Source organism: Haliotis rufescens, unplaced genomic scaffold, assembly GCF_023055435.1.
Source record: "Haliotis rufescens isolate VD_foot unplaced genomic scaffold, xgHalRufe1.0.p SCAF_7, whole genome shotgun sequence".
NCBI classification, from domain to species: domain Eukaryota; kingdom Metazoa; phylum Mollusca; class Gastropoda; order Lepetellida; family Haliotidae; genus Haliotis; species Haliotis rufescens.
This window is the reverse complement of record NW_025964361.1, coordinates 42,679,418-42,894,753: the sequence shown is the minus strand read 5'-3', so window position 1 is coordinate 42,894,753 and position 215,336 is coordinate 42,679,418. Positions and strand designations below refer to the sequence as shown.

Below are 215,336 nucleotides of genomic sequence, written 5' to 3'. Positions count from 1 at the left end.
TAATGTTACAGTGTCCATAGCATCTGACCTATAAGCTATGAAGTATATGTAACCCCATGGTATGCTGTTCATACTGACCGACAAAAATAAAGAATGGAGGTCATTTTGAGAAGCGATTTATTTTATCTATTATTCAGATACAAACCAATTCATTGGGTCACTTACCCTAATAAATTGTTGTCGTTTTTTAGTTTAACGCAGCAAAAGTCCTGCTATGTTTCTGTAACTAATCGAGTCTGGACAAGACAATCAAGTGATTGATATCATGAGCATGGGATATCATGACATGCGTCAACCAAGTCAGCGAGCCTGACCACCTGATCCTGTCGGTCGCCACTTACGACAAGCATGGGTTGCTGAAGACCACCGGATCTTCACAGGGCCCAAGCATCCAGCATACACTCGTGTGAACACCTGGTGTCATCACTGATTCTTAGTGATCCATTCATATAATATTCACCGCTATTTTGCCTTTTACGCTCAATGGATATCCGTTTTGGCGAATAATCGAGATTGGTTGTTGGCGTTTTATATTGACATCGCTTATGGTTTTCCGTTCATGCCTACGAAATCGATTGTCAACGGACGTAGAGACAAACAGACTAACGGACCGACGACAATTTGACGCACAGAGGACTGACAAAACGCCATATAATAAGCTTACTTTGAACTCCCTCCAACAATATAACCGTGAGTGAAAGTTGGCATAGATGGCAAACGTTTTTCAACTCAGATATCAACCCTGTGAGTCCTAAGACCATACTCTAAGCAGCGAGCGGCGGATCCCGTCACGACAAAGGGACGCAAGTCTGATCAGATATTTGCGGCATATATATCACAAAGCTTTCCATGTTCCTATTAAAGGGGGTTATTCCGAAATAATAAATGCGCTATCCTGTATAATGTGGGTAAGTGTAATAGTGTTATACAAGGATTTATTTCCCCAAATAGTAGATAATGTATGTCTTTATTACTCGATGAACTGGCTTAAGTACCTTATACTTGTGACAGCCTTTAGAGTAGGAATGAGTGAGTGAGTGAGTTGGGTTTAACGCCGTTTTAACATCATTCCAGTTATATCGTTGCGTGTCAGCTTAATGTGGGAGGAAAGCCCGAAGTCACGCAGGTCTCAGACGTTTACCACTTTGGTGAAACCCACGAGCACGGGTATGGTGCTGACAAACCTAGAAACATATAATCAGGGCGAACTGTGATTCAAATCCTAGATCATGGGTTCCTTATGTGCTCAAGGGACGGAACTCTGCACAGCGAACTACGGCGCTTTAGACGACAGGGCCACGCGTCCCCCCCCCCCCCCCCCCCCCCCCCCCCCCCCCCCACACACACACACACGCACACCTTGAAAGTAGGAGCATGGTTTTAAGATCCGACTATGGTGTTCTCATTTGGGATGATAAAATCGGATCAAACAATTAGCATTCAAAACACTGGTCCGAGGTAGTGTGTTTGTCTTAAAATAAAACGCCTGACAGGTGCCAGACATCTGTATCATTGGACTGTATCATAGATTCCTCCAACAATTCACGGGGACTGTATCATAGATTCCTCCAACAATTCACGGGGACTGTATCATAGATTCTTCCAACAATTCACGGGGACTGTATCATAGATTCCTCCAACAATTCACGGGGACTGTATCATAGATTCCTCCAACAATTCACGGGGACTGTATCATAGATTCCTCCAACAATTCACGGGGACTGTATCATAGATTCCTCCAACAATTCACGGGGACTGTATCATAGAATCCTCCAACAATTCACGGGGACTGTATCATAGATTCTTCCAACAATTCACGGGGACTGTATCATAGATTCCTTCAACAATTCACGGGGACTGTATCATAGATTCCTCCAACAATTCACGGGGACTGTATCATAGATTCCTCCAACATTTCACGGGGACTGTATCATAGATTCTTCCAACAATTCACGGAGACTGTATCATAGATTCTTCCAACAATTCACGGGGACTGTATCATAGATTCTTCCAACAATTCACGGGGACTGTATCATAGATTCTTCCCACAATTCACGGGGACTGTATCAAAGATTAGTCACACATTTCACGGGGACTGTATCATAGATTCTTTATAAATTCACGGGAACTGTATCATAGATTCTTCGCACTATTCACGACGACTGTTGCATAGATTCTTCACACAGTTTATTCTATATATCACTGGTTTGTGTACACCAGATTCGATCACCCTTTACACTCACCCTTCATGAAAGTGTGCAATCAGCAAGGTGAAATATGTCGTTCACCTAAGCATTCGGTCGTTTACGAAAACATGTTATATAAATTTCGAAGTGTAAAGTGACCAATGTTATAATTCAAAATATATTGTTTGAGACTTTCCACGAAATCGACCAGCTGTGACTATGTATTGAGCTAATGGGAATGATTGATCATCGATAAACAGCTGATCAGAGTACACTTTCCTTGTTGTACAGATCTGTTATATATATTTACCGGGACATGGTCATTTATGATAAATATTGATTACCGACATTGCAAGCGAACAATGATTGTTCAAACATACTCTCTACATCTGTGAGATCTTTTCATGCCATAACCAATACAGCAGAACCTAGCTGGCACCAGATCCGTGTTGAATATTCTGCAAGAAACGTCAAGTTGTGTTGACATTTGATGTTGTAATCTTGCGAATTTACATATACATGATAGTCTATCACGTCATATCGAACACTTGTCGCTATCATATGTTAATATATCCTATATGCATGGGTCATACTGTACCATGACGTTATATATCAGTCTCCACCCTGTTGTATAACGCTATGCCTTACGTGTCTGTGTCGTGCTGAATCATAACGTTGTATATCAGTCTTCATCTTGTATGATGCTATGCCCTGTGTGCCTGTGTCATACTGAATCATAACGTTGTATATCAGTCTCCACCTTGTTGTATAATGCTATGCCTTACATGTCTGGGTCGTACTGAATCTTGTATAATGCTATGTCATGTGTGTCTGTGTCATACTGAATCGGAAGGTTGTATATAAGTTTATAATGACAATTCAACACAAAACTTGCAACAATGATTTGATACCTGAGACACATTCAATATAATACATACCTAACAAATTTTGGCGTAAGGGGATTCTCACTGCAAATTATACACATGTGACTAGAAAAGCTATTGGTACATGTACATGACTGAGCATCAGTCATGCCCAGCCAGGGATCGATTCGCCTTGCACAACTGACAACCTTCCCAAGTATTGGGTATAAACACAGGAGAATCGACTACATGTACCTGACTTATGTGTACCTGACTGAGCATCGTTCAGACCCAAACTGTTGGGATCAATCGTCGAGAGTGATACATAGAATACAAAGGTTTCGACAATTAACTACACATCTATCATTCTACACTACATATAGAACGCATTGGATGCTAAATACCATAGAGGTCCAGCCTGACCTGTGTTTTGACAACAGCCATTCAATGCATCCCATCCTAATGACTGCAGGGGTAAATATACCCACAGTTATGACGGCTAATACAAAAAATTGAATACAACAGGGAGAATCCAGAAACCTGAAATAAATGTTCAACAAGGATAAACATGGACGGTAGTAGGGGATGAAGGTGGGATTGCTTGTCATTGTTTATGAAACCTGTACAAGATGGCTGACTTTGAAGCGCTGCTGCGCATGCTCGTAACCGGGCGGTTAGTGTTACACTTATCTGGTAATAAACTGCAAGAAGATTGTATTCTGGCTAATAATGTTGCCTTATGTTTACCTAATAATGAAACCATAGAATATAATTAATGACGTGCCAATAACAAACGCTGTTGGAATTAATCCAAACATAAAAATAAACTTGTATGTTACATTTTGAACTTGGAAGATATGAGAAAATAACGACATAGCAGTTTAACTTATCATTATAAACTCACTCAATATACATTGAGCAACAATCTTCATCTTGTATAATGCTATGTCCTGTTGGTCTGTGTGATACTGAATCATAACGTTGTATATCGGTCTTCATCATGTATGATGAGGGGCGGTCGGGTAGCCTAGTGGTTAAAGCGTTCTCTCGCCACGCCGAAGACCCGGGTTCGATTCCCGATATGGGTACAATGTGTGAAGCCCATTTCTGGTGTCCCCCGCCGTGATATTGCTGGAATATTGCTAAAAGCGGCGTTAAACCATACTCACTCACTCACTCTTGTGTAATGCAATGTCATGTGTGTCTGTGTCATACTGAATCATAACGTTGTATATCAGCCTTCATCTTGTATAATGCTATGTCCTGTGTGTCTGTGTCATAATGAATCATAACGTTATATATCAGTCTTCATCTTGTATAATGCAATGTCCTGTGTGTCTGTGTCATAATGAATCATAACGTTATATATCAGTCTTCATCTTGTATAATGCTATGTCCTGTGTGTCTGTGTCATAATGAATCATAACGTTATATATCAGTCTTCATCTCGTATAATGCTATGTCCTGTGTGTCTGTGTCATACTGAATCATAACGTTGTATATCAATCTTCATCTTGTATAATGCAATGTCCTGTGTGCCTGTGTCATACTGAATCATAACGTTGTATATCAGTCTTCATCCTGTATGATGCTATGTCCTGTGTGTCTGTGTCATAATGAATCATAACGTTATATATCAGTCTTCATCTTGTATAATGCAATGTCCTGTGTGTCTGTGTCATAATGAATCATAACGTTATATATCAGTCTTCATCTTGTATAATGCTATGTCCTGTGTGTCTGTGTCATAATGAATCATAACGTTATATATCAGTCTTCATCTCGTATAATGCTATGTCCTGTGTGTCTGTGTCATACTGAATCATAACGTTGTATATCAATCTTCATCTTGTATAATGCAATGTCCTGTGTGTCTGTGTCATACTGAATCATAACGTTGTATATCAGTCTTCATCTTGTATAATGCTATGTCCTGTGTGTCTGTGTCATAATGAATCATAACGTTATATATCAGTCTTCATCTTGTATAATGCAATGTCCTGTGTGTCTGTGTCATAATGAATCATAACGTTATATATCAGTCTTCATCTTGTATAATGCTATGTCCTGTGTGTCTGTGTCATAATGAATCATAACGTTATATATCAGTCTTCATCTCGTATAATGCTATGTCCTGTGTGTCTGTGTCATACTGAATCATAACGTTGTATATCAATCTTCATCTTGTATAATGCAATGTCCTGTGTGCCTGTGTCATACTGAATCATAACGTTGTATATCAGTCTTCATCTTGTATAATGCTATGTCCTGTGTGTGTGTGTCATAATGAATCATAACGTTGTATATCAGTCTTCATCTTGTATAATGCTATGTCCTGTGTCTGTGTCACACTGAATCATAACGTTGTATATCAGTCTTCATCTCGTATAATGCTATGTCCTTCGTGTGTGTCATACTGAATCATGAGGTTGTATATCAGTCTTCATCCTGTATAATGCCCTGTCCTGTGTGTCTGTGTCATAATGAATCATAACGTTGTATATCAGTCTTCATCTCGTATAATGCTATGTCCTGTGTGTCTGTGTCATACTGAATCATGAGGTTGTATATCAGTCTTCATCCTGTATAATGCCCTGTCCTGTGTGTCTGTGTCATAATGAATCATAACGTTGTATATCAGTCTTCATCACGTATAATGCTATGTCCTGTGTGTCTGTGTCATACTGAATCATGAGGTTGTATATCAGTCTTCATCTTGTATAATGCCCTGTCCTGTGTGTCTGTGTCATAATGAATCATGAGGTTGTATATCAGTCTTCATCTCGTATAATGCCCTGTCCTGTGTGTCTGTGTTATACTGAATCATGAGGTTGTATATCAGTCTTCATCTCGTATAATGCCATGTCCTGTGTGTCTGTGTCATACTGAATCATGAGGTTGTATATCAGTCTTCATCTCGTATAATGCCCTGTCCTGTGTGTCTGTGTTATACTGAATCATGAGGTTGTATATCAGTCTTCATCCTGTATGATGCCCTGTCCTGTGTGTCTGTATCATACTGAATCATAACGTTGTATATCAGTCTTCATCTCGTATAATGCTATGTCCTGTGTGTCTGTGTCATACTGAACCATAACGTTGTATATCAATCTTCATCTTGTATAATGCTATGTCCTGTGTGTCTGTGTCATACTGAATCATAACGTTGTATATCAGTCTTCATCTTGTATAATGCTATGTCCTGTGTGTCTGTGTCATACTGAATCATAACGTTGTATATCAGTCTTCATCTCGTATAATGCTATGTACTGTGTGTCTGTGTCATACTGAATTATAACGTTGTATATCAGTCTTCATCTTGCATAATGCTATGTACTGTGTGTCTGTGTCATACTGAATCATGAGGTTGTACATCAGTCATCTCCTTGTATAATGCCCTGTCCTGTGTGTCTGTGTCATACTGAATCACAACGTTGTATATCAGTCTTCATTTTGTATAATGCTATGTACTGTGTGTCAGTGTCATACTGAATCATGAGGTTGTATATCAGTCTTCATCTTGTATAATGCCCTGTCCTGTGTGTCTGTGTCATACTGAATCATGAGGTTGTATATCAGTCATCATCTTGTATAATGCCCTGTCCTGTGTGTCTGTGTCATACTGAATCACAACGTTGTATATCAGTCTTCATCTTGTATAATGCTATGTACTGTGTGTCTGTGTCATACTGAATCATGAGGTTGTATATCAGTCTTCATCTTGTATATAGCTATGTACTATGTGTCTGTGTCATACTGAATCACGTTGTATATCAGTCTTCATCTTGTATAATGCCATGTCCTGTTTGTCTGTGTCAAACTGAATCATGAATCAATATTGTATCGTTATATTTATGATAATATACAATGTTTCCTCTTCTTGAATACGACGTCAGTTTGTGGCATATCATAACATAGTCTAAGTATATTGATGTTTCACATGATTGTATTAGATTAGTATCCGTTTATCCCCTTTCAAACAACCTTCCCAAGAAGTCAATCGGCCAGGAAAAAGAAAGCATACACCTATGTTTGATATGGTGGCAAAGAATGAAACAAGAGATGGTTATTCGATGGTGACGTATTTGATACGGGTATCATAGTTGTGTGTTGGAAGTTGAAGTTTACCTCCGTGGAGAGCGGAAGGTCCGGGGTTCGATCCCCGGCCGCGTCATACAAAAAAACGTTAAAAGATGGTACTTGTTGTAACCCTGCCTGGCACTCGGCATTAAACAAGGACTGCTCGGCTCGGAGTCAGTATACTGTGTCTGAGTGGAGTATTCATGTTAAATTGCGGCATGGTATCTCAGCGGGCTAGCACTAAAATCGGCATCAGTTCGGACTAGTACAAGCAGCCACACACACACACGCGCGCACGCACGCACATACACACACGTGCATGCACGTCGCTATATAAGTGCAATAATCTTCGACGCGACGTTAAACCCCATTTCATCTCACCTAACCTCACCTCACCTCACCTCACCTCACCTCACCTCACCTTACTAGCACTGTTTCAGCGACTGTTTTTAGCCTAGTAACGTTTTGATAACGTTTGGGTCAAATCCAATTTTTTAGTGTATACTTTCTTTTTCCTATTTCTATATATGGAGATGATGCCATCTAGAAATATACTCCATCAGAATGAAGCATGGAGACGAGAAACTGTCATCGGACCAATATTATCATATCACCACTACCATGTCATTTCTTGTTATTTCGGGGGCACTGGTGGCCCAGTCGTCTAAGGCGCCCCAATTCGCTGTACAGAGTCGCGTCCCTTTGGCACGCCAGAATCCTATGATCGTGGATGCGAATCCCGGTTCGTCCCGAATATGTCACTAGGTCTGTCAGCACCAGACCCGTACTCAAGGTTTCACCAAAGTGGTAGACGGATGAGACTTGCATCACTTCGGGTTTTCCTCCCATGTGAAGATGTTACGCTGTGATATAACTGGAATGCTGTTCAAAGCGGCGTTTAACCCAACTCACTCACTCAGCTCACCCTTGTTGATAAGTAACTTATGTATTTCTGTGCAGTAATTAGATGTCATATTTGTATGGAATACTGTTATTTGCTATTCCGAGATATGGAAATAGAATAGTCAGACACATATAGTGGTACTTTCAGGTGTATAGATCGTGGAACCTTTTTTATTTCCTTCATTTATTTATTGTGTCAAGAATATTTCCATGTCACATGAGCTTTATAATTCCAAACAATAATGCAAAAAATCCAACTTCGCTTGATGCCGTGTCAGATGCCATCACTGGTTCTGCCTGGATTCACACATGAACATTCGCATCAGAACAACATATCGCAAATAGTTGGTTCCGCGCACAACACCCTACTTGTTGTCAGGGAAACTTTTAAGTACAGATGCTTATTCAAGTGTAACAAAAATAATTGATTTATTTCCTAATTCATAAATGTCACCAAATACCACAAGGCATGCTTTCTTAACTGGGTCTAAATGGCAACATTTTACTTGAAGGAAAAGGTCATATTCCCATGTTCGTTATTGCCACCATTGACGCCATTTTGACGCATAATATGTCCATGTACAATGGAACCTCGTTAACCTAGACACCAGTGTTTCCAGTAATAATTTCGGAGCAACGTTTATGTGGATTAACTATTTCGGCTTAATGGCCCTAAAGCCTTTGTATTCAGCGAAACCCCGTTAATCCGGAATGTAGTGTTCTTGGTGAAACTATTTGAAGCCCCGTTAATCCGGACAGAAGGGTTCTTGGTGAAACTATTTTAAATCCCGTTTAACCGGACAGTATTGTTATTGGTGAATCTATTTGAAACCCGTTAATCCGGACAGCTGTGTGAAACTATTTGAAACCCCGTTAATCCGGGAAGTATTGTTCTTGATGAAACTATTTGAAACCCGTTAATCCGGACAGCAGGGTTGTTTGTGAAACTATTTGAAACCCCGTTAATCCGGACAGAAGTGTTCTTGGTGAAACTGTTCGGATTTACATTTTTTCAGATTGACAACGAGCCGGGTCCGACTAACAAAGCCTCACTGACATCGTGATATTGTTCAAAATCTGATAAGTATCGATATATTATTGAAAAAACGTTCACTATATTTTCGTTTATTATTGAAATATGGTCCGGTTTCAACCAGTCTTCTTTCTCAATTGTTTCAGCTGTTTTAATAATTGATATCTAACCGTATTTGGCTATCGCAGTTACTTGCTAGGTATTGACATTTTATATGTTATAAAACGAGAAGTATATATGGGAATTTCAAAAGGTATCGGTTTGCACCATAAAAATAATTTCTTCATCACATTTTAATGACGATAAGTACAATACTTGTTCCAAACATGTGCTTCAGTAGTTATCTTCGTTGTGAGGGGATCGCATCCGTGGTCTAGTGGTAGAGCGTCCGTCCGGAGAGCGGAAGGTTCGGGGTTCGATCCCCGGCCGCGTCATACAAAAAGACGTTCAAAGACGGTTTGTTACCCTGTCTGACGCTGGGCATTACGGGGCTAAAACAAGGACTGGTCGGCTCGGAGTCAGTGTACTGTGCCTGAGTCGGGTATTCATGTTAACCTGCGGCATGGTATCTCAGTGGGCTAGCACTATAAATCGGCATGAGTCCGGACTAGTACAAGCAGCCACACACACACACACACGTGCATACACGTCGCTATATATGTGTAATAAACTTGGACGCGACGTAAAACCCCATTTCACCTCACCTCATTGTCCGGTGGCACGGGTGGCCCAGTCGTCTAAGGCGCCGCGATTCGCTATGCAGAGTTGAATCCCTTGGACAGTCCAGAAACCTATGATTGTGGGTTCGAATCCCGGTTCGCCCCGATTATGTTTCTAGGTTTGTCAGCACCATACCCGTGCTCGTGGGTTTCACCGAGGTGGTAAACGTCTGAGACCTGCATTACTTCGGACTTTCCTCCCACATTAAGCTGACACGCCGTGATGTAACTGGAATACTGTTAAAATCGGCGTTAAACCCAACTCAATAAATCACTCACTTCATTGCCACCGTCTCTGTGGTCTAGTGGAAGGTCGTTAGTGCAATCAGCTTGCAGCGAAATACAAAGAGGTGTTAATGAACAGATTCTTTCAGTGAATTAGTGATTGTTGTTTTACGCCGTAGTACATTACAGATCTATAACGGGAACTGTAAATACTCTAGTCGGGTCAAGAAAACCAGTTGTTGATAGGATGAACAACGATGCACGTCGTAGGGACGCGATGGCGCATACTTAGTACCGCCACATACTGTAACCGCTTGATCCTCGTCAGTCGGTGCCTGAACTAGTTCTACTCCAGAATCGCTATGGGGTCAGACATACGAACTTCTGATTGAAGTATTGTGCAGAGTTGCGTCCCTTTGGCACTCCAGAGAGCTATGAACGTGGGTTCGAATCCAGGCACATCCCAAATATGTTTCTAGGTTTGTCAGCACCGTACCCGTGCTCGTGAGATTCAACAAAGTTGTAAACGTTTGATACCTGCATTACTTCGGGCGTTCCTCCCACATTAAGCTGACACACCGTGATATAACTGGAATGCTGTTTATATCGGTGTTAAACCCAACTCACTCACTTACACTAAAAATCAAGTTTCTTTACGACCAGTAATTTATTACCTTTTACCATGACCATTTTTGAGACTATCCCATTTTCTTCCTTTCTATAACCCTCCCCTTTCATTAGTAAATCATATGACAGTAACATTTTACATATTACCAAAGATCCCCGAAAATTACATCAGTACTCCAAACTAAACTCACTTCTAAGGCTCCGAAGAAGGAAACCACACTAAATCTAGACTCGGTATCTAAACACTGACATTCAGTTAACGAAATGCAGTTTAAAGCGACTTTAAACCTTCCACGAATTTACTCATTTTAAAACATTCGCCATTTACAGATATACAGATATTCGTCATTTATTCATATAAGAACCGAATCAACAAATATATTCGATCCTAATTATTCTGTCATTGTGACATTTAAGATAAATTTCGATATATCTCTCTGTGGTTGTTTTTTTCCTAATGGAATCCGTACGTGCCATTTTACCTACACTACAGTAACTAGCATCCATTATTCTGTTGAATCTACTTATAGCGCACTAACGTCCTCGATTATCGTTTTTCCTAGACAACTGTCAACAAGTGATTACCCCAAATAAAGAATTTAAGTCAGTCATCGTCCTATAAAAGATCATTTACGCGGATCTCACATTTCAAATCTCAGAACATACAACAGGCTTACATTTCACATCAGCCAGTTCGTAATTCTCGAGTTTTCTCATCAGTGTATATTTGTGGATGGATCTATATAGGTTTAGGCAGACACTGTGCATTGGTGTATATTAGACATGTCAATGCTATTCCAAATCCCGACTGGATAAGTATGCAATTTCGCTCCAAAGATCATGATTCGGTTAATGTTGTTCAAAGAGTGCAGGGGCGGTCGGGTAGCCTAGTGGTTGAAGCGTTTGTTCGTCACGCCGAAGACCCGGGTTCGAATCCCGACATGGGTACAATGTGTGAAGCCCATTTCTGGTGTCCCCCGCCGTGATATTGCTGGAATATTGCTAAAAGCGGCGTAAAACCATACTCACAGATTAAATTAGATGTTGACATTTCACCCACTTGCAATAACGTGTGTTTACTTTAATGTCAGCACCATTCAAACGGCTTGTTATGTTATGGTACCGTTCGGAATGATGACCATTTTCTGTCAATGCTTGATGATCGAGACGACATTCTGTCTCCTGCTGATTGATTGTGACTATGTATATCTCGACATACCAATTAACTATGGCGACAGTTCCATAAGAATGTCTTGAAGTTTGTCCACATACATTGTCTTATATTAGGGTGATAGTGGTGCTATTTTCCGTTGTTCTGTTTAACGGTGGCGTTAAGATGGGTAATGTGAGAGCTCGGAGTCCAAGGATGGTGTTATAATATGTCTATATGTCACATAGTTATGGAACATTGTGGAACATCTGCCAGTGACATTGTGTATATGTCTAGATGACAATAATCTAGCCTGACACAATTATTCATATAAGTATAATTATTATTGTTTTTAATAATCAAGATGATGACGATGAAGACGATGATATGACTTCCCACTCGAAACCGTCAGTGTGTGATTTTGCATCAAAATGTCCAACACATTGTCAGTGGATGGCCAGCTTTGGCACAAACCTATTATCAAAAGCGACATGATGGAGTGGCTCGGTCCTTTTATTACCGTCTTCGCCATGCTTGTGGTTTTGACACAGAGGTCCATCCATGGTACGACCCATAATATGTTGAGGGCGTCATGGAAAATGATTAATACAAAATTCTTTGGAATAGGCCCGTATACAGCTTCAGACGTACCCCGGCCAACAAACCTGATCTTGTCCTTTTTGATAAATCTAATGAAATCATTTATATCATTGAATTTACTGTCCATTTTGGCGCTAATGTGATTGACAAGATTCAGGAAAAACATGGCAAATATGCGGACCCCGCATTCGAAATGTCACGCTTGCATCCCGAGTACCAAGTTGTCCGACCCCCCATTGTTCTCGGTACCTTGGGTTTGGTACCTCCCAATCTGTTGACTGACATAAGGGAGTACCTGGGTTTGCTACCAGGAATACAGCCCTTCTGAAAATCTGGGTAATGCAGAAGGCTGCAGTGTTGGGGAGTCTTTACATTCTCCGAAAGGTTCTGGATGGGTTCGACTTGGCAGCGCTTCCTGGGAGAAGTCTCATTCGCTGTCTGGGCAGCGTGTAGAGGGGGCAAGGGCCCTGAGCTGATGATGAGCCTAACTAGCCTGACTGTGCCAGGATAACCCAAACCCTTTTTGTTGCATTTATTTATTTTTATCTGTAAATAATAATGATGGTGATCCGCTAGAGTCGATGGTTACATAACTATCCCTCACCCATCCCAAATAGTCGAACATGAGTCGATTTTGTAGAATAATACACATCAAAACAACACACGTTTTCCTTGTACGTGCACGCATGTCTGTGTACATCGGAACAAGCCTCAAGACTTGACATGCAAACATAAGACTGTAAACACTAATCGCCCACCGACACGACCCTGGCCCTACATGCTTTATATAATCCAAACTGTCACTGACATTCGTAGACAAACATAACCAAAGTCTGTCAACCCTGGGAGATATGTTTTATTTGCTGAAAACGGACAAGATACAACCGACCTTCGGTGTGCTGCAAGGTTGAGCGCTCTGTCCTATCCTGTTTACATATTTCGTTTACATGATCTTGCGTTCAAGAGGTACAACTCGTGGCGCTAAGGTGTTGTTTGTTATGGCGTGTGTTGATTTACATGTTAAATTGACACACGTAGAAATCATATGGTGTAAATATCAAATACCTGCGAGACGGTATTGACAATGTGTGTTTGTCGGCTTGTCTGTGCATATGTATATCACGTTCCTTACAACGTTACAAAGTTATTAATGTCCAGCGAAGGCTTGAGGAAGCACTGGTGGGATGTAATATATAGTAAACTACGTATATATCGAACACCCTTATAACGCACTGTTTTTGGACCCCGTCCAATTGCTGTATATATGCTTATAACGAGCTACGGTTATAACGATTTTAAATTATTGATCCCTTTGAGTTGGTTATAACCGTAGTTTACTGTATAGGCTTTAAGAAATTCAATCTGTTTAATTATTTTATTTGGGAGTGATTTTTATTTATAATCTGCTATCGTTTGTCCTTGACGTCAAAATAGAAGAATATATTTTAAAAGTATATTATAATCATTGTTTTAAAGGTTTGTAGATATGTTCGTAAATAGAAGCAAAAACAAAAGCTGCTAAAAGTAAAAAATACGATTCCGCCTCTATCATAAGCATGTGTTTACGAATCACCATCACATAGTGATGATACGAGGTGTTAGCGAAGGGTGAGCCTATTCTGCCCCATCGGTGGCACCCGTCACAAACACATGCACAGGCAAGTCAGTAGTTCACCTGCATACAACAACACGGCAACATTGGTACCAGTCTGTTGTATCAGACATAACTTTTGTCACTAATGCGGGAAATTTGGAAATGTCATGTCCACCATGAAACCATTTAAAAGTCTTTATTAAGACCTTGAACGTTGTAACCCTTGAACACACTTTGGGCAAGAGTCGTATGACGGTCTTTGCAACATAGAAAGAGCATAATTAATTGCAGCTCAAATGCTGTGTAGTCACCAAAGGCCGGAGCTGCTGAACTATTGCTTGACTTGACCGCCTCCGTGGTCTAGTGGTAGAGCGTCCGACCGGAGACCGGAAGGTCCGGAGTTCGATCCCCGGCGGCGTCATACCAAAAGACGTTAAAAGATGGTACTTGTTGTTACCCTGTCTGGCGCTCGGCATTAATGGCTAAAACAAGAACTGGTCGGCTCGGAGTCAGTATACTGTGTCTGAGTGGGATATTCATGTTAAACTGCGGCATGTTATTTCAGTGAGCTAGCACTATAAATCAGCATCAGTCCGGTCTAATAAAAGCAGCCACACACACACACGTGCATGCACGTCGCTATATAAGTGCAATAATCTTGGACGCGACGTTAAACCCCATTTCACCTCACCTATTGCTCGACTTAACAAATTCTTGTAGCTTTAGTGACCTCTTCTCTAATTTCGAATTATCGAGTTAACAAAAGTTTAAGAGAACCGTGAATCAGTTTGATCTGTATGTGTAGGAATGTTTTGTTCACAACTGTCCGTCTTAGCTTGAGTAATCCATCATTTAGCTACACTCCTTAATTTTAATTTTCCTTCCAGATGTCACTATAGTCCTATAGGATAAGACTCATTAGGATTCTACTCTAATTTAAACCTCACCAGAGTTGACAGCCTTGACACTGTCACTTTAATAAGATTTCTTATCAGCTCCTTATTAACGGCACTCGGGCCTTGTCACTCACACAGTCACGTGATATGACCCCCAGGGCACACGAGGGAGGGGTTGGTGTCATGTGTCCCCCGAGGCTCATTAAATGCTCATCAGCACGCGCTGATCAACAATGGATGTCCAGTACTTGTGTTTACCTGTCGGAAGTGGTCAGTTTCCTTTCATGGTGACCATATGTCAGCAATGACTACACTCGACAGTCAGAAACATGCAATGTACGGCGCGGGGACTGTTGTACACCTTAAGGTGTGGGGCTGTTGGACACGTGGGAATACACTGCGAGTGCCATGCAATAAGTGATCGATACATGCCGGGTGTGCCTTGTCATTTCGCTTATGGCTCTAGGGTTGACCTCTGTCAACACTTCCAAAGTTCAAAATTAGCAATTAGCGTTATGTCTAGAAGTCATAATTGATTGACAGGTGAACATGTGCTTTTATATAAAAAAAATAGAGAGAAAATGAAGGTGCGTGTATGCACGTGTTAGATAGACCCTTGGGACCAGCAATCATTCATTGACAACCGGGTAGATGTGCATTTCATAAAGGGGATAGGCGGAGTGCGCGCCCGTTGGATACATCCCTGTGACCCGGGTCTCCAAATATTCATTGCCAGATGCAGAGGTATATATTTCAAAAAAGGGACTGTGGAAAATTGTGGGATTGTGCGTATGTTGAATGGGCAACCCTTTGGCTATGTTACATTCATGATCAATTGCGGGGTTTAATACCAGTTTCCATTGTTGTCTCCGAGATTCTAGGGGTAAATTGTAATAGGTTTCCACTACCTGACTGATCGTCTTCCGATTTCCTTTAAGAGGCAACCAGCTTCACGGTCTGAGGCCAATTTCCATGTAAAAAACTAATAGGTATCTTGGGTGAGATATTGCCTCTATGTAATTAGAGTAACCGTTAACTGCTAGTTTTATGAGCATAACAAATATGAGTTACTAGGCAGTTGAAATGTGGTGTGAGTGATTTGAATCATATTGGCTTGGACTGTCTATTCAGGCGAGCGTCGATCCCATTTAAAATCACTCATTTCACTCACTCACTCACTCACTCACTCACTCACTCACTCACACACACACACATCTTATCTAAGGCGCTCTCACAAACAACGTCGCATTTTTATAGCGTGTTTAAAGAGCAAAATATATTCAAAAAACAAATGCAGTATAATGCTCCAAAAGGCCTTGCCAGAATATTACAGTTGTTTTTAAGACAAGCTGCAGATTACATATTTACTGATGGCAGTCATGAAAAACACACACAAAAATCATCGTTTGATTCGTTAATACCCTTGTTTGAAACGTCAGTCTCCTGTATTTGATTAAAGGTTATTCAAATTCGACGGAAATGATCGTTCAATGTCCATTTCATCGCATGTCCAAAACAATACGTGATGGAGTAGTGTGGCTGTCCTTGAGTTTGGAGGATAGAGGAGGATGATTCGAACCAGCTTATCATCAAAATAATATATGGGATTATTTCCAGAAGGTTGGGCGCACTAAAGATAACTCTCCAAAACACAAATAGATGGTGTTGCACGTCAAGACGCAATAAAGTCACTAAACCTATAGGTTGTGCAGTTCACCCGTGAATGTATGTTATCATTATCTTGAATATTGAATAAGCATAGGTCCTGGATCAGGTCACACAAAAATTCAGCTGCAAAAATAATCCTCGTGTCGATTTCAGCAGGTTCGAAAAAATGAAACCACAAAAGCTTTTCAGTTGTACAAATGGCGACCAACACGAAATAGTTTCTGCTTCACGTCCTTTTTCTCCTGAAATGAGTTATTTATTTCAATCGAATATAATGAATATAACCGCAAATAGCTTCACTTGTATAACCTTCATGTTGTTGAGGAGGTTTGTGGGTAGCCTTATGGCTAAGTCGTTTGCTCGTCAAGACAAAGGCCCAGGTTCGATTCTTTACATGGGCACAATGTGTGAACCCATTTCTGAACCCGTCTTAACCATATTCATGGAAGATTGCGTAAAACCATACTCAACTGTGAAGATTCGGGTAAGAATAGGTCTTCAGCAAACAACGTTTGCCGTAAAAGGCGACAAACGGAAACAAGAGGTCAGGCTCGCTGACTTGGTTGATGCATGTCATCGTATCCCAATGCCGTGGATCGATGCTCATGATGTCAATCACTTGATTGTCTGATCCAGACTCGATTATTCACAAATCACCATCATGTAGCTGGAATATTGATGAGTGCGGCGTTAAACAACAAACAAACACTGAGTCCGCCAAGTTGGAAAATATACATAACGACATTCACCATTAAGTGTGAAATCGTATATTTGTTTTGTACAACACTGTATAGCACTTCTTGGAAAGCTTATACGACTGACAACGTCGTCTAAGGTGCAACAACTCCTCGAGCAGCGTTGAATACAGAATCCTAGATACATCCTTATTATGAATTTTGGTTTCTGAGAACCATAAGACCTGGAACACTTTAGGCTTTCCTTCCATATCAAGCAGCCGTGATATAACAGAGTTACTGTTCAAAGCGACGCTACACCTAGTCTGTCATACAGACCCTGAAACAAATACAACCAATACAGCCCGTGCAAGTCTAGAATGTTTTGCAAGTCTAGATTACTGCAGTATCAGGAACATCTCTGGGCTCTTTTTCATTAACTTTAATAATTATAATTTATCTTTTTTTTCTGTAAAATTTGTTCATTTCAGAGACTAGATGTCAGTCTACGCTAAACCCAACTCGCTCACTTTATGCATGCACAAAAAAGTCAGGTGAGCTTTGATTGTGGGTTGTAGACTACCAGTCGAGAGGGATTGTTTAACCTCTTTGCGCTCTTGAAACGCGATCCGAATGGTATGGAGTCAATCAATTGCGAAAGAACCTTGCAAATTAAGAAAAATTAAAAACATATATTATCTCTGAGACATTTCGTGGCCTTTAGAAGGACGACAGAATTGCGTGATTAGCAGAATTTAGCTTATGTTAACTAAAAATGACAAATAGTTTATTTCTGTCTGGGCAAATTGACGGATGCTGTTTTGCCAGTGTTATCAAGTAGCCAATCTTGATCTGTTTCCAGTACATTTGGTCAATGCAGCGGAGCGTCATTAATTAAAGAGATTCTTAATCATCAAACAGTTCGTTTAGCTGTTTATTTATGTACTTTAAAGTAAATTACACATTACTTCAATACATTAACTTTTCTGTATTTGAACCTCTTTAATCCGAATAAGTTTAAAGGTTGAATCAGTCAGGTGTGCATTAACGAGGTTGCGTGGTTTTTGAAAGTTGCGTCAATATTTCCCCAAAGGTTGTTTCGTTTTATTTTCATCAATGACTAAAAGCAGACTGCAGGATTCCTTGAACAGTAGCCAATGTGAGTGGAAGTTTGGCATCTGTCCATTCATTACCGTTACAATATTTTCCAGACAGCAAGTTGAAATTCTTAAATCATAGGTGTTACCGAGCGCTAGGCATCAGACGTTACACGTAGGATTTACATGCATGTACATATGCTTAACGGTAAGACGTAATAAACTGGAACACTACCGAGGTTAACTTGTTCAACTCCGTTAGCTGCGAATGTTGATGAAGATTAAGTTTGGTGAATTAAACTTATATCCGAGGACACAATCCACAGCAATGGGATTCCGACTGATCTCTATTTCCGGAAAAACTGTACTCGACGGAAACTCCAAGTCGTGCTGTCAGCCGACCGGAAGATGTCTACGATTACAGCTCCTTCATTACAGCAGCATCTACAGCCACTTCGACTACATCCACAGACTACAGCCAGGCTAACATGCGACGTTGTTTACCAGAAAGCGGCTACTGAAGATGTGGGAAAAACTTGCAAGGCGTTTTGTAGTAATGAGAAAAGACGGCAAAATGTGTTTGAGTGTGCGCGTGCTGGTATGTGTATTGGTGTGTGTATTGGTGTGTGTGTGTGTGTGTGTGTGTGTATTGGTGTGTGTGTATTGGTTGGTGTGTATTGGTTGGTGTGCGTGCGTGTGTGTGTGTGTGTGTGTGGGGGGGGGGGGGGGGGGGGGGGGGGGTGCTTGTGCGCGTAGGGACAAATATAGTTCGGTTGACTAAGGTAGGCTTTCTTTGTCGAGATATGGTGGAGTAGGATTGGTTGAGAGACGAGTTGTTTGATTTGGGGTTGGGGTTGGGGTTGGGGTTGGGGTTGGGGTTAGGGCTAGGGATGACTTAGGACTATATCTAGGTGTTTTGTTTTTATTTTGCTTTGAGTTGAGTGTGGGTTTGAGTTTGGAGTTGAATTTCGAGTTGCGTTTGAGGTTGAGTTTGGGGTTGAGTTTGAGTTGAATTTGAAGTTGAGATTGATGTTGAGATAGGAGTTGAGTTGAGTTCAGGGTTGAGTGTGGGGTTGAGATTGGAGTTGATCTTGGTTTTTTTTTTAGATTAAATTTGGAGTTGAGGTTTAGTTAACGTTTGACTTGGGTTTTGGTTTTGGTTTAGGTTGATTTGGGGCTTTCAGTTGGGTCAGGGTATTGCTAGAGTGTAAGGTGTAAGGTGTAGTTCCTGATAACGAAAGTTTGGTAGTTATCAATTATATGTTGGTCGATAGCAAACCCTGAAAGAAGTAAAAAGTAACAGCTTCGTTGTGTTCGGCGGGAGGGTGGGGGTGTGGGGTGTGGGGTGTGGGGTGGGATGGTATACTCACACGGTTATACTGCAGAAGATTCCACACCCTAAACATCCATTTTCGTCATATTTGTATCCGATATAATCCAGAGATTTCTTGTAGGTGTAATTGATTGGCGGACTCGGCATCACCTGTTTCAGTACCTGGTAAACGTTTCTTAACATGACTTTCCAAAGTTTGCAAAATCTCACGAACAAACTCGCGACAGACGACTGCCATTTATTCTCAGTGAGTGTCTATATTTGAACTTTAATCGGAAGTCGAAGGACGTTCCTTGGCCGTTTATCGATTTACCAAAGAAGCCATTTGTTGTTCATTCACTGATGGGTTATTTCTACTATATGTAGATTCTTCACTAAGACGGCCAAATCTAAAAAGCATGTAGTTGCGTCTGGCGTGATCAACGTTTGTTCCACTCAAAAACACGATGAACAGACTGAAAATGTGATTAACAAATTTATTCATGTACGAAACAATATTAAATTTGACTATTTCAGGAGTCTAGATCTCATTTCTGATCACTGCTTCAGTATGAAACCCAACGGCAATAATTCAATTTTTGAACCTGATTTCAACAAGAATCTCTCGCGAGATTTCACTTTGACATCTCGCTTCACAGAAACCATGTAATCAGGATCAAATCAGTGGACCTGTCCACTCTGACGTTGTGAAATGTTTTAATCCAATTGCCGAGGGAACAAGAATGGGTGAAAATTAGTGTGTGAGGGTTACGTGAGATGTGTGATGCTGTTTTACGGGGTGGACTTCAGTTCTAAATTAGTTGTCTGCCTATTTTATACTATTGAATTGCGCCATGTATGTGTAAAATAGCCGCTATTTCCTACATATTATATTTTAAGCCAAGGCAAAGCGATATCAATTGAAAATCTTTTGCTTCAAATCTGCATTAAATTCTCACAACTTTTTCTACAAATAGCACATAAATGTCAAATTCTATGTGATAGTGGTTGATAAACTGGATTCTGTCTCTGGTGTCAGAGTCAACATTTGTGCTAGGGCGATTAGCCAACGTAGTTCATATTGCTGTCCAAATAGGCGGCGTTGTTCGATTCCCCTCAATAAATGAGGGTATCTTGAGGGACCAATGTCTGTTCGTGCCATAACTCTTTGGTTCTAACTACAAATCAGTGAGTCAGTTACCCTTATATAATGTTCAATATGGGTTAGCAGGATTCGCCATGAAATATTACCGCTGAAATAGGAAACGTTTCAGAAGTTATAAACTGGTTTTAGGGAGATGATACGCCAGCGTTGGTCGTTAGGAGGACATACGACGTGTTTAATTTGTGTTGAAAGGATAAATAAATTCAGTTGCGTTCATGCCTTACTGTACGTCGCCACTGGGTCGCGAATTGGAGACCCAGTAATTGATAAACCGTATTTCCTCTGATAGACGTCATGAATTTTTTTTGTTATTGGAGACGGGGCGTTTAATCTTCACGGCTCCATTGTGGACAGATCAGTCATCCTTCTGTAACTGTTTTAATGGACCTTGCGTGTAGTAAGTGAGTGAGTTGGGGTTAACGTCGATTTGAACAGTATTCCATTTATAAGCAATCTCATTAAAATCATATCTTTGTTCTCGCTATCGCTAAACAAAGATATGAGGACATCCCATTACGGGTCACGTCAGAACGACCTTTCATCCGACCAATCAAAGCGTCGCTTACCATATCATGAAAGTGACAGTCGGAATATGTTTTCTAATCATGCAACTTCGAAAACGTTAACACGAGGTATTCCGAACGACAGTTACGACCCGTACGACTGATTCCGTCAAAATTATCGTCTATCTCTCACTTTCGTAGGTAAACGTTTGAACGGAGGAGGCGTTGCACAGTACGTGGGAAGCACTGCCATGCAATCTCAACCATATATTAGACATTCCGGAATGTTCGTTTGTTCAGTTTTCAAAATTTTAATCGAGAACTGTGTCAACATATTTTTCAAGCGTAGTCTGAAATGGAAGTCGCCATGTTGAAACGAGTGCCGTAAAGCTCGAGAAAGCTGCTTTCTAATTGGCTGATGTCGACTTCTTGTTAGTCATTTCAGTGGTCAGTCAAAGTTCGCGGAAGGTTGTTCTGGGATGTTCTCAGATCTTTGTTTAGCGGCAGCGAGAACTTAGATCTGATTTTAATGAGATTGCGAGTGTCAGCTTTATGATGGAGGAAAGCCCGAAGTGATGCAGGTCTCAGATGTTTACCACTTTGGTGAAACCAGCGAGCATGGGTATGGTCACGACAAACCTAGAAACATGATCGGGTCGACCCGGGATTCGAACCCATAATCATAGGTCTCTGGTGTGCCCAAAGGACGCAACTCTGCACAGCGAATCGCGGCACCTTAGACGACTGGGCCACCTGTGCCCAAGTAGAGACTCGCGGGAGCCTCGTTCCAATTTTGGGCTTCGACAATCTATGTTAGTCTGTGTTAGGGTATGGGAGTTACGATTGACGTAGCAAAAAAGTCACTTTGCGGAACGCGGCCGCACCTTTGGTTAATTTGTCAAAGCGGCGTTAAAAAAAACTCACTCACTCACTTCATTTTGGTTTTGACCCATTGTCACTTATAGGTAAATACGATTTTATTGGAAACCTTTGCATACAACATAATGTTCAACCAACTATCCCTTTTGAATACACCATGCCATTTGGAAAAGGGTCAAATGTAACAAATGTTTTATTTGGGATAACCCCTTCTTAGTAAAGTTCAAATTCAGAAATAGTTGGTGTTGAGTCTTATCAGGGATTCGAACCCACAATGCCAGAGTGAGGCACCTAATCGCCAACACACAAAGTCAGCGATCTAACCCACTCAGCCACCGAGTCCCGTATGGGACACAATCCCCCCAAAAGGACTAGAATCTGTACATTACTAAGAAAGTGTTATCCCAAATATAACATTTGTTACACAATCCCTTTTCCCTACCCACTATCCCTCTTCCCTAATCACTATATACCCTTTTGCCATTCACGATCCTATTTTCCTATTTCCTTACCCATGATCCCCTTCCTGCATAGGCCCTTTTCCCCTATCCTCTATCCCACTTCCATGACCTCTAGCCACTTTTTCCGTTTACTGTCCTGTTTCCTTGTGCACTAGCCACTCTTCCCATTTACTTTCTATTTCCTTGTGCACAAGCCGCTCTTCCCATTTACTATCCTATTTGCTTGTGCACAAGCCGCTCTTCCCATTTACTATCCTATTTCCTTGTGCACTAGCCACTCTTCCCATTCACTATCTATTTCCTTGTGCACAAGCCACTCTTCCCATTTACTATCCTATTTCCTTGTGCACAAGCCGCTCTTCCCATTTACTATCCTATTTCCTTGTCCACTAGCCACTCTTCCCATTTACTATCCTATTTCCTTGTGCACTAGCCGTTCTTCCCATTTACTATCCTATTTCCTTGTCCACTAGCCGCTCTTCCCATTTACTATCCTATTTCCTTGTGCACTAGCCAATCTTCCCATTTACTATCCTATTTCCTTGTGCACAAGCCGCTCTTCCCATTTACTATCCTATTTCCTTGTGCACTAGCCACTCTTCCCATTTACTATCTATTTCCTTGTGCACAAGCCGCTCTTCCCATTTACTATCCTATTTCTTTGTGCACTGGCCACTCTTTCAATTTACTGTCCTATTTCCTTGTGCACTAGCCACTCTTCCCATTTACTATCCTATTTCCTTGTACACTAGCCGTTCTTCCCATTTACTATCCTATTTCCTTGTCCACTAGCCACTCTTCCCATTTACTATCCTATTTCGTTGTGCACTAGCCAATCTTCCCATTTACTATCCTATTTCCTTGTGCACTAGCCACTCTTCCCATTTACTATCCTATTTCCTTGTGCACTAGCAACTCTTCCAATTTAGTATCCTATTTCCTTGTGCACTAGCCACTCTTCCCATTTACTGTCCTATTTCCTTGTGCACTAGCCACTCTTCCAATTTAGTATCCTATTTCCTTGTGCACTAGCCACTCTTCCCATTTACTGTCCTATTTCCTTGTGCACTAGCCACTCTTCCCATTTACTATCCTATTTCCTTGTGCACTAGCCACTCTTCCCATTTACTATCCTATTTCCTTGTGCACTAGCCAATCTTCCCATTTACTATCCTATTTCCTTGTGCACTAGCCACTCTTCCCATTTACTATACTATTTCCTTGTGCACTAGCCACTCTTCCCATTTACTATTCAATTCATCTCCCCACTATTCTTTTTTCCCGTTCAGTATCTTTTTATCGTTCAGTACTGTCCTATTTCCTTGTGCACTAGCCACTCTTCCCATTTACTATCCTATTTCCTTGTCCACTAGCCGCTCTTCCCATTTACTATCCTATTTCCTTGTGCACTAGCCAATCTTCCCATTTACTATCCTATTTCCTTGTGCACAAGCCACTCTTCCCATTTACTATCCTATTTCCTTGTGCACTAGCAACTCTTCCAATTTAGTATCCTATTTCCTTGTGCACTAGCCACTCTTCCCATTTACTATCCTATTTCCTTGTGCACTAGCCAATCTTCCCATTTACTATCCTATTTCCTTGTGCACTAGCCACTCTTCCCATTTACTATACTATTTCCTTGTGCACTAGCCACTCTTCCCATTTACTATTCAATTCATCTCCCCACTATTCTTTTTTCCCGTTCAGTATCTTTTTATCGTTCAGTACTGTCCTATTTCCTTGTGCACTAGCCACTCTTCCCATTTACTATCCTATTTCCTTGTCCACTAGCCGCTCTTCCCATTTACTATCCTATTTCCTTGTGCACTAGCCAATCTTCCCATTTACTATCCTATTTCCTTGTGCACAAGCCACTCTTCCCATTTACTATCCTATTTCCTTGTGCACTAGCAACTCTTCCCATTTACTATCCTATTTCCTTGTGTACTAGCCACTTTTCCCATTCACTATCCTATTTCCTTGTGCACTAGCCTATCTTCCCATTTACTATCCTATTTCCTTGTGCACTAGCCACTCTTCCCATTTACTATTCAATTCATCTCCCCACTATTCTTTTTTTCCCGTTCAGTATCTTTTTTAACTTTCTCCCATTCCAGTTTCCCTTTTCGAAGTTACTATCCTATTTCCCTATCCACTTTCCCCATTCACTATCTCCATCTCCTTTTCTTATTTACTATCAATTTCCCCTTACCACTATTCCCTTCACTGTCACATTTACCTTCCCAGTACCCTACAGCCCATGCCATTTCTCCATCCGCCGTTATACTTCCCTACTTGGGGCGGTGGGGTAGCTTAGTGGTTAAAGTGTTCGCTCGTCACGCCGTAGACCCGGGTTCGATTCCCCACTTGGGTACAGTGTGTGAAGCTCATTTCTGGGCCGTGATATTGCTGGAATATTGCTAAAGGCGGCGTACTCACTCACTTCCCTGCGCAATAGGCCCTTGTCTGATTCACTATCAATTTTCCCTTCTCACTACCCTTTTATCTCGTTCATTATCTCTTTCCCTAACCACTGTCACCTCTTCCATCACTATCCTATTTATCCAGTATCCTACAGACTATCAATTTCACCACCCGTCATACACCCGTGAAGATTCGGGGTAGAATAGGTCTTCAGCAATCCATGCTTGCCGTAAAAGGCGACTAAGGGGATCGGGTGGTCAGGTTCTCTGACTTGGTTGATGCATGTCATCGTATCCCAATTGTGTGGATCGATGCACATGATGTCAATCACTGGATTGTCTGGTCCAGACTCGATTATTTACAGACCGCCGTCTTATAGCTGGAATATTGCTGAGTGCAGCGTTAAACAACAAGCAAACAAAACTTCACAACCCACTATTCCCTTTCACCAGGTATCTCTTTCCCCCTACCCACTACCTCTTTCTCGTTCACTATCCCTTTTCCGTAACCACTATCCCCTTCTCCATTCACTGTCCTTTGAACCGGGGTCCGGGGTTTGATCCCCGACCGCGTCATACCAAAAGACGTTAAAAGACGGTACTTGTTGTTACCCTGTCTGGCGCTCGGCATTAAGCGGCTAAAACAAGGACTGGTCGGCTCGGAGTCAGTATACTGTGTCTGAGTGGGATATTCATGTTAAAACTGCGGCATGGTATCTCAGTGAGCTAGGACTATAAATCGGCATCAGTCCGCACTAGTACAAGCAGCCACACATACACACACGTACATGCACGTCGCTATATAAGTGCAATAATTTTGGACGCGACGTTAAACCCAATTTCACCTCACTAACAAAGTAGACCCAATTTATGGATAACAACTTCTTTAATTACTGTGAAAGCGACGTTTCGGTATAGATCCTTATACCGTTGCTGCTTGACAATGTCTATACCGAAACATCACCTTTACAGTAATTAAAGGGTGGTCGGGTAGCCTAGTGGTCAAAGCGTTCGCTCGTCACGCCGAAGACCCGGGTTCGATTCCCGACATGGGTACAATTTGTGAAGCCCATTTCTGGTGTCCCCCGCCGTGATATTGCTGGAATATTGCTAAAAGCGGCGTAAAACCATACTCACTCACTCACTTACAGTAGTTAAAGAAGGTGATATCCGTACATTGTGTCTACTTTGTCGTAATCTTCTTCGTAATGCCTATAAAAAAATTCATTATCTTTACTTGCTTTCTTATTATATTCCCATTGTCCCATTCCCCTCCTACCTGCCCTAATCGTTTACTATATATATCGTGCGCATTTTGCATATCATCGCGTTTCATGAAAGTGTGTATATAGGACAAGGTCTGCGATAGATACCATTATAAACCCCTGCGCAGCAGAATAGAATTCCTTCAATCGGTCAAGGTGTTTCCCCAATGTCACGAGCCAGACTAACAGGGAGTGATATGAAATATATCTATTTGATTAATCCCGATGGAATTGGAGAATTGGGGAATATGTAACACGATTTTGAGACTAACGTAATCCTGGGAGAGATTTGATATGATTTCCAAGTTGAACAACCCTGACAGCACGTTTCTTGTCCGGTAAGGTCAATGTTTTGAGTGCATGACGTTGAGAAATAGTGCTGATGCTTTTATTACAATAAACAAAAATATATTAGCTAAGGTAACGCACTTTAAACATTAACAAACGCATGCATTCCTAAAATTCCTTCAATACCAATAATTGGAAAGAAACTGGTTCAACGTAAAGGTCACGACAGCGCCTGTGTGTATACAGACTGATCCCAGTCCAGACATACTTCATGTTGTTTCACACGCTGCCAGAGTTCTCTCGGCAGTGTTATCGAAGCGAGATGATCCCCCTTTTTGGCCGTCTCGCACCTCTGGCCGTTGTCTCGTGATTTATTCAGGCCATTTATTTTTCTTATTCTATTTCTAGTATCACATGAATTACGCAATTCGAGGGGCATTGCGAATCTGCCCGCGGTTCCACCCTTGGTGCTGAAACCGAAAACATTACCATTGTCTGAATCAATTAGCGTACCTCGCTATAACGCGCATTTTCGGGCACGTGTTGGTGACTCAATTTCGTTCAGTTTCGCCTACAGTAATCAAAACAGTTAGGTTCTCTATCTCTAACTGAAACAATTGGGCCACTATGTTAAGAAAGCGAAAAGTCGAAATCCTTTGATAATACACTCTTCAAAAAAAGAAACGCACAGGTAGATTTTTAGTAAATTTATTGTACCTAATGAAGACGATATATTTAAGTTAATATCATAGATACAAATATGAAATTTTGGAGCTCGATAGTCACATGTTGTCGTTGTACAAAGGCATGGAAAACTGTTCATTGTCATGTCACATAAGGCCACAAGGTTGCGCTGAACTCTCGTTGACCGCCCCGGGCAGCAATCAGGGCTCTGCATCTCCTCGGCATTGACTTGATAAGAGCACGAATTCTGTCCTGCGGAATTCTGCGCCATTCTGCTTGTAACGCGTTGGCCAGTTGTGGGGGTGTCTGAGGCGGGTTCTGACGTTGACGTACACGTCGATCGAGTTCATTCCTTGGTGTTCGATTGGTTTGAGATCTGGAGATCTCGACGGCCAGGACAAGCCGTTGATGTTGACATTATGAGGTAGTCTACCGTGACACGAGCTGTGTGCGGTGGAGTGTTGTCCTGTTGAAACAGCTCCCTCTGGCGGTCAATGATTGGAAGAAGGTGAGGTTGAAGAATTTGATTCATGTAGCGATTTGTTGTCAAATTTTCCCGAACCACAACCAAGTCAGATCTCGTGGTGTAGGATATGGCCCCCCACACCATGACACTACCGCCACCGAAATTGTCGAATTCACATACACAATGTGGGGCAACGCTCATTTGGACGACAATAAACAAGTCTTCCATCTCGCCGCTGAAGAAGAAATCGTGATTCATCGCTAAACCACACTCGTCTCCAGTTTCTCAAATCCCAAGGCTGTAAGGTATGGCACCAACGCAAGCGTCGCTGTCGATTGCAAAACAGGGACGATATATGGTCTTCTGGGTCGGATTCCAGCCTCGCAAAGATGGTTCCTGGCACTCTGGTCCGATATCCTCCTCAAACCAGGGATGCGTCCTGCAGTCCCATAGCTGTGGCATTGCGATGACGTAGGTGGAGCAGTGGAATGTAGCATCCTGTGCAGGGGTGGTAACTCTTGGTCGGCCGGTTCTCGGACGGTCTGCAGTGGAATTGAACTGTCTGTATCGGTCACAAAGGCGGCAATTGGTGCTGTGGTGGACGTTGAAGTGGCATGCAACAGAAGACTGCGATTCCCCTCTTTGGATACGTATTATGGCGATGTTCGATCGGCATGTGAGTCTCGGCATTTTCGAACTTGAAAAATGTTGACAATTGAATGACAAATTAATGGCTTATGCTTGCTTTTTCATAGCCACTACCATTAGTAACGAACGCCATAACTTGCACGAGCATTTTGCTTTACTGTTTTCCTCCATGACATTTATGAACAAGTGTGAAAACAATGCAGTCTAAGACATTTCAAATCGATAATGGCTGCTTGTTTAATCGAGTCTGTTTAAAGCCGCACTAAGCAATATTCCAGCTATATGACGGCGGTTTGTAAATAATCGAGTCTGGACCAGACAATCCATTGATTGACATCATGAGTATCGGGATACCATGACATGCATCAAGCACGTCAGCGAGTCTGACCACCCAATCCCGTTAGTCGCCTCTTACGACAAGCAAGGGTTGCTGAAGACCAATTCTACCCCGGATCTTCACGGGTTGCGCATTGGTAAGACGTTTGGCATTTCCCAGGGGAGCATATGAGAAAGAAATGTCCAGCAAAAATCCACGGTATTTTATATGGCACTAGGTATACAAAGTCCAAATGTTGCCAATGCGAGGTTAACGCTCTCATCTCTAAAAGATTTCAAAAATAGAACCCGAACCAGGTAAACCAAACGACCCACGCCATCAGAGTACTGACAAACCATGTCCTGTCATCCATTCTCACAACGTTATTGTCGGGACTGGGGACAAAATCTGGTCCACATTCGTACCGCCACGGGGTTATGGTGACGTGAGGTCACATGGGGTTTAACGTCGCGTTAATGCACTTGTATAGCGACGTGCATGCACGTGTGTGTATGTGTGGCTGCTTGTACTAGTCCGGACTAATGCCGATTTTATAGTGCCAGCCCACTGAGATACCCTGCCGCAGTTTAAGATGAATAGCCCAATCAGAAACAGTATACTGACTCCGAGCCGATCAGTTCTTGTTTAGCCCCTTAATGCCGAACGCCAGGCAGGGTAACAACAAGTACCAATTAACTTCTTTATGTATGATGCGGATGGGGATCGAACCCCCGACCTTCCCCTTTCCGGGAAGACGCTATACCACAAGACCACGGAGGCGGTCGGGTTATGATAGAACGTCACGCCGATGACCAAGGTTCGAATCCCAGCGTCTCCTCCATATTATTGCTGGAATATTGCCAAAAGCGGTGCAAAACCCCACTCACTCGCTCCAGAGAGCCGTTGACGGTAAACTTCATCACCTGACTACCCTCGCTGACTCACCTTCATTTGCCGACAACCAAATATGGCTTTGCCTGAAATTTGAGCTCACTCTCTCAAATATGTCTTTTCACAGACAGTCTGAAAACACAGAGCTAAACGAGGAACGTTGTGTCCATATGGCATTTTTAATTTTGCATTGATGTTTTCTATGTTACATAAAACGTCTTTCAAACAGGAAGTTATTTGAGTTGGCGACATTATAAACCATGTCTGCTTGTATTAGAACGTGACTTGTTACAACATATATGAACATTATATCCCAAGTGTGTTGGTGGAGGTTTTGGCGCCAATGCTTCTTTCTATTCGACATTAAAAGACCATTCGTTTTTCCTTGCTTGTTTGTTGTTTAACGCCGCACTCGGCAGTATTCCATCTATATGATTGCGGTCTGTAAATAATCGCGTCTGGACCAGACAATCTAGTGATTGATATCATGAGAATCGACTCACGCAATTGGGAAACGATGAAATGCATCAACCAAGTCAGCGAGCCTGATCAACCGATCCCCTTAGTCGTCACTTACAACAAGCATCGTCGCCTCGTACGAATCACGGTTTGCTGAAGACTAACCTAACACACTCATCCATACATGATATCTGGTCTACCTATACCTTATCTGGGGCACGGGTGGCCCAGTCGTCTAAGGCGCCGCGATTCGCTGTGCAGAGTTGCGTCCCTTGGGCACGCCAGAAACCTATGATTGTGGGTTCGAATCCCGGTTCGCCCCAATTATGTTTCTAGGTTTGTCAGCACCATACTCATGCTCGTGGGTTTCACCGAAGTGGTCTGAACGTCTGAAACCTGCATCACTTCGGGCTTTCCTCCCACATTAAGCTGACACGCCGCGATATGACTGGAATACTGTTAAAAGCGGCGTTAAACCCAACTCACAATACCTTATCCAATATCAAGTTCTCGTGATTTTATATTTCGTAGAAGATATTTGGCGATCATATCTAGGGAAAGGTCTTATAACGTTATATTCCATATGTGTGATATCCCATCTTCCCTTACGATTACGCAATCACTGACGGGTACCCCCGCCCCTACGGATATCCCTTCTCATAACAGGACCCGTTTACACTGGTTGAAATGGCAGAATTCAACCATACATCACACCTATGCAATATCACGATGCCATCTGATTATAAACCGCAAATTAAATATCCAATAACTATTTAACTACGGTTCCGTGATAATTTCAGCAGTGGATAAGTGTGTTATTTGCAGCACATCTAAACAAATCGGGCAATATGTGTCAGATTACTAAATACCCTGTACGATATCATCCCCTTTGAACTGAACAACGATATCCCCTAAGGTTTTTCTTGATAAAGCTTCATTTCAGCAGCCAGTAAGCCGACATAATTGCTCTTTTACTATGTAATGAAACATGCGTGTGTCTAAAGGGGGGGACACAAAAGCAATCATTCGATTATAGTAGACTGATCATGTCTACCCCGTCTAGCGCGTCTATAGGGACCAGTCATTGATCAAAGCTACTGATCTATATCGAAGTACTTTCAATGAGTTAGGGCTTAATTCTCTTGGGGGAGAAATCATTTACATCAATTTGATCGATCTTCTTTCAAGTAATGGACGGTTTTGTCAGAGGAATTGTTATGATTAACGAAAACATGTGCCATAAGGGACCGGTCTCTTTATCCCTTCCTGTAGGTTTACCTATGTCGGAATTAATACACGCCCTTTGAAGTTCACCTGTGCGTTTTTGGTCGGCGTGTCAAAGATATGGTATATTGGATATTTATAGGGCGGGTTTTGTTATTGTATAGTCAGCTACCGACATGGCATTGCAGATTATCGTTATCAAATATTCAATATTTTTGATTCGATGGCCATTAGCTATGGATTTTGCGCGGAAACGCATGGGTAAAAAATAAAGTTATTTTATAAATGGATGGATTAGCATTGTTGATTTCATCGACGCTCTGCCTGCTTATCTTATATAAACACTGCATTATTGATATGGCAAACTACAGGTGAAAATGGAGTGTTGGAGACATTTACGGTTATACGGTGTTTATGAGTAATTACAGGAATTATACCAAGTTGACTTTCCAGCTAAAATGGTTAATAATAAAGGTTTGTCATGACCCTGTATGGTGGAAAATCGACATGAATGACTTTGAGTGAAAACTCAATAAAACCATGGACTGGTGATAATATGACCGGACGGAATGGGTAGGCAGTCTGTCGGTCCGTAATCACTGTGTATGTATATAGCAAATAGCCACTTTTTATTACCTCGGGGGTATATATAGGTCATAGGTCACACGGGTGGCCCAGTCGTCTAAGGCGCTGCGATTCGCTGTGCAGAGTTGCGTCCCTTGGGCACGCCAGAAACCTATGATTGTGGATTCGAATCCAGGTTCGCCCCAATTATGTTTCAAGGTTTGTCAGCACCATACCCATGCTCGTGGGTTTCGCCGAAGTGGTAAACGTCTGAGACCTGCATCACTATGGGCTTTCCTCCCACATTAAGCTGACACGCCGTGATATAACTGAAATACTGGTTAAAGCGGCGTTAAACCCAACTCACTCACTCTCATAGGTCACACAGTGTGCTTGTTACATCATCGCTCATTGACGTCTTTGACGTCACAAGCCATTGTTTAGCGAATTGCTGCAACGATCATTCATTGGTTATCCATTGTGTTACAAAGAGTGATGGGTAACAGTGGAGAAATGTTTTCAACGAATACCTGGTATCATCACTATTTAATAATGAATCCCACAGTCGGAATCGTACAACTGACGCTGCTTGTAACTATGATTTTCTAATGTTTGTGGAAAGTGCTTTGCCGCTTTTATTTACAATGTGTGAAGCCAATTTCTGGTGCCCCCGGGCGTGATGTTGATGGACTATATTGCTAGAAGCGGCGTAAAACCATACTCACTCACTCTAAATGGATAATTACTGGTCTCGTTGGGCAAAGTGACCTTAGCGCTACGTCTCTCATAATCCCCGTACTTCTTTCCCTGGCCTAGACGAGCATTTAGTCTCAGAAATAAAGTTATCTTCTGGTATAAGTATACGACTCATTAGAATAAGATCTTAGTGCTCCTTACCGCTACACGTAGGATCTTTGTTTACCTGTAACTAAGATCTGATGTTAATGACATTGGAAAATACATATCTTCAAAATATATAATAAAATCCAAATGGAGCCCAGAACATTTACGTTCAGAGCTAGAGCTGAGGCAATCAAGAGTTGGGTTCCTTATTAATTCCTCTGAAATGAACATATTTTACAGAAAAATAAAGTTGTTAAAGTATAGTTATAAAATATACTGAACCGCAAAAGAAACGTCACCATGGATAGATATTTGAGAAACCTTATTTGTCCAAACACTGTAAACATATTTTGAGACATATAAAAAAGATGAAACTTGGCAAAACTGATCATCAAGGTTGAAATTAAAGTGTCAGATGTTCTTGAAGTGAAACACAACACTAGTCTCTGAGAAAATCGCATCACAAGTCAGTATCTCGTGTGTCCGACATATGCATTGATGACTGCCGTGCAACGTCGGTACATGGAATGGGTGAGGCGGTTGATGAAGGCCATAGGCACTTGAGCCCACACTCTGAGGAACACCTGACGCAGTTCAGCTGCAGTTGTCGGCCTTGGTCGGACGTCAATTCAGCCGTCTTTGAATCTCCTCCAACAGGTGCTCAATGGGATTTAAACCGGGACTGAGGGCAGGTCACGGCATGGTTCTGATGCCATTCTGCTGGGGGAAGTCTCTGGTTGCTCTCGCAGTGTGGACACGGGCTTGACCATGCTGGAACTCGTGGTTGTGGCGACGTGCCAAATGAAGTATGTCGTGTGGTCTAAATACTTGATCAATGTATCGAACTGCTGTGACACCATTGCCTCTCCCTGGACCGATGTTCTGGAAGACCACAGGGCCGACCCTCCGTGCAAGACCAATTCCACCCCACACCATGATGCTCGGACCACCCCAGGCGTCTCTCTTAACAACACAAGCATCCGAATAACGTTCCCCACGGCGTCGCCAGACTCTCTCTCTGTTAACTGCTGTTGAGATACAGTAACGGCTCTCGTCTGAGAAGAGGACTCTTCTCCACTGCTGGTGGCGCCAATGCTGGTGCTGTGTTGCCCACTGAAGGCGGTCCCGGCGATGACGTGGTGTCAGAAAGGGTCCTCGGTGTGGCCTGTGACAGTGGAGGTGTCTGCTCGTCAATCGTCGACGCAGGGTGTCCGCACTAATGTGTCGCTGGTGTGTCCCCGTGGTCTGTCGAGCAGTTTCCGCAGCAATAACAAAGCGATCTTGAAGATGCTGTTGCACAATCTGACGATCCTGACGTCGGGTGGTGACCCTTGGTCTTCCACTACGTGGTCGGTCATCTGTAGTGTTGGTGGTCTGGTACCGTTGCTGGAGCCTGTATATGGTCCTTACGTGGACTTGAAATGCATTGGCTACTTGCCGGGCGGTTTGTCGAGCTTGCAATCGTCTAAGGGATTGGTGTCGCTGATTTCGTGTCAATCTTGGCATGTGGTAGCAATTCAATAACGAATGAATGTTATCCGATCTGGGTGGATTTTTATAGGGCAACAAATGGGGGAACGCATTACATTTTTCCGGACAAGGTAATGTTGAATTTTAGAATCTTTGACAAAAAATACCCAGATATTTAAATGACAGCTTTTCATGCAATGTTACTTTGGGTGACGTTTCTTTAACTGTTCAGCATATAATAAAAAAAGGAGCCCAGAGACGTTCTTCATTTTCAGATACTGATACTGCAGTAATCTTGACTTGCCAAACATTATAGACTTGCGCTGGCTGTATTGGATATATTTGTTTCAGGGTCTGTATGACAGACTAGGACTAACCATAGCCCTACTATAGTCGTAACGCTCAGATACGTGGGACTCTTGAGTGTGCGGGGCCAAAAGCATGAAGGAGATGCTGGTGATAAAAATGGACGATCATTTGGGGTGGTCGATAGAAGATGATGTCCATCATCAGGCGCATCTTTCATGTTACAGTCACGGATGGCACCGGTCGTTGTGGGTCACCATTGATTAATAGAAAATCTTTGCAAAAACAATTGAGGTTGAGCCAACCAAATCCATCAGTAGTTTGTGGGTCGTGGAACACTAGAAAATGGGGGCTCGTCACGGCTTGTGTATGACCACTTAGTTGCATCAGGCAGAGTTCGCTGGCCAAAACAGGTCCATTAGATAGTTGAATACATAGGTTACGTTCAATAGCCGAAACATTCGCAGTTCGATATTAACAAAATTTGTCAAGTTTAGCAGCCGGAATAGATTAAGTCAGATAGTCGAAGAGGTTAATGTCGATAGCTGAAAAAGGGTAACTTAAACAGCAGATAATTTTTTCGAATTGGTCAAGAAAGAAATCTAGTTCGAGAGCCGAAACAAGTCTAGTTCGATAGTCGAATTGGTCTAGAAGGAGCTGAAGCTCGTTCGTCGAAACAGGTCCAGTTGATAGTCCATTTGGTCTAGATTGAGAATAAGTCTGATAATCGAAACATGTAGAGGTTGGTAGACGTTCTGATCAAATACAATTGGCCACGTTCAAAAGCAGAAATGAATCGAAAATGAAAAATTCCATTGTCGGAAGGGTCTAATTCGATAATCGGAACTGGTCAAATTCGACAGTTTTCTTTATCACATCCGATTGTCAAATCAATAAATGTTGGCCGAAACGATCAAGTCCCATAGGCGAGCAAGTAACCAGATTAGTCATGTCAAACAGGCAAAACGTGGCATTATTGACATATTTATAACTAAACATTTGACTTGATTCTATTCTTACCGACCCGTGAAGATCTTCAGCAACCCATGCTTATCGTAAGCGGTGACTGTGCTTTTGAGAGGCGACTAACGGGATCGGGTGGTCAGACTAGCTGACTTGGTTGTGGCATGTCATCGTATTCCAATTGCACGTTACGATGCTCATGATATCAGTCACTGGATTGACTGGTCCAGACTCGATGCAGAGATGTGTCCCTTGGGCAGGCCAGAAACTTATAATTGTGGGTTCGCTTCCCTGTTCGCCCCGATTATGTTTCAAGGTTTGCCAGCACCATACTTGTAGGTTTAACCAAAGTGATAAACGTGTCATGCATCACTTAGGGCATTTTCCAACATCAAGCTGACACGCCGTGATATAACTGGAATACTGTTAAAAATAGCTTTAAACCCAACTCATCACACACTGCCAAGAAGAGCAGGAGGGCTGAACAAAACGGAAGCGAACTATTCATAGAAATCTACACTCACGATTCACTGTTAAAATGTCTAGTATAGGAGTTCTTGTAAAATTGTAATCCCTCACTGAAGTCACTCTGAATACATGTCATGTAACTACAGCCGTAAGTTCGATAAGCTTTTAGTGTAATCCTAATGACAACGCATTTGTTTGTAAAATATGCGTGAATCAACGTTCGTGGAAATGGTAAGAACCAAGAAAGAAACGTCATTGCATCTAATACCCATACTTCCGGTTATTGCGGGCTTGACTGCTGCGCATACGTCCAGCCTGAGGTCACCGGAAACCAGTCCCAGTAGTCAGTCTGTTTGTGCCCTTCAGCGATTCCGGGGAAGGACGGGTACACATTCTTGTCGTAAGAGACTGAATTGCGAATTTTGGGGTTTTCCTCATTTGGCATCAATCGCCTCATTCGGTAACTGGATTCTGTCATTTATGAGCACTCGTGTCCCTCCGGGGCAAGCCTCTTCAGTGCCCGGAAAGGGGCGAGTGGTGACGAATGGCATTCGGCTTGTCCCGGAATGACGCAAGTGGTCACGAATGAGTCATTCAGTGCGGATAGCTGTTCATGCCATCTAACCTTGGTTTGTCTGGCCAAGACTTTACGTACCGTCGTAGTGAAGGTGTGATATTGCCGACTGCAGCGTCAGTTCATTAACTCCGTTTATAGAGGCAACACATTTGCGGTAGTATAGATGGCCCAGACACAAAAGAAATATTTCTTTTCGACCTCAAATATTGGTTCCGTCAACATAAGCTGCATTGAGAGTTTTGGGCGCCATGTCACACAACGAAACCTCAATCTTTTAATATGTTATGTACACCTGCTGTTTTAATCATAAAGAAAGTTTCCCATGGTATATATATATTCCAATATCAGGGTCGTGGTTACAATCTACGACATAACACTACAATTCGCGCTTACTAATAGGTGTGAATCTATAACCAGATGATAATTTGATACCATTAGATCGGCGCTGATGAAAAATCACACCATATTGGATGCTGGCTACAGGCGGCGAGATCAGAAGGTCAATAGGTCGGTTGATGAACAGAAAAATACAATATTTTGCGGAAAATAATTGCAACTGCCGGCTCAGATACCATTATTTTGCTCTGAACTAGATATGTGACTGTTGCGCCATGACGGATGCTCATGCAAGTACCCAGTTCCACAAAGCGGTCTTGACACTGAAGCTACAGACCCTGAAACAAATATAGGCAATACAGTCCATGCAAGTCTATAATATTTTGCGGGGAGCACCGGTGGCCAGTCGTCTAAGGCGCCGCGATTCGCTGTACAGGGTAGCGTCCCTTGGCCACGCCAGAAACCTATGGTTGTGCATTCGAATCCCGGTTCGCCCCGATAATGTTTCTAGGTTTGACAGCACCATACCCGTGCTCGTGGGTTTCACCGAAGTGGTAAACGTCTGAGACCTCAATCACTTCGGGCTTTCCTCACACATTAAGCTGACACGCCGTGATATAACTTGAATAATGTTAAAAGCGGCGTTAAACCTAATTCACTCACTCACTACATGTATAATATTTGGCAAGTCTAGAATACTTTCGTTTCAGTTTCTGAAAATGAAGAAAGTCGCTTGGCTTTAACAGTTGTAAAGTTACCTTAATAAATTATAATAACTATTTTATTAAGATAATTTAACAGCTGTTTTTGTCTGAAACTATGTTCATTTCAGAGACTAGATATTAGTCTATACACTAAGGCGGCCGTTACTCCTGACTTAGGCGTGTACGACAGTCATGGCTACAGCTGTATGGAACGGATCCCTGGGTGCCGTTTTACAAAACAACTTCTACGACTGTCGTAATAAAATCAGTGTTAAGGTATGGGAGTTGCTACGACCTTACCGCTAAGACCGCTTAGTAAAGCGGCACCCTGGTCGAAGAGGGGCGTTGGTTGGCCAAGTATGTCGTGGGTTTGTTTGTCTCGCCTAAGATAGTGGTTGTGATGGTTTGTTGTTTAACGCCGCACTCAGCAATATTCCAGCTGTATGACGTCGGTCTGCAAATAATCGAGTCTGGACCAGACGATCCAGTGATTGATAGCATGGGCATCGATCCACGCAATTGGGATACGATGACATGCATCAACCAAGTCATCGAGCCTGACAACCCGATCCCGTTAGTAGCCTCTCACGACAAGCAAAGTCGCCTTTTACGGCAAGCATGGGTTGCTGAAGACCTAGTCTTTCCGATTCTTCGCGGGTTGGTCTGGTTCCGACCATGTGTGTCAAGTGTGAATGTCATAATCTGTCAGGGAGTAATTTGGTACTTCACTCAAATATATCACACTGGCAAATCCAGCAGGGGGTTGCAGGGCTTGCTCACTGTCCCTGTATGTTTCAGACACCTGACATATTAATTGCCCTTTCAGCCAAGCCTCTTGTGGCTTGGGGATTATATGCAGCCTGTTTTAACTGCCTTTTACGGCAAGCATGGGTTGGTGAAGACCTATTCTACCCCGGATCTTCACGGATCCTCTCATTGTGCCCATTAGGGGGATCGAACCTGGGTCTTCAGCGTGACAAGCAAATGCTTAAACTACAACATGTGAAAGGTCACAACATCTGAAATCATTAACTACTGGAAGTAAATGTAATACGAATGAAACACATTTAACTTCGTATACACACCTGCAGCCAATGTGATAACGCCTATACCGTACAACCATATGAATTACACATATAGATATATAATTGAGGCGACATATCAATTTGGGGCGCGTGGTGCATATGTATAAAACTCATATTTTGCCAACTGCACGTGGGTATAATTAGAGCAGCCGGCAGGGGTCCATCTTTTCAAGCAATATACAAGAGAAACTCAGAGACCACAGCCGACCCTTTTCAAACGCATCTATGTGTGGGCAAGTTGATTGTATTTACAGTGTCATCGAGTTTAATTATCACAATTTTACCAACCCTTATTTTACCCTCACAACAAAAATGCAAACAATTAGATAAGGCAGCTTTGGAAAGTAGTCGACGCTTTTGATTTGCATGAGTGACATCAATACTATTAAAGTATTTTTTTATTCAAAGTAAAGAATTTACTGTTTCATAGACTGTTCGATCGGAATAAAGGGTGTAGAAATTGTATTCAAACATCGGTATTGAAAGTTTCTATAAAATTGTACAAATGGAGGATTTCAATGGTTGTCTGTTTTAAAATCCTTTAGCAACTTTTCTATGAGAAGCCTTCTCACAAATGCAAAGAAACCTTCTACATAATTTAAAGGCAATAACAGGATTTATCTCTTAAGGTACAAACCAGACTTATCGCGAGAGAAACGGGATTAACCTTTCGTTAGAGAGACAGATTAGGACTCATAAGTCAAATCTAAAAGTGTTTCGGTTCTAACCAAGAGGGTTATTGTCTCGTATATTAAAATTTATACTTCACAAAAAAAGAATAGCTCGTTTGCCCCTACTACAGATAATACCAATTACAATATTTATCGCATTCGGTAAAGTTATTCTAATCCAAATTATCTTAATAGTTGTTAATAGGAGCTGAGTGTAAATTTTTAACAGGAAGTCGTCTTTATAAATGACATAAAATTCAAATTATTAGTAATCTGCACTGAATTAATAGCTTTACGTTTTGACAGGCATTATCTGTCGGTTAATATTACTGAAACTCATATACGAGCTAAGTTTTCAAGAACCAAACTTTTAAAACAATACTAAATGTTGGGAAGACAGCAATAATTTAAATGTTTTATTCTTGCGTGAGGCTTGTCTCGATCTACAGTTTCAATGAATTATAATTTAATATGTGCTATCTTGTGGAAACATTGACTTTTATTTTACCTCACGAATCTCATGCAGATATCGAAACTTGATCACGAAACTCCTCAGCCCGTGGAATACCTCAATCTTAATGACTTCAATTTTATTCAACGGATTAAAAATGTAAATTCTTTCGTCACGGCAGATATATGTTTCCTTCAATATTTGCCTGATAAGAAACGTTTGCAGCCGAAAGGAAATCTGGAGGAATTAAACCATAGAACGTCACGGTACATTAACTATATACTCCACGATCAGATGTTTTCTTTTATGTTAATATTTGATGCTAAGCAGCAACTTCGAAAATTTCAGTAGAAAATCAATCGTCGTGTTCGCCTCGAGCCCGGAGCAGACGACAGTAAGCTTGGCTCGTGTAGCACGTGCGATTTGTGACAGCGCGTGGCAGACACGCTCAGATCAGTTGAGTTGGACATTTAGCCGGAAGGCGCCAATTGCATAGGGACATATTGGTTTGGTAAGTACATTTTGGAATTTCTGCTGGAATATTTTGTGATTGTGACACTAACAAATGTGAGATTGGGTATACCTGGATTTGAGGGGTGGAAGTTGCGCTTTACTGAGGAGCGTCACTGTAAAAGACGAAATATTTCTTTTACGAGTGATGATTTTGAAAGCGCATAAACATATTACTCCCTGTCTGGCGATCTGTTTGTGCCTCGCGTATTTCGTAATTGACATGATAGTTGGTCGTTTGATACGAGTTATTTATTTCACTCCTTTATTACAATGATCCCGTTCGTGCTGCATATCACCAAAGACTTTCAAGATTTTGACGACCACAATTACCAGTGATAGAGTAGTACGCTACATTTATTACCTCTCGGAATACTATGTGTGATTAAGTCATTCAATAGTACGTCTTGATTAAAAGTGAATGTTCGGTAGACGTGATTCGGAGGAGTGGTATATTGGACGCTAGACTGATCAACGTCAGTGCTCTAAATGTCGCTTTCGTTCTGAAGAGAAGTTACACAAAGTGTTCATTAGTATCTAAGAAAAGGTGGGTCTCTGGTTGAGTGGGGACGGGGGTTTAAGATGCGTGAGCCTGTGGGGTCTCGGAGGGGGAGGGTGAGAGGATGCGATAGAAGAGCTTCGGGGTTGATTAAAGTCGGGGGCCAAGAATACTTGTCTGGAATTGCCGAACCAGCTGGTAACCATTTTTCGACTTGTCTAATGCAACACGTTAGCAGTGTAGAAGGCGAGAAGGGGGATTTGAGAGATACCTGGTGAGTGTGGGGTGTGTTGATGTTTGGAGAGAAGGGTCTTACGACTTAGTGCTCTGCATGAATTGACAGAGACGTTTCTATGTACTGGTGGTGGTGGGGTATGATAAAGGTCGGGAGGGGAATGAGTGTTAGGGAGAGGGTTCTTAGTGGTGGGTGGCATGTCAGGATAGAGCTAAGGGATGGGAGGGTGAAGAGAGTTTTCTTAGTGTGGGTGGGTGTAGGGGATGAGGTCCTGGGGGAGAGGGGATTGTTGGGTGGGGAGAGAGTTCTTAGTGTGGGTGGGTGTAGGGGATTGTAGGGAGGGGAGTGGTTCTTGGTGTGGGTGTATGGGGTGAGATCCTGGGGAGAGGGGATTGTAGGGAGGGGAGAGGATTCTTAGTGTGGGTGGGTGTAGGGGATGAGGTCCTGGGGGAGAGGGGATTGTTGGGTGGGGAGATAGTTCTTAGTGTGGGTGGGTGTAGGGGATTGTAGGGAGGGGAGAGGTTCTTGGTGTGGGTGTATGGGGTGAGATCCTGGGGAGAGGGCATTGTAGGGAGGGGAGAGGATTCTTAGTGTGGGTGGGTGTAGGGGATGAGGTCCTGGGGGAGAGGGGATTATTGGGTGGGGAGAGAGTTCTTAGTGTGGGTGGGTGTAGGGGATTGTAGGGAGGGGAGAGGTTCTTGGTGTGGGTGTATGGGATGAGATCCTGGGGAGAGGGGATTGTAGGGAGGGGAGAGGATTCTTAGTGTCGGTGGGTGTAGGGGATGAGGTCCTGGAGGAGAGGGGATTGTTGGGTGGGGAGAGAGTTCTTAGTGTGGGTGGGTGTAGGGGATTGTAGGGAGGGGAGAGGTTCTTGGTGTGGGTGTATGGGATGAGATCCTGGGGAGATGGGATTGTAGGGAGGGGGTTGGGTTCTTAGTGTGTGTGGGTGTAGGGGATGAGGTCCTGGGGGAGAGGGTATTGTAGGGAGGTGAGAGGTTCTTGGGGTGGGTGTAGGGGATGAGATCCTGGGGGAGATGGGATTTAGGGTGGGGAGAGAGTTTGTAGTGTATATGGGTGTATTGGATGGGATCCTGGGGGAGAGGGGATTGTAGGATGGGGAGAGGGTTCTTAGTGGGGGTAGGGGATGCGGTCCTGGGGGAGAAGGGATTTTAAGGAGGGGAAAGGGTTCTTAGTATAGGTGGGTGGGTGTAGGGGATGAGATCCTGAGGGAGTGAGAGGGCAAGGTAGGGGAGAGGTTCTTTATAGGGTGTTATTTGAGGAGATAGTGTTTAGGTGACAGGGGAAGGTAGTTGGAAAGAGGTCGGTAGTGCTGGTAGAGAGGTCGGTAGTGCTGGTAGAGAGGAACGTGAATGCATGTGTGTCTGGTTGGTTGTAGGGATGGATGGATGTTTTTAGTGTGGGTTGGGATGGGTGGGGGGGAGAAGAAGAGTGTTAAAAAGAGTGAAGTGTGACCCAATAATAAATTGTAACAATGTGTTAAGCATGGCTGCTCTGTATTACCAATGACCAGAGGGACATAACATAAATTAAAATAAATTTTCTGTTACACTTTGTATTGTTGGGAGAGTCTACATATTATAATGGAATATTACTGAGTACTCATCATATGTTGATGGGCGGTCGGGTAGCCTAGTGGTTAAAGCGTTTGCTTGTCATGCAAAAGACTTGGGTTCGATTCCCGACATGGGTACAATGTGGGAAGCCCATTTCAGATGTCCCCCGCCGTGATATTGCTGGAATATTGCTAAAAGCGGCGTAAATCAACACTCACTCACTCACTCACTCATCATTTGTTGATCAAGACTGTTGAATGTGTTTTTCTGGATAAAGAAAGTTTGTAAACAACAAAAAAATTGAAAAAAAGAGGCTTTGTACATACTTCATCATGAGAAGTCAGTCCTTTTTTTTAAAGGACAAGAATCAGTTAATTTGTTTATTTGTAAATTATAATATATATGCTGAATAAAAAACATTAGAACATGAATATTTTGGGGGGATATTTTTATGAAGTCTTCACTACAAAAATATTCCTCCCCAAATATTAATTTTTTTGTTCAGTATGTATGTTTTTGTTTACTTTCTTTTTAAATTATGACATCAACAGCAATATTAAAATAGACGACTCAAATATTGATCAAATCTGCTAGTTAATATTCAAATATATTAACTTAGTTCCACTTTTAGAGCTTCAAATTTATATGATTACCTACAGGTCAAATGACCCATGACCTGTGGCAAAGATCATCCAGGTGTTTGAAACATATGGCAAAGGGATCCCATTAATGGAGGGTCATTTGAATTTTTTCTTTGGTCACTGAGACAGAATCACGATCAGTCTGAATCACTGTCAGATAGCACTATGTAACTGTTACTCATTTACGACCAAACTAATACTGCGACAATATGTGCCCGGCGACAATATGTATAATATATTAATAATTAACAAACCATGTCAAATATTTTGTTGCTTTTGTTTCACTGAATATAACAAATAATACATCAACTGCTAACTTGTTATTGTATTCGTGAACTAATATTCGTATTCTTTACCCTATAATCATGATACAAATCGTATTCGCCTCATAGTGTATTCGTTGTAACCCCAGTGCCACCGGTGTGTTACGATACAGTCAATGTTATGGAAACGCCTATCATCACTATTTGATACTGACTTATTAATACATGCTCATGATACAGTTGGAATCGTACATTGGACTCTTTCAGCTGTGTAAGGGGCGGTCGGGTAGCCTAGTGGTTAAAGCGTTCGCTAGTCACGCCGAAGATCCGGGGTTCCATTCCCGACATGGGTACAATGTGTGAAGCCCATTTCTGGTGTCCCCTGCCATGATGATATTGCTGGAATATTGCTAAAAGCGGCGTAAAACCATACTCACTCACTCTTTCAGCTGTGATTTCTTATCATTATCAAAATGTTTTTTGTCACCATTATTTACCTTTACAATTGCATTGACGTTTTTTTTGTCATCTAGTTTTCCTTTCAGTGATGAACACTCACAAATAATTGAAATAATTTAACAATTTTCCCACCTGTGTAATTGGAGCCAGCACTGTTTTTTAGATGTAGATAACCAAATCATCCCTTTTTGTTTCAATCACCTCAAGTATCTTGTCTATGGTTTTAGAACAGTAGATCATTTTTTTGTCATTTGAGCAGAATAATGAATATAAGAAATGTTGCAGTCTCAAATGACACTTGAATTGGCTTGACATGGCTGTCAATGTTATTTTTTGTTTTCTTACCTTGTATGTCGTATGACATATATAGGTGTGAATATGTGTTTTGCACCGTTATAAATTACTTGACTAATAATCAAATAGCACACTGTGTTTTTTTTTGTCAATTAAGGTACAGATTCCCCTTTACAAAGTATACAAAGTATCGAATCTTAGAAAATCGTAGACTCATCTTCTCAGAAACCACAAAACCGAGAGAGCTGACTTAGACTTGTTCATGACCAGTTTCATTAGCTTCTGTTGTGGAAAATTTAAAGCATTACGTTATCATGGTTGGTTGGTTTGTTGTTTAACGCCGCACTCAGCAATATTCCAGCTATATGACTGCGGTCTGTAAATAATCGAGTCTGGACCAGACAATCCAGTGATTAATATCATGAGCATCTTACGTAATCTTGACTCCTGGTAAGAGCCCAATATTTGTCCCCAAGACTGCAGCACATGGAATATGAAAATTCAAGGGTGACTATTGGAGCTATTTTCACTTTTGTGATTGTATTGCATTAGTAGTAAATCAACTTTTAAAATGGCTTGTATTAATCAATATAATAAAAATGAATTAAGTATTGCTGACAATCTCAAAGATTTTCATTTTTCTCTTCCTGTCGCTACTCAAACTCAAGAAAAGTAACTCTCATCTGAAGTTAACCAATCCTTGCCAACCAAACACACCGGCAATTGAAATTTGTATAGTTTATTTTATTTATAACTAATTGCACCTGTTGAAACTAGTGATTGTTATGCTTAGTATCAAAGATACTATTGGCATTTTTAGGGCAGTCGGGTAGCCTAGTGGTAAAAGCGTGTGCTCATCACGCCGAAGACCCGGGTTCGATTCCCAACATGGGTACAATGTGTGAAGCCCATTTCTGGTGTCCCTCGCGTGATATTGCTGCAATATTACTAAAAGTGCCGTTAAAAAAAAATACTCATTCACTGTTGGCATTTTTAAATTCCTATTGATATAGTACTATTGAGAGCAAACAATGGCGATAGTTTGATAGATTGTTACACTCTTGAAACATTCCCAGTTCATGTTAATGTAATGGTCCAGACTCGATTATTTACAGAGTGCCGTCATATAGCTGGAATATTGCTGAGTGCAGCTTTAAACAACAAACCAACCAACTTAAAATTCAAAGAAACAATTTATTGATAACAGCTTCCTCATTATACTGTAACATTGCTACTACAGTTAAGGCTGAATTTACGAAAACTTTCAAAAGGTTCCAGTTTCTGAACAAAATAACAATTTTTTCCCAATTTGTTATCTAAGGGCACAGTTTGGAATCCTAGATAAATCTGTTGATTCTTGTCATATTGACCAAGACCATATCTGTAAAGCAAGAAATGAAATGAATGTTTTGCTTTTACCATTTTTCTGGATTTATAGTATTTTCAATTATGTTGGTTAAATGTAAGGAAAGTTAGAAATAGTCAGGTCTTTGTGTTCTAAATGTCATATGAGTTAAAGAAAAAGTGGGAATGTATTAAATGTGCATTAATGTCCCGATTTCTTAAAAAGTAGATGATTAGTTGTATTTATAGTACCGTATTCGACGTAATAAGCGCCCCGCTCTAATAAGCGCCCACGGCGATATTTGCTAAGATATTGGCTAGCGAACAATCCAAATTAGCACCCCTTCCGATTGATCAATGTACACAAGACTTATTCATTCGCGTATAATACGCATTCGTGTGTTATATGCACCCTTAATTATGGGCAATTAAATTTTGGAAAAATATATATCTTGGTATAAACATTTTAGGCTGTGAGCATAAACCACGAAATTTATCTTTTAACTCTGTTTTTTCACCAAAATAATATTCTAATAAGAGCCCACTATTTCTAATTTTGAGAGCGCCCTGGGCGCTTATTACGTCGAATACGGTATGTCTGTTTGGAGGGATATTTTGTTAAATTGCTGTTCCAAAATGTTACATGCCCAATTTTGAATTTTATGTTCAAGTTTATTATTAATGAGCTAATATTAAACGGTCACTTCGCAAGTTGACCGTTTGATCCTTATATCAAAAAGCCTTTTAACTCTAGAATGATCCTTTAGTGTCAATGTAAAGGCATTTGCCATCTGTTGAGTTACTTGTCAACCATTTTGTGGAAGTTATCTTAAAGATGATCTGGAGAGATAAATGGATGAGTAAAAATGCTGTTCAATAGAGCTGTTTGATGATTTATATTCTGAACTGGTCATTGAGTGGTCAAGTTGAATAGGGATATATGACAGAATAAAGGCTTGTTAAATGGTAGCGGCAGCCAGCCCTGGGCCTAGTGTGGTACCTAGTGCTGTTAGGAATATCGCTACCTCACAACTTGACTTGTCAGAAACAAGGGAGGGTTTATTGTAACGATGCACATTTATCATTGATACCACAAGAGGAGCAGGGAATAGTCATTTATCTCCTGTCTTGAGCGGCTGGAACAAGGGAGTGTTCATTGTATTGATGTCCTTTTGGCATCGATACCACTGTGAAGGACCAGGATAGGACATTATTTTTGGAATTGTGTTTCACTTCAGAGTTACAATACATTAATTACAGGTTGGGGACCAATGATTATCCTCAGTGTTGGTCATTTGATCATTGTAAACCAGTATGGAGTTTAACAGAGTAATACTTTAAGAAAAGCTTGATCCATTGCCAACATCAAGTCAGGGATTTGTGACTGTCTGTTTGGAATCTTGCCTTTTTATGACCTAGCACAATGTTGTTGGAGAGGATTTGAAAACCATTAGTGGAAAACAACGGTAAGAAAGGATCTAAGACGATTCAGAGGATTTGTTTGCAACACAAGATTTTTGTAATCTTTTATCACAGCTTTTCGTCAGTGTCAGTACTTGAAGCCTTAAACCCGTTTTTCGTGAATCATCATTAAACAGTTCTGTTCAAGGTTGTACAGTTAATAAGACATCACAAATACCAACCCAGTAATGAGTAACACTATACAAAGAACCTTTACAGGCTTCAACAGCATTTCTTGATTGATACAATATCGTAAGAAGAGAACACACATACGCTAATATTAGTCTGACCTTTGTTGGATACTCACAACAGGTTTATCATTAACACTTCAAAGCACAGTGATGCCATTTATCCCCAAGTCAAAAAGGTTTAGTACTTAACTTTCTTACTTAATTGTCTGTAATGCAGTTATTTTGACAGAAGGTGGATAACCCTATAACCCACTCTTGTATATCCTGGCATTGAGCAATTATCGCTGATAACCCATGGCCACCCATGTGATATTACTCCCTGCTCTTTAACCCATTTATGAGTCTTACATTTACAAGAGCATTGTTGGAGGACAATGTGTGACATGTTGATGCATTTGGTGTTGGGGTATTTGCTATTTTAACTGATATGAAGAACAATTTACATGCATCACTAAACCCATTTTGAAGGGTATGTGTAAACAGCTGTTTGAATGGTTTTGAAATACTGTTGACACAAGATATCAGTTGTTGATGAAACATGGTTTTGACATGTTGTGAAAGACGTCATTTCCTCCATGTCTGTTTTGGTTATGATGAAACAAATTGATAAATTTACTGAGTATTTTTTAAGCATCTGTTGAAGGGTGCTGATCAAATAACACTTTGCTCTTGATGGATGAATTTGGTGATATTTTTTCATAGATTATATGATTGTTAAAAGAGAAATATATTGATTTTTGTTTCAAGATCCCAGCTCGTAAATGTGATGTATTTATGGGTCACACAAAGTAATATGCAGCATGCCAATGTTCTACTAATCAGCTCTGCATTATCTTACAGATGCACAAATGTGTTTTGAGTTGTGTGGTGTTGTGTTTCTGCATGGTATTAGTTGAGCAAGGCCGGCAGATGAGTAGGGCTGGAACGATACAGGAAGGTCACGATACGATACGCATCTCGATATTCTGGTCACGATACGATACGTATCTCCAAACGCAATGATAAAAAAACAAGACTTAAAGCATGTCAAGATTGAACCTTTCATGATTTTGGAACAGTTAAAATTATAATAACAAGACTAACTGTGGTTAGGCTTCAAAGTGGAACTTTCCCTAACTTTCCTTCAAAACAATTCAAAGTTCAAACACCAGAAAATAATTAATGTACTTCATCAGTGATACAACTTCAAAGAATTTTGTTGCAATGGTCGAATAAATTGTATCTGAAATTATTGTTTTATCAGGAATAATATATTCCAATATCGTGTTACTTTAGTTGCAGCTTTTACTATATATATATTCTTAAGATTATAAGAACCACAAGCGAAGGATTTTGGTACTGGTGATTGCTGTTGCAGGATATTTATTTGTATGGAACAATTTGACCAGTCACCGTAGGGACTTCCAGCGCTACATGTATTTCGATTGCGAAAACGTTATGTTGACATATATTAGCCAAATTGCCACAAATATGACTTTTAACGAGACAAAGTAGGGCATTGTTAATATATGTATCCATTCTCTAGCAACTAAAGTTCGTTTCAATGCGTCAAAAGCGGTAATCTGTCCGTGGTTGCGGTATCTCTTCACACACGATTTCACCTAACTTAATGAAAACAATATTAAATGAAATTTTGAATAAAATTAATAAAATATATTACAAACACAAGTCCAGATATACAATGAACACGTTTTAATAAAAAAAGATAGTATAATAATGGTATTGAATTGCGTACTTCAGTTCGGATTTGTTGACTGGTATTTCCTGTGTTATGTGCTTGCGGTGATCAGCTGATAATGTTTTTGGAGATTGGGAAAAACACCTGTCAGTGTAAAACCTGAGCTTATTAAAAATGTAAGATTAGTACGTTTTTTGGAGACATGCGTTACTGCTCGCTATAACCAAGTTAGCGGTTTATTGAAAGGCACAATAGCAAGGAAACGCTGTACTCGAGATTTGCGTTCCGTATCGTGGCGTATCGATAAATGGGCCCACGTTAATCGTATCTTGGGTCAAGAATCGCGATGCATCGGAATATCGTGTATCGTTTCACCCTTACAGATGAGGGGAATCTATAGTAGCTAACAAGGATTTCTTTCGCCATTATTAGGGTAACTTGATTTTGTGTTTCTGAAAAATAAATCTTTACCATAGAGAAGTCAAACATTACTTTGATATATCTGTTTAAATTGGAAAATAATTTTAATGTTTTTTTCTATGATATACAAGAAATGGACTCGGTTCAAGCTGAACTGAAATTAATATTGATACAAAACTGTAAACTAAGGTCATGAAGCTGTTCTTGTACCAATGCAATCTGTTGCAAAGCAACAACTGCCATCTACAAAACAGCTTATAGATTTTTAGAATATTTATTAGAAAGAAACCACCTACTTTTTATCAGAAAGCCTCTAGCTTTAAAATCTGATGAAATGGATTGTACTTTCGAAACTGTGTCGTCCATCATTCAGTCCCTTTTTAAAAGTCAGACAGTTGTGATATATGCAACACTCAGATATAGGGAATATAATGGAAAACAGAAATAGAACATCCAAGCATACTGCTGTCATGAGTGACAAGCATTACACAAAGCCTGTCTTCAGTCCCTTAAACGCTGCCAACCGCAGGGATGTTGGGATGGTCCCGAGATGAATCGGTAAATGCATCAGGAAATGGAATGACAATTATACTGAAACGCCAAGTCTAGACACGACAAGCAGGCTGGTCAGAGTGGATGCGTTTATCAGAAACACCCAGGCACTGGCTTTTGTCTTGTTGAAGGAATCTACCATACTAGGTACCTCTGTCCACATAAACAAGTTACTGGCCATTGTCCTATAGCTGTACAAATAAACATTTCTTTATCTTGAGGGACTTCACCTTGGAAGATATTTTAGTGAATGTCAACTTTGTTGAATACTGCTTATTTATTGAGTTAGGGGATGGTTGAATGGTGTTAACTCATTGTGTTGATCTGTATCATGACTCATTACCTAAATTTATGGCTTTAGGTTCTGGTTCAACTTGCCATCTTCGGGTGATGTATGTGTTTTGCCAAACTTCAATGTGAAATAGTTTGGGCAAGACGTGTAAACAGATCAAATACCATTGGATACCTGGCTGTCGACTTCTAAAAAATGACCTTGTTCTTAATAAAGATAAGATCTATCCCAAAAGCACAACTGCCTTTGTATTTGAGGAACCTTTCTAATATTGTCATGTAAACAGCAAGCCAAAAATAGACAAAGTTCAGTACTTGATCTATTGAATCTGGTAGGTCTTGTTGCCCACATTGTGTTCTGCATTCGATTATGGTGATAAGGTACCGCCATGTGATGTGCCATGGATTTACAATGTCTGTAGACACATTCCTGCTCTTTTTAACCAATTCCTTTAGAATGTTACAGTCTTGTATTTTTTCAAATGCACATAGATATCTGAAACTTTTGACCAAAAAAACACGCCATACAACCACAGTTATCTTGAAAAAGTGTTTTTCCAACTGTGATTTTTCTTTTGATACAGGGCCCCGTTCCACAAAGTAATCTTAGTGCTTGGATCATAAAAACTCCCACACTTCAACACAAACCTATAATTGTAGCACTAATAATGTTTTCTGGAACCAGGCCCAGCCTCTGATCTCTGATCTGGCTTGAAATATATGCCCTTGTTTTAGTATGCTACTCAAAAATGTTAAGGACCAGGCCCAGCCTCCGATCTCACTTGAAATATATGCCTTTGTCTCAGAATACTACTCAAAAAAGGACCTCCCATCCATAGTTAAAGTCATGGCATGACAGATTCACTACAGCAGTATGAAAGAGTTGGGTGGTTTCTTAAAGTTGAGAAGTGTATAAGAACACTTTGTACAGAAAGTCCCCTGACTTTTAGTACTTACTTTGATTTAAGCTTTATTTTTTATTGCTTTTTGTTAGTTTTGTAGCCAAGTAGTTTCAAGTACAGAACTTCACTTGCAGAGTTGCATCCCTTATGTATGCAAGGATTCTGTGATGCTGTGTTTCAATGCTGGATGACTGCCTCTGTGGTCTTGTGTTAGAGTGTCTGCCCAGAGAACGGAAGGTCAGGTCATATTAAACTGCAACATGGTATCTCAGTGGGCTAGCACTGTAAAACTGACTACTACAAGCAGCCACACACACACACCAGAGGTTTATCTAGACATGCTTAGAGGCCAACATTCGGACTCCAAATCTGCATCAAATGTCAGTACAAATTACCTAATTAAGATTTGAAATTGTCAAACTTGCGCTCATGTAGTTATAACTAATGTTGTTGTAAATTGTATATTACCTTTTTACAGGACCATTAATGATGGAATAGGCTTTGAAGCTAAGTTGTACATTATTGCACTGAATGCAATGTAAGAACCTCAAAATTAAGGAAAACAAAAACTTAATTTTTTTCTTCTTCTGATTTTCTGATATATTTCCAATGCTTGCCAAGGGCACTTTGTTTAGAATCCTAGATAAACTCTGCACACACGTGTACACCTGCATGCCTATGAGAGCCAAAACCTGGAATGTGATGTTAAATCCCATTTCACCTCGCCTCACGTAAGTTTTTCTTGACGGCTCTGTGTAGTCAAATAGTGTAAATAACAACACTCTGCTGTGCAGATTTGTTTCCCTTACTCATGCCAGGATCTCCTGATCATCGGTTCAAATCCCAGATGTGCATGATTATTATTAATGGTTTGTCTGCACCATACCCATGCCGGGGATTTATCTATACCTGCTCAGAGGCCAATATTTTGTAAATGTAAATGCAAATGTAAGTACAAATTCCCAAATTAGCAGTAACAATGTCTCAATTCATAATACAAAATAGGCCAAACAAATAGGAAGAGGCATTACATTCAAATTCTAAAATTATTGCATTAAATACATAATTAAAATTCCTCTGAATTTAAGGAATATGAATTTTGAACAACAAATGTTTTCATATTTGCCTGACAAGGGCAGATAATCCGAGATATATTCCTGCCTGCTCATGTTTCACTAATGTGATAAACAACTCAAACCAGCTTTGGGCTTTCGTTCCTCATTAAGTTGACACTCAGTGATATGGACCCGTGAAGATTCCGGGGTAGAATAGGTCTTCAGCAACCCATGCTTGCCGTAAAAGGTGACTATGCTTGTCATAAAAGGCGACTAATGGGATTCGGGTGGTCAGGCTCGCTGACTTGGTTGATACATGTCATCGATCCCAATTGTGTGGATCGATGCTCATGATATCAATCACTAGATTGTCTGGTTCAGACTCGATTATTTACAGACCGCCGTCATATAGCTGGAATATTGCTGATGACAAATCAACCAACCAACTCAGTATTATGACTGAAATGCTGTTCAAAGTAGCATAAATCCAACCCACACTCACTCACTCTTGTTAGTAAGTAAGGAAAATTGCCTTGGTTTGGGTTCTCAAACTGCCGAATCAGTAAAACACCTGCAGGACCAAAATTTATTTTGCTGCAAGACAAGAAATTAAAATTTAATTCCTTGGTAGACCCATTTCCACATAGAAGAAAGAGTCCACACACACTATATTCAAAAGTCATTACCGGAGAGCAAATTGTTTTCAGTTTTTTCTCAAGCAAATAAGGTTACTTTACATTGGTGTTATATGCCTTAGAAACAAAACTCCTTCTGGAGCTAGTCAAAATGAATTTAGCATTTAAATATCTTTCCTTATGTTCTATACAATGTGCAGCCATTAGCATCTATATTTCTTTAAATGAGACTTCTTTTCAAAGTTTAGAGAAGACAAGAATATGTGTCTTCCTATTACTACGTCTTGTCGTCCATCACTGTCTTTATCAAGACACTAAGATATGTAGTCAAGTTAAGGAAGACATCAAGATTGGACTTGCCTGGTCAAGGCACTAATTAGTCCAGAATAGATGTGTCTACAGTCCTGTGTTGGTCACTCCATGCTGTTAACAACCTATTAAATCTGGACATAGCTAATGTTTATAGGTTATTTATGATCATTAGAGCCATTTCGAGATAATAAAATCTTCGTCACCAGGGGAAGGTGGTAGAAATCGAGCTAATGGTTGTCAGGAGAACTTTGGCCATGCTTACACAGATAAATTATTGTTGCCATAATGCTTGGACACAAGCTTTTGTGTCTTAAAGGAAATATGGCCATTTGTGGACCTTTTATATAGAGGTACAATGTTCTCTTATGGTTAAATGGCCATAAATAAGGTGACACCTTGGGTTTAATCACTTTCTGTTTCAGTGGTTTCACCATCAAGAATAAAGTGCTTATGGAACTATATTGCATTTTAGATATGTGTCATATTAAGTTGATATTTGATCAATTTGGATATGGTTCATGTCTCAAGTTAAAATTGATTGAATTAGTAATCAAGTTCAAGCAGAGTATAATACTGTCAAATATGTAAAGCAATTGTTGGGGTAGCCTAGTAGTGGGGGCATTTGCTTGTCTGGGATAGATTCCCCACATGGGTACAATGTGTAAAGCCTATTGCTGGTGTTCCCTTGGGTGGTGGAGTAGCCTAGTGGTGAAAGCGTTCCCTTGTCATGCCAAAGACCTGGGTTCGATTCCCCACAGATTGCAATGGGTGAAGCCCATTTCTGGTGTCCCCCGCCGTGATATTGCTGGAATATTGCTAAAATATTGCTAAAATATTGCTAAAAGCAGCGTAAAACCTTACTCACTCATTTAATGTATTGATACTTGATTCTTTGTTCGCAAATTATACTTACTAAATATGCCTTAAACATTTGAAACTTTATCAATTCTTATTAGAGAAAGTGACCCATAGATTTTGTTCATCGATTCTGAGTGAGTGACATTTTGAATTGGCGGTGTAATATCGATTGATGTATCATATTACCTCAAAAACATTCAAGAACATTTATGTGGAGGAAGTGCTCTTAAAAGCTTGCAGTTTTGATTATTTGATCAACCACTTTATTTGCTTATTAATCCTAGTAGGGGGTAGAGTGGCTCATTTTTGTCTAAGGCACTGTGCCGATTTACATCACTTGAGCACCCAAGAAACCTGTTTTTGTGTGGGTCGGAATCCCAGTTCATCCCGATTATGTTTCTAGTGTCAGGACCGTAGCCTTGTTCGTGGATTTCACCAAAGTGGTAAACGTCTAAGATCTGTATTAGGGCTGGGACGGGTAACTCGGGTCGGATGGGTACTGAGTAGGACCCGGGTACCCACAGGACTACCCGGACCCGTGGTTAGTCATATGATATATATGGAGAATCTCACCCGAGTGTCTTTTGATATCAAATATATCAACCCGGGGCTTGCCAAGGATCTTTCCACTTTTATCAACGAGTGTTATCAATGACGTCGCAATGGTCTGCAAAGCATTGTGATGCAATTTCATTGCAGCAATATCTACAGTGTAGATATCGCTTGATCTCACCCAAGGATATCTCCTGTGAAAGCCAGTTTGGGATGATAAAGTTTAATGACAAAATAATTCTACAACTCTATGGTTACACTACAAGTCACAAATCTTCGCATTTCTTTCTGACTATGCATACATTCCTTCTGACTTTTCATATAGTTGAATAAAGATATAACTTAAGTCAACTTCAGTGTATGCATGACCAGATTGTTTACTACATGTATCTAAATATGTTTTGCAAGTGCTGTGGTAAAAGAAAATTCCAAATCGGACATTTTGTATATCTTGAGACCTACAGTGGGTACCCGGGTAGGGTAATAGGGGGATGGGTACCCCGCCCTAATCTGTATCCCTTGAGACTTTCCTCCCACAGTAAGTCGACATGCTGTGATATAACTGGAATACTGCTCAGACCTGTCATATAGCTGGAATATTGCCGAGTGCGGCTTTAAACAACAAACACACTATTTATTAAGTGGTTGACTATTAAACTACTCTGTTAGGGAACAACTAACGTGGAAAAGCATGCACTAGGTTATAGGCATGTTTGATTGATAAAGATGTTGAAAACTTAAAACCAAAGAAAAAGTTTCAGTATTCAATTTTCAATATTATCGCAACTTATGTTCTCTTAATGAGGAAACTGGATTAAAACTTGCACATGGCGCTTCAGGTGCTCGTTCAATGACATCTGTTCTTGAAGGTGATGGATAACATTTCCGTTTTTAACGATTAAAATCAGCTATTGTAGGAATTGTTCATTTAAGGCATGTGCATTGCTGAGCTGAATGTAGGGGATGTTTTTGATCCTGCTGGGCAGAAAAATCAAGTTTGGTTCCTGTAATTATCGCTGTTTGTAAAACTCATAATCAGTCTTTCTGCCATCTTATAATTTTGAATTATTGATGGAATTAGCATAAAGTCCTGATATCTCACTCTTTGATCTTTGCAGTTTATAAAACTGCCATTTGTCAAAGGTGAAACATGTAATATTTTCTTGAAATAGCATGCTTTGGTTTCTGTGGACTTAATTTGATAATAGTATAATTACAATATGACTGTTATCAAGATTTATGTGAAACATTATAAAGCATGTGATCCTACTTTTTGTAAATACAGTAAACTATGGTTATTACGAACATGAAAATACAGTAAACTATGGTTATTATGAACATGAAAATTTTAACACTAATTTTAGTTCATTATAACCGTAGTTCGTAAGAAGCATATACACAGCATATATACAGCAAATGGCCGGGACTAAGAAATAAGTTTGTTATATCCGTCAGTTCTTAACGTAGACATAAACATTGGTTACTGTACAATTTATATAACGTAGAAATGCAAGTTTAATTTTATTTCTGGTGACATATTTATATAATGTGAGGGTATTATTTGATATTTCCGGAAGTTATTTGAAACTTTTTCTTACTCTAACCTGATTACTACTTATCAACCACATCATCGTCTGCCCCCCCCCCCCCCCATGGCTTCATGTAAAGTTGTAGAATGTCCATGTCCCTTCATCTTGTCTTTTGAGGCAGGATCAGGTTTCTAAATTGTAGCAATTCTAACAAAACCCTTTTGGCAAGGAGTTAAAAGGACTGGGTTAAAAATTATATCTTTAGGGAAAAAATGTCTGCCATAATTGCAGTGATGGATTTGACTGGGTGAAACAGGAGATGCATTTAAAAGACATAAATTTAGTTTTCGAAGAGATTTTCCCATTTCCGATTCATCCTATTGTGTGTGGGAAGTTGACTTTTCATTGTAGAAAGCGGAGACTTGATCAGATGAGGTGATTTCTCTGTGGATCTTCCCTTCAGGAAGTATCATTTCTCCCCGTCTCCGTCAGTTGGAAGCGTATATCTGATACAATTGTCCTACCGCGAGAGCCAGGTTTGGAATAACCAGCAGAAGACAGACTGGATTAGAAGAGCAGACGTGACTTAAGTCCAAGGTGTTCCTACCAGGAGTGTATCAAGTTTTGTTGGTGTTATTGTAATTCATGGATTATTACGGATGAATGCCACCTCAGGTAATTAGATAATGGTAACATTTACAGTGTGTGAAGTTTAATTATCGATGTGGCAGGGTTTTGTTATTGATTGATGAGAAGGTCAGGTGACACACAGCTATTCTTCGTCTTCACACCAACAGGACGGGACCTAATGCATGTTTATGTATTGGTTCACTTAATTTACATGTCTTTGTGCGTGGTATGTGTGATCATAATGATACAGGCAGAATTTGTAATGGTTCAGTAAGTTTGATGAGCTAAAAGCATGATTGCTGGCTGGAATTACCATGGCTCTTCTGTTTAATTACAAGCTCCATAGATGATGGATAATCACATCCGATAGGTTCATATAGTGCCAAGATACTAAATCATCTCCAGGTTGAATAGGGCTGTGGATATTGAAAAATGTTTCAGTCTCATCAAAAGATGTGTAGATTTATTATTTGTGATCTTGATTGTACATCTGTGATCAGACTTAATTCCATATTTACTCAATTCCTTGTATTAGCTTCTTAAAATCATGCATTGTTGCAAATACATTTTGAGCTATAAACAATTAAACATCCATAAAGGTATAAACTTTAAATAAAGCAACAAAATCATTTCCACAATCCTAAGAAATGTCCACCAAAAGGAAGGTCCATTGTATTATTACAACCGTAATCAGTACATATATTGTAATTAGTAACATTTTAATGAGTGATTTGATTTAGAGCCCAGACAAAACAAATTACAATTGAATGGTTTATTATAAATTGTAACATTTGTTTTTACAGTGTAACACCTTCGAACACACAAATAGCAGAAAAGACGATAACAGGTATCACAGCCATATTAATATTTGATTAAAGGCACAACATGTCAAAGTATTACAATACATAACCACAATCACTCGACACTGCCTATAAAATAATAATGAGTGTCTCTTTCACTAAACTCTACCAACCAGTAAAGTGTTTCAATATAACACAATTTAAGGTCAGTTTTGATTAAAAATCTCTGGAGATAACTTGGTGTGATTAAAGAATCTTTATTGTGTAAGTTTTTAACATTGTTGCAGCATAGGTTACAGTGGACTTGCATTGATTTTTCTATTGGTTTTGGTATAACGAGGGTGAGGAAAATAGACGAAGCATTTCCAGGAATCAGAATTTGGTGTTGTGTGGTGTGAAAAATTATTTGCTGAATGTAGGTCAAGAGTTTGTTTTTCTTGTTAGTCTGTCATTGGAGTTTTCCATAATGATATAAAATTTCAGATGATTGGATGAAACCTGGCTCCATTTGCCCATATTTGCTTTAAAGGCAAAGATTATGAGAGCTGAGGTCACTACAATACATGGCTACAGAATTTCAGGTTAAATTTTGTCGTGTAACTATTTCACGAAAGTGGCAAATGACTAACTTGCATCACTTCAGGGCATCCCTTCAGTAACATATGGTGATGTTACTGAAATACCTTTCACGTACGAGTTAACCCTAGCTCACTTACTTCCTCACTGCAACAAACAATACACAAATTCTATTTTGAGACAATGGTTTGATTGAAATAGTCACTGGTATGTTGAACTATACCACTCAGAAAAGTTAAGGATCACCCGATTCTTTCATATTATTGTTGTTAATCTGTCATGTAATATGAAAGAATCGGTTGATCCTTACCTTGTTTGGAGTAGTATACACCATAGAATGATCACCTGGTTGTCTGGGACCTTGCATCAAGTTTAAGGAGGTAGGGTAGCTGAGTGGTTAAAGCGTTTGCTTGTCTCACCGAAGACATAAGTTTGCTTCCCTACATAGGAACAATGTATGAAATCGATTCCAGGCATACTGCTGGTATAGTCATTGAATATTGTTATAGATAAGAGCTGCAGGTTGTATTAACCTTGAAATATACTACTCAAAACAGTTAAAGAACAGACAATTCTTTCATATTACTATAGTTAATCTGCCACGTCATGCCAGATTAATCAGTGATTTAAATGAATCAGGTGATCTTTAACTTCTTTTGAGTAGTACATAACGCTTAATCAGTACTTGTTTAGAGAGAAAAACAGAAAAGGTGTGGGTAGATTGCATGAAAATCGATTCTTAATTTAAATATTTTTAGAACTTGTTCAGGCAATCGTGATATTTTCACTGTAAGGACACTACCATCAAATGATGTTTCATGGAAACCAAATGAAAACTATTAGCGACCTGCATTACCAATGAGTGCAGCAGCAGAACGATTTATGGCTTCACAAGTAGGACGGCTAAGCAAATATTTTGAAATTCCTCCAGTCACATTGAGATACTATCAGTCTGTTTTAAAGCCTGTTGAGGGAGAAGTGATACGAAAAGAATGGTTTAAGCATTAGATATGAGAAGCTGCCTCAAGGAGCCCCCTTTTAGCTTATCTCGTATGTATACAGATACTGGGTTTCACTGCAAGTCCTCTTCTGGCCCCTGTTCCTCCACTGCCTTCATCTAAATGATGCTATCTTGGAGTTATTTTATTTAACCTGCTGATAGATTGAGCATTACATTCCAAGGAGTGATCTACCAGAATTCCTGGGCCCACTTGCACAAAGCGATCTTAGCGCTAAGACTATTGTAAGCCTATGCTAAAGTATGGGAGTTACGATCATCTTAGCGCTAAGATCGCTTTGTGCAAGTGGGCCCAGGTTAGAATAGGCCCCCACCAACCTATGCTCTCAAAAGAGGCAAATTTATATATACCGTATTCGACGTAACAAGCGCCCACAGCGATATTTGCTAATATATTGGCTAGTGAACAATCCCAATTAGCACCTCTTCTGATTGATCAATGTACACAAGATGTGTGGATAATATGTGTGTTATTTATGCATCCTTAATTACGGCCAATTAAATTATGGAAAATGTATCTGTTGTGTATAATACACACAGACCTTTCTTTTGTATCATTACAGGCTGTCAGCATAAACCACAAAATTTACGATATTTCAACAGTTTTTTTCACCAAAATTGTATTCTAATAAGTGCCCCCTATTTCTAATTTGAGAGCGCCCCGGGCGGTTATTATGTCGAATACGGTAGTAAGGCTACTGAAATACAGCTCCAGAGTGTGTAAAACACAATCCACTGGAACATTCACTCTACTTAATTTGTATGGACAATGTGTTTGTTTTTTATGACTAATTTGCCTGATCGAAGCCCAGTGTCCTTTGTGTTTGATTTCTGCCCTGTATTGGTCAATGGGGTAGCTCAGAGGTTCAAGTGTTTGCTTGTTACCCCGAAGACTTGATCTATTCGAGAATGTCTATTCCAAGGGTCCAATTAATGCCTGAACATAGTTTAAAGTGACATAGATTCCTACTTATTCAGCCTGCATCATACCAACAATATGAATAGATCCTTGTTCAAAAATTTCAACCTGCCATTTGAGGCACATTTTTTGTACCCCTTTCCTTTTGAGCAGATTGCTGTTACTGAATTTTCCTCTCCAAATTTCAGCAAATTAGAAGCGACAGTTAAACGTTGTCAGCCATCCTCACCCTACAGTCTCTTGGGATTAATACATTCATCTATGGTTTTCAAAATAAGAAACATTTTAAATTAAATGCCAAAGATTTTTGACACTGAATGGCTAACAAATTGATGTGCAAAATACCACTTTGCATAACCTAATTGCTCAATCCCACATTCACATTATGACACCCTTCAGCTTCAATCTTTCCCATAGTGCATTTACCCACCATGTCTCTTTACTAAGCATCTTGTGCCATTGATGTGGGACAGTTTTCCTTCTTACACTGATAAAACTAAAGAAAATCTTGCATTTTATAGGTTTATTCAAGAATTATTTGTTAATCCTTCCAAAATTGAGGTCTTTAGGGCTTGATCTTTGAAAGTGATCTTTGTAGCCCACTCAGTCTTTTGAATTGCAAATTTGTGAATATTTCAAGTGTTGTAAATTTTAATTATGAGAAGCAGTAACCTTTCCCTCCCTAAATTGCGTAAAGGGTTAAAAGATCGGATCAGTCATGCTTTCTCCTGAGTACACAGTACATCAACCTTATCAAAATGACAGAACTGAAAACAGTAGGACAGTGTGAGCATGTTTGATGTATCCTGTATCGTAAATCAAGCTCACAATGTCATCAAAGTACATTAAATTATTGATCAGAGAGGGAGGAACAGTACACATTGATCACCGTCAGAGGCGTGTGTATTCATTGGCATGTACTTTCTGTTCTCTTCGCTGATCCTTCGCGCAAGGATGACAGCGCAATTAATTGCATGTTTATATGCACACAAGATGGAAAAGGCTATAAATTGAAGATTTTATTCATGGCCTGCTAGTTAACCCTTCCGTTTAGGCTATTAATTGTTCCCTGCCATTAATAAAGGAGGTTACAGAGGATGTTTGCTGACGGGATCATGATTGGGAAGGAGCTTGTGAGGATTGTTCGATTTCTTCTTCCGGAGGTAATATTACTTCGTGTATGTAAAGGTTGAGTTTATAGAAGGGCATTAAGTGGCTGTAACACATGCTAAAAACATTGGGGTAGGTGGAGGGCAGATGAGTTACTTTGTCAGCATTTGACCTTTGTTATATTATTTACTAAATCGGTGCATGTTTTGAAGCCCATCTTCTTGTAATGATTAGGTATTTATGCCATTCAACCATATTCCAGCTTGTGTTGAATCATGTCAGGACCAGACAAACCAGTGTTTTTTTGTAACTTAAGCAGCAATTGACTACCTCCGTGGTCTAGTGGTTTGTTTGTTGTTCATTGCTGCTCTCATCAATATTCCAGCTATATGATGGCGGTCCGTGAATAATCGAGTCTGGACCAGACAATCCAGTGATTGACATCATGAACATCGATCCATGCAATTTGGATACGATATTGTGCTGAAAAATGTCAGATTTCGTATTCGTCTACAGTTGTTTTTTAATGATAAAAATAAGCTGTCTGTGAAGTTATTTTTGTTGACGTATTTATTTGTTAGAATTCTTAATTAAACTAAGTGGCTATTATTTCAATAACCTGAGTTCTGAAATTATTTATTCAAATCTGGGTATTTTTACTGACATTTGCTAAAGACCTCCACCAAATGTCACCCTCTGAAAAGCACCTAAAAGATCTGATACTGCAGTTGTGTGTAAAATAGGGGCCACAGGAGTCAGTCAGCTGAGGTGAGCACTTTACTGTGCAAAGTTGCATCCCTTGGTCATGCCAGAAACCTGTGATTGTGGGTTTGAATCCAGGCTTGCCCCAATTATGTTTCTAGGTTTGTCTACACCATAACCATCCTTGTGGGTTTCACCAAAGTGGTAAACATCAAACACCTGCATCACGTCGGGCTTTCCTCCCACATTAATTTAAGCTGACACACCGTGACATAACTGGAATACTGTTCAAAGTAGCACCAAACCTAACTCACTCGCGCATTGTGTAAAATGTTGCCCTTATGCAGAGAAAAATATGTTTTTGTTTATAAAATAGCTTTTTACTGTAGTGTCCCATTACCCAATTTGCTTGCCAAATTCATTTTCCTCACTTCAAGGTGTAAAAGAGTTGCAGTGTGTGGGTGGCTTCCATTAATGAATTGATGCTATTTTCTGTTGCTTTCCCTAATTTGTTTTATCAAATACATGTTTTTCCCCAAGTTTTAGGCCATACATTCAGAACGAATAATGTCAAACCTGAAAGATTACTGAACAATGCTGTTGGTTTTGAAATTCATGAAATCAAAACCACATTTGGTTTTTTTTGCGTCTTACCAGTAATTGGGATTCATGACTCACTCATTTCAAACGCAAAGGATGAACATGTCTCTGTCAGACCGATTGTATCCAAACACATTAATTATTTGTTTCTTTGGAAAATCGCCTGTCCTTTTTTTAAAGAATCTATCAGGAACATGTTGCTATGTTTAGCTAGTGAATTTCTATCCATTCCATAAAATGGGTAAAACAAATGCAGCCAATATGAACTCTCCTAATGAAGAACACTATAGAAGCAAAAATATTTCAAAATCAATACCATCTTATCATCGAAATTTTATCAGCTAATGAAATATTAATAAACACTTCCCAAGAGAAAATATCGATATATTCCATTCTTGAAAACTGTTGCCAATTCATAATCTTCACTTCTTGGAAAACAAATAGGAAAAACAATTCTTTCTATGATGGTTACATTTTGGTGACATTTTTTCTGTTCAAAGGTACCTTTTGTTTTACTCATAATGTAACTGAAATAATGCTAACTCAATACACCTCACAAACAAAAATGTATAATAACTCAGTTTCGTGGTTGTATTTTCACAATTTGATAATAGGCTTTCATTTTTGAGAGCATTTTAAAATTGCAAATTATGCAACTCAACCCTTTTATGAAGTGAATGTCAAGAGGACATAGAATTTCATCTCCTTGACATTTAATGTTGCAGTTTAAATGGACTTATTTTCCTGACCTTTTGAATGTTTGTGAATCAGTTTTGGGGGAAGGTGCCACTATAACACTATATACAGTGTGACTTGAAAATTAAACTTGTCTGGCATAGGGATTTATCATTATTGGAAAATCTGTGGAAGGCCCCCAAGGGCATACTGGTGCTAAACAGGCTGAGTATCTCATACCAGCAGGATTGGGATCAGGTGAATACAATGGGCGAATTACCTGATGTGTCATCAATAGAGTGGATCCCTACTGATGGTATCCGCTAACTCACTCACTCACTCACCCAAATCCCACTCACCCATATCCCACTCACTCACCTCACTCACTACACTCACCTCACTCACTACACTCACCTCACTCACCTCACTCACCTCACTCACCTCACTCACTACACTCACCTCACTCACTACACTCACTCACTACACTCACCTCACTCACTACACTCACCTCACTCACCTCACTCACCTCACTCACTACTCACTATATTGGTCAGTTCATTTTAAGTGAGTTCATTGTAAACATAGTTTACTGTACTGCACATCAAGAGCAGTTATGTCATCATATCAATCATGACCACTTTTCATGTTATCATTGATTCATTCCAGGCTCGGAAGTAATTATAAAACATACAGTACACTACACCATGTCACTACTTTACAGGAACCTCACATTGACAGAGGACTTTAAAATTTATTATTCGGGGTACCCTTGACTCCTATTTTTGTAAGTCAAGGTTAAAACAAATCCCTGAACCCTGATGACATGTCCAGGCTCTGACTGATTATGCCACAAATCAGTTAAATAGCAATGATATAACTTAAGTTTGAGAGAAACTGCATTCACTCACTCGGGTATGGGTGGCCCAGATGTCACTGTGGCGGTTTTGGCCTGTGAGGTGTGCCAGAACCTTCAATCATCGATGACCCGTGAAAATCTGGGGCAGAATAGGTCTTCAACAACCCATGCTTGTCTTAAGAGGCGACTAAAGGGATCAGGTGGTCAGGCTCCCTGACTTGGTTAATGCATGTCATCGTTCCGCCATTGCATAGGTTGATGCTCATGTTGTCAATCACTGGATTGTCTGGTCCAGTGATCTGGTCTGGTAATTATTTACAGATCACCATCATATCATTAGAATATTTTTGAGTGCAGCATTAAACAATAAAACAGATTACTCACTCACTCACTCACCTACCCACTCACTCACTCACTCACTCACCCACTCACCCACTCACTCACTCACTCACTCACTCACTCACTCACTCACTCACTCACCCACTCACTCACTCACTCACTCACTCACTCACTAAATGCTCCATTTCATTTCTATTGCTGAAGCATTGCAGACCTCTATGGCAAGATTGACCTCACAATTCCATTAACTGGCAAAAATATTTCTTGGAGACTTTCCAACAAGTTAAATAAGCCATATTGAAATTTGATGCCAAATACATCAGCATATAACAGACTTTCAAGAGAATTCCATATCAATTATGTAATTCCTGTAATCATAAAGGTATCCATCTTGTACAAGGGAACTCCAGGGAAAACTGTTGTCTTATAAATAACTCAACTAAAAGCATTACAATATCATTGTCTAATGGAAAATCTTTGATAATAGTCCACCAATAATAGTTGGGCAATTTTGTCAAACAATATGTTTGTTTATACCATGATAATCTGTGGTGCCAATTACCGGCAGTGTTATACCATGGTGCACAATGGTCTGTGGACCATAGTATACCATGGATTACCATGTTATATCATGGTTATTCTATCACCATTTCAGCTTGGTACTGTCTTCAAGGCTATCATGCTATCTTGTAGTTTTCTACAATGATGTTGGCTGTACTGGACTTTGGTTTTCGAGCTTCTTAAATATCCTTAATCTAATATAACCAAAATGGCAACTGACAGCCTTGATCTGAAGTAACCATGATCCCTTGTGTTGTGAGGTATGAAATTAATTTCACAACCTTCTAACCCATGAGAACCGAAGCACCAACATATAGAATTCAATTTGGCCTTTACTGAATACAAGAAGTGGGAATAACAGAGTGTATCTTTCCCTGGGTCTCGTCTAGAGCTTTGGATTTGTTTAAAACCATCCACTGTTAATCCTCCACGGTTGTTCTGGTGTATTATTATGAATTGTGGAAGGTATTAATGCATTGGTTTTGGTGAAGACAGTCCTCTGATAAATTTGTGTGGTGTCTGTTGCAATGATGGCAGTCCCATAGTGCTCATACTAAAACTAACGTGATTCATGTGGCTTAGGAATAATTGAAAATTGATGCGTTATACATTTTATTTCTACCAAGAGAGCATTTTTATGAAACTAGACCACAGTGCAGATTATCTGAAGTGAAATTGAAGTTAATGCTCTTCATGGTAAAACTTTCATGCATATTAGATGGAGGTGATGTCAGGATGCAAACATGTCCAATTTTGGTGGAATTCTGATCAAAATAACAGATAAAATCTTGTTTACTATCAGAAGTTGATGTCAGATTTATTTCGGATAAAATGACTTACCGGTGCAAATCAATACCATTAACTTGAAAGACTGCTGTCCAGTAAATTTATGCATAAGATGAAGGATTCTTGTGGGGAATCCAGAATCTCCAGAGACCATTGTAGTGCTATGAAACTATGAAATGGATCCTATGACACTTGCATATACAATGTATTCCCTGTAATGATCCAGCTTGGATGATGGCTATGAAATATTTGATTTGTGTTTTTTGCTTATGGGTTTTAAAATGTCTTGTGATCAACATGCGGAGGACATCTCCAAATTTGACGCATCAGGGACTAAATTCCTTAATTTGACCTGTACCATATGTTTTCGTGTTTGTTCGAGATGAATTCTTGACTTGATTTTGCATGTGTTTGTGATAGGTACAACCAGTGGGCACAATAGCATTTTCTACCCTTGCCAGTTCAAGCTTACGTTTCTTGGATTGATTGTAGAACATGAGTTGTCCCTTGTGATGAAATCAAATCACTGTTCCTTTTTTGGAATGGTTTCAGAATCACTATCATAGATGACCTGGTTAATCAGATAATGAAAAGATTTGAGAATTCATCCCTGCCAGACAAACAAAATGACTGATTACTTCTGTAAAGATATATATTACTGCCACATTTTGCTCTTACAATAATAGAGGAATACAGACTACACAGTATTAAGTAACACTGCACCGCTCAGCAGGGGTTGTCTAAAAATAGATAGAGTATTTGGGCGAATGCATGCACATCACTATAAAAGTGCAATAATCTTGAACGTGAAGTTAATCCCCGTTTCATCTCACCTCACCTTTAGAGGTCAATGGGTGGCCCAGTAGTCTGAGGCACTGCATGGAACTGTGCAGACTCCTTCGGCTGCACCAGACACCTATGATCATGGGTTTGAATCCCAGTTTGCCCTGATTTTGTTTCTAGGTTTGTCGGCACCATGCAAGTTCTAATGATTTCACCAAAGTGATAATTATCTTCGATCTGCAAAGTAGCTATCCTCCCACTTCAAGTAGACACTGATATCACTGAACAATTGTGTTAAACCAAACTCACTCACTAAGAAGGGGGTGCGGGTGGCGCGAATTGCTGTGCAGAGTTGCATCCCTTGGGCACGCCCAACCTGAGGCTAACCTGATTGTGGGTTCGAATCCCGGTTCCCCTGATGATGTTTCTAGGTTTGTCAGCACCATACCCGTGCTCGTGGGTTTAACCAAAATGGTAAACGTCTGAGACTTGCATTACTTTGGCCTTTCCTCCCACATTAAGCTGACACGCCGTGATATAACTGAAATACTGTTAAAAGCAGCTTTAAACTCAACTCACTCACTCACTCAAGCAGCATAAAACCATATTCTCTCTCAAATCCACATCAAACTATTTCATACTACTGTGATACAGCTATTATTGCACCCCATTTGCCCAATCTGTTAGTGGAACTTCTTTTTTTCTTTTTACATTTCCTCAGCAAATTGGATAGAAAAAAATATATAATCGACCTGTACCAACCATAGATTTAATGATTTGTTTTTTAACCTAAATGCGTTGGTTTTTTTGAAAATGTGCACTTAAATATTCTATCATGACACCTGTGTGGATAGATGTATGATAGATGTTGACGTACCTATAAACAAGTCTGCCCTACTCGACCAGTTGCCAAGTTCTGAGAGAATCCTGACAATAAAATATTCATTCCTAAACATGTACTCTACAGGAACATGTGAAAATGGACCAGATCGTATTATTTTTGACATTCTTTGAAGTAATACGTTCTGACACTGCCAATCTCATTGTAAATGCATACAGCTAGTGGAAGAGAACTGCTATGAAACTTGAATGAGGATGAGAGTGCGTAGCCATTTGCCCCATCTGTTGATTCTGAGTTTGTAGATGTTATTCCTGGCTGCTGAAAAATTTTCATTTCATCAATTTGCAGACCAACTACTGTCAGCATGTTCGCCAATGGCCCATGTGTCATTCTAATGAAAACAAAAACAGGAGGCAGATTAATTGGAAAAAATGGACTCGTGAGAGTGAATTCAAATTAGGCATTCATTGAAAGGTGGAAAGTGGCAAATGTACCTCTGAATGCAACGATTTCCAGCTTTCAAACTCCAAATTGGACTAATTTTGTAAATGGTGCCATCGGTCTCTGATAGGGTAAGTAGTGTCATATGTTCACCTATGTTCGACGAAGCAGAAGATTAACTATGGACGTGTTTACCCAGAAGCTCTCTGTAATGGCCTGGTGATGGTTTGTGAAACTTTATCCAACTCTCTTACCTGTGTAGGAGAGATACTCGTTACAGGTAAACAAACAGAACAATGCCTCCATCTCCAGGCCATGTGTACCGGTCAACGCTTAAGCCACTGGACATTTTAGCAATGGTTCTGACTAATTCTACGTTTGTCTGTCCACTTGTTGGTTTTTGTTGTCTTAATTGTTTGACTATGATCGATGTCTGGATCACATTACCAGAAATAATTTTGGGGAAGTTTACCTATGCGATGTTTTTTGTGGATTTTGTTTCCCATATCTGATGGGTGTGATTTTGATTTGACAGGTCGTGCCTAGCTGAAAATTGATGCAGCCTTTCCCATTTAACAATGGCTTCATTGACATCATAGAATATCTATTCTGAAGAGGGTCAGGTAAGATTTGATTGTTTTGCTGTTAATTGCAATTTAGGTACAAAGCAGTGACTGAATTTGGACAAGTGTGCAATTAATAAATTTCCATAAAATACAGAAAAAAGAAATGTCTTTATGTGTCACCAAACCTAAAATGCTGTTCCAGTTATTCATGGCTGAGACAAATGTTTGAATTTATAAACAAGCAAGATCATTAATGCCAGGTGGAATTAATACTTGTCAAACATTTGTTTTAAAATGGAATTACCAAAATTCTGATTTGAATTTTTTTGAAAAGTGCACTGTGCAAAATTTCAAGAATTTATCATTATAAATTCTATCATGGTTGGAGGTGAGACCAAGGGCACCACTCATCATCCAATAAGCAACAGATAGTACTGTGTGTTGTTGCGTGATCTATTCCGTTCTGTAACAGCATTTGTAATAACGTTAGATCACTCGGGCATCAAACTGTAACAAATGTTTCTTTGGCACTCATGATCTAACTATCACATTCAGTGCAACCATCACCTAATGGACAACAGATATCTCGACAAAGTTTACTTCTTAGCTAAGGTCTGAGTGGCTCAAACCTGTTTGAAATTCAATGTAAAAAACATAGCCTAGTATGGTTATCAGCTGTTAATACCAGGAACTGTTTTGATATTTTTCAAATTGAACTTTGAAGCGGTCTTAATGTTTCACTAACCTTCCTTATGTAAGCTAATTATTATGTGAAGAATTAGCAGGTGCCAGAGAACATCATTCTCTAATTACAGAAACAAATGTATCTCCAATTTATGTTGATGGAACTGTTGTCTGTGGCATAAAACTCATGAACTCACCCCATTATAGTGATTGGACAATTCTTGTATATCCCATGGGGTAATAAATGATTTATTTTTCTATGGATCACAGGATTCTGCAGAAACTTCTTTTATTTGGAAAAGGTCTCTATTGCATATTGGATGATAGTATTGTCCACTAATTGTTATGTTTAGACCATATGAGCAATAGCCAGAGTATGTTATTATTACACTTAATGTACATTACACCTATGAGATGATGCTTATATAGACATACATTGTTTCACTAACTTACTAGTATTATTCTGATATAGCCATGAAGGGATATTGTGTCTTCATGGTGCAGGGGCACGTGTAGCCAAGCTGTCTAAGGTGCTGCAATTTGCAGTGCAGAGTTGCAGCCCTTTGGCATGCCAGAAACCGGTGATCATGGGTTCAAATCCTGGTTCGCCTGGATTATGTATCTAGGTTTGTCAGCACCATACTTGATTTGAAAAGGTCCGTACCAACCCTGTAATATGCCTTACTGAACTAAAATAATAGACAATTATTATTATATACAAGGCTTTATGCATGTAACTAATATGTATGTTATCCAATGTTATATACAGTGAACACTCACTAACTCAAAATGTTCCATATATGGCTGAGGATAATGGTATGAACAATGGTCTTGCTAGAATCAGGGGAATGGGTGTCCCAGTGGCGCCGCGATTTGCTGTTGCGTCCCTTGGACAAGCCAGACACCTATGATTGTAGGTTCGAATCCCGGTTCGCATCGATTATGTTTCTAGGTTTGTCAGCACCATACCCCTGCTCGTAGGTTTAACCAAAGTGGTAAACTTCTGAGACCTGCATCACTTCGGGCTTTCCTCCATCATGCTGACATGCCTTGATCAAATTTGAATACTGTTCAGAACGGCATTGAAACCAACGCACTCACTAATATAATGCTATTTGAAATATTTATTTGCTTTTTTTATTCTGTAGAAAACTTGAAGATTTAATTTCTAGGAACATGCATGAAACCTATATGAAATAAAAACCTAAATTATTTATTTCTGCATGGCCACACAATAAAATCATTCAGACGAACGAAATATGTCTGTATTACAGAAACCATAGATTTTCTTCAAACTGCCATAGCCAGACATTTCAATCAAAATAATCGAGCAGCGGCGTCAAGATGAAACGCCACAAACTGACGATATAATTGAATTATTCTATATACAAAGACAGAGGGCAGAATTAGCGCTTGTGATGTCATCATGGTGAAATTGATTAGAATGTCCCGTTACTTTGATATTTGTTCCCAGGACCTTGATTCTGTGCTTTGGGTGTCTGCAACAGTTTAATCCAACTATTCATAACAAGAAGGATGTTCTGTGACAACTGGTGTGTTGCTCTGTTGCTCTTTGACTGTTTGAACATAGGAAAATAAAAAAAGAAAGATTCATGGTCATTGTGTTTGTCGTTTGTTTGACTGGTGTCAAAAGTTAACCACGCTAATGAAACGGATAATACCATTTTGTTGTGGAAACTTTCATTAATTTTCATTTCACGGATATGTTACTGAGTGTGATCATGTATTATTGATGTAAAACATCTTACGCGGGTGAAATATGGAGCTGATAGTGAAGCTCTTTTTTACTTTGCCCTGTTACGTACACCATGATTCTGTTAAAGGTGATCTTGGGCAGAGTTGGTCACCAGTGCTTTGTCATGAGAGCTGACTGCCTCCATGTTCTAGTGGTAGAGCGTCTGCCTGGAGAGCAGAAGGTGGGGGTTTCTTAGTCAGTATACTGTGTCTGAGTTGGGTTTTCATGTTACACTGCGGAATGGTATCTCAGTGGGCTAGCACTATGAAATCCGCATCAGTCCTGACTAGGAAGTATGCACGCACTATATAAATGAAATAATCTTGGACGCGAAGTTAAACCCCATTTCACCTCACCTCATTAGAGCTGCTGAAATGGTGATTTGGTGGTTACTTTGTGAAAGGACTGATTGTGTATTATCATATCTGATCAGTATGGATTGTTCCTCAAGATGGGGATTATCATCAATTATAACACATCAACGCCTATATTCCATTGGGTGTAATAGTAAAGAAAATAATGAATGGATCACTGAAAATCAGTGATACCAGGTGTTCATGGAAGGGTTTAATCAAACTACTCCATTAATTCAGACTAGTCCAAAGTTAACCAAACTAATCCACAGATGATATATGATTGGTTGTAACCATTTATAAAATCTAGACTCTTGAAAAAATAGGCAGTCCTTCATATGTTTAATCATTAGTACTCTGGCCATGTTTACACACCGTGATATAACTGGAATACTGTTAAAAGCGGCGTTAAACTCAGCTCACTCACTCACTCACTGTTTAACCCTCATCCACTAGCTTTCCATGTCTGCTCTACCACAATATAGCTGTAATTTGAAGACTGCTGTGTAAAACAATATTCACTCACTCACTCACATGTACCGGTATTTAGAAATTAGTTTTTTTTTAAAGACGAGTCCAGAGGATGCATTTCGTTCAAGACCTCAGTTTGTAGATAGTCCTGCTTGAAACAGACAAACATGTTTTCTATGTTTACATTTTCAGTCAGTTTAATTCAGTTCCAAATTGGGGCAAAAGTGAAGCCTTGTGGCCTGGTTTAAAATTATTGCCATCAAATGCATACAAGTTCATTGCAAATGTAGGGATTGTGTATGCGCTGGTGATATGCTTCTTTCTTATTTGCTTTATAGATGGGGTATATAAATTAGCATCGATTTTGATTTTGTATAGGTGGGGTCGCTTTATAGATGGCGATATATGGTACATCAATGAGGACTACTACCATCATTGGACCCATGAAGATTCCAGGGTAGAATAGGTCTTCAGCAACCCATGCTTGCTGTAAATGGCGACTATGCTTGTCGTAAAAGGCGACTAACGGGATCGGGTGGTCAGGCTCGCTGACTTGGTTGATGCATGTCGTCGATCCCTATTGCGTGGATCGATGCTCATGATATTAATCAATGGATTGTCTGGTCCAGACTTTATTATTTACAGACCGCCGCCATATAGCTGGAATATTGCTGAGTGCAGTGTTAAACAACAAACAAACAAACAAACTACCATCATTGGATTTTTTCTTGTCCTCAGCACAAGTTAGTCATTCTTTTTAATATTGTTTTTACTTTATTCATTTATATACTGCAGGTATCCAGGTACTAGTATCTGCTCAAATATGGTGATCATAACAGATCCCACTTTTGAAAAAAACATCTAAACGATGACATTATTTTCCAAAAGAATGTGAAAGTTGAATGTTCTTTCATGGATCTATCGTAAAAATCAAATGGGATTTGTGTCTGTGGTTAGTTTATGGAGGTTGTTTTGTTATCAAACATTTGACCATCTAATAATTCCACACCTTGGCAAACTGTGGAAGGAAAAACGCTTCCTGTTTATTAAGACAGCTCTTTTTGTTTGGGAGGAATGAAGTTATATTTGGTAAAATTTTGATCACACACAAGCGAATGTCTGATTTGTTTTGCTCAAACAAGTTTTTTTTTCCCTTTGAATGCCACGTGTGCTGAAACAATTTTTATTGTATTTATAAAAGTACTCACAAATAGGATTGATATTTTTCTTAAAGGGCCAACAAAGGAATTCTATACATATTTCAAGTACAATAACATTTGAACCTGTGAAATCCATTTATCTACGGTAGAATATCCAACATTCTTCCAGTTTATCTAGGAACTTGAAATGGAGAATTAAAACATTCTATCCTTAGGGAAATATATATCACATGAAAAAGGAAAAAAATCTTACAATTACATGACTTGACCGGATATTAAAATGGCAATAATCAATCTAGTTTCAATTCTAAAGATTTTTCTGGCCGACTATATGGAAAATTAAATTATTTGCTGTGATATGCTATGTCTATTAACTCTGCTTACAACATAGGATTAGTCAAGTATTAAGTGCATTTTCATTGTGTTCAGGAACACGAGTGCCATGCTGTATGGCTGTGGTTACTAATGTCTATGTTAGTGCAAGGAATCACAATTGTTATAGATTCGATGGAATCGGTGCCGCCGACTTGACTTACCAAAACTAATTACAGTGTGATCTGACTGTGATAGTACTGAATTTGTGGAAAAAAAATACCCCTGCATGGACAAAAGCACTGAAACCTAAATAAAAAAAGATTGCCCATTTGCAAGCAGCCAACCTGATACCACCTTACCAAAATAGTTCTTTTCCAAAATGTTTTTTTTTAAACTATTCAGATTGGTGCAGGTTGACAATAACCAATAATGTGTCTGACTTTGATTACCTGTGAGAACTAAGTTACATGTATATACTAATTGGGTTTCTGTATTGTAAATATAATTTATTAGGAAATTAATAATAATATGTTTGTTTGGTGTTTAACGCTGCACTCAGCAATATTTTAGCTATATGATGGCGGTCTGTAAATAATCGAGTCTGGAACAGACAATTCAGTAACATCATGAGCATAGATCCATGCAATTGGGATACGATGACATGCATCAACCAAGTCAGCGAGCCTGACCACCCAATCCCATTAGTCGCTTTTTACAGCAAGCATGGGTTGCTGAAGTCCTATTCTATCCCGGATCTTCACAGGTCTAATAATATGTATACTCATCAACATTTGCTGAAGACCAAAAGGGTCATCTGTAGTCAGAAGTGTGGTCCTTATCCTTAGCAAATGTTGTAGTATATTATGCTTATCAAAGGCTTGCATATAATATATACATACAAATTTATTGGGAACATTATACAATAGTTATTGAGCAATTTGGCAGTGTGTGAAATTAGTTCCTGTTACTTCTTTGAGTGGCATGTAGAAGTTGGAATGGTAACTAAGACAAAATTGTTATGGATGAGCAACTTCTTTATTACAATTGGGCGATGTTTTGGTGTAGATTCTAACACCGTTATCAAGCAAATGATGAAACGTCGCCCAATTGTAATAAAGAAGTTGCTCATTCATAACAATTTTGTCTTAGTTAGTTCCTGTTAACATACCACTTGTGCATATCAGTAATTACATTGATATATACTATTAAACTTCTCAAAAGAAGAACTTCCAATTCTTTCATATCTGTCAATGCTGTTGGGTATTGCATCCAATTGTGGATGTTCTTTTACTTGTTTTGAGCAGTATAGTATATGATCTGGAACATTGTGTCATCATTTCCTGAAGGCATGGATGCCTGCTCATGCTGTCAACCACTTGTTTGCCTTGCCTACAATTGATTATTAAGGTGTCTTACCGGAATATTGTCAAATGGTGTACAAGACCATTCACTTCACTGAGCTATGGATGGGTAACCTCTATTTGGGGCAGATTAGGAAAGTAGGTTCAAATCCCCACGTTCAGTAAGTTATGTGTGGTGGGGTAGCCTAGTGGTTAAAGCACTGGCTCGTCATGTCAAAGGCCCTAGTTCGATCCCCTACATGGGGACAATGTGTTAAACCCATTTCTGGTGTCCCCCACCATGATATTGCTGTAATATTGCTAAAGGCGGAGTCAGTCAACACTCAATCACTCACTCACATACTCACTAAACCTATGGTTGTGGGTTTGAATCCTGTTTTGTGCCAGTTATGTGGTTTGTTGGCACCATAACTCATGCTCATGGGTTTCACCAAATTGGTGAACGTCTGTGACCTGAATTACTTTGGACTTTCCTCCCACATCAAGCTGAAATGCCATAATATAACAGGAATGCTGTTAACAGAGGCATATTAAAGCGACACAGTAAACTTCACCTCCACATTCGATTCCCCAAATGAGTACAATGTGTAGCTTATTTCTTGTATCTTCATTATAGTATTGCTGCAATATTGCTGCAAGCAGCATGAAACAATACTCACATCACACTCATTAAACAATTAATAATATTAGAACCTGACCTGTACAAATAGTTTTTCATTTGTTCTTGTTCTTAACATTTCCAACTTATCGTGACCTCAGTTCAGGTGCAGATAATTGGCTTACCTAGATAGCTGATAAATCTATAGTACTTCAACATCAATTCAGTAATGTGATTAACTCGTAGAGGATCAATTACACCTATCCTCTAGGTGTCTTTCCTGCAGCCATCATCCCCGATCTACCTTAAACACATTGATTTCATCGTCCTATGATTCAGTTATGGAAGGCCTTTTCATTGCCAGGTGACCGGTTCACAGTATTGTGAATTGCTTGTATCAATTTGCATTGTCCCATGTCACTTTCGCTAAGATTAAGGGTTTTTAGTACACTTTGGAAAGGCATTTACAGCTGAAAAGCATTGTACCCGCTAACTTGACTGACCTGAATTGACCCTTCACTCTTGGATGTTATAGAATTAAGGCAAACTGGCTGACTTTCTAAAGATTCATTTGATCATGCTGAGAATTGGGTCATATAATTGAACCCCTTTGAATCTTCTCAGTGGGTTTTATATTTTCTTCAGGTTTTTTGATGCTGTGAAAAAAATCAAATTATAGGGTTGTGACACATGAAGATTGACATTTGAAAAGAGAGAAAAAGGGAATCGTCCAATTCATTGTAAATACAGGTATATTTGTCTACAATTTATGTAAATACATTCCATATTCTGTGAGTTAGAAATGAAATGCACAATGATTCAGATTAAAATGTTATGTTAAACCAATTAAGAATTTGAAAATTACATTTGAAAGGATTGTAACCTTTTGACATTGATTCTTAGATGGGCAAGTGTATCGGAATTATGCACAAAAATACATATTTTATCCTAATTTTTATTAAACTTGATCTATAACCTTACTGTTTTGTCTTCCAAGAATGCATTTGTCATTTTCCCACCAAGTTTCAGATAAGATATGTGAATCTCATACAGCAGAAGTTAAATGACGCATGAAATGACCATTTTATGCATTTCATAACCCATACACTGTAACTTCAATAAATTTTCTTCCCATTCCAGCATACAGCCTCTCACATCATTTATCGTTAATGAAATTCAACCTCTTTACATCGATGCTATTGACAAAAAGTCTCACAAAAGATGTACTTGATCTGATTCTCCAGTTACTAAATTTGATTTCCCCGCTTATAAATGAAATTATGATTCATAACTTCTCGAATCACCAACTTCACTGAAGCAAGATGGTTCTAATCCAGTGGAAAGAATGATCTGAAAGTCAAATCAGCCGGAATTCTTATTTTAGACTTAATCTTTGTACAAGGGGTCCTGAGCCCTATAGGTAAAAGGCCTATTCTTATCATGCAGATGTCTGCACGTCTGTCGTAAAGTCTACCATTGATAGGTATAAAGCTCTAAAAATCCTAAGTGAGGATAACTAGATGTCTCTATACTGCCACAATCTACGCTGTCGGCATACTTGTCGACAAATTCGGCACGGATGAAGAGCAGATTAGAAAACTTTATTGTACACAGCGGACATGGACAGGTGGGTTTGTTTTGGAGAACCGATCGTCTTCAAATCATAGCCAACACACTTTTGTTGATGCGTACATTGCGACAGCAGACTTGAAAAGTGAATTGAAAGTCTGATCAGCTCATGGTCTATTCAGAGTTGGCGACTGTGCGAATGTTGTGTCCCAATTGTATGAGGCCCATGTCACGACCTCCTCTTGGCTGGACACCACGCTGTGTCACCCAGCATTGACAATGATCTTTTGACCAGCGACAAAGTGGGAGGCTTCAAAGCAGAAATAATGTCTTTATTGGCAGATGATGCGATAAGCAGCACACTGGGTCGAAGATCGCGACAATATGGATGATGTTCATTTTGGTCGTCATGCTGGGTTTGGTTGGCAATGGCGATGGTCTGCCGATAATGTCATGGTTACAAAAGCTGACCAACACTTGAGTTTTTATTACAATGTTAACCTCCAGACATGAATTGGAAAAGTTGTCACTTTTTTGCACAGTCAGTCAAACTGATTGGTTCGTTATCATAAGCGGCTAAGTGAAAGTCGAACCCATTATTCCTTGTGGTTAATCTTATCTCTTTCGACAGCTTGGTCCACCAGTTTTGTTAGGCTGTTTTGCATCTGACTGTTGGTGCTTGATAAGTCAGGCCATGGCATCAGTTTCCTTAAACATATCTTTTTTTGCCCTCCCGCAATTATTTGTGGTACGTCTCACCCCTGTCACTGTTATCAAAGCAGGGGTAGTCAGTACTCTGAACCCCTTCGGTACAAGAAACTTGTTTACAAGCATCAGATTCAGCTTTGCTCTTCTTGAACTTAAAAATATGATATTGATCGTTCCTTTTCTCTTTTTCCTTCCCTCATTTCTTTCTCTCTCATTACCAACATTGCACTTTCATTTTCTTTTTTAGGGTCTTAGTTACTTTTAATGATAAGATGTATTTTGGTTCATTAAGGACATGACAAAACTAAAATTTCTGCATTTCTCTATTCAGATGGGCTTAGCTCTCCCTCTTATCCCCGATCAATCTACCAAGATCTTTTTCTTTCTACCTCCCATTCTTTTCATATTGGTTTGGGGGGTTGGGTGTTGGTGGGCACGGGTGGCCCAGAAGGCTAAGGAGCTGCGATTCGCTGTGCAGAGTTGCATCCCTTGGGCATGCCAGAAACCTATGATTGTGGGTTCGAATTGCCGTTTGCCCCGATTATGTTTCTAGGTTTGACAGCACCATACCCATGCTCGTGGGTTTCACCGAAGTGGTAAACGTCTGAGACCTGCATCACTTGGGGCTTTCCTCCTACATTAAGCTGACACACCGTGACATAACTGGAATACTGGTAAAAGCAGCGTTAAACCCAACGCACTCACTCACTCACTCACTCACTCACTCACTCACTCACTCACTCACTCACTCACTCACTCACTCATATTGCACACACATGCATGCACATTGCTATATAGGTGGAATAATCTTGGACGCGGTTAAACCCCCATTTCACCTCACCACTTTTCATATTGCAGTGGGGTAGCCTTGATGTTGAAGCATTTGCCCATCACACTTAGATCTGGTTTTGATTACACACAAGTTTAAAGTAGCATAAAAGCAAATTAAAATTTGCTCTCATGTGAGGCGTACAGGTAGCCTGATGGTTAAAGTGTTCATCTGTCCCTGTACCATAATATGGCAGGAATATCGCTAAAACCATCTTCCATAGGCAAGAGAGTTAACTGACTTTAAAAGTCCAGTTTCCACACTTGCCGAACTAGGCTGGAATCCTGGGCTCGATCATAGCGCCACCAGTGGCTATTACGAGTTATGTTCCTTCTATGCCTCTCCTATGAATCAATGAGATTCCACCTCTCGTATCACTTGCATTTGCTTCAACCAAAACTGCGGCGCCAGTCGATAATCAAGATCTATATATTGTGATAAAACAAGTCTTACATCGCGAAGTGCATCAAATCAGGTGAGCACCTTGATTAAAAACATGAAATGATTTAGAAAATATCTGTTGACAACGAGTTAGCGGTGCACATGCTTTGCAAATCCTGCAATCGACCGAAATCTGTATGACATTTTACGAACCAGATTTCGATTTCGGAGCACGATTTTGATTGGACTATGCATAGACTCGTTAGTCCAGCCAAAATGTAACTCCATAATACCAGCCTAGTTCGGCAAGGGTGGAAACTGGACTTTTATAGTCAGTTAACACACTTGCCTCGGGAAGATGCACTAAAAGCGGCATGAAACTCAACTAAGTCTACCCTCGTCCTTTTTTTCTTCAGGATTATTTTAATTTCTATTTCTTTGGGATATTACTTTTTAATATAGTTAAAATAAGATCTTTGGACATTAATACATGCATCTATGTTAATGCGATTAGATAAGATAATATTTTTTGCAGAAACTTTCCATTACGGAACAGATGCATACATACATCCCTGTAAACTCAAAAACCAATCAATATTACATATTTGATGATCTTGTACATAAAATGTCATCGGTTGATTAAGATCAAGGGGTATTTATTGCTTGAAATGATAGACATGGAAACAAATGCAGTTGATATTGATGGCCTCATTATTTGAGAAGATGTAGTGAAGTAATTTGTTTTCATGATTGTGGACATTTACATTTTGTGTGGATAATTTTCCAAAGAGTATATTTCTTTCTTGAGTGTGTTTGGTACAGTGAAGTAGGTAGTGTTTTTCATCAATGTGATTATGATACCGTGGGAAATCGGAGTTAGAATAGGACCCCAGCAACCTATGGTGGTCATCAGAAGCAACTAAATGTATCGGGTTTGTCAGGCTTGATTGCGTTTCATAATACTCTGAAGGTATGGATCATTGTTCGCAGTATCAATCACTGGATTGTCTGGTACAGATTTGATTATTTACATGCCGCCATCATATAGCTGGAATATCGTTGGCGAGTGTGGTATTATACAACAAACAAAATAAAATGATTACAAGGAATCTCTATTCAGATTGGTTATGCTCTTTCTTCTCTTTCCCTATCTGGGTGGACCCGTGAAGATCCGGGTTAGAATAGGTCTTCAGCAACCTTGCTTTCCATATGAGGCGACTATGCTGTCGTAAGAGGTGACTAACGGGTTGTGTGGTCAGGCTAGCTGACTTGGTTGATGATTCATGTCATGGTATCCCAGTTGTGGGGTTTGATGCTCATGGTGTCAATCACTTGATTGTCTGGTCCCAACTTGATTATTTATTGATTGCCATCATATAGTTGGAATATTCCTGAGTGTGGCGTTACCTATCTGGATGCTCAGTCGCCACAAATTGTTGTGAAATGAATTCCAGCTCACCCAGATTGTTTGTCAGTACCAAGCTTGTGAGTTAGCATAACATTTCACTTGTGCACTGGTTTCCTTGGCCCAGACTTGATCATATACAGGCCGCTGTGACATAAATAGAATATTGCAGACCGGGCCATAAATATAAAAACATCAACGCCAGAGAGTAATCAGTCTCGATTATCTGCCGAAAAAGATTCCATTGGGTGTTAAAGGCAAAATAGAGGTGAAAAATTATATGAATGGATCACTTAAAACCAGTGACACCAGATGTTGGCGAACATTCATTCCAAACTCAATCCTTGCTTTTTCTTTTACAGATTGTATTCATTTCTTATGATATGGTTGAGACACATCTTTGGGTATTAATTACATGCTTCAAATGTAAAGTTGTCCACTTTCCACTTGTTGTTCACTCTGAGGCTGGAAATCAATACAGGAAAGTGCCATATGTATTCATTTAGCTCATAATACTAACTCAAAACGTTCCTATAAAATAGTAAAAAAAAAATGAATTGATTAAAACAGTTTCTTTTAATCTGTCGATTTTCTATCTTTACTTGGCCTGCCACAAGTGAATGGGTGCAGAATGGATTTGGCATGTATAAAACCCATCCCATATTGTTAACAGATTTGAATGTTGATTGCAAACACTAAACAAGAATTTGTTTACTTTAGAAAATTCCTTGGAGTTGAGTGATACACTAGGCAGATTCCTTCAAAGACAAACACATTTAACTTCTCTGAAATAGTTCATCTTTCAAGACGAAATGAGTTTTGCAGAATACCGTAAATCTTTGCTTTAACTATCTTTGATATAATGGAAATTTTGGTGAAACAAGCACCTGTCAAAGTTTCAGGTTGTTGTCCCTGCTTGTGAAGGCTAAATGACAGATGTAACATGTTTTAATGATATCACATGCTTTCCCATAATCAATTTACAGTATCGGTGTTGCTTCAAACCTTTAAATGAAACTATATGGACAGTCTTTTGCATTTTGTGAAACATACTGAAAGAAATTCTTTTGCAAGGTGATCTTGTTAAGCTTTGTAGCTGACAATTACATAACACATCGCCATCAGTTGGGTTTCAAGCTATGTGTTTAATTTGGGTACTAACCTTGTGCTGATGAAATTTTAATTTTAATCAAGCACTGCAAGTCATAAAAGGGTTGTCCCAGATTTGTAATTTCAATGAATTACGAGCTGTTGTGTTCATAGGAGTAGTCATGAATTCAGTGGATGCTCTCGACTGCCTTTTATAGGATGTTTTTACAACCATGCAGTGGCAGTATTTCATGTTTTTCAGTTTGGGGAAGGAGGGCCATAATGGCAGCATAACATTTCTAACTAGAATCAGCTTGAGCTGCTTCAGCTGTCAGGGGGCGGTCGGGTAGCCTAGTGGTTAAAGCGTACGCTCGTCACGCCGAAAAACCCGGGTTCGATTCCCGACATGGGTACAATGTGTGAAGCCCATTTCTAGTGTCCCCCCGCCGTGATATTGCTGGAATATTGCTAAAAGCGGCGTAAAACCATACTCACTCACTCACTCACTGCCTCAGCTGTCGGCATTTGCTAGTCATGAGTTTGAATTCAAGATTCATTCTCAGGGTTTTACACGAAGCACTTGTGTGCATCCGTTAGGCACCAATGTAGAAAAAGGGCTAATTATATATATATATATACACACACACACACACACACACACACACACACACACACACAGAGTAAACTACGGTTATAACGAACTCTAAGAAACCACTTATTTAAGTTTGTAATAGCCGTAGATCGTTAAAAGCATATACAGCATATATACAACAAATGGTCATGACTAAAAAATAAGTTATATCGGTCAGTTCATTTTAAGTGTGTTCATTGTAAACATAGTTTACTGTACTGCACATCAAGAGAAGTTATGTCATCATGTCAATCATGACCACTTTTCATGTTATCATTGATTCATTCCAGGCTCGGGAGTAATTATAAAACATACAGTACACTACACCATGTCACTACTTTACAGGAACCTCACATTGACAGAGGACTTTAAAATTTATTATTTGGGGTACCCTTGACTCCTATTTTTGTAAGTCAAGGTTAAAACAAATCCCTGAACCCTGATGACATGTCCAGGCCCTGACTGATTATGCCACAAATCAGTTAAATAGCAATGATATAACTTGAGAGAAACTGCATTCACTCACTTTGGGTATGGGTGGCCCAGTTGTCACTGTACTGGTTTTGGCCTGTGAGGTGTGCCAGAACCTTCAATCATCGGTCATCTGTGAAAATCCGGTGTAGAATAGGTCTTCAGCAACCCATGCTTGTTGTAAATGGTGACTATGCTTGTCATAAGAGGCGACTAACGGGATCGGGTGTTCAGGCTCGCTGACTTGTTCATGCATGTCATCGTATCCCAATTGCGTGGACCAATGCTCATGTCAATCACTTGTTTGTCTGGTCCAGACTTGATTATTTACAGCCTGCCATCATATAGCTGGAATATTGCTGAGTGTGACGTCAAACACTAAACAATCAATCATGGGTTCTAATCCCGGATGCGCCCTGACTATGATTCTTGATTCTTGATTTGTCAACAGTTTACCTGTGCTTGTGAGTTTCACCACACTGATGTGCCCCGTGAAGATCACAAAACAGATCTCAAAACAGATCACAAAACAGATCACTCACTCACCCACTCATCCACTCACCCTCTCACTCACTCTCTCACTCACTCACTCACTCACTCACTCACTCACTCACTCACTCACTCACTCACTCACTCACTCACTCACTCACTCACTCACTCACTCATCAACCCATCAACCCATCAACCCATCAACCCACCCACAATACCCCTTGAATCTAGGTCTAAAACATTTGTCCTGTAGGTGGGTATCTACGTTAGTCACGTCACTGTTTTTAAAGACGGAGGTAATTAATATTAAGTTATAATTAAGTTAGAGGAGTGAACAGCCCTGTCTCCATTATGTTGTCCCACCTGCCAAGCAAATGGTTCTGATTGCATGTGTGCACCTGTTGACTAAACTTGTCAAGGTGGAATCAAACCCTAGGTAATACCAAAAAAAACATTGATTATGTTTAAATGAGAAATTATTCTGTGTGATCAGTCATGTGTTCATTGTTTGTTATGCAACTAGGCTAGTGATCAGTGTTAGCTGTAGTGATATCTATGACATATTTTTCAGAATTCATTAATAGTTAATCTGCAAGTAATTAAAGACTACATTTTTTTTCTGATGCATGGTAGACTAATTTGAATGATCCAAATTAATTTCCAGTGAAGAGAGACTGAGTGGGTTTTGTTAAGTCATGAATAATGCCGATGTTTGGGGAAGGATGGGTGAATGTCTCTTTTAGTGAAAATATATAAAAATGAATATAATGTCAACATGGTGTTTTGTGATGAACCATTGTATGGCCTTGCTGATAAAGTATCTAAGGGAGACCTGTGAAGTTCCAGGTTGTCAGCAACCCTTGCTTGTTCTCAACCCATGCTTGTTATAAGAGCAAGTAACGGGATTAGGTGGTCAGACTTGCTGACTTGGTTGATGCAGGTCATTGTATCCCAATTGCTTGGATCGATGCTCCTGCTGTCAATCACTGGACTGTCTGGTCCAGACTCAATTATTTACATACCGCTGTCATATAGCTGGAATATGGCTGAGTGGGGTGTAAAAAACCAAACCTAAGGAGAGTCTACTCCATTTTTGTCTTCTTTCAAAACATGACCATTTTTTTGCAATTGTAATGTTGAATTTGAATTTATTTTTTTATCCACACATTGTGCTTTAACAATATTAACAGTAGAGTTTAAAAAAAGATAAAAGACAACAGACAAATGTTAATTTGTCTTCTAAACAGAAAGATTGTGCATGCTAAAAAGAAACATTGATTTTCATTTTGTTAAAAAATATTTTTTTATATCCTCTTTTAATGTTTTTAGCTAAAAGGTCAAATCAAAAGGATGGATTTTGTTGAAGGGTCAATGAGGTGATCGTAGAGCTGGTCGAGTGCTGACAACAGTGATTAAATTGAGGTAGTGATTATGGGTAGGATTGTTTGGCTGGAGAGATGTTTTGTTAGGCGGCCAGGTTAATTAGGTAGAGACTCGCAATACAGACGTGACCAAAGACTAGGCCAGCAAAGACGGACAGCAAATTGATTGAAGATCTAGCTTTCTGCCGCTCAAATACTCTCTATACTTAACCACTGAGCCGCTTTCACTAGCATACGCAAGCTGCAGCGTTTATAGGTGAATAGACCGCGCGGTTCCCCAAGTCATGCTACATGGGTTTTCTTTGTGATGCATTCTGCTATTTTTATACGCACTAGCAAGAGATGAAACCATCGATCAGTGTTTATCAAATGTGAGTTGAAACACGACCTGTGAGACAGAATGCTCTGGACTTATGTCCTCTTGCCAATGTTTGTGATTTAGTGACATTTATATATGGAGCTTTTGGGATGTTTGGATTGATTCAGGTGTGGGACCGGTAAGTTAACGACTGATGCTGTCAGTTGGGTGTTTATGTGCTCTGGGTGGGTGTAATCAGTGTGATTGCTGAATTCAGTTGGATATTGCTTAGATCGAGATGTGTGATTGTCCTTCTGTACTCACTGAATGAATGTCTTATCAGTCCATTCAACAGTGTGTATTCATGTGATAACATTCATGTGTTACAAACCTTTTAATTTGATCAGATTTTCCTTACTGATACAGTAGTTATGAATATTTTCTAAATCTAATCTTACGTGACAGGAATTATTCAAATAAGCATTCAAATACATCTTTATGAATTTTGTTTTAAAATGAATTCAAATGTTAAATTAAATTTTTTTAGTTTTCCTCAAACAATGCAAGGCGCGGCATGATATGAGATTGAAGACTGAGATTTTGATGCATCTTTCATATGCTAATAGCAGCAGGTGGCACAACTCCGTTTTTCCCTCTCACATGCAATACATAAACCACGGTGAATGTAGCTCCTGTCGTGGATTTGTCAGGTCACATTGAGTAGTTCAGTTTCCCATGATCCCATCGGCTTTGTAAGTGTACGGCTGAAATGGAATATGGTTTGAGGTGACGTTATCTCTTAATGTAGGTATAATGTACATATCTCCCTTTGGGTGACTCTATTCAGGTCTGTAAATAACCCTTACCGGTCTATTCAGGTGTTAGCACAAGTATAGCAAACTGTGACTGGCCTTAATGGGTAGTCTGCAAGTAATCATCTGTTACATTGTGCATGTTGATATGTGTGAATTCATACTGGTGAAATGCTTTCAGGGGTACATTATTGTGTTTTATCTACCATTGTATAACTGATTAATGAACATGGTTATATATTTCATGCTTAGGTCATGTACCTGTAAATATATTTCTATATATGTATATTATAAGTATAAATGTTACTCTTGAGAATATTACTTTGGAAGTGCTGTCTTATTTCATTTTTATAATGCAATTTACCAATGTTGAGAGATCTTGCAGTTTTTCATGGCTATGGGTAAGACTCTAAACTATACTCACCACCTAAAGAAACGCGAACCAAAGAAACAGAAGTATTTATGTTAAGATATGTTTCCAATGGGTACCACTTAATGAAAAAACTAATGATCAGTCAAGTGTTACCACAGAATGTCTTTATTCTTATCATGATATGCTCCACGTGATTTCCAAACTTGTGAAGGATAGTGTGCAGAGACAAATGGTGCGTCTCTAATCTTGAATCTGTCACATGTGATGTGTTCATTATCGTCTGTTCAACAACAAAACAGTATGTTTGTTTGTGCATCGAATCAATCTAATATATTTTGAATATGAGAAATTCTTCATATATTAACCAACATGTATGGTATTCAAGTTTCTTTTTGCAGAGAGTATATATTCATTTGAGATTACCGAAACTTTCAGTAATGTGAGAGACCCGTGTAAAGTGTGATTGAGAAGGGTTTAACACCGCTTTTAACAATATTCCAGCAGGGGACACAAGTAATGGGCTCCACATAATGTACATTTGTGGGGAATTGAATAATCAGCTATTACTTTAACTATTAGGCTACCCAGCAGCCCATATTTGATGGTGTTAAATAGCACAAATTGTACAGGTCTCCCTGTGAAGTATTATTTATTTGTATTATCAAAACAAACAGACCACCTCTGTGGTCTAGTGGTACAGCATCCACCCTGAGAGCGAAAGGTTTTGGGTTCGATCTCCGGCTGCGTCATACCAAAAGACACTATGGGATGGTACTTGTTGTTACCCTGTCTGGTGCTCGGCATTAACGGGCTAAAACAAGGACTGGTTGGCTCGGAGTCAGTATACTGTGTCTGAGTGGGGTTATGTTAAACTGCAGCATGGTATCTCAGTGGGCTAGCACTATAAATCGGCATCAGTCCAGACTAGCGCACACGCACACGCACACGCACACGCACACACACACATGTGCCTGCACGCCACTATATAAGTGCAATAATCTTGGACGCGACGTTAAACTCCATTTCACCTCAACTCAAAACAAACATTCCTGAAGATAGGTTTCAAGAAGTCTTTTGTTAGATCTGAATAGAATTTGATTATTATTGTACAATGCCTATGTTTCAAAGTAATTTATTTGATACCAGGAATATTCAGTACATAGTTAAGGTGAAATTGTTTAAAAAATATATGCAAGTAATATAAATTAAAGAATATTCTGGTTTTTGTAATGCTGTCACATAGGGTAAAATTTTCCCATACAGCTCAGGTGATTTTTCTGGCATAGCTTGAGTACATGTTTATTGTTATGACTATCTTCTTACAATAATACAGTAATATCATTCTTTGCTGGTGCATATCAATTTTCCAGCTGTTTTGATGATAGTCTTGACAGATTTTGTGTATCCATGGCAGCCATATTAGATTTCAGGTCAAACAGTTAAAATTTCAGCTCATTCAACCATATAATGCTGTGTTTACATGCAATCACTTATCCATCCCCCAAACATACCCGATGTGAGAAATATGGCACCCTGGGAATTATTGCTGTATTTTCAGGTTCGCAAAGTTTTAAAGAACTGTTCTTTTACTATTTTGACCGATACTTTTTTATTTTTGTTTATTTGTTTGTTTTAACGTCGCACTCAGCAATCTGATACTTTAAACAGTAAAGCCTTGATTATGATATCAATTGATGGACAGCTGGTTAATTTATGCCCTAAGTCCTAATGGGTAAGTGACCATAAACACAGCTCCTAAAAATATTTCACTTCCCTTTTAAATACGGTCACCAATCCACATCAGCCCAACTGCTTTAAACAGAATATGGATTTCTAGAACGTGTGTGGAAATGTTGTTTTTGTGATGAAAAACTGTTAAAACTGCTTTAAAAATATTCAAGTTGCTTGAAGGGTGGAATGAAATTGATGAAAATTACAACTCGCCAGCTGGGATGGTGTCGGACAGCTTTTTTGAGGTCCTTATTAATTTTCACTAGCTTTGTGCTAACCTGGTGTTGCATGCTAATGTCTGCAGTGCTGTATCTTGTCAGAAGTATAATCATTAAGTAAAGGTGAAGGTAGGGTTTGGACAGGTATCCTCGGGTACTCAGGTCGGGTGGGTCCTGAGTAGGACCCGGGTAGCCATGCATGCACAGTACAGCCCCACCCATGGTTAGTCACGTGATATATTGTTTAATGACAAAAAACTCACTATTGCTCAGTGGTTACACTACAAGTTGCTAATGTTTACAATTCTTTCTGACGATGCACACATTCCTTTGACTTGTGTATGTTTGAGTAAAGATAAAGCTTTCAGGAAAAATTCAGCGTACACTTGATCTGATTGTTTGATACATGTATCTAAATAGTTTTTGCCAGGGCATTCAGTGGGTATCCGGGTAGGATCGGGTAACAGGGGGGCTGGATACCCGGGTAGGATCGGGTAATAGGGGGCTGGATACCCGGGTAGGATCGGGTAATAGGGGGCTGGATACCCGGGTAGTAAATTAGGATTCATCCCAACTCTAGCTGGGACAATCCATATTTACTACCTGACCCAACCCCCGTTACCTGACCCGACCTGGGTACCCACTGTAGGTGTCAAGAGTTGGGTTCAAAATGTCGAATCGGAATTGTTTTACAGGATCCCTGGCAAAAAGTTTTGTCCCTGGCAACATGTTTAAAATGATCTGGTCATGCATACACTGAAGCTAGCTGAAGCTTTGTCTTTATTCACACATATTAAAGTCAGAAGGAATGCCAACATCAGTGACTTGCAGTGTAACCAGTGGGAACTCGGGTCCTACTCCGTACCTACCCGAATGAGTACACAAGGTGTCTGTCTCACCCCTAGGTGAAGGAATAGCACAAAAAGCTGACTAAAATGGGGATCAGATGGACAAAATGGTCACAGAATGAAATGCACCAGGAAAAACACTCAGCTGTGAATCTTGTGGAGATACGATACATTACAAGTTATATTGGTATAAACAAGTGAATAATAACAGAAAACTGTTCAACAACAAGAACGCAGATTTTTTAAAATGTTTTCCAGTTGGCTATAAATAGCATTACATTCACTGTGCCCTCTAGCCTATGTTTCTGCCCTTCAATATCCAATCTTCAATCTCTGAAATTTAAAAACAAGTTATTCCTGGTTGTGATTCTCACTCTTCATCAGTGTTTGTTGACACAGCTTGCCTTGTCATCTAGAACCCCATAATTCACTGCGTGGAGTTGACCTGTGAAGATCCGGGGTAGAATAGGTCTTCACCAACCCATCCTTGCCATGACAAGCGACTAATAGGATCGGGTGGTCAGACTCACTGACTCCGTTGATACACCCTGTCGTATCACAATTGCGTGGATCGATGCTCATGATATCAGTCACTGGATTATCTAGTCCAGACTTGATTATTTACAGACAGACGTCATATAGCTAGAATATTGCTGAGTGCGCCATAAGCATCAACAACACTCTGTATGGTATGGCCCTTGACTTGTTGCAACATATGACCTCACCATAAATTACCATTAAAGTACAGCTTCCAGTGTTTTTCCATTAATTTTCATGTTCATGCTTGAAAGCTTGCATTAGTTAAATTCCACTGTCTTAACAAGAAATGGTTTAAATCTGAGATCTCATGATGTTTATGGTATTCCTTTACGAGACAAATCCTAATATCTTAACATTTTTTTTTCCTAACATCATTTTCTCCAAATTAGATTTTCATATTTATGTTGTGTTCTTGATGGTATTACCCTATGGAGATTAATGTGGGTTTCCGTAACTTAATCAAGGAAATTGAATATTATAGCAAAAGTAGAGATTTTTATATTGACATTTAAGGTTTCTCACTAACTCATGGTGAGGATGTTTAGAGAAACAGAACTTCTCATATTCTGCTTCCTGTCTGTAAAGGATGGAATACCTCTGATATACACTAGTTATGTAGATAATGTATTAATCAATACCTGGTTGCCATTGCTGCCAGACCATATTTGTATTCCAAGACTTGTTTAGGCGTCATCAAACTACCATTGATTTTCTATCAATGTTGCATTATATAATCAGTACCTCATAAACTGATAGAAAGCCGAGCTCCTAACTTTGTCTCACATCGATTTGTATTTCTCAAAAATCAATGTGATCGTTTACATATTTTATGTTATTGATGGCATTGGCAGGCACACAGTTTTTAGCTTCAAACTGCTATTGATGAGAATGGATGTTTCAATGAAATCCATAATCAAATCTTTAATGGAATCTGGAGAAACGTTATATTGATTCATGACTATTTGCAAGTCTAACAAATGGCAAAAGTTTTAAAGATTTCCATCACCAATTAGACTGCTGCCTTTTGCATTTCTCTTCACAAAGCATGTACGTATGCTATCTTTTATATACGACTTTGCATTTGATAGTAATAGCCTGTGTTCAGGTAGGGAGAGACTGATACTCATTGCTTGTCAGACACAAAGTATTCAACTGGCATTTTTTCTGCTTCAAATGTCCACATTTTGATAAAATATTGTCTTAGATTTGTTATACCACGGACCTAAAGACCTAAATAATGGTTATTTAGGTGTGTGGTCACATCAGGCCTGATCTCGGTATCCTTATCTTAAGTTGAGTAGTATACTATTAATGGACTATACTTGCCAACTGGCAGTCCCTGCAAGTTTGATTCAAGTTGTTGAAACCGGACTTTAACTCACTGTTTTATCCATGAATTGCGTAATGCATAAAGAATTCATCACGAGTGCTTTTTAAATATGGGGAATGTCAACCAAGTCTTAGTTAATAGGTATTTGCCGAACCTTTGGCGAGTATTTTTGTGTATTTAGTTTATTTTAGCTTGCTTAAATTTATTACAAACTAGTACTATAATATCAAATGTTCAGGTGAGCTGTAGAGCCAGACAGCCCTATTTTTAATTGCATATAGTGCGACACCATTTTGCATCTGTAATCCTTTAAGCCAATTTAAAACAATCTGACAAAATCAGGACACCGATACAGCCTCCCTCAAATTAGTACCTTGTTAAAAAACACATAGTGGCATAGATGGATTGTTTCCCTCAGGTAGACGGTCTAATGAAATTGTCAGATTTCTTTACAACATTAGGAAGTGGGGAAAGTAAGTTAATTCAATTCTGCAGTTTATTGTGTTGATCCCTAATTAAAATTCTCCTCAGGGTTCTAATATGCTAACATCCCCACCAATTCAGACTCTGTTAGACATGTTCAGTGATGTGCCAAACAGCTATTCTGTACTTGATACTTGTATATAAACTTGTTTGCCATTGTGAAAATTTCCCATAAACCCCAGCAGTCCAATCCTCCGGAAATCTTTTATTTCGCTGAATAGATGGCTTACGCCAAAAGGTTGCGACTCGTCTTTTGAAAGGACAGAGCTTAGTGGTGTTTCTCATGCTCCGATCTATTTATGTTTTTCATTTTGCAAACACATTGCTTGATTTGAAAGAACCAAGACCTGTCTGACATTATATATGTAGGTCAACGGCAAGTTTTTCTTCAAATAAGACTACACCCACCTGAATATGTAAACATTGTATAACTTAATCAATAAAGGTGTATGATCCTGCATATGATCTTTGATGGATGCACACTGTCGTACACGTTTCTCAGAGTTAGACTAAAGGATTCTGGGATCGTTGATGTTTTCAGCTATATTTTAATCTATTGACCTTAAATCTTTACCTTTAACATTAGCGTTAACATATCAAATAGCCTCCTTCAATAAGCATCAAATGTCCATCAAGATAGCAATTAGATCTTTTCTTCCCGTCTGTATTATATTTTAATTGTTATCAAATATTTAGAAGCTTAAGTTGCAAATCAGAGTTGGTAAAGTTGGCTAGTCTTCAGTAAGTACCCATCATTGGAAACTTCAATCACCTGGAAGCTTAATCTATTGAATTTTGAATTACCACTCTGACATCAAGTAAGTTATCATTTGAGTAATAGACAAACACAAATATTTTATTAATCTCATATGTACAACAATATATACACTTTAAAACACAGATAACAGTACACAAGTCGTTACCTATGGAACTACGAGAGACTATGAATATACTATATCATCTAAATTATTTACATGTACAGGCATTAAGGATATATAGAATACTAAAAGAACTCACGTGTAATACCAATTTTATGAAACGAGGGAATAATTCTGGTATCTGACGAGTGAAAGCGAGTCAGATACCACAACTATTCACAAGTTTCATAAAATTGGTTTTATATGGGAAGCTCCTCACAGTGATCTATCATCTCAACACGCAATGTCATTGAATAAGCCAAGGGAGGTTGAGAGCTTTCAATATTTGTTCGTGAAACATGTTGCAAGAGTACATAAGCACGTGGTTTGGTATTACACAATGTAATACAGCTGTATGTTTATTAAACAGGCAAGTAATAAATAACAATGCTTGTCGTCGAGCTGACTTTTCATAAAGGATTTTGGCAGTATGTAACCATTATGCCCCTGCTGGACATTAAAAACAGAAATTTTATACATCAGATAAAACTTGTACCTGCAACACACAGTCCTGTAATCCATCCTAGGATCCACAATTTGCTATGCATCCATAGGCATGTTGGAAACCATTGATATTGTGGGTTCAAATCCCAGATTCAAGGTTTGCCAGTACCATACCCATGCTTGTAGGTTTCACCAGTGATGAATGTCTAAGACCTGCAATACCTTCAGACAACAAATAAACACTTAGTTTTCTATGCAACTTGGGTGAGTGGCGGGTGATATCACTAGAGCAGGTCATGCTTACCCCTTTTTGCGAACACCTGGTGTCATCACTGATTTTCAGTGTTTCATGCATATAATTTACAACACAATTTTGCCTTTTATGCACAGTGGAATCTGTTTCGGCATATAATCAAGACTGATTATTCTTTGGCGTTGCATTTTATTTTTCCAGGAACATAAAGTTCACACTGATCAATATTTCAGTTTTTCACAAAGCACCATGAAACTAAACGACCTCACTCATGAACAAAACACAGGCAGTGAAAGCGTTGTCATAAGCAGTTACCAAATCATGTCTTATACATACATATGGACACTGCGTACATGGCCTCATTGTCTGGAACAAAAATAAAAGTGAGAAATTTGATCATATGAATTGCTTAGCTGAAGTAAGACCATCTACTGTAGCCAGACAGCTATTTGTGTCATAGTAATGTTTCAATTATTTAAGACTATTCTCTCGCTGACAGAAGCATAAGCTATGAAATTGATCATACAAGATATTAACATGAAGAAACAACTTCGCCCAAAGCAACAAACATCTGCTCGTTAAATTCACCTGTTCAGGTAATAAGCTTATGGAGATAAGGCTTGTCTTTCATGCCTCAACTGATGTGATATCTGCTCCAAAGGGTTTGTAAAGATAAGAACCAGTCTCTAATAAGATAGCTGTATCTTTGAATTTGGGTAATGCCACTAACTTCTTTTCAGGTGAGGGGCGGTCGGGTAGCCTAGTGGTTAAAGCGTTCGCTCGTCACGCTGAAGACCTGGGTTCGATTCCCGACATGGGTACAATGTGTGAAGCCCATTTCTGGTGTCCCCCCGCCGTGATATTGCTAGAATATTGCTAAAAACCAAACTCACTCACTCACTCTTTTCAGGTGAGCTTGTGCCATCCATAAATGTGTTTTGTGGAACTTTTAATGTATTGTCTGGGAATCTAATATGTTGTCTACGTATATGTATATGAATACAATTTAGAAAGTTTAATTGCCGGAGATGTCTGAGATGCTATGCCATTGGCTAAAATAATAGACATGATCCTACCTTTATTTATTTGATACCATGTAAATAGACAACTTCTAAATTCAAATCTTTGTGCATCGTGTCCAATAAGTAGGTAATAATGAAGATGTATAACCTAAATTTGTTTAATTTTAAGTATCCCAAGGCTGTTCTTGATTCATCACCAGTTTGCAGATATTTAATTACATCTTTAAGTGTTATAGTGTTTCGGGGGGCGGTCAGGTAGCCTAGTGATTAAAGCGTTCGCTCATCATGCCGAAGACCCGGGTTCGATTCCTGACATGTGTACAATGTGTGAAGCCCATTTCTGGTGTCCCCCTGTGATGTTGCTGGAATATTGCTAAAAGCGGCGTAAAACCATACTCACTCACTTTAGTGTTTCGGGGATATATAATATTGTTTAAATATCAAATGGGGAAAATTGTATTTTGTGAGTGAACTCTGAACAAAGTCCAAAACTATTTTCTCTTCTGTTTGCAGGTTCTTCATTGATTGGCTGGCAGGATTGAGCAAGTAGGTTATTCCTTTATACAACTCACGTGCAACCACATGGGGGTTCAATATTCTGGCCAGCTGAATCAATCACCATGTTTTGTGATCTTGACAATTATTGATTTAACCGATGGCTCTTAACTAGTTTTATGCCTTGTCAAAAGAAAATTTGTAACTTAATGTAGTTAGACAGTTTCAGAACTGATGCTTTGAAACGAGCTCTTCTTGAACTTGAGGTGGTCTGGATTAGATTTTAATAACTTTGAATACCAAATTTGCTTTGTGTTTTTGTTAAGAAACCCCTCCAGAGGCATTATCACTTGGTTGTAATTGAGATCTAATGATATATGTGTTGTGCATAATGTACCCCCTTTTTATTAGCTGATGTGGCTGAATACGAAACAGGTTGACATCACTTCTGATTTGATTACTTGAGAATTTTTTACTTGTATCAAGTTAAGCATGTTTATGATTACAGTGCTGAAGACTTCTGACAAGAAACAATGTTTTTATAATGATAGTGGTGTTTGATCTTGTGGAATCTCAAATCTAGACCTCTTGACCTCGGAACCCCCAGGTGGTCTCCGAGTAAGGAAATCCAATTGTCTGATTTAAGTGGAGAGGGGTAGAATAACTGAGAAGATGTTTTCATGCCACAGACAATATTGAACTACTTTTTATGATGCCAAAAGTAATGACATTTGTTGCCACATGTTGACTTGTAGAAACTTTCAACAATGCTATTTCCATACGAATATTAAACAACCTGTCTTAAGTTGTTCTGTTACTCTTTGCCAACTTATGAATATCCTGTACAGTATGTAAGCTAAGCTGTAAGCCTTCTATATGACTCCGGGGGCGCGGTTGGCCCAGTCGTCTAAGGCGCCGTGATTCGCTGTGCAGAGTTGCGTCCCTTGGGCACGCCAGAAACCTATGATTGTGGGTTCGAATCCGGGTTCACCCCGATTATGTTTCTAGGTTTGTCAGCACCATACCCGTGCTCATGGGTTTCAGCAAAGTGGTAAATTTCCGAGACCTGCATCACTTCGGGCTTTCCTCCCACATTAAGCTGACACTCCGTGATATAACTGGAATAATGTTAAAAGCGGCGTTAAACCTCTCACTCACTCACTCACTCACTCACTCACTCTATATGACTCCACTTTTGATAGATATATTCCTGTTATTCCACTTGAAGACTGAATGTGACTAATTGAATGTTACTATAGTATAACTGGAGACCAGACAGCCACACCTAACAACACAGATGACGTGTAAAACCAATTAACAAGAAATACACATTTTATCCAAACGTTTTACACTTGAATAGCTTGCTCTTCATCACCAGCAAACCTTTAACTTGCTTAATGTTACATATCAAATTATCCTGGCTGTTTGGGTATTCTTAACTTGTTCTGATAGGACTAAATCGGAGAAATAATAGCTCCCATGACGCCATGTTTGTGTAAAATGTGGACATTCTGGTGATGTAATGACCAGGTAAATGATGTTGTGAAAGAGTTTGCGGATGCCCTATTCCATCAGCTGTATTCCAGCTACCGTATTCGACGTAATAAGCGCCCTGCTCTAATAAGCGCCCACGGTGACTTTTGCTAATATATAGGCTAGTGACCAATCTCAATTAGCACCCCTTCCTATTGATCAATGTACACAAGACTTATTTATTCGCATATAATACGCACTCATGTGTTATATGCACCCTTAATTATGGGCAATTAAATTATGGAAAAATATATCTTTCGTACATAAATATTTCACCATAAATAACGATATTTATCTTTCAACTCTGTTTTTTTTCACTAAAATAATATTCTAATAAGAGCCCCCTATTTCTAATTTTGAGAGCGCCCTGGGCGCTTATTACGTCGAACACGATATGTCTTTATAACCCTTTAGGGGCGGTCGGGTAACCTAGTGGTTAACACGTTCACTCGTCATGCCGAAGACCCGGGTTCGATTCCCGACATGGGTGCAATGTGTGAAGCCCATTTCTGGTGTCCCCAGCCGTGATATTGCTAAAAGCAGTGTAAAACCATAATTACTCACTATAACCTGTAAATAATGAAGTCTGGGCCAGACCAACCAGTGGTTGATATCATGAGCAAATATCAATGATGGGGGTACAGTCAGTTAAATAATCACCAATTCCTATTAGCTCTTACAAGGATGTGGTGCTGTCAACCTATGGTGTCCTGGAATGTTTGTGAAAAAGGTGACAATCTTGGAGCACCGATACTGAGCTCGCTTTATCAGATGCAAAATGATATGGTACCTATTAAAATATTAGACCAATATATAATACATAGTGAAATCTGCTTATGTACAGAGTTCCTGAAAAACTCAAACACCATTTGAAAATGGCTGCATTGACAGTTGTGCAAAGGATGAATATTATATACTCTGTTGGGATTTCTGGTTCAGATAAGTCCTGAGCACCCACCCTATGCTTGTTGTACGAGGTGACTAAATGGATCAGATGATCAGGCTCTGTCACTTGGTTGATTGAATGTCATTTGATCTCGATGACATTGGACAATGCTCATAATATCAGTCATTAGTTTGTTTGCTCTACACTTGATAATTTCATACCGTCATCACCTGTGAAGATTCCGGGGTAGAATAGGTCTTCAGCAACCCATGCTTTTCGTAAAAGGCGACTATGCTTTTCGTAAAAGGCGACTAACGGGATCGGGTGGTCAAGCTCGCTGACTTGATCGATGCATGTCATTGATCCCAAATGCATGGATTGATGCTCATGATATTAATCACTGGATTGTCTGGTCCAGACTCGATTATATACAGACCGCCGTCATATAGCTGGAATATTGCTGAGTGCGGCGTTAAACAACAACAAAAATCATACCGTCATCATGTACCTGGAATATTGTGTCATTGCAGAACATTGAGTGGTTTATTAAACAATAAACAGGAATATTAATGTTTAAAAAGGAAGTGCTGTGTTAAATGTAAAGCCATTACAACTGATTGAATCTTGTCTATGTATAGCCCTTGCGATACCGTTAGAATTACCCCTGTGGTTACTATTAGCAGATAGATCAAATCATTTTGGCTGTCTCCGTGCAGTCTAAATACTGATAGTTATCCGAATTAGCCCTTAGGTTAGAACAAAGAAATAGGTCACTGAAAATGGAGGGGCGGTCGGGTAGCCTAGTGGTTAAAGCGTTCGCTCTTCACGCCAAAGATTTGATTCCCGACATGGGTACAATGTGTGAAGCCCATTTCTGGTGTCCCTCGCCGTGATATTGCTGGAATATTGCTAAAAGCAGCGTAAAACCAAACTCACTCACTCACTGAAAATGGAGTTCATTTCAGGTTAAAATAGTGAACTCATTGACTTGACCTTGCTAAGATTCAAAGGCTGAATGTTTTAATATTGCATACCTATACCAATATCAAACTGTTACTTATTTAAAATGGTGATTATTGACTGCTGTGGTGTTAATACTTGGATGATTGACCAATTAAGCGCATTCACCTATAATTATGATGATAGGGTGTCACGTTCCGCCATTTGTGTTCTGCTGGTCCAGATCGTGGCTTTCATGGTGTGCTATAAGGTGACTGATTCTTATCTATTGTATATTGTTGTGGGCTTCGGTTATAAGTACATTAAGCGGTGAAGTGTTGAATGAATGGACCAATTAATGCAGGACATGATAACCCCCTTCACGAACACCTGTTGTCATCAATGATTTTCAGTGATCCATCCATGTAATTTTGTACAGCTATTTTGCCTTTTATGCCTAAGAGTTTGTTTTGGCAAATAATCAAGATTAGTTATTTTCTATATATATATACAAGTTTTTAATGGAGGCAGTGCAATTCTGTGTGCAGAGTTGCATCCCTTGGTTATACCAGGATCTGATGATCATGGGTTTGAATACCACCTTCCTCGAGGATTAGATCATTCATTTGGCAGCTCAATACCCATGCTCACAGATTTCACTGATTTGGTAAACATGTAGGACTGGCATCATATTAGGCTGATCACACAACTGGAATACTGTTGAAAACAACATAAAACTCAGTTTTATACACAAACATTTTGTGTTGATAGCTCATGTTCCCAGACAAGCAATATTTACAACCAACCTGACTGTATGGTCCATTTGAAAAGCATAATACTATTGTCATTCATTTGCTGTGTTGATAGAAGCTTTCACAAAAGGTTGCGCACAACTTGACAAAGAGGCAGAATATGTTAGTAACTACTGAACAAGCACTATCTGAAGTGTGTACATGAGTACAGGACAAAAGCCACCATGCTCTAATGATTACAACTAAAGATGTATTCATACTTCTGAAAATAGTCAAGTCATTAAGTCTGTTTAAAAGCTGCTTTCAAGACCAGATTTCCTTAGAAATCAATTTTGATTTTTGTCAGAAAGGTATTTAAAATGCAAGTTTATAAAGGAAATGTTCTCTTTATGATGTGAAGCCTTTTCTTGAATAGTTTTAAGTTCTTATAATGCTTTTCATGTTGAACAAAAGAGAAATTATTCTTGGCTGAAGAGTTTAAGATCTTTGTGTCTACTTTTAATGTCTTTAATGAAAGGTACTGCATTATTTTACAAGGAAAATAATGTTTCGATAAAAGGTAAAGTATGCTGTTAACGAATCAAGGCCAGTTTATATTTCTTCATATCCAATAAATATTGTCATAAATCAGTAGAATTGAATATATTTTTAAAGGTGTTTTGGATATTTGAAAGTCATTCTAAAATACTTTTCTTGTTTTGTAAGATCTTTGAGTAAATGTAACTAATGGTATGCTAGTATGGATGATTTACTTTTTTATTACTATTGTTTTGTAGCTTACCTAGTATTAAAAGTCATCTTCGATAGTTGAAAAAGATCAACTGTACATTGTTTGAAATTAATAAACAGAAAAATATGAAGAGGTCTTTACGAAACAGGAGACCAGACATTGAATTCAGCTGAGTAGCTACTTGTAAGATATTAGATATTTTTGTATTCACTGAGATCGGGAAAGCTATTGTTTGCCTTGACACGGATCAGAAGCGGGGAGAAGTGTTTGGTGTGTCATTTCTGGGATGTCCTCAGGTAATTCTATTGATTGATGGTGCTCTTAATCCATACTTGACTATAAAAACATAGCAATTATTGTTACAGTACGGATCATTTCTGTTTAACATCAAGAAACCATAGGGACGGATGTGAAAATTAATGATTTCTCATCCTGGTTCCTTCTGAGCTTCAATTTTTTTGTTTAGATTTCAAAGAGCCAGAAAAAGGCATTGTTGTTCAAGTGGTAGTGCAATATCATACAGAGAATATTATCTGACCAAGGAAGATGCTTTTGAGGTAGACATTGATTCTGCGAACAATGACGAGTAGGTTACATATCCTTATTAGGGTACGGTCAGTGCCTACCTTGTTTCCCTACACTATTGAATTAGTTGGATGGAAGATAGGTTAGAATAATAGACGACCACAAGAGGAACAAATCAATGTGTAATCGGCCATCAGACGTGGAGATGTAATTATTCTTGTCTTTACATATTCAGCATCACACTAGGGACTTGATTCAAGCCTATGGATTTTTCCTTTGCAAAAGTTTATTTAGAGCAGTGCAATTGGTCATGGACTAAGGCATCGGTAGTTCTAAGATGGACAACACATATTTAAATTGAACACTTGATAGAGAATTTGAGCATAACCATCTGGAGACAATGTTGTTGATTGTTGCTACTGACAACATAAAACATAATTTTTATGTGGATTTGTTTTTAGAAAATCTTATTATGTTTCATCAGTTGTAATAGCCCTTTTGATTGAGGCAAAGGAAAATGTTATAAAAGCTGTCTAAATTTGATAGGATGTTGGGCTTGATATTTCCTGTATTTCAGCTTTTCATGTTGTTCATATTCATTCAATTTAGGAGTTAAAAAGTTGTTTCTAAAAATGTCATTTTGCCTTCCGCTGGAATATTTGATTGATCAAAGTACTCCATTTTTATGATCAATATGGAAGCTTGGACCTCCTGCAAGAAGATTGCAATTAAGACATGTTCACCCTGCAGATGTTACCATTTCCTTGCAATTACTTGAGTACAGTTTGGGGGCTATTTTTATGTGTTATTTCAGCGGTTACAGAATAAATATTTTGCAATTTATTTATAGGATTAAAGCTTTATTTCCCAAATCAAAATGATTCCTCTGAAACTGCACTTATTTTCATAGTGTGGATGAAATTGAACTTCCTAAGAAATGAGTTTTCCATTAAACTTGGACAATCGTTTTACAAAAACATTTATGGACCAGGTGTGAATGACACTTTATTTCTTTGTCTTTAATATAGGGTTGATGAGGATATGAATACATCCGAACTTTACAAGCGACAGCAAAATGATTTTCTGTTTTACTTCAAACATGTATTAAACATTATGGTGTTTTTGTCAATCTAAATTTGTCAGTGTAAATGGCACATGTGTATATAACCCTGACACATGACCCAGACACACAGATATATACTGTAGTTTCTAAGCAACGAATTATACCATTTGTCTGTATCAGCTGTCGTAGAAGCAGTGGCAGTAGTTTCCCGGCCTGTGCCCTCCAAGATGAATCATTCATAGTGGTATTGCCATGAAGTAACCTACAAGTTCACAGCCGTAGTAGTCGTAAAATTGCTTTGAGCAAGTGGGCCATTCTTGTTAAGAAGACAATCTAGAATTCTGTTTGTACACTTTTTAGACACTATCCTTGTCAATGATTGGTAGTAAAGGCTATTCTGGTAGTCATCTGGTTCACTTTTTGATGTAGGTGATCTGATTTTCAACATAGGCACATTGATGCTGATATGTTTTGATCATGCAATATGGAAATGAACACAACCAAAACAATCCTATGAAAGCATTATTTTTATTTTATTAATGCAGACAATTTATCTTTTGACAGCAAAGATAAGATTAATTCTGAGCCTTGACACAACATGAATTTTAGTGTTAACCTGTAAGGACAGCAAGTCGCAACATCAGCGGAACAACAATTTGTCGAATGACATCAAAACTCTTCAGCTATGACATCGTTTCTAGTGTGACGTCATTCCGACCTTACTTCACAACAGACCCGTGAAGATTTTGGGGTAGAATAGGTCTTCAGCAACCCTTGCTTGCCTTAAAAGGCAACTACTGTATTTTCTTGAGCATAGTGAGCACTTTTCCCCCAAAAAAACACAGCTGTGTAGAAGGGGGTGCGCATTATACACAAATTATGAGTTTCGATGTTTTTTCCCCCCATGGAAAGATATTACCGTGAGCACGTAACACCGGAAATACCATGTCAACAAATCCATACTGAAGTACGCAATTTATTCATGTAATTACACTGTCTGGCTATAAAAAAGTGTTCTTTGTATATCTGGACTTATGTTTGTAACTTATTTCATTAATTTTATTCAAAATTCCTTTTAATATTGTTTTAATTAATTTCGACGAAATCGTGTGTGAAGCGATCGGAAGATCGCACAACTCACCGTTATTAACAGCAACCACGGTCAGATTACTGCTATTGACGCCTTGAAACGAACTTTAGTTGTCAGAGAATGGATACATATATCATAAATGCCATACTTTGAATCGTTAAAAGTCATATTTGTTTTTGTTGGACGATTCTATGTCAACACGTAATTCTCGCGATCACGCGATCACGTGCACGGGAGCCTTGACAGTGAATGGTCAGACTGGTTCCATGTAAAAAATAATACCGGCGATCATCTGCTTCGCTTAGGGTTATTATTATTTTAAATATGTTTAGTAAAAGCTGCATCTAAATTAACAAGATATTGGAATATATTATTCCTGATAAAAAAAAAGTTTCAGATACAATTTTTGCCGATCCTTGCATTAAAAATACTGTAAAGTTATATCATTGGGTGTGTCTTGACCGAATCACCGGTAGATTCCAAGAAAACGTGTGTACAACTGATTGCTGTGTCCGGCTTAGTTTATGAGAAAATACACAAGGTAATCTTAATCCCTGGATATAAAACAATGCCTAGTAGAACAAAAAATACAATTTAAACGGTAAATCAACATGTCTGGTGATTTTTTATCTCAAATTTCGAATTTTTACTGACAAAGTTTCTCATCACCTGTTCGTTTGCCAGACTTCGCTGAAGGGGTACGGTGTAATTTTTTTCTGCATATAATATTCTAATTTATTTTTTTCCAAAATATTGAATCCGCTCGAGGGGGGTGCGCATTATACATGGGTGCGCACTATACTCAAGAAAATACAGTATGTTTGTCGTAAAAGGCGACTAACGGAAGCGGGTGTTCCGGCTCGCTGACTTGGTTGATGCATGTCATCGATCCCAATTGCGTGGATAGATGCTCATGATGTCAATCACTGGATTGTCTGGTCCAGACTCGATTATTTACAGACTGCCGTCATATAGCTGGAATATTGCTGAGTGCGGCGTTAAACAACAAACAAGCAAACAAATCACGTCACAATAAGTTTCGAATGACATCAACAATGCCTTCCGGATGACAGAAACATTACACAGTTGTCTCATATGTGATTTTTATGAACCCCAATATGTTTGCCCTTGTAGGTAATAAGTACCTGTATTGCACTCTTTTGTTAAATTCTGGATGTAAGGGTGAATTGCCAGTATCCTATGAGAGCCAACTAAAGTAAATATAAAACATCAATGCCAGAGAATAACCAGTCTAGATTATCTGCTGAAACAGATTCCATTGGGTGTAAAAGACAAAATAGCAGTGAAAGGTATATGAATGGATTGCTGAAAATCAGTGTCGCCGGATGTTCGTAGTGAACTTGAAACACTAATTACAACACATTTTTCTATATCTTACTGACAAAAATGCCAGGAGTCATAAAACATATTTATTTCGGCAAGTGTATAATCTTGTATCAACACAGAAAAAAACATATCATGTATCGTATGGTCACATGAAAGCTCACAATGCACTGATATAGTGTTTCACCCATATTGTGTACTAATGTTGCGGGGCCCTATTAGTGGTGTAACGATACGGCGATACAGTATTGTATCCCGATGCACAGCCCACGATACGATGCATCGATTTGGAAAGCATGTATCGCGATACATACGATATTTTCATAACAGTTTTACTTACTTTACATGGGTGCGCACTACTCAAGAAAATACGGTACTTTTAAACATGATATACGTTTAACAGTTTCAAAGCCAGTTTGTTGTTTCAGTAAAACATACTGTATTGCTGACAATTTGCTATAACAGTAAATAAACACCTTATATCTTCTTCAACTGTACTTGTCACATCTTTTAGAGAGCAGAAGGACATCAACTTGGCTTAGCTTGTACCAGTAAACACTGTATCGTGACACGTATTGTATCGCGACCCCTGTATCGCGAAACGTATCGTATCGCGACCCTCCCGTATTGTTACACCTCTAGGCCCTATCAACCACTTGTTTGCCTGGCTCAGCCTTTTTCATACAGACCCAATAAATAAAATCTGACTTTTGCGTAGGATAGTCAATTCACTCACTCACTAACGAACTCTCACTCACGATCTCGCTGACAGATGGTTAAACTGCAAAGACAAATCAGTATTATAAAACAAAACATGTTGCAGTCCAATATGAGTGTATTAAAAAATCCCAATCAAATAGGCTAACTGGTTGTTTGTTGTTTAATGCCGCACTCAGCAATATTCCAGCTATATGACGGCGGTCTGTAAATAATCGAGCCTGGACCAGACAATCCAGTGATTGACATCACGAGTATTGATCCACGCAATTGGGATCAATGACATGCATCAACCAAGACAGCGAGCCTGACCACCCGATCCTTTTAGTTGCCTTTTACAGCAAGCATGGGTTGCTGAAGACCTATTCTACGCTGGATCTTCACGGGTCCCAACTGGTTGCTAATAGTGGCTAACTGGCTATATATATATAAATAAGAGCTGAATATTAATACTTATTCTACTTGCAAAATATATGCACTTATGGCTACATGGGATATAAATAGCCACTACTACCAACCAGCTATTTATATCCCATGTTGCCATAAGTGCATATATTTTGCAAGTAGAATAAGTATCAATATTCAGCTCTTATTTTGAAATTTGAGACTTTCATTTACTGTTTGTAAGCCTTCCCATCTTGTGATAGTTATAGCATAAAATAGTATGCCGGTACACTAAGATGCACCAAATTGATTTTTGAATGTTTATTTGCATTTAAATTTGACAATTTTAGAATTTAAAAATACATCTTGGTGCTATCTCAATTAAAACTGATAAAGAACTGAGTCTCAGATAGCACTTTAAAGATACCCTTGAACAGATTTTAAACTTTAATACCTCTGTTTCATACTAAATAGTTATCTTTATCGTATGTTTTAAAGAAAATTAATTATTCAACAATATAAAGTTGAAGCCATGGTTGATTTCTTTAACATTTTTGAAACATTAATGCATTAAACTGATAATGTGGTAAAACTTTCACTGATAATATGGTGTGTGCTTGTGCTCCGTTCCATGTGATATCAATATCGTCATAAATTCAGGGAAGATATCCTTCTTCATTAAACTTTCATCACAAATGATTGCAAATATCGTAAAGTGATAGGGATTATTTTCATGGTATCTTGGTTGCTACTTGACTGAGTACAACTTGGATATAAAATTGAAGTTTAACGCGCAGAAGGTTCTTAGATGTTGGCTCAATGCTAATTTGATAGGTGTTGGGCATTCAGTTATGGCAATTTAAGTGATTTGTGATGTATATGTTAAACACCATCAGCCACCTTGTCCAAAACTTTTGCAATAATTGTTCTCATCCTTGTGTAGAAAAAATGTTATGATGATGTATATAAAGAATTTATTAGAATTACCTTGATCAATACCCTGCAGTAGCCAATAACGTTAGGAACTAAGTTTAACAATCCATTAGCAACTGATTTACTGAAAGTCAAGTCACATTTTAGCAACAACAAAAAAATCAACTTTGGTAATAAATAATCATGATTCATTGTTTCCTTATTGGGAAATGTTCAAATATATTCCAGTGGATGTCCATCAAAATTCCTCATGTATTGTTACATTACCAGATTACGCAAGGCGTGAGAAGAGTTTCACTATTCTCAGAACTGCCTATTTGCCATGTTAAACCTCGATACTTTAATAGTTTATCTTATTCAGTATACAACTACAACATGTACCTCGCCCACTCATACCATACACACCCACCCTCAATACCATGCAGACCCACCCCATACCACCACCCCCATACCACCACCCCATACCATGCACACACACACCCATACCACACAACATACCACACAACATACCACGTTCACACACACCCCATACCACGCACACCCAGCCTCCATACCACGCACACCCACCCCCCATACCATCCAACATATCATGCACACCCACCTCCCATACCAAACCAACATACCATGCACACCCACCCCCCATACCAAGCACACCCACCCACCTACCATACCATGCACATTCATCATGGACACATAATGTTTTGTGAAAATCAATGAAAAATTTGTTTTCAAATTTTATTTTCACATCATTCATGGAATAAACTATAGATAGTGGGCGGAGCCATGCTTTAAGTTCCAGTGTATTCTATGTCTTTTGGCATTTTCAGTAATTGTTCCCAGATAAGGTTGCCAAGGAAACAACAAGGTGATAAGAGGCCTCCATACCATTAAGGCACTTATCATTACACCCATCAATGATAAAATCAGCGAAGCTCCACAAAGTCATAAATTCATGTATGAATATTTGATTTCTGTAATATTATTGGCTGTGTGCAAGGCAGTTTTTTTACATGAAAATTGACAGTTTTTACAGTCATTTGACATTTTCAAAAGCGTTTCCCATCACGTGCAAAAAGTCCACAGCTGTGCATGATAGTGTTTTGAAAATGCTGTTTGTAATGTTATTCTGTAACATATAATTAACATAGTTGTATTGATGTTGTAATTAACTAGCAGACCCATGAAGATCCGGTTAGAATTGGTCTTCAACAACCCATGCTTGCCATAAAAGGCGACCATGGATTGTCTGGTCCAGACTCGATTATTTACAGACCGCCGTCCTATAGCTGGAATATTGCTGAGTGCAGCGTTAAACAACAAACATTAACTGGCACCCTCCAATTCAAACCAGGCTTTGGCCATTAAAAGGGTTAACTAAAGGTTTGGGTATCGGTGCTTTCATATCTTTTGTAAAGAAATCATCGATATAATAAGCTGAACAAAAATGACATCCTATCCAATCTGTTTTAATCTGTTCAAGTGAATTTGATAGAAAATATGAAGTCCATGTTTTCCTTTACCCTTAAGTTAAGACAATATTAAAACATGTCGCTTAGTGTACATAAAATAATCTCAAATGAATGATGCATCTTTCATGAATAAAGACACATTGCCTGCTTCTTGCCACAGTGTATATCCCTTCTGCCTCCTTCCATGGAAACTGATGAAGACTTGGATAGGCTTGAGTATGCAACTTTAATGGCAGAGTGTATGTTTAATTGATAAGAAATACTAGCATTGGCCCTGCTGATTAAGGCTTATTATATATTTATAACTGATATTCACAGAGCTTGAAAACTGAACGCTAGTGGAACAATGGAGAGGTGCTAGATAGCTTGTGTGGTTTCTTATCAGGTGTAAATTACTGAAGTTTTATCGAGCATTTCCTGCTCAAATGGACCGACCCTGAATACTCCTAGAAATAGAATTGAAATGATAGAAGAAATACTTTCAAATTGATTGTAAAACATCTTTCTAGAATCACACAGTAGGTGATGGGATTTCATTAATTCAGAAAAAAAATTCAGTATATGGTTGAACCTGATGAATAAAAACAGTGTTTCTATTGATCCCACGTTTCCACTGAGAATTTGGGTGGTAGATGGGGATCCTGATGGTACTTCCCAATAAATTGACCTCTCAAAGGTAGTCCGCCATATTGCATAATTTAACTTATGTGCCTCTTGAGACTTAAATAGCATGTCATGTCTAGCCAACAGCCAGGATTCATAATGGTTTAATGATTGAGCTGAAGGGGCATAGATTTGCGAAAGACTGTGGTGACCCTTCTGTTGAAGAGAGCCACGGCATTGTCCAGTGATTAGTTCATCTCTGTCCTGCTCAACAATCTTTAATCATGCAGAAAGTTCCATCTCATCATTGGAACATCCATCATTGCTTTATCTTTGTATTTTTCCATTGGTCTCTGCACCTTTTGTACTGATGTGTTCAGTGATCTTTTTTCTGCTGGCCATGGGATCAAAACTGTCCATTTGTCATGGTGGGTATGGAGGACTGGACTCAATGGCGCAGGAGAGAACCACAACAATGACTGTCAAATCAGAAGCCAATGACGTCTGCTCACAGGATGTGGGGTTAAAGGGCTTACAGGTCACCATTGGTGGCTATGGTCAAATGAATGAATTGAATTTGGTAGCAGCAGTTGCATGTATGGACAGAATTTAGACACGCCGCTCAATTGTTTATACAAATTTGAGAGCAAGGTCGTGTTATTGGAAAGTCACCTCAGGATGGTGGTGTATTATTTGGTCAAGATTAACAGCTGAAACCATTGCAAGGACAGGTCACCCGTATACTGTAATTAAGGTCATCCAATTGGACTTCACTGATTGGTCATGTGGTCGTCCATCTGGCAGATTATAGCCCATTTCCCGACCAGTTACAAACAAAACCTGTGAAAATCTTGAAAAGAGAGGGATTTGACAGTCATAATGATAGGTTTGGGTTCTTAAGCTGTTGATAGGGTAACATAAATGCAGCTATTAGTATTTTGTTGTAAACAAGATCATATTTCTTTCACTTAAAGTGTAACTTGATATTTCCGAACAATACCTTCTGGACAAACACCTTTTAATCTAGACCTTTATCTATGATTTTTTTTGTTTTGTAAATAAACACAAACAGCATGCAAGATCAATATCTCAGTTTGTTTCCACTGTCCTTTTAATTTACCGGGGCCCAAAATGATTACATTCAATGTGCATTATTGATGAGATTTGACCTGCGTTCTGCCCATTGTTACTGGGGCATCATTAATCATGGATTTACCTGTAGTAGCAATCGTCGACAGGTAAAGTGTTACCTCTACAGATACACACATGAATGGCTTTTCATGTTGGCTGACGGTTAATGTAGTGAATTGCTTGTCTGCAAACTTCTTTACTTTGAGTACTCCATAAAAGCCAAATTTGTTCGTGAAGATTGTTGTTTGTAACATGTATCAGTATAATGAAATGTTGCAATTTCACTCCCTCACACTTACAAATAAACCAACACAAATGTAATGTCTATCTTATTAAATCCTTATGCTTGTATAAAAAGTCTTGGTAATACTAATACAAATTTGAACATTTACAACAAAATTATTTTAGTCTTAATCCACATTAGTATTGAAATAATTTAAAATATGATTTGCACATTTTTTAAATGTGAAATTAACATTGTTGCTCTGCAACCAATCTGTATTATCTGGTCCTTCTCAACATTAATTCAGCTTTAGATTGGTCAATTGAATATTTGTCTAAATACAATTGGAGATTTTTCACTTCCAGGATCAGGTTGTGTTGTATATATATATCCCCAAATGATGCCTATGATTGTGGGTTTAGATTATGGTTCTAGTTTTGTCAGCAGAAATGGTACACAAGACCTTTACAATTTTGAGCTTAAACCCACATCAAGCTGACACACCATAATTTAAATGTAATATTTTTCAAAGCAGGATTAATCCAAACTAAATTGCTGATTTCTAGGATGACACAGGTGTATACACTACACAAAGGCGTTAGAAGACTAAATATCTAATAGTACTTAAAAATGAATTCCAATGATATACACAAGGCGTTGATTGTATACATCTACAGGATGCTCCTCCACAATGGCTGCATGTGTAACAATATACACTTGCCCAAGATGCTGTTATGTGCCATATTGCTCTGTCTCCAAGTTCCGCCATCAATATTGGTATAATGAAGTACAAACCTTGGTAAAAACAATTTGATCGATCTTTACTGTCCAGGATTCAAGGTAATTTCTGTGCTTTAAGCCTTTTTAAGCGCCCTTAAATGGTTTGTTTTTTTAATCTCGAGCGTAAATAAGCATGAGGAAGTTGCTAAACCAATGCATCATCTTAATTGCCCTAATTACACAAATTTGTGACAGTGTATGTGGGCGTTGCCAAACGAGTGTTCTATATTATCGAGCAGAATGGACATCACAATTTCTATGAGAAATCCATGTCACCGCAAGGACATAAAAATTGATCATATTGTCATGTCATGGGTTACATGATTATTGGCAGATGTTTGTTGAGTTGCCATGGTGATAAGTTGCATCAGGTTTTGTGGATTGAGACATAAAAGGAATTACTTGGGTTTTAACTGGAATCGATACTGACTCAAGTGTACATTAGTGTTTTTCGTTTAGACGCTCCACTATGTTCCACATCAATAGTAAACAGGTAGACAATTAAGTACTTAATGAATTGGATTTCTCACAACATGAGGAAGATTCATAGCAAGCATGGAATAGACTCTGTTAACCCTCAGAGCTAAATTGGTGTTTGGTTGCTTGAAAAATTGAAGTCTTGATGATCTGATTGAGATAAATACTATCTTTAGGACTTTAATTTTCACCTGGTGACAGACTTAAAGGTTTGTAAAGTAGCAATCTCATTGTCTTTTTTCTTCATTTGGTTGAAATTACTTTGAAGTAAAACATTTTTATTACCAACTAAAAGGGAAATGGAGCCATTCAGTGATATTTTCAATGTGCTTGCTGAAATCTGCTTGAACTTTTGGTAACAGGCCAGAAATGTTCTCAACAAAGTTTTTTTTATCTACCATGAAGCTCATTTTAAACCTACAATGTAAACTTTCAAACCTTAAAAGGTGAGCAACAATGGCTTCAATGTCCATTAGGAGACACACAGTTGAAGGTGTATTGATTCTCGGGACAGAGTTGTTGCCCTTTGTTTCCTTGTGTTATTTGAATCCTAGATTCTCCTAGATTATGATCCTTGGTCTGGTTGGCACCATCCCTTGATTTATTGGTTTCACCAAGGTTTGTTTGTTTGTTAAATTGTTAAACGCCGCACTCAGCAATATATTCCTGGATAGACATGCACCAACCAAGTCAGCGAGCCTGACCACCCAATCCCGTTAGTCGCTTCTTCTGACAAGCATAGACACCTTTTATGGCAAGCATGGGTTGTTGAAGACCTATTCTACCCGGATCTTCATGCGTCTTCACCAAGGTGTTAATTTAAGTTGTACACCGGTCATGGGTTGATGTTGGTTTTTTACCCGAGCCTGAAGGACCAATGGACAACAAATATCTTACTGCACATCTAATAATATTGCAGGTATGTCTTATGTATACCTGCTTTGGTCCGAATTGGTAATAATACCACAGTTAGGCCCAAAGCAGATGACTGAAAACAAACTGTTATTCCCTGTAGATCTATAAGATAAACACTTATTTCCTGCTTCTTTTTCATATTTCCTTCACATAGATATAACTGAATTAATGTGTTGAGCAGCATTTAACTCAAAATCACCCACCATGCACTTACTGTCAGTTTTTAATTCAAAAAATAATATTATTCTTTAATCTCATATCAAAACATGAATACCTTCTGTTTATTGATTTGTTTTTCTCGAAACAAATTTCCAGTTTGTGATATAACATTGATTATCACCCAGGTTCATTGTTCCTATATTACGCAGTGCTAACATTTGTTTCACAACTAAATGAACAAAAGATGTGAGAGAGAGAAACCCAAAACACCTGCCTGTGACCTGACATTTGAATAAATAGCATCCCTTGGAACTACAGTGATAAACATTAATAACAGTAGACATTTACAAGTTGTGGGTAGGGGGATCCGTGTGTCAGACTCATCCACGCCTCGAGGGACACATTAACCCTTCACCATTCACCAGCTGTGAAGACTGGGACTACCTCAATAATTAATTTGACCAATCAAGTAATTAATCCCACCCATAAAACACCCAGGACTTACAGGAGCCTGAATTAAGAGTGATAAGCATATAGGTTGATAAATGTTGTTTGTTTGTGGTTGGTATATATTTTTAGTATTGTACCAGTCTCAATCATCCTCCAAACAGGATCCATTGGGTGTAAAGGGAAAAACTGTGGTGAAAATTATATAAATGGATTGCTGAAAATCTGTGACACCAGGTGTTCACGGAAAGAAATGTTATGAAATTATAACCATAAACATACAGAAGTTGTTTATATCAAGCTCTTGGCTAAAGCTAATCCTGATATATTTTTGGCAGTTGAATAGTATTGAATAGAATACCTTTAGCTGTGGTAAGGCAGCGTTAGAAATTGGCACTAGTCCTGTAGTCCTTGCCAAACTGCCCAATAGTTAAGGTATCATAAGGGTTTTGCTATATGTTATCATTATAAGGAGTGTTGGATGAAAACTATTAGTTTCTACTGCTGCAAGGTATCCAAGTGGTCAAATTGTTCACTTAATTGTCATACCCATTGTAGTGGGTGTGTGTGTGATGGTGTCCTTACCTATACTATTCAAAAGAAGTAAAAGACCATCCTGTTATTTTATACATGTATTACTATAGTTAATCTGTCATGCCAGGGGGGCGGTCGGGTAGCCTAGTGGTTAAAGCGTTCGCTCGTCACGCCAAAAACCTGGGTTCGATTCCCGACATGGGTACAATGTGTGAAGCCCATTTCTGGTGTACCTCGCTGTGATATTGCTGGAATATTGCTAAAAGCGGCGTAAAACCATACTCACTCACTCACTCACTCACTCACTCACTCACTCACTCACTCACTCACTCACTGTCATGCCAGGACACCTTTACTTTAGTAATGAGAATGAATAGGGTGGTCCTTTACTTCTTTTGAGTAGTATATGTTGATACTGTGATGTTACACAATGGACTCTGCTTTTACAGGTATTTCTTATGAGAATGGAAAAGGGGTGTCAGTTTAATTTATTAAAAAACAACAACAGTGACTTGCGCTCTCAGTTTTTTCTCATTTTATTAATATTTAATAGGAGTTTGCTAACAAAACAGAACATTTAATATTTGATTGAAAATGTAATTTAAAAAATTTAATATTTTGTTAACCTTTATCCCAAGTGTTAACAGTATTTAACCCATTATTTTATAAATTAAAACCTCCGATTCTTATAGACAATGAAATTGAAATTGAAAATATGAATTTAGAATTGAAATTTCTCTGGTTACTTTTACTGAATTGACTGAATTTGTTTACTCATTGTTGTATGTATATTAATGGCAGCCATTGTAGTTTTCAACATATGTAAACGTAATCAGCTATATGCTATTATAATAATTAGCATATTGGAGCAACTAGTGCATGTAAATTTTAGTTCTGATCTGCTTGATTACCCAACAGTGAAAATTCACGGTTACATATAGCATTGTTGTATTGATAAACAACATCTGGAAACATAGAAATCAATATGTTAACCTTCACAACTTGCTGCCACATAATATCATGAGGTGTGATAGTTAAGAAGAAATATTGCATCTCTGGTCGATTTCTAAACAGGACTATTTTCATTCTTTGAACAATAGATATGAATTTTTGATGATCCAGCCAGCGGTACAGAAAGAGTGGCGTAACTAATTGTAGTGACTCGGCCAGTGTATTCATGCCTGCAATACATATGTCTTCTGTATAGGTTGGAAATGTGATCTATTCAAGAAGAAAATTTCCGTTCTGCACTGTTACACCATAAGGTTCAGTGTGACATGAGAATTGTTTTTGTTCATGCTAGGTTTGTTCTGAGGCTTGTGGGATTTCCCTCATTATAAGGATGTGTCAAAAAAGACTAATTATTCATGAGATAGGTATTGTTTACCTCAGGGAATGACTAAGACAGTTGCACGGATACTTGCTTTAGTAAGGGCTGGGTCCTGTTTCTTATTCATAATTAACTGCCTCAATTAGATCATTCATGTTTTTTTAAAGTATCTTAGCATGGAACTCCTATTTGATGTACAGAAAAGAAGAGAAGAATTAGTTTCAGTATCACCTAATACAATACCATCTAGAAAGGAATGCCTCCATGTTCTAGTCGAAGAGTGTCTGCCCAGAAAGAGAAAGATCTGGGGTTCGATCCCTGGCCGCGTCATACCAAAAGACGTTAAAAGATGGTATTTGTTGTTACTGTGCCTGGCGCTCGGCATAAAGGGGCTAAACAAGGACTGGTCGGCTTGGAATCAGTATACTGTCTGAGTGGGGTATTCATGTTAAACTGCTGCATGGTATCTCAGTGGGCTAGCACTTTAGCAGGGACGGTCGGGTAGCCTAGTGGTTAAAGCGTTCACTCGTCACGCCGAACACGCACACAAACCACAAACCACAAACCACAAACCACACACCACACCACACCACACCACACCACACCACACCACACCACACCACACCACACACACTTGGACATGACATTAGACCCCGTTTCACCATGCCTCACTCATCTAGAAAGGGTGTTGGTTGACCATATCCCCAACACCCCCTGATGATGAGAATAGGTCCCAAGCATTCAAGAGATGACTAAATGGATCAGGTTGTCAGGCTCGGTAACTTGGTTCATTGCTTGTCATTGTACCCAGATGGCATGAATAGTTGCTCGCAATATCAATCACAATCGATTATTTGCAAGCCGCTGTCAAAAAGCTGAAACATTGCTGCGTGTTGAGATGAAGAACAAACCATGCATAAGGTGCATACTCTTCACAACACTGCTATCTTTTGAAAAGGTAAAAATTTGTTTGGTCGAACCATTTGTTTTATGCTGAAGCCAACAATATTCCATCTGGATCATAGCTTGTTTGTGTGTTGTTTAACACCACACTCAGCAATATTCCAGCTTTATGAGAGCGGTCTGTAAATAATCAAATCTGGAAAAGGACAATCCAGTGATTGACAACATGAGCATCGATCCAAGCAATTGGGATGCGATGACATGCATCAACCAAGTCAGTGAGCTTGACCACTTGATCTCTTTAGTCACCTTATGACAAGCATGGGTTGCTGAAGACCAATTCTAACCCAGAATCTTCACGAGTCTCTAGATCATGGCTTCTTGTGGAAGGTATGGGCCAGGCCAGCCAGTGGTTGATAGCATGATCAATAACCCATAGGTGTTTGGTTGGACACATTATCAAAGTCACAGACCCCTGACCACCCAATCCCAATTTAAGATGTCTTTTACAACAAACATAACTTTCTGGGGCCTATTCTGCCCCACAGTTATCACAGTGAGAAAGCGTTGTACAATCATTTGATTTTAAATATGTAATATGGGAAATAGTTACATGGTTTGCACATATTCCACCTCAAGAAGCAACCAGTCCTTTTAACCTATTTCTCTGACGCTGGGACATATCTTTAAGGTTTAGGGATCAAATAGAGATTTGAAGTCAAATCATTTACTTCATCTTTGATCATTTAGTAAATGAAATGTCAATGAAACAGAAAATATCAATGTTGTCAATGATTCAGGTTGCGGGGAACTTCAGACATGACTGTCAAGGTTTGAAGAAGTGAAGTCTTTGCATCTTCAAATTACTTATTCCTGTGGGCATTCTGGGATGGATATATCTCCCCAGTGCTCGCATAAACTCCGACTAAATAGAGATTGGTATGTTGCAGTGGGTGACTGGATGATTGAAGGTCTTTGTACCATGATTATTTGGATCATCAATTTCTTGTTCTTGAAACTCTTCTTCTTGTCCTTGTTGATTATTTAGGGCAGATGGGCTAGCCTAGTAGGGAAGTCATTTGCCTGGTATGCTGGAGATCTGTGTTCGATTCTTCACATTGGTTATACCTTTATCAGTAACCTAATTGTCTAATGTGTGTCTTCTGTCATGACATTGTTTGAATATTGTCAAAGTGGTGTGAAACAACATTCACTCACTCACTATTTATTGGTAGGAAGCTGTGTAGAAGCTGTAATGGCCAAGAATTGCATAACCCGTGAAGACCCGGGTAAATTTATTTTGAGCAACTCATGCTTGTAAGAAGTGACTAAAGGGATCAGGTGGTCAGGCTTGCTGACATGGTTGATGCATGTAATCGTATCCTTATTGTGTAGCTCGATGCTCATGATGTCAATCACTGAATTGTTTTGTCCAGATTCAATTATTTACAGACTGCCATCGTATAGCTTGAATATTGCTGAGTGCGGCCTTTAACAACAAACGCATCTTCATAAACGTCATCCAGCCATGTAATAGTGATGTAATGTAATGTAAATTTTAAGGGTTAAGACATGTTTCAAATACACACAATTCCTGTGGTGACAATAGTGATCATTACCCCAAAAAAACCTTATGTGAAAACTGTAGGTAGATATGAGATCAATGAAACTTTTAAAAACACCTACACAAAACTGCTGTCATATAAGCTTCATTAATGGCTTTATATTATTTTTTCAACATCTGAGGTAAATGATATATTCTGCTCTCAACATTGGAGGTAAATGATATATTCCATTTTAAGTGAGCAGAAATTATCCTGAAAAGTGTTTAGCCATTTGGAAAGCCCTATAGGCATTTAAGGTTTATAAATGGGTACTTGGTTGGCAGTAATATTTATGGTCTATGTTCTGTGTGGGTTGAGATGATTTGAAGTTGTACCTCACTGAACATGCAATTGCGTTTGGATTAAGTAGGGAATAGATATGTTATGATCCATGACCAAAGGGAATATGCTAGGACTTGTTAAGTTTGAGTTATTCTTATTGTCATTCAGGGCCCATATATTCTTCTCCCTAGCCCTGTCTCAGCCAAGTAAAGATACAGATACAGTAGTTCCAACTTGTTTCAGATTGGACTTTATAAACGAACAAAGTGTTCCAGTTTGAATATCATTTAAAACAGAATAGATTTTTGGGTTCACTCATTTTTTAAACCTGACTACAATGGCAGTCAATATGTAAAGACGTATACAGCTGTTACAAGCTGTACTGTGTGACCCAGTGTATATAATCATATAGTGCTCGGGTAATATGGATATTACACTATGAGAAGTATCTGAACATGATGAAGCAGTTTCATCAATGCCGTCTCAACATTGCCACATACATAATTCACATGGATATTGGTGGATATGAACGTGAAAAGGTTAGTAAATAGGTCTGATTTAATTAACAGATTTTTTTTTACGTCTGCTGTCATGGTGGCAGGTTCAATGGATTGAATACGGACACCATGACCTTGAATTCATAGATGATGGATGCCATATTAGTTCACGAAAATATTGCATGGAATTATTATTTATGACCACAAATAGCATATTGAGTTTTCTGTATTGATACAACAGTTTAGGGTTTTATCTGGGCCTGCTCAGAGGCTGATATTCTACGCCAAGTCTGACACAAATGTAAAAATTACAAATTGGAATGAACTTTTCCCTGTCATGCTGTTATTGTTATAACTAGTGTTATGTTTTGTAGATGTGACCTGTACGTTACTGATAACGGGACCAAGAAAAGGGAAGAGGCTTTGATGCTTCACTTAACATTATTGCATTCAATGCAATATCAAAATTCAATATTAAAATACATCTGAATTTATGAAAATAAGAACTTTATAAGAAATCCCAATTTAGTACAAAAATAACAACACTTTTCCCAATTTGACTGCCAAGAGCACTCAGTAGTTTGGGATTCTTGATAAATCTCTGCAGTTCTGTTATACATGAGGAAGACATTGTTCCATGGTATGGAAATGTTGCCATAATAACAAATTTCAGGTACACACAAGGGTTTGGGCGTAGTTTACTAAAGTTAACTCAATGTAAGTTTGGTCTCTGATCCTTTAATGACATCCTGTTGCAGAATGCCCTATATACATGTTCACAAGTATCAAGTTTTTATGTACTGTGTGTTGTATAAGGACCTAAGTGTAGTGTAACCTGTTATATTATTATATAGCCTTGAGCAAACTTATGGGTTTTATTTTCATGTCTTTTGGAGAGAACAGCCAATGTTTATGAACATCTTGCCTCAAAATATGAATAGATTGGAAAATAAAGGGCATGCGACACTCTGCGATGGGACCAGGCTGACTCTCTTTAACTGATCATCATATCTTTACATATTCCTTATCAAGGACAAAGGTGGCCCACTCTTCTATTAAAGGCACTAAAATTGTTGTTAAGAGTTGCCAGAAACCTATGATCAGAGTTTGAATCCCATAATCACAATTATTGTTTCTAGGGTTGTCAGCACCATACCTATGCTCATCTGTTTACCAATGTGGAAAACATGTTAAGATCTGCATTAATACAGGCTTTCATCAGACAACCACTGCTTATCTTAAGAGGTGACTATGCTTGTTGTGACAGACTAACGGGATTGGGTGGTAAGGCTTGCTGACTTGGTTGATGCATGTCATCATATCCCAAAGGCAAAGATCAATGCTCATGTCAATCACTGGATTGTCTGGTCTAGACTTGATTATTTACAGACCGCTGTCATATATAGCTGGAATATTGCTGAGCATGGTGTTAAACAACAAACAAATAAAATGATAGTCATTGCGCTCAGATGCAAATGGGCCCTGGCTGATTAGGTGTCATTACCAATTGACAAGTTTGTGCTCATACTGTCAGCCTCTAGTTATTCAGTATGTCATGATTTAGCTGGAATATTGTGAGAAACTTTTCTTTTCACCATCATGAAGAAAATGTTAAAAGAATTTTCTCTTTCTCAAAGTCAGATAAATCATACAGGATTTGTTTTGTAACTGTTCTGTCGTCAGAAACAATAATATGATAATCACAAACTGCCGTTTCTTGATATTTAGTTTTAATTGCTTCCTTGTGCTGGATCGAGTATCATCAGATTTGCCTGAATCAACATCCGTACATATTTATAGTCAATTCCAGCTCCTCAATAAAATATTGTCCAGAAACACTTCAAAGATGCTGAATTGGTATTTTATGCCTCTTTTCTTTTGCTTGATGGATGAATGATCAGTTAGTGCCAAATTGTCCTAACTTTCTTAATGAAATGGAATAAAAGTCACCGTGGAGAGCAATTTATATCACCATGAAAGGTATATGCTAGGATTTCATATGAACATTCTTTATTGGAACATAACTTCATAATGAAAAGATATTTGAAACCTGTAATGAAAGGATATTTGAAACCTGTATCATTTTGTTGATCTGGTGCTGATTATGCCTTATTCCTTCTTCATAACTCTTTCAGTGTAAAAAATGTCCTTCTTCACATGTAAGAGAAAGGGATTCAATTCTTTCACAATCAGACATTGGAATTATTTCTTCATTTGATGTTTGGCATTTTGGGAACATTTTGTTTTAATACATGTAAGCCCTTTAACAGCATTGTTTTGAAGATCAAAGGGTGCTAGTTCTTTCACAGCAAGGGAAGTTGTTACTTCTCAAGGACATTCTGAGGCAGATAAGGTTTACAGTGAAAACAAGATATTTTTAAGGATGACGGCTTCTTTATTTTATTATGTTGCGATGTTTTGGTATAGGTAAATATAAATATCTTGTCTTTATTGTTACTTACCGCCTTCAAAAATGCCAGTCAAACAGTCCAGAATAGGTTATCCATGCCATGCAGCTCTCGAAATTCATGCTAGTTATCCATGCCATGCAGCTCTCGAAATTCATGCTAGTCTGTCAGCCCGAAACTATGAATTGTGCGGTTAAGTGAAAATTTACTGATGGTAGTCCTCATTGACCAGTAGCATTTGAGGGCTATAATTCTGAACCAGTTCTTAATGCTTACATTTTGCTACAAATTGGAACTGAATGACACTGACAACAGTTTTGTCTTGTTCAAGCAGGACTTTGTACAATCTGATGACTAGTGAAATAAGGTTTACACTAGTCCTCTGAACTAGACTTTAAAAAAAGAAAGATGGATTTTAAAGGCTGCCATGTATGACGGGTTGTTTTTATGTCATATGCTATGGTGTAGATCATGGTCAGCCAGCAGTCTTGTTTATTTGCTCACCGGGTCCGAAGGACCAAGGTGAGCTTATGCCATACCGTGGCATCCGTCCGCCATCCGTCCGCCATCCGTCCGGCATCTGTCCATCAACAATTTATTCAAAAGACTTCTTCTTCTGAACCACTAATTGGAAATTAACAAAATTTGACTGAAAGCGTCCCTAGGTGGTGGGGATTCAAAACTGTACAAATGGTGGGGCTGACCCCCAGAAGGGGCTAAGGGACGAGGCCAAAATAGGGGTAATTTGGCTATATTGTGTCAAACGACATCTTCTGGGACTAAGAGATAGATATCAACCATATATTGTTGGAAGCATTCTCTGGTGGTGACAATTCAAAACTGTACAAATGGAAGGGCTGATCACACACACCCCCCCCCCCCCCCCCCCCCCCGAGCGGCTGAGTGGTGGGGCGAAATAGGGGTAATTTGGCATTACTGCTTTAAACGACTTCCTCTCTGGAACTTAGAGATAGTTATCAACCATATTTGGTTGGTAGCATTCTCCAATGGTGGGGATTCAAATTGGGGAAAAGGAAGGGCTGAACCCACCCTCACACCCACCTCCACCCCCGGGGACTGAGGGGTGGGGCCTAATAAGGTAATTTGCAATATTGCTTTAAAGGACATTTTCTCTGGAACTAAGAGATAGACATCAACCATATTTGGTTGGAAGTATTCTCAGGTGGTGGGAATTCACAATTGTACAAATGGAGGGGCTTAGGGGTGGGGCCAAAAAGAGTTTATAACTTGGACACAGTTAAGATCCCCACTGTATAACCAGATGTACAATTGCTGAGTATAATGAGAGGAATGCACATATGATACCAGGACTGGCCCTTCTGTTCATCTGTCCAGCACTCCCAAAGGTGTTAGAACCTTGACCATAAGATGCAAACAGATATTATCCCCATCCTATAATAAACAGATACATTGTATACATTTGTTTGTTATGAAGAGAATAATGGATTTATGCCAATAGGATTCGCCCTGGGGTCCAGCCTTGCCTGTGGAAACTTAGATTCTGGATCATCTTGATGCTACATTTGTATCTAGAGAAATACACGTTCATGCTGTCAGATTTGCCATCCACCTATTTAAATCCTGACAGAGTCAAAATTACGAAATATTTGCAGTATTATATACATGTACAATGCAAATGTATATTTTGTCATGATTGTGTAAATATCCAGGTGAGCGATACAGGCTCTATGGGCCTCTTGTTTCATTAACTGCTGTCATAATACATAAAGAATCTCTAATAAATGTACCAGTATATATGTATGTATATTAAGAAAAATACAACTTTGTGGATAACAACTTCTTGTTTATTGCATATAGCCGCGTTTCGATGTAGATTCTTACACTGTCATCAAGCTGGAGTCGTATTCTTCAGATCGATAACAGTGTAAGAATCTACATCAAAATAAAGTATGTTTTCTGACTTATTCATCAACTTCTAGTATGCCAAACAGTTTGTATATTATTTTTCTGCACCGTACATATCATGCACAATCATTATTCGCAAATGTACAATATTTATTATAGATGTGTGTGTGTCGAGAGCGCGACATCAAAATGTCATAACATGTATGTAGGAGATGGCCTCACTGGTGCCTAATCCATTTAATTTTTTCATAAACAAATATGTTTTCAAAAACATGAAAAATCGGACTGGTTAAAAACAACACTCACCACTTGCAGGCTAAGGCCAATTTCCAGGGGCTGATCTTTATTCAGCTTTCATATCTCCTGTTTTAAGGTAGACTGATGACAGTCTCACCACCAACATTGCTATATAAAAAAGGGGAGTCTCGACAAAAGTCCGCAATTCTGTTGTTTCAAGAATTTGCTATCTTTGTGAAGGCCATGTAGAACAAATGCGTAACTCTTCGGGACCCTTCTACAGGAAGCACAAATACACTCGAAGCGGCCTATAAACAAAAGCTGTAAGAGTAATTAATTTGATTGACCTGTCAAGCTTAATTACGACCGATTAATGTAAACAATAGTATCGTTACAAAAACAACATCATCTATTCTGAAGATTCACCTTGGGTCGTAAACCTATCATTATCATTAGTACTGACCTAAATACAAAGCTAACCCAAACAATCATTCCAAGACACTTTTATTGCAGCAAGTCTTCAAGCATAAATCACACTGCAGTTCACCCATGGATGAGCATGTCCTGGGGTACAACCATGACTCTTTGTTGGTTTAAGGGATTTGACGAGCTCTAACTAATGAAGCTAATTGGGATAGTGTAGTTAGGGTGCTTTTGTGGTTCACTTTAATAGCTGGTGAAGTTGGAGTGGAGTTTATAGTCCCTAGAACCCCAAGGGCATGTACATGTGCCCAATTTCAATTGTATCCCCTTAGGTCTGTTTTGAATCTGGGTTCTTGACCCTTGTTCCTCCTGTGCATTGACCATCTAGACAATAGACGAGATAAAGTACTTGGGGAAATATTTAAAGAGTGTCAGTGTGAATAAGATGTTCTATTTGATTTCATATATATTATTTATCACTATGTTGGATATGTTGGCATGTATGTTTATGTATTTAATGTTTTTGTGCTATGAGTAAATCAGTGGCTGCCCAATTACAAAATGATATGACCCTACTGATCTTACTACTAACATATACTACTCAACAGTCGCTAAGGATCACATCTTTGAGCAAAGATGACTATTTTGGTCCTAACCAAATGTTGAGTAGTATGTTATGTGTACATAAATAGATTTTTAAGTATAACCAATGTTGTGTGATTTGATATAAACTGACAGTTTCACATAGTTTGTTGAGGAAACTTGTCACCCTTTAAGTTGATTAAAAGGTCATTCTCTTTTAACTCTCTAACACCATTGATATGAAATGTAAAAGTCTGGATTTTTTTTATTAGGATTACCAGTATAATCGAGGATGTTTTTTCCATGGAGATTCCAAAGACCATGTCATGTGGCAGTTGCTCAAAAGTTGTTTGATCAAGTTTACAACATTCAAGGCCCCTAGTTTTCATTGTATGATCCTAACAATCAGTACGAAAACACATAATAAAACAGAACATTTGCTTTGCCTTGTCAAATAACATGTCTTGTTAATCTAATTTAGTGACCTGAAAAAGGTGACATTTTTGTCCATGAGATATACATGTTATTCAAGGTCTCAGTAAATGGTAGATATATAGAGAACATTTCCAAATTTGTTGCAGCAGTGACCAATATGTCCCATGCAATTCCCTACCATATGTTCCATGTCTTTTAAATAATTGACTTGTCTTTGCATGTGTTTGTGATGGGTGCCACCAGTGGGGCAGGATACACTGACTTAACACCTGGTATCATTTCTATTTGAAAGTGATTCATAAACCCATGCTCATGATACAGTCTGCTTCTTAGCAGAGATTTCCTGTGTCTATGGAGAGGGTTTGTCGCTCTTGTTTTTTTAATAAAATAATATTTAACTTTCTGATAGTGACGAAAATGCTTAATATCATTTTGGTGTCTTCACTCGCAAGTGATCGATCATTTATCGCTTCTATACTACTGAGCTTGGTTTTTATGTGTCTGTATTTTTCTGGATCAATGTAATATAATTATTATGATTCTTTCAGCAACATTAAAAAATGCTAAGGCAAAATAAAAGATAATTATTAGGTTTGATAATTAAAGAATAAAGTTTTCAGGTAATAACTTTGGTTTCCCAATATTTTGAATGTCTGTTGATTACCAAACCCTTTGGGTTTTCTCCAAAAGGAAAACAGTGAAAGCAAGCAGTTGTAATTGGCATACTTTTAATGGAACATAGTTGTTCTTATCTTTTTGTCACTTTTCATAGCTGTAAGACAGATTTATGGCTAAAAAATGTTAAGTGAGTTATCCTGGCCTTTCTCAGAAACTGACATTTTGTTATGATTGCAATAACTCCAACTTGCCCACCACAGCAACAGATTGTTACAGTTCAACCATGGGAATACTCCAGAGTTTCCCAATAGCTTGATCTTCTTAATAAACCAATTTTTCCCAAAGTTGTTTGAAAATGATTAATCTACTTGGTTTTACCATGGGATTTAATACATATAAGTTTTCTTTATGCGAACACCTGTTGTCACTATTTGATAGTGATTCATATATACATGCTTGTGATATAGTCACACCCATACTATGGACTCGAGCAGAGATTTCTTATGATTATGGAAATGCCTTATGTTGCTTTAGTTACAGAGGCGGTCGGATAGCCTAGTGGGTAAACCATGCCGAAGACCCGGGTTTGATTCCCCACATGGGTACAATGCGTGAAGCCCATTTCTGGTGTCCCCCGCAGTGATATTGCTGGAATATTGCTAAAAGCGGCGTAAAATCATACTCACTCGCTCAATCACTTTATTAACATGTTATTGTCGTATAAAGAAGTGTAGCATACATATACATGATATTCCATACAGGATGTTTTTTGCCATCAAATTTGCAGCACAAAATTACCTCAATCTGTATTTATGAATGGGAATGGAGATCAGCTTTAGACATAAACAGGATCTGTTCAGATGATATTGGACATGGGACTTTGGCAATGAGAGAATATGTGGGAGGTTAATGAATTTTGTTAATTAAGGTGCAACGAATGGTCACTACCATATGACATTCTATGAATGCAATTACTGCCAAAAAATGTCATGTTCCAAATAAATCTCCATACAGATGTGCAACTGTGTAAAAGAGTAAAAACCAATTTCAGTTTATTAACATTTGATGCTGAACAACAATATTTGAAGTTTCTTGAAACATGGAAAATAATTTGAATTATTTTTCAAAGGTGAAAATCAATGGATTTTCATTTCAAACATATTTCACTTTAGAAATGTCTTCCTTAGATGATAGTACCCAAGGCTATACTTTTCATTATCACTTTGCCAGTCATAGAATTGAGACCAGGCATTCCTCAATATCCCTTTCAGGGCAAGACCACCATGATATTTAGGCCAACCTTGTGTTAGGCAACTTTATGACACCAAAATTATGATTCCTGCAAAATATATGAAGCTAATTTCCATGTCAGCATGAGCGTGCATAAAAGTTGTCTTTGATTTATTATGACAAAGCTAATTATGATTTCTTCTGAACTCTGCAGGTTTCTTCAAATGCCATCAAAAAGAAACTGCTGCCTAATTACATGTGCTCGTAGCTTTTGTTGGAAGCCTTCCTAATGGTCCAATCCCAAACATGAGCAAAATCGCTCTCGATTATGTGTTTTTTATGGAAAACCCTTAGAGGAAGGTATTGATTGTTTTGGACTTGGCCTTGAAAGAGCGCAAGGTGCTTCCTCGTGTTGCTTAATAATAGTGATGAACTTAATCATTACAGTGTCTCATGGGATTTGGATCTGTTGATAATTAATAAGCTGATGTTCAATGTTAACAGTGTAAGCTGTTGAAAATCTTAACTTAACATGGAAAAAAACATTTTCAAAGCAGAGTTGATTGTGCAGTTCGGACTACATGATGTGCATGTTTTTATGAATCACTATCAAATAGTGATGATACCAGGTGTTCATGAAAAGGAGAGCATATCCTGCCCCACGGGTGGCAGCAATACCATTTCAAATGTTATTGCGGGCGGTTGGGTAGGTTTTTGGTTCGCTCGCCACACTGAAGACCCGGGTTTGGTTCCCCACATGGGTTCGATGTGTGAAGCCCATTTTGGGCTTATCCTGCCCCACCAGTGGCATCCATCACAAACACATGCAAAGGCAAGTAAATTATTCACCTTAACAAAAACACGGGAACACAGGGTACATAAAAGGGGATATCATCAGACATAATTTGTGTCACTGATGCTTCAAATGTGGAGGTGTCCTCCTTGTGTCTACCATAAACCTTTTTGAAAATTTGAAAGTTTCACTGATGCCTTGAATGTTGTAACTTTGATCGAACAACTTTTGAACGAGAGTTGTATGATATTCCTTGGAATCTCTGTAGAAATAGCATGTTCAGTTGTACTTCAGAAGTTGTGAAATGTAAACACCAAAGGCTCGAGCTTCAGTAATAATGCTGGACATAAAGCTATCTCATATCTCATCAACATAATACAAGTTTTAATTTTTATGGAAGTTTTTTAGTCCAAGCTTTGATGACAAATGTATTCTAATATTAAGGAAAACAAGTTCCTATGTTGCATAGAATGAAAATGAGCTATCAAAGTCTGAGCCATTGTTTCACTTTCAGATGCTTTCAGATGTGAGGGAATCAACTGTCATGTCATTTGAAGCACACAACAAATCTTAAACGCAGACAGAACATAATGACATTTTGTAGTCACAAATATATCTCATTTCTTTTTAATCTTCTTAAAAAGGACTCTTTTGTAAAAGTGGACGACTGAAATCTCTCATGTCCATCACAGATGCCAGCCAGACAGAAGGCTCAAATGTTATGACATCACTGACAACTTCTCTCCTCCTATTACAATACCTGATCCTCTTCTAAAATCATGAGTGTGGCAGAAGTGAAAGATGTTAGAAAAATCACATATTCCTAAACACTTGATAGAAATAATCAAAGACAATGGCAGGTTTAAATCACACCTGTACAGAATCCATTGTCTACCTGTAAGCTAATCCAAGCATGAATCATTACTGTCACAGAATTACCTGTCACAGGTAAGACCTCAGGCCTAGTCTCCACAAGTAATCAGCAAGTCTAGGTTGCTCTTCTCCCCTCTTCATTATAAGTTGTTATTGAATTAAATATTTAATGGCCATTAACACAGACATAAGTCAATTTGCTCACCTGCTGACCGAGGACTTAATTGCTTAGATGACTTTATTAATGAATTACCTTGATTGCACATTGGAGTAGATAATAGTTGGAGGTTTGCAAAGGAAAAGGTCACTTGTCAGAGAATCTTGGAACTGTGTGGATCTACTGCCAGCGTTCTTGGATTTCACTTGCTGTGGAAGTTGGATATAACTGGATTGTGATTTTACACGGGTTCAAATAAACCTAGGTAATCTGATAGACACGCGCTGCAGTTCGAGAAGGTATGTCTGTAAAATTGTGGTTGTTATCAGCTAGCAAAAGGTGACAACAATGTTTTTTAACTATGTTCATATTTCATGACATTGTTCTACATTTCTGCAATATTGTAGCAATCAGTAAGTGAGATAAACTATGCTTAGTCAAGACCATACTTATTTCTAGTTTCATGGATAAAATATAAAGCGACAACACAGAGAATAACCAGTGTCGATTTTAGATTCCATAAAAAGCAAAATAGCAGTCAAAATAATGTGAATGAATCAGAGGAAATATCATTCACACCAGGTGTTCGTGAAAAAGATCAGCATGTCCTGCATTGCCGGTAGCATCTGCCACTCACTCAATTTGCATAAAAAATGTGACTTGCCCTAAATTTTGCATATGCAGAGAAAAACTGTAAATGCTGTTTCTGATTGAAAGTATGCATATTTTGAAATCTTTTGTTCTGTTATCGTATTTCTGTTATCTGTAGCCTCATAGCATACTGGCCAAGACAATCCATGAAATAGGAAAGCAAAGTGATCTGATCGTTGGTATTGAATGCAATGTAGACCTTATCCATCTTAAAAAATGAGTAAATGTAGCTTAAAGATTTTGTTTTTTAAATTTCCTTTTCACTGGTTCATTATTTATGCCCTTACTCTTACTCCATATTCTGTACTCAAAGGGGAAAACATTTGCTAGATGGAAATGTATATTTTATGTAGGTCATTGTTTTGTTTAAATATACATGTTTACTCATTTTCAGACATTGATGTCATTGTAAGTTGACAAAGATTTGTCAGTAGGTTCCTATGAATTTGTGCTTCCATTTTGTGTGAGTTTCTTCTTATCGTGTGACAGATATAGGGATTTAAGCATTGATGTTTTAGTATATATGGCAGGTTTTCTATAACTTTCAATCAACTGGATTTTCTAATTTGAATTATTTTCCATATACCTTTCCAGAGACCATATGGTCTCTGACCTTTCGTAGAGGTTCAAGATAAAAACTTGATTTACATTGGCATTGTCCGGTAGTCGTTAATGCAATATTTTAAAATCATAGTGTTAGATTAAAGAGCCTCATTCGAGTGCCTGATCCTTACATGACATCTGTATGTCTATAGTAAACTGAGAAAGTTAGGGCAATCATTGACAGGAATGCTTCCATGGGGATTCAGGTTAGAACAGGTCCCCAGCAACCTATCCTATGCTGGTCGTAAAAGGTGACCAAATCGATCGGGTGGTCAGCCTTAGTGACTTTGTAAATTGCATGTTATCATACACTGACTGCTTGAATTGTTTCTCACAAAATCAATCACTTGATTGTCTGGTTTAGGCTTGAGTCCTTACAGGCATCTGTCGTATAGCTGAATATTGCTGCATATGGCATTAAACAGCAAACACACACATTGCTCGAAATGAGTATCATCAGAAATGTGTTGTTATTAAAAAAGAGAGCGAAAAACCTTTTCTATACCCACAAGAGAATTTTCTGGTGTCATCTGGACATATTGCTGGCATATTGCTAAAACCAGCTGAATACCCTACTCACTTATCTTTATATATTGGAAACATTGCTAATTTGATTTGTGAGAGGGATTTTAGGTCCATTAGTTCCATACCTTCCATACCTTCAACTGAACCTGTGAAGATCCGGATTAGAATTGCTCTTAAGCAACCCATGCTCGACATGAGAAGAGACTAACGGGATCGGATAATCAAGGTCACTGACTTGGTTGATGCATGTCATCGTATCCCAATTGCGTAGATCAATGCTTATGATGTCAATCGCTGGATTGTCTGGTCCAGATTGGATTATTTACAGACCACCGTCATATAGCTGGAGTATTGCTGAGTGCAGCGTTAAACAACAAACAAACAAACAAACAAACAAAACCTTTAACTGAAGTAGTGATTTTGTGATGTGTTGTACTCACATGAGCAGGATGCGACATGACCAGGATGACTGTTGGCAGGGCTACTTTGTTCACATTACGAAACTTTTGTTTCCCTTTTTCGTTCTCTGTGCATCCAGTTAAAAAAAATGTTTCTAAACAAATACAGCAAGATTTTATCTTTATGTATCTAATGGACAAAAGGTATTGTAATTAACCAATGCATGTGTGGAATGAGACCCTGGACACTATTCATCTTCATGAATTCCTTCAACTTGCCGCTCAATCCCTGATGGAAAACTCCAAAGTACTGAATGTCCTCCGTACATTTTTAAATCCCTTTAAAAGTCAGATACTTTTGTATCAATTTTGTCCTACATGTAAATTTCATTAACAATTTAAACCTTAGTGTTAGATTTTTGTTTTTTCTTTTAGTTGATTGATTTGACAGTTTGGGTTTCTTTCAGAAGACAAATCCATTTCCTCTGTATAATTGAACCAGCTGAGAATAAAGTGGATAAGGTCCCTAAAAAGATTTTGAAAATTCTTTGAAGAAGTACCCAAATACGTTTTTAGTTGGTTTAGGTGCTGTGATTGTCAAAATGACATTGAAAACTTTCTTTGATTTCAGTTTAATAATTCATGAATTGAAAAAATAAAAATAAATTGAACTTATTCTGAAATTTATATCCTGAATTTTACTTATCAGCATTACAGTGCACAAGCTTGTTGAGTCATTTAGATCTGAATTATGGAGAATCAATATTTGATTTACAAAACGAGACACACCCATTGAATTGTCACCTAAACTAGCAACTGTCCTGACAAATGGGATTATAACAACAATATGTTACCAAATATAAAACCACAATAGCCTTTGATACTGTCATTTAATGGATATTGATTATGGACTTAGGGCAAAAGCAACTCTTTGTGGTTCATAGGCAATGTACAACTCAGGTGAAATAGCAACATAATATATCACATTTATGTTGATTATATCCATATATTTCATCTTCTAAACTGAATAGGTTTAAGTGAGCTAATTCCATGGCATTTTGTCGGTTATCCATTACCTTAAACTTTACAAATTGCATGTTTCCCCTTTTCTGACCTGACTTTTATTTACAATTTTGTCACCAATGTTGACAATATCAAATTGTTTAAATGGGCTGTGTGACCTCGGACATGCCAATGTGCTGTGAAGAGTTGCATCCCTTTGTCATGCCAGGATCATCAAATCATCATTCCAAAAAGTCCACAGCTTCAGACTGTATCCTTTTTCAGTGTACTTGCTGTAAAAGGCGACTAATGGGATCGGGTGGTCAGGTTGCTGACTTGGTTGATGCATGTCATCGATCTACATAAATACTTCAACACAACAGTGTTTGACTGTACCTTTGATTAACCCATGAGGACCGCCTCCGTGGTCTAGTGGTAGAGCGTCCGCCCGGAGAGTGGAAGGTCCGGGGTTCGATCCCCGACCGCGTCATACCAAAAGACGTTAAAAGATGGTACTTGTTGTTACCCTGTCTGGCGCTCGGCATTAAGGGGCTAAAACAAGGACTGGTCAGCTCGGAGTCAGTATACTGTGTCTGAGTGGGGTATTCATGTTAAACTGCGGCATGGTATCTCAGTGTGCTAGCACTATAAATCGGCATAAGTCCGGACTAGTACAAGCAGCCACACAAACACACACAAGTACATGCACATCGCTATATAAGTGCAATAATCTTGGACGCGACGTTAAACCCCATGTCACCTCACCATTAACCCATGATATTGAAGGAAGTTGACATCAAGTTCAAAAGTGTATAGGAATTGCTCAAATGTTAGTTTCCTTCAGGGTTAATAACGTCCTGTACTTGGCTCTTACCTCTATCAATGGGGCTGTCGGGTAGCCTTGTGGTTAAAGCATTCGCTCGTCATGCCGAAGACCCGGGTACGAATCCCCACATGGGTACAATGTGTGAAGCCCATTTCTGGTGTCCCCCGCCGTGATATTGCTGGAATACTTTTAAAAGCGGCGTAAAACCATACTCAATCAATCAACTTACCTCTATCAAACCATTTAGAATAGAAGCTAATCTCTTTACCAATGGTGATGTATTTGTTGTAAAAGATAGGAGCAGTGATCTTGATTTAATATGTACATAGTTCTTGCTTACTTAAATTACGTTTCAATGTCATGTAAACCTTTTATGGTTCAGTTGAGTGGATGTGAGCTTGAATGAGTCTTTCAATGTCCAATTTCTTTTGTCCATAATATATACACTCCCAAAGTCAACCTAACTTTAAGTATCAACATGCCTTAAATAGCTTGAGACTCATCTAATAACCTTGCTTGTTTTCTCTAAAATTGTCTGTATCTTTTCTTACAAGGGCCAAGAGGGGCAGTGGTTTAGCCTAGTGGTTTAAGCATTCGCTCGTCATGACGAAGACCCGAGTTCGATTCCCCACATGGGTACAATGTGTGAAGCTCATTTCTGGTGTCCCCCGCTGTGATATTGCTGGAATATTGCTAAAAAGGCGTAAAACCATACACACTCTCTCCCTTACTAGGGCCAAGCACTACCCTGGGTTTGTTATCTCATCTGTAACAGGGACTCGGAAAAAAATATCCATTACGACAAAAAGCCTGGTTGCAGATACTGCACAAAGGAAATCTTCCCTGTGTTAAGATAGTTTCTTTTCATTTGTTTTGTAACTATCTATTATTTTTTTATGACATTTTCTTGAATCTAGCCTTATCTGTTTCAGTTGTTGTAAAGGGTATGCTGCATTTCTTTTCCTATTTCAGAGTGTCGTGATCAATAGCCAAGTCAACTGTAAAGATATGACAATTATTTATTTTGAAAGATGTTTTTCTTCTTATCCTTTACACTTAGACCATCAAAAATTTATATTACGAGTTTACACATTTGACTGCAAACTTTTATAGCAATGCTTTTGCATTACATTCAAAACTAATATTGAAGAGACAATTTCTAGATCAGATGTATTGTAGAGGATTAGTCTTTCACTTATCAATTGTTTGACAAATATGTCTCAAAACTAGCAAAACTACTGCATTATTTGACTTGCCTTGGCATGTGTTTGTGATGGGTGCCATCAGTAGGGCAGGATACCTTTTCGCAAACACCATTACTATTTGATGGTGATTCATAAACACATGCTCATGATATAGTCGGACCTGCACAATCGACTCTGCATTATGCAGAGATTTCTTTTGGATATGGAAAAGATTTTGTCGCTTTATTTTCAAATGCGATACTTGTCACAATACGATATTTCAGAATAAAGCTGTATCTGTTTATACTTATGATAAGCTGATTACACAGTTATAAACTATTGCTGGTTCTGAATGATGGGTTTGAATCTCGGTTTGCCCCAATTATGTTTCTGTTCGTCAGCACCATTTCCCTTGCTTGTGGGTTTCACCAAACTGTTAAATATGAGACATGTCTCACTTTGGGCTTTCCTCCCACATAAAGCTACTGTTCAAATCCGCATTAAACTCAGGTCTCACTCATTCTTCTGAATATATTAGGAACAAATTATCTCCTTTGACAGACTTTTCCCTGTAAACTTTTCCTCATGTGGAAAGAATTCTCACTTAAATACAAAACGATATGTCAAATCTGCTTAGGTAAGCAACATTTTATCAGCATTGAGAAGGCTGAACATCTACTGACATTAAAATCCACAATAACAATAAACCCACTTGATCTATTTCCAGAGATTCATGAAGACCTAAGGATATTTTCTTCATACACCTTAAGGTATTTTTAATGGAATGGTAATCCTGAACTCACACAAACATGAGAAAATGATGCACAATTTTAAACAATCTTAGAAAAGATTGCAATTATTTGTTTAAAAGATTTCTATTAATTGGACTTAAGACAGACAGGGCTTTCTTCTCAGGTGAGGAAAACTGATCAGGAGGGTGCAAGGTTTAGAGACACTTTGTTTGGTATTGTTCTTTGAGTGTTGGGTTGGTGGATATTTAATCAAGTGTTTAAGTGATGTGGGAGGGCCATTGTTTCCTAATAGCCTAGGTCAGCATAAGAAGGAGGGGAACCTGGAGCTCCATCCATTAATGACTTTGTATGTGACTCCATAATACCCCTGCTTCTATATTGGCCGGGAGTTGCAGCCAGCATATCAGTTCCAGCCCTAATTTGCCAGACGTGAGTTTTCCAACTTGGTAAGGATAGCCACTTCCTGTATGTCAAGGAATTATGATAAATTCTATGTTTAGACACAGACATGATTCTGGCTGCCATGTCTAATCCTCATTTGGTTTCATCCCTGTAAATTTGTTGGAATTTGACAGATGGAGAGACCAGGGGCTGAATTACCTTATTTGATTTTTTTATTAGAGAGAGCAAGATTATCTTCATGTCCCTTTGCTTGGCACGTTAGACTGATTCTGTTCAGTTCAAGTGTCAAAGTGTATCTTGTTACTCTTATCTGTCAAACCCAGTGCCCAAAATCATAACTGGCGAAATTGAAAATTTAATTTGAATGAGATAAACGGAAATACAGATTCTCAACGGTGGAGTGCTTGTATTATTCATTAATGGTTGTAGATTGTCTTTTTAATAAGCTGTTTAAATAAATGATTGAACCTAAAGAGAATTGTATGAAACACAAGATAAAATGTGTTATCATATTTGAGCTTTGTGGAACAGTATTTTTTAAAGGTTATCATTTGAATTATTGATTAATGATTCAAGTCCTAGGGTCTTTTTATGTATAGAACATTTGTAAGGAAACCCAAATATCTAACTTAAATTATGTTGGTTCATATTCAACAACTTGTATGTTTATTCAGGAATGATGATATCACTTAATTCAAGAAGAATATGCTTATTTTACAATCATCAATGTGTTGCTGGATTCTAAAGTTCCTCACTTTACACCCTTTCTGTAACAGTATTGCTGCCAATGTTTCTAAAAACATCAAAAGCAATTCCATGTTGGATCATCAATGTTATATGTTCTGCCAGAATTTAATGAAATTTTGCATGCTTGGAGAACATTAAATTGTACAATTGTGTTGGCGAGATTTCCATTCTACCTTCTTTGATGTAGGCTGCCGAATACTTGATAACTTAGGCAAATTGTCAGCATCAAAGAGAGGCTGTGCTTGATCTGGATTTCCACTACAGTATTAGAACTGATTAGCAAACTGTTAATCCAGTTAGGCAGCATGTTTGGGATTAGTTGTATTCATCAATTTGTGCATCCTTACTAATTATAAAATGTAAGCTCCTTTTAGTTTGAATTTAAATGTGTTATGTGGTTCTTTTCAGACAATATCAGAAAAAGCTGTTTTAATCCATTTAGACAGCAGAATCCAGCTATTTGCATATCACTGCTAATTTATAAATGTAAGCTCTTTTGATTTGACTGTAAATTTGCAAGAGTTATGTTTCTGACATTATCAGAAAGTGTTTTGATATTTATCTGCTCCAAGAAGTCTATGTACTTAGATGCCTTTCGAGCTTTTATTCCAAGAAACTGTTCTTCAACTCCATAAATTTCCATTTCAGTTCTCGTAAACAGGGATAATGGTAAATATAATGAGTTTTAGCAGACAAATAAATTGTGGATTTTTCTCCTGCACTGAATTTTCCGGCTGAGCCATCGACTTCTTTCATCAACCAGCTTTAGTAATACCTTCACAATGAGAAATTGTGCATGCATCGCTATCTAAATATGCCATAAAGAAATATATTAAGATCCACAAAGTCAGTATGAATCAATATCCTTTTCTTTTGTTAAACGCTCTTGTTAAGACCCATGTGTTTCCTATTTGCTCATTTAAGTCCTCATAATAATGCTAACTGCGACAAGTACCACTAATTCTGAACAAGCTGTTGCACCATTGACAAATGTCACGCTTTTGTTCACAATTGAAAACATGAAAATATCAAAAAGAATAATGTTAACATCAAAGTATCCCATGGGATATTCGTATTTTGAGACAGATGCAAAGAAAATACTATGGAACCTCCGACTGTGCACGTTTGTTGGGGTTAAGTTATCAAGTTTAGTCCATTTATCAATAAAATGAAGTATTGACGAATTGGAAGCATTATGCCACATGTTGCCTCATGCATAATTACGTGAGGACAGCACGACCACAGGCTTCTGTGGAATAGCTGCATAAACATTGACAGGAGGGCTAATCCGGTTGGGAACTAATTAGGTGTTGATGTACCTGTACCTACATGTTAATCAGGGTATTCACACCTACCTGGATCATATATAGGAAATCTATGGTTACCTGTAGGTACACAGTGCCCTCGAGAAGATAGAGCCTTGTGGATCTATACTGCTTCTGTTATAGTAGTGTGTGTGTGCTAGCATAAAGTGGAGTACTTGCTCACATCTTGACGTTTGGATGAACAGAAACTGGCAATGTTAGGCTTCGGAATCAGAGTAAGTAAACACATTGTCAAAGTACTTATCTTACAACAGGGCTGTAATGAAGTGTTTAGAGGACTTTACATGATGTTTAGCCTAACTATAGAGTGTTTATTTGTGAATCAATTTTGATAAACAAGACATGCAATTGTTACAATAATTTGAGTGTGCATTTCATTTTCGTTGAACAGTGATAGATGTATGAATTTGGTTTGTTTCTAATTATGTTCCAAGTCTTCGCTCCATAGATACTAGTTACTGTTATATCCATTGTGATAAAGATCTCCTTCACCCCATAAAATCTTGTGTAAAACTTGGTTGAGATGATTTAGGTAGCGGTTGTTTACCTAATTAGGAAATTTGATTTAAATAATCCCAAAAGTTCTAAAATTTGGTACGGACTGGAATAAGTGAAACTTTTTTAATAATTTGTTTCTTTTGATACAAACATGGTAGTTGAAGAATGGTTTGCAATATTTTTAATAACAGACTAGAATTCTTTCTGTACATGAAATTTTTAGAGTATTTCAAGGATGTCAAATTGAACTAGAATACATAATTGTTGATCTGTTTGAATGCTTCTATATTGCCTCTGCAGTCACACCCACGTGTCACGGCAAATATTGTACAGGTATACACCAGTTTGAGACATATGGTTAATTGTGTATCTAATAATGGCCTTCATGGTACATGGGCAGAACGCACAATGAACTAGGTCACTTTCAATGACAATATTCCACATCTGTGCATACGGATGTAATTAAAAACTATATTCATAATATAAAATGTCTGCTAAAACATTCAATGTTGTTGCCACCATACCCCATCTTTACCATGGGAGCAGATCATGAATAGTTTGCATAAAATTGGTAAAAAGAACTCATTATTTTTTAAATGTTTATGTATCTGTTACATCTACTTTGATATAAACACATGATTTCAGCCTTTTTAAGTCTACTTTTGCAATGAAGCAGTGTTTAGAGAATAAACTGGATCTGAAGCTAAACTCAACAGTGACATTAACAATTTTAAGTTTCTCAGGTTTTCCTCCCACATTAGGCTGACACAGTGTTATAACTGGAATACTGTTAAAAGCGACATTAAACAAGTCACCCACTGTTACTCAAGTACTCTATTTAATGGGTGAGGTATTTTTTGTGCTTTTGTGAAAAAGCTGGTAATTATGTGTTCATGGTGGTTACTCCTGGAAGATGGGTCACGACTAAAAGACAGCATAGACAGATTTTTTGGACCCCATGTGACACCTATGACTCGTATTTCATAGATTGCTAGCTGATATTACTAATATATACTGTATCACCTCAAGGTGTCTAAACTTGCTGTAACATTGTAGCTTATACATATCACAAAGAAGCAAAACATTCAACACCTGTTCTGGTTATCTCAACATGTAGTTATGTCTCTTTCTGTTGAAACTTGAGTTCAATCTCCTGTACCTGTAACAGTGTAAATAAACATTATATCATGTTATGATTAATTAAATATGGGCTGTCTGTTTGTATTGGATATTATTCTATGTGTCTGTTGTTCTCTTTAGAAGTGTTCAAGGTTGTTGGGAGTATTAAGTTTCATAATGTGTGCCCATGTCATTCCAGCCATTTAGTCTAAGTGTAGGTACTAGACTCCTGTCTGTCAGTGAATATCCAATGTCACCCCTGCTCAACACTGGGGGTTTGTGTGATGTGCCTACAAGCATGTCATACAGCATTCACAGAGATGTGTGTATACAAGCGTATGTTCCAGCCTCTATCCTTTATTCACCGGATGTTATACGGATATATTGCAGGGAGGGTATAGACACTGTTACAGGCTTGTATTGACCAGCTAGCTGGTGTGTATACATGCGTATCCCCAGTAGTGTCTGGAAGGGATAGACAGACTATGGAGGGTGTGAGTCGTATTTGGGTTATATACTGTATATCATCCTTTCTGGATCCATATTGACCTCAATGGTTGAAGATAGCATCGTTCAATACTGCCAAGGTGAGCTGTTTGATGCATTGTATTTACATAATTCTTCACCTGCCATCATTTTTGAAAGTTGGGATGCCATCAGAGTCTAATGGTTGCAACAACTGTCTGTTACAATGCTCTTGTATTCTAATACTTCAATCATCAGAAGTTGCAGTTCAGCTGAATCCAAAAGGTTGTTTATACCATTAATCTTTTATCTGATCATAAAGTCCCAATTTCATCATTTATTCCATCTTGTCTGACATCATTGAGTGAGTCACATTATATCTAGATGTTAATAGTGATATGAATATTCCATGGCTCTGTCGTGACAGATGGTTGCTTATGTGGGTGATAATAGATGATGTGTTGTCACACAATGTGTACGCTAGTAAGTATGTAAGTAGCAAGTGTATGTTAATTGCCTGTAACCAGTTCTAATTTAACGATGTTGTGATTTAATTAGCCCAATATCAAGACATCAAACAAGTAAGCCAACAATGGACAGGTGGCTGCAAAACAAGACAGATGAATTTGTTTTTATAGGTCTTGTTTGTGAACAAAGGCAACCATTAAACTAGCAATGGACCCCATGGTAGGCTGATGAAAGAAGTCGAGCAAATCCATGTATTCAGGAAAGGTGAGATAAATCTCTGAATTCTATAGACAAGGTTTTTCGCCGCAACTGTTGCTCTTCTTTAGAAGTTCATTTTCATCACCTTTGAGGCTCTGTTAATCTCAAACATTGCCATCAGCAATTGCTGAGGGCACACTGCACATATAGTACTCGCACGAAACCTGGATCTTTTACAAGCCGGTGAACATTAGGTAGTATTTTGATCCACTTTGTGTGGACTTTTAGCTCATTAGAAGCTAGCAGAGCTGTTTGTAGTAGGAGTTTGTTGGTTTCATTGTACAAAAGTACATCCCTGGGGTATTTTCATCCTGTGGGTCGCAGGAATAACAGGAAATTCTATTGATGAGGATATGAAAAGTATTTGTGGAGCAGTTCATGTTTTGCTTGTTTGTTGATATTTTGCATTTATATATGTTATTTTGGTTATGGCTTATAGATCGTTATTGACTTGGATTGGTTTGAAAGCCCCTTAGCTTTTCAAAACATTGCCTTGTTTAGTTAGGCATTCAATTAAAGAATTGTGCCATGATAAGTAGTTTACAATTGTATAAAATTGTTACAATATCTTAGTATTTACAATAGTATAAATTTGTTACAATATCTTAGTATTTACAATAGTATAAATTTGTTACAATATCTTAGTATTTACAATAGTATAAAATTGTTACAATATCTTAGTATTTACAATAGTATAAATTTGTTACGACATCCTAGTATTTAGATTGTGTGTTGAAAACATTATTTGTCAACAAACAGAATACAAATCATATTTGAACTTTGAACATGTAAAAGTATATATTTGGGAATCTTATTAGTTTTCTGTAGGTAAAATGTTTTATATAAAGACCTCATAAAATGACAACCAAACTGTCTTCATTTGATGACTCTGTTAACACTTCACACCCTCTTCCTCATTTTCCTTATCCTGTTCATTAATTCACCTTTGTGAAGTCTTTAGCTCACCTGTGCTGACGAGATTTTCTCACCTGTCCATTGTTAAAGCCTACAGAGGTCCCTCTATGATATCCCTGCAGGGGTTTATAAGTAGGGAAGCTAAAAGCCTTCCAAATTAGACAACAGGTTTAGACCAGAAGAATGCTGGAGTTGTCTTTGATGTCCCTAATATGGCCATATGTCCCCTCCACTTAAAGTTCTTAACATCTTCATTAAAGGTCTTTAAAATTGATTTTCACTGATTTCTAATTGTAGTAGATACTTTGATATCCGGCTTTTAAGTCAATGCTACTTAGAGTATTTCCTGACCAGTTTTAACATGAAATGGACTGTGATTGAAGAAAGTATGATCTTTGTGAGTGTATACGGGCAAACCTCATTCTTAAGTCTTTCTCATTTGTCTGTTCTAAATATATAAAAAAATCATCCCTTAGACATATTACTTCCAGATTAAATCAATATTAACAATGGGTTATTCAAAGTAAAATAAAATGTAGGTCTGCCCCAAAAATATTCAGGAGGTAGGTACATAATGTATTTGACTTTCTTTTCTTTTTTTTGTTATGACCCTTAAAAAAGTCATAAGTGAAAGGGTGGTCAAAATTATCTGAACACTATTATTTCCCCCCCCCAAAATTATTTACCCATCCCCCCAAAATAAAAAACAACATTTTTTTTTCAAATTATTCTCGTCTGTGGCCCAGCTCTGCTTTTTACTTGACTTGAGCCTGTTAACAGAAGCTAGGGGTGCAATGCGATCCAGAGACATTGCCAAAGTACCCTGTACAGCCTGCAGGTAACCCTACCACTTGATAATGTCCGACTTCCTAGGGGTTAATCAAATGGAACCCATTATCATTATACATTTGATGTAACACTATTCGACTCTTTAGAAACGTATACCTGATCTCTTGCCAAAATTCATGAGGCACAAGCGTTGACATGTTACACAGACACCACCTTTGTGGAACAATATTATCAGTCGATTAATCTAGTTGGGGCTTTTTCAGGCGTAATTGTTGACAGTCATAAATCTAAATTGCCATATACAGTGTATGTTGAATAGACAATCATTCATGTGTGTAGTTGATAATATTTGTGAGATGTTTGAACTTGGAGGTATTTTGTGTTTCAATGAAGTGGTTTGCTGCTGCATTAAATTATGAGCTATCTCAATGCAACTGGAATCGGCCAATTGGACAAACAGCTTTAGGTTTAATTGTAACTTCAAAACTGTAAAAGTCACTACATGGGCTAAATATAATTAATTGTTAAGTATTCCAGAAGAAGCAGTTAGGCTGTTTTTGAAAGACATTCAGGTTCTAGACTGAGTGCTCACTGTTCTCTTGAACTGTTTTGAAACCAGTCAAGAGAGGTGTTAGTCTTCGTACAACCACGCAGGTGCCCTTATGTGGTGAAGAATGATCAAGTGTCCTCTGACCACAACAAATAAAGATTTGTGCTGCATTATCCCAGAAGAATTTGCCCCCAAGAATGCTTGAAGTAACCCAATACATTCAGGCAAATTTACTTTCACCCTGTCCATAGAAATACTTTCAAATCCCTAGCGCCTACTAATGTAGTCATATTGTCATTATCAGGTTTGATTTCCTTTGCAAGAGGTACTTGATATTTTCTGCTAATGGATTTAGTTCTATTCTTTCTTCTAAATGATAATGAACATCTTCGTTGTTGTTTTAAGGTTTGAGAATTGAGATTGTGTTTGTGGAGCTGGTTTCAATTAGAGAGAGATGATGTTCTTGAGAAATTTAGATACTTCAATCATTTCTAATCATTAAATGTAGATAGATTATATTGTACATTTCATTGAGGATTCTGTACTTATATTCAGAAGTAATTTAATAAAGTTCAATATTAGAAATTCATTGCTTACTTATTGCTAGATGTTATGAACAATCTTTCATTACCTTCAGTTCTTGGTGGAAACAGGGGCATCCATTTCTGTGTTGTTAACAACTAGTTAGGCTGATGGAATTTAATTTCACCATGACAAATTAAACTGATTTTATTATTTACTTGGCATCACAAAGAAAATATAGTGTTACAATTTCTCAAAGTTCTTCTCAACTTTCAACACCTTTCCAAAGACATTAATCAAATCTACCTGTCCTTGTGCAGATTATTTATCTTACCTGTGAAACTCGTTACAGGAATGTGTAGATTGTTCTTCTGCAGCATAGTACAGTGTCTGGTACGCGAGTTATGCAGGAGATAAAAACGTCACATCATTTACAGTCGAGTATGTCAACAGAATCAACAAGATAATGGTGTCCATGATATGGTGTAATGTAATAAAACTTCAAGATACCAGATACCCTTATGTAGGATACAAGGAGGCTTTAAGAGTATCTTTCTTCAAAACCTGGGGTCACAAGTCAAGTGATATTTACTAAAGATATAAAATATGCCTCGACGTTATCAGTCCTGTATTAGATTATGTTAATAGCTCCAGAAGTGTCTGATCACAATGGCCAATGCTTCTGTATTTCTACATAAATGAGACAATTTAAAACTATCCAAAAGTTATTTATATGATAGGAGTGAGGATAGTAAAAAAAATTGTACCCTCATATTTATGGTTAAAAGTATTCATGTATGATGGGGATCATTGGTGACCCAGCGATCAGAACATGCTGTGGAGAGTTATATCCCTTACCTGTAGGATCTGCAGATTGTGGGTTTGAATCCCAGATTTGCTATATGTATGGATTTAAAAAAAAGTGGTAAGCTTGTATATTCTTTGTCATTTTGGCTTTAATACCTCTGACTAACAGTGATGTAGGTGAACTACTGTTTGAAGCATATAACCTCAGGTCTTTACCTCTTAGTCATTTGTTCTACAGGATTAATGCCTCATTTTTACAACTACAATGTATATAGTGTCAGTTCATAGATAATTGAATTTGGACCAGACAAACCTGGTATGAATTGAAAAACCAGAAGTAGGTAAATTTGTATCTGAACTGAAAGCATCTTCAGTTATCCAGGGTGTTTTATCCCCATTCTATTAGGTTAAATACCCTGGACTCATTTGCAACCAAAGATACTTTTGGAGCCCAATTCAAATAACAATAATACTAAAGATAACATTCAAATCCAACTACTCTCACGAGTGAAAGAAATTCTCTGCTAGATTAGTGATAGGTGTGATGTAGATGATGACGTCACTTCTGAACGATGGTATGGTGGCGAATGCGAAATGGCGAATTTATCGAACATAAAGATCTAAAACGCTGGATAATCAAGGAGAAACCGGATTGCACTTGACAGATGTGTCCATATCCATTTTTTATTGCTACAGTTGCAGTATAATATGCAGTGTTTATGTGATTATTGTGGACATCTCACAACTATCATTTTCACACTTGGTTCCAAATGCCACAGGTGTCAAACTAAAGTGTGAACCAATACTTTTTGTTTTCAAATTCTTTAAAACTGATCCTTTAACAACTAGCTAAATCTTCTTCAGTGTTGAGAAAATGGAAGGTACAATTTATCAGGTGTTGAATACAAAGACCCCCAACCCAAAAGATCCTGGTTCCATCTACCCCATAACACTTCCATAAGTAGGTATTGTGTGGAGGTGGTCAGGGGTAAGTCAGATTTGGAGATTATGTAGATCGTTGTAAGGGGGCTGTCCCCTTTAATCACTATCTTTCCCCATCTCCATGTGGTGTACATCCCTTGCCTTAGGGGTCTCAATCAGGGAACAGACCCTGACTCAAATTAATTGAAATCATGAGATAACTTTTGTGTCTATTACTGGTTAACCTAGCCTAGGGTTAGGAAAGAGGCTGGGAGTCTAGGTTGATTGTTGTTGTGAATTTATACAGAGATGTGAGATAATTGGTGGTAGAGCCCAGTAGCTATTATGGAACTCAGGGACTGCTGTGCCCCCAGTGAAGACTGGTCAGTACCAATTTGAATGCTAACAGTGAGGGAAAATGTAACACTTTGTAGTGAAGAGTTACTCCACTCTAGTGTAAAACATTGCGGCCTGTCTTCTGAAGGGCTGATTGGGTCAATTGCCATGGTTTTACTGATCCTGTTTGCGGGAGATGGGAAAGTCGATAGTCAGTGGAGTCTTAATTAGACGATAATTACATATGAAGACACTTGGCTAATGATGCTGAAAATTGTCTCGCTTCGTCAACTGTTCACCTCAGGGAATGAACTTGAAACTGTCTCGTCTCAAGGTATTTCTTACATTAGTGTGGAAAATAAGTGCAGAATTGTGTGAAATATGTCCTGGCTTGTTGGTTTGAGTTCAAGGTCAGCTAGTTGTAGAAGATTATCAAGGCTTCATTTATATGAGGATGAGTTCCTGTTGGTAAATAGTTTCCTTAATATTAGATTACATTTTTTTGCAATTTGGGAGGAAAATAGCTGATAAACTTTAAGAGGATGTACCAGATGATTTACATAATGAGACCGCCGATGGAGCTTATTTGTAAAAAAAACTGATTGTATTTAAAGCTTCCTGCAATGTTATTTGTACAATTTGGGCAGATTTTCCAATAAAAAGGTAACCTAGTGGGTAACCCAGGTTTGATTCCCCTCATGGGTACAATGTGTAAAGCCATTTCGGAATATTACTGAAAGCGGAATAAAACCATACACAATCATAACCCTAGCCTGATACATCACTTACAAAATATATGCTGAGTTAGCATTAAACAGCAAGCAATACATTGCATTGATGACTGAATGGGAGAACTAGTGGCATATGATATGTAACTGATGACAAGATCTGTCTAGGTTTGTTACACCTGTTGTGACATAATTTTAATGGCCATGCACTATCACCTTGTGTAGCTGATGAGAAAGTAAAAACAGGTACCTGTACATCTAACTCTTATCTCCCCTTCAGCTTCCTGCATCAGGTTTCAGGTAATACCTGTCAAATTTAATCCTCTGAAAAGGTAAAATAAGCAGGCAATGTTACATGAGGGTAATTCTCCCCTTCATCAATCTTGAGGCATTAGTTCTTGACAGGTAGGAAGAACAAGGTGTATGAATTTCTCCTGATTGTCTCACAATTACCTTTTAATGCACACAAACAGGAGGGGAGACGGGGTGTCTTAACCCCAAGTGAAATGTAATGAAGGATTTTAAAGGCAGAGAAATGCTACGTTTTGTTAATGCACTTTTGATGGCTAATGTGTTTGTGAAGTTGACAATGAGATTATCGGTGACCAGTGGTTTGAATGGGCTATTGTCCAATCCTCACTGACCAGCCTATTACCATATCAATAGAGGCTTGTGCCATTCTCACTGACCAGAGGTGTGTTAAATTGACAGCCTGGGCTACCATTGGTCAGTGGGAACAGCTATAGGGAGATAACATATAGTACATGACCTTCCATGTGTTAAGTTAGTTCATAGGAGGCACTGGACTTTAAGACTCTAGCACCAATGTAACTCAGTAAGTAGACACGAAGTTTGCATCTAATACATGAATATCCATGAATAATATTTATACAATTTTGGTGTTACAACAAAGTAAATAAAATTTTAGTTCTGAATTCAGTCAGTCTTTGTATTTAAAATGATTACCCCGATAATAATATCAGGTCAGTATAAATGGATTACAAAACACATTCTGGTATGAAAACAACTTTATGTGGGTCAAATTTACACTGAGTATTGTATGATTTTTCTGTGTTTAAATCTTTTGTACTTTCTGTCACCTATACAAATGAGATTAATGTATTTTTAAAGTAAATTGAGCAATCCCTGCACTGAACTGGCAGAGCAGTGTATCATATATGAAAGAAAGACTGTTAAAAACTTGCTGTCAGGGCAGGTTGGTTAATTTTTAATAGCCATTATTTCTTGCCAGGTTTCCAGTTACAAGTGAAAGGGATACCCAAGTGTGTTTTATAGATATGTCTTTTTTGCAGGTGAGCATTTTAGGAATCGATGAACCTGCTAGCTTCATTAGCAACGAGTTCGCCTTACGGCAGACGTGAAAATGTATCTCCATGTCAGGATAGTCAACAGTGAGACCTGTTGTTGACAGTTGTATCTTTATGTTTGCAGACCAGCCCACATGTAGCCTCCCCCTAGTGTTGGACAGCAAAGCAGACGGCTTAAGACACCAGCAGACAACACTTGTAGCAGAACACTGGTTGTAGCAGACGACACTACTAGCAGAGTTTGCTAAGAAGAAAATGTGGAGTTGAAAGGAGTTATTAAGCCTGTGGATAGACATAATTACTGAGTGGAAGTGAAAGGTCATAATACTCTGGAGAAAGTACCACTTCAATTTTTTAAGATGGGTTTTTTGTGGTGTTATATTTTGGTCCATGTGACTTTGATTCAGACTGTGTTTTGTAAAGAGTTGACATTGAACTATGACCTTCAAGAGGAGCAAAATCCAGGTACATTTGTTGGAAATATTGCAAGGGATAGTAAGTTGTATACCTCCTACAGCCCTTCAGATTTCCAACTTTTGAGATATTCTTTATTCACACAAGCTAGCAAGGTTGCTAAAAAGTTTAGTATTGATGCATCATCCAGTACCATAAGAACAACTGAGCGTTTGGACCGAGAAGACGAATGCCGTGGCAAGAAGTTGTGCACTCTCAGCATCGATGTGGAAGTTTACATGGTCAAAAGCAACACAGAAACTCCTGATTTGAAGACAATTATTCGTGTCAATATCAATTTACTCGATATCAACGATAATGCTCCGACTTTCCCCAAAAATGTGGTGACGCTGACTGTGCCGGAGTCTGTGGCTGTGAATCAAGAGTTGCTTACCAGTGGTGCTGTGGACCTGGACACTGGTGATAACAATTCCGTTGAGTCTTACGAACTCATCCCAAGCGATGGCATGTTTGGACTCAAAGTAATTGAAAACTCGTATGGTCCAGCAGACCTTGGACTTGTAGTTAAACAGTCTCTGGATCGTGAAACACGGAGTTCTTTCAGCATGGCAGTGGTTGCCAAAGATGGTGGCTATCCACAAAGGTCAGGATCTGTGACTATCAATGTGGTGGTTTCCGATGTTAATGACAATCGACCACTGTTTGTGAAAGAGGAGTTCAATGTCACTGTACCTGAGGATACACCAATGCGTACAGTCATCCTAATTCTCACCGCTACTGATCCTGATTCTGATGAAAATGGGCAACTAGCTTACAAATTCAGTGACCGCACAAGCGAAAATGTTAAAACTGTTTTTACAATTGATAAAGACAGTGGTGAACTTTCCCCTAAGAAAAACTTAGATTACGAAGAAGAAAAAGAATATCGTTTTCGAGTTGAAGTGAGTGATCTTGGAAACCCATCCCGATCTTCACAGGCTACAGTCACTGTTCACATCGCAGATGTTGATGATAATGCCCCACAAATTATTATCAATATGCCCCCCAGTAGCAAGGATATTTCTGAAGACACAGAACGTGGTACTTTCATAGCTCATGTATCTGTTTTTGATGCTGATAGTGGTGATAATGGCAAAGTGTCTTGTCAAATCCATGACAATCATTTTGTCCTTCAAAAGTTTTCAGATTTTGACTACTACAAAATTTTACTGAATAGGTCGCTGGATTATGAAGAATCCCCAACTCATACTGTAAATATCACATGTGAAGATGGTGGAATTGTTCCTCGTAAAAATTCATCTTCATTCACAGTAAAGGTGAAGGACGTTAATGACAATCCGCCCTCTTTCAACAGTGACAGAATAAATGCCCACATAAGGGAAAATAACCGCTACAGTGATATTGTCACCATTTTGACTGCAACTGATCCAGACGGCCCAGGCAACAATGAAGTTCTTTATTCCATCATAAGTGATCCGAGGGACTTGGTAAACCTAGATTCAAGATCAGGAGAGGTCCGTGCCGCAAAGATCTATGATCGTGAATCGATGCCATCATTTACAATAACTGTGAAGGCTGAAGATGCGAAGGACAGTCGCTTATCATCTACAGCAGTTCTCAGTGTGTTCATTGATGATGACAACGACAAACCTCCACGGTTCACATTACCCCATTTCCGTTTTTATGTGTCGGAGAGCCAACATGCCAATTCTGTCATTGGCAAATTGAACGCCACAGATCGTGATGTCGACCAAAATTTCTCCTTTTCCTTTTCTCAAAGATCCAATGTTTCCAAATATTTCTCCATTGATGGCAACACTGGAATAATTAGAAACAAAAAGAGACTTGACCGAGAAGATCATGTCAGATTTGACTTTGGTGTTGTCGTAAGCGACCCGAATAATTCACAGTTTAAAGACAAAGCTAATGTGACAGTATTCATTAAGGACTGGAATGATAATACTCCGATTGTCGTGTTTCCAAGTGACATCAACAACACTGTGTATGTCCCTTACCACCGAGCTGTCGGAAGTATTATTCTTGTCGTCCAAGCTTTCGACAACGACACCGAAGACAACGCTAAACTGACCTATACAATTGAACAGGGCAATGACAAGGAACTCTTCTTCTTAAATCTACATTCTGGGGAGATGTATATCGCAAAAGAAATGCATTCAACAGACGCTGGTACATACAAACTTGTTGTAGCTGCTCATGATTCAGGCGAACCTCAGTTGACGTCTTATGCTAATCTCAATATCATCATAACTGCATCAAACAGCTCTCTTCCGTTTATTATTGATAATGATGCACACCAATATATTGCCATTGTAATAACATTAGTGTGTGTCACCTCCGTGCTATGTGTAGCTGTCATCATAACAATTTGCATTATCAAGAAAATTGACAAAGAACGTCGACAGACATTGAAGGAGAAGATGCAGACCCAAGCTGCTTACACTGTGGACAATGTTGAAACCATGGAAACAGGAGTTTCACCAAATAAACCATATGAAAATGAAATAGATAAACTGAAAAGGAAGATTAAACGAGAACTTAGTTTTACTGTTGACGACTCCCATGCAATGGATACCACAGCAGTCACGGGAGCATCTTTTGCAACATTCAAAAATATGACATCGTACTCATCAATAGACCAGAAAACCTTGGCTGTAAGTATACATTTACTATGTTCCTAATAAGTAGTTATTAACCATAGTTTGTGAATGATATATAGCTTTCTTTATTATATCTATTAGTCTAGAATACAGTGGTGATGGAGTAGCCTAGTGGGTAAAGTGTTTACTGCTGTCACTTAAGATCAGGGTTCTTTTCTTCATGTACTCTATGTGCAGTGCAATGTTGGTGTCCCCTGCTGTGATATTGCTTGAATATTGCTAATGTTGCATAAAAGCTCACTTAAAGATATTAACAATAGTTGTCAGAATGAATCTTTCTTTATGTTCCTCTGTTGCCTTATCACTCTGTCGGATGACAGGGCAGAACTTAAATAGCAATTTATAATGCATTAACAGTGAGAGTGAGTTTCTAAATCATCAAATGATTTAATAGATTTGGAAAGCGCTAATAGCCAGGCAAGAAAGGAACCAGCAGTAAAATGAGATCCTAGGCATCTTTACTCCTTACTCTATTTTCTCTCGTTTCATCCTCTACCACTTCACATATTGCTTCCTTTAATTGCGCCTAATCAGCCTTTTCCATTTCTTTCACGATTCCTCAATCAATGGTAGTTATTTGTCAGTTCTCTCATAGCCTGGAGTATATATCAGTGTTGAATAATACCATTGGGTCATCCTCCCCATTTGGCTCAATTGGACCCCTGTAAAATGACACGTTGTGATGAGCAAACTCCAATTGTTCCCAAAGACAAATTACCTGACACCAGGCAACAAAATAATTTAAATTGTGATAACTACTCTATTTTGGTCCATTTCATCTGAATTTTATCAAGCAGGACTAATTTGAGGCCCACCTTTCAACAATCAGATACCAGTCCCCTTCAACTCGATGTGACAAGTGATATGCCCTTAAGGGCCAGTAGGGATTGCTGGCTTACCATGGAGGGAAACGATGACGCCAAATTTGAAAGCCATTTAACTTCATACTGGATTAATCCCCTGTGCTTGGGTTACGTGGCGGCTTAGGAATGTTTACTTATGGTTCATTCAAGTGTTGATACAAAGTATCATAGATCCCGGTGACAAATAATTTGCTTTTGTTCATCTGTGAACTTAAGCAGTCTCTCTTCAGACCATGCTCCTTTGGTTTGGTTGTTAGTCCACCCTACCAAGGGATAAAGATTATGTACCGATTCTTATTAAAAATATTGACAGTTTCTATCAATTTCCATTCTGTTGATAGAGAGAATAAAAGTAAACATGTTATTGTGATTCCACCTGTGTATACTAATATGTTCGTCATTGTAATGGTTTCGGATATATAATAAATGATACGACTTCAAGATTGGAATTGTTGATAAATGGCTTTTAGTCTTATGACATTTTCGTAATATTAATCCCTCACTCCATGGTAGGCTATGCTGGATAACCTATTCCAAATAGTAACATAATCATAAAGGAGACATTCAGATAAAACCGTATCCAATAAGTATATATTCAATTAACGACTTATTGAGTATTATTTCAACCGATTCGAATGTGAAATGGCATTGCATCATATTTATTTCATATTTTATTTCATCAGTCAAGATTTCCATGATATTTGTTTAATACTGTCCACTGTCGACAACATCTCTCTTGCCTCCCTGTTATGTTTGTGTTTCTTGTTGAGGACAAATCACAATCCAAATTCTACACAAATTTAGTTAACTGCGAAAAACCTAGTAATAGTGGCATCAAAGCGTTTCCCGCGTAAAATCAACCTGACTGAAATTCATCGAATGTCCTCTAGTGTGCCGACTTAACGTGGTATTTCCTTCAGGGGGGCACTATGTTTGGAAAGATGCTATAGCCCCTTAGCCTCTGTCATGATATAATTGCCCTAAATTTTGAGTTTAAAGACAGCTGGAAGCTAACATTTTGTAAATATTTACCACTGACCATGAAGCACACAAGGCTATGTGACAGACTACTGACAGGGGTTTGAAGGCAAAACGAAGGCAAACATTTGGACTTCCTTACAGACAAACAAGCTTCAGTCTGGTTCATGGGGGTGGATTTGAGAGTAAATCATATTCAAACAAAATAAAGGTGCAACATTCATCCATAACTGGGGGGAAAGGTTTGAAGGAAATCTATACAAAGTCCATTGTCCATTGGGGATAATCCAAAAAGTGTGAAAGAATTTCACCAGCTGGTAATCTTTTCATGTTTCCTGCGTAAATTGCTTTTAGATTTTGAACTGTTACAGGTTCAGATATTTTTAAGCATTTTGTTCATCCTTGATTGAAAATACATTATATTGTCAACTGAGTAAATATATTAATTTAAGTCAAATAACAAATGTTCATAGATATTGGATATTAACTTATAGGATTTCTTTTATAAGGTTGGATATAATAAAATTTGAAAATGAAATTGAATTTGATTAAAATTGGAAAAATTGGAAAACTGATGCATAGCAAATAAAAAGATTGCTAACTGCTCTGTGAAATGTCAGTGCGTCTAATCTTTATAATTAATATCAATATTTGATCACGCCAATGTTAATGTGCATGTATCAGTGTCGATAGGAGAGGTCAAATGGCTATATTATGAGATTAATTTCTTGACAAACCGTTTCACTCCTTGCCACTATGATAAGCACATAAATCATACATTGATAATAGCTCTCGGATTGTCATTTTCTGATGGGTGGAAATACCTAGCTTCACATCATACCTACATGCTTCATTTGACCACCTCATGTGTCTCCTATTTTGAGCTGTACACAACATTACTGGTAACACTTTCTGAGCATGTGAATTTGAGAAGGAATCTGATATCATTTCCCATCTATTTCTCTAAATAAATGATTTTCAGACGCATCTTGTGTGTAGGTACTTGACTTTTTTTCAGTATTTCTAACTATTCTGAAATCTCCAGATGTAATTTGCAAACTTTTCTCCATAATATGAAACTTATTATGTAGGAATACTTCTGAAGGCTTCTAGACTGTTCATTGCTTATATACTGATGGAAGAAAATAAAGGAATAACTATATTGAGAAGTTTGAGTTTGAAATGTAGCAAAACAATTCTAGGTCATGTTCAACAATGTAGTGAACACAAACTAGCTTTACAGAGTCTTATTTTGTGTTCTAAAAATTGTAGTAAATGTTATACTGTAATATTGCCTTGTGTTCCTGTATTTATTTCCTTTAGTATATAAGAGGTTTTGAACATGCTATCAATGTTTAAATACTGACGTGAAGTAAAACAAATTACAGGTCTCACATTCACCTAAATAATTGTTTAAACATGTCATTTGGTATAAAGTGATTTCTATTAATGAAACCTAAATTAGATTGATATAACTTTTAGTTTGACATTAATGAATATAGATTGCAGTTGAGCAGCAACTTCTAAATATCTATCAAGTCAACTAGAGTTACACAACAAAATTGGATTCTGTAATGTGAGCCAGTTCCCTAACAGTCAGAGGAGACCATAATGCTTTTCTAGGTCTTATTAAAACCTGATGTGTCTACCAGCCAGTGAATGCTGACAAAAAGAAAATGGAGCCAGCCTTATTGAGCCCCAATCGAAATTCTGTCTATATTTCATTGCCATAATAGTGGTCTGACTCGCCTGCTCAGAGCCCGACAGTACTCACAATGAACATTTCTAAGATCCTTTTTCTCCTCTCGTGTAAAAAATTTACAATTTCCTTTAATAATTGATCTTTCAGAATCCGCAAGCCTGTAGCTCTGTGCTAACTAACAACACACATACGCCTGAACACACTAACTTGAAGATGGCACATTATGCTGAAAAGAAGAGGGAAATACATAGATTAGCATCGGAAAGAATACAAGAGCATGACTGTGATACTGCTCATTGGCTGTCTGAAACTGAGGTTCGAAAAAATAAATCTTATTTTTCCAAAATAAATTTAAGTTGCAAGCTAGGAATTAGTTTCACATTTTGCAAAGTTGCAAAATGTGAAAAAAAAGGTTACTGATCCGTGTCTTGGAACACTTGTGTCAGTTTTTAAGATGAAACCCAAAAAGATTTAGCCTTTAATTGACATAGTTGGCATGTGAAGGATGGTAATTGTTTCTTTCCTAATCACTAACAAAATTAAATCTTTTTCTGCTTACATAGATAGAAACACTAATGATGACGTTTTGTAATTCATACATTTTGTCAGAAATTTAATTTGGAAATGTTTCCTTTTCTTATGAACAATTGTTTTTCAGCTATTTATCATTTCAAAGAATTAATAATTTGATTTGTCTTTTAAGTTTGTATTTGAAATTTGAGAAGCTTTTTCAAGGTGTCCTGTGTTTGGTGTTATAGGTTAAAAAGGCTGATGATGTAACAAGCGAGTTGTCTCAGGGGGCAGAAACAGATAGTGGGAGGGGATGTAGTGAGGAAGACTCCCAGAGTAACCGTGGATCAGCTGTGCCTCATAGTGACTCTGGTAAGTCTACATAATGTTTGAAGCAAAGCTAACAGTTTTAGTTTCCCATAATCATACAAAGCTAACATTTTAGTTTCTAATGAATGTTGATTTCCTCTGAAGAATGCGTTTCAGATATTTTACTAATTTCATACTGATGTATTTTGGTTGCAAAAATAAGATTTTAGTAACATGCATGGAATTAGAATTAATTTAGTTTTCCTATGATAAACTTTGCACTGGAGTTGTTTATCCATCTCTTGTGACATAGCATGAGCTTTAGAGTGAGTGTTTTGTCTGAGTTAGTCTTGTATATCATTGCATGCATACAAATAACAAATTAAGCTGGAAGACAAACATGTATGAAATCCTAACAGGATTTTTTTGGAGCAAAAAGCTGAAGAACAAATACATGAGATGCGAAGTGTAGGATCAGTTTCCCAGTAACCATTCAAGTAATTCAAATAATACATCTAATAAATTCATCTAAATAGGAACATCTGCAGGGGAATACTCCCTAAGATTAAAACTGGACTGACCGATCCATGGAACTGTAATTAACAAATAATCACGAAAGTCCGAGGATGATTGACATTTGGCATAGGAAGGTCAGTCAGCTATGAAAAGTAGCTTCTGACCACTCATGCAAGATTGTGGCCAGGGCTCTCTTGCACATGGACATAATTAAATCGGTACTTGTCATCAATACTTCATTTAGCTAGGATTAATATTTCAGAAATTAATTTAACCGACTCGAGAATGCTACTCGAAGATGATTAAGGCTGACGAACAAAGAGATCTCCCCATTATGGCTACTCTGAAATTGTTTGGCGTAGATTTCCCTCGTTAGCAGGTAGATACTGCTATGGGTATTAATTACTGTTTCCTGCTGGTTAATCATTGTTCCTAGAATTATCTTGATGGAACAATTAGTGAATCGATGAGTTTGTCGTGTGTGTAGATGTGTATGCATTGCCTGTCCAGCACAAGAATGACCATACCATACTAGAACTGCATAGCAATATGATAACCCCTCACCTACAAAAGCACTCTTAGATGGTAGAACTCACAATTACGTTATTTTTAGAACCTTAGCATTTAAAAAATGCCTTGTAGGAAAATGTTTTGCAATCATATCTTCATATATTTAACATTTCGAAATTGCTTTATTAACAGATTAGAAACATCTTGCCTTAAAACACCTGCTTTTGTAGATAGATATTTCACACCAAATTGCAATCATATACATACAAATCATGTCTGCCTATTTCAGCGATAGTCCGTCATGCTAGCTATGTATAGCTAAGATGGAATCCTGGTCACGATAACCTGCTTAGTTGTAAGTCATCACAAATTTCATCACATCTTTCATCGTAACCTTGACCTTTTGCTTGGCTCTTGTGGTAGCAGTTGCATATGTTTGTTTATTCCTTCTGAGTGTTGTAACCTTCTTAGCTGCTTCAGCAACCTCCTTGCCTGGTCATTGTTCCATTGCATTACTTGCTGTTTCCGTCCCTTGTTCTCTGTTCCATATCAATTCTATTTCAGCTGTCCAAGCAACTCGGTGACATAAGGTCATCAATGTCACTTCCACTTTGGGCGTAATTTTCATTATTGTGGATTATAGTCCCAGGGTTTGCATTAATTGATGAATGCAACTTTGATTAATAAGTTGCACGTGGGACCAAATTTCATTTGTAGTTTTAATTGATTCTAATTTTCATTTGCAAAGGAAATTACTAGGATAGTTTGTAATGCAGAAACTCTGATGATTAATAGTTAAATTTCCTTAGTCCACAAGTGACTGTTGAAAAGTAATGCATGTTCAGTAAAGAAACCCTGTGCTTTGATAGGTTCATCTAAATATAGCTGATGTAACTATCATTTTGTTTTGTAGTGCTGACATATAGAAAATGGACTGTTAAGAGGTATAGATCAAAGTGTTTGCTGTGAGAGTGTATTGCAGAACTAACCAAATGTCAATATATGCAGTTTGGGTAGAATGTTAGATGTAATGCAATGGAACAATTGCAGATCTAACCTTTAAAAAAACAATCCTCATATGTGTGTTTTTATTAATAAGTGTGTGTTTTGAAAGCTTGTAATGTTCAGATGTCATAACCTTTCAAACTTTCAACTTTTGCATTTGGTAGTGACGACTTACAGAGGGCATTAAACACAACAGTCCATTTCAACTAAGTTGCTCTTAAAAAGAGACCAGATTAGGGAATAATGCCAGTTGTCCCACAGATTTTCACTTGTCTTGGGACTAGTGTCCGTGATTAAACCTACCTGCCCTTTCTCTCAAGAGTTCAGAAAAGAAAAGAACCCATAACCTCATGCTTAACCCAAAAGCTGACACTAACTGGGGATTAACTATGTCTGAGGACGATAACAACTACCTGGAAATAATCCTTGTGTGTAGGGGGCGGTCGGGTAGTCTAGTGGTTAAAGCGTTCGCTCGTCACGCCGAAGACCCGTGTTCTATTCCCGACATGGGTACAATGTGCGAGGCCCATCTCTGGTGTCCCCTGCCGTGATATTGCTGGAATATTGCTAAAAGCGGCGTAAAATCAATCTCACTTGCTCACTCCTTGTGTGTAGGTGTAGAACCTAAACTCATTAGTCCTTCTGATGGTATATGAGGCAATTTTGGGTTTTTATCAATTTCTGCTTGTTCCCATATCTTAACAAGTATGATTTAAAATTAGGACAATTGTATTATTGCTAGTTACTAATGCTGTATCTAACTGGGCTGGGGGTGGCACGGGTGGCACAGTCGTCTAAGGTGCCGTGATTCTCTGTGCAGAGTTGCGTCCCTTAGGCATGCCAGAAACCTATGATTGTGGGTTCGAATCCCGGTTCGCCCCGATTATGTTTCTAGGTTTGTCAGCACCATACCCGTGCTCGTGGGTTTCACCAAAGTGGTAAACGTCTGAGACCTGCATCACTTCGGGCTTTCCTCCCCCATTAAGCTGACACGCCGTGATATAACTGGAATATTGTTAAAAGCAGCGTTAAACCAAACTCACTCACTCACTCACTCTAACTGGGCTGTTTTTTTCTCAATGGATCATCTTCTGTGAATACACCACTGGTTTCATTGTACCAGTGTCAATATCTTTGTATCACATTGACTCCTCAAAGCATGGACTCCTCCCAGTTACCTCACAGGTACTCAAATTGACACAATGTGTGAAAAGCATTGATGTGGCCTGAAATGTATCTTTATAAGCGGCATTTAACCTCCTCACTCACTCTACAGACTGAAATGATATTACTGAACATATTAAGTCCAACACACTCTTTCAATCTGCGAAGAGCAGTAACACAACATAGGCTGTTAAGATTCACCTGTGGAAAATTGGCAGTATTTTGATCCTTTTAACCTAAGCTTAAAGATTGTCAAGTGATACGCGTGTATTTTAAACTTGAGTCAAGTGCCATACATCGAGGCTGGCGCATCTAATCCCAGCATTGCATGAGTATTTCTCGTAAACACTGTGGGCTTTAATTCTTAATCCTTGGATGAGAGTATACCAGTAAAGATGGCTGTATGCTGTCAAAGCAGTTGAAAATATAGCCTCAGTCTTACAAAGATTCTTTGTTATTTGTGGCCAGAAAATATGGTCTTTGAACATTCTTTGAGCAAATATAGGAAATGGGTTGTCTTTGGTTGAATGTAACGAATATGGTTGTGGTTTAGTACGAATATGCATGGTCAGCTAGTATGGATTAGGATCATTTTGATTTTCTTGTAATGTTGCTTCTGAGACTTTTCTTGAGTTTACTTTGAAGAAATCTTTATATTACCTAGATCATTCCATCTGTCTTCCTTCTCAAAGACTGTATGCCAAAGATACACAAAGTGTTTTTATTCCCTTTCTTACCTCACTTTTGTCACACTGCAGAAGCATGGAAGTTCAATATTGAATTTTTCAGTAAGCGAGAGAATTATCATGACCATCACAAATTTACTGTTATTTATTTATGACATTGATTCTTCTTTTGGGTTCCTTTGTTCTGTGTTTAAAAGACAATCATTGTTTTCACTATATTTTTCATAATTATGTTTGTCTAGCATCTCTTATTCTGCATGTCTTCCTCTGTGTATATTTGTTAAATTCATTTTGCAAATTTTCATCTTTTAAAAACAACATTGCAAATGCGTGTAATGTCATATTTCACATTTAAATAATATTTTAATCCATTTTTCATCTGGTGAAATGCCTTAAAACCATTAATTTAATTTGGAGGAGATCTTGTTAAGAATTGGCTGATAAATGATAGCTCTTGTTCGGTGACATGGATGTGACTCTAGCACTTTCAATGTAAAGTTGTAACATAAAATTCCCATAATCCGCAAGGAAGCGGTTACGTCGCTACATTAGGTCCTGTTGAAGCTGTCATGTTAAGTATTATAACCTAGTCTCGATTCAGAGTGCAATTAACTGTCTCAGTGCTAAGTGGAATGTTGACATTTGCTATTACCCTCACCTACATTTGCTTTGTCATCAAGAGGGTTAAGTTGTCGGTCAGATTGATGAGTTATGTGACAGGTACTTGAAATGACGTTTAAGAGATTTCCATGTTCGTTATTGAGTAAGACATAAAAGCAATTCACATCATATGAAGAACTTTATTACTGTAGTGATGTGACAAGAGCTGAAGTACAATTTTCTCCCAAATTTTGGACAGTATTAAATTCAAATATTAATTGATTTGATTGGATATTATGTATCTAATTTATTGTAACTGTCAAACTAGTTGTATGTAGAAAGTCGTTGCTGTGTTACTTGCTTTAACAAGTTCGAGCAGATGCTGTTTCAAATAGCTGCAAAATTGCGTATTTAGCATTAAGTTATCTATCACGGGCTAGAGTTTGTTAATACTCACTATATCCTACACTTGTGCCTATGTTGTATTGTGGGTTAATATGACTATTTATGAACTATCAATATGATATTTTGAGTAATGTTTGTATCCTTGTTTTCAGACGATGTGAAAACTTACAGCCCGAGATACCAGCCTGGCCGAGGTACCTACGTCCTGTCTCGTGATACTAGTCATGACACAACACGAAGCACAAATTCGCAACTTAGTCTGAGGTCTGCCATGAGCCCACGTCTTGGAGAAATTCACGGCAACCACTACCCCCGTAATATCAGCTTTAGTGATGATAGTGTGACTGCAAATACCACTGTGGACGCAAAACGTAAAAAAAGGTTACACGGAGACAATATACCAATGCAAACATTTGCTAGGAGTGAAAGAAATGCTTCTCAGACTCCCTATCATCTAAGGGCAATGAATCGTGTTCGATTTACTGGACATACGCCCAATCAGGGAACATTTATTGATGTTACAGAGAGTACACCAGGAATGAGGTACTCTATTGGTGATATGGATGACGTCTTATGCGACAGTGCCATGACAATGCACGAAGACGATGAAAGGACGACCACGTCAGGTAGTTACACGATTAATGCCGAAGAATTGTGCAATGAAATAGACAATTTATTCTTCAAAGACATCATTGTGTAGCCAGAATCGTCCTTGATTGTTCCGTGAATGTGATTTTCCGAGACACCAGGACTGGAATTTTTGCAAGGGCTTTACATTTGATAGCCAGTCCAGTATTACGTGATCCCCTGCAGTTGACCTGTGTGGAGGCATTGACAGCCTTCTTGCGCCCTGCACAGAGTCCAACACACATTATCCATGCATAATTGGTGCTATTTGTATAAATGGGTATGAATGGAGAGTGAAATTGTAAATAGTAAAATTATTTGTTGAATGTATTGAACTTATTGTTTATAGTGTGATATGAGATTATTGTGACTGTACAAATTGATGCTGCTGTTTGTGTTGACTAAACCATTTAAACCATCGTTCAATGTCATAACATTATATTTTAACCTCTTAGCAAATTTTATTTCCATTTTTACTATTTTTGTAAGGTGAATATCACATTCATAAAATGCTTTTCTTCTGTTTTTGTTCTTTTGACTTATATGTTTGAAGGATTTAGGAGTATTGTATGGTAAATCAAATGAGAAAATCTAATTTGGAAAATGATTTTTTAAAAGGCATAAAGTACAAGGTATAATATATATGCTCTTTGTTGGCAAAGCATATTAGTTTTAGGTAATGCTATTTTTGTATTGAAAGAGGAATAAGATGATGCAATATATGGCTTCTGCCTCGAGGAAGCTGGTGTACTTAACATATTGAACAAGACGTGATATCATTCAAATTGCCACCAATTTGGATACTTTTAATCCAGAGTGCTATTTTATCAGTGTCCAAGTAGTACTGTGTACATAGAAAATGTATATTGTACAAACTGTACAGAATTTCCACCCATTAAAAATATGAAATATACTATTTTGTGTGTGTTTTTTTAGTGTGATGAATCATCATCAAAGATTTCAATCAAGCAACTTGGAATAATCTTTTTTGTATTTGGGAATGTTATGACCCAACAAAGCTGTATTGGTAAACCTGTCCGACCAAGATGGTTTTAATTGTGTGTTTGTTGTTTAACGCTGGACTTCACAATGTTCAAGCTATTCGATGGCAATCTGTAAATAATCAAGTCAGGAAGAGACAATCAAGTGATTGACATCATGAGCATCGATCCACACAATTTGGATATGATGACATGCATCAACCAAGTCAACCAGCCTGACTACCCGATCCCGTTAGTTGCCTCTTACAAGCATAGTCGCGTTTTACAGCAAGCATGGGTCACTGAAGATCTGGTCTACCCTGGATCTTCACTGGTCCAAGCTGTGATTTGATGACATGCAATCGACCAGGTGACTGAGCCTTGGCCACCCAATTGATGTAATGGGGGCACAGTCTTGTAAGGCGCCGCAATTCCTTGTGCCGGGTTGCGTCCCTTGGACAGGCCAGAAACCTATATGATTATGGGTTCGAATCCCGGTTTCTGTTTCTAGGTGTCAGCACCATACCAGTGCATACTGGTTTCAAAGCTTTCCTCACTCCATGATATAACTGAAATACTGTTCAAAGTGGCATTAATCCCAACTCACTCATGCACTCACTCGTACGACAATCATAGGTTGCTGGGATGGATTTGATGTACATACATGTGTGTACTGGTATATAAGTATGGTATAGGCATGATTCTAAGTGTTTTATTCACCAGGCCATTGATGGCCCAGTGGGCTATTGCATCACAAGTAGCTGAGCAGAGTTTCATCCCTTCGTCATGCCAGGATCCGCTCGTCATTGAGAATCCCAAATTAACCCGGATTGTGATTTTTGATCTGTCTGCACCATGCTCATGCTTCTTGACCATTATGGGGGCACGGGTGGCCCAGTCGTCTAAGGCGCCGCGATTCGCTGTGCAGAATTGCGTCCCTTTGGCACGCCAGAAACCTATGATTGTGGGTTCGAATCCCGGTTCGCCCTGATTATGTTTCTAGGTTTGTCAGCACCATACCCGTGCTCGTGGGTTTCACCGAAGTGGTAAACGTCAGAGACCTGCATCACTTCGGGCTTTCCTCCCACATTAAGCTGACACGCCGCGATATAACTGGAATACTGTTAAAAGCGGCGTTAAACCCAACTCACTCACTCACTCACTCTTGACCATTATTGTCCCATCTCGGAGTATGAGATGGAATGGATGCTATCTGTCTTTCCTTCTGTTTTGTTTCTGGAGCATAACTCAATTCAAGACCATTCAATGTAACAATTTTTACACCAATATCAATCAAACCATGAACTGGTGCCTTTTGCTAGATAGGAATTTTGGAAATTCAGGTTTCCATGACAACAAATTGAAATTAGGTTCAAATAAGGGTAATGTTTGTTTCAAGAGCATAACTGAAAGACCGTTCAATATTTGTTCAAAGTTTGCAGAGATATGGATCTCCACTATTAATGAGCCATAGTTACTTCCACACTAATCAGTCAAGTGGGCAACTGCTTACTTTATGTTGATTTCTTTTAATTATCTTTTTTTTCCTAATTACAAAAACCTGTATGCAATGTTAACTTTGCCCTACTGATCTCAAGTAACACTATCCTACAGAGATGGCTAAAGGTACCAGTCAGCTAACAGCGTAATAAACAGGTTTTTAAAGTCAGTGTCAATGACTCTTTAGAACCAGCCCAAGGCAGCTTTTGTGTTCAGGGTCTTGTCTTGCACTCATTAAAGTATTTAATGTTTGTTCAAAAGAGTTACCCATCTTCATCTTGCATCACTTTAGGCTTTTTGCATTAGACATAGATATAGGTGAAATGCACTAATCGGGTCAACTCACCCACTTGACGTCATCACACAGACACTCAAAGTCCATCAATTTCACATGCACTGTAGAAAACAATTACAGCATGACTTAAGTGTCACAACTTAATACCAGCAAACAAGTTTTCATACATGCCAAGTCATTTTTCAGCAAAGCAACTGAAAGCATTATATTATGTTAGGGTTGAGGGTTCTGGTTGAGTCCAAACCGTTTAACTTTCTTCAAAAAGGAATTTCCGTTATTCAAGGTCTGTTCAATCGATTTGTAACATCTTCAATTGATTTGTAACATCTTCAATTTTGTTGTGACACAGCAAAAACATTATCTGTAGATTGTTGATCACTATTCAGAGAACAACCTCTGATCTCCGTTCAGAAAATCACTAATATCGTAATTATGTTAGAAGTGGATACGTTCTTATTGTATGTTGACACTTGTCAAGTTCTTCTAGTTGAGGAGTGTGAATTATTAACAGTAAAGTCCAATCCAATCCATCACTTCAAGCTTAAAGAATCCCGCTATAGCAAATAGTGCCCTTGTGAATTGGCGCCTTTTTTTCGGGTAACACATTTGCCACCTTAATGTTTTGGCATTATTGACCAAAGCAAGTTGCTGCTAAACATAGAAATCTCAAGTCCTGCTTCCTATGGAGGCTGTTTTGAACAAGGATGATGGCTGACTGGATGTGACCCTTAGGAGTCTACGCCGTTTTCTGTTCTCTTCCTGAAAAGGGAAGTTTGATCTGCAAAAAGTACTGTTGAAAATTAACATGTCATTCCCACTGGTATGCTGAAATTGACAAGAGAAACTTGAAGGTTTTGACAGGACACCTTTGCAGCAATTCACCTTGTAGACAGATGAGTGTATTTTGGTCTGCAATCCATTTGTACCATTCTCTTAACACATATTCACCTCAATTTTGCCCCTAAATTTCTGCTGGGAATTAATTTCTTTCCTTTCTTTCACTTAGTAGACAGACAAGTTACTCTCTCAGGGTTGGGATGGCAGTCTTCCAGGGACTTCCATTGTTACTTTGGCCATCTTGGTCAGTGTTATATACTCAGTTTTATGATTCCACAGTGTCTGTTACAATTTCTCAAATATTGAACTGAGACCTGGGTATTCATTCAGACCCATAAAGGGGTTTTATGCAATGTTAGCCAAATCTACACGATCACATATCAAAATTTGACATGTTATCGCAAAATTTGTCTCATGGTTCACACCATCACCTTTGTATTGTATAAGAATACAAATATGATGCTCAAGGGTTTGACGCCAAAGACCTGGGTTCGATTCCCGACATGTGTACAATGTGTGAAGCCCATTTCTTGTGTCCCCCGCCGTGATATTGCTTTAGACCATGTAACTCACTCAAGAGTTTGACTATTCTGTCTTACTTTTCTTCTTACAATGATTATCAGGCCTAGGAATAAATAAAGATACTATGGCCATGTCAGACTAACTATAGTTAACAACAAAACCCTTTCCAATACCAATAGAAATGAGTCGATTGTATGATCCCAACTATATCATGAGCATGTGTTAATGAATCACTATCAAACAGTGATGATACCAGGTGGTCGTGAAAAGGTGAGCATATCCACCCATCACAAACACATGCAAAGGCAAATCAATTGTTCACCTGAAAAAACACGGGAACATACGGTACAATGTAAAATAGAGATTTGATTCAGACATCATTTTTGTAACTGATGCGTCAAATTTAGAAACATCATAATTTGTCTACTATAAAACATTTTGAAAGCTTTACGGAGGCCTTGAATGTTGTAACCTTGATCAAACAACTTCTGGGCAAGAGTCGTATTACATTCTTTAAACTTCCTCGTAGAAAGAACATGCCCAATTGTATCTCAAAAGCTGTGATAAAATATAAACACATATACACACACAATGACGGTGCAAGGTGTTTCCCAAATGGATGAGGATGTCCCAGGTATGTTAACTATCAATTGTATACCCTTACAGCATTTTATCCAAGTAGGAATCTGGGTTTGAATAAGCACCAAGCAATCCATGCTGGTCGTAAGAGGTAATGGAACCGGTGGTCATGCTCAGTGACTTGGTTGATTGCATGTATTTGTGTCCCGATAAGGTGGATCACAATATCAGTCACTGGATTATCTGGTCCGGACTCAGTTATTTACAGACTGCTGTCATATAGGTGTAATATTGCTGAGTGCAGCAACAAACAAACAAAATCCCATCTCATGATGTCAATCGCTGGATTGTCTCTTCCTGACTTGATTATTTACAGGCTGCCATCATATACTTGAACATTGCCGAGAGTTAAACATTAAGCATTAAACAACGAACATACAGTTAAAACCATCTTGGTCAGAACAGTCCAGGATTAAACAACAAACACACTTATAGCAATCAACACTAACGGTAGACTTTGAGGAAAATGGGATTTGGAACCCAAAATGGCTGCAGAGATTGAATCGCATTTCAAAGGAGGCCCAACTGTCTTAGTGTAGTGTCATACCCTGACAACATGGTTTAGTGATCACACTATTGGCCAACGGGTTGCTGGTACCGTCCCTGACTTCACATTACTTTTGTTTGATTACGCTCGGCAATGTTTCAGCTATATCATCGCAGCCTGTAACTAACTGATGACCTTCAAGCAACCAAGCAACTCTGCCTGACCACCTGATCCATTTAGTGTCCTCTAGTTCTCTAAGGCGCCGCGATTCGATGTGCAGAGTTGCGTCCCTTAGGCACGCCAGAAACCTATGATTGTGGGTTCCAATCCCGGTTCGCCCTGATTATGTTTCTAGGTTTGTCAGCACCATACCCATGCTCGTGGGTTTCACCGAAGTGGTAAAGGTCTGAGACCTGCATCACTTCGGGGTTTCCTTCCACATTAAGCTGACAAGCCGCGATATAACTGGAATACTGTTAAAATCGGCGTTAAACCCAGCTCACTCACTCACTCACTCACTCACTCACTCACTCCTTGTATGTGACCTATTGTAACCGGGAATCTTCACATTGCAGGCTGCCTTTGTATAGCTGAAATAAAGCTGCATTTGCATCCCCTGATGTTACCTTCTAATTATTGCTAGGGCAGTGAGGTAGAACAGTAGTATAAGTGGTTGCTCATCCTGCCAAAGGCATTGGTTTGATTTCCCAATTGGGTACAATGTTGATGGCCGATCCCCAAATGTGTACAGTGTGGAAAGCCCTTCCTCCAATGCATACAAAGTGGGAAGCTGATCTCGCAATGCTTACAGTGTGGGAAGCCGGTCCCCAAATGTGGAAAGCCCATTGTCAATTGGGTACAATGTTGGAAGCAAATCCCCAAATGTGTACAGTGAGGCAAGCTGATCCCCAAATGTGTACAGTGAGGCAAGCTGATCCTCAAATGTGTACAGTGAGGCAAGCTGATCCTCAAATGTGTACAGTGAGGCAAGCTGATCCCCAAATGTGTACAGTGAGGCAAGCTGATCCTCAAATGTGTACAGTGATGGAAGCTGATCCCAAAATGTGTACAGTGAGGCAAGCTGATCCTCAAATTTTACAGTGATGGAAGCTGATCCCCAGATGTGTACAGTGAGGCAAGTTGATCCTCAAATGTGTACATTGAGGAAACCTGATCCTCAAATGTGTACTGTGAGGGAAGCCGATCCCCAGTGTGGAGAAGTTTGCAAAGTCCATCCGTAAATGGGTATTATGTGGAAAGCCCATCTTTGATTGGGTACAATTTGGGATACCGATCTCAATAAGTGTACAATTGGATGCATTGCCCATTCTTTGTCCCCCCCACACCCCCCACCCCATCATGATACTGCAGATATAATGCTAAAAACGAGGTATTACCCAATTCACTTTAATTATTGTAAATGATTAAATTCTGTAAAACCAAACAATCTAGAAACAGTAAAAGTAAATCAAAGGAGCATAAAACAGAAAATGTCTTTGAATTTAAACTTTAGACCACAATTTTGATCCTAACTATGGCATTGGGCTTTCAGTTTATGACCGGTTTTGGTAAACATGTTTTTGATTATAATGATTTTTGATTTTTATTAAAATGATTTTTGTATGAATATTCCCAAGTTAAGTGAACACACATTTGGAGGGAAATAATTTTGATACATGGCAATTGCGATTTATTTTGGCAGACCCACCTTCGGTACATTATGTAACTTCAATCTATCATTTAAGCTCAAGTGGCTTGATCAATAGGAGCACAATAAACCTTCATTTGCCATAACAGACTTTACCAAAAATTAGGAGAAATGGCTGTTGCTCAACTTGGTGACATTGGAAATCAATACGCAAATTTGAGTTGTTGCTCGTAAATGCCAACCATGTATCTGAGGGACAACGACTCGAGCTTAATTGAAGAACGAAATGTCCCAGCCTTGACTTGGGTTGTGTCAAGTTTTTGAAAACTTTAACCATACTTGAATATGACAAGTGAAGATTGGCTGTCTTTCTTTACAACGATTCCATCATGGTTTGGCATGTCAATTCCATGTATGGATCGTGTCGAGGTGTTTGTCACAAATCGAGTTACAAAATCAATATGAAGTAGATAAGAGTTGCAAGTTTGGCTTACAACCCGAAAGTGGCCTTTTATTGATTGCAGGTTCCAAACAAATTTAATTTTGTATCTCAAAATAATTATTTAAGAGTTTCAGCAGGGTGATTTCTGTACAAGATCGATCGAAGGGGCGGAAGAAGTGTCCACAAGTGCCTTGATACTGTGGAAAAGCGATGAACTTATGCCCTGATCACTTCATAAGTGGGAGAATAGACGTTTCTAACCCGGTTACTTTGTGACTACAATATCAAATACAGAATCCTTAAATGGGGCAATGCTGCTATCCTGACAGGCCCCTTTTCAGCATAGAAAGGAAGAAATGGACACGTTCTTTGAAAGTGTATAGTGCACATGATCCTCATGCAGGGCTCTTGCAACAATGCAGGCCCCTATTTGGCATACTGTATCTTAACGTGATGGACATGCTTAGGATGTGGGAAGCTTTTGATCAAGAAAACTGTGATCACAGCCTGGTTGAAAAAAGATTTAAATGCCTTTGGCAAAAAGGGGAAGAAATTCGACAGGATGAGGATGGTTTGGATGAAAGAAGTTTATTACGAATGACAGTGTGACTCAGATTTAATTAAATATAATCTTGACGGAGTTAACTACTGTCATAGCTGCTGTCGGCAAAGTTGTCATCACAATTACATTTGGGTGCAGGGATATATGCTTGCTGAAGTTCAACCTTTTCCTCATTAGCACATGATGAAGACTTTTTCAACAGCTTCTTTTGATCCAAGATGGTTGACTTAGTTGACAAGGAACTATGAATATAGGAAGATATGTGCACGATTTGGCAACAACTGATGGTTGGAGATCATTAAACATCAGAACTCATAAACATGTCTGCGATAATGCTGTATAACAACTTATTTTGGTTAAATCCAAATGTATTCATTCATAGTGTGGTGAATAGCCTCGTTAAAGTATTAATACTCCTATATGACAGTTGGGAATCTAACTGGTAATAATAAAGGATTTTTTTTACATGCTGTCAACAGTTTTGATAGCTAAAATGGCATTTTGACAAGTATAGAAAATTAGCATACTTTTTGATAGTGCTGACACAGTGAAGAATGAACCTGTCATGTATGCTTGTCAGTCAGAATTAAATATCAATCAATCAAGCACGGATACACCATTTTGGAGACCAGGGATGCACTTTAAAAAATTGAAAAATGAATGGAAATGATTCAGGAAACAATTTGCATTCGTTTAGCCAAATAATGTCAATAAATATATATATTTTAGTTATGTTTTGCCAACATGATCCTTGAAAAAAAAACCTGCACTCCCAACTCAGGATGCATGTATGTCTGTTCCCGGTCAATACACATTAGCCACTAAGATTTTACGAAACATTAAACTACTAAAAATACCATTCTCAACATACTCAGAGCTCATGGATGCAAATTACAAAGGAGAAGATGAAAGAATGCCATCTGCGTTATAATTTCATTACTTCCTTCATGATGTGAAATTATTTGATTATTATCATTAATCCCTGTGAATACTTATGTACCATGGAACTAAAGGAGGTGCTGTTTACTGTGCCTCATCTTATAAGCATCGTCTTTAATAAGCACCAGCTGATACTAAAAACACTCCTGTCCTTTTGGGATTTGAAACACTGGATACAAAGGCTACATAAAATAGTATCGATTTTCTTTTGCCCGACTGCTCTATCTTTGAGGGATTAGCAAAAAAAAAAGATACAAAAATCATACAAAATTAAAGCAACTATTAACTTTTAAAATAGTTATTGATTTAATAATTGTACGTATGTTTCAGGCACTGTAAACACCTTAAAAACAGAAGAAGCCTACTTTCTCAGAAATAATACACAAAAAGCGACAAAAGACATTTCCTTTATCACAGAAAATGTCTACTGAGAGCAGAGTCCATTGTACTATTCTGACTGTATCATGAGCATGTGTATATCCTGACCCACTAGTGACATTGTCACAAACACATGCAAAGGCAAGTTAATCATTCACCTGTAAAAACACAAGAAACATATCGTCCAATTAAAAATATAGAATTGCATCAAATATCATTTTTGTCACTGATGCATCAAATTTGGAAATGTACTCCACATGTCTACCAGATTTGACAATCATTTGTACTTTAAACAGAATCTGTATTTATTTTCTTCCACTATATACTGACAAACCAAGCTTACAACTAATACAAAAAAAAAAAATATTCAGCTACACAAATATTTATATTTTAACCAAGCCAAAGTAATTAGTCAGCAAAATATCTATACACCATGAATATTTTCAAGATAGACACAATTTTATGGATAACAACTTCTTTAATACTGTGAAAAGCGACGTTTCGGTATAGATCCTTATACCGTTGTCAAGCTTGATCGAAATGTCGCTTTTCACAGTATTAAAGAAGTTGTTATCCATAAAATTGTGTCTATCTTGTCATCCCTCAACTTCTAAGTAATGCCTATCAAACAATTCATAAATATTTTGGCACAATCATTCTGTCTGTGTGACTATTATTGAAACAAAGGGGTTTGTAACAGCATTACATGTATTAACAAGAGACATTGATATTCAATTTTTGTTCTATCATGCAGCTGCATACAGCACTTTGTGTAAACTGAGTGAGTGAGTGACCCCCTCAGTTCTCAATCAGTTCATTATTTACAAGTGATTGAGTATTGTTTTACATCGCTTTTTGCAATATTCCAGTAACATAGCAGTGTGGACATCAGAAATGGACTTCACACATTGCCCCAATTTGGGAAATGAACCCAAGGTTTTGAGCATGAGCTCGGCAACACTTCAACCACTTGAGGCGTCCCAACTGTACCTCTAGTTTGTTTGTTTGTTGTTAAACACCACACTCAGCATTATTCCTGTATATGATAACGTGTAATGTAATTAAAACAATAGGTTGCTGGGGACCAATTCTAATGGGGGGTCATAATGACAATGCCAATGTTTTTCAGACCAAACATTCTAATTCCCTGGTTAGACTGCCATTTGTTTTTAAATTTCGACAAAATAATTCACAGCTAATCCTCGAACAGAGAATCATTTACTTTCTTAAAATAACAAACAAATTAGTTTCATGTTAATGATATCCTTTTCTATAAGCTTTAATAAATTGGAACTTATATATATCTATATAAATATCATAAAAGTAAGGTCTGGTTTTCACCTCCCCGGTTGTCATACCACCCTCCTTATAGTGCCACATTTTCCACTGCAAGAAAGGTAGCACCAAGTACAGGGGAATGTCCGAGTAACTCTCCACTTATTAAAATCAATGGAGCTGATGCTCATTATTATTAAGGAATGGAGAGTTACGAAGATATTCCCCTTCTTAAAACATTTCCCTATTTTTACACTTCAACAAAACATTCTCTTGTGGAAAATATTTTTAAAAAATACCAGAACTCTTTGTACACTGTATTTTCATACTGTGTTAGTCGCCCTTACGTGATGCACGAGGAATATACGCTCTCTGCCGCTGTTGCATGTGTTCCTAGCTCTGTTGCGAGCTGATATTTACAATGCTTGGTACAAAGCTCTTCACTGCTCTTTCATGGGGTCCTAAACTAGTATTTTATCAATCGTTTGCACGTTGTAAATACATGCTGATGGGGAAATATAGAGCCCTGAACAAGGATAAATATGTTCACCTGATTTATTTTCTCGTCAAAGGTTTATCTAATTGCTTTAATTAATAACATTGTTACAGGTAACCCTCTTTAACACAACATTATTTACACATCTTTTATTTAGCTTTTCGGATTGTACAACTATTTGAAAACATTTAAAAGTTAATTTCATACCATATAGTCATTTGTCCCCATAGCTGCATGAGGTTGACAATTAGACGTCCTCAAATCAAACAACATGGGTTCGAATCACATTTTCCCCCAAAAAATTGAAATCACACCCTTGTCAAAATATGAAAAAAATAGTTCCGTCTGTTCAAAGTGTAAATTAATTGAAACGTTGATCAAGATAATGTATAAATGACAAACAATTAACAGTTCATTCCTGCAAAACAATGGAGCGTTTCAACAATAGAATGACGTCACAAATGTGTCTTAAAACTAGGAGGACTGCACAATCACCTCACAAGAAGTGAGCATCGACCATTTTGGGGGAAACTGTTATCGAGCTGAATGGGTCGTTGTTGGCACAGGTACTGCAGATATGTACCAAGGGTACGTTTTGGGTATATAGAAATGTACCCTTACCAAAATCAGAATACAGAACGGCACTCGCAACCCAAAACGGCCAATGACTTCATGTTGTAGTTCCGGTTGACCGTGCTGAATACGAGTGCCTACAAGACAGATTATGAGCATATTGTACATCACAGAAGTTCAGCACTGTGTACGCTCGTTTTATATACCCTGGAACCCATCTCTAAAACAGAGTCCAATTCAGAAAATAAGGAATCTCCGATGTTCAGAGACATTTAAATGGAGGGTGGTGGTGGACGTGTAGGACTTGACGGTGGTTTGACAAACAGGAAGTCCCTTCTACGGAACCAGTTTAGGGCACTGTTGAATGGACGCATCCGTGGGTACTGTATTCTGCTTTCGGTTAGGGTACACTTCTGTATACCCAAACGTACCAGGGGTAGATATCTGTAGTTCCCTTGCTGATAACTACTCCTTCAATGTAAGTACAAGGGTCCGTATTAGAGGCTGAGGACTGAAACTCAAGCCATTGAACTAGGACCACGACTGTGTATTTGGATTGATTACAATAGTGCAGATAAACAAAAAAAAACATTTCAGACATCCAGATATCCAGCCCCAGACAATTTCCTTCCTTGATAAACGTGTCAGTCAAAGTTTTCCAAAGTCACTGAAAAAAACAATAATCAGGATAACCCACGACAACCCCAGACAGTGCACGGGCTGATGAAAGTGTGCTGTGTGAAGTGTTTTTGTCCTAGACAGAGCTTTGGTGTGCATATCTGTTATTACCTGATACAAGAAAAGTATGACATGTGAGCATTTTGATTGAGTTGAATGCTGAGTGAACTGTTTGGAAAATAGCCCAGAACTGTCACCATTGTCATCATGTGGGGGGATTTTTGTGCAGGAGAGGCCTTCAGTACATCATGCTTGTTGTTCCAGCAAGTTGTTGTTAGCCTGTCATGACATAGGTCTGGGTTTAATTCCCCACATGAGTACACTGTTTGAAGCCTATTTCTGGTGTCCCCCACTGTGATATTGTTGGAATATTGCTAAAAGCAGCTTAAAAGTCAGTCCTTCCCTCACTCCTTCACTGCTTCACCTACTCACTCTTTTCCTCTTTTCCTCACTTCTTCACTCACTTACTCTTTTCTTCCTCCTTCCCTCCTCCTTTACTCACTCACTCCTTTACTCACTCACACCTTCATTCCTTCACTCACTCACTCACCCACGTACTCGATCACTTTGGTGCAATCTATTTTTGAATCAAATAATTTGTTTCAGGTTAAAATGGAAAATAACTTGTCCTCAGTTTTCACACACCAAACCCTGACCCCCAGGTTTTACTCCAAACCCCCCCACCCCCGCCCCCACCCCCACCCACCCACCCCCTCCAGATATACTCTCCTCCGCTCTGTCACGCCCAAGTTTTTTTAAACGTGACTTTTCAAGCTATATACTACATATATCTTTAACAAAATTACCAGACGACCCGAAGAATATTAAATGATGGGTCCCTTCAATATGGACAAGACCTTATGTCTGATGACAGTTTTCTTATCAAAGAATGCTAGCCTGGATGGCTGACAGTGGACATTTTTTAATTCTCAACGCTTCCATTCTAAAAACAAGAAGAAAGTTCATTTGGGTAAACCTAATCCAATAACCCAAATGAGTGGCACATATGTTCACAGAATTGTCACATGTTCATCTCTATTGCGCATACAGCAGAATCACTTCTTTCCCATGAGAATACCAACACTAAACTACATGTCAAACTTTCGAGGTATTGTACTACAGTCATGACAACTGTTCCAAGCCTGGGCCAAAAATTAAATTTTCGGTGACAGGTGTGGTTGAGGTTTGATATACGATCCCCACGCAAGCCTCCCTTTCTTTTGTTCGTGTAATTTGCCAAAGCATGCAATATGTGAAAGTGATCACAATTTCTGGATTATTTTTGTAATGATCCATGAGGCACGAAAGTATGCCTGACTAACATTCAACCATTTGTACAAGTTTAGAATGACATTGTGAAAAGTTGAAAGGATAAAAAGCATGTATTAAGCGGTACATTTTCTTTGCTCTTAATGTCGGCACCTTTTTATGTGTGTTGTCATCTAGGATTAGACTTGATGAAACTTTTATTTCAGATCTGCAAGAATTAATCAACTTAAGGGATTTGCGGGAACTGCACTTTGTGCCGCTTGTCATAGGGATGTAATAGGTGCATTCTTAAGTGACACTTTTTTCATCTTAAATTGTACTGAGTAAGACTCATAAGCCAATTTGCCAACTGTGCTACATACAAGCAAAAAATAGTGCTCTCTGCCCACTTTCTTAAGATGGTTTTAATAAATGAGAAGAAAATAATGTTTTTAAACCATTTGAAAATGAAATTTGCAGCAGTTACAATATTTATATATTTTTCAACAGGGCAAGGAATAGTGCAAACAAACACAAAATCTATTCCCCCAGAAACACTTCTCAATTATTAACCTTACCTGGGTAAAGCCGAATAGTGTGGCTCTGAGGTTAAAAAACTCTTTGGAAAACAAAAGTAATTTATATATTTGTTTCTCTTCTTGACATTTTCAAAACTGAAGCAGGTGGTTTCATGATTTGAGGGTTTCCTCTATGGACACAGAAATTTAAAAAAACACATTTGTGTTGTGGTTAAAAGATGAAACAAAATGTCAGCAACAGTGTGTTCATGTTGAAAACAAAGCATAAAACACCCAACCCCATTGAAAGACAAGGGAGGAATATTTATAATAAAAAACCTCATGAATTACAATTTTGCAGTCTTCACCATGACAGCATGACAAAGACTTAAAACCACAAGTGTGACAGTTGGCCAGTGTGATGGGCGCATTTTGTTTTGTTGAAAGCTTGATTCTATCACAAATTTGAAAAATACTCAATTCCCATTGGCCAATCAAAGGACTTAAAATTTGGTGCTTTTCTGTACAAAAAAAAATGAGATTATTAGCCGAGTGTGTTTCTGTACCGAAATATCATATACAAGGTAAAAACATTATTATACAAAAATTTGACAAGTATAGAAAAATAAAATAAATGTTGTTTGAGTGTGTATAAATACATGTTTTGAGTGAATCGCCCAATGTATATAGTGCCAAATGACTTGCAGCCATGTTTGTCCCCATGTTTCAGCAACACATTGGGAAATCCCTATCGGAGCATATTGACAACATTAGTCAATAGTTTATTGAGAAAGAAGGCATCAAGTTGATGTATGTAGCTTGAAAGTAGTTCCCACTAGGTGACCTCATTTGCATATTTATCGGGTAATGATACCAAGTTTATGGGCTTGGTTTACTGCATCAATAACCCATGCCTTTATATGATAAAACTGACGAAGTCATATTGAATGTGATGTTACAATATTGACTTGTAGAACTCGTTATAGAATTAAATCTTGCAAGGCTTGCTTATTTTCCTTTAGGGACAGCCACAAGCAAAGCTGTCTTTAGAAGTATGCTCAGTGTCATAATTGAGGGGTCACGCAGATGATAAGAGATAAAATGCCCTGTTTTCAACTTGCAAGAATGCAGTTCAGTTGTATCTGGAATGGACCATTTTATACCCACATTGACTGTTTCTGCATGGGTTAAACCACTGGCTGCATTCTGGCCTGTTTTATGGGTAGCTTTTTCCATCACCTTCAATCTTGCTCTTTTCGTTGTTTTTAATAGTCATTATACATTTTTCCTGTTTCATAAAAGCATCCGATTAGTGCAACATAGGCATAAACAACGTGTTCTTCAAGTGTTAATAACATTGTCAAAATACTTGGGCCGATTGACGCTTGTTGGCATATGTTCATGTTTGACACCCTATATACCTAGGTGACCCTTCAATGATGGCGCTGAATATACTTATAGCTGTGTTACACTTTGAATGCCCGTGAAAATAAAAACAAAACCACATTTGAGCATAAGGAAGTGAATTTATGGATGTCAACTTTTATATTATTGATTTACATACCCAGGTAATAAAGAACTTGACATCCATAAATTCTCTTCCTTTTGTGTATCACTTCTAAATGCCTTTCAAAGACTTAATATCTGAGCATATACAGAGTCATAACTCTTGCGATTGCTCTACCTCTATTACATCATGGCCATAAATCCTGTATTATGGCTGTCACCACAGTGTAACTAAATCTTCAGATTTTCAACAGAAGTCCTCTGCACTTTCAACTACATGTACACACAACTAGTTCTTCCCACAATAGCACCAGAAGCCTAACAGCTCTTCTGTGCACAAAGGTGGGATAAATGTCACTTCTTTCCTGTGTGTGCTAGAGACAACATCTATGGCTTAGCTTACTCTAGCACTTGGTTATGTAGCCACACTGTTTTAGCTAGAATCCTATTTGTACTTAGTATTAGTGTTAAAAAAAGATCTACGGTATGTAAGCAAATTACTGGATGGTTACATGAGTATTTTCTGGGGTTGGTTTTCATACTTTTTGTCTGTTATGGTGACATCTGTCCCCTCCCCTACTTGTCAGAAACGTGGAAATTTCATGGTCACTGGGGACCAGTATAATTTCTGCTGGAAGTGCAGAGTTGACCCATGTATGGAGGAGTCCTGTTGCAAGCTTTGCACTCCCCTCTCCAAGATGGCTTTCTGAAAGCTAGATGCTTCCTTCGCCAAGGCCAAATGAAAGGAGGCTGCTAAGAAGATTCAAGTCGAAGCCATCATGTCCTTGCTTGATGTATTGACTCCCAAGACTAGTCCCGACAACTCCTCAGCTGGACCCAGCTTTTGGTTTTCCAATCAGCATGTTGGAGAAACTGTTTTCCCCACAGAAGGCGTCCATGGAAGTCTTCTTTGCCTCCCGTCTATCAGCATTATCATTGGAGGTTGTCCAGTTAAAGAAAGCCACGGTCTTTTACGGGATCAGAAGAACCCCCTGGCCAAGAGGCTGCATGGGGGAATGTTTCCAGTTGAACCTCGACCATCTTTGTCGGCCAGTTCCTCTGTCACACGATCTCCAGACGACCAGCTGGGTAGTGGCGACCATGCCATCCCTACATGACAGCCGTCTGTCCTGGTCCCCGCACAGTCCGACCGACCATCTGGATATCCCGTTAGACCCACAGAGTTCAGCCTAAGGGCATACTTCATCTAAGGTGAGGATTTACATGGGAATTTAAGGATGTACCTTATCATTATTATTCCCGCTCATTGGGGTTTCTAAAGACATGCACCCATGGATTCGGAATCAGACTTTTTCATAGATATGATCAAATCTTTCTACCATTACATGCCGACAACCCAACCAAGCATGGAACCATCTCTTCCACCTCAGAAGGTTGCCTATGTTTTTGCACACATATATCGCTCTCTTCCATGGCCAAGCTACACTGCTAAGATCAGATGGCCTTATAGAAGCTACGGCACGAGGATTGACTTTCCCTTCAGCTCTGAGGAGGAAGTTCTATCAAATCGATGATTCACCATTCCTACATACGCAACTGCTGGATGATGAGTTTCTCAAACCTTAATATGAAACTCACCGTCCCTGCCATTCGTGTCAGGATTTATTGACGGTTAACAGATACTCCATGTATGTGGGGACGTATCTCAGCTGGTTTGCTGTCAGGATTTGCCTTGCTATGCCTCCACTGTCACTTCCTACAATGATGTCCCAGGGGACACACCGTTACCCATATGAACTTGGTATAAAGTTGGTCTTATATACAGTCTACTCGACATGATTGTTCACATGCAGGAGGGGGCACGGGTGGCCCAGTCGTCTAAGGCGCTGCGATTTGCTGTGCAGAGTTGCATCCCTTGGGCATGCCAGAAACCTATGATTGTTGGTTCGAATCCCGGTTCACCCCGATTATGTTTCTAGGTTTGTCAGCACAATACCCATGCTCGTGGGTTTCATCGAAGTGGTAAACGTCTGAGACCTGTATCACTTCGGGCTTTCCTCCCTGATGAAGCTGACAGGCCGTGATATAACTGGAATACTGTTAAAAGCGGCGTTAAACCCAACTCACTCACTCACATGCAGGAGGAATTGCTGACGTCACAAGTCTAGACATCTTCCCAGCTCCTCGGGTTACAGCGCCAGCAGCTCCATGTGCAGATCATGTCAAGGGCTGTTTCCACTCAAACCAAACAGATGGTCATGTCGCAGCCCATATTACATCTCCGAAGATTTCCAATGACAAGTTTGGGACAATCATTGAGGAAGTCCTTCAGGATACGACTGAACGTTTTCAGGTCTCCACGATAAACTACAGTTGCAAGGGATCTGGTATATACATCCTCTGGGGTTGAGACCTGTGCTGCTTGTGCCTCTGCCATTGGCTCTTAAGGACGATGTATATACTGTGCATGGCCACCAATACATTAGAGAAACCCTCAGACCCCTCAACACTGGATTCAAAGAATATCCGACCTCTGTCAACAAACTAGACCTGGACCCACTTGCACAAAGCGATCTTAGCGCTAAGACTATTGTAAGCCTATGTTAAAGTATTGGAGTTACGATCATCTTAGCGCTAAGATCGCTTCGTGCAAGAGGGCCCAGATATCCAAACACATCCTCAAGAACCAAGACCATTACATCATGTGGGAAGGCATCTGTCTACCAACAACAAATTTAACAACAACTGGCTACAAAGAAAACTACAAGAAGCCATTGACAGAAGGCTTGAGAGTAGAGACACCAGCCAGCCATGAACAGTGACCATAGAACCTATCTGCCCAGTGCCTAGGATTTATTGCTTTGATCTTTGTCAGTGCTAATTATCTAGCTGGCCTCCATTTGTCCATTATCATTTCCATTCTATTACCTATCAGTGCTGATTCCCCCTGGTCTCCCGTTTGCCCATTGTCCATTGCCTTTTACCAATCGGTGATAAGTTCCTTCCTTTTGTTTTTTGCTAATCACATATCAGCGCCAATTACCTTTTGGCGCCCTTTGTTATGTTTCCATCTTTGTTATCTTTATACTTTTGTTGTTCTTACAGGATATATGTTCTCTACCTCATAGCATTTATTCACCTGATGAAGCAGTAAGTATATACCCCAAAACGTTGTTTTCCTCGTAAGGCTAAAAAAATAATAGTCTTGGTTCTCAGGCACCACCTGCATCATCATAAGGTCTGCTGCACGTTTTGTTTTTATTTCCATTTTCAAAAAATATAAAAATCCTAATACTTAAACACAATGCACAAAAAAAATGAAAATGGAAACAAAAACGAAAAGTGCAATTTATGATGATGTGGGCCAAGACTTTTAGTTTTTGAGCATAATAAAACGTTGACATCCATAAATTCTCTTCCTTAATAGTTAGGAGGCCATCACAATAGTCCAAGCAGGATGTAACAAGAGCTGTCATGATTTTCACTGCTGCATCTTCACTAAGATAATTTCTTATTTTGCCAATGAAGAGAAGCTGTTTTGCAGGTATTAGACACTTAATTGCTCTGTCATATTTCACAATTTTTAACTTTCCGCATATGTGGTATCACAGCCTCTCTGATAGAGATACTTGTGGCTGGGTCAGATGAACTGATTGCTGATATTTTGCTTTTCTGTCCAATAATCATGGACCTCTATTACATCAGATTTACTCACACCCACCTCCACAATCATCTTCCTCTAGAGGTTGGGGCAGTGGGGTAGCCTTGTGATTAAAGCATTCACTTGTCATGCCGAAGACTCCGGTTTGATTCCCAACATGGATACAATGTGCGAAGCCCATTTCTGGTGTCTCCCCGCCGTGATATTGCTGGAATATTGCTAAAAGTGGCGTAAAACCATACTAACTCTCTCACTCATCTAGAGGTTAGATGTTTTGGAATGAAGTGAGGCTTTTCCCACCTTTGTACACGGAAGAGCTGATCGGCTACTGGTGCTATTGCGGGCACAGCTAGTTGTGTATAGTTGAGATTGAAGAGGACTTCTTTTAAAAATCTGGTTTAGTTATAGTGTGGTTGCAGCCAAAATAGGTTGGTTTCGTTTGTTTTGTTGTTAATGCCGCACTCAGCAATATTCCAGCTATATGACGGCGGTCCGTAAATAATCAAGTCTGGACCAGACAGTCCAGTGATTTATATCATGATCATCAATCCACGCAATTGGGATTGATGACATGCATCAACCAAATCAGCGAGACTGACTATCCGATCCCGTTAGCCGCCTCTTACGACAAGCATTGTTGCCTTTTACGGCAAGCATGGTTTGCTGAAGACCTATTCTACCCCGGATCTTCACGGGTCACCAAAATAGGATTTATGGCAATGATGTAATAGAGGTAGTATTCTTAGAATTATTAACAATGATAACTATTGTTTTGATATTTATTAGAACTTATTGATGCATGTATTTAAAAAATCCAGATGAACAACCCATCCCAAAAATTTGATTCAACCCATGTCCCATCGCTCAATATGCTTCACTAGCAAAAAGAGTTTGTGTAAATATTGTCATGATAGAATGATGTATATGTAGAACTACATTACCTGTAGATTTAAGTGGGCTGAATTTACGGTTTCGAAATCTCACACTGTGTGTTCGGCTTCAAACCTGATTAATCTTCAGGTAACCTAGCCCTACTTAGAAAGCTCTGTACACTTATCTCCTCATTACCTGGAAGCTTTGTATATATCTAAATGTCAAAGTATTCACACTCTATATCTGCTACTTGATAACGAAAAATCAAAATGGAATCACTAGACTTGTATGGTTGTTGAAATTGATATATCTCTATTTTAAATACTAAACTATGACATTAAACAGCAGCAATTTTCTGATAAGTTTAGTGGCAAATTGTCAATAAATATCATGTTCATACAGATCTATTTCTGAAACTGGCTTGTATTGTCTTCTTGAGTGAAGTGAAATGTGGTTTAATGTGTGTGTTGGGTAGCCCCTTATGCCGAGTACCACACAGGGTACTTAAATAATCTGCTTAACTATTGATAGGGGAAGGAAGGAACTAGTGGCCTAGTCATCTAAAGTGCCACAGTTTGTTGTGCAGAGTTATGTCCCTTAGACATACCGGAAACAACCAGTTTGAACCCCTATTAGCCCTAATTATGTTTCTGGGTTTGTCGGCACCATACCCATGGGTTTCCTCAAAGGGGTAAATGTCTAAAGCCTATTTCACTTCAGGCTTTCCTCAGACATCAAGCTGACATACTTCATATTTGTTTATTTCTTGTTCATCCCTCACTGATCGATATTCGAGGTATATAACTACAGCCTCTGAAAAAGGCGATTAATTATTTTATAGTTGGTTTACTGAATTTTGTTTTATTCTTACAATGTTGGTGGTCAAAAACAAAATAATATCACGAGCGAGGCACTTGAATGTCACCATCTTACCAACTAAACGTCAAACGGATACATGTATGTCATATCAAAGGATTGTAACTCTAATCTATCTACAAGTTTCAGACATTGCAATAAACACCTTGCAATGTACTTCACATTTCATATTTCCAACATAAACTGGTTTGAGTAATATTTCATGTTAAGCTATTTTTTTATTTCTATTTCTATACCATTAGAGGAATCGGAATTAAAAATATATCAGAAAAGTAATTTAATTTTATTTTCATTTTGCTATTTATCCTGTTTGCGGATCTGTAAACCAAAAAATTGTCATTGCCAAATCATGTTGGGTCCACACAAACCAATGATTGATATCACAAGCAGAGTCTCTACAACATCAAGTCAATGACACACTATTAACCATAATTCTTACGAAACTTCTACCTCTATTACGTATCTGCCATAAATGATGTATTTTGGCTTCAATCACACTAACTAAAATCTTCAGATTTTCAACAGACGTCCTCTTCACTGTCAATTACACACAATTAGTTGCCACCAAGTAGTCTCGTAACTACCCACGCCATGACGTCACAATGGCAACCATATCACTTTTTTCCTTCTGTGTGCTAGAGTCAATACCTACTATAGTAGTAGTGACAATCTAGCACCTGATAGTAGATCACGTTAACCTAAGATTTTTCTAATAAGATTGCTATAATAACAGACACATAAATTAATATATATTAAAAGTAATAGTGCTGCTGGAAGAGACTACATGCACGTGAGTATAGCTATAGTGTTCGGTTTGTGAGATTGCCATGCAATGGGAAGACCTGCACATTGGAGAAGAGATGTGAGAAATGCACCCACACGTCTCAAGAGATATTCTTCAAGATGTCAGATAAGATCATCACTGAGAAATCAGTTTCTACTCCAGCGCCTCCCTCTCAAGCAACCCCATCATCTCCTGCTCTCACCCTGAGCCTCATCCAACAACTTCTGAGAGAACAGCAGGAGATGATGAAAGACATGCTTGATGCTAAGCTGTTGGATATGGACGCTAAGATCACGACGATAGCTCTGGTAAGGACTACCAGATCTTCATCCACAGCTGTGGGCCAGCCTACAGAAGATCTTCAAGCTGAGCCACACAGCCTAGCCACGGCCAGGCCATGGGCCAGGGTGTGGATCCCGGTTACCAACCCACGGACCAGTCACCAGCTTGCAGGCCAGCCACCTCTAGACCAGAGAACAATACTGTACGGGAGCCGCACAGTAACCAGGGACAGGCCATCCACAGCAACCAACCATACCAGCCAGATGCCGTATGGCCCCACGGCCCTGCCTCTCATGGCACTCCAGCCCACGGATAAGCCTAGCTGCCAGCAATCCGTGAAGAAACTGTACGGCCGTTGCGCGGACTCCATTGGCCAGCCACCCACGGCTACCCAGCCTAGCGACCACGACTTACCATTTGACCGTCCAATGGGATCCAAGCCAGCCACACAGATTCCACGGGATTACCCTGCCAGCCGTGAGGTCAGCATGGCTACCAGCCGTTACCCATGGGCTACAAGCCACACGGAGACTTATTATACCCCGGTACCAGAGTCATGGTCACCGGAGGATGACGAGTCCTACGGGGCAGAAGCTAAGGGATATGATTATCCACCCCCCACGGGAGATTCCCAAGGCTACTCAGAGCCGGAATCAGAGGCCTTGGAGGAGCTTGACAACTCACTCCAATGAGATTACAGCAAAGGCTACACTTTTGTGGAACTTATCGAAGAGCTTTACCACCTTATGCCTACACTTTCGGCCACATGTGACAGAGGAGTCACCACCCCAGATGCCGGAATACGGGGGATGTCATGCGCCTGCTCCATCTCAGCATAATCATCATACACTACCTTGGAGGAGCTACGCGGTCAAGGTTGTAGACCAATCGACAGATTACATCCATAGACTCAAGCACGATGAACGTCTACCTCTTCCACCTATGAAACAGAAGTTATACCGGATGCATGATGCTACACTTCTGGAGTTCCAACATTTGGATGACGATTTCTGTAAATTAGTGAGCAATCCCGACATGAACGTTATGTTATCAGCATCACGTTTCAAGGATTTAGCATTGGTTGCCAGATATTCTATAGATATTGGGGCATGTATAAATTGGTTTGTCGCCGGAATCAGACACATCATACCGCCTCTCCAACCATCCTATGAAGGAATTGCGTCGGAAGCACCCATGACAATTAGGACCAATCAAGTCGGACTAATTCACAGCTTCCTTGACTTGGTCGTTAAGATGCAGGAAGATTTACTAGAATTCCCAGTCTGGACTTCCTCACAGTTACTGAGACTACAGCAACAACAGCTGCTATCTCATATTAGGTTAAGGGCCGTACCTAGCCAGACCAAGAAGTTCGACGTCGCAACCGATATCAGCGACCACAACTTTCAAAGGGCAAGCTCAGAAATGTGATAGATGAAGTCAAGCAAGATACAGCCGAGCATTCCAGACTTCAACCATAGACCTTGCGGCGAGAGTGCATGAGTCATCTCAGTCTCACAAGCGATCCTGGGACCATAAGTCATCTGCGTCCAAACAGCCTCCTAAGAAAACTTTGTCCCCTCCGGGAAGGATTCGTTCCAACTAAGGCAGAAGAACAACAAGCCACAGTCTTCATAGGACTCTTTTCGCCAGCCAAGGGGATATAACTGCTGTGGCAGAGGGGGAATAGATTCTGACTTCCTTACAACCCCCTCCGACGTTATAGACCCTTTCAACCTGTTTACGTCTATGGATTGCATCTATGGAAGCAATTTACGCCTGACCCTGGATTCTAGACATCGTGGCTCACGCCTGAACATACACGCCATGGGTCGAAGGTTTTCACCTGACCGGTGCCAAGTTAGCAGCTGCAGAATTGGCTGTCAGGAAACTACTTAAGAAGCGAGCCATTCAGGAGCTTAAGGAGTCCAACAAATATCTACACTTCACAATCAATGGCCGGCGGTACGAATTCCAAGTCATACAATTCGGGATAGCAATAGCACCTAGGCTATTCACCAGAATTACAAATCATCTTCAGCTAGTTCAAATCCATAGTTATCTGGACGACTTCTTAGCAGCAGACCAAGGGAAAAATCAGCTGCATTAGATATTATTGGTCCAACTTGTGACTTACCTATGTTTCCTGGTCAAGGAAGAGATCACTCCGGTCCAAGACATTATATACATGGGAGCAACATTCCAACTAGACAGGGGATATCTATGTCCACCAGAGAATCGATTCAACAAGACTATAAAGATGATCCAATCAATCTCAAGTCAACCCAGCAAGTCGCTGAGGTGGTGGATGTCTCTGCTAGGCAACTTGACATCTCTACAGGATATGACCTTCAGAGGAAGGCTGAGGCGACATCCTCTACAGACATGGGTAAACTCTATACGATCGAAGGGCCTAGAGTTCCAGTCTCAATTACCTCCAATTTTGCTACAAGACCTCCATTGGTGGAATCACAGAGAATGTGGCTTATCCAATGCCAGAACATCATCTATTCACAGAGGCGTCAGATTCTGGATGGGGAGCTCATATGGACGATCTCACAGTACACCGATCGTGGAACATAGAGGAGAAAAACCTTCATATCAACTGCAAGGAAATGAAACCCATATATTACGCCATCCTCAAATGGAGAACACAACTTCATCTATCATCAGTTCTCATAGCCATGGACAACACCACAGTAGTGGCATATATTCAGAAGCAGGGAGGAACCAGATCCAACTCCCTGATGACGGAGACTATACGATTGTTTGCCTTGGAAGACTCCTTCAACTGCCGGATGTAAGCGAGACATATACCCGGGAAACTGAACATACTGGCCGACAGCCTCTCACGCTGGGGGAGAATAGTGGCAACAGAATGGACATTACATCCACAGATAACCAAGATATGGGACATGCTACACATAGATCTATTTGCCACCTGCCAGAACGACCAACTCCCAGTTTATGTCAGCACATTTCCTGACCTAAGAGCTCACCAGATCAACGCTCTTTCGATGGATTGGACGAATCTATTTGGCTATGCATTCCCACCATGGTCTCTCCTAGACAAGGTCATCCACTAGGTGTAGGAGACGGTTTGCGTAATAATTCTGAAAGCCCCAGTATGGCCCAGCGGGGCATGGTTCCCCAGATTAAAGCTTCTTATGAAAAAGTCCAGCATATTATAAAAATCTGCCCAGCCTACATCTAACCGCCTGGAAGTTATCTCGCAGAAGATGCAAACATCCGGTTACTCTGAGCTTGCTACGGATGCTGTTGCAAGATTGTGGTGACCTACATCTTCCCTTTAATATGACAACAGGATGGGACAATTTTGTCAAATGGAGAAGACAACTAGGGATTATTGATAATGCTGTATCAATCCCTATGGTAGCGGACTTCCTTCTTCATCTACGTCAAGACAAGGTTACAGATCAGCCCTTCATTCTGTTGGATGGATTATTACTATTGGAAACTATCCCATCCTCAACAGATTAATGAAATCCTTTCTACTAGAAGATATTAGGACCCCTTGTATCTTCTCCAAGTGGAATCTATCTGTGGTGTGAAGGCTACCCTACTTCAAAAAGCCAGGAAAACATTGTTTCTGCTAGCAATGGCTACAGCAGCAAGAGTTTCGGAGTTTCATGCCTTAGACAATTCTAGTCTTACCCATGATCAACATCGCATTTCCATAACTTTAAGATCGCTCCCAGAATTCGTAGCCAAGAACCAATCTACCAAAGTGGGACGGTTGGATCAACCATTCAGCCTCTCATGTCCCATCGGAACTCTCAAGTTCTATCTCTCGGCTACAGACCCACATAGACGCCACTGAAGGAGACTCTTTCTATGCTGTAAGACCAACTCGAACAAGGATATTACAAAGGCTACTTTAGCAAGATGGATGAAGGGCACAGTTGCACAAAGCTATACACAGGTTCAGAATTCCACGCCACGCCTCAAATCCTGCTCAGCTCACGAAATAAGAGCCCTAGGCATGAGTCTCGCGTCATGGACTACAATCTCAGTAGAACAAGTAGTTTCCAGCTGTCAGCATCAGAGGTTTAATGCACCCTTGATAAGTGGGGGTGAAGATCCGACTCCAGCAGCATCAGAGGGTAAATGCACCCTTGATTACTCTGTTTATTAGGTTTAGGATGGTTAGAAGCACCTTAAATGTCATCTGTCACCATTGACTGGAAGTGACGTCATTACCGGAAGTAATAGAGAGAAACTGAAAGTGACGTCAGCACCGGAAATAGCTGAACAAAGCCCTTCTTACCAGGAAATGACAGCTTTGGCATAGAAATAGACCTAGAGAGACGTCATTACCAAAAAGAGGAAGTGACGTCAGAACCAGAAGTGACGTAATCGGAAGTATTATAGGTCACTAATCCAGGTTTATTATGGTAAAAATATAATGGTAAATCTAGTGATAATATCACATATTTGACTGATTATTGACATAGTTTCTGATTTTCAAGTCCTCAAGGGGAATTTCAGAGGAAATTATCTCAGTAGGATTAGAATCAGTACATTATGGTTTTCAGAAGAGGTTTGCTGTCAATTACACGGGGAGTTACTGGAGGCATATCCCACGGGGGTCCTCTGGTATATTCTGGCAGATATGTAATAGAGGTAGAAGTTTCGTAAGAGTTATAGAACAATAGTTATCATTGTTAATAATTCTAAGAAAAATACTTCTATTACATACGAATTACTCCCTCCCACCTTCCCAATTCATATACCTCAATCCAGTAGGAGATGAGGGAAAAAAGTGATATGGCCGCCATTGTGATCTCACGGTGTGGGTAGTTACAAGACTACTTGCCGGCAACTAATTGTGTGTAATTGACAGTGAACAGGACGTCTGTTGAAAATCCAAAAATTTTAGTTATTGTGATTGAAGCCAAAATACAGGATTTATGGCAGATATGTAATAGAGGTAGAATTCTTAGAATTATTAACAATGATAACTATTGTTCGATGTCACCTAACCTGCCCACAACCTGATCCATTTAGATGCCTTATACAACACGCTTAGCTTGCTGGGGGCCTATACTAACTCAGAATTTCATCAGGACTTAGCCTCCTAACAAGTAATAATAGCATGGATAATAGGATAACATGGATAATAGGATGGAAGGTCCAGTACATGGAGAAAAAGAACGAAATTAAGGCTAAAAAAAAATAGTCTTGGTTCTCAGGCACCACCCAAGTCATCATAAAATCTGCTGCACATTTCATTTTTATTTCCATTTTAAAAAGAATTTAAAAATTCATAATACTTAAAAACAATGTGATCCAATATAGCATGCAGTTACTTCCCTTTACATTGGCAATGCTTTACTGTGCATCTTGTGTTATGGTCATGGCGGCAATGGGAGTTTGTATACTTGTTTATGTAGGGAGGCCCTTTCCGAGGTTGATGGTACACAACTGTTTGAACAAGCCCCCCAAAAACCCACTACCCGCCTGCACTATATTTTCAAAAGTCATTGGCTGGGAACCAGTTCTTTTATTTTTTGTGGCCTAATACAAAGACATTATGATGTGTTTTCATAGGGAAACACTTTATTATCTAGATTCATGACAAACAACACTATGCATTAATAACATTTAAGCAAGACATGGGCTTCGTGATCAAGCAATGATGTTTAGGATATTTCATGTGATCTGCATCAATTCCAGCAAATAGCATGGTTCACTGGCTTATATAGGCTTTCTAAGATTTTTATATTTGGCCCTAAGTATACAGCAATTGTCATTTAATATTTCCCAATTGGAATACAATGGTTATTATATAAGCTGCTTAATGGAGATTTGTATTTACACATTAAGAATCTTTGATACTTAGTTTAACATGACTGCTTTGAGTGTTAAAATACCTTGAAATCTGAGAAAATAAAGACTTACCAATTTAAATAAATAGGGTTCTTTCCTCAGTTTACAGCACTGAAACTTTGTTTATAGTCCTGGAAGAATCCATTTGTTGGTATTTTTCATGACACTATTCAACAATGATAGCAAATAAAAGCAACAAATATTGCGCTTGTGATTTTTATCTCAAATACCTGAAAATACTTTACTGACATACCTAGGTTGTTAAGCAACACATTTTCATTTTTCAGTTTACAGATCAACTAAAACATTACTGCCTTCAAAATGCCATCAGAAATAATCTAAATGTATTTTGTAGTTGCCTATAATATTATACATCATATGTACAGTATAGTCTCAGGATACTTAATGCAGACAATGACCCACCTTCTCTTATAGAGGTAGATATGTGTTACCAAATAAATCGTGAAGATTCCGGGGAAGAATAGGTCTTCAGCAACCCATGCTTGCCGTAAAAGGTGACTATGCTTGTCGTAAAAGGCGACTAACGGGATCGGGTGGTCAGGCTTGCTGACTTGGTTGATACATGTCATCGATCCCAAATGCGTGGATCAATGCTCATGCTGTCAAACACTGGATTGTCTGGTCTAGACTCGATTATTTACAGACCGCCATCTGGAGTATTGCTGAGTGCAGCGTTCAACAACAAACAAACAACAACAAACCAACCAAATGAAACAGTTGGTCAGACTCTGTAACTTGGTTGACTGACTGATCATGTCAGGATCATGCTGATTATGTTTTACTTGTATGTGAGCGTTATTCAGCCCTAAGAAATATGTATCTTAAACAGTATTATCAAGTTTCAAACTGTAACATCTTTTACTGAAATTATTTCATCAGAAAACTTTGATGTTGTATATAACACATGTTTATATCTATATAAAGTCCAACGGCTAAGAGAAACTTAAATCGACTACTTCCTTGGCATGCGTAGTTCATGCAATCAACCATTGTCTGTATTATGGGCCTATGGCCTTCTTACTGAATATACTGTCTGTCTATCTGTCTGTCATGCTTGCAACAGCTCGGCGAAGAATCCATAAGTTACAGCCTGCAATGACACACCTGGAAAGATGCTGACTCAGACCAAAACAACATTCACTCAGGATAGGTTCCCAGTATGCTTCTTCGTTGTTTGATGCAACCCAAATGGGGATCAGTTGGTCACAATGTCTCCTGAAGATGGATGTACTTTGGGTGATTACTGCCTTTGAAGACCAGCTCTTTGGCTGCTTGATTACCATACCACTAAGCTATTAGTTGTTGTTCATCCTATTGACCACTGGTTTGTCTGACCTGACTTACTCACTCATGTATTTCTCTACATGAACCATAACTGGTTAATCTTAATCATTCAGCTATTATCTGCAGAAAATCTGCAAAGTTCTTTGTGTTAATCTAAGGATATTATTAGATATTATATTTACATTTTGTTATCCTATCTGTGATAAAATACATACTTGACATGCTGGAACAGTCACAAGGTAGGTATGTTAATACTCATCACAAATATAGGTCCATGTTTCAGCCCCAGCTATAGCGTCAGTTAACGGATGTCCATACTTGTTCTCCTGCTCTGAATAATGCCAAGGAGATAATAGACAAAAAAGTTCCCAGTATGCTAAGCGTGTCATAGGAGCTGACTGACATGGAGATCAGGTGTTAACAATGTTAACCTGGCATGTTGTCACAATGTTAACTTGGCTTATTGTAACAATGTCAATCCAGGTTCATGTAATATTGTTAACCTGGCTTATTGTATCAATGTTAATCTGGTTTCTTGTTACAATGTTAACTTTACTTATCCATTTCATTGTAACAGTGTTAGTCTGGCTTATGGTCACAATGTTAACCTTGCATATTTTAACAATGTTAACCTAGCTTATTGTAGCAATGTTAACCTGGCTTATTGTAACAATGTTAACCTGGCTTATTTTAACGATCTGAACCTGGCTTATTGTAATGATGTTAACCTGGCTTATTGTAATGATGTTAACCTGGCTTATTGTAACAATGTTAACCTGGCTTATTTTAATTATCTTAACCTGGCTTATTGTAATGATGTTAACCTGGCTTATTGTAATGATGTTAACTTGGTTTGTTGTAACAATGTTAACTTGGTTTGTTGTAACAATGTTAACCTGCCTTATTGTGTATCACAGTACACCAATGGTCTGGATTGTTTCTCATACTGTCAATCACTGGTTTGCCTGGCCCAGACTCCAAATCTATACAGATGATCTACCTTGAAAATTTCTGACTGTGGCATAAAAACAAACACATGCAACTGAATTTGACAGTAAGATTACTAAACTGAAGTCAAGTTATTGACATTGTTGTGCCAGAGGTTTGATGCCAAATGAGGCAGCATTATTCCATGCCTATGGTATCTGGTATTGAAAAATTAATGCCTTGTCATATCAACCCACAACATAGGGAATCAACTGGTACAAAAACACATGCACTCACTGACTATGACTGTAAGATAACTGAACAGAAGTTAAACTGTACCCACTCCTTGCCATTACCACCAAGCTTTTCCTACTTCTAAGATGCCTAGAATTAGCCTCCATGAGAACAAACACAAAGTTCTTCAAAGGAATGAAAATGAGACTCTATTCAAGTTCTGGCCAAAGTGTTGAAAATAGGATGATGCTGAGAACCTACTGAAATCGCCCTCAGTGTAATATATCTTCCCCTTTACATCCAGGCATTTTAGTCTTAAAAAATCAGAATCGATAAAAAAACGGTTGTTGGCTTAGATATCTGTTAGACAGTCTATTGAGTTTATTTATAGGTAGGGTTTGGTTGGTGCATGGTAATACGGCTGCATCAATATTTCAATAGGCATGATAGGCCTGTGGAGATCCCTTTAGCTTCCACATCGAGACAATGACTTGAACACACAATCAAAGCTTTAATTTGCCTGAGCCTGCTAATGCCAGGTGTTGGAACCCATAGGATGGTATGATTGAAATGTGCACATGAAGATGCAGAATTGACATTGTCGGTTCCAGATATAACTAAGTGAAATATTTAGAGGTTACATGTTTTTGTTTCTTGACAAAACCCTTTCCATATTCCTAAGAAATCTCTGCTTAAATCCGAGTAGCTGAGCATGTGTTTATGAATCACTATCACATAGTGATAATACCAGGTGTTCGCGAAAAGGTGAGAGCATCCTGTCCCACTAGTGGCATCCGTCACAAACACATGCAAAGGCAAGTCAATTGTTCACCTGAAAAAATATGAGAACATAGGGAATTGCATTGGGCATAATTTTTGTCACTGTGTCAAATTTGGAAATATCCTCCACTATAAAAAAAATTGAAAGCTTTACTGAGGCCTTAAATAACATGTTTATCTCATGGACAAAAATGTCACCTTTTGCAGGTCACCAGATGTTATTTGACAAGACAAAGCATATGTTCTGTTTATTATGTAATTTTGTACTGATTTTCATAACCATACCCTGAAAACTATAGTGTCATTGTGGCAGATTAACAGTAGTTCCAGCATTAAGAGTTTTTTCACTGAAGTGTAACATGCCAATTCATCAAGTGAATTATCAACATTTTACTTTCAGATTAATATGGTATTTCAACCCTAAATAATGACTAGAAGAATATATCAGCTTTGAAAAGCTATTCTACCCCCGAGCGGTTTTAATTTCATGGTGTTGATCACATTTGCAGATAATTTTTCTGCATATTTTTTGTATGTAATATTGAAATAATTCCTCTTCCACCACAGTTAATAAAATGATATGTTCAAAAAAGCACCCAACACACCCTCCAGCGTTCATGGTCATGCACCACTGATTTTGGATTTACATACAGCAATATCAAATTCCCACATGACAGCAAGAATGTAACAAAAATTAATGATTAAGGAACTACTACCATTCCATGGACTGGTTAGTGGTAGTCTTTGCTTTGCATCATCATGTTAATAATGAGTAGGAGTATTTTTACAATATGTTTGCTTGAATTTGTTTGTATCTCAGCTCTAAAAGGAGTGAGTGAGTGAGTTTGGTTTTACGTCGCTTTTAGCAATATTCCAGCAATATCACGGCGAGGGACGCCAGAAATGGGCTTCACACATTGTACCCATGTCGGGAATCGAACCCGGATCTTTGGCGTGATGAGCGAACGCTTTAACCACTAGGCTACCCGGCTGCCCTGCTTTAAAAGGTCTTCATGTCTGTTTAGCAGCCATAACAGACCAGGGTGCTGTTATGCAAAGTGTTCTTAGCGCTAAGGTGATTGTAACTCCCATACCTTAACATTGACTTTCGGCAGTCTTAGCGCTAGGGTTGTTTTGTATCATTGAACACAGAGTAATAAATGCCAGGTTGGGGATTTTGTTCTCATATCATTCAGTTTTCATATAAAAATGAGAAAAAAAGAATTAAAAAAGGGCACCAGAAGCCCAGTTGTCTCAGGCTGCAATTTGCTGTGCAGAGTTAAATTCCTTGGGTCCACCAGAAACCAACTACAGTGTTCTCTCGCTATTGCACCCTTCAATATAGCGCTAACTCGGTTTTAGCGTGCAGTGATGGCTCCCAAAATTTACTTACAGTTTTAATAAATTCAAGTTTTCCAAAGACCTGATGTTTTCTCTATCTCTAAAAACATTATCAGCTGATCACTGCGATCACGTAACATCGGAAATACCAGTCAACAAATCCGAACTGAAGTTAATCCAGTTATTATACTATCTGGTTATAAAAATGTGTTCATTGTATATCTGGACTTATTTTTGTAATATATTATATCAATTTTATTCAAAGTTTTATTCAATATTGTTTACTTTAATTTCGGCAAAATCATGTGTGAAGTGATCAGTAGATCGCACAACTCACTGTTATTTACAGCAACCACGGTCAGATTACCACTATTGACGCCTTGAAATGAACTTTAGTTGCAAGAGAATGGATACATATATCATACATGCCATACTTTGACTTGTTAAAAGTCATATTTGAGGCAGTTTGACTATTATATGTCAACATAATGTTTTCACAATCAAAATGTATCATGGGGACAAATTCAAGTCGCCTTCATTATGTTAGTTTTGCTTGCACCATACCTGTGAATTTTCCTCCCAAATCAAGCTGAAATACGATATGATTGAAAAACTGTTCCAGTTTAGCCAAGCCACTAAGCAGTGTTAAGTCAACGCTCTCATTTTCCGAAAAAAAATACCCCCCAAATTTGGAATCTGATCATGTCCCTTGACTATGGCTTGTGTGTAGTTAAAATACCAAAATGTCAGATATATCAGGCAGATCTTCAGATCCTTAGATTTTGGTTTATCTGGTCTTGACATTTTGGTGCCAGAGGTTTGATGCCAAATTAGGCAGCATTATTCCACACCTATGGTGGCAGACTGCTGTATGTGTGATGGTGTCCGGTATAGACAAATTGGTGCCTTGTATCACCCCCACAACATGGGGGGCATGTACATGTAGATAGGTCATGGGTAAGATTGGCATTTCCATATGGTCTCTGATCACCACATACACCAAATCAAGGAGTCTCCATATAGACTACCTCACCAAACACAGTGTTGAGGACAATAGCATATTTGGTTCATCAGGTACTGGTGAGAATTAGGGCATGTATGCCCCAGAGTTGATCAGGATCTGTTGTTCAATTGGAGCTACTCAGAGCAGGACTTGATGTTGTATTTAAAGATTCATCATGGAATCTGTTGTGTCATTGAAGTACAAGTTAACTCCCAGACTGAATCTAATTGCTTACTGAGGCATAATTACACAAGATAAACCACCCCAAGCAAGGCTGATATCGAACTAGTATGTTATAAAATAATCACATATTCAATAATTAATCAAAATTTTGCAGTATGAAGTAAGATAATATAAAAAGCCAGGAAACATGTGTTGACAGAATATCCCCAAATTCTGAAATTGAAAAATGGTAACGTCGCCATTTTAACACAAAAGAATATTTAATCAGTGATCCTGGTTAGAGACAAGCCCTTTTTCTGAATGATCCAAATAAGCTTTAATTGTTGTGAAGCGAGTCACACCTAATGTTCTGCATCTTTCTGCATTAGCTATTTCTACTGTTGTTGAGAGTTGCCAACAAAGGCCATTAGTGTTTTCTTCAAGAAAGGTCAAGACAGTCCTACTGCATTCCCCAGACCTCTAATCACATATATCATGAATGCTTGGCTACTTTAGTGACACATGATTACAAACGTAATCATTAAACACAGCTACAACAATTAAACAGACCAACAAGCACACATCAGGTATTTGCTTACTGTCTTATAACTTTGTCTAGAGATATTGCGTTGAAGCCACAAGAGAATTACGGTAATGAGATATGCTATTGACGCCATTCCTTGCATGCAGGAAGGCCATAGGTCATTGAAGTCAATCATAGCCAGATGTGAAGTATAATTGAAGTCAAGCATAACTGGATATGGTGTTTCTTGAAGTCAATCATAGCAGGATTGGTTGTATTATTGAAGTCAATGATAGCAGGGGTGGTTGTATTATTAAAGTCAATCATAGAAAGTTGGTTGTATCATTGAAGTCAATCATATTAGGGGTTGATGTATCATTGAAGTCAATCATAGCAGAGTTGGTTGTATTATTGAAGTCAATCATAGCAGAGTTGGTTGTATCATTGAAGTGAGTGAGTGAGTATGGTTTTACACCACTTTTAGCAATATTCCAGCAATATCACGGCGGGGGAAACCAGAAATGGGCTTCACACATTGTACCCATGTCGGGAATCGAACCCGGGTCTTCGTCGTGACGAGCGAACGCTTCAACCACTGGGCTACCCGACCGCCCCGTATCATTGAAGTAAATCATAGCAGGGTTGGTTGTATTATTGAAGTCAATCATAGCAGAGTTGGTTGTATCTTTGAAGTCAATCATATCAGGGGTTGTTGTATCATTGAAGTCAATCATAGCAGAGTTGGTTGTATCATTGAAGTCAATCACAGCATGGTTGGTTGTATTATTGAAGTCAGTCATAGCAGAGTTGGTTGTATCATTGAAGTCAATCATATCAGGGGTTGTTGTATCATTGAAGTCAATCATAGCAGAGTTTGTTGTATCATTGAAGTGAGTGAGTGAGTATGGTTTTACACCGCTTTTAGCAATATTCCAGCAATAACACAGCGGGGGACACCAGAAATGGGCTTTACACATTGTACCCATGTCGGGAATCAAACCCGGGTCTTCGGCGTGACGAGCGAACGCTTTAACCACTGAGCTACCCGACCGCCCCGTATCATTGAAGTAAATCATAGCAGAGTTGGTTGTATTATTGAAGTCAATCATAGCAGAGTTGGTTGTATCATTGCAGGGCTGGTAGTTTCACTGAAGTCAATAATAGCAGGGTTGTTGTATCATTGAAGTCAATAATAGCAGGGTTGTTGAATAATTGAAGTCAATAATAGCAGGGTTGTATCATTGAAGTCAATCATAGCAGGGTTGTATTATTGAAGTCAATCATAGCAGAGTTGGTTGTATCATTGAAGTCAATCATATCAGGGGTTGTCGTATCATTGAAGTCAATCATAGCAGAGCTGGTTGTATTATTGAAGTCAATCATAGCAGAGTTGGTTGTATTATTGAAGTCAGTCATAGCAGAGTTGGTTGTATCATTGAAGTCAATCATATCAGGGGTTGTCGTATCATTGAAGTCAATCATAGCAGAGCTGGTTGTATTATTGAAGTCAATCATAGCAGAGTTGGTTGTATTATTGAAGTCAGTCATAGCAGAGTTGGTTGTATCATTGAAGTCAATCATATCAGGGGTTGTTGTATCATTGAAGTCAATCATAGCAGAGTTTGTTGTATCATTGAAGTGAGTGAGTTAGTATGGTTTTACACCGCTTTTAGCAATATTCCAGCAATAACACAGCGGGGGACACCAGAAATGGGCTTTACACATTGTACCCATGTCGGGAATCGAACCCGGGTCTTCAGCGTGACGAGCGAACGCTTTAACCACTGAGCAACCCGACTGCCCCGTATCATTGAAGTAAATCATAGCAGGGTTGGTTGTATTATTGAAGTCAATCATAGCAGAGTTGGTTGTATCATAGCAGGGCTGGTAGTTTCACTGAAGTCAATAATAGCAGGGTTGTTGTATCATTGAAGTCACTAATAGCAGGGTTGTATCATTGAAGTCAACAATAGCAGGGTTGTATCATTGAAGTCAATAATAGCAGGGTTGTTGTATCATTGAAGTCAATAATAGCAGGGTTGTTGAATAATTGAAGTCAATAATAGCAGGGTTGTATCATTGAAGTCAATCATAGCAGGGTTGTATCATTGAAGTCAATAATAGCAGGGTTGTTGTATCATTGAAGACAATCATTGCAGGGTTGTTGTATCATTGAAGTCAATAATAGCAGGGTTGTATCATTGAAGTCAATAATATCAGGGCTGGTTGTATAATTGAAGTCAATCAACACTATATGGTGTTTCTTGTAATTAATCAAAGATGGATTGATTGTATCATTGAAGTCAATCATAGCAGGGTTGTTGTATCATTGAAGTCAATCATAGGACTGGTTGTAGCATTGAATTCAGTCACATCAGGGTTAGTTGTATCATTGCAGTCAATCATAGTAGAAATCTAACATAGTACTGAGGACACTCCCAACATGGCATTGTAGGTCAGCACATGACAACATCCCGCCTACAAATCTAACTATATGCACCTTTTACGAGATGTCATGTATCCTTGACGTCAAACATGACATGGTCGGTTGTATCATTGAAATCAAACGTAGTAGAATATACTGCTATTGAGGAGACTCCCTGCATGGCATTATAGGTCAACTCACGTCAATCATGTTCGATTTGTACTCAGAACCTAGTCTGAGCTTCCCATCACTCAGTGCACTTCATGCAGCCCCATGTGACATTGACACCACTCATCGTAGAACTTGAAGTGCCATCCAAGATCCATACCAGGATATGATTTTCCATAGCAGCGATTCATGAAGACTATAGACAGACAAGTAACCCTGATTTGAGAAAACCATTATCACTGGAGCAGACAAACTTATTCTGATGTTACATATGATCAATATTATCTTAAAGAGACAAAATCCATCTTTTTTATGTCAAAAACGTTCAGTGTTAAAGACTCTTCATCAACTCGAATCCTATTCTCCTAAAAACTTTAAAAACACATGGGTTAAGTTTTTCGCAGTATAGTGATGCTAGTTGTGGACTGTTGCAATGTTCATGGCTGCAAATTGCTCGCTGATTTAGATCCTCTATCAATATCAAACAGAAGAAAAAAGTGTTCTGTGAATGGCAGCAATGAATCATTTCATCCAATTTAAATTCATCATAGATTTTCCTTTGCATCCGAGCTTCAATGATTTACTCAGTATGGCAGTTGAAGTGTTCAGCAGACTCACATATGTCTCTTTTTACCTTTCAAGACAATAATTGGAATTAGGTGTCTAAAATCAATGGGAACTGTCTGAAGGCCAGGCGCCTATTCCAAAACCATTATGTTGATCGAGAAAATAGGTATTTTTAAAGAGAAATTCTGACCATAATAGACATCTAATATTTTTTGGTGCAAATAATCATTGTTTAAATCAATTTTTATGTAATAATTGTTATCATTTAGGTTGTTGTAAAAATACCTAACTTAAATTTAAGTGTTATATTTGATTATTTAAATTTTTTAAATCTTACTGGTAATTGTAAAATTCAACACTTGCCTGAGATTGGACCATTCATTTTTCGTCCATGTTATGTTATTTGCAACTACTAGTTTTCTTAAATGATTTACTAAATAATTACAATGTCTTGATATATTTGTGCGCACCAAATGGAGAAATATTTATCTCACAGGGTATTTGCAACATCCTCACCTTATTATTTACTCTACCTGTGAAGATCTGGGTTAGAACAGGTTTTCAGCAACCCATGCTTGCCGTAAAAGGCGACTATGCTTGTTGTAAGAGGCAACTAATGGGATCGGGTGGTCAGGCTTGCTGTCTTGGTTGATGCATGTCATCGTATCCCAATTTCGTGGATCAATGCTCATGATGTCAATCACTGGATTGTCTGGTCTAGACTCGATTATTTACAGACCACCATCATATAGCTGGAATATGGAGTGCAGCATTAAACAACAAACAGACAAAACATAAATTATTAACTCATGGAATAGCCTCTTGACATGAGAAGGCTGAAGTGTGTAATACCCTACTACATTTGAAAATACCCAGCATGCTTTCGATTAGTAAAGCATTAGGCGTGTATTATGTTCCTATCCTGCTCATCAGTTGATAGGGATATTCAATTTAAACCCAGATATTACACATTTAACAAAGTTTTACAGACATTTATTTGTCTTGATGGTCATAACTATTATTGAGGCACAGGTGACAGAGTCGTCTAAGGCACTACAATTCACTGTGCAGAGTTAAGTCCCTTGGTTGCACCAGAAATCTATGATTGTGGGTTCAAATCCTGGTTATGTTTCTAGGTTTGTCAGCACCATACTTGTGCTCCTGGGTTACACCAAAGTGGTAAACGTCTGAAATCTGCATCACTTCTGGCTTTCCTCCCAAATCAAGCTAATCGTCATGATATAATTGGAATATTATTAAAAGCAGTGTTAAACCAACTCTATCTCTCTAAAACTCTTATTGTTTAGATTGATTTCTCTGTCCAGAGTTGCATCCACAGGATCAACTGATCTTGAGTTTGAATTTCTGTGATCCTGACTTTTATTCTAAAAACATTATTTAGGTTCATTAATGGCAATGTCATCCCTGGTACTATAGTTCACAATGCAGAGGAATTATTCCCCTTAGGTGTGCCAGGATGATGAGTTCAAATCCCAAGTTTGCCTTGATTATTATTTTTGGTTTGCTAGCACCATACCAATGCTTGTAGATCTCAGCAAAGTATTACACACTGCTTTACTTCAGGCTTCCCATACTGATGAAGCCGACAGACCATGATATAACTGAAATAATGTTCAAAGCAGCATAAACCAAACTCACTCACTCACACACTGAAATATTATTGCCTGTAAATATGAAACATGAATGCCAGAAATTCATCAGTCTTATCTGCCTGAAAAAGATTCCATTGGGTGTATAAGGTAAAAAGTGGTGAAAATTTTGTGAATGGATCACTGAAAATAAGTGATGGCGCCAGGTTTTCACAAAAAGGGTAAGCATCTCCTGCTCTGCCAGTAACCACTCACGAAATAATCAATGACTGCACCTTTTACAGATGTCTTTCCAGTGGAAAAAGAATCCGCAACCAAACCAGTGAGACTGCATGTGCAGTGACATGGTGATCTGGGGTAGTTTGATTAACATCATGAGCATCGATACACACGATTGGGATACCATAACATACAATCGCAAAGTTATGCTTGATATCGTTACTAGTTCCTGCACTAAAAACTTTCAACAGTGAAAATAAAGAAGCTGTCATCCATACAACTTGTTGTTAGTACCTTGGATGTCCATACCAAATATTGAGTAGTATAGCATGAATATTGCTGAGTGCAAAACAACATACAAACGAAAAGTTGAATAGTATATTAGTATATTAGTATATTAGTATATTATATGTTAAGCTAGGAAATGTTACTTGGGCATTGGCATGTCACCTTAAAACCTGCACACCAGGCCTTTTAATTTCATTCATATTTTCATAAAAATACATATTTCAGTGTTACCATCCATCATCGAACACTATATCTTTAACGGTTACGAGTTACAGCAAGCGACGAAAGAGCATATGGTTTTCTGAGCAGGTTAGAAAAACGACTGATGATATGTTGTCATGACAATTAGTGTCACTACATAAGCACAAAGGCTAAAAGAGCTGACCTAACTTAGCTTGTTTGACGTCATTTGAGAAGAAATAAATGTTGACCTCCTTTGTTACCTTTGTTCTCAATAAAAAATAAATTGAAATAAGCCTCATCCCTTAAAATAAAAAATAAAAAAACATGCATGAGAAAATCTAATCATTTTCATGCTCCTTAAGGTGAGGTTTGATAATTATTAGATTGTCATCCAAATTTCTGTTAGGTTTTCCTGACTACCTGCTATTTCTTTCTGGAGGTGTACTGTGGCTCGTGAGTTCAGATGTAACCCAGTTATTTGAGGCATTGCAATTCTCTGAGCTGAGTTGTGTCCCTTAGGCATGCCATAAACTTATGGTCATTGGTTCAAATTCCAGTCCAGACCCGTCCTTGTTTCAGACCCTTCATACCGAGCACCAGGCAGGGTAACAACAAGTACCATCTTTTAACTTCTTTTAAAGAGGCGGTCTATGAAAGGGTGTGACATTAAACAACAAACACAGCAAGCATCATACCCTCAGTGATGGAAGGTATGTACAATCACTTTTTCTTTTATATTGAAGGATGCTATTGTTTTTTTAACAGAAGTTACTCCCTTCTCATGAGGCTTTGTAAAGCAATAATTGTAATATGAATAAAATATTCTGCTTCACGAATCTACATCACATTAGTGTATGCATGTTTTTTCAGTGAAGAAAACAATCTTGTACTTTTAGGTAAAGAGCTTTTTTTTATTTGATTAGGAAAATGGCAGTGTAGATGCATTATTTCCCGTCATGCTATATATCTGCATCAGCGCTGTAATCCAGTTTGCAATCCTTCGGATTAATCATTCATAAAACAGTTGTCGTGTTTTCTCTCCTCAGCAGCTCTGGTAGCGCAGCTTATTATAAAATGGATTTTAAATAAATGTCCAAAAAAATGTTTTCCTCCTAAATTTCATGCTTTATTTAACACCCATTCCAGCAGGCGTTGTGATGGCTGATTGTATTTTGTACTTAAAAATATTACGAAATAAACACAAATCAATGTTTGAATCCGCATGTATGCAGTCTTCTGTCGCCAGTGTAGAGATATAGGGTATACCATTTGTGTATACTAACACTATACTTCATCAGCAGGTGGTATTGGGGACAGTTTTATTTCAGTTTTGTGGACTTTTCTTTCCTGAAGTTTGATTTTGGTGTTTTTCAATTCTTCATGTTACAGAGTTCGAGAAATAAAATCAGTAGCTATTTTATCAATCCACAAAAGTCATGTGTTTAAGTTTCAGTTCCAACATATGATATAGTAGACAGATTATTGTGTCTGATGTTAGGAAACGTGATATCGGTATTTGCAGTGCTAAGATTAGTTTCATAAATTCGGTTGGTTACACATTAGCATGTAATAATTTCTTTCTCTTAACACTGTTAATGAGCTGTAGGGAAAGGGTAGTTTTGTGTAGGTTAGAATTGGTCTTCAGCAATCCATGCTTGCTGTAAGAGGCAACTAACGGAATTGGGTGGTAAGGCTCAGTGACTTGGGTATCTAATTGCAAAAATTAATGCTCATGATGTCAATCACTGGGTTGTCTGGTCCAGACTACATTATTTACAGGCCGCTGTCATATAGCTGGATTATTGCTGAGTGTGACGTTAAACAATAAATAAACAAACAAACAAACAATATTGACGAACTCATCATGGCCCAATGTCAGCACTGTGAGGTTGTGATGTCATTATTATTGTGACATCATCACTCATTGTGTCAACAGTGATGTTGTGTTGCATCAACAATGGCGTCCACATTACATCTACCATGCTGTAGAAATGATGAAAACAGAATTAGATGTTTGCTTGCTATGGATTTTGATCAGCTAGCTTACAATGTATGTTTGTGCAAACACAACAAGCAATGAGAAAAAGTTCCAAATATTTTAATACACATACATCACATGGGCGGATACAGCTTTTTTGAAAAGGGGGGATGCACAATTAAGATCTATTTATTGTCTTTGGTGGTAATTTATACAGAAATAAAGATTTTTTTCGAAATAAAAAGGGGGGATGCGCACCCCCGCACCCCCCTCTGTATCCGCCCATGCATCATAATGGTTTTGGCATGAACTTAGGAGCTGACTGATTCTTGTCACAGACAAGGAACAACTGAGAGCAAAGAGCTGATCCTGCTGCGAGGCTCGAACAGTGAGCTCTGGTGATACCTTATCACAAAGAGAGGGAATGACCGAGAGCTAGGTGAAGGTCCTGGGGGCGGCTGCGGCGGCTCGAACAGTGGTCTGCAGACCGGGGCTGCGACCTGAGCTCTGGTGTAGTCTTGGGGGAGAAAAGGACACTCTAAGATAAGTGGGAAAAGCCGAGAGCATAATTACATGTGTGCTTGCTATGGATTTTGATTAGCTAGCTTACAATGTATGTTTAACCATATGGATATCTCAGACTTACGACATCAAAATCAAATACACTGGCCAACTCGTTAACTATAAATATCGACTTCATACGTACAACATGAGATATCTTTTAAATGACCCCATGGGTATTCTGGGTTAGAATAAGTACCCATCAACGTATCCTGGCTCTAAGAGGCGACTAAAAGGATCGGGATGTGAGGCTCAGTGACCTGGTTGATTGCATGTCATCAAACCCTGGCGGAATGGAATCGTTGCTAACAATATCAATCACTGGTTTGTCTGGCTCATCATATAGCTGGAATACTGCTGAGTGTGGCATTAAACAACAAACAAGGAAAAAACTAAAACCAAAGTTAACCAGCATAAATCCCTTGTATCACTTTTGTGATGTTAATTGTCTCCCAGCTATTGACGGGTACCCTGGTGTACTGGTATGTGAGAGTATTGACGGGTACCCGGGTGTACTGGTATGTGAGAGTATTTGATGGTAACACCCGAACCCTGCAAAGGAAAAGTGTATTGTTGGTCAAAACACCTGAACACCTATGTGTTAAAATATTAAATTTTCGGGGAAAAGGGTTGGAAAAATATCTGAAATCTATCTTATTCTCATCAGAAAAATATAATATATTTTTCAGGTTGAAAACTTACTTCATTCCAATCCAATTAAGTTTCTACTTTTTAATGAAAAGTATGGAGGTAATTTTCAAATTGTCTTTCAGCTAATAATGGAAAACTCAAATATTTCAACTGTAGCTAAGCTTACTTTTTTCAATTTTGATCATAAAAGGTTGCACTTTAGTTATTGTATGGAGTTTGTGCTTCAGGAATGAGATATTGATGTGTGAATTTGTGGCTGTGGGAATCTTTCAACTGTAAGATTCATTGTAATAACAGCATGCTGCATACAATGTGCACACTGTCATATTATCGGTTATTTTAATAGTTCGGTGATTTAATATCTTAAATCATTTTTTGCGAATTTATTTTGCCATTATTGCGAAAATTCTTTAGGCACACATTCGTCCATCAGACACCTGATCTCATGTCTGGCTTACGTAGTCTCCATTTCTCCGTCTTTGTAAAGATATTTTATGGATGACAATTTCTTTATTCTATTTCTCAGTTTTAATGGTATTTTTCTTGTCATCAGTCCATGTAAAGACTTCTTTCCACTTTTTAACTTCTCAAATTGTCTGGGGTTTTTCTTTTCAGTTCTCTTATGACTGTATGGGTTCTTCTGTAGCCAAAGATGCTTATATCTGACATTCACAGATAGTCGCTCAATGTCATGGTGGTAATGTCTAGCACTTGTTATACAATATATAATAGCTGTCCGCACTTGTGGTGCTTTGTTCATTTTATGTTTGGGTTAGGCGGTCTGTTTAATTTGGAGCTGGGGTAGGTGGGGCTCTTAGGGGGCTAGGGTGGTGGGGGGTTGGATGCAATAGGTCAGAGGGTTGAGGGCTAGGGAGCTGGGGTCAGGTAGGTTGAGGTTTGTGGCTGGGGAGCTAGGAGGCTGGGTGCTCTCAGTGAGGGTGATGGGGGATTGTGGTTTAGGGTGCTGGGGTTGAGGGCTGTGGAGCTAGGAGGCTGGGTGTTCTTAGAGTGATGGAGGATTGGGGTTTAGGGTGCTGGGGTTGAGGGCTGGGGGCTAGGAGGCTGGGTGTTCTTAGAGGGATGTAGAATTGGGGTTTAGGGTGCTGGGGTTGAGGGGTTGAGGGCTGGGGGCTAGGAGGGTTGGTGCTCTTAGTTAAGGTGACGGGGAGGGGGGTTTAGGGTGCTGGGGTTGAGTGCTGGGGAGCTAGGAGGCTGGGTGTTCTTAGAGTGATGGAGGATTGGGGTTTAGGGTGCTGGGGTTGAGGGCTGCAGTGCTAGGAGGTTGGGTGTTCTTAGAGTGATGGAGGATTGGGGTTTAGGGTGCTGGGGCTGGGGGCTAGGAGGGTTGGTGCTCTTAGTTAAGGTGATGGGGGATTGGGGTTTAGGGTGCTGGGGTTGAGGGCTGTGGAGCTAGGAGGCTGGGTGTTCTTAGGGTGATGGAGGATTGGGGTTTAGGGTGTTGGGGATGAGGGCTGCGGAGCTAGGAGGCTGGGTGCTCTTACTTAGGGTGATGGGGGATTGGGGTTTAGGGTGCTGGGGTTGAGGGCTGCGGAGCTAGGAGGCTGGGTGTTCTTAGGGTGATGGAGGATTGGGGTTTAGGGTGCTGGGGTTGAGGGCTGGGGAGCTAGGAGGGTGGGTGCTCTTAGTAGGATGATTTGGGTTTAGGGTGCTGGGGTTGAGAGCTAGGAGGGTGGGTGCTCTTAATTAGGGTGATGGGGGGTTGGGGGCTAGCGGGGCTGAGGTTTTGGGCTGGGGACCTCTGTGTGTGCTGGGCTGGGGATGGAGAACATGGGCTTTACGTTTAGGACAAAAAAATAAAAACTTGTTTACAACATCAGTTCAGACAATGTAATTCAATCAATATTTGCTTCTGCAAATTTACTTATTAGATCTAAAAGTGAATTTTTTAAATAAAAAAACCCTCATCCCCTTGTGGAAGATTAAAATGATCTGATGCACCTGAGAGTTTTATGGCTGAGGGGACAGCTGATGCTCTGCAGTGAGTGATGGGGCTTTTATGCCATGTCACCTATATTTCAGCTGTACAATGAACTTAATGTTCACATCCAGATCCTTCAGCTGTAGTAGGTAGTGTTCCATCAGGACTGAAACAGGCAGGCATTAATCAATTGAGGTCACAGCACATGCTGGAATTACTTCATGGTAATCAGATCATTTGCTGTCCATCCTGCTATATTGTGTGTGAGTGAGTGAGTGAGTGAGTTGGCTTTGAACAGTATTACAGTCATATCACTCACGCACTCACTCACTCACTCACTCACTCACTCACTCACTCACTCACTCACTCACTCACTCACTCACTCACTCACTCACTCACTCACTCACTCACTCAACCCACCCACCCACCCACCCACTCACTCACTCACTCACTCACTCATAGAGCTGCAGTGCGTATCTGGTGGCCTTACTTACCTAGAAACAGGTTCTTTTCTTTTCAGTCTATCAAGTCCTAGGCTTCCAAAACAGGAAGTGGTGATGTCACCACAACTTGGAAGTCCACAACTTAAATTAACAAGAAGCATGGGATGTCTGCTTTGAAGTTGCATTGCTAGTGGCCTGAGTTTCCCCAAACCAGAGGTGAGATCATCAGACCCGTATTGCATGAATCTTTCTAATGAAGTCAGCAATAGACATGGGACTTCCTGTACTAGGCTACCGCCAATTTGTAGCACCAGCAAGTGTGATTCAAGTCAGTCTGTCGTCACCCAATTTACTTGTATTCTGACACTTAATTGCCTGAGATGTTGATCAATCTAGCAGTTCCCATATTTCAAGGATAATGTCTCAATTTGACAAGGGACACCGATTTCAACGTCTAGAACAAGACTGGAAAGTGTTCCATCTTTTAAGTTCAACTCTGGTGTTTTCCCAAACTAAAAAAAGACACACCACCTGAAGGTGGCTTTAATCCTTATGCTTTAATCAAACTGGAACAAAAGCATCTAAATGTGCATTTTTGGATATACAAGTGATTAATGTCAAGGTGTTGGTTTGTTAAAAAAAGGATTTTTATGAAAATGAAATAGTAAGACAACATCTGTAATATAAAATATCCTGATGTATTTTTGTGAAAAGTTGTGTTTCAGAAACAACTTAATAATGTCAGTATCTGATAACATAGTTTCAAAGGTAGTTCACTTTTCAAAAATATTTTGAAAACACAAAGAAGCTGTTATTAATCTGCAGTGTATCATTGGAAGACTAGGATGGGTAGACTGCAGTGTTTGGGTCCCCAAGCCGAAATGAACTTTTATGCTTTTACAGAATTTGTCAAATAAAAAACAGCTTTCTGAAAAGACGTGAGGTTGGCTTGAGAATATAGAGGAACAATGCTTCATACTTGGGCTTTCCTTATGGCTGAAGTACTGCTGTCTAGTGTTATGCAACAAAACAACACCGTATACACATTTGTGTGAAGCAGAAAAGAAGAAGTTGGTGGACAGCAAAATACGGCAGGCTGTGATCCCCGATGGATGCACCTCCCTGTTGCAGCCACTGGACGTCTGCCTGAACAAACCCTTCAAGGCCAACGTGAGGAGGGCGTGGAATACGTGGATGGTGAATAGTGACCATACATACTAGGGCTGGGACGAGTCCAAATTTACTGCCCTGGTACCCACCACCCTATTACCCGACCCTACCCGGGTACCCGCTGTAGATATTAAGAGATAGGTACAAACTGTCCGATTTGGAAAAGTTTGCCCAAAGCCCTGGCAGTATGTTTTTAGATATATATGTAAAACGATCTGGTCATGCATACACTGAAGTTTACTGCATGACATTTTATCTATATTCAAACATATAAACATGAGAAGGAATGGGTGCATTGTCAGAAAGAAATGGGAACATTAGTGACTTACAGTGTAACCATAGAGTTTTAGATAATTTTTGTCATTAAACAATATATCACATGACTAAGCACGGGTCCGGGTAGTCCTGTAGGTATCCAGGTCCTACTCAGGACCCACCCAGCCTGAGTACCCGAGTTACCCGTCCCAGCCTGAATACATACACAAAAACACATAAACAAAGAAAGGCACTGCTACCAGTTGTTTCGGAATGGGTCAAGACTGCATGGACGGAAATACCAGCTGACATGGTAAAACGAAGTTTCCTAAAGTGTGGGATTGACAATGAAATGGACGGATTGGTGGACGATCGTTTGTACGAGGATCTTGTTAATGCTGTATGCGAGAGATCCGACTCAACAGACACAGTCGCCGACATCCAGATGATTTCGAGGATGAACTAAATGATTAAAAAACAATACAAGATAAACATATTTTTATTGTAAATATAAGGTTTGTGTGCGCACTTGTGATATGCTTCATTCCAGGTCGCTTTATACACAGAGTTTAGGATTTTGGGTCCATTTTTTAAGGCATGTACAGGGGGGTCGTCTTATACGTGGGGTCGCTTTATACACAGCGTTAATGGTCCTTTTTTATGCAAATTGTGTGAGTGGGGGTGATACTGGTAGATCAAAATATTTTATTTAACCTATGGCAAAACTAAATAAAGTATGATTGATGTAGTAGTGTGTCGATTACATGTACGACACATCAACTGGATCAATGTTTTGAAATTCTGGATACTGTGAACTGTAGCAAATATATTGTGAAAAGTCATGCCCCTCCCTCCCTCCCTCCAACTGTCGTCTTCGAAGGTGCCACAATTTGCTGTGCTCAGCTGTATGTCTTAGGCATGCCGGAGCACGAGTGGCCCAGTCATCTAAGGCACCGCGATTCGCTGTGCAGAGTTGCGTCCCTTGGGCACGCCAGAAACCTATTATTGTGGGTTCGAATCCCGGTTCGCCCCGATTATGTTTCTAGGTTTGTCAGCACCATACCTGGCTCGTGGGTTTCACCGAAGTGGTAAACGTCTTAGACCTGCATCACTTTGGGCTTTCCTCCCACATTAAGCTGACACGCCGTGATATAACTGGAATATTGTTAAAAGCGGCGTTAAACCCAACTCACTCACTCACTCTTAGGCATGCCAGAGACCTGTGCCTGGAGGTTTGGATCCCAGAGTTGTGCTGATTATGTTTCTAGGTTTGCCATCACCATACCTGTGGTGAATGATCCTTTCTTCTCGCTCCCCATTCTACTACTCTCTCCTCTTCTCGTCCTTTCCTTCTCCTTCATCTTCCTTCTCTTACTCCTGCCTTCACTGAATCATTCCCAGGGTATGAAACTCCCAAAATTTTCAGCCAGACCACAGGACTGGCTAGCTGAAATACTTGCCAGCCCTGACCAAAACCTGCCTGCCCACTATAATCATATGTTTCTCAGGATAATTTAATTAAAACTTTAAATCGAATTCATTGAACATGAAGTAATGCAAGAAAAGAAATAGCAAACACTTTTTAGGTCAGATTTGTATTTAATATCCTAGAATACATCATATAAATAATGCTTATCATCGGGAAATATTTAGAATATTTTTACATATGAAATATAACCCGACCGTCGGGCAGGGGGATTTGAAAATCTGGCAGCCCGAGTTGAAATCAACCCGTCTCGGACGGTCAGGCAGGCAGGTATTTCGAACACTGTCATTCCTTCATTCTTCTCCAACCTCTTCTCTTTCCTCCCTCACTCAACCCTTTCTCATTTCACCCTATCCATCGTTCCATCTTCTCAACTCACTATCCCCACCTGATGACATATCTCTCAGTCTTCTTTCTCTCTCCTTCTCCTTCTCTACTCTTCCTCTTGTTCTCCTTCCTTCACTCCACCCTCTTGCCTTCCTCACATCTTGTTCTCTCTCTTCTCCCATCCTTCTACATCTCTCTCCTTTTAATACTCCCTCAGGCCACTCTTGATACTTTCTCCTTTTTATTCCTCCTGTATTACTTCTCCTTCTCAATCCTCCCTCTTTCAATCCTCCCTCTCTCTCAATCCTCACTCTCTCAATCGTCCCTCTCTCAATCCCCCCTCTTTCAACCCCCCTCTCTCTCACTCAAACCTCCCTCTCTCAATCCCCCTCTCTCTCTCTCAAACCTCCCTCTCTCAATCCCCCCTCTTTCAACCCCCCTCTCTCTCTCTCAATCCTCCCTCTCTCAATCCTCACTCTCTCAATCCTCCCTCCCTCTCTCAATCCTCACTCTCTCAATCCTCCCTCCCTCTCTCAATCCCCACTATCTCAATCCTCCCTCCCTCTCTCAAACCTCCCTCTCTCAATCCCCTTCTTTCAACCCCCTCTCTCTTAATCCCCCCTCCCTCAATCCTCCCCCTCTCTCAATCCTCTCTCTCTCAATCCTCTCTCTCAATCCCTCCTCTTTCAATCCTCCCTCCCTCTCTCAATCCTCTCTCAATCCTCCCCCTCTCTCAATCCTCTCTCTCTCTCAATCCTCCCTCTCAATCCCTCCTCTTTCAATCCTCCCTCCCTCTCTCAATCCTCCCCTCTCAATCCTCCCTCTCTCAATCCCCCCTCTTTCAATCCTCCCTCCATCTCTCAATCCTCTCTCTTTCAATCCTCCCTCACTCTCTCAAACCTCCCTCTCTCAATCCCCCTCTCTCAATCCTCCCCCTCTCTCAATCCCCCCTCCCTCAATCCTCCCCCTCTCTCAATCCTCCCTCTCTCAATCCTCTCTCTCTCAATCCTCCCTATCTCTCAATCCCCCCTCTCAATCCCCCTCCCTCAATCCTCTCTCTCTCAATCCTCTCTCTCAATCCTCCCTCTCTCTCAATCCCCCTCTCTCTCAATCCCCCCTCTCTCTTTCAATCCTCCCTCACTCTCTCAATCCCCCTCCTTCAATCCTCCCTCTCTCAATCCTCTCTCTCTCAATCCTCCCCCTCTCAATCCCCCATCTTTCAATCCTCCCTCACTCTCTCAAACCTCCCTCTCTCAATCCCCCTCCCTCAATCCTCCCCCTCTCTCAATCCTCTCTCTCTCAATCCTCCCCCTTTCTATCCCCCTCTTTCAATCCTCCCTCGCTCTCTCAATCCTCCCTCTCTCAATCCTCCTCCCTCAATCCTCCTCCTCTCTCAATCCCCCTCCCCCAATCCTCCCCCTCTCTCAATCCCCCCTCCCTCAATCCTCCCCCTCTCTCAATCCTCCCTCTCTCAATCCTCTCTCTCAATCCTCCCTCATTCAATCCTCCCCCTCTCAATCCCCCTTCCCTCAATCCTCCCCCTCCCTCATTTCTAACTTCTCTTTCCCTCCTCATTCCTCCTCTCTTCATCCATCCCACATTTCTCAATCACTCCATCATCTTTCTCCATGCACTCATCTTTCTTATTCCCCACTCTCTTGCTCTCTCACTCATCGTTGATCAATACGACTCCTCCATTGTATGAATCACCCAAGTCGAAGACCTGCTGACATCAAGCATGGCCACCAGCGACCCATCCTCATATGTCTGGGGGTCAAATGCGTGTCACACACCGCTCTATAGAACCAATCAACCAGAAGGAATTGTTTCAATGACCACCAAATGTCCCCTTCAATATAGAAATCTCAAAACGTGAAGTACATCATGGTTCATTTGTCAGTTTTTAAAGGAAATCATTTACAACCCCTCCTAAAATGTTTGAAACATTTATAAACAATTAAGTGATACATCTTAATGGTCGTCTTGCAATTAGCATATCTGGATATTATTTTTGGTGAATGCCTTTGAATGCCAACTATTTAGAAATGGAATGATTCTCGGACATTCTGGTAATTATCTTCAATGGAATCCTCCACACTAGCATGTCAATTGTATTAATGACTCTTTGATGTGTCTCGGTCTGTGGGGACATTTAGGAAAAAGCATGGCTGAAATAAAAAACCTGTAACACGTCTCCTCAGATATGCACAGTCTGGACTCTGCATGAGTCACAAATTCAATAGATAATTAAATTGCTAAATGCATGATTTCACAAATAAATAATATATAACACATAAGCCAGGATTCAAGACAAAAAACAAAGAAATAGTGGGAAGGGCAGGAGAGCGAGTCAGAATACAATATTAGTGTAAGAAATTAGGGAAATTAAATTTAAATAACACAAGAAAATATGTCAAACATATGAAATATATCCATTATGAATTAAAAACAATTAAATAATTTAAATAAAATGAAAAAATTCATTTCATGTTATGAGTTTTAGGACTCTATTATTGACATAAGTTAACATTAATTAATGTAAAAAGACTTTCTTTGAAAACATGCAATTAAGAAAATATGTGTTATCAAGGCCGTAGTTAACTATTTTTGACAGGGGGGGCAAATTTTTGTACAAGTATCACTTGTGCCCAACTTGTATTTTCATGATTCAAATAAAACTGTTTTCTATAAAAAAATCCAGGAGGGTGGGGGTGGGGGGGTGGCGGCTATGGCACAGGTTCTTGAAGTGACAGCATGACTACCTATTAAGACCACAAGTACACCGGCTGCATGTGCTGTATAGTGAAAACCACCATGCCGTGTTAGAGTACAGTACTCTCCTGACAACTCCACAGCCAACTCTCAAGGCTACCTCTTTCATACAATATGCATTTTTGCAATTTGCAATCAGTTTATTTTAAATTTATGGCTTACAGCAAATATGTTTTAGTATATTAAAGAGATGAATACAATATTTTCAAATTATTTTTGTTCTTTTTTTTGCCTTTGGTTTTGGTAATTATATGGAAAGATGAATTCTATTAACAGCTGAACATATCATTTATGTAATTATATGATGTTTAAGATATCAGGAGGGACTTGTTAGAGTATTGTAACCATTTGAGTAGTTAACACAGAAGTATACCATTGCAATTGTTAAAACACTTTCATTATCATGATTATATTACCATACTATTGTAATAGTTAAAACACTAACAGATAATATTATATTGCAGTAGGTAAAACACTACCGGCATATTATCATACTTTTTCAGTAGGTAAAACACTAACGGCATATTATCATACTTTTTCAGTAGTTAAAACATTAATGGCATGTTGTCATACTTTTTGCAGTAGTTAAAACACTAATAGTATTCTAACAGTATGTTGGAAACCGGAGTCTTCCCATAATGCATAGTAGCTTTTTCAATTTCAGTTGATGTCTTTGTCTAATATGTCCACAATGACCGGCCCGGGCAAAGGCTTAGGGAAGTGTTAGGATGTTGATCGAGACAGATTGTTGGCTGACATGAAGTTATCAATGGATGCCCTGTGTCTTGAAACAAAGTGTATTTGGGATTATGTAGGGATGATACAGCAAATGGTTATTAATACTTTCTTCAACTGGCAACATCTATGAACATTATTGATAGTACTGGGTACTACTGATGCTAGGGGTATTTTCACTTGTCACCTTTATGATCTACTAACTGTACACAAGTAAACTGTTTGGCAAAAGACAGTATACACCCGGGTTTGATGGTGGCTAAAAATGAGACAAACAGGAAATGGTTATTTGATGGTGATGTATTTGATGCAACTGTCATAGTTGTGTTTTGAACCTTTGCAGAGTTTTGGGAACTATTTTAACATTTTCATAATGCTTGTAATGTTTTGGTCAAATCTTAATTTAAAGTGTATATGTATTTATAAAGTTTATGTGAAAGATTAGCAACAGGATGTCAAGATAATTATAGTTTCCTAAAAACTTTTCTAACAACCACAAAAATATGATTAGTCATATTTACACTTCATCTATCCAATGACTGGACATTAACACTATGAGGGACTGTCTCTGTGGTCTAGTAGTGGTAGAGTGTCCGCCCAGAGAGCAGAAGGTCTGGGGTTTGATCCCCGGCCGCGTCATACAAAAAGACGTTGAAAGATTGTACTTGTTACCCTGTCTGGCGCAAGGCATTAAAGGGCTAAAACAAGGTCTGGTCGGCTCGGAGTCTGTAAACTGAGTCTTAGTGGGGTATTCATGTTAAACTGCGGGATGGTCTCTCAGTGGGCTAGCACTATAAATCCGCATCAGTCCAGACTAGTACAAGCAGCCACACACACACACACACACACACACACACACTCACACACACACACACACACACACACGCACACGCACACGCACACGCACACGCACACACACACGCACATGCACGCTATGTAAGTGCAATAATCTTGGACTCGCCGTTAAACCCAATTTTACCTCACCTCACCTCACCTTAGCAAGAGACCTGAAACACACTGAACACTTCTGAATGATTTTAAGGCACTTCACAGACAGTTTTGCCGCATATATCTATATAACAGCATACCTGGGTACTAAAACAATCCTTGATACAACAGTTATCAGACTGATTGGTGGGAGAGGGGAGACAACTGCTTGTATGTACATACTGAGATTATATATCATGTAGTGTTTCAATTAGTTTGCAGTTTTGATTGTTTTTAACATTGAAGGTTAAATTTTATGCAAAGAAGTCATGTAGGCAACATTTTCTTTTATAATCTGACATTTAAATCAATATTTTTCTGTGTAATCTATTGAGAAAAGATGATTTCATCAAAAAAAATATCGCATTTGACATGGAATATTTTTATTGTTACTTAAGTTGAAGTGATAATTCATTTTTTGAACATTTTAATCTTGTTTTGAAACTGGTGTTAAATTCACTATTACAATTATTTCTAGGCTGAATACTCAAAGGTGAAATGTAGAGTAAAAAGCAATCTAGTGATGGATTTCTTATAGATGTGACTCCCAGAATTATGTATATATTTTAACCAATCTTGAAATATTTCATTACATTTTTATCAAATGTAACTTCGGTTGAAAACATGTTTGAGCATTTTGGGACTTGGATAGTATTTTAGACATATGAGATAACTATATTAAAAGTTAGATATTTACGCTTGAAGGTCAGTCAACATTTCTTTTCCTTTATAAAAAGTTGTATAGCTGTGATAATGTTTTAGCACCTTCAGAGAACATTGTGATTGACAATCCTATCTGAATTACATCCAAGTGACACTCCATGATCAATTTAGCATAAATCCCTTAATCATAGATGATTAGACTCAACATAAGATCTGTGAAATCTAAAAATAATACTTCCTCTATCCTAATTACAAATCTATCATTGAACCATCAAAATCTGCTTATCTACAATTCCCTATCCATTTACCAAACAAAACATTTCTACTATTTTTCAATGAAGGGTTGGAATTAAAAAAGTGCCACTGTTCAAGCTCGACAAACAGCCACCATTTACGCCCATGTTTAGCCTCAGGTGAATCAACAGACGCTCGAGTTTCTACCTGGTCGCTAATTACAATTTACATCTAACCTTTGAAAGGTCGCATTACGCTGCACTCAGGCATGCTGGCCCCCAAACAAGACATCAAATGAGATTGAATAAACCTTTTATGGGTGAAATATCTAATGGGTCAGGTTTCTGTCTAGCTCATGGGTAGGGGAGGGGTTTTAATGTGTTTGGGGTCTCAAAATTACAGCCCTTATTTGAAAAATGTTTCAGCCGACTATAGAAAGTTGATTCTGTCTCAAGTAAGAATAGCAGAAAACCTGTACTTTAAAGAGTCGAGTTTGAACCTTTGTTTGTTTGTCTTTTGTTGAGTTGAGTGCTCTGTGCCATAAGTTAAGTGAGTTGCATCTGTGGAGGACTTGAGTGTGTCAATAAATTAGTTTAGTTGGATTAAAGATAACCCTTCTTTACAAATGTTGTTTTTTGAAAGAATTTAGAGTTTGCTTTGACTGATTTTTATGTAAGGAAACAGAAAGGGATTTTGAAGTGAACGAAATTAGAATAATTTTTTGTATACAAATGTATTGTAAGAGAGAACTCTAAAATGAAATGAAATAGATGAAGGACTGGCACTTATTCTCCATCTATCTTTTAGCATAGGCAAATACTCAAGTTCCATGAACTATACACTGCAGATTGCACAAACATTCACATTTGAATCAGATTTCATATTTTCGTATAAATTGTACGGCTCATGCATGTTTTAATATTCTGATTTGGTGATCATATAACAACAGTCTAGAGTGAGTGAGTGAGTATGGTTTTAAAGTAAATTTTATTCTATACTAAAAAATAAAACATATTCTTATATAAATTGGGGACAATATTCTAACATTTTAAACGACCAAAATTATGAATCAGTGAGTGAGTATGGTTTTACACCGCTTTTAGCAATATTCCAGCAATATCACGGCGGGGAACACCAGAAATGGGCTTCACACATTGTACCCATGTCGGGAATCGAACCCAGGTCTTCAGCGTGACGAGCAAACGCTTTAACCACAAGGCTACCCTACTACCCCACACCAGTCTAGATAGGCACCTGAATGATCGATCGCATGTTCAACCAAAATATTACTTACCATGGGATATAATAGGTAGGTTTGTTTGTTTGTTTGTTTGTTGTATAATACTGCAAACAGCAATATTCCAGCTATAGTTCTGTAAATAATCGAGTCTGGACCAGACAATGCAGTGATTGACATCATGAGCATCGATCCATGCAATTGGGATATGATGACATGCTGTTTTGAATGTTGACCAAACTCAAGCATAATGATGCCAATCATAACACATTTTGTACATTTCTCTTCACCAATAATTCTAGAGTGGATTTAGTGTATAATTGACAAGAGAATGAAACAACAGCACTTTATGTGAGCTCTAGTGTATATAACAATTGTACCAAGGAGGAATAACCCTATTCAATCAGGTAAGAGCATTTCATTCTTTGTTTTATAGATAGTCCTGGCCTATTTGCCCATACTAGGGATTAAATATTAAAATAAAAATTGAAAAAGATAAACTCAATAACAGTTGATAAGGATGATTGCTTCTTTTCTTAATGTTTTTTTAATGTTAGGAACAGATAAACTTAAGATACAATTAATCTGGCCTTAATGTTATGATATAAGGGTAACGCTCTTTTTCAGGGCATTATCATTTGCAGAAGCCTGAGGTTTTCCATTAACTGCCCGACGAAGGAGGGCAGTTGAAAAGACCGAGGGCTTCTGCAAATGATAATGCCCTGAAAAAGAGCATTACCGTTATTATAGCTAAAATGGATGGAATTTGTTATTAAGTAAAAAGAAACAACAACATCGGTTTTGAAACACTTACTGCAATCAACACGAATATCACTGACCACACTTTACAAATATGGAAACGTCATAGAACAAACCAGATGACGTCACTATAATACATGACGTCATTTTCTCTATCCTATGACGTCACCTAACAACGGGCCTGATAATGGCCCGTCGTCAAGCAATATGAGGGCATTATCAAGTTACAGTGGCCCGCTCATTTCTGATAACGTCTGGGCGGTTTAATGATAATTCTATCCATTTTAGCTATAATATAAGATAGCTACTCGATAAATTGCAAAGAACAATGTGCCCCCATGGTTTATTCTCTCCCTGCAGTGTTTTAGTGTATGATAAACACCCCACCTCATTGTTATTCATTCTAATATGCTTCTATTTACATTTTTTATGTTGGCTTGTATTTCTTACACATAGGTCAGTTCATATCAAAACGCTATCAATAAAAAGTTAATTTTACCAGTTAAAGGGGAAGTGTACACGCAAAAATTACTTTCTTTCTTTTTCTAAACAAAACGCAATTTTAGAATTAGTTAGTATCTGTGTTTGAAAAATTCACTCATTTTTTTCACAGTGAAAGTAGGAAGCTCACAATAGTGTGAAAATGATATGCCGTTATGAGGCCTTTGTTTTTCGAGCTAAACAGGCCTGAGTTATCCCCCTTAGATTATGACGTAATTGGTGCCAATTCAACTGGGTCCCTGTCTATTCTGAACGCAAAAGATATCAAGTACCAGTTTTCGGTAAAACAACATGGCCTACGACACACTCCGGCGCAGTGGTGACTCAGCATAACACTATGCTGGCTGGCATCTGAGACGCTAGAATCACACACCTGTACCTACACCACGTGAAGCGGCTCTAACAAAGCATGATGACGTCATAATGTTTATCAATTGGCACCAATGACGTCATATTGCAAGGGGCATAAGCCATGGTGTTTTTGTTATGGAAATAGAACACTTGGTAAATGTGAAAAATATAAATCGTTTTAATGCAAAACATATGTTGATTAATTGTGATATTTTTATATTTTTGTCTATGACACTTCTAGGTTAACACTTTTATTGTGGAAAAAGTACAAGAAAATTAGGTTCATTTCCGTGTGAACTTGCCCTTTAAATAGCAACATTTTACTTATTTAATTCCTAATAAGTGATGGTAACAAGACACTTGTGATAAACAGCTCTCTGGCCATGATAAAACAACCATTTTGAGAATATTTATAGGCATTCTTCCATTAAACCTGTTTTCCTTTTGCTCGAGATCTTTATTCCGCCAAGAAATAACACTGACTTAACACAGCATTCATTATGTATATAGAGAAGTAGGGGCACCTTATCAATGTTATCACAAAGACTTTCTCAGACATGAGAACCTTCAAAACACAACCAACTAAAATAGATGTTTAGCTTATCTCAGGTGTTAGTTTGAGAACTAAAGGGAAGGGATGGAGGAGCAAGGAAAACTTAGAATGTGTGAACTGCTGCCTACTGCCTAGAAGATCTGGCCAACATGGCGAAACACTATTGTAGCCTAACATGGGATGTAGAAAGGAATTAACACAATTGTGTTCGTATTACCTAAGATTTAGCATAAAGGGAGGATGTGGACACAATTAAAAATGGAAGGGAGGAAGGGTGTAAAGAAGTGTATGGAAGGAGGGAGAGAAGAAAGGATGAATGAAGGATGTAAATTAGTGTATGGAAGGAGTGAGAAAAAAATGAAGGATGAAGGAAGGAAGTGGGAAAGATGGGTGTAAAGGAATGTATGGAAGGAGTGAGAGAAAGAAAGAAGGATGGAGGAAGGAAGTGGGAAAGAAGGGTGTAAAGGAATGTATGGAAGGAGTGAGAGAAAGAATGAAGGAAGGAAGTGGGAAAGATGGGTGTAAAGGAATGTATGGAAGGAGTGAGAGAAAGAATGAAGGTTGAAGGAAGGAAGTGGGAAAGAAGAGTGTAAATAAGTGTATGGAAGGAGTGAGAGAAAGAATGAAGGATGAAGGAAGGAAGTGGGAAAGAATAGTGTAAAGGAATGTATGGAAGGAGTGAGAGAAAGAATGAAGGTTGAAGGAAGGAAGTGGTAAAGAAGAGTGTAAAGGAATGTATGGAAGGAGTGAGAGAAAGAATGAAGGTTGAAGGAAGGAAGTGGGAAAGAAGAGTGTAAATAAGTGTATGGAAGGAGTGAGAGAAAGAATGAAGGATGAAGGAAGGAAGTGGGAAAGATGGGTGTAAAGAAGTGTATGGAAGGAGTGAGAGAAAGAAGGAAGGATGAAGGAAGGAAGAGGGAAAGAAGAGTGTAAAGAAGTGTATGGAAGGAGAAAGGAGTGTTTGGAAGGTGTGAGATCTTAGAAAAGATGGGAGGACATACATTTTTGGAAGAATGAGAAAATCGTAATTGAGGGAAAGTTAGGTGAAATGAGATTTAACAGTGGGATTATTGCACTTATATGGCAACATGCATTCACTTGTGTGTCTGTGTGTGGCAGCTTGTACTAGTACAAATGCTGATTTTATAGTGTAAGCCTACTGAGATACCATGCTGCAGTTTAACATGAATACTCCACTCAGACACAGTACACTGACTCCGAGCCAACCAGTCCTTGTTTTAGCCCCCTTATGCCAAGCAACAGACAGGGTAACAACAAGTACCATCTTTTAACGTCGTTTGGTATAACACGTCCTTCAGGGTTTTAAATCTGACTTTGCATTCATGACTCACTTGTGAATATATTAACTTGTTCTCGTCGCTATATGGCTGATGCGACGTTAAATTTTAACTCACTCACTCACTCTTCAGGTCTTTTCATTAGACCAGGGAGGCGGTCAGATGAGGGAAGGAAAGAGGGGGGATGAAAGTAGAAGGAATTATAGAAAGGTTGATAGTAAGTTAGTATTGAAGGGGAGTGAGGAAGAGGGGAAGGAAGGAAAAAGAGATGGATACAGGTAGCAAGATCAGAGGAAAA

The 215,336-nt window shown here is 38.8% G+C and overlaps 1 protein-coding gene across 9 annotated transcripts; it reads left to right on the top strand.

Moving 5' to 3' along the window:
- Nucleotides 1-40,127: 40,127 nt before the first annotated feature.
- LOC124132669 (protocadherin-9-like) lies at nucleotides 40,128-157,506 on the top strand. 9 transcript variants are annotated; one of them, XM_046496709.2, is made up of 8 exons: nucleotides 40,129-40,251; nucleotides 68,168-68,255; nucleotides 93,633-93,665; nucleotides 143,751-146,712; nucleotides 150,409-150,576; nucleotides 151,020-151,143; nucleotides 152,396-152,461; nucleotides 156,119-156,257. In XM_046496709.2, the coding sequence occupies exons 4-7, from the start codon at nucleotides 143,986-143,988 to the stop codon at nucleotides 152,422-152,424; spliced, it is 3,048 nt and encodes a 1,015-aa protein (XP_046352665.2). In that variant the 5' UTR covers nucleotides 40,129-40,251; nucleotides 68,168-68,255; nucleotides 93,633-93,665; nucleotides 143,751-143,985; the 3' UTR covers nucleotides 152,425-152,461; nucleotides 156,119-156,257. The 9 variants fall into 9 exon arrangements, with proteins under 9 accessions (XP_046352658.2, XP_046352666.2, XP_046352661.2 ...); XM_046496702.2 differs by lacking the exon at nucleotides 152,396-152,461 and having other exon boundaries at nucleotides 40,128-40,251; nucleotides 156,119-157,506; XM_046496710.2 differs by lacking the exon at nucleotides 150,409-150,576 and having other exon boundaries at nucleotides 40,128-40,251.
- The last annotated feature ends 57,830 nt before the right edge of the window (nucleotides 157,507-215,336 follow it).

Excerpts from the sequence above, each read along its gene's own strand:
- LOC124132669 (XM_046496705.2), top strand. The coding sequence starts at position 143,986 with ATGGGTTTTTTGTGGTGTTATATTTTGGTCCATGTGACTTTGATTCAG. Across the intron at positions 146,713-150,408 it reads TAGACCAGAAAACCTTGGCT|AATCCGCAAGCCTGTAGCTC; the intron begins GTAAGTATACAT and ends TTGATCTTTCAG. Across the intron at positions 151,144-156,118 it reads TGTGCCTCATAGTGACTCTG|ACGATGTGAAAACTTACAGC; the intron begins GTAAGTCTACAT and ends CCTTGTTTTCAG.